General features: G+C 40.5%; 1 protein-coding gene across 1 annotated transcript; it reads left to right on the plus strand.

Moving 5' to 3' along the window:
* The first annotated feature begins 57,458 nt into the window (after window positions 1-57,458).
* hectd2 (HECT domain containing 2) lies at window positions 57,459-197,157 on the plus strand. Its single transcript, XM_060841778.1, has 22 exons — window positions 57,459-57,583; window positions 92,010-92,280; window positions 107,890-108,019; window positions 126,562-126,700; window positions 129,938-130,040; window positions 132,497-132,586; window positions 133,303-133,367; window positions 148,999-149,044; window positions 149,395-149,504; window positions 152,253-152,401; window positions 155,006-155,129; window positions 159,119-159,215; window positions 166,500-166,607; window positions 172,499-172,631; window positions 179,692-179,780; window positions 182,593-182,751; window positions 184,354-184,428; window positions 185,298-185,385; window positions 185,837-185,943; window positions 186,780-186,895; window positions 191,638-191,781; window positions 197,037-197,157. The coding sequence occupies exons 1-22, from the start codon at window positions 57,459-57,461 to the stop codon at window positions 197,155-197,157; spliced, it is 2,589 nt and encodes an 862-aa protein (XP_060697761.1).
* The last annotated feature ends 91,201 nt before the right edge of the window (window positions 197,158-288,358 follow it).

Here is a 288,358-nt window from a genome sequence, read left to right on the forward strand (position 1 = left end):
GCCCAAAATATTGATTTTCCTGCTCCTTAGATGCTGCCTGACTAGCTGTGCTTTTCCAGCACCACTGTAATCAAGACTCTGATTTCCAGCATCTGCAGTCCTCACTTTTGCCTTAGTGCTATAGTCAAAGGCTTTGCATTTGTGAATAAAAGATGACTGGGGGTGGGATGTTGGCCTCTGAAGAGTTATTTCATTCACATGGCTAACTCTCTTGCCTGTTCTTCCCTCACCAATGATGGATCTATCTGCCTTTATTACCTTTTGTACATGTTTGCTCCCAACAGTCACATTCACAAAGAACATGTGCCCAAAGCAGTAATCCTTACACATTTCAAAGGGTTGCAGCCTGGGTTTATCTCCCTGATCTGTCCCTGTAAGAGCTTCAAACCTTATGATTATTCACCCTGATTACTTTTAATTTAATATAGTTATGCAAATGACTTAATTTGACCCCTTCCCCAGTTTTCAGAGGAATTGAGCTTCCATACTTAGCTGTTCATCAGGATTGGTAAAGTATTAATGAGGTGAATTATAGTATTAATAAGGCATTTAAAAAGCAATAATCATCCTTAATTGGCAACTCACCATGCCACTCGGCAAAAGTGTAATAGATGCAGCGAGTGCTCCCAAAATAGAGGTAGGCCTCACTGGTCTTCTTGCCTGATTCTCACCAAAGACCATGTCATTCAGGCCCCTATTGAATTCTGCCCAACATTCTTGGTCTGTTCAAGAAAGGTAGATTTCTCTAATCTCTGTCCACTTCAGAGATGTTACTTCATTTGACTAACATAAAATATACACAATTGGACAGGAAGTCAAAGGTTTCAGGGAGAAAGCAGGAAAATGGGGTTGATAAACCTATCAGCCTTGATTGAATGGCAGAGCAAACTCGATGGACCAAATGGCCTAATTTCTGCTCCTACGTCTTATGGTCTGATGGTCAGTTAAAACAAGAAAAGCTTTTATAAGTCATTTCAAGTTGGCTGCAAACTTATTTTTAACCATAAAATGATAAATGTTTTCTGAGTGAGTCAGAGCCAACCACCATCAGATCATTTACAATTGTACTGTGTTTAGCTTTTTCCTTTTCAAATTCTTTGAAAACAAGGAAAAATGTTATTCCTTGTAACATTGCCAGCAAGGTCCATGACATACAGCAGTAACAGCTGTAAAAATGTAGGTCACAAGTCAATATAAATTCTGCAAAATGCAGAGGGTGAAATGAACAGTTAATGATATTTCTGCAGAGACCCAAGGGATTAAAAAAAAACAAACTTCATGCTTCCCATAATCCTCAAAGTCACCTCACTGTTTAGAACACAATGCAGCCTTGGTACTTGAAAATCCATTTCAAATTAGAAAGAAAAATCTATTTCTATGTTAGTTGCTGATTTTCAAACCCAAAACTACTATTCACAAAGCTTCTTTCTAGAAGTTGCTAATGTTTAGGTAACACACTATCTCATTGCAGAGTTACACTAAAACATATTGCGATTTTTTTAAAGGATTATCTTCTAATATGGATCAACTGAGATGCTACATCCATGGGGTTTCAGCTTTCTTCAGTGTTTTAAGCAAACGTTGAAACACCTTAATGAATATGTTGAAGGGGATAGCAAGTCCACACACAACAACTGATTTTAATATTTGCTACAGGTATTGTCTGTCCTGAAATACATTGGTTTTAACTTTGTGACTGTGAATATCATTAAGATGTGCCAACAATGTACATAATTGAGAAGTGCTAGCACTTTTCCACAGTTGGAACATACAGCATACAGATGAATTAGATGAATTCAGTCCCTCAAGCCTGTCTGCCATTCCACAAGATCATGATTTGGTTGTTGCCACAACTCCACATATCCACCCACCCCCATCAGTCTTTGACTCCTTTGTTAGTTGAGAATATATCTATCTTTGTCTTAAAAACATTCAATGATTCCGCATCCACCAATCTCAATGGAAGAGAGCTCTACAGACTCACAACACGCAGAAAAGAATATTTTAATCAAATCTGTCTTAAATGAAAGACTTCTTATTTTAAATTGTGCTTCTTAATTCTGGTTTCTCATGCATGGAGAAATATCCTTTCCATCACAACCTTGTGAAGTCCTCTCAGGATCTTATTTTTCTCAAGACGGTCACCCCTCTAACCCAATCCTCTGCTGTCAAAAGTGCTCATAGTGACTAGATGTAGAGCAGGATTGGCTGAGTCAATGGACTATTCTATGAACAAGTTTGAGGTTGGTGAATATTAGAATAGTGTTGGAAAAAGGGTAAAATTGGTAATATATGGTAAAAAGGTGATTACTTAATTTTAACAACCAAATCCAATAGGGTGATTTTTCAAAATATTTTAGGTACCATTTAGGCACAGCCTTCAGGATGAGTTGGAATCTTTGAACTGAGCCATCAACTTAACTCAGTGCTATCACAAAGGGTCTTCTTGATGAAGGGTTTAGAACATGCATCAGGAATAGATGCCCAAATGATCATTAAGGCTCCGGATAACAGTTAAGTTGCATATTAACCTTCATTAAGGAGGCTGCTTTGCATTTTTTGTGGATAGCCTTTGAACCATTGCAATATGCTAACACTGACCAGCTGCTTGGGAGCAAACGACTCAATGAACTGGATTCTTAGCCCTGTTTAAATGTATATTATCTTTGATTCATGAAGGTTTAAAGGGTCGTATGAAACACATTGGACAGTTTTCTAAGACACACTGCTAACATGTGCTAAAAATGGGCACACGGCCTAACACCCAGGCAACATTTCTTCCAAATGTTCTCTGAGGACTTCACCTGAAAAGAAATAACCGCTGTCCTAACATTATTGAATACATTTCATGGACAGAGATTCCTTGGAGCAGGTGCATTTTGATAAGTGCCCTCCCTGATTACAGGAGGAATGGGAAGGGGAGAATGGTATGAAGTCAGGTAGTGCAGCATCAGCTGCTGTTGGACTTGGGATAGAAATGTCAGTTGGTTTCCTTCCCTCTCTAGGTGGGCAAATTTCTCACGCTATGGAATTCCTTCACTGTGAACTATTTTTTATTCATTCATAGAATATGGACATCACTGGCTGGGCCAACATTTATTGCCCATCCTTAGTTGCCCTTGAGGAGGTGCTGGTGAGCTGCCGTCTTGACCCAGTGCAGTTCATGTGCTGTAGGTACCTACAATGCTACTGGGGAGGGTATTACAGAATTTTGACCCAGTGACAGTGAAGGAACGGCGATATATTTTCAAGTCAGGATGGTGAGCAGCTTGGAGGGGAACTTGTAGTTGATTATGCCTACATAAAGCTGCTCCCCTTGTCCTTCTAGTTGGAAGTGGTCTTGTGTTTGGAAGGTGCTGTCTAAGAAACGTTAGTGAATTTCTGCAGTGCATCTTGTGAATCTGCTGCTGCTGAACAACAATGGTGGAGTGACTTTGTCGCTGTGGTGCCGATCAAATAGGCTGCTTTATCCTGGATGGTGTCACATTTCTTGAATATTATGGGAGTTGTACTCATCCAGGCAAGTGGGGAGTGTTCCATCACACTCCTGACTCATGCCGTATAGGTATTGGACAAACTTTAAAGAGTCAGCAGATGAATTGCTTGCTGCAGGATTCTAAATTCTGACCTGGTCTTGTATCATGGGTAGTTTTGTACCTGCCAGGGACATCTGAGTTCCAATTTCCAGGTATCATGTTCAAAAAGGCATTCAGACAGCACTTTGATTTCTCCAGCTGGGAATCTACACTCAACCTCAGCTCATCAGCCCACCCATCCGTTGGGATGACAGAGAGCAGATCAAAAGGGGCATCATGATTCAGTGAAGACACCCAAGCTGACCTCATGAACGGTGTTTGGGAGAGAGGGAAAGTTAATTTTCCTTTGAATGCCAACAAGTTTCCATCCTGTCTGATGAAGGAAGCCTGGTCAGAAGTGGCTGTGGAGGTCAGTACCCCTGGGTGGCTCAAGAGAACCTGGCTCCAGTGTCACAAGACGATGAATGATCTGCTGTTCTCTGCCAGGGTGTGAATTACTTTCTACTCAATGCCCCATGCCTCACGGGTGTGAACTGGTATTGTAAGCTTGCTACTACAAGGACTTTTCCACATTAGATTGGGTGACAGGTATCTCTGTCAGATAACTCATGAAATACTTAAAAATCCACAAATCCCAAGGGTCAACATAAGGTAAAACTGCAATCAATTTGTATATTATATATCATAAAATATTGAATAAAACAAATTCACTTACAGGATGCTTTACAGTCAGTTATTCACTTATTGTGTGGTCAGCTATCTAAAATTTAAGGACAAACAGAGCATGTGAGTTTGCACACATCTTTTCTCCCTTGAATAATTCCATTGCTATAGCAGGTCCTTGCAGTCTCTGTCCTTGAACAACACGTGCTGCAACTGAATCCTGCAACACCCTCTGACCTGCTGATATTATGAGGATGCTTTCATGGAACTCCAGCTGTCGTTAACAAACACAAATGATGTCATCGTATAAAGCAAGGTTTTCATGCTGTCAGAACAGCCATTAATCATTTACTTAACATACAGAAAATAAATACTGGAACAGATTTAAGCTCGTTTTGTCAACACACTGCGGCTATATTTCAACTAAGACTAAAATCTAATTCGGGCGCAGAAGTATTATTATTTTACAACATATTGAGTTGCATTAGCAAGAGTTCACAGGTTTCCAACTATTTCCAGCCATGGTGAATTTTTAGGAAGTCTTTTTTGGCCACACAATATGATATACGCTTTTCTGCATCTCCAACTTTTCACTAAATGACGTTCCCCTCCACACTTAAGCTCATTGATTTCTTCATCATAAGGATATAGACCACCTTTCAGTTTTCTTTGATGTTTCTTCCACCTTCTCCTTGCACATCATACTAAACCTACACTTTCAATATGCCTAGATCACTGCCAGGTGGTCCTGAATCAAAAAGTTACTTGGCTTGGTTGTAAGACAGCTTTTCCAATATTGTCACTAGTCCCAGATGTTAGTGAGGAGGACTGTGCAGTGTTGACAGATTGTATTGCTGTTACTGTTTCCAGTGCCTAGGTTGCTGCCAGCTTTCTCCACTTTCTCTCCTATCTCCCCAGATGTCATGTTGTGTTTCCATAACTGTACTCTAACTATACTGCTGACCATAAACTTCCCTTAATGACTTTGATACTAGTCGACATTGTAAATTGTTCCCTGGCCTCAAACATTCTCATTCCTTTCCATAACTCAATTTCATCATCAGTCCCCCCCAAAATGTCCTCCAACCCACTGTTCTTGCAAGCCACTAGGCTATGTTCAACTACTTTATTCTCTCACGTTCTTCAACATTTTGTCACTTCATAAATCTGTTCCCGTAACTTCATGTGTAAGCCCATCTAATCAGGTTTCCCACCTCTGCCATAACACCAAAAAGGCCAGAACCAAAGCTACATCTGACATCTTCTGTGGCTGTAAACATGGTGCATTATCCTCACTTAAAACACTTGCACAATGTTTGAAACAGTTGACCACACGATCTTCCCTATTCATCTCTTCCTCTTTGCCAGACTCGGGGGAAATGCCATCACATGCTTTGCTTTTCAATTGTAGCCAGAACATCTCCTTCAATGGTTTATTTTCCTGCATTTGTAACATTACCTCAGGATTCTCTAAGGTTTTTTATTCCGTGGTCTCTTTCTCCCCTAATCTATAAACGGTCCTGTGATTACAGCATCTGTAGACATGAACATCAATGACACTTGTACTTTCCTTTTCACCAGCCTTTTTTCAAAAAAAGGCACCTTCCTCTGTGGATACAGTTTATTGGTTGCTCACAAGGTCCTTGGATGCTGCCTGACCCACTATGTTTTTCCAGCACCACACTCTTGACTCTAATCTCCAGCATCTGCAGTCCTCAGTTTCACCTTATTGATTGCTCAGTCTTACAGCTCCTTCTACTCACAATATTTTAGGCTCTCTTGATAAATATATGTGCTAATGCAATTAAAACCATCAACTGTTCCTTCCAAATGCATTATCAAACTTAACAATGTGATTAACTAGATATTAACAACTCCATCTCAGTAACAACACTCAACCCTATCCCTATCTTTCTTGATGAAGGGCTTCTGCCCAAAACGTCAACTCTCCTGCTCCTTGGATGCTGCCTGGCCTACTGTGCTTTTCCAGCATCACACTCTCGACCCCGATCCCTCTCTCTGCCTCAACGTAGCTACTGCTGAAATCCTCATTCTATTTTTACTTCCAGGTTTGAATATTCTAGAGATCTCTTGGCCAGCTTTCACTTCTCAACTTCCATGAGCTTTAGTTCATCTAAAACTCTATTACTAATACCCAATCCCTCACAAAACCCCATTCACTCTCCGATAGTCCTATCCTTGCTTATTTACATTCAACCACTTAAAAACTTTCAAGATAAAATTTTCATCCTATGTTTAAAGGTTTTCATGGATTAACTTTTTAAAACTTGTGTTACCATTTCCAACCTCTAACCCTCCACCTCTCTCTGAACTCTCTATTTCTGTCACTCTGATCACTTGGACATTTCCCTCTTTCATTCTGCCAGTGGTAACAATACCATCTTGGGATATTTTGTATATAAAAGGTGCTATGTAAATACAAACCTTGTTGTATTTCTTTTTTTTAAGGTTTAACATTTGTGTTAATTTGCAAGACGTAAATTTGAAATTTGCTGTTGACTGATTTTGTTTGTTTTTTTATAGAAAGGTAATAAAATTATTAGATGCAATAGTAAGGGTGATCCTTAGTTGCAAATGCAAAGCTCCTCTTCCAGCAGTTCTATTTTTGCAGCTTGAGTGACTGACTACTTTGTTATTCCAACAGAATGGTGGAGTGGAGTAATTTTGATGTTTGGAGTGCACTAGCAATGTCCACACTCTGATTCCTGATTAAGGGCTTTTGCCCAAAACATCAATTTTTCTGCTCCTCGGATGCTGCCTGACCTGATGTGCTTTTCCAGCACCACTCTAATCTAGACCCGTGTCCACACTATGGCCAGGGCTTTTGAAGATCTGGTCATGTTGTGCCAATGGTGGATCTATATCCAGCAAGCCAGTATCGAATCATTGAATTCCTACGTATGGAAGTAGGCCATTCAACCCATTGAGTCTACATCAACCGTCTGAAGAGTAGCCCACTCACCCTATCCCTGTAATCTGCATTTTCCTGGACAATATGGACAATTTAAATGGCCAATCCATCTAACCTGCACATCTTTGGACTGTGGAAGGGAACCTGAGCACCTGTAGGAAATGTACGCAGACACGAGAGAATGTGCAAAGTCCACACAGTCACCCGAAGCTGGAATCAAACCTGGGTCCCTGGCACTGTGAGGCAGCAGTGCTAACCACTGAGCCACTGTGCTGCCCCAAGATAGTGGATAGAGAGATTACAATATTAAAGATAGGATGGCTGAGTCTTCATGTTGCGGGATGGAGGAACAGGATCGGGAATGTTTCTGGTTCTCAAATCTGATAGAAAAACACCTACTGACCCAGGATTTTTACGGAGGCACACACTTAATTGGCGTGGAGACAGGCTTCTAGAATAATTAAACGCACTCAAAGCAGGAGAGCACCAGATGTAGTTTTGGTGTTCATCAGACTTATTCCCATGATGGTGGGACGGCCCTATGAAGGGAAATTAGGCAAAGTATGCCCGTTTTCCCTAAGGTTTCAAGAATGAGAGGTCATCTCATTGAAACCTGCAAAATACGTAATGGACAAGACAGGGTAGATGCAGATATGATGTTTCCCCTGGTTGAAGAATCTAGTACCAAAGGTCACAATTTAAAGGGAAAAGGGTGCTACTTGGGGCTGAGACAAGGAGAAATTCTTCTTCTTAAAGAGTTGCAAATATTTTGAATTCTCTACCATAGAGAGCTGCAGAGACTTGGTCTTTGTGAGGATGTTTAAGGTAGACACTGTCAGATTTTTGATTGCTTGCAGTTGTGATTAAAAGGCATTGAGATGTTCAATCACCCACAATCAGATTGAATGGTGGAGCAGGCTTGACAGGGTGAATGGCCTACTCCTGTTCCTATGAACCAATATACCTATGATCCTATGTACCTGTGCTTCTATGTACCTGAGGTGCCTGCTGTGGATCAGTGAGCAAGCTCTCTCCATTGTATTAGAAGGTTGTGGGCTTAAGTCCCATTCTAGAGATATGGGATGGGATTTTAGAGGGCACGAAGGAGTGGAATAGAAGAAGGGGAGCGTGAAAACTCAGGAAAAAGAATGGGAGAGAATAGCACACCCATCATCTTCCCACTACCATGAGGAAAGTACCCCTCTCAGCAGAGGCCAATTGAGCCATTGAAGTGGCCAAAAAAGAGCTCTTGCCAACCTGCAGCTTTTACCTGATAAACCCTCGAGGCCTCCTCACTATATTGAGGAGGCCTTGCTAGTTGCACACTCTGGACCAGCAATGTCTGTCTCCTGCACCAACCATTAGCCAACTTACTGTAGACTACCTGGCTGGTCTGGTTACTCCTGACCCCAGTGATCTTGTTTCAAGAGCAACACCCAATCTACTTCTCCTGCCTGTTACAGTCCCAGCAGGAGCCACTACTTGTCAGAGACAGTGTTGGGACTGAGGAATTGCTGGGCCTCTCATTGCTTGAAATCCAGAGATCCAGGTAATCCAGTGTCCCAGGGATTAAATCTGTTATGGCAGATGGTGGAATTTGAATTCAATTTAATGATGAACATGAAACCATTGTTGATGGTTTGAAAACCCATCTGGTTCACAATGTTGTTTCGGGATGGAAACAGCCACCCTTACTTGATCTGGCCTTACACGTGATTCCAGACCCACAGCAATGTAGCTGACTCTTAACTGTCCTCCAGGCAATTTGGGATACACAATAAATGATGGCCAAGTCATTAACGCCCACATCCACGAATGAATGTTAAAAAAAGCAGATATTTTGGTCCTGTTCATGTTGCTTGTGTTTCCCACATTACAATAGCTATTAAATTGCAAAAGAACTATATTGGATATGTAGTGGTTTGGGAATCCTGAGTTTGCTTTATAAAGGTAAGTATCTCCTTTTTGTGTTTTTAAAATGGTGCTCCAATCTAATAAAGCTGTAGCATGGACCAACCTGCATAAGAAGCCCCAACCTCAGTAGGTAATAGACACAACAAGTAGTTCCAGAACTAAGCAAATTGAGTGAAACAATCATTCCTGCCTTTTCAGGTAGCAACCGAGATGGTAACACGTTTGATGGGAATGCTTCATTTGCAGCCACAGGCATATGATTCAAAGCAAAAAACTAGAGTACAGCCAACAGTGTTGAGTTACAAGCCTCTTCAGCCATTTCATAAGGCCAGGTCTTCACCATCAGAGGATGCCAGTTTCCAGACTGAATGCCCTATGTGGCATGTAGACACAGCAAAGACTATGAGGCTGGCAGCATCTTAATTGTGGTTCTGAAAATCTATGTGCCAGAATTGACCCTCCAATTCTTTCCTGATGCACCCCAAATAACTCTAAAACAAAGACAAAAAATACTGGAGAAACTGAAGAAGGCATAATGGATTCAAAACGTGAGCTTGGTTTCGCTCTCCAAAGATGCTGAGTCTCTCCAGCATTCTCTGTTTGTTTCAGATTTCCAACATCTCCAGTATTTTATTCTTTATCCAAACAGCTGTTTGGTCACTGGAATATTTTCAGGGTAAACATCTTTGACGAGGGAAGAAAAAGGGTGAGGACATTCCAAAGTGATCCAGTTATCTTGCATGAGTAAATATGTATCCCAAATGCCGCAACACCCATTACTTTCTGTAGAAAAGGTGATAGCAGGAAAAATGTATTTGATGTAAGCTCCAGTATTTGTCTAAAGATGCAATCATAGAATGGTGGAATTCCTACAGTGTGGAAGCAGGCCATTCAGCCCATCAAGTCACATTGGCACTCCAAAGAACATCGCAACCAAGCCTACCCTCCCCCTATCCTATCCCTGTATTTCCCAAGGCTAACCCACCTAATCTGCACACACTGGGGCAACATTGCATTGTCAAACCACCTAACTTGCTCATCTGTGGACTATGGGAAGATACTGGAGTACCCAGAGAAAGCTATGCAGACACAGGCAGAATGTGCAAACTGCACACAGACAATCACCTAAGGCTAGAATTGAACCTAGATCCCTGGCACTGTGAGGCAGAGCTGAAAATGTGTTGCTGGAAAAGCGTAGTAGGTCAGGCAGCATCCAAGGAACAGGAGAATCGACGTTTCGGGCATGAGCCCTTCTTCAGGAGAGTGTGCCAAGCAGGCTAAGATGAAAGGTAGGGAGGAGGGACTTGGGGGAGGGGTGTTGGAAATGCGATAGGTGGAAGGAGGTTAAGGTGAGGGTGATAGGCCGGAGTGGGGGTGGGGGCGGAGAGGTCAGGAAGAAGATTGCAGGTTAAGAAGGTGGTGCTGAGTTTGAGGGTTGGGACTGAGACATGGTGGGGGGAGTTGAAATGAGGAAACTGGAGGAATCTGAGTTCATCCCTTGTGGTTAGAGGGTTCCTATGCGGAAGATGAGGCGCTCTTCCTCCAGCCGTCGTGTTGCTATGGTCTGGCGATGGAGGAGTCCAAGGACCTGCATGTCCTTGGTGGAGTGGGAGGGGAAGTTGAAGTGTTGAGCCATGGGATGGTTGGGTTGGTTGGTCCAGGTGTCCCAGAGGTGTTCTCTGAAACATTCCGCAAGTAGGCAGCCTGTCTCCCCAATATAGAGGAGGCCACATCGGGTTCAGTGGATGCAGTAAATGATGGTGTGGAGGTGTAGGTGAATTTGTGGCAGATATGGAAGGATCCCTTGGGGCCTTGGAGGGAAGTAAGGGGGGAGGTGTGGGCGCAAGTTTTGCATTTCTTGCGGTTGCAGGGGAAGGTGCCGGGAGAAGAGGTTGGGTTGGTGGGGGGTGTGGACCTGACAAGTCACGGAGGGAGTGGTCTTTTTGGAACACTGATAGGGGAGGGGAGGGAAATATATCCCTGTTGGTGGTGTCCGTTTGGAGGTGGCGGAAATGACGACGGATGATATGATGTATATGGAGGTTGGTGGGGTGGTAGGTGAGGACCAGTGGGGTTCTGTCCTGGTGGTGATTGGAGGGGCAGGGTTCAAGGGCGGAGGAGCGAGAAGTGGAGGAGATGCGGTGGAGAGCACGTCTGGGGGGATATTGCGGTCTTTGAAGAAGGAGGCCATCTGGGTTGTTCGGTATTGGGAAGCAGATGCGGCAGAGACGAAGGAATTGGGAATATGGGATGGCATTTTTACAGGGGCAGGGTGGGAGGATGTGTAGTCTAGGTAGCTGTGGGAGTCGGTCAGTTTACAGGAAATGTCCGTGTTGATTCGGTCGCCCGAGATGGAAATGGAGAGGTCTAGGAAGGGGACGGAGGAGTCTGAGACGGTCCAGGTAAATTTGAGGTCGGGGTGGAAGATGTTGGTAAAGTGGATGAACTGTTCAACCTCCTTGTGGGAGCACAAGGCAGCGCCGATACAGTCATCGATGTAGTGGAGGAAAAGGTAGGGTGTGGTGCCAGTGTAGCTGCGGAAGATGGACTGTTCCACATATCCGACGAAAAGGCAGGCATAGCTGGGGCCCATGCGGGTGCCCATGGCAACTCCTTTGGTTTGGAGGAAGTGGGAGGATTGGAAACAGAAGTTGTTCAGAGTGAGGACCAGTTCAATCAGTTGGAGGAGGGTGTCAGTGGAAGGGTACTGATTGGTACGACGGGAAAGGAAGAAGCAGAGGGCTTTGAGTCCTTCATGATGGGGGATGGAGGTGTACAGGGATTGGATGTCCATGGTGAAGATAAGGCGTTGGGGACCAGGGAAGTGAAAATCATGGAGGAGGTGGAGGGCGTGGGTGGTGTCCCGAACGTAGGTGGGAAGTTCTTGGACTAAGGGGGACAGGACCGTGTCGAGGTACGCGGAGATGAGTTCAGTGGGGCAGGAGCAGGCTGAGACAATGGGTCGGCCGGGGCAGTCAGGTTTTGGATTTCGGGCAGGAAAGTAGAAACGGGTGGTGCAGGGTTGTGGGACAATGAGGTTGGAGGCGGTGGATGGGAGATCCCATGAGGAGATGAAGTTATGAATGGTCTGGGAGATGATGGTTTGGTGGTGGGAGGCAGGGTCATGGTCAAGGGGGCAGTAGGAGGAGGTGTCCGCAAACTGGCGTTTAACCTTAGCGGTGTAAAGTTCAGTGTGCCAAATTACTACCGTGCCTCCCTTGTCTGCAGGTTTGATAGTGAGGTTGGGGTTGGAACGGAGGGAGTGGAGGGCTGCACGTTCCGAGGGTGAGAGGTTGGAGTGGGTGAGAGGGGTGGAGAGGTTGAGGCAGTTAATGTCGCGGCAGCAGTTGGCTATGAAGAGCTCGAGGATGGGTAAGAGGCCAGCACGGGGTGTCCAGGTAGATGGCGTGTGTTGGAGGCGGGAGAAGGGGTCGTCAGAGGGTGGGCGAGAATCCTGGTTGAAGAAGTAGGCGCGGAGGCAGCAATGCTTACCACTGAGCCAATATTCCACCCTAATGGGACTCGTTGGGACGCTCACAACAAACAGTGTGCCAGCAGGTACCTGTTGATAAAACACAAGCAATACAAACAAAGTAAATACTGAACTAGATTGAGAAAAGTCGACCCAAGTCAGTTCCGGAAAGAGAGAAAATATTGAGTGATTTGTGCAGAAATTATATTGCCACTGTCACAGCAGCAAATACATAGCAAAAGCTCTTGATGATTCTGGAAGCTGATGATATTGTCTAGGTTTTGTGAAATTTAAACAGAAGTGCAGATTAACATCCAGTAGTTTTCAAAAACACTGTAGTGAAGTGGAAATGATCAGCTGCACCCTCTAATGAATAAAAGAAAATGGGTTTTGATCTTTTCAATAGGAGGGAAAGGACTGAGAATATAATAAAATCCAGAGATTTTCTTGAGAAATTCAGTATGTCTCCAGCCAAGATCAAGCCATCAGAGTGATCATTACAAGGTTTGAGCCTCAGCCAAAAACCAGGTGAGCCTGTTGCCAATATCTTAATGAGATAAAGAAATGGAGCCAGCAAATATGAATTCAAGGAAACAGATAAATGGCTGGTAGATCAGTTCTTCCGGGGTCTTGAACATCGTGATGTACAAAGAATTGTGATTGTAAATGGTAAGCTCACAAAATCATAGGCTGTTGACACAGCATGTTGGGAGACGGGCCGCCTACTTGCGGAACGCTTCAGGGAGCACTTCTGGGACGCCTGGACCAATCAACCCAACCACCCCGTGGCTCAACACTTTAACTCTCCCTCCCACTCCACCAAGGACATGCAGGTCCTTGGACTCCTCCATTGCCAGAACATAACAACACGACGGTTGGAGCAAGAGCGCCTCATTTTCCGCCTGGGAACCCTCCAACCACAAGGGATGAAATCAGATTTCTCCAGTTTCCTCATTCCCCCTCTCCTAACCTTGTCTCAGTCGATTCCCTCGAACTCAGCACCGCCCTCCTAACCTGCAATTTTCTTCCTGACCTCTCCGCCCCCACCCCACTCCGGCCTATCACCCTCACCTTGACCTCCTTCCAGCTATCACATCTCCCAAGTCCCTCCTCCCTACCTTTTATCTTAGCCTGCTGGACACACTTTCCTCATTCCTGATGAAGGGCTTTTGCCCAAAACGTCGAATTTCCTGTTCCTTGGATGCTGCCTGACCTGCTGCACTTTAACCAGCAACATATTTTCAGCTCTGATCTCCAGCATCTGCAGACCTCACGTTTTACTGTTGACACAGCCAGAATATATGAAGCAATGAGCTGTTAGAGGAACACACTGACTACACTATCAGCAAGCTTCAGTTCAACTGGGGAAAAAGCAGCAGGTTTGATGCAGTGAAATTGTGACAGTGCTGCAAACCAGAAAGAGAACAAAACATGCAAGAGTTGTGGATGATCACAGTAATTGACAGACTCAAACAAGTTGTGCTGCGTACAGATCAAACGACATTGCCTATGTTAAGTCACTTGGAAAAGATATACAGCACAAAGGAAAAAGATGGCAACAGGCAATGATGGAAAAGCTCAGCAGACCTGGCAGCATCTGTGGAGAGAGCTACAGAGTTAATGTTTCGACACATTGGCTGCTCTCCCATACATTAAAAGCATTTCAGAACTGACAACTAGACTGCTCCAACCATTAGGAATTTTGACAGCACACAACCTAACAACCACACACAGACAACGTCTCACCAGAATAAAGGACCTGACACTCACAATGTGCAGGACGAATGTAATTTACAAAGTCCCATGCAGAGACTGCACGAAGCACTATGTAGAACAAACAGGCAGACAGCTAGTGACCTCGATCCGTGAACACCAACCCGCAACTAAGCAACACAACCAACTCTTCCTGGTATCCATACATTCGGACAACAAGAACATGAGTTTGACTGGGACAACACAATGATTCTAGGACAAGCTAAACAAAGAATAGCAAGGGAACTCCTGGAAGCATGATACTCTTCCTCTGACTCCATTAACAAACACATTGACCCCTGGACTCAATATATAAACTGCTGCAATTGAAAATTGGAACCAAGGCCAACCGGAAATAGCTCAAACAGAACCACATCAATTCATAGTGGAACAATACAGCAATGCTTCACAGGAGGCAACACAGCACTGATGATGTCACCTAGAAAGGGGACAAAATGTCTGCCAACAAACTCATCAGGCTTGGTGAACAGATTAACAATGAATCCAACCAGCTCCCTAACTACAGATCTTCACAAAAACTTTAAACATCAAGGCAATGGCTACAATAGCAGGTCAGAGGCTAGTAATACAGAAGTGGGTAACTCACCTCCTTTCTCCCCAGAGCCTGTCCAGGATTTACAAGGCACATGTCAGGAATGCTCCCCACTTGCCTGGGTGGGGGCAGCTCCAACAACACTCAAGAAGCTTGATATCAGCCAGGATAAAACAGGCCTCTTCATTGGCATCATGTCTGGACAATATCCAGGCCTGGGCTGACAAGTAGCAAGTAACATTCACGCCACACAAATGCCAGGCTATGACCATCACCAATAAGAGACAATCTAACTACTACCCCTTGACATTCAATGTGTTATTATCACTGACTCCCTCACTACCGACATCCTGAAGTAGCCATTGACCAGAAACCCAACTGGTCTTGCCAATATAGAGACATTGGATTCATTGTTGGTCTGTTTACTGCGCTGGTAGATTTTTGGTACTCGGATGAACCCCAGCTTTGCCTGACTCTTTGTTGGCTATGTCAAACTTTCCCCCTTCAGTCCCTACACACCTACTGTGCCACAACTCTTCTGCTGTTACATCAATGACTGCATCAGTGCTGCAACCTGTACCCGAGGTGAATTGGACAGTTCATTGATTTCGCCCACAACTTCCACCATGCCCTTAAATACACTTTGTATATCTCAGACACCTCCCTCTTCTTTTTTGACCTCTTCATTTCCATCTCTGGTGATAGTCTAAAACTGATGTTTACTGTAAAACCACTGACTCCCATAACCAACTGGACTACAACTCCTCCCACCCAGTAAGAACCCCATCCTGTTTTCCCAATTCTTCCACCTCCACTGCATCTACTCGGACAAGGAGACATTCCACTCCCAAGCATCTCAGATATCCACCTATTTTGAACAACATGCTTTCCCCCCTGTCATCCAGACAGTCCTCCACTGCATCTCCTCCATTCCCCACTCCACTGCTCTAAACCCTGCCTCCTCCAAATGCAATAAAGACAGGGTCCATTTTGTCCTTACCTATCACCCCACTGGTCTCAGCATCCAATATATCCTTAAATACTTCCACCAACTTCAACTAGACCCCATCACTAAGAACATCCTACCCTCCCCACCCCTCTCTGCATTCCGCAAGGACCATTCCCTTTGTCACGCCTTGGTTTGTGCCACTCTCTCCCCCCCTCCCCCCCCCCCCCATCATCCCTAACTCCCCCAGATACCTTCTCCTGCAACCAAACAAGATGCAAAACCTGCTGACACATTACCGTCCTCACCTACATCCAGGGCCCCAAACAGTCCTTCCAGGTGAGACAGAGGTTCACCTTTCTGTTCTCCAACCTAGTTTACTGCATCTGATACTTCCGGCATGGTCTTCTCTACATCGGTGAGACCAAACGTAAATTAGGGGAATGTTTCACCGAGCATCTCAACTGGACCCGTTAGGGGCTGACCTGACCTCCCAGTCACCACTCATTTCAATTCCACTTCCCATTCACTTTCTGGAATGGCCATCTGGAGCCCCCACCATTGACATAGCAAATCAGACTGCAAATTGGAGGAACGACACCTCTTCTTCTACCTGGGCAGCCTCCAACCTGGAAATCTCAACATTGCGCTCTCCAATCTCATATAACCTTCCCACCCATCTCCCACCTCCCTTTCCAACCTCTCCTCCTCCCTTCCATTCCTCTGACCGACCCTTCCTTTCAGCTACCAACTGGATTCATTGCTCCCATTGATCAACCAGGCCGTACCCTCTGCCTGTTTTCATCTATCACTACCTCACCACTCCACCCCTCTCCCCACCCAAAACCCTCCCCTACCCCAACCCTTTTATTTGCAGCTCCCTTTACACCTGCTCACCTCCCTATTGGTATTATGGGTCTACTTATAGCACATGGACTGCTGCACCCCTAGAAGGCAGCTCACCAGCACCATCTCAAGGGCAACTAAGGACAGGCAATAAATGCTCGCAAGCTAGCAATGTCCTCAACCCACTGGTTGAATAAAACACTTCAACCAGTACTGGAGGCCTTCACAAAAGTGTTTCAAGCAGCAGACCTGTCAATTTGGAAGAACGATAATTTTTTTCATGATATGTCTGGAAGGCATGGCTCTCATTCATGGCATTTTCTCGTAGTATGGTTGGGCAGTGGAAGAAAGCCATGACCCAGACGTATGAAGCCCTTGTCACCCAGAAGGCAGCCTCCAGTTTTTCATATTAGCCCATTGATGGAGGTTGTGGCTAATTGTCACAGGAGAAAGGTATCATGGCGTCTGATGAGATTTCTGGGTGTGGTCACATAGCAACTGAACATTATTGAAGTGATAGCCCAGGACTTCCCAATCTATGGGTTGTGCCCCCCAGTGACATTGCAAGCTGAAATGTTGGTGTGCCAAATTCCAAAGCAGCAAAGATTGTTGCACAACTCTGATCAAGTGTGAACAGCTGCATGGCTCCTTTAAATTCTTGCAGTCTATTTACCGGGGTGGCCCAACTGGGCAATTTTTGTGACCTGGTTACTGTCCTAAGAAACCCACTGAAAATGTAGGTGAAGAACTCTGTGGATTAAACAGCTCCCTGTACATCCTCCCACAGCTACCTCACCTTCTCTGCCACCCCACTGTCACAGCTCTCTCTCAACCCCTCCCCTACACTTCCCCACCCCACTGTCACAGCTCTCTCTCAACCCCTCCCCTACACTTCCCCACCCCACTGTCACAGCTCTCTCTCAACCCCTCCCTTACACTTCCCCACCCCACTGTCACAGCTCTCTCTCAACCCCTCCCCTACACTTCCCCACACCACTGTCACAGCTCCCTCCACCCTCCTCCACTGCACGCAACAGGTTTCTCAGATCTGAAACGTTTGGGGACCACTGTAGCAGTGCATACAGCTGGGGTACATCTCCTCCATGAGCAATCTGCTGAACTACATGCTACAATCAAATGCATTCAGTGTCATTGGGGATATCGCGCTCTGGTAAAGCCTTGTGCTCTTACTTGCTTTTCCTAGTCAGGGAATAGATGATCTATTTCTCTCTCCTTTCAAAGTCTGTCATCTCTCTGATGTAATGATAATTGGCATATTACGAGACAAAGAAGCCATGACACCTTTCTGCTGAGCCCATTAATGCTGCCTTCACGGAGGATCCACTGATGTATAAATTAATGACCATGGTGATCTTCATGACCTGAGACAGCACTCTCCTCCTGTCTGTTGGGGGTCCAATTGTAGAAAATGGCCCAATTCAGTCACTAGCACCTTGGAGAAATGCAAGCTTCTCAGAAACTGCTCCTGCTGACCTGGAGCTCAAAATGTTCCCAAAAAACTTTTGTTGTGTAGGGTCTTCTGTTGAGAAACCTCTTCCTCTTCCTTCTACACACAGCTTCCCTCTGTATTGCCCCTGCGCTACCTCAATATCATGCTGCAGCCCAAGAGATACAGCCAACATGACTGAAGCAGGATTTCTCCTGGCACGCCTCTCAACTTCCTTCAACTCCAGATTGAGATCCAGTACCATTATTGTCTTGCAAATTCAAGTGACTCAGCTCCTCCACTAATTCTGCACCACCAAAACACCTTACCAGAAGATGACAGGGTGATCTTTCAAATAATGTTCTGAGGATGTGGTGGTAAAGGATATTTACGAATCTGAATGCATGCTGAATTGGGAATGGGTAATAAAGGGCATTAAGAGAGGACTTGCAGAATTGAAAATAGTGGACCATCTGCTAAATCATTGTTCGAGGTTATTTGACACTACAATCCATTCACTCTTTGCTCCCCCAGCCCACATACAGTACACCAGGACTAATACTCTCACAATATGGGCAGACTTTGTCACAGGAGTGGCTGCAAAGTGCACTGACAGAGTTCTTTTGATTTTCTGACTCCAATAGCATTGGTACCATTGGTGTCTCAGAGATGATTTCCACCAGGATTGTCCCTTAGTAAGGCACAGGTAGGAGAATTAATGCCTGGAATGTGGACATGACCTTCTTCTGTGCATCACTTTGTTCATTCTCTCCATGATTCAGTATTTCAAGGAGAATGCCCATTAATGCAGCCATGGACTAAGAACAACTGGTTTATACAGAAATCTTGAAATCAACAACCTTTCCTTCAGAACCTGCGACACCAGTCCCTGTTCATTTCCTCATCCTTAAACAGCTATGAGAATCTCAAATTTGTCGGCTTGGAGAAACAGCCAAAGAAACCATCCAGCAGAAAACTTGTAAGTAGTTGATGATCTCTTTCAATAACAATGTTAGGATTTGGGGGAGTGGGAAGGCATTGTCCTTCTTGGTAGTGGACATATCTTTATCCATATAAAGAGTGAAACAGGATTGTGTTCCACAACAGCAGCACTGGCATCAGTTGCAAATTCTGACTCGTGTTATGATCCACTTGCTATGCATGCTTCCTGCAGACCTTCACTGTCCATGTGCTTATACCTTCATTCTCATCGAAACTGGTGTGATTTGTTCCATACACATACCAAGAGTATTATTACAGAGTTCTCAGAGCACTTTTGACACCTGAAAAGCAGGTACAAATGTTCCCAAGCTCTGAACCGAATGGGACTTAGTGATGCCTGGTCAGCTTCTTCTTAATTCAGAGTGAAGAAATGAAAAAAGTCAGGAAGATTACAGTAACAAAAGGCGTCCACAGATCAATAATTCTCTCACCAGTGATCTGTTCAGCTCCTATCAGTACCAATCTGCTCCAAACCTGGAATCAGCTTTAATTCAGCCACTGCACGAGCTGAATGCCCGTGAGATAAGAGAAGCTGACGTAAGAATTAAAGCAGCATTTCACTGACAATGACAATAAGGTTAATGGGAGTCAGAAATAACTTGCTTCAATCACTGGATACACACCTGACACAAAGGAAGATAGTCATGGCTATCGGAAGCCAATCTTCACAGTGCCAAGATAGCAATACAGGAGTTTCTCAAGTTAACACTTTCAGCTCAATTATCTCCAGCTGCTGCATAAAAGAAAAGACTCACATTTGCGACCTTTTTTAACCACATGGCCTGTGAAGTACTTTTGAAATGCAGCCAGTGCTAAAATGATGGAAACTTGGCAACCTATTGATGTTGCCTTGGACTATGTGCTCAGGTCTCTCGAGTAGGGCTTGAAAGCATGTTTTTAGACTCAGTGATAAGAATGTTGTCACAGATCTAAGACTGGCATTTATTAATGAGAACCATAAGATGAAGAGTGGATTTTCACTGACAATTTAACACTGCTCAGTTGTGTTCACAACTCTCCCAATAATAATGCAGCCCATGCCATGCTGCAGCAGATTTGAACAATCTGGAGAGTTAGGGTAACAAGTGTAACACACACTGGCCAACATAAATGCCAGATAAAGACAATCTCTGACAAGGAAACTCAATCGCTTCCCTTTGACCTTCAACAACGGCACCATGTTGGAGTCATCTCAGGCCAGTAATTTAACTGGATCAGCTGTGTGAATTCCCTGGCTACAGAAGCTGGATGGAATCTCCACTCTATGATGATGTGATCTCCTGAGCTCACAGCTTCTTCACCATCTAAAAGGTAGAGTCAGCAATAAACATCACTTTTTTGGATAAATGCAATAGAAACCACGTTCAAGAAATTCAAACACCCCCCATGATCATCCTCATCAGCACCCTCACAACTCTTATATCCATCATCGCCATAACCCTTATCACCATAATCCTTTCCATCAACCTCACCTTAATTCAAAACACCACCCTCACCATAATCCTCACCATCCTCCCTTGATTATCACAATAATCCTCACCATCAATCATCACTATATTCTTACCAACACCTTCACAATCCTCACAACTATCCTCACCATAATTCTCATCATCCTCTCCCACCATTATCACACAACCCCTACCACTAGCATCACCATAATCCTCACCACCATCATCACCATAATGCTCACCATGCTCCCATTATTGTCAGCAGATCCTAATCATCACCCTCACCATAAAACTCAACATCACATTCAAAATCCTCACCACTACCATTACCATAATCCTCATCATCCATCTTCATCATTATCACCATAATCCTTACCATCACCTTCACAACCTTCACCACCTTTATCAACATAATCCTCCTCATCTTCACCTCACCACCCATGATTACCACAATCCTCAACAGCACCTCACCACCATCTGCACTGCCACCCTCACCAGAATCCTCACAGCTACTTGAGGTCACAAGCCTCAACACCACTCTATCCACCATTACTCTCACTGCTTCCTCCATCATCAACTTCCCTAACTACAATATCACTCTCACCACTACCTCATAATTCTCATCCTCCCCGCAGTCCTTACAACCCCAGCCACCCTTACCATTGCCAACACCTGTCTCGCCGTGAGCTTCATCAGCACAACCTCACCACCATGCTCATAGCCCTTATCATCATCCTTACTTCCACTCTCCCACCACACCTTCACTATCACCTTCAGCACAACCCTCACCATAATCTTTGCCAACTCATACATTACCATTCCACTGTTTGTTATTTAAGCTTTTCATTAAAATTATAGCTTTTCCAAAGATGTGGAATGCTGACTTACTACAATGCTGGTTACAGAATTTCAGAAATAATTGTGAATGTTTGTTTTACTGCATCATCCAGGAGGATTAAACCAGTTTTGTATAATTTGTAAAATACAAACCAGCTGTATAAAGGAGCCTTTTCTGGAGGAGAATTTCCCTAAGCTACTTTCCTTAATTTGGCATCAGCTCTAGCTGCATTATTGCAGTGCCAGAAATAATTTACTCATGTTTGAAAATCAGTATTAAAACAATATGATGTCAACACATTCTCCCAACCCACCCCAGCACCTCTGCCAACCTTAACATGGGTGGTAAAAGTCAAATGTGCTTAAGACTCAAACCAATCTGTATCTGTGGGTTCAGCTTATTGACAAAACTCCCTTATTGTCCTCCTGGGTGATTGCCGTAGATTTGTTTTAGGTTTCACATGTACACTGACTACACACAGTTCTACCTCATATCCCTCTCTTGACTCCTCCACTGTTGATAAATCTAACATTCAGTACTGGATGTGATGACATTTCCTCTAATTAAATATTATAAAGACTGAAGCCATCTTTTTTGATCCTTTTGACAAATTTCAGTCCCCTAAATACTGACTCTATTTGTCTCCCAAGCAAAGCCTGAGATCAGTTCAATCTGTTCAGAATCTGGTGCCATTTGATCTTGAGTAGGGCTTGTTATTTCATTTTATGTGCCATTTCTAAGATGACCATTATCCTCACAGAAAAATTGCTCTACTTCAGCTGATACCTTTATTGCCATTAGATTTGAGTATTCCAATTCACTTCTGGCTGGTCTCCTGCATTCTACCCTCTATACTCTTGAAGCGATTCAAAACTCTTTGCAGCAAGTCACATTCCCCAATCACATACATTTGCTAAACTGTACTGGTTCCTGGTTAAGTAATGTTTTGATTTACAAGTTATCATCCTTGTTTCCAAATCCTTCCACAACCTTGCTATCTCTGTCATTTCTGATGTACAAGGTAATAACTCTTAAATAATTAATGATGGAGACTGCATTAAATTGAATTCAATCTAATCCTTTGTTATACAGTCTGAGGTAGGGAAATGTGGAGTCTAGCTCAACATCCGGATAGAGACAGATGTGCCATCAGTGTCTCCTGATTGTCTTTGTTATCATATCTAACTAGTCAATGTAGTTTGCCTATTGCTATTGAGCAATAAACTACATTGTGTAAAGACAAGTGCCACTTCCCATTAAGACTCAATGATAGTTCATTTTCTACCATTGTTCCAAAAATCCTTGGACCCAGTGATTAAGACTTAAAACTAATAGTGTTTATTCATGTAGGTTTCAACCCCACTCACAACATATTTTATCAGATGTAATTCTTGTAAAGGTCAAATTTATTCCGGTCGACTAGTGAATGTAGAGAGACGATTCTCGCTTTAGGGGCTTCTCATGAATTTATATGTGGGAGGTCCTGGATTCAAAATTGAGATAAACCCTATTATAAAATGTGGTGCCATAGTGATAGTGTCCTTGGTTGATTAAAAATAACTAAAAAGGAGGATTTGTGGCAGTACTCAAGCCGAACCATTATTGGTTAATTAAAAATAGGTTGATTAAAAATAACTAAAACAGGTTGATTAAAAATAACTAAAAAGGAAGATTTGTGTCAGTACCGAAGCCGAACCATTAGCCGGTAGTTATTGGATTCCCAACACATTCACCAATTTCCTTTAAATCAACAGTCTCTGTATAAGTGTTCCTCTAATCTTCTTGTATCTTATGCATTTCCAGTCATCATTACTGAACCATTGATGGCTGTGCCTTCAGTTACCTAGGATTCAAGCTTGGGAATTCCTTCCCTACACCTCTCAGATTCTCCCCCATGCTTTCATCCTTTAAGACAGTTCTTGAAACTTGGGACTTTGATCAAGCCATTGGACATTTAACTTAATGATTCCTAATGGAATTTGTGTTATACTTTGTTTAATAATGGTTCTGTGAAATGCCTTGGGATGTTTCATTACATTAAAGGTACTATGTAAATATAAGTTGTTGTTGCAAGGGGAAAATGGCCATTGGTTGAAGATATTCTGCTGGAAAGATCTATGACATGCATATCTTAAACTACGATGATTCATTCTCATTGGCAATAAAGCTCATCACTTTCAAGGTGAGGGGGTAACTGAAAGGCTTTTTAGCAAACCATATAATCTGAAGGTCTGAGAGCGACATCGAAAGTGCAAATACAAAAGACAAGCTGTCTTCACATCACCTATCAACCAGAAACACAGAAGAATGCTGCAAAGAAGCTTGTTCATTTGCGATCAGAATGCTTCACGATTGTTGCATTTTGGAACTATTCCAATGTTGACTGGAAAGTTTCCAGAGGCACACTTTAAGTATAAACTAGACACAAGTGGTGGGAGCCTGGGGGTGTGGGATCTTTAGGGAGCAGTAGGAGAGTTAATATTAGTGAAAAGAGCATTGGGATGTCTGCTCTAACCCATTGACTCCATCAGGCATATCTTGCAGTCTTCTCATCAAAGATCTGTTGCTCCACAGATGAGCAGTGAGGTATGCATCATAGTGTTATGTGTTTCTCTGCAATATAAATGTGTCAAACCTATGATAAGGATTGTTGAAACAGCAATGTGGATTTTTTTATAATGTGTAGAAACAATGTTAACTGTGAAAATAAGTGTAGTATTTCAGATGTCTTACTGCTGCTGTTTGTGGACCAATTATAAGTGAGGGAACTACTAATTCACATTTTGTATCAGCCAGTGGTGAGTGGCAGCAGTTTAATGCATGCTCCCCTAAGATGATAACACATAGGGGGATGATCTCTGCAACACATGGTCTACAGGCAGTAATCAGCTTCCTGGTATGTCAGAACACTGATGTTACAAGAACATCAGTCTTCTATGTTAATCAGAAGCAGGTATTAGTCTTGCTGAAAGAAGAGCTAGTGCCTATGGTTTACCAGTGACTGTCAAAGTTACTACCTCACTCAACATCTTTGCCTCTGGTTCTTTCTAGTCATCTGCTGGAGACATTTATAGGATCTCACTGTCAGCTAACCACAAAGGTATTGTACAGGTGACAGATGCCAGATTTGCCAAGGTAGAAAATTAAATAAAGCTTACCACAATGATGACAGTCGAAAGGAGTGTGCAGTTTTATTTGTGGTTCTGGCTGACTTCCCCTAGGTATAAGGCATACTGACTGCACACACAGTACTAGGATTGTTCATCAACCACAAGTGCTTTCACTCCATCAATTTATAGTTGAAGGCAAGGGTCTTATGCTGTAGCGGTGTTGTCCATCCTTCTGGAACAAAAGGTCAGGGTTCAAGTCCCATCTGTTCCAGAGGCATGCCATTACAGGTCTGAACAAATTTATCAAAGCTGAAGGCAATCATAAAATAATGTTTATGCAAGTATACTCAAGACTCCCAAGAAGCTGCTGTGAAGCTCTCATCCTTGGAGTCCAACCTCCTGCTTATTTCACACTGTGAAGCAGAATTACAGACTGTCTGCTCAGAAACAAGAAAATCTTGAAAGATAGTTGACAATACCTGTAAGGAACTCATTCAAGAAGATTCAAGGGTATTACAGTGAATTCTATATGAAAGCCAGATGATCCTCTGAGCACGCTATCAGCATGCTGAAGATGCCTGGGTCAGATCTGCAGATGCCCTTCAAAATACACCAGCCATGTGCTAAAATGATTGTGGTTATTCCGCAAAATATTGTATAGCTCTGGAGTTTGGGCATTCAGGACATGCAAGACACTGAGCACATAGCCTAGAGGAGATGGAGGAATCATTCCGTGTGGCCAAAACTGCCCAGGATACCAAGGATGCCCTCATATTAGCAATGTTAGTTAGGTGCTCCTTGCTCATGAATCTGGTAGCCACTGTCTAAAATCCTTCTGTTTTCCTAACATAAAACAGCCCTGAAATCAACTAGCCATTCTCTTCACAGTCACCCATTATTTCGTCTTAAGTCTTGTCTTTTAATTTATCACACACAAAAAGGTTATTTGCAAGAGGCAATGGAAAGCAGGTGTGAGGGGAAACTGGTGGAAGCAAATAAGATTGATCTGGCTTAAAAATTAAACCAAAGCACAACAATGTAACATTGTGTAACATGTCCATGTGACTCATTATGCAAATGGTTACTCTTCCTTATCCTTGTATTTCTAAGTGGTACAACTCATGTGGCTTCCGCTAATGTAGTGACAGGCTGCTCAGAAACTCTTTATTCTGACTAGCTATCCTCTTAGCTGAGATTCTTTGGTTTTAGGGCTAGTCAGGTCCCTGCTGAAAACTGCCCCACCTGTGAGCCATTGTCATCCTGCTGGACCACCCCTGCAAGAGATTTGATGGCCCTGAAGGACATTAAAGATGTGAATTAGAGCAGCATTTTAAACTGCATCTATTTATCTTTAAATGAAAAATGAAGATGGTTATCAGATGGATACAGCCATACAATTCATACTGCATTCAGATTTACATTTCGGCCAGCATGGGGAGAGAACTGCAATTAATTTTGGTCATTGTTGATGCCGGTCTAAACCTCAGCTTTTTAGTTGCTGGACAGATACAAGAGGATTGTAGTGGTCTTAAATATGTATGCTGACATTTCTAAGCAATTTTAATTAGCTAAGGCTCAAAACTACGTGTAGAGATGTAGTTATCTATTTTACTACAAGAGATGTGTGGGCCAGCGAAGCAGTTAATCATTTCCTGGATGTACCGATCCAGATCAGATCATGGAAGATCACAGCTTGCTTATCCCTTAACAGCAAAAAAAATCATTTTTGATAATATCAAGATTCCCATAACTTGAACCCCTGGAAATAGCTGCAATCTGGTGCAATTATCTGTCAAACTTTTTCAGTGGTGTTTTGTTATGTGATTACTGTTATTACTTCTATAAAAATATTTGCAATAGCTCTGACGTTATTCCTTCTATTGCATATATTATGATGCCAGAATGTGAGAGGAAGGATTTGAATTCACAGGAAATGTTATGTACAAGATTGGGTAAAGAGTGATCATTTCTCAGGAACTATTTCTAGCATCTATCTTGCAACACTGAACTAGGTCTTATCCTGACCAGAAAAATGTTGAAGTAATTTTTTGGTTTCATCCTGTTCACTGAACAGGGTTTCTCACCTATCTAGAGTTCTCAAATGAGGTGCAGATTGTTGCTCCTGAAAAACAAGATGACGATTAAGTGGGAACACAAAACAGAGTAAGAAAGGAATCATTTCAGAAGTTTCTCAAGTGTTTTGTCACAAATTAAGTATTGTTGATGTGTAGTGAAGCAAATTCTGCACAGCAGGACCCAAAACAGAAATGAGATACTGGCCAGATAGTCTGTTTCAGTAATGTTGTTTGAGGAATAAATCTCGGGCAGCATACCAGGGAGAACTCCCTGTTCCTAGATGTCATGGGATCTTTGACATCTACCTGAGAGGGCAGATAGGCCTTCAACTCAAAGATGGCAGGTCTGATAATGCCACCACTGGACTGGAGGATAAGGTTTTGTGTTTGTGGTCAAGTGTCAGGTGGTTTCAACTCCCATTCCAGAGTGAGGGACCTAAAATTCACGCCAACTCAGAGCTAGCAGAAGTAGGAGGACCAAGGCACCAGATTATAGAATGGGAAAACAGACTAACTGATGACCGTCTGAACTTCATTTATTTTCCTAATGAAATGTTCTGACTCTCCAATTCAGCTTCAAGAATAAACAGGCTTGACTGACGTCCGTCCTGAAGCAAGAACATTTGGATATGAAAAGCAGGCTGCCCTACAAATTCTCCTACTACAACGCGGACTAATTCAAGAAAATGTCAAGCAATGAAGACTGGAACACCAAAAATGGTTAACAGTGAAGAACCCACGATCTGATTGGTGCCTGCGAGTTGCCCCTGACCAATAACCACTTCACCCGCCCTCATTTCATCATATCATGTCTGCAGATGCTGAAGTGCCGCATTTGATTGAATGGCAGTTCAGGGTGAGCTGACTGCACAGGTGAAGGAAGACTCAGCAATGGGATAATTGGTGCGTGACATAGTGGGTGCCAGAGAGAAGAGACTGGCGTCGGAGGTGCAGAATTACTGAAAATAATCTGCACATTCTAATGGATGAACGTGTAGATCAGAGGCAGATTATTTTCAGAAATGACAAGGGCATACCGTAACTTGGATACATTGCGACATTTTAATCGCTAGCACTGAGAACATTTTATTTTGCAAAAAAGACAGTGAAGAAGGATTCTAGCATGATTCATATCCAATGAGATATCTTATAAAAGCAGTCCGAGTGGCTGTGCGATCGAGCTCCCATTATGGCTTGAGTGCACATTTTTGCCATTCTCATTTCAACCGCAAGATGCTTCAGCAAGTGCCTGTGCAAGTGACAGTCCTGATAAGGTAAACACTGAGTTAGAAATTTGCCAGGTTGGATCCCATCAGTAACAAATCAGCTGTCACCAACCACAGAGTGACATCATATACAAATATAATGTTATGATTCATATTTTTACTGTCTGTACCATTCGCACAGCTGATCGATGGATACATTCAGCACATTCTTGCACAGTCTCGCTTCTTGTATCCGTCTGAGGTAGCAATTCGGCTGCAACAGCTCCGCTGCTCCCTCTTTTGGATACGTTTATTAACGATGCGCCAGATTGCTGTCCCTCTCCTTGCCCTGGTTCATAATAACTTCAACTAAAACTCCTTGCAGACGTAAAAACGTCTAGAAAAATCTCTGGGACAATTATATACCGTGGGTTGGGGATGTGGATGAAATGGTTTGAGGGGACGGAGCGGCTCGAAGCTTCTGGGTTGTTCTTTTGTATTTGATTATTGAAGGAGATTGTCACCGCTTGGAGTCAAACCCACTGCAATCTGGTTGACGGTTCGTCGAAGTCTTCCGCAAAGCGAATGTTGTGAATGGGCTAGAATCGCCGTACTACATGAACAACTACAATTCCCATGTGTGCTTCAATTGGAATTGCTAAACCCAGAAACAAAGTGCTGGAAAACTCATGGGTCTGGCAGCATCTGTGGAGAGAAGATTGATAAACCAGAAAAGTGTTTTGATTTTTATATTTCACTGGACAGGAATAACGAGCAAAGGATTTAGTATTAGACTGGGCTAGTTCTGGAGACATTGGCAATGTGCAGCCTTCAGAATAGTAAATCCTTGATTATCTTGAGACATCTTATGCTAGAAGACATTTTTAAAAACTCGGATTTAGGGACATACAGCTCAAAAACAGACCCTTCAGTCCAACTTGTCTACGCCCCCAGGCATCCCAATCTAATCTACTTTCATTTGCTAGCATTTGACCCATATTCCTCTAAACCCTTTCTATTCATATACCCATCTAGATGCCTTTTAGATGTTGTAATTCTTCTCGCCATTACCAGTTCCTCTGGCAGCGCATTCCATATTGTCCACCTATTTTGGTGTCATCTGCAAACTTACTAACCATACCTCCTATATTCATATCCAAGTCATTTATAGAAATGAAAAAAAGCAGCAGACCCAATACCGATGCCTCTGGCACACCATTGTTCACAGCCTTCCAGTCTGAAAAGTAACCCTCTACCATCATCTTCTGTCTCCTACCTTCAAGCCAATTTTGTTTCCAATTGGCTAACTTCCCCAAATTCCACGTGATCTAACCTTACTAATCTGTGAACCATGCAGAACATTGTTAAACACTTTACTGATGTCCATATGGATGACATCTACCACTCAGCCTTCATCAATCTTCTTTGTCATGTCTTCAAAAAATTCAGTCAAGTTAGTGAGACACAATTCCCCACGCACAGTCAAGTGGACTATCCCTAATCAGTCCTTGCCTTTCCAAATTCATATAAATACTGTCCCTCAGGATTCCATCCAACAAATCACCCACCACTGACATAAGGTTCACTGTTCCATAGTTCCCTGGATTTTCTTTACCACCTTTCTTAAATAATGGCACCATGTTAGCCAACCTTCAGTCTTCCAGCACCTCAGCCAAGGTTTTTGATGATACAAATATCTCAGCAAGGGACCCAGCAATCTGTTCCTTAGCTTCCCGCCAAGTTCTGGGTAACCCCTGATCAGGTTGTAGGGTTTTATCTACTTTTATATGTTTTAAGACCTCCAGCACCTCCTCTTCTATAATATGAACTCTTTTCAAGACATCACTATTTATTTCCCCAAACTTTCATGTCCTTCTTGACAATAAATATTGATGCAAAATATTTGTTTAATATCTGACCCATCTCTAATGGTTCCACACAGACGGCTACAATGATTTTTAAGGAGCCCTATTCTCTCCCTTGTTACTGTTTTTTCCTCAATGTTTTTATAGAATCTTTTTGGGTTCTCTTTAACTCTATTTGCCAAAGCTATTTTATATCCCCTTTTTTGCCTTCCCAATTTCCCTCTTGATTATACTTCGACTGCCCTTATACTCCTCTGGGGATTCACTCAATCCCAGCTGTCTATACCTGATATATGCCTCTTTTTTCTTGACCAGAGCCTTAATTTCTCCAGTAATCCAGCATTCCCTACAGCTATCAACCTTGCCCTTCATACTAACAGGAACATACTGTCTCTGAACCCTTGTCATCTCATTTTTAAAGCCTCTCATTTCCAACTATCCCTCTACCTTTGAATAGCAACCTCCAATCAGCTTTTGAAAGTTCCTGTCAAATACCATCAAAATTGGCCTTACTTAATATAAACCTTTAACTTTTTAATCAGTTTGATCCTTTTCCATGGCTATTTAAAAACTAGTAGAATTATGATCACTTGCCCCAAAGTGCTTCCAAGTGACACCTCAATCACTTGACCTGCGTTGTTCCCCAAATGAAGATCAAATACTGCTCCTTCTGTAGGAGCTACATCCATACATTGAATAAGAGAGTTTTCTTGGACACACTTAACAAATTCCTCCACATCCAAGCCCTTGATACTATGACAATTCCAGTCTAGATTTAGAAAGGTAAAATCTCACATCACTGCAACTTTAAATTTCTTATCGATGTCTGAAATCACCTTGCATATTTGCTTCTCAATTTCCTGCTGACTATTGGGGGTGCCTATAATATAATCCCAACAAAGTGATCACCCCTTTCTTATTTCTCTTTTCAACCCATATAACTTCAATGGACAATCTCCCAGGAATATCCTCCCTAAGTACAGACATAATGTTATCCCTCATCAAATACGCCACTGCTCTCCTCTCTTGCTTCCCTTTCCATTCTTCCTGTAGTATATATATATCCCAGAACATTAAGCTGCCAGTCCTGTCCATCCCTGAGCCACGTTTCTGTAGTAGCTATGATATCCCAATTCTATGTTGCCAACCATGCCCTAAGTTTATCTGCCATAGTTGTCAGGCCTCCTGAAGTAAATACAGTTTAATTTATCATTCTCTGCCAAGTTCTTGTCTGTCTTGACTATTTGACTTGTTCCCATACCCACTGTACCAGCTTTAACCTTTTTTCTTACTATCACTTTGGTTCCCACTCAACTCCACTCACTAGTTTAAAGCCGCATGGGTGGCACCAACAAATCTCCCCACATGGATATTGGTCCCCTTCTAAGTCAGGTGTAACCTATCCATCTTATACAGGCCACTTCTACCCCAGAAGAGATCCCAATGATCCAAAATGCTAATCTTTGCCCCATGCACCAGTTCCTCCACTGTGCATTCACCTGCCCTATCCTCCATTTCTACTCTAACTAGCACATGGCACCAGGAGAAATCCAGGCATTGCTACCCTCGCAGACCTAATTTTTAACCTCCTGCCTAGTTTCCTATATTTTCTCTGCAAAACCTTATCCATTTCCCTACCTATATCATTGATATTGATGTGCAGAACAACCTCCTGCTGGTCACTCTCCCCTTTCAGAATATTCTGCCTCCTCTTTGAAATATTCTTGACCCTGGCCCCAGGGATACACCATCTTGATGTCATGCTGTTGGCTACAGAAACATCTGTTGTGCTCCCGTCTAGAGAGTTCACTATTACAATTGATCACTTGGAAGGAATCCACTAATGCTGCATTTTTGAGCAAAGTGTTTTGTGCATGTTTTTAGGTAATTTCTGGGTAGATTGTTGAAGGGTCAGAAACAACTTTTAGTAGGATGATATGCTCTTCCTGTCAGATGTGGGAGATCAGGGAGGACTTGAATGTTCCTGGAGACTATATCTGCAGGAAATGTGTTTGTTTGTGAGTTCTATCCAAACATATGGATCTGCTGGAGCAGCAGTTACAGGCAATGAGGAGTTTACCAAAAAATGGTGTGATTAATGACAGTTTCAGGAAGGTAGCAAAACTGCAGATACAGTTGGGTAGATGGTTGACCACTAGGAACGGTAGGAGAGGTAGGCAGATAGTGCTGGAGTCTGCTGTGGCTATCCCCATCTCTCAGGGGTATGCTGTTTTCGATACTGTAGGAAGGTTGACCTCTCAGGTGAGTATAGCATTGACAGCCAGCTTTCTGGAACTGTGACTGGCTCTACTGTAATGAAAGGTTTGGCTATTACTTAAACTACATTCTGTTGGTGGAAGTGGACTAACCCAGGAAACCAAAAAAAGTACCAAAAGCAACATGAGGGGAAACACATTTCATCCATTGTGCGCTTGGGGTCTAAAATATTTTCTGAGAATGTTGTGGATGCAAATGCAGTCTTTGAGAAAATTATCTAAGCAAAAACATAAAAGAATGCAGGGCCAGCAGAGAAAAGATGAGAGAGTGGGACTAAGTGAGTTGCTCTTGAGCAGCTCTTACCTGAGCAGAACAAATGGGTGAATGGTCTCTTTCTGTGCTAAAACCATTCTATAATCTATGATATTCCAAAATTTCCTCCTGTGCCTTTAGTTAAATTCTATTATGATGGAAAAGGTAACATTTAAAACACTTACATGTGGTTACCTTTCATGACATATTCTTCTTAGCTGACTAGGTTTTGTGTGAGAAAGAAAGAAAGCTTGCAAAAAACGGACAAAATCGTGGATCCACAGAATGCCAAGCAGTTTTTGATGAACTGAATGCAATCCTAATCTTAATGTTCTAATTGGCTCCTGGCTGGATGACTATGGCTTGTGTGGAATCAGTGCAGCAGAGACCCATCTCCCCTGCATAGAGAAAGCATCAAAAAATCTTTCTTTGTATGTCTCTTTCTTGTGTGAAGATACTAAAAGTCTCCAGTAACAGATCATCCAATCATCTTTCTCTGTAACTACCCTTTTGAAGAGGAATAAAATGCCTTCAAAGACAGTGAAAGGACAGAGTCTCAGCTAGTGATCTACAGAGAATATTGATGCACAAACAACCTCGTGTCAACAACAAAGAACGAAAGGGAATTGAAAGGAAATGAACCTGCACTCCAAGGTCTCTTTGTTCAGCAACACTCCCTAGGACCTTACCATTAAGAGTATAAGTCCTGCTAAGATTTGCTTTCCCAAAATGCAGCACCTCGCAATTATCTGAATTAAACTTCATCTGCCACTTCTCAGCCCATTGGCCCATCTGGTCCCTCCTTCCTATCGGAAAGATGCTGTGAAACTTGAAAGGGTTCAGAAAAGATTTACAAGGATGTTGCCAGGGTTGGAGGATCTGAGCTACAGGAAGAGGCTGAACAGGCTGGGGCTGTTTTCCCTGGAGCGTCGGAGGCTGAGGGGTGACCTTATAGAGGTTTACAAAATTATGAGGGGCATGGATAGGATAAATAGACAAAGTCTTTTCCCTGGGGTCGGGGTGTCCAGAACTAGATGGCATAGGTTTAGGGTGAGAGGGGAAAGACCTAAGGGGCAACGTTTTCACGCAGAGGGTAGTACATGTATGGAATGAGCTGCCAGAGGATGTGGTGGAGGCTGGTATAATTGCAACATTTAAGAGGTATTTGGATGGGTATATGAATAGGAAGGGTTTGGAGGGATATGGGCCAGGTGCTGGAAGGTGGGACTAGATTGGGTTGGGATATCTGGTCGGCATGGATGGATTGGATGAAGAGTCTGTTTCCATGCTGTACATCTCTATGACTCTATGAAAAGCAAAAAAAGCAACTCACCAAATCCTGTGGTCTAGACTGGTGCTAGCAAATTGTGTCTCTGGAATTTCCATCTGTCCCCCACCCAAGTTTTCAACCTTTATATCTGTGCTGTTGACACAAGGCTGTTTGTGCATCTGTCTGTTGGTGAGGATGAATTGAAAAGGGTGGAGTTTAAATTCTAGAGTTAAAAGTTAATAACTCCTATTTCATTTTTGCCAATGTTCAAGGACAACCTGTTCATAATACATATGTTTTGTTTTGTAAAATACAGAAACTTGGTGAACTTTCCCTTTTGACCAAGTTTGGCAGTCTGGTAAAATTGGGATTTTGAATATTTTAACTAATCCTTTCCACATTTGCCATGGTTTTGGGAATAGTGGGGCTTGATTCCCAGCATACCACCTTGTTGAGTCATGACAGTCGAGGATGTGTTTCATTCTGTGGATGAGTCAAAAATGAGGGGGACATAAATATAAAGTAATCACTCAAAGATCCAATAGGGAATTTGGGAGAAATATTTTCTCCCAAGAGTACTAGGTAAATGTGGTAAATGATTGCCCCCTCGTATATCTTAACCTGACTGAATACTTTGATGCAGCTGTCTACACCATTCTCCTCCTGATACCATTCTTCCTTTACCCAGCTGGATGTGGTGGCACAAAAACAGGCCATTCAACCCAACCATATCTTTCTGGTGTTTAGGGTCCAGACAGATCTCCTTCCATCCTCTTCATTTAACTCCACCAACAAATCATTCCATTCCTTAGTCTTTCATGTGCTTATATACTATTCCATGAATCATGTATGTTAATCTATTCCTTGTGGTATTACATTCCATCTTCTAACCAGTCTCAACAGCTTATATTAATGTAACATCATAAGGTGCGTTATTAATAGTGAAGTATCAAAATTAGGAATGTGCAAGAAGCAGGTATACACTCATATTCTAGCAACAGTAACTGATGTTTGTCTCATTCCTTTAATATACTGAAACATTAAAAGATCCTTAAATAAAAGTGAAATGCTGCAGATGCTGGAAATCTGAATCAAACAGAAAATGCTACAGAAACTCAGCAGTTTTGGCAGCATCTGTGGAAAGGCAAAGAATTAACATTTCACATCTGGTATGATTCTTCCTCAGTATTCTGGTTCTAAGTAAGATTCTGCCCTTACTTTTTCCAATTTGTTCACAGCTTACAATGGTCTGACCTTGTAGAGTAAAATTCATTGAAAATTGTTCAGAGTTGGCGCAGGAAATATTTGGTCATAGTTTCTGCTTAGCCTGCTATCATCTGACAAGTGTCATTGATGCACTCAACCATCTTTGCCATGTTTTCATGGTACAGTGCGAAATCCTGGAGCATCTTTGCCTTTGCAGCTTCAGCTTTGGAAACAAGCAAGGGACCAGCGGTCACTCATTGCATTCTTCAAAGTCATTGGCCTTCTTGGTCTTTACATCAGGAGAAGCAGTAATTTTACAGAGTGATCTGTGATGATGCAGACCATCACAGTGAGGCATTCCTTGCCATCATTTTTCACTATTATACATTTCATCTTTAAATATTAAAGAGTGATCTGATCAAAGAGAGTAAAACAGTCTGGCTTAATTGAATTAAAACTGTCTCTTGGTGCAGACTTATTTAGAATGTGAGTGTGAACATTTTGCAGTTATTCATCTATTATTGTAACTTTAATTGCTGTACCCTCACTGCTCACTGATAAGAAGATGATGCTGTGCCTTGTCTTGATTCAGTTCAGCCATTGATGCAAGTGAACTCATTGTGGCTCAGCATTTTTGTCACCACTTCAATTTGTCCTCAATGCTTTCTCACAAGCTTAACCGTACTTGCAGACTTTGAATATTACAGATTCATACAGTCATACAGCACGGAAACAGACGATTCTGTCCAACCAGTCCATGCCGACCATACTCCCAAACTAAACTCATGCCACCTGCCTACATTGGACCATATCCTTCCAAACATTTCTTATTCATGTACTTATCTAAATGTCTTTTAAACATTCTAATTGTACCCACATCCACTACTTCCTCTGGACGTTCATTCCACATATGAATCGCTCCCTGTGTAAAAACATTGCCCCTAATATCTTTTTTAAGTCTTTCTCCTCTCATCTTAAAAATATGCTTCCAGTCTTGAAATCTACCAACCTCAGAGAAAAAACCTTTGCTATCCGCCTTATCTATACCCCTCATTATTTTATAAACCTATATAAGATCACCCCTCAACTTGCTATGCTGCAGTGAAAAAAGTCACAGCTTATCCAGCCTGCTGAAAGAATATTCTTTCACAAAGAGATCTCAACACTGAATTATGTCTTGCTTGGGACTTTACACTCTGGCATACCCTTACTCTACTTCATTTGGTTGGTGCTGTCACATGAAAAGTCTGCGTGAGCTTGGCTTAATCCAAAATTACCAGCTCAGCTTATCTCTCAGGGCCTTCTCCTGTTGGATTTCTGGTTCTAACATGGGACTGACCAAAGTTTCGGGTTGTCTGAATTTGGAATATTCAGATCTAGTAGGGATTTGAACAAAGATTATATCAAATGTTTCTGTAAGGAGAAGAACTCCAGAAATATTTCTCCACTAATGGAGAAATTTTTAATATTGTTTCATATTGTGCACTTAAAAAATCCGCTAAAATTAAATTTGCATCTGAGTGGAGAGTATTTTTAATCTCATGCAGTAGTAACAGTAATATTTTTAGCTTAAAACATTGTACTTTTCCACCAAAACAAAATGCTTTCTGACTTACATTACAAATTTAAAGTGATATAGATATCAAACCTTAGGATTACACTTGGTAACAAATTCCTCTCAAGATGTAGAGCACTAACCTTCAAGAATTTACACTCCTTTCCAGACATCACTGAGCTACTATGAACTCCAGCAAGACAATACACAGTCCATTGATCCTCTCAAGATAATCTGTTCTGATTTGCTTTCAAAGATGTTTAGATTCCTGTCCAAATAAAACAAGACAGAAAATTCACAGCAGATTAATTAAAATTCAGCCCAATTAAATTTAAAGTGAAAATCACAGGTTATATCACAGTTAAAAGAACAACAATTTAGGATTAGGAGTTGGGTAACTGGGGAGGTGGTTAGCTTTACAGCTAATGTGTGCTTCAGAATAATAGTAACAGAATATGGTTCAATCTCCGTTCTATCTGAGGTGGTCTTAAGTCATGCTGCCTAACCCTTTCCTGCAGTGAAAGCATATTATCAGCTGCTGTTCAGTGACCATTAAGGTTATAATATGAAGAAGTATTCTATAACCAAACTTCAACATGGAGTAGAATCAGAAACAATGTTGGAGTGAAATATTAGTATCTACAAATTACATAGAGCATAGAACTGTACAGCACAGAACAGGCCCTTCAGTCCACGATGTTGTGCCGACCATTGATCCTCATGTAAGGTAAACCTAATGCACATACCCTCAAATTTCTATGACCATATGCATGTCCAGCAGTCTCTTAAATATCCCAGTGACCTCGTTTCCACAACTGCTGCTGGCAATGCATCCCATGCTCTCACAACTCTCTGCGTAAAGAACCCACCTCTGACATCCCCTCCACAGTTTCCGCCAAACAGCTTAAAATTATGACCCCTCGTGTTAACAATTTCTGCCCTGGGAAAAATTCTCTGCTATCAACTCTATCTATGCCTCTCACTATCTTGCACATCTCAATTAGATCCCCTCTCTTCCTTCTTTTTTCCAATGAAAAAAGTCCGAGCTCAGTCAACCTCTCTTTGTAAGATAAGCCCTCCATTCCAGGCAGCATCCTGGTAAACCTCCTCTGAACCATCTCCAAAGCATTCACATCTTTCCTACAATAGGGTGACCAGAACTGGACACAGTATTCCAAGTGTGGTCTAACCAAAGTTTTATAGAGCTGCAACAAGATCTCACGGCTCTTAAACTCAATCCCCCTGTTAATGAAAGCCAAAACGCCACATGCTTTCGTAACAACCCTGTACACCCGGGTGGCAATTTTAAGGGATCTATGTACCTGCACACCAAGAACCCGCTGTTCCTCCACACTGCCAAGAATCCTGTCTTTAATCCTGTACTCAACTTTCAAGTTCAACCTTCCAAAATGCATCACTTCATATTTATCCAGGTTGAACTCCATCTGCCACCTCGCTGCCACCTGTCTGCATCCTGTCAATGTCATGCTGCAGCCTACAACAGTCCTCTATACTGTCAATGACACCTCCAACCTGTCTGTCATCTGCAAACTTGCTGACCCATCCTTCAATCTCCTCATCCAAGTCATTAATAAAAATTACAAAGAGTAGATGCCCATCGGAGTGCATCTGGGAAAATTAACAAGCAGTGAAATTCACAACTAATCTTGGAGGAACTGTTGGGCGAAGTTCACAGAACAGATTCAGATAAGTTAATTGTTGTTTTTAAGTCTGTCCAAGAGAGAGGCTGCAGCAGTTAGTATAGTGGATTCTTTCTTGATTATATGTTTTTGGAGATAAGTCTGTTGATTAAACTTAAAATATAAGCCATAGCTATTAATTTAACCTGGGGCAGTGTTTGTGGAGGAGTAAGACGGTGTTATTTTCTGGGTCTGTAGATTGTGAAGGAGCAAAAATGACCTTTGCAGTGATATGTACTTCTTGTCAGATGTGGGAGTTTAAAGAGAGTTTTAGGGTTACTGCGGATTATATCTGACATAAATGGTGTTGGATGCGAATCTTATCAGATCGAGTGGATCAGTTGGAGAGACAGATAGAAACGATGAGGAAGTTGCAACAGCAACAGTATGTTATGGATGGCAGTTATAGGAAGGGGGGCAAGTCTCAGATACAGTCACATAATTGAGTTAACTCCAAGAAAGGTAAGAGAGGTAGACAGCTGGTGCAGAAGTCTTTTGTAGATATACCCATTTCAAACAGGTATGTTGTTTTGGAAAATATAGGGGGTGATGGATTCTCAGGGGAACATAGCATGAACAGCCAAGTTTCTGGTATTGAGACTGGCTCTAATGAAATGAGGGGTACGTCGGCTTCCAAGAGATCAATTGCGTTAGGGGATTCTGTAGTCAGAGGTACAGACAGACGTTTCTGTGGCCAGCAGAGAAAAAGCAGAATGGTGTGTTGTTTCCCTGGTGCCAGGATCAAGGATGTCTCAGAGAGCATTCAGAATGTTTTCATGGGGGAGAGGAGCCAGCAGGAGGTCATTGTCCACAATGGAACCAATGACATTGGAAGGAAAAAGGTTGAGACTCTGAAGGGAGATTACAGAGAGTTAGGCAGAAATTTAAAAAGGAGGTCCTCAAGGGTAGTAATATCTGGATTACTCCCAGTGCTACGAGTTAGTGAGGGCAGGAATAGGAGAATAGAGCAGATGAATGCATGGCTGAGGAGCTGGCGTATGGGAGAAGGATTCACAGTTTTGGATCATTGGAATCTCTTTTGGGGTAGAAGTGACCTGTACAAGAAGGACGGATTGCACCTAAATTGGAAGGGGACTATTTTACTGTCAGGGAGATTTGCTAGAACTGCTTGGGAGGATTTAAACTAGTAAGGTGGCGGGGGGGGGGGGGGGGGGTGCGGGGGGGTGCTGGGACCCAGGGAGATAGTGAGGAAAGAGATTGATCTGGGATGGGTACAGCTGAGAACACAAGTGAGTCAAACAGTCAGGACAGGCAGGGACAAGGTAGGACGAATAAATTAAACTGCATTTATTTCAATGCAAGGCGCCTGACAGGGAAGGCCAATGAACTCAAGGCATGGTTAGGAACATGGGACTGGGATACCATAACAATTATGGAAACCTGGCTCAGGGATGGGCAGGATTGGCAGCTTAATGTTCCAGGATACAAATGCTACAGGAAGGATAGAAAGGGAGGCAAGAGAGGAGGGGGAGTGGCATTACAGCTGTGCTGAGGGAGGATATTCCCGGAAATACATCCAGGAAAGTTATTTGGGTGGAACTGAGAAATAAGAAAGGGATGATCACTTTATTGGGATTGTATTGTAGACCCCCCAATTGTCAGAGGGAAATTGAGAAACAAACTTGTAAGGAGATCTCAGCTATCTGTAAAAATAATAGGGTAGTTACAGTAGGGGTTTTAACTTTCTAAACATAGACTGGTATTGCCATAGTGTTAAAGGTTTAGATGGAGAGGAATTTCTTAAGTGTGTACAAGACAATTTTCTGATTCAGTATGTGGATGTACCTACTAGAGAAGGTGCAAAACTTGACCTACTCTTGGGAAATAAGGCAGTGCAGTGACTGAGGTGTTGGGGGGGAGGAACATTTTGGGGCCAGTGACTATAATTCTATTTGTTTTAAAATCGTGATGGAAAAGGATAGACCAGACCTAAAAGTTGAAGTTCTAAATTGGAGTTAGGCCAATTTTGACGGAATTAGGTAAGAATTTTCAAAAGCTGATTGGAGGCAGATGTTCACAGGTAAAGGGACGGCTGGAAAATGGGAAGCCTTCAGAAATGAGATAACAAGAATCCAGAGAAAGTATATTTCTGTCAGGGTGAAAGGGAAAGCTGGTAGGTATAGGGAATGCTGGATGACTAAAGAAATTGAGTGTTTGGTTCAGAAAAAGAAGGAAGCATATGTCAGGTACAGACAGGATAGATCGAGTGAATCCTTAGAAGAGTATAAAGGAAGTAGGAGTATACTTAAGAGGGAAATCAGAAAGGCAAAATGGGGACATGAGATAGCTCTGGCAAATACAATTAAGGAGAATTCAAAGGGGTTTTACAAATATATTAAGGACAAAAGGGTAACTTTGGAGAGAATAGAGCCTCTCAAAGATCAGCAAGGTGGCCTTTGTGTGGCGCCACAGAAAATAGGGGGGATACTAAATAAATATTTTGCATCAGTATTTACTGTGGAAAAGGATATGGAAGATATAGACTGTAGGGAAATAGATGGTGACATCTTGCAAAATGTCCAGATTACAGAGGAGGAAGTGCTGGATGTCTTGAAATGGTTAAAGGTGGATAAATCACCAGGACCTGATCAGGTGTACCCAAGAACTCTGTGGGAAGCCAGAGAAGTGATTGCTGGGCCTCTTGCTGAGATATTTGTGTCAGCGGTAGTCACAGGTGAGGTGCTGGAAGAGAGGAGGTTGGCAAACGTAGTGCCACTGTTTAAGAAGGGGGGTAAAGACAAACCAGGGAACTACAGACCGGTGAGCCTGACCTCGGTGGTGGACAAGTTGTTGGAGGGAATCAGCTGAAAATGTGTTGCTGGTTAAAGCACAGCAGGTTAGGCAGCATCCAAGGAACAGGAAATTCAACGTTTCGGGCCAGAGCCCTTCATCAGGAACGAAACGTCAAATTTCCTGTTCCTTGGATGCTGCCTAACCTGCTGTGCTTTAACCAGCAATACATTTTCAGCTGTGATCTCCAGCATCTGCAGACCTCACTTTTTACTGTTGGAGGGAATCCTAAGGGATAGGATGTACATGTATTTGGAAAGGCAAGGACTGATTCGGGATAGTCAACATGGCTTTGTGCATGGGAAATCATGTCTCACAAACTTGATTGAGTTTTTTGATGAAGTAACAAAGAAGATTGATGAGGGCAGAGCAGTAGATGTGATCTATATGGACTTCAGTAAGGCCTTTGACAAGGTTCCCCATGGGAGACTGATGAGCAAAGTTAGATCTCATGGAATACAGGGAGAACTAGCCATTTGGATACAGAACTGGTTCAAAGGTAGAAGACAGAGGGTGGTGGTGGAGGGTTGTTTCTCAGACTGGAGGCCTGTGACCAGTGGAGTGCCACAAGGATCGGTGCTGGGCCCTCTACTTTTTGTCATTTACATAAATGATTTGGACGCAAGCATAAGAGATACAGTTAGTAAGTTTGCAGATGACATCAAAATTGGAGGCGTAGTGGACAGCGAAGAGGGGTACCTCAGATTACAACAGGATCTGGACCAGATGGGCCAATGGGCTGAGAAGTGGCAGATGGAGTTTAATTCAGATAAATGCGAGGTGTTGCATTTTGGGAAAACAAATCTTAGCAGGACTTATACACTTAATGGTAAGGTCCTAGGGAGTGTTACTGAACAAAGAGACCTTGGAGTGCAGGTTCATAGCTCCTTGAAAGTGGAGTCATAGGTAGATAGGATAGTGAAGAAGGCGTTTGGTATGCTTTCCTTTATTGGTCAGAGTTTTGAGTACAGGACATTGGTTAGGCCGCTGTTGGAATATTGTGTGCAATTCTGGTCTCCTTCCTATCGGAAAGATGTTGTGAAACTTGAAAGGGTTCAGAAAAGATTTATAAGGATGTTGCCAGGGTTGGAGGATCTGAGCTAAAGGGAGAGGCTGAACAGGCTGGGGCTGTTTTCCCTGGGGCGTCGGAGGCTGAGGGGTGACCTTATCGAAGTTTACAAAATTATGAGGGGCATGGATAGGATAAATAGACAAAGTCTTTTCCCTGGGGTCGGGGAGTTCAGAACTAGAGGGCATAGGTTTAGGGTGAGAGGAGAAAGATATAAAAGAGACCTAAGGGGCAACTTTTTCATGCAGAGGGTGGTACGTGTATGGAATGAGCTGCCAGAGGATATGGTGGAGGCTGGTACAACTGCAACATTTAAGAGACATTTGGATGGGTATATGAATAGGAAGGGTTTGGAGGGATATGGGCCAGGTGCTGGCAGATGGGACTAGATTGGGTTGGGATATCTGGTCAGCATGGACGGGTTGGTCCGATGGATCCGTTTCCATGCTGTACATCTCTATGACTCTATGACTCTATTTATACAAATGATTTGGATGTGAATAAAGGAGGTATAGTTAGTAAGTTTGCAGATGACATTAAAATTGGAGGTGTAGTGGACAGCAAAGAAGGTTACCTCAGAGTACAATTGGATCTTGATCAGATGGGCCAATAGACTGAGGAGTGGCAGGTGGAGTTTAATTTAAATAAATGCGAGGTGCTGCATTTTGGAAAGGCAAATCAGACCAGGACTTATCCACTTAATGGTAAAGTCCTGGGGAACGTTGCTGAACAAAGAGACCTTGGAATGCAAGTTCATAGGATAGTGAAAAAGGCATTTGGTATGCTTTCTTTTATTGGTCAGAGCATTGAGTATAGGAATTGGAAGGTCGTGTTGTGGCTGTACAGGACATTGGTCAGGCCACTTTTTTAGATTAGACTTACAGTGGGGAAACAGGCCCTTCGGCCCAACAAGTCCACACCGACCCGCCGAAGCGAAACCCACCCATACCCCTACATTTACGTCTTACCTAACACTACGGGCAATTTAGCATGGCCAATTCACCTGACCCGCACATCTTTGGACTGTGGGAGGAAACCGGAGCACCCGGAGGAAACCCACGCTGACACGGGGAGAACGTGCAAACTCCACACAGTCAGTCGCCTGAGTCAGGAACTGAACCCGGGTCTCAGGCGCTGTGAGGCAGCAGTGCTAACCACTGTACCACCGTGCCGCCCACTTCTGGAATAATGCATGCAGTTATGATCTCCTTCCTATAGGAAGGATGTTGTGAAACTTGAAAACGTTCAGAAAAGATTTACAAGGACGTTGCCAGGGTTGGAGGATTTGAACTATAGGGAGAGGCTGAATAGATTGGAGCTGTTTTCCCTGGAGCGTCAGATGCTGAGGGGTGGCCTTATAGTGGTTTATAAAATCATGAGGGGCATGGATAGGATAAATATATAAAGTCTTTTTCCTGGTTTGGGGGAGTCCAGAACTAGAGGGCATGGTTTAGGGTGAGAGGGTATAATTACAATATCTAAAAGGCATCTGGATGGGTATATGAATAGGAAGAGTTTAGAGGGATATGGGCCAAGTGCTGGTAAATGGGACTAGAATAAGTTAGGATATCTGGTCAGCATGGACGAGTTGGACTGAAGGGTCCATTTCCATGCTGTATATCTCTATGACTCTATTTTAATACATGCCTCATTTTACCCAATACCACATAAACATTATCTAAGAGGTAGCTGAAAATGTGTTGCTGGAAAAGCACAGGAATCCTGATGAAGGGCTTTTGCCCAAAACGTTGAATTTCCTGTTCCTTGGATGCTGCCTGACCTGCTGTGCTTTTCCAGCAACACATTTTCAGCTCTGATCTCCAGTATCTGCAGACCTCACTTTTTACTCGATTATTTAAGAGGTAAGTTGACAAGAAGATGTGGAGTGAGTTTGTGATATTTGTTACCTATCCGGAGAACTATATGTTGGGCATTTGAAGAATGAAGAGTTAATATTCAAAATTCCTTTTGTTATGGAATAACCGGTTTTCCAATAGATGCAGAATAGCTTTGAACTGCCATGAGAAGAAACTTTGCTTCTCTTTCTTTTTTGTACCACAGTATTGGATTTGAAAAATGTTTGTGTGAGGAAGTAAGTGACTCAGAACACATCAAACTTGACTGATTAAAGTGTAACCCTAATTGCTACTGTAATAAATATAGGTAGAATAATTCATTAACTGTGTGTAGAAAGATAACCATTACTGAAACTATTCTTCAAAGGTTTTGAGAAAAACAAGGTCATGAATTCTTGTTTGAGAAAAGTATCTCTAAACCAAGTAACTACAAATGTTTATATAATTAGGCTGTCTTCAAGGAATTCAGAAACAGATTCTTCTGAGTTTTATCTTTTACAGCTTTATCATGTGGTGGGCTTAATGGCTGCTGTTCAAATTGAAACTAATTACTTCAGAGGTCATGTGACTATGGGAAGTCAGATTTTACAATATATAATTGCATTTCTCCAAATATCCATGTTTACATTGAAAATGTTTGCATTCAGTATAATTTGCAATTGCAAATTATCAACTCTACATGGTAATTAAAAGAAAGTTATTATCCATGATATGTCTAAAACTGTAAATGCCTGTCTGTCCCATTTGCATCAGTGTTTGCACACCCATTTCATATATAATCTTTAAAATATTTTGGTCTTCTACTAGCATATATGCCAGTTGTCATGTCCATTTGTTTGTTATCACTGTGGGTGGCACAGTGGCTCAGTAGTTAGCACTGCAGCCTCACAGCACCAGGGACCTGGGTTTGATTCCTGCCTCGGGCGATTGTGTGGAGTTTGTACATTCTCCCTGTGTCTGCGTGGGTTTCCTCTGGATGCTCTGATTTCCTCCCACAATCCAAAAACCTGTAGGTCAGGTGAATTGTCCATGCTCAATTGCCCATCGTGTTTGGTGCATTAGACAGGGGTAAATAGAGGGTTGGGAAATGGGTTGGTGTGGGCTTGTTGGGCCGAAGGGCCTCTTTCCATACTTTAGGGAGTCTAATCATGGGATGATATTCTTGGCTCCACAGAATGCCATTCTTTTGAATTACTGCCTTGGTTGAGAAACAAATCGTTCTTTTTGCTTCCTGATGGCTATTTCGAGTACTGTCTCATTGCCATCACATTGCAGGGTAACATCATTGTTGCTGTTTTAGTACCTCGGTACTTATATTGTCTTGATCAGTTTTTAATTCTGTTGAAAGCTGCTTTTTCTCTTTGCCCCAATACCATTGCACATCCTCAGCAGTGAGTTTGACAGAGGTTTACAATACGGTAAATGTTTGTTAGGCAGTTTATGTATCCAACAAATTGTTGCAACTATTTCATATCTGTCAGTCATTGCATCTTTGCTACAGCTCTCACTTTGTCAGGACCTGGGTGAAGACTTTTAGTTGTCAGTATATGAACTGTTGAAGAGTGTGGTGCTGGAAAGAGGTGGAGGAATTGGGAATAAAGAATAGCATTTTTACAGGAGGCAGAGTGAGAGGAGGTGCAGTCCAGCTAGGATGCAATGTATCTGGAGTTTGGTGGGGTGGAAGGTAAGAACTAGGGGATTCTGTCCTTGTTCCTCGACCTCTTCATCTCCATTTCCGGTGACCGACTCAACATGGACATTTACCACAAACCTAACTCCCACAGCTACCTGGCCTACACCTCCTTCCACCCTACCTCCAGTAAAAACATGATCCCTATTGCCAATTCCTCTGCATCTGCCACATCTGCTCCCAAGCAGACCAATTCGACCACAGAACATCCCAGAGATCTCAATTTCCCCTTTCATATGGTCAATAATGTCCTCCAGCGCAACTCCTCCACTTCCCGCACCTACGCCCTTGAACCCCACCCCTCCAATTGCAATAATGATTGAACCTCCCCAGTCCTCACCTTCCACCCCACCAACCTCTGGATACATTGCATCGTCCTTCAGTGTTTCCACCACCTAGAAACAGATCTCACCACCAGTTATATATTTCCCTCCACATCCCTATCTGTATTCTGGAGAGATCATTCCCTCTGCAACATCCTTGTTAGGTCCATGCCCCCCATCAATCCACCTTCCACTCCCGGCACCTTCCCCAGTGCAAAATCTGTGCCCACACCTTTCCCCTTACCTCCGTCCAAGACCCCAAAGCAACCTTCCACATCTGATGGAGATTTTACCTGTACTTCCACACACATTATCCACTGTGTCCGTTGCACCCGATGTGGTCTCCTCTACGTTGGGAAGCCTGGACACCAAACTGTGGAACATTTCAGAGAACATTTCTAGAACACATGCACTAAACAACCCCATTGCCTGGTGGCCGAACACTTTAACTCCCCCTCCCAATCAACCAAGAACATGCAAGTCCTGGGCCTCCACCACTGCCAAACCCTAACCAGCAGGTGCCTGGAGGAAGAACGCTTTATGTTCCGCCTTGGAACCCTCCAACCACAGAGAATCAATGTGGATTTCACCAGTTTCCTTATTTCCCCTCTCCCACCTTATCCCAGATCCAACTCAGCACCACCCTTTTGAACTGTCTTCCCTTTCCATCCTCCTTTCCAACTATCCACTCCACCCTCCTCTCCGACCTATCACCTTTACCCCACCTTCATTTACTTATCGCATTTCCAGCAAACATCCCCTACCTCCAGCCCACACCCCTTCCATTTATCTCCCAGTCCCCTTGACCCACAGGCCTCATTCCAACAGGTAAACAGTTATAAACCATTCGCATAAAATACTACTAAATAAAGCTTTAATCTCCCTATAAATTGGCTCTTACAGACAGGGTTACAGGAAGAGGCGAAAGACTGGAATACTCTTTGTTTCCAGGTGCTATTGTTGAAACAATATTTCTGGCTTTTCCACTGGACAGTACTTTGCTTCAGTCGTCTTTCTCTGGATGTTGCCACTGGTTTGTCAGAGAGACAGGTGGCTGACTCCTTTTTAAAGGTTTCCAACTTAACAGAAGTCACATCATTCAACAACTGCTGCAAGAAAGATAAACTATTGTTCTTCCAGTTTACAATAAATTTTGACTGCAAAGAATGCACTGCGCCAAAGTTGGGAAGAAATGAACATTCCTCTCTCTGCACATAACTTATTCCCAAATCCAGCTGTTCAATTATCTGAGAACCAATTACACAGTGGTTGGCAGGCAAAACAGTCTTGATCACTGATAACTGGTCGCTAGTTGATCGAACAGTCGACTTCTGTTGTCAACAACAGCTGCATAATTACATCCTCTTAGCAATAAATGGTCTCCAACTCAAATGGGTGGCACAGTGGTTAGCACTGCTACCTCACAGTGCCAGAGACCTGGGTTCAATTCCCACCTCAGGCAACTGTCTGTGTGGAGTTTGTACATTTTCCCTGTGTCGGTGTGGGTTTCCTCTGGGTTCTTCCCACAGTCCAAAAATATACAGGTTAGGTAAATTGGCCACGCTAATTGCCCGTAGTGTTAGGGGAATGGGTCTGGGTGTGTTGCTCTTCGGAGTGTCGGTGTGGACTTGTTGGGCCAAAGGGCCTGTTTCTACACTGTAAGTAATCTAATCTGCTTGTTCAAACAGTTTTTTTTAAATATGATGCTTGCAATGGATGTCAGCCTACTTCATTTTCAAAACAACCATGTCTTCAAACACAACTTTTTTTAAACAGCTGTTTTTCATTTCAGCCCTTGGCTTCTTAAAAAGAATTCTTTATAAAATTGTATGTCCGTTACATGATAAACCATTTGTGAGGGAAGTAATGAAGTCCCTTACATTTGACCAAAATCTCCCTGATTGCTGCAACAGCTACATGGGTGAGATCAGTCACACTTTGAACCTTTGGAGAACCCAGATATATGATTAAAATAGTAATCTTCTCCTGACTGATTGTAAAGTGGTATCAGACAATCCCGACAAGTTGATGTCCGTGAGATGTTACTAAAGGAACCAAAAGTTGCCAACAATATGAAACCTGAAGAAAACATTGAGGTTAATTGGTACTGGAGAGGTCAAGAAGATGTTGTAGGGTGGCTGGAATTCTACACAGGCTGGCTGTACAAGGCTCACTGCAATTTCTTCTGGAGCAGAGTTCCCACCACCTTGCAAGGTAGCTTTAAGATTGATGGCACAATATCAATATTGTGGGCCACAAAAGATTGGTTACATCTCCCATGGAATCATTATTTAAGCGAGGTGGTAAGGAAGAGCCAAGGAACTATAGATCGGTGAGCCTGACCTCAGTGGTGGGCAATTTGTTGGAAGGGATTCTAAGGGACAGGATATACATGCATGTGGAAAGGAAAGGACTGATTAGGGATAATCAGCATGGCTTTGTGCATGGGAAATTGCGTCTCACAAATTTGAGTTTTTTGAAGAAGTGACGAGGAAGATTGATGAAGAGAGAGTGGTGGACATTGTCCATATGGATTTTTCAACAAGGTTTTGCATGGCAGACGGGTCAACAAGATTATATCACATGGAAAATTGAGAGAACTAGCCATTTGGATATAAAATTAGCTTGAAGGTAAGAGATAGAGAGTGGTAGTGGAGTGTTGTTTTTCAGACTGGAGGCCTGTAAACAGCAGTGTGCCACAAGCATTGGTGCTGGGTCTACTACTTTTTGAAATTTATATAAATGAATTGGATGTGAATATAGGAGGTATGATTAGTAAGTTTGCAGATGGTATCAAAATTGGAGGCGCAGTGGACAGTGAAGAAGGAGTAGCAGATGGAGCTTAATGTGGATAAATGTGAGGTGCTGTATTTTGGAAAGGCAAATCAGACCAGGACTAATGGTAAGATCCTGGAGTTTGTTGACGAACATAGATACCTTGGAATGCAGGTTCTTAGCTCCTTGAAAGTGGAGTTGCAGGTAGACAGGGTAGTGAAGATGGCATTTGGTACACTTGCCTTTATTGGTCAGTACATTCAGTATAGGAGTTGGAAAATCATGTTGCAGCTATACAGGACATTCATGAGGTCACTTTTTTGGAAAGCTGTGTTCAATTCTGGTCTCCCTGCTATTGAGAGAAAGTAGGACCTCAGATGCTGAAGAGTCAGAGTCAAAAAGTGTGGCGCAGGAAAAGCACAACAGGTCACCAGCATTCAAGAAACAGAAGAGTCGACATTTCAGGCATAAGTCCTTCATCAGGCATGTTTGGAAAGTTGTTGTTAAACTGAAAAGGGTTCAGAAAAGGTTTACAAGGGTGTTGCCAGGGTTGGAGGGTTTGAGCTGTAGAAAAAGACTGAATTAGCTGGGATTATTTTCCCTGCAGTGTCTGAGGCTGAGGGGTGACCATATAGAGGTTTACAAAATCATGAAGAGCATGGATAGGGTGAATTGTCAACGTCTTTTCCCCAGCATAGGGGAATCCAAAACTAAAGGCTTAAAGTTGGAGGGGAAAGATTTAAAAGGGACCTAAGGGGAACCTTTTTTACACAGAGGGTGGTGTGTGCATGAAATGAACTGCCAAAGGAAATTGTGGAGGCTGGTACAATTACAACATTTAAAAAGTTAAAAATCACACAACACCAGGTTATAGTCCAACAGGTTTAATTGGAAGCACACTAGCTTTCGGAGCGACGCTCCTTCATCAGGTGATAGTCAGGTCAGGTGAAGGAGCGTCGCTCTTAAAGCTAGTGTGCTTCCAATTAAACCTGTTGGACTATAACCTGGTGTTGTGTGATTTTTAACTTTGTACACCCCAGTCCAACACCGACATTTCCAAATCATAACATTTAAAAAGGCATCTGGATAGGTATATGAATAGGAAGGGTTTAGAGGAATATGGCCCAAATGTTGACAAATGAGACTAGATTAATTTAGGATATCCGGTCAGCATGGACGAGTTGGACCAAGAGTCTGTTTCTATGCTGTACATCTCTATGACTCTACTGCTCTCTCCTTGCTCCAAATTACAGGTGGATCAATGCTCTATTTACATTCAAACAAAAACACAATAATGGAGAAGGCAAAGGAGATATTTAAATATTTTGAGGGATAGCAACAAAAATAAATATTGAGCAAGTGATAGCAAAATCAATGTCTGCTAGATGTTATCTGAAGAAAGCAAATAATCCATCAGCAAAAACCCGTGTACCGAACAATATTACTCAGCCAAGTGAAAATCACTATACTGCCAATTTTTAGTGTGAAAGATTTTTGCACAGATTCTGTGATTCATAAAGCAGCAGGATATCTCATAAAGTTTCTGCATTGGCTATTAACAAGCAATTAATAACCTCAATTAGTTCCACACAAATTACTTTAATTAGTACTGGGCTCGGCAGTTCTTTTTAATGTCTGATTTTTAAAAATCAAATTGACAGCCAAATTGAAGGCTATTAGTGTGACCTTGGGCACACAAACTCCCACTATAGGAATGTAGCTTTTACCCTTTTATCTATCCTACAGGCACAGGAATAGTTTGTGAAATTTCGCCCTATTTCTTAACTGAACATGGCAAGGAAACCATAATATCTGGTGTCCACTATCTGATATGGAATTCAATCCCTGACCAACATTCCACAACAATTTGGATCTCTTGTGATGCTTGTATTGAACATTTATGCCTCTACTTGCCTGTTTAATCTTTATAAATTTCTGTGACAGGCATAATCTTTCTACTTCACTAACTATAGATTGTGTTACAGACCAGACCAAATCTCCTCAAAACATGTCAAAGAGATAGCCTAGAACCTAACCTTTTCTTACTTTAAAGTCAAGTACTAGGTATTGCATTCTAATTTGAGTGATCAAGCTATCAGGCTTGAAGCAAAACATATTTTATCCATATACTATAGTTAAAATACAAACTAAATAAAAAGAATTAGCTTTTTTAACTCTATTGAAATACCTAACAAAATAATAAACTACTCATTAACTGTTCCAATATAGTAAAATCCCATAAGCACACACTAGACAAAGGCAAATTCAGTAAAATAGATAATCTCATAAGCAATTGTAGCAGTAGGAAGCAAACCCCAGGTTTTAGCTGTACCAGAGAGAGGAAAACAAGCTTCCACATCCAACTTCAACTGCTACTGAAAGCTAAACTAAAAATCCTCATTCTGTGGGAATCTGACTCTATCCATTCATGCTTCTTCTACTGTTGTTAAAATTCATTTAAAAAGAAGTTTACTTTTTAGGTTTGAATAGTCAGTTTGGTTCTAATGGCTTAAAACCTCTCTTAAAAAAAATGACAAAATACACTTCTTAAAGCTTAGTATCGACACAACTGTGATCACAAATTATATTAATAAATTGTTTAAGTCTATATTACCTTGGACATTTTAAAGATTAACAGTATTGAGCTTTAATCTTTCTCTATTCACATAGTTCTGGTGATATTTTGGTGTCCATTGTTCAGGAAAATATCAACACAAGTAATTTTTATTATATATTGAAAACACAGTTTATGAAAATTATATATGATCACTTCCATATGCCTTGAGTTATGTTTTGTTGAGAATATAATGATTAAGGTATCCAATTCTTCAGTTTGGGCTGAAAATTTTGTGTTTCTGCAAACCAGATATTTAATGTCCACCTGAGATGTCACGTGGAGTCTTGGTTTAACATGTAAAAGACTGCAACTTTTGACAGTGTAGCAGAGAATCATATACCAAGGAAGAAGTCTTGCTGCCAAAAAATATACTACTACCTACACAAGTTCTAATTTCCAGCACTAGGTCCATAGCCTTGAATGCTGCACTTCAAGTACACATCCAAGTACTTCTTTTTTAATATAGATATTTTTATTGAAGAGAAAGGAAATTTTTAAAACTTTTTTTTTACAAACTTACAAAATAACACAAACAAATATAAACACTAATATACAATTTAATATTAAATAAATAATAACCAAAACACAATAAACAAAAAAACCTCAACTAAGTACTAATCTAACCTACAAATAATCAAAGCATATAATAGAATATCTTACATTACTCAAAAAAAAGTAATTAAATAATGAAGTATATGCTCAGAATGATTAACATCAAGTCATAATAAAACCCATATTCATACAGGATTCCTTTCTCCCTGGGGCCCCGGACCAGCCAGAACCATGACCACAACTAGATAAAAGCCGTTGACAATATGGCCAAAATATTTGTATCTATATAGTTCAGGAAGGGCTGCCATATTTTATAGAATAATTCAGTGTTTTGGTGGACCATATTTGTAAGGAAGTCAAGGGAGTACATTCCATGATTAATCTGTGCCAATTCGAAAGTCCTAAGATATTTTTCCTTGTACAAAAGGGGAGAATGGAAAATAATTTCCTCCCATGCACATCCAGGGAGGGCAAGTTCGAAAAGCCCAGGAGAAGAGATACTGGATCCACTCTAATTTCCACTCCCAAGATTTCTGTCAGCGCATTTGTTACTCTGGTCCAGTATTTGCAGATCTTATGACATGTCCATAAGCAGTGTGTGTGAGTGCCCACTTCTATTTTACATTTAGGACATATTGGAGATGTTCCTGCCCTATGGTGGCACAGTGATTAGCACTGCTGTCTCACAGCGCCTGAGACCCGGGTTCAATTCCCGACTCAGGCGACTGACTGTGGAGTTTGCACGTTCTCCCCATGTCTGCGTGGGTTTCCTCCGGGTGCTCCGGTTTCCTCCCACAGTCCAAAGATATGCGGGTCAGGTGAATTGGCCATGCTAAATTGCCCATAGTGTTAGGTAGGGGGTAAATGTAGGGGTATGGGTGGATTGCGCTTCGGCGGGTCGGTGTGGACTTGTTGGGCCGAAGGGCCTGTTTCCACACTGTAAGTAATCTAATCTAATCTAAACTTTGCCAGTCGTTCCAGTGCTATATGAGTCCTATGGAGCATTTTTAATTGAATAGCTTGGGTTCTATTACAAATGGAGATCTTTCTGGCATTTTCCCAGATGTCGTCCCACATTTCTGAAGGGATTTCCAACCCCAATTCCTGATTCCATGTTTTAAACAATTGTTCCATGTCTTTCGATATTTTGTTTTGTAATGAGTGATAAAGGGTGCTGACTGAGGGTGGACCCATTGGCCATAACACTCTTCTTTCCCATCTGATTTATAAGAGCTATCTAATAATGTGGTCTTCTTCTGTATGTAATCTCGAATTTGGAAATATTGAGAAAGGTCTCCATTAGGCAGTCCAAATATCTGGTGCAGTTGTTCAAAAGACATCATAACCTCCCTATCAAACAGATCACCTAAGCAAGAAATATCCCTGGACCTCCACGTTTTAAATGTAGTGTCAATGTGCCCTAGTTGAAGACCCCATGCTCCCACTCTAGAGTATAAGGAGAGATTTTTTATGAATTACCCTTGTCTTGTCGCATTATCTTCCAGACTTTCATTGTATTTAATACAATAGATTTTCTACAATGGTCCATAATAACATTCATCTTATCTAAAAGTAAGAGATCAATGAGGGGACACTTTGCTTGAGAAGCCTCAATGTCCAACCAGATTGATCGTGGGTCACACACGACATAGTCGGCTATGTAGCTTAATAGAGAACTCAGCTGATACTTCCTAAAGTCTGGAAAATCCAGTCCTCCCCTTACTTGTGGAAGCTGCAGCTTCTTTAATTTAATAAGGGGCCGTCTATGATTCCAAATGAAAGAACCAAGCCAACCGTATAGTTTACACAATGCCGACCTCGGCAACATCACAAGAAGCATTCTCATAGGGGATAAGAGACGAGGCAAAATATTCATTTTAATTAGAGCTATTCTGCCTAACCAAGATATCGGGAGATTTCCCCCACCACCAGCATTGAAGGTCCTGCCTTATCCTTTCTAATAGGTGCACAAAATTGGCTTTGTACAGCTGACCAAATACTGGGGTGATAAAAATACCTAAATATAAAAACCCTCCAGAAAGCAGACCTGTCTGATAAATTGGACATACTAGCGAGACCACCCATCGGCATGGCCTCCGATTTTGTGAAATTGATTTTGTAACCTGAGAACGCACTAAATAAATTGATTACTTGGATCAAGCGAGGCACGGATATCAAAAGATTACTAAGAAAAAGAAGAACATCATTTGCATAAAGGGTAATTTTATGTTTACCTGAATCAACCCTTGGAGCCATTATATTAGAACCAGCTCGTATAGCTTCCGCTCGTGGTTCAATTATTAGCGTGAATAATAACAATGAGAGAGGACATCTCTGAAGTTGGCCCCTACCCACACTGAAGTTATCCGAGCCTAAACCATTAGTAATCATGGCTGCTTTGGGGTCATTGTACAATATTGAGACCCATTTGGCGAACACCTCTCCAACACCGAACTTTTCCAGTGTGTAAACTCGATCGAATGCCTTCTCCGCATCTAAAGAGACTAGTATCCTTGGTATTCTTTCCTGATGACAGACTTAAATCGCATTTAAAACCCTTCTAATATTATTAGATGATCTATGGCCCTTGATAGACCCCGTCTGGTCCTCTTTGATGATGTATGGTAAAACCTTCTCCAGCCTTAATGCTAATGTTTTAGAAAGAATTTTAAAATCTACATTTAGCAAAGATATCGGTCTGTATGATGTGCAATCTTCTGGGGCCTTTCCTTTTCTAAGATTGAGAGAAAAATTTGCTTCTCTCATCGAATGCGGGAGGCAGCCCTGACTACATGTCTAGATTAGAGTGGTGCTGGAAAAGCACAGCAGGTCAGGCAACATCCGAGGAGCAGGGAAATCGACATTGTGGGCAAAAGCCCTTCATCAGGAATAGAGGCAGGGTGCCTGCAGAGTGGAGGGATAAATAAGAGGGCACTATTCCGGATGAAGGGCTTTTGCCCACTATGTCGATTTCCCTGCTCCTCGGATGTTGCCTGACCTGCTGTGCTTTTCCAGCAACACTCTCATCTAGACCCTGGTTTCCAGCAACTGCAGTCCTTGTTTTTACCCAGCCCTGACTATATGAATAATTATACATGTCTATACGTGTACCAGCCAGTACCCCTTTAAACTCTTTGTAGAATTCAGCCTGGTATCCATCTGGGCCAGGTTCTTTACCGCTCTGAAGCACCTGATTGCATCAAGTACTTTCTGGCTTGTCAGGGGAGCATTCAGGATCGACACCTGTTCCGGGGTTAAGTCTGAATAAGCCAGGCTTTTAAAAAAGGACTCCATCTTTTAGCTCTGTCTTCACAATCCTGTGATTTATACAGATCAGAATAAAACTTTCTGAAGGCAGTATTGATCCTTTTGTGGTCATGAGTCAAAGTACCAGCATTTTCCCTAATGGACGTGATAGCTCGAGGGGCCTCTTTTCTCCTCCTTGTGAGATACGCTAAGTATCTACCAGGCTTATCGCTGTATTCATATAGTCTTTGCTTTGCAAATAATATTTCCCTCTTTGCCATTTGGGTAAGTGCGGTATTCAAGGCTGTCCTAAGGGCTGTAATCCTTTGTAATTTAGCAATAGAGAGCCTGTCAATATACGCTATCTCAGCTGCCTTCAAGCGAGCCTCGAGTAGACGCTGTTGTTCTCCCTTTTGGTGTTTCTGTGTCACCAAGTATGAAATAATGAGACCTTGCGCATAAGCCTTAATGGTCTCCCACATCATCGACGGGTTACTGGCCATACCTGAGTTAATTTCCAAAAAGGTTTTGAATTCTTGAGAGAAATATTTTACAAATTTACTATCTTTCATTAAGAAGGAATCCATACACCAATATCAGGAGCTTGTCTCATTACCCCTAGTTTTAACTTCCATATATACTGCAGCATGATCAGAGATTATTATATTACCTATTTTGCAGGATAATATGGAGTTCAAAAATGTCGAGGGAGCAAAAAACATATCAATTCTAGTATGACACTTATGTGGGTTAGAATAAAAAGTAAAGTCTCTGCCCTGCGGATGAAGGCACCTCCACACATCTACTAACCCCAGCTCCTTACTCAAACCCGCCAATTGTCTGGACCTAAGAGATATACCCACAGTATTGTTGGGTATCCTGTCTATCTCTGGGTCGATAGTACAATTAAAATCTCCTCCTATAATTGTGTGATGCGCTCCAAAAGCCATCAGTTTGGAGAACGCTTCCTTTATAAATTTGAAGGGGTGTGCCGGGGAACAATAAAGATTCAAAATTCCATACTCTTCTCCATTTATGAGAGCTTTGATCAGTATATATTGTCCAGATTCATCTTTTATGTGACTTAATATTTTGAAAGGTTCTTCTGAATGAGAATGACTACTCCTCTACTTTTTGAACTAAAAGATGAAAAGAAGGCCTGATCGAATCCTCCTTGTGGTAATTTTAAGTGCTCTTTATCCAGTAGGTTTGTCTCCTGTAAGAGAGCTATATCAACCCTTTCTTTTTTGAGGTTTGATAGTATTTTCTTCCTTTTGATTGGTGAATTACTCCCCTTGACATTTCAGGTGCACCACCTAAACGAATGACTAACCATGATCATCCAGGAAAGTCCAAGACCCCCAGGGAGGAAGAACCCCACCCAAAACTCCCAGAGCACAGACTGTAGAAAATTCACAAAAGTAGAAATTCTTTAATACAATAATGCCAATATAGTTAAAAACTATTTCTAAATAAGAAAAATATAAAACACATTTAAAAGGAGATTTTCACCCTTGTTCACAGGGGCCATCACTACCTGTCAATAAACCCACCGTATCCTCTCCCAACCAGTGCCCCCGCCCTCGACCCAGGCACCACATAACAGAGTGAACAAATTCAAGTGTAGTATAAAACCAAAATTAATAATGAGTGCCCCACCCACACCAACACTTGGATACATTTAGTAAAGAAAATACAAAGTATAAACATATATAACTATAAAGTTACAATCCCAGCAAGTAATAGATAACTAAGTATAACAACAGAAGAAAAACAAAACCCGCTCTAAAAAAAGTGAGGTAGGACAGAGCAAACGCCCCCGCATCCCCCCCACCCCCACCCCCATACGAATCAACTAAGCCGCCTGGTCTGTTAAAAAAAAGAAAATCACATAGTGGATAACAAATAGGCTCCCCTCGCTGCCCCCCCCCCCCCGGCGAAGATATTAAACAATAAAGGGGATGAAAAAAGAAAGAAAAGGTAAACCACGAAGGGGGGGGGGCAAAATTGCATCATTAGCCATACAACTTAATTCTTACAGTCTACTTAAGAGAGTCCAAAAATTCTTTAGCCTTCTCCAGTGATCCAAAGTTATAAACGGATTCTTCATGGCTGAAGTGCAGCGTGCTGGGTAACGCAAGGAATATTGGATGTTTAAGTCTCTCAGACGCTTCCTTGCCTCATCAAATGCCCTTCTCTTGCGGACCACAGCTGGAGAAAAATCCTGGAACAGCATAATCCTAGAGCCCTTGCAGACCATGGCCAGGGGATCCTTCCCCAGGATTTTGAGGCTTCCAGGAGCATCTGTGTCTCACCGTAGCATTGGAGCCAGAACAGAACCAGGCAGGGGCGCTGGTTCGACCCAGGCCTGCGTATAGCAACCCGGTGGGCCCACTCTACCCGCACCTGGTCTGATCCAGACTCCAACTTTAAATTTTCAGGGAGACATTGCTCTAAAAAAACTGCCAGCTGGCCTTCCTCTTCCCATTCAGGAAGGCCCAGCAACCGAATATTTTTTCGACGACCCCGATTGTCGAAGTCATCGATGTGCTCCTCTAAGGTCCGGGCTCACTGTTTGAAAGCCCAGACCCGGCCCATAGCCGATTCAGCGGCAGTCTTCGAGAGCGCGGCCTTTAGCCCCACCCTTCCAACGCGATGTTCAAGTTTATCAATTTCTTGGTCATGCTTTTGCAGCTCCAACCTGCCCCTGGATTCTTCGATAAACATGTTGATCCTCTCCTGCAACTTATTGATCACGGAGATCAGGCTCGTCTAGGCAGGTAAGTCCCCCGAGGCAGCCGCATACGTCTCCGCTGCTGCTGGAAGGGGTGGGGGAGGGGTGCACACCTGTTGCGAGCTGCAGGTATTTTTACTTTTAGTCATTTTAAGCACAGCACCTGAATCTCCCCCCGAGTACTTTTTAAAGGTTGTGAGGTTTACCACCTCAACTATCTTCCTAAGCAAGTGCTTTCCAGATTTCCACCATCCTCTGGGTGGAAAAGGTTTTCCTCAGATCCCCTCTAATCTTGCAGCCTTTCATATTAAAGTTATGCCCCTTGTTGTCGACCCTTCTGAATAATTTCCCTACCACTGATGTTAGACTCACTAGTCTATAACTTCTTGGTCTGTCTCTAACACCCTTCTTATAAAATGGAATTACATTATTGTCCTCCAATTTGGCACCTCCCCAGCTCCAGAGATGATTTAAAATTTTGGTTAGGTCCCCTGCAATTTCCTCCTTTAATTCCCACCACAACCTGGGCTAGAACTCATCCAAACCTGCGAATTTGTCCACTTTTAAATCATGCAAAACCTACAACATCTCATCACTTCTTCTATCAATCAGCTCAAAACATCATACTCCATCTCTTTGAGTTCTGTACTTGAATCTACCTTCTCCTGATTGAATATAGATATGAAGTGCTCATTTAATATTCTACCAATGTCCTCTGGTTTCAAGCATAGATTTCCCCCTTAGTCCTGAATAGGCTCTACTCTTTACCTGGTTATTATCTACCCCTTAGAATCACAGAGATGTACAGCATGGAAACAGACTCTTCGGTCCAACCCGTCCATTTCAACGAGATATCCCAACCCGATCTAGTCCCACCTGCCAACACCCAGCCCATATCTCTCCAAACAATTCCTATTCATATACCCATCCAAATGCCTTTTAAATTTGCAATTGTACCAGCCTCCACCATTTCCTTTGGCAGCTCATTCCATACACGCACCACCCTCTGCGTGGAAAAGCTGCCCCCTAGGTCTCTTTTATATCTTTCCCCTCTCACCCTAAACCTATGCCCTCTAGTTCTGGACTCCCCGACCCCAAGGAAAAGACTTTGTCTATTTATCCTATCCATGCCCCTCATAATGTTGTAAACCTCTATAAGGTCACCCCTCAGCCTCCGACGCTATAGGGCAACCAGCCCCAGCCTGTTCAGCCTCGCCCCATAGCCCAAATCGTCCAACCCTGGCAACATCCTTGTAAATCCTTTCTGAACCCTTTCAAGTTTCACAACATCTTTCCAATAGGAAAGAGACTAGAATTGCACGCAATATTCCAACAGTGGCCTAACCAATGTCCTGTACAACTGCAACATGACCACCCAACTTCTGTACTCAATACTCTGACCAATAAAAGATGGCATACCAAACGCTTTCTTCCCTATCCTACCTACCTGCAACTCCACTTTCAAGGAGCTATGAACTTGCACTCCAAGGTCACTTTGTTCAGCAACACTCTCTAGGACCTTATCATTAAGTGTATAAGTCCTGCTAGGATTTGCTTTCCCAAAATGCAGCACCTCCAATTTATCTCCATCTGCCACTTCTCGGTCCATTGGCACATACGATCAAGATCCCATTGTAATCTGAGGTAACCTTCTTCGCTGTCCACTACACCTCCAACTTTGGTGTCATCTGCAAACTTACTAACTGACGTCTTATGCTCGCATCCAAATCATTTATGTAACTGACAAAAAGTAGAGGACCTAGCACCGATCCTTATGGCACTCCACTGGTCACAGGCCTCCAATCTGAAAAACAACCCTCCACCCCCACCCTCTGTCTTCTTGTTGGAATATCTTGAGCTTTTCCCTAACCTTGTGAGCCCTCTCTTTTCTCTCCTAATTGCTTCAGTTCTTCCCTGCATTTCCTATAGTCCTCTTAGACCTCTATGGTTCTAATCCCTTTGTACCTGCTATACGTCTCTCTCTTCCTTTTTATCCAGTTCCGAATATTCCTACAAATCAGGGTTCTCTTGGGCTTGTTGCTCCTACACTTCACCCTAAAGGGAACATGTCAGGCATGTACTCCTCCCAGTACCTTTCTGTATGCTTCACACTGTTCTGTTGTAGATTTACCCTCTAGTAGCTGTTCCCAATCCATTTAAGCCAGATTCTGCCCTCATATAATAAAATCAACCTTAGCCCAATTCAAAACTGTTTTTTGCAGACCATCTTTATCCAGTTCCATCATAAAGTTAAAATGTACCTTATTGTGGTTACAATCACTAAAATGCTCCCTCACTGTCACCTCAACACCTGTTCAACTTTCTTCTCCAGAATTAGGTCAAAGATGACACTTGTAGGACATCTGTATGTTGATGCTAAAAAGTTCTTCTGTATACATTTCAAGACATTTGCCCCTCTAAACCCTTTACAAATGTAGTAACTATGTACAAACACTCCTTCAATACACTTCTGAAGTGTCAGTTTAGGCAATGTGTACACCCCATGGTCATCCGTCACCAAGTCAAGCATATGTGTTACCTCAGATGAAAACATGGTACTCCATTTTATCTTGTCCAGTACAAATTCTTTTTAAGGTACTAAATAGCGTATTAGTGGACAATTGAGCAGATCAGGTGTTCTTTAGAAGAACCTGGAATTTGACTGTTCCTGCTAGCATTGATGTTTCTGCAGAGATAACTCTTTGGGTGACTCTATTCTGCCCATAGCTGCAAATGAGCTTTCATCTTCATGTCCACCTACTATATGGTTAGGTCTCTGGGTGATAGATGTGTGCAGCATGCAGTGGATATTGATCTTGGAGATGGGGTTTAGTTTCAGCAGATCTGTGGAATCTTCAAAAAGTATTGTGGTGACTAGCCCCATATATCATCACTCAGCTGCTGCTCAAGGCTGAAAAGTGTAGCCTCAATGTCCTAGAAGTCCTCCTTACAGCTGTCTTCTAGAATGGCTCAAAGTCAGGGGACTAACCAGCAATGACAATGTGAACACAAGTAGACATTCACTTAAACAATCTTTTGTTACTTTTGACTGATCAGGAAGGGAATGGAATATGTCATACCATTTATACTGGTCTAAAAGTTGAATTTTTTTAGACGTTTTAGTACAATTAGGTACAATTTATATACCTAATTGTAATAGGGTCGACTATTGCATGGGCACTAGTTTTGAGGGGCTGAAATTCATGCTGCAGATTGAAATACCGTATTATTAGCAGAAGTTGATTTGATCGCTCAACTAATCCTGGGTAAAGAAGAAAAACACAATGAATTATGGTAAAGTTAAATGCCAGTTAAAAGCAAGAGAAACAAGAATGAATTACTGGTAGTAAGTGTTATTTATACATACTGGTATGAAAATTTAACATGTCAAAGATTCAGCGAAATTCTGAAAAATCATACTGTTCAACATCACATGGCCTGGTATAATGGCACACTCAAAATGAAACATTTATTAAATTCTGAATGTATTAGCGTCTTGAATTTTCCTACCAAGTTCTTCAGTTTCCCTCCCATTTACTCTCATATGTTATGATCCTCAGCAACATTAACAAATTTGTTAAAAAATTAAATCTATATGTAGCTAATATATCTCACTTTTATTCAGATACAATGGCACAATTAAAATGATTAATTTTTTAACTTTTGGATGTATAGTGAACAAAGTGTGAAAAGTACCGATATAGTTATTACTGGTCTGAATGAATTAATGAATCAAACATGCTGTAGTATGAATGAATGAATGGAGACGCAATGTAGTAAACAAAGAGCAATGAGTAGAGTTACCGGTATGAATGAATGAATGCGATTTTGTTTAAGTGTATTAATGGGAATATGCAGTTTCTTTTGTAAGAGGTTTATAATGCGATACAGTAGGATCGACTTTTGCGCAAGATACATGGAAAATACAAGATTTTTTGGCCAAAAATAAGGGTTCGACTTTTACAAGAGATTGACTTTTACACAAGTATGTACGGTAGTTCCTAAAGACCATGGAACCTTTCCTGAAGCTAGATCAGTCACATGCGTAGCAATCATAACACCTTAAATTTTAAGGAAGCTTGCATATTAAAAACTGTAAAACTCTCTGAATCTGCCATTGGATTTCCATGAGAAAGTCGGAAAGGTTGTCCTGGGAACAACATATCAGTGAATCTTTTGATGCATTAATGAGATATTAACTAACTAATATTCTGTGCTGTAATGGTACAGGACCTGCAACGATGATCAATCCCAGCCTTGGTGATATCCAATAAATTGGAGTTTTCCAGCAGGATACATTTTAAAATATCATAATTCCATTTGCCATGTTCCTGGAAAAATGAATTGGCAAAAATGGAATAGTTACTCCCATGCAACTATACTCCAATTTGTACACTAGGTCACCTGGGTAGGGATAGTCTGCTGTAGTTGAAGCAACCTGTTTCTTGTCTCTCCACTGATCCCCTTTTACTTAATAAAATTGCAAGAAAATCTTCCAAAGGAATTGCAAGGAACTTGAATGACAATTTTAAGTAAAACAATGAAGAGTCTGCAAACTAAAATCCAGTGGAAAAATCTGCAAAGAATGAAGCAATTCATACTTAAATCCCAAACATTGTTAAACCCTGACATATGCCAAGCAGTATTGCTTTACATGGATGTGCTGAGTACAAAATATATGAAAAAAAAACTGAATTGCACAATCGTTTGCTTTAAGTAGAATTTCCAGGGACTTGCAGAAAATAAAGCTCTTACAGAGAAGGTTGACTGGAAAGTTATGCTTCACTCAGTTGAGGGAAAGATCAGAGATAGGGATCGCTGCCAGGTTTCCCAACCTTACTCATTGCCTGTCAGTGCTAACAATCCAGCTAGCTGGAAAATGCACACCAACGTTAACATTTACTGAGAATAACATCAAAGTGTGTGGCACGTTCTAAGAGTTTGCAATATATTGGATCACCACAAGAGGGTGTGGGCATATGGTTAACATTTTTTTAAGGATATCCCTGCTGATATTGGTGGTGGACATCTTACATGTTTTTTTAGGCAGTATTGTGTGGTCTGTCTGTTTGTTTTTAAAAGTACTGCAAAATATTATAAGCTGTGCAATGTGCTAATTCATTCAGAAGCCAGATGGTAAAGAAATAAAACAGACGTAACTTTAATGAATGCCAGACTTAATTAAACTTGCTATTACTTAATTATTTTACAGATTTTAATATTGCATATGTCTGCCTCATCTATAACCAACAAACAGTGTCCAATAAGTCATTGCCTTTTTGTGTTCCTGGTACTTAATTGATCAAAGCTCTTCACTTATTTATCCTTAATATTAAAATATAGTTAACTTACAATTAACAGATTCACCTCTTCTTTCAATCAAAACTTTATAGTTAACAACTAACATTGTGAGACAAATCAAAGAAAAAGGGAAAAGAAAATGATTTTCTGTACATTGTAGACATCAATAATGCAGTATGCTCCTTTTCCAAGTTTTCCAATAGTCCCCTTGTGCAAGAATTCATTTTAATAAAACAATTGACAACTTGTATCAACCCATTGCAGTTAAAGATTCTTTTCTCTCCAATATATCTTTTACATCAGTAAAGTAAATCCTTCACCATTTTAGGCACACTTTTTGTCAAATAAATGTTATCCCAAAGGGAGCAATTATGTATAAATTATTCAAAGGGCAAACCATTCTCAGAGTACTCCTTGTGCAAATTTTCCCTCAGCTATTTGATAAATTAAAACCTACATCAATGACTTTTATAAAAATTAGTGTTTCTGCAGAAAAAATACTATTAACTATCATTTTTATTAGTCAACTTCAACCAAAAGACAATTTCAATTTTCACCCACCAAGATTTAATTTATTATTATCTACATATATACCATGGTACAGTACAGTACAATGCGTGCTATCCAGGTAAGTCATATCTGACCTGGTACATCAGAATAATAGAACAGAATGCAGAATATAACGAGGCAGCTACAGAAAAGGTGCTGAGAAAGATCAACTCTAATATATGATAGATCCATTTATAACTCTGTTAACAGAGGGGAATAAGCTGTTCTTGAAAACTGTATTCAAGAGTATTGTAAAACCAGCTTACTCAAATACACATCTGGGTGAATGACATGAAAAGTGTCAATAAAGAGTTAATAATTTCATTTCCTTTGGGTTCCTCAAGATTGGAAACTTGAATATGTATTTCTCCACTTTTCATTTTAAAATATTTTATTTGTCTTTTGAAAACCGCAATAATAGCATATTACATCATAGAATTTAGTTTTAATGCATCAAAGCTGACATCTGTTCTTCTCTAGGTATCTAGTTCAACTGTCCAATAAAACATGTTACTTGCTTTGTTACATTAGAATCATAAAATCCCTACAGTTTGGAAACAGGCCCTTTGGCCCAACAAGTTCACACCGACCCTCTGAAGAATAACCCACTCAGATCCATTCCCTACCCTATTATCCTTCATCTATCCCTGACTAATGCACCTAACCTACAAATCCCTGAATACTATGGGCAATTTAGCATGGCCAATTCACCTAACCTGCACATCTTTGGATTGTGGGAGGAAACCGGAGCATCCGGAGGAAACCCACGCAAACAAGGGGAGAATGTGCAAACTCCAGTCGCCCAAGGCTGGAATCAAACCTGGGTCCCTGATGCTGTGAGGCAGCAGTGCTAACCACTGAGCCACCATGCTGCCCCTTTGTTTCAAGACCATTAGTTATGAGATCATTTTTCCGTGACTACCTAGAATATTTTTTGGAGATATGATTGCACTTTCTTGATCAGATTGTTGATTCAAAGGTTACTCTTTACTTACTCTGCTTAATCTCTAAGCCTATAAATTTATAGCAAATACCCTCGCTCTGCTCCAAGGCAGACTTACAATCTTAAATTCCTCTTTAATCTTATCATAACATATTGATCAAATTCCCTTCCCATATAAAATCATGACCAGGCATCAGAGGTTTCTGAGAATTTTCCATTGTAATAGACAAAGATATTGCTGTAAAAGCTCTTAGCTGAGAACAGCCTCTTTTAATTAAGACAGAGTGAACTGAGAAATACCATAAGCTTGATGCACATACAATTCATAAACACATTTGTTTAATTTCCACAGCTTGCCTTCTAAATCACTTTCTTCTTTAGATGCTTTCAAAAACACCTGAATATTTTCTCTCTGTAACAAATATGGTGTTTATCAATCAATGTACACTTCCATAAATATGTAACTAACAGAACAAATACATTTTCAGGATGACTTTTCATAAGATATCCACACTAACATCTTGATATCCAAATCTCTCTTTGAAACTCCAAGTCACTAGTCTCTCTTCAAAGTCTAATATTTGAGAATACTTTTTCTGTACATATCCATCCATGCAATAATATAAAACAAAGAAATGCATTGGAGATCTGAAACAAAGACAGGAATTGCTGAAGATATTCAGCAGTTCTGGCAGCATCTGTTGGAAGAAAGTAGAATTAATGTTTTGAGTCCGGTGACTCTTTATCCATCTATGCAATAAGGCTGGCTGTCCTCTATCTACCACTTTATACATGAAATTCCTTCTAAATATCCAATTATTTTGCATTTTGCTTCACTAATTAATTCATTAACTAAACCTAATTTTGGCAGCCACCAAAATTAGGGCTTCTGCTTCTTGTAGTGTTCAAAGGTTGTTCTGTAGTCCCACTTCTGATGCATAATATAATCAAGCTATGTTCTTTTAGACTACTGTTACAGGATCTCTCTCTCTCTCTCTCTCATGATCAGAGGATCTATCACCAATATATATCATTTCTTACTGCAAGAATCACTCCCAAATCCACTATGAGAACTTGCACTTCATTTCCTATTTTCCACTATTTCGCCCTTTTTTGTCAGTCTATAAGATCTTACCTCATACATCATCTTGAACACTTAGCCAATATTGGCTGGTAACTTTCTTTCCTGTCTCCACAGTAGTCATGTCTCCCTATTCATTGGATTATTCTGACATGCACATCACCTAAGTAATTCCTCTAGACTGTTGTCCTTTGGTTATGATGGCCTTGTTCTTTATTTCTGTATCATTCAGCTTATTGCTATCCAGCACCAATGTTTAATGTAGATTAGAGTGGTGCTGAAAAAGCACTGTAGTTCAGGCAGCATCCGAGGAGCAGGAAAATCGATGTTTCGGGCAAAAGCCCTTCATCAGGCATGTTTTTACCTATGTTTAATGTGCTGTTCTTCATAGCTGGTAAACATGCAATTTTATAAGGCAGAGAGTTCCACATTGCCATGAATTAACTGTTCAAATATTGAAATGTTTTAAGTGAGCCCACGTAATACATGGTGAATAGAACTTAATAGTTTTACCATCATGTTGAAGAAACACTGTTTTCCCATCAACCTTACACATTTCCATTCTTTATGATCCTTTTTCTTACAGTATGCAAAATCCCCAGGATTAGTGTTTATTTCAGATAGTCTTCTGCAATGTTTCTGCATTTTGCTCGAAACTTCTGCCTTAATGAATGATCTTCTGGTTTAAATTACATTGAAGTGTGCAGAAAATATGGAAATAATTGCAGTCCCTCTTTGAGCCAGGAAAAATATTGCACAGCACAGAAAGTATTTTGAGATTTTTCTCATAGACCAACTGATAAAGACTTTAGCCCTCAACCATTTAAAAAAGATTCTTCATACAGATGGGCAATTGTAACTTGCCATGTGGTTGATTAGTCCATTGCCAAAAGAAGCATCAGCTGCACTGTTCATGACCACAATGTTCATATTTTCACAAATGCTCCTAAACTCATCATTAACAAATTCCCCCTCCCCCATTCTCAGTCTGATTTTGATCTATTTTTCCATTACTCTTTCTATTCTCCCTTTTGTCCTTAGTACTGCAGGAATAGGGAATCTGCTTACATTGTCTATAAAATGCAAAACTAAAATGCTACCAGGACATTCGATCTCGGACCTTCGGATGACCATCCTCCAAGGCAGACTTTGGGACAGACAACAACGCAAAGTGGCCGAGCAGAGGCCAATAGCCAATTTCAGTACCCAAGTGGATGGCGTCAACAGAGCCCTTGGGTTCATGTCAAACTGTAGGTGACTGTAATGCACTACACACACACACACACACACACACACACGTTTGTGGATAAATTTGTATTTGCAGAATTACATTTTATTTTGCTCAAAAACTGCATACATCCATGGTAAGATTCTGTAAATCCCTTTTTAATTAAAATCAGCCTCAACACTGGGGCAGAGACAGCCTCACACAGGGCACCTCTCACCTTAATGCATTATCTGGGCCAACAGGGCACCTATTGTTGAAGTTCACTTGAAAATGTAACTTTAAGAAAGTATGGGAATTTACATATGAAAGAAATGAAACCAACATGCCCTTTCTAAAAGATGAGAGATTTAACAAATAATCCAGGTCTTTTTCAAAATACAATTACAGTTACATCACAATGTAAACTTTTGCAGCCTCAGTCCCTCAATTCTGAAAGTTAACCTACCAGCAGCAAGTTTGGAACAGAACCAGCCTGTTTAGAGGGGAGAAGCTCCTCAGAAATTCAATTTACAGTGCTCCCATTATGGAATTTTCCCTCATATTTTTGGGGGTAAATTTACCCTTTGTTCTTTAGTATTTGAGTAGTGCCATGGCCAATAATTCAGGGCCCCTCTAAAACATGGGCCTGGTGGATTACCAGCATATGAAATTGCCCCTTTGCAGCCTTTGTCCCTCTGCTCTGAAAGTTAACCTACCAGCAGCAAGCTTGGAAGAGAATCAGCCTGTGTATAGGGAAGGAGCTCCTCAGGAATTCAATTTACAGTGCTTCCATGATGGAAGTTTCCCTTGTATTTTTGGGGGGTAAATTTGCCCTTTGTTCTGTTGTGTTTGAGTGGTGCCATGGCTAGTAATTCAGAACCTCTCTAGAACACGGACCTGGTGGATTAGCAGCATGTGCATCACCCTAACCCTCACAGCCCCGGGGGGATCCAAGATGGCGGCGACCCAGCAAGACTGAGTCCACAGTGCTCTACCCAAAACTTGGGAAAAGTGGGCTATCCACCCCCACCACACTCACTAAACCATTTATAATAGTTGTTAACCTTAAATAGTTACCTATTAGTACATTTAAATAGTCTAATACTAGCTGGAAAATGAGTAAAGGGAAGGGAACAGGCGGCTCTAAGAAAGCAGGGACCCCTCCCCCACCCTCTCCCTCTTCATCTGCAACAAAGGTGTCTTCAGCTACTTCAGGAGATTTACCAATGAAGATGAGCTTTGAGGAGATGTTTGCCAGGTGGGAGGCGAAGATTGATGCTTTTATTGATGAGTCTCGGCAGAGCAGAGAAGCACTATCAGCCGAGCTGCAGAAGCAGGGCAGAGACATTCAGGAATTGGAGTGCTGAGTCAGAGAGGTGGAGTCGAAGGCCGCAGCCTCAGAGACTGGGATATAATCAACAGCTGACCACATCCGTTTTCTCGAGAATCGAGTCCAGAACCTAGAAAACCACATTGATGACCTCGAAAATCGATGTCGTAGAAAAAATATTCGGTTGTTGGGCCTGCCCGAGCAGGAAGAGGGAGGTCAGCTGACAGCATTCTTAGAGCATTGGCTGCCACAACTTTTAGATCTGCATAATGGATCAGGCCAGGTAAGGGTAGAATGGGCCTACCGGATCACAGTACGTGGGCCCGGCTCAACCCAGCGCCCACGCCCGGTCCTGTTCCAGCTGCAGAGCTATAGGGAGAGGCAGATGCTCCTGGAAGCCTCAAGAAATCTGGGAAAAGATCCCCAAGCTATGACCCACAAAGGATCCAGGATCATGCTGTTCCAGGACTTCTCCCCAGCTTTGGTCCGAAAGAGGAAGGCATTCGATGAGGCGAAGAAGCGTTTAAGGGACTTAAATATCCAGTACTCCTTACGATATCCAGCGACGCTACGCCTTAGCCACGAAGGATCCATATATAACTTCGGATCACCGGAGAAGGCTAAGGAATTCTTGGACTCTCTTAAATAAACTGTAAGAGATTGTGGACGCTGGTCTGCCTTTCCCATTATTTTGGTTTACATCCCTTCATCTTTTCTTATCTTTCCCCCTATGTGTGTATGTATATATATATATATATATGTTGGGGCGTTTGGTTAATGTTGATGGGGAGAGGTGGTTACCTTATTCTATTTTACTTCTGTTTTTAGGAGCGGGGTTGTTTTTCTTTCCCCTGTTATTTTGTGGTATTATATTTAAGTATTACATGTTGAGATTGTAATCTTATAGTTATATATGGTATTAATATTCCCAAATATATTTAGATGTGGGTGTGGGTGGGGGTGAGGTGTTCACTGTTAACTCTAGCTTTATATTATATTTGAATTCTCCTCATTTTATTGAGGAACACCTGGGTCAAGGGTGGGGCACTGGTTGGAAGAGGGTAAGATGGACTGTGGGAGAGGAAGTGACGCTCCCTGGGAACAAGGGAGAAAATCTCCAATTCGGAATGTTTTATATTTTTTATACTTAGAAAGAGTTTTTTGTTATATTGTTTTGAGTGTATCAGAGAATCTTTACTTTTGTAAATCTTGTATGCTCCATGCTCGGGATGTTCTAGATAGGGTTTCCCCTCCCGAGGGGTCTCGGATCTGTCCAGATGATTATGGCTGAACAGTCGGTTAAGTGGTGCACCTGGAATGTCAGGGGGAGTAATTCGCCAGTTAAAAGGAAGAAAATATTATCAAATCTTAAGAAGGAGAGAGTTGATATAGCTCTCCTACAGGAGACACACCTGTCGGATAAAGAACACTTAAAATTATGACAGGGCGGATTTGATCAGGCCTTTTTTTCCTCTTTTAATTCAAAAAGCAGGGGAGTCGTTATCCTTGTCCGGAAGAACTTCCCTTTGAAAATTCTAAATCAGATAAAAGACGAATCTGGACGATATATTTTGATTAAAGCCCTCATAAATGGAGAGGAATATGGGATCTTAAATGTATACTGCCCCCCGGCACACCCCTTTAAATTCATAACGGAAACTTTTTCAAAACTGATGGCCTTTGGTGCCCGTCATACAATTATAGGGGGAGACTTTAATTGTATTATGGATCCGGAAATAGACAGGATTCCCAAGAGTGCCGCTGGAGTATCTCCCAGATCTAGACAACTGGTGGACCTGAATAAAGAATTAGGATTGGTAGATGTATGGAGATGTCTCCATCCACAGGGTAGAGATTTTTCTTTCTACTCTAATCCACATAAATGTCACACAAGAATTGATATGTTTTTTGCCCCATCGATTTTTCTAAACTCTATAGCAACCTGTAAAATAGGTACTATAGCAATCTCTGACCATGCCGCTGTATACATGGAAACTAAGGTAAAGAACAATGGGACATCTGCTCAGCATTGGCGTATGGACCCCTTCCTGATAAAAGATAGCAAATTTTTAAAGTATTTCTCCCAAGAACTTAAAACTTTTTTAGAAATTAATACTGGTATGGCTAGCAATCCGTCAATGATGTGGGAGACCATCAAAGCTTATGCACGAGGTTTGATCATCTCCTATTCAGTGACCCAGAGGAAAATGAAGGGAGAGCAACAGCGTCTGCTCGAAGCTCGCCTAAAAGCAGCCGAAACAGCATACGCTGATAGACCTTCTATCACAAAATTGCAGAGGATTACAGCTCTTAGGTCAGCTTTAAACACCGCGCTTACTCAAACGGCTAAAAGGGAAATATTATTTGCGAAACAAAGATTATATGAATATGGCGACAAACCGGGTAGATACTTAGCATTTCTTGCAAAGAAAAAGAAAGCCCCTCAAACTATTCCGACCATCAAGGAAAGTACAGGTACCCTGACTCATGATCATAAAAAGATCAATGCGACCTTTAAAGAATTTTATTCTGAACTATATAGATCGCAGGATTGTGAAGATAGGATTAGGAGGATGCAGTCATTTTTTAAAAATTTGACCTTCCCGGGCCTGACTCCGGAACAGGTGTCGGCCCTAAATACCCCTTTAACAGTCCAAGAAATACTTGAGGCAATTAGGCAACTTCAGAGCGGAAAAGCACCGGGCCCGGATGGTTTTCAAGCTGAATTCTATAAAGAATTTACAGGAATATTGGTTGACCCACTTATGGATATGTATAATTTTGCACATAGTCAGGTCTGTCTCCCGCCCACGCTGAAAGAAGCAAATATTTCTCTTATCCTCAAAAAAGGAAAAGACCCAGAAGATTGTGCATCTTACAGACCAATATCCTTACTAAATGTAGACTTTAAAATTCTCTCAAAAATGTTAGCACTAAGACTAGAAAGGGTACTGCCATATATTATAAAGGAGGACCAGACGGGATTTATTAAGGGCCGCAGATCATCCAATAATATCAGAAGGGTCTTGAATATGATCCAAGCCTGTCATCAGGGAAAGATACCAGGAGTAGTAATTTCATTGGATGCGGAAAAGGCATTTGATAGGGTTGAATGGTCATATTTATTTTACACATTGGAAAGGTTTGGCGTTGGACAGGTGTTTACCAGGGTTTCAACATTGTATAATGACCCCAAATCGGGTGTTATTACTACTGGGTTAAGATCGGATGGCTTCAGTGTGGGTAGGGGCTGCCGTCAAGGATGTCCTCTCTCACCATTGTTGTTTACGCTGATAATCGAACCATTAGCAGAAGCCATCCGGACTGATCCTAATATAACGGCCCCGGGGATTGGTACAGGTAAACACAAAATTACCCTCTATGCAGATGACGTTCTCTTATTCCTCAGTAATCCTTTAACGTCAGTGCCTCGTCTAATTCAAGTTATTAATACATTTAGTGCATTCTCAGGCTATAAAATTAATTTTTCAAAATCGGAAGCCATGCCAATGGGTGGTCTGGCTATGATACCCCACTTAATGGACGGATCCCCTTTTCCCTTCCGTTGGTCCCTGGAGGGCTTCTTATATTTAGGTATTTTTATCACGCCAGTATTTGATCAGCTGTATAGGGCTAATTTTGTACAATTAATGGAAAGGATAAGGCAGGACCTCCAGCGATGGAGAGACCTTCCGATTTCCTGGCTAGGGAGAATAGCATTAATTAAAATGAATGTTCTGCCCCGTCTCTTATATCCTATGAGAATGCTCCCGCTGATGCTACCAAGGCTAGCTCTACGTAAATTATATGGCTGGTTGGGCTCCTTTATTTGGAACCATAGACGGCCCCTTATTAAGCTGAAGAAGCTACAGCTTCCACAGGCAAGGGGAGGACTGGACTTCCCAGACTTTAGGAAATATCAGTTAAGCTCCCTACTAAGTTACATAGCTGATTGGGTTTCATCTGATCCACAATCAATTTGGCTGGATATCGAAGCCTCCCAAGTAAAATACCCACTTATTAACCTTTTATTTTCAGATAAGAGGAAAATCATTACAGACCACTGTAAAAATCCCATAATATTAAACACAATTAAAGCCTGGAATATAATGCGGCAAAATGAGGGTAACTCACATAAAACATCCCCCCATGCACCAATAGTAGGCGCATGGGGATTCCAACCAGGGATTACAGATGCCACCTTTAAACTCTGGAGATCCAGGGGCATCTCATGCTTAGGGGACCTATTTAAAGATGGGATCCTGATGTCCTTTGAGCAGCTGCGTCTGAAATTCGGAATACCTAATGGGGATCTCTTTCGATACTTCCAAGTTCGAGATTATATACAGAGGAAGACTACATTAATAGATAGTCTTTATAAATCAGACAGAGAACGTAATGTCTTACGACCAGCGGGGGCATCCTCCGTTAGTACTATATACCATTTGCTACATGATGGAGTCTCAGGAGACATGGATGACCTGCTTAAAACATGGGAGCAGGACTTGGGGCTAGAAATCTCTGAGGATATGTGGAATGACATTTGGGAAAATGCTAGAAGAATTGCTATCTGTAACAGAACTCAGGCTATCCAACTAAAGATACTTCATAGGGCCCATATAGCTCCGGCTCGACTGGCAAAATTTAAGGCAGGAGCATCTCCAATGTGTCCTAAATGCAAAATAGAGGTGGGTACTCTTGTACATTGTCTGTGGACTTGTCAGAAAATCCGCAGATACTGGACTAAAGTGGCAAATACCCTGACAGAAATTTTAGGAACGGAAATTAGGGTGGACCCTGTATCTCTCCTTTTGGGCTTTTCGAACCTCTCATCTCTGGATATGCATGGGAAGAGACTATTTTCTATTCTCTCTTTCTGTGCAAGGAAAAATATTTTGGTGAACTGGGTGGCTGAGGGCCCCCCTGGACTTTCAAATTGGCACAGATTAATTATGGAATATATCCCCCTTGACTTCCTCACAAATATGGTGCACCGAAAGACTGAATTATTTTATAAAATATGGCAGCCCTTTTTGAATTATATAAATGCAGATATTTCGGCTATCCTAACAAGGGCTTTTATTTAGTGAAGATTTCAGACCGGGCTGCTCCGGGGCCCCTTGGGAGAGGAATCCTGCGCGAATACGGGTTTTATTATATTTGATGTTTATACATTCCGAGCATGTAAGAGACTTAGGTATACACTCTGGTTAGTTATAGGTTAGATTAGTAGAAAGTTGAGTTTTTTTTTTCTTTCTTTTTTCGTTTCTTTTTCTTTCTTTTTTTGTTTTCTTTCTTTCTCTCTTCTTTGTTAAATTATGACTATTGTATATATGATTTAATTGTACATCAATGTTTGTATTTGAGAGTTTTGTTTATTTTTGTAAATTTGCAAAAATGTTAAATTTCAATAAAAATATCTACAAAAAAAAACCCTCACAGCCCCTTCTCCCCCAACTCCCTGATGCCAAGTTGAGTATCTGATACTATGCTGATGTGATAGGAAAAATAATTCATTCACATTCTTCTAAAGTCATTTTATTTTCATGAGTTTTTGAAGAAATGCCATCTCTATCACAATGGGATTGGAATGTGGTATCTCCAAGATTGGACTTCCATAGCCATTTAAGCTGTGACTTCAAACCAGTTTAGTCTGAGTTTAAATAGTTATTTTTAAAAGTTCATTTCATATTTCTAGTCTGAGGGTCCACCTCCATCTATCTGCACATTTCTTGACCCACCACCCCATCCTCTATCTTCAGTTTAAATACCACCTTCTCTAGCTATTACCAGTTCTGGATTCAAAATGTTAACTCTGCTTTCTCTCTACTGCCACACCTGCTCAGTTTCTCCAGCAATTTCTACTTTTACTTCAAAAATCTCAGTATCTGCAGTTCTTGGTTTTATTTTCTTAGTAGATAGAATGTTACCAATAGGTCAAAGAATTGAATACCTCAGAACAATAATCTATGGTGATTGTCAAAATGAACAACAGAGACATGAGTATTAATTTCTTTGCACAACAAGTGGTTTGAATCTGGGAACCACTGCCTGAAAGCGTATTAGAGACAAATTCAGTTGTGGCTTCCTTTCTGTCATGTGATTTTATGCCCCTGTCCAAAAGTTTGGGTTCCAAACAAACCGGGGAAGGAGAAGACAAGGTCAAGAACTGTCTTCAGGTTTGGAATTCGTTACAACATGGTTTATTACTCATTAAGGTGATATACTATAATACATGGTATTTAGAAATATTCCAAGCTCTAATCTTAATGCTACATTATTGAAACACTATTCCATGAGCTTCACTCTCTAATGTTCATAGATCTACTCCACATGCCTTTTTGCACATCTTCCTAAAACTCACAAGGCTAGACTTCAAGTTTCTATCTAGCTCTCCAAGTGTTTCCCTCTTAGTCATACTGTCATACAGCATGGAAACAGACATTTCAGTCCAACTGGTCCATGCTAAACATTGCTGTGTCGTCATAGTCTTACCAGACCATAGGGGCTGCTCTCTCATTACAGAGAAGCAACTGGTGTTGATTTGACCTAAGGGTCACTAGACCTCAGGCAAGGGAAGAGGTTGAGAAGGAGAATCCTTCATGGTAACCTCAAACTGTTAATGGGAATTGAACCCACACTGTTGGCATCACACTGCTCCACAAACCAACAATCCAGCCAACTAAACTAAGGCTATTCCGCATGCCATATGTAATCCCAAACTAAACTAGTCCCACCTGCCTGCTCCTGGCCCATATCCCTTCAAACCTTTCCTATTCATGTATCTATCCAAATGTCTTCTAAACATTGTAATTGTACCCACATCCACCACTTCCTCAGGAACAAACCACCCCCATGTACAAAAATTTACCCTTTGTGTCTTTTTTAAATCTCTCTCCTCTCATCTTAAAAATGTGCCCTAGTCTTGAAATTCCCCATCCTAGGGAAAAGACATTTACCATTAATTCTATCTATGCCTCTCATTATTTTATAAACTTCTTTCAGGTCACCTCTCAATCTCCAACGCTCCAGTGAAAAAATGTCCCAGCCTAGCCAGCATTTCTTTATAAATCAAACCTTCCAAATCTAGCAACATCCTGGTTAATCTTTTCTGAACCCTCTCAAGCTTAATAATATCCCTCCTATAACTAGGTGACCAGAAGTGGACATAGTCTTCCCAGAAGAGGCCTCACCAATGTCCTGAACAACCTCAACATAATGTCCCAACCTCTGTACTCAAAGGACTGAGCAATGAAGACAAATATGTGAAACACCTTTTTAACCATTCGTCTATATGTGATGTAAACTTCAAAGAATTATATACCTGTACCTCTAGGTCCCTATGTTCTACAACACTACCAAAGGCCCTACTACGAATTGTATAAGTCTTACCCTTGTAGTTGCACTAAAATGCAATACCTTGCATTTATCCAGATTGAATTCCACCTGCCATTTTTCAGCCTATTGACCCATTTGATCAAGATCCCTTTGTAATCTTAGAAAATATTCTTCACTGTCTACTATATCACCAAATTTGGTGTCCCCTTTCCTTAGTTCCGTCCACACTGTGCTACTTATACCCAGTGAGGAACAACACTGTAATGTTATCACAAGCTTGCTCCAGGGCCCTAAACCCCTCACACAACAGCTTATTTAAGGAAGTAAGACAGCCTCTGAAGAGAAAATAAATGTGGGTCTATGAGAAAAAGGCTGGTAGTGGCGCTGACTGAGAAAATCTTGCAGTGCACTGGCAAGGACATGATGGAATGAACAATCTCCTTCTGTTACTCTTTTTGATGATTTAACACAGCTTGCTTTTGTTATTAAATTGTCATAATATTTAACACTTCCCTTGCTATTTTAGAACAAGGCTATAATTAAAGCCATCTTTCCAACTAATCCAATATTTGAGTCTAAGCTTTCAAAACAATCAGTCATTAACTGTTTAACTTATAAAATTAAAAACAGAATATATGTTTTTGGAACCCACTTCTCTGAAATATAAATTCACTTTCCTGTGTACTTAGTCAGTGGACATAAAATTATTCCATTGTTATGACGAACAGGGGAATTCTCCCAGCATCCTGGCTAAGAGTTATCCCTCAAATAAGACCAATGGTAGTTAGTAGTCAGTCTATCATATTACTGCTTGTGCTTATGTATCTGCTGTACACAAACTGGCTGCAAAATCTTTCTACATAACAAATGGATCAAAAATTGGCTGTGAAGTACTCAGAGTAAATCAGAACAAAAACGTGCAGTATAAATGCTTCCTCCCCCTTTCTTTAATTTATCTTTGTAATTTGGTTAATTGTTATAGCAATGGATCTGTTGTGATAGAGAAGAATTGAACTTCTCACCATATAGCCTTGCTGACTGGTCAGATGCCAGTGCTTCTCCAATACTGATGGCAAGAGCAGCAGCTATTGTCATAATTCTACTTGAGGCTTGAGGAGGTGTCCATTTTTGTATTGTGACTTGTAAAGTGTCCTGGGGTTATGCCAGGGTCATACAGTCATCGGATCATAGAGATACACAGCACAGAATTAGACCCTTAACTCAAACTCATTCATGTTGACCAGATATCCTAAATATATCTAGTGCTATTTGCTAGCATTTGGCTCATATCCCTTTATACCCTTCCTGTTCATCTACCCATCCAGATGCATTTTAAATGTTGTAATTGAACCAGCCTCCACCACTTCCTTTGGCAGCTCATTCCATCCATGTACCACCCTTAGGTCCCTTTTAACTCTTTCTCTTCTCACCTTAAATCTATACCCTCTAGTTTTGGACTTCCCACCCCGGGTAAAAGATCTTGTCTGTTAACCATATCTATGCCCTTCAGGATTTTATAAACCTCTAATAGGTCATCCCTCAGCCTCTGACACTCCAGGGGAATGTAGCCACAGGCTATTGAGTCTCTCCCTGTAGCTCAAAACCTTCAACCCTGGAAACATCCTTGTAAATCTTTTCTGAACACTTTCAAGTTTCACAACATCCTTCCTGTATTAGGGAGATCAAAACTGCATGCACTATTTCAACAGTGGCTTAACCAATGGCCTGTACAGCCACCATATGACCTCCCAACTCGAAATATCAATGCACTGACCAAAAAAGGCAAGCATATCCAATATTTTAGAATTCCTACAGTAAATATAGAAGCCATTCAGCCCATCAAGTCTACTCCGACCCTCCAAAGGACATCCCAATCAGCACCCCGCCACCCCCACCCCCACCCCCACCCCCCCATATCCCTGTAACCCTTCATTTCCCATGGCTAATCTACATCCCTGGACATACATGGCAATCCAGCATGGCCAATGCACCTAACTTGCAAATCTTTGACATGGGAGGAAGTTGGAGCACCCAGCAGAAACCCATTCAGATACGGTGAAAATGTGCAAACTCCACACAGTCACCCAAGACTGGAATTGAACCCAAGTCCCTAGCACTGTGTGACAATAGTGTTAACCTGTACGCCACCGTGCTGCCGCTGCCTCTGGTAACATTGCAGTGAGAGCAGTGGAAGGTGGTTAGATAGGGGGCTGACTGCCAGTAGCTTTTACCTGCTTCCCCACCTTCACACCTGCCAGCAGGAGAGTATACATTTCAGTGTGGTAGTCCACCACACTATGCCTCCTCCCCCGGCACAGAGGAATGTAGTCGAAACATAAAATCTTCCCTAAGCTTGGAAAATCTACTGAATTCCCTAGCAAAGTTCTACGCAGGCCTAATCCTAATCTACCAGCTAGTGTAATCTTGAATTTTCTGGGTCAAGTAATTCAAAATCTGCCACAGTAAGCTGCTTCAATCATCAACTAACTCACCTTTAAGCCAATGGGATTAAGACTATCTCCCGTATTGTTGTATCAGATCATCAGGAAACTGGCTCGTGCAGGTTCACCAGGTGGACCGGAAATGCCAAGAAATCTTCAAATGTGACAATCTGAATAGCACAATTCAGATTTAAATGTGACCATCTTCCTATCCACAATATTTGCCACACTACTGAATGACCTGTTCATCAATACAGATATAGCAGCAATTCTTTAAACAGCATGGGGTTTTCATAATCTTCAGTAGCTTTGATAGGATGGTACGAGTTTCAGCAGGCAGTAAATTAAGAGACGATAGACACTGTAAAACATTGATAATTGTGAACTTTACTGTTTAGCTCCCACGGTGGTTACATTAAATTATATAGATTGCAGCAGTCAGAAGTAATTTAACAATTAAACAGAAAGATCTGTAAATCACATAGAATTTTCCACTTAGGTGAACTGATTTATGATCCAATGCTGATTAGTTAATTTCATGTGTAATTACATTGATTATTATCTTCATCACATTAACAAAGCCATATCATTACATCAATAATCTTTTTTTTCCCCAGAGCCATCAACAGCTGAGAAATACTGAGAATAATGATTATGAATTGCTTGCCTTATCCTCTATCACTTCCCTCAGCGACTAAAACCGTCTATCAGTTCAAGGCTAATTTTCCCCACTGCTCTCTTGTGCTTCTCTCTAATTCAAACCTCCATCAAATCTATCCCATCTAGGTTAGATCTATTTTTACCTTCATGCAGACTCAAATCAAAGTCTACTGCATTTCCAAGAAATTATCTTTTTAGAATCTCATTTTTGGTTTCAAATAATTCTGTAACTTTATTTTTTTCTCCTCCAACTGTATGTCACAATTTTCAGCCTCTGATACTGGCCTATATCTCATTCCCCATTCCTTCAACTCTACCATTGGCAGCTAGTTGGTTACTTACTAGTTGGTTTTTATGTTAATTTGTTTTCCTGCCTTCTTTCAGCACTCTTGTTACCTCCCTCCCTGCCTGCATCAGACTTTAAAAGTCTGGTTGCATTGTCAATGTTTGCTGAGAGAAGTGCTCAAAATTCAACCTTCTCACTATTCCTATCTCATGCTTCCTGAGGCAAGTAGCTGAAGCACGAGACAGCTGCTGTGCCACTGCCTGGTGCATTTCCAGTACTAATAACTCAGACTATATTTTCAGCATACTTGATTAAAGAACTCCTATATGAACACAACTTTCCACCTCCAGAATAGACAGACAGCAATGAATCCAAATGCACAAAGTGAAGGAATGGGTCCTGCCAGTACTTTGCCATTGGGCTCATGTAGGAATACATTTGTCACTTGAGCCTGTATCCTGTAGACCTGAAGAAATAAACATCTAAGATAAAATATGAACCTTCATGATGCTACTAACTATATATAAAACCAATGTTACTGTAATAGAGAAAGGAATAAATTACTTCATAAATTTCATAGGCATGGGGTCCTGTGGCATTGATCCTATCTGAGTCCAGTGGCCAAACAGAAGCAATGAGTAAATGCCCAAATAAGGAGAGAAGACAGAAAATTATGTAGTAGAATGAGGTAAGGTGACAGAATATAGATCAAGGGGAGGTAAAATGAAGGGTAAAGCAGGAAATGAGTAAGGAGGAATGAAACTATGAATGGCAGTGGAGGGGGGAAGGATGGGTGAGGACATTTGCAAGAAAGCAGTTTTTATTTCTGATTATTAATATAATGAATTTTTATAATGCAACAACAATTGTAGAGCTCTGCAGATAAAAATGATATAGGTTCATGTCTCAGTCTGGTCTGACCCCCTGCTTGGTGAGTTTTTGGGAAAGGGTTAGGTATGAGGTTGAGGAGTGAAGGGAAATATCAGAAGACATGTTGACACAGGCCATTGTGATACAATTCCTAGCACATGACCAACAATATAATATGGTAAAGAAGCTAAGAGAGCAATATAGGGAAAGTGCGTACCTTTTAATTTAGGGAAATATGCCCTCAAAAATATTCAAGAGGTCAGCATCATTGAGAAAATTTGTATTATGACCAGCCACAATGACAAACAGCGTTGCGCCCATGAAAAGGCGGACGTGGTTGATGTTTAACTGCGTCAAGGGTTTATCCAACCTTTCCCACAATGTGGTGATAATCTTTGTCCTTGTTGGCATTCTGGGCACTGCCCCACCAATGCAATTATGTCTGCATCTAATCCTGGCCATTTGACATAACTTCTTGCCAATATCTTCATTTTGGACACCTCTTGATAACCCTGGTAGAATTCAGCTAGTATCTGGTGGTGACCTTTGGTTGGGACAATCACTCTTGCCCCCCCCCAAAATAAAATGCCATCTTTGATAGTGATCTAGTCTCACCAAGTCCAGAAAGGTTTAAGTATCTGGTGCGTCAGGAAATGTTAGGCTCCTAATAACTGAAAAAGCTACAGGTCCACAAGCTGTCATGAGAATTCTCATTGCTTTTCATCTGCCCCAATGTCAGTTGCCTGGAAAATATAATTCATTCTTTCCACATACTGGACCTAGTCTTCAATGGCAGGATCGAATGAGTCAAGTTTCCCACATAACGGGATAATGTCTGTATTGCTTACCCCAGCTCAAAGATGATTGTAATGAGTGAGTTTCTTCAGGAGTGTATTTTCTTTGGCCTGAAATAACTTTACAGAGTCTGATATCTGGTCACCAAGTTGTCCTTTATTTTAATATGCACAGTACTTGATACTGATCTGGCTTCTGCCAGTGAACAGAACCTCTGACAATCCTCTTTATCTTTTTTTTCTTTTTTTCCAGGTGTGAGAGACAGTGAAAGACACAAGGTATACAAATCTTTATTCAGTTTCCACCACCAGGAAGAAAGGAAACATCCAAGTGGCCAGTGACTAGCAGTGCCCTTCTTAGAGGGCAATGCTGCATGATCAAACAGTGAGGGGGAGACAATCCTGTTTTTTTTTGACATACTTTTTTTTGTGTTTTCTTTTTCCCCACACTACCGCCTAACTGCGGTAGTGCTTATTTTTTCCCCAGCACCTATGCTGTGTGTGTGCAGGTGTGAGACAGAGTGAAAGACACAAGGTGCACGAATCTTTATTCAAATTTCCACCACCAGGAAGAAAGGAAACACCTGAGTGGTCTGTGACAAGCAGTGCCCTTCACATTAAAAGGCAATGCTGTGTGATCAAACAGTGAAGGGGAGGGCAGGGATACAATCCTGTTTATATTTGTCAGCCAGGGCTCCCTGATTGGATCAGACACCTCTTGATAACCCTGGTAGAATTCAGCTAGTATCTGGTGGTGACCTTTGGTTGGGGCAATCACTCTTGCTCCCTAATCAGAGAACTCATATTCTATGCGGTCCAACTGGAGTTACAATCACCAAGGAACCTGAGTGAACATCCAGAGCAGGGATTGGGAGGTAGAAAATTGGTGAGTGACTTTGAACAACGGAAAAAGCAGAGTTTAAAATGTACATAGCACAGGATCCTGGCACAATTAAAGGTATATATGTAAATGCAAGAGGTACAAAAAATAAAGCCAATGAGTTGTTGGCACAAATAGATAAATGGCAGCATAATGTTATTACTATAATGGTAACTTAGCTTCAAGAGAGGCAAGGATGGCAACTCAACACTCTATGAATTGGAATTTTCAAAACTGATAATGAAGCGGATAAAAAGTTAGGGGACACAGCATTATTGGTTAAAGAGTCAATTGCAGCTGTAAGATGGAATATACTTAAAAAAGCAACAAATAAGGTCTCGTGGGTGGAGCTCAGAAATAGGAAAGGAGTAGCCATGTTGCTAGACTTGTATTACAAATCCTCAAATACAGATAGCAAGCTAGAGGAGCCAATTATATGTAATCAATAGGGCAATAATAGTTGGGCACTCCAATTACTCAAATATCAACTGAGATACAAACAATGTAAAAGGCAAAGATGCAACAGGTCATTAGGACAGTATAGCACAGGAAAGGACCCTTCGTCCCAACTTTAGTAGCTAGCATGCAAAAAGCTGAAAAGAGAGCACACGATTCTAGATTTATTCTTTGAAAATGAAGCTACACAGGTGGATGAAGTAGCAGTAGGTGACCATTTTGGAGATAGTCATCATAAACAATTTGATTAGCATCAAATTTACCTAAACGAGAAATGATTTGGAAAAAACGAATTGGTTACAGCTACTTGAAGGAAAATCAGTGGCAAATCAGTGGGAGGCGTTGATTCTATGGGTGCAGACTAAAGGTGTCCCCTACAAAGCAAAAGGGTAGTACTTGTTCGAGGTACAAACTATAAAAGTATAACTATAATTAAATATTTAAATCCAAGAAGAAATTGGCTGATAAAAATGAAAGAAAATCCAAAGATACTTAATCTACATGAAAAGCAAGGGGATGACAAAGGAAACAATTGGTTCTATCAGAGATGCATATAGTAACCTGCATGGATGCAGAAGATATGAATGTGGTTCTTAATGAGTATTTTGTCTCTGTCTTCACAAATGAAAGGGATGATGCATAAATTCTAATTAAAGAGGAGAAGTGTCAGTCGGTCACCATGCCTCAGGAAAAGGGTGAGGTTGTGAAGGTTGAACCTTCATGGTAACTTCAGTTGGTGTGGGAATTAAGCCCATACAGTTAGCATCACTCTGAGAATCATTATTTAATCCTCACTGGATACATGGGAGCTGTCAGAGGTTTACAGGTGACTGCAAGAGATAAAGCCAATAATAATATGCTGGTGAGTCTTACCTCAATGGTGGCCAAATAACTAAAATTAATACTGAGAGGTAGGATTAATTGTCTTTTTAAAAGGCACAGATGAATCAGGGTCAGTCAGCATGGCTTTGCTAACTTAAATGAACTTGATAAGTAAGTAAGAAGAATTGATGATGGATGTCTGCAAGGATTTCATAAGGCATTTAACAAGGCCCTGCATGGGAGGGTGATCAGAAAAATTAAAGACCATGGGCTACAGGGAAGTATAACCAAGTTAGATATAAAGTTGGTTCAGCAACAGTAAAAAGAGGTTAATGGTCAACGGATATTTTTGCAAAAGAAGAGCAGTTTCCAGCTATATTCTACAGGGCTCAGTGTTGCACCCCTTGCTACTTGTGGTACATATTAATGATTTACATTTAAATTCTGGAGATATGATTTGTAGATAACCATGAATTGATTAGGTAGTTCAATGAATGGCTGTTGACTGTCAGATGACATCAGTAGGAGAAAGTGAGGACTGCAGATGCTGGAGATCAGAGCTGAAAATGTGTTGCTGGAAAAGCGCAGCAGGTCAGGCAGCATCCAAGGAGCAGGAGAATTGACTTTTCGGGCATAAGCCCTTCTTCAGGAAGACATGAGTAGTTTGGTTGACTGGCAGAAAAATGGCAAACTGAACTCCAAGTTATGTATGTGGAGATGGCAAATGAAGCAAAGAAATACACAATAAATAGGACAGTACTTAGAAAGATAGAGGCAATAAGAGATCTTTCAACCTGTGTCTATGGGTCCCCAACTCTGGCAGGTAGTACATAAGATGGTAAAGCAGGCAATGAGAATGCTTTACTTCATTGGGCAAGGTATTGAGTACAAGAACAGTGATGTAATGCTGAAAGTACATAAGATTCTGGTTAGGGCACAGCTGGAATTTTATAAAAGTTCGAGTCTCCACTTGACAGGAAGGAGGTAATTGCTCTAGAGAGAGTATAGGAGAGATTTACAAGAATATTGCTAGGACTTGAAAATTGCATGAAGAAATATTGAATGGGTAATACCTGCATTGCTTTTCTTAGAATTGAGTAGACAAAGTGTCTGACTTAAATAAGATGTACAAATTAATGAGCGGAAGGCAAGACCTGTTTCCTTATGGTAGAGAGGTCAATTATGACAAGGCACGCATTTAGGATGATTAGTAGAAGGATTAGAGGGGTTATTAGAAAGAAATTATTTTCACCCAGTAAGTGGTTAAGTCAGGATTTTGTTCCCAGTTTGTGCTTGAGGCAGAAACCCTCAATTCATTTATAAATATTTGCGTAAAGAGCTTATACCCACCATGTGAAAGACAGAGCTAATTTACAAGATTCCACACAAAGACTGCACAAAACACTATATAGGATAAACAGGCAGACAACTAGCCATCCGCATCCATGAACCAACTAGCCACTAAACGCCAAGACCAGCTGTCTCTAGCAGCCACACACAGAGATGACAAGGACCACACATTCGACTGGGACAACACAAAAATCATTGGACAAGCTAAACAGAGGACAGCCAGAGAATTTCTAGAACATTGGCACTCATCCATGCACTCCATCAACAAGCGCATAGACCCAAACCCAACATTCCGGCCTCAACCGGAACAACCAGAACCGACAACCAGAAGCAGCAGGAATGGAACCAAATAAATTCCAGAAGACACTAAAGAGCAATGCTTCATGGAGGCTCCAAAGCACTGAAGATTTCACCTAGATAGGGAACAAAATATCTACAAATCAACTTCCCAGCTTGGCAAACATACCCACAACTATGTCATTTACAAAGAACCTGGATCTGCATCTGGATCACTGTAACGTACAAAGCTATAGACCAGGTACTGAAAAATGAGTTTAGAGTGGAAGCAGACTCAATGAGCTGAATTGCCTCTTTTGTGCCCTAATGCTTCTACAGTTGTTGTCATTAGCTGAGCTGTGAATGAATGTGTAAGCCTGTAGTTTCTTTTTGTGTTTAAGTTTATGATGTACACGTAAACTACAGATAGCAGTAATGAAACAGATGTCTCACATATTGACTCTGGTAGCTCCAGCAAAACAAGATTTGGAACTTCAGCAAAGTGATGATTCACTCTTTTGTATCCATGGAATAAAATTACAGCCAACAATACAGCCTGGGAGAGAATTCCAAAAGCAGCAAATGTGATTTGTGAACTACTGGGATTCTGTACTGACTTCTTGGATTAGCACAGAATATTGAGATGCAGCTGCAACAGTTTGGCTGGTGTAAACATTCAGCTGTAGGTGTATTGCCAGCTACTGCTACCCTTCTGCTCTTGACTGAGAATTGGTACACATCTCTGTGATGTCAAAAACTGGTTTCAAATATCACTAAAAGTACTGGCCTACTTTTGGACTGTGTTTCATTCAGAAACAAGACATTTTTTTCTCTGTATTTCATCAAGCAAGATTATAGGGAAGCTCAGTTTTTAGAAAACTGAAGTTGTCGATGATGAGAGTTGTCATTGTTTTTACCCTTCTTTTGGCTGTCCCAGTCATCGTTGTTATTTCTTTCCTTGGCAGAGTTCAGTTCTACTTCTTATTTTAACATGATAAATATTTGCAACTAAAAGGAGATTCTCATTGTTATAGAATAAGAAAAATTCATTTATATAGTGGCTTTTGCAATATTCCAAAACATTGTTCCAGCGAATGCAATCCTTTTGAAACACCATCACAGTTGGAGGACCTATTACAGCAAATTTGCATATAATAAGTAACGCAAACAGTAAAATGACCAGATAATCTCTTTTGAGATGTTGATCAATATTGTCCAAGTGGAAGCCTTCCATTTTGTATGGCAATAATTTTCACCATGGAACTCAAATCCATTTTAAGCATTACTCGGTGTGGTTGTTTGAGATGCCAATCCACCACATTTGCTGCAGAAATAGGTAGTGGGCTAAGAAGGTGAACAGCTCCGTGTCCATTGTTCTCTTTAGGTCTTCTTCCTAGCCAGGTGAGCTAACCGCTCCTGCATGCCTCTTCCAACACCTTTCCAAACACTTTCCATAGCTCATGGCCATTAGCAACTGTCTTCCAGTTGTCAATGTTAGTATCCACAATCATGAGACAGGAATTATCAAATTGACTAGGACATTGAATTTACATTCCTGCATTTCTTTGAATTGTGTCACATGATCTTTTAAATTTAACTGAGAAAGGAAACTCATCCACTGGTCCCATTTGCAGATTGTAAAATGATTTCCCACTTTTAAAATCAACATTCAGCTATTCTATTTTGGAGTTAAGCACAGTTGATTAATTCTTTCATCCCCCCTCCAAAAAAAAATGAAATAGATGCATAAAATGTCAAAGTTAACTATGCTACAGTTCTGATGTGATGCACACAGCCATTTGTCCTACATCAGATGAGAGCATTTCACCTTTGATATAACACTGGAGAAGTCTTGTGTTACAGTTGGTAGCATTTCTGTCTGAGCCAGAAGGTTTAGGTTCACATCCTACTCCTGGTCTTGATAGCCAAAAAGATATGTTATAACAGAGGCAAAGTATCTAATTGTAAGTCCATCCAATTCCAATGGCAGGTGGTGAGATTGGGTGAGAATCATTGTCAAACATGTGATAGAAAGAAATTGAAGCATTTACCATCATTATCCAGGCTACAATATACATATAAGATTGTATGTTTCCACAGCAACAGGGACTTCTTGGGGAGCTAGTTGGCACAGTTGGTCAAATGGCTGGTATGGAGCAAATTGTTGCCAACAAGACAGGGTTGGATCCTGATCTGGCCCAGGAGGATTTGGTGCCTGCCTTCTTGCCTGACCATGCCGCCAGCCATGGTGCTGAGTCAGACTTGCTTTTGGATATTGAACTGAGGAATAAGTGTGTGGTGGACACTGGAACACTGAATAAATTTAAGGAAGAGTTAGGCAGATTTCTAATTAGTAACAGATTAAAAGATTATGGGAAATGGACAGAGAAATATGTTGAGGCCAAGATGTGAATAGCTGTAACCATATTATACGATGGTGTAGGCTTTACAGGTTGAATTGCTACTCCTGCTCTCAGTTCTTATAACAATGGGCACTACAATGTTAAATTTATCTTCTGTCACTTGATCATCTGTGGCTGAATGAAATTTCTTGTCGGAGAAAGTGCCACTGATGAGGTCAACGAAATGTGTGTCAACTCTTAATTAGCATTTTATCTATTATTTTACACAGAAGATGTACTCCATCCTTCCAAAGTTCTTCTGCTGGAGATGATTGCTCATTCCAGGTCTCCAAGTTTTGATTTGCCAATTAAAGCTGACATTTTTTCATCACTATTTACTTTTTGACTGCAGTATAAACAAACTTGAAACTTATAGTCAGATTTGATAAACAAAAAGCACAGCTCTCAGAAACGCCTAATGGTAATTGAAGTTAATTCTGAACAAAATCCAATGTGTTCAAAATCATCATTGAAAATATCTAATGTAAATAACTGCATTTAATGTATAAAATAGCTGACTTAAAGTTAAAATTGAAGTAGATTTGCATAAAGCAATAACGTGGTGAAGTCTCTTTTTAAAAAATATTTTTGAGTTGTAAGGAATACATCTCAGCTAAAATTGTATTTTTAGTACTGTAGGCAAAGGATTGCTTCTGTTTTTGCATGTGCTCTTAATAAGTATGAAGCGGAATTTCCAATGCCAAAAACTAAAAGCCAAAACATTTTATTATTTGGGAATCACTTCAAAGATTATGAATGGCTTTCTTCCTTCATTAAAGTTTTCCCTGAATATTGAACAATATGGATTGATTTGCAATTCATACGTACATATTTTTTTCTAATGGCATTACAAGGTCTTTACTGTTATTACACCTTTTATAAAAGAGCCATAATTTGCAAGAAATGAGTATTACCCATTGGTGGATCTAGTTCATGATTGCAGCTGGCATTATGCCACAGTATCCTGACTGATCAACTGCTAAATATTGGTGAAAATTGTCTTTCAGTTCATAAACAAATCATAAACAAATACCTGGGTTTCTAAACTATAAACTTCAAATAAAACCTTGCCAATTTTTAATATTTGCTAATCAGAAATGTTCAGAGATGTCATTGCACACTTCAACAGCAGGTGGGACTTGAACCATGGCCTCCTGGCTAAAACATAGGGACACTACCACTGCACCAAAACAGCCCCCTTGTCATTTTAATAGCAATGCTTATTAATTTCAGTCCCATTGAATACAAACCTAGATAAACTCTGATCTTAATTGATGAGTGGGTGTAGGGAGCAGGTGGGAGAGTGTGGATGGAAGTTTGGGGTGTGTGGGGTTTGTCGATGGGGGTCAGTGTATAGGGGTTGGGTGGGTGTTGGGGTGTGTGGGGGGAGGTGAAGGGGGTTGGGGGGGAGGTGTTGGCAGATGTGGGTGGGGGGGTTATTGGGGGTTGTGGTGTTGGAGGTGGGGGGTGGGGGATGGGGTGTTTTGGGGGAAGTTGTGGTGTTGGGGGCACTGGAATCCATGGGGTATTGAGGGCGGAGAGTGTGGGGGGGTGTAGGATAGGGACGGGTCATGGGCGGTTGGGGGTGTGTTGGGGGTAGGGTGGTGGGACCCTGGGGGATGTGGGGGTGTTATTGTTGGGGGTAGGGTGGTGGGACCCTGGGGTGTTTGCAGGAGGGGACGGGGGAGAGAGTGGCGTTTTTGATAAGGGATAGCATTACTCCTGTACTTAGGGAGGATATTCCTGGGAATACATCCACCGAAGTCATTTGGGTGGAATTGAGAAATAAGAAAGGGACAATCATCTTATTGGGATTGTATTATACACCCTCTAATAGGCAGCAGGAAATTGAGAAACAAATTTGAAAGGAGATTTCGATTAACTGTCAGAATAATAGGGTGGTTACAGTAGGCGATTTTAACTTTTCAAACTGGGACTGCCACAGTGTTAAGGGTTTAGATGGAGAGGATTTTGTTAAGTGTGTACAAGAAAATCGTCCGATTCAGTATGTGAAAGTAACTATTAGAGAAGGTGCAAAACTTAACCACTCTTGGGTAATAAGGCAGGACAGGTGTATGAGGTATCAGTGGGGGAGCACTTTGGTGCCAGCCACCATAATTCTACTAGCTTTAAAATAGTAATGGAAAAGGATTGACCGGATCTAAAAGTTGAAGTTCTAAATTGGAGAAAGGCCAATTTTGACGGTATTAAGCAAGAACTTTCGAAAGCTGATTGGGATCAGATGTTCGCAAGTAAAGCAATGGCTAGAAAATGGGAAGCCTTTAAAAATGAGATAACGAGAGTCCAGAGGCAGTATAATCCTGTTAGGGGGAAAGGAAAGGCTAGTAGGTGTAGGGAATGCTGGATTACTAGAGAAATTGAGGATTTGGTTAAGAAAAAGAAGGAAGCATATGTCAGGTATAGACAGTAGAGATCGAGTGAATCCTTAGAAGAGTATAAAAGCAGTACTTAAGAGGGAAATTAGGAGAGCAAAAAGGAGACATGAGATAACTTTGGTAAATAGGGTTAAGGAGAATCCAAAAAGGATTTTATAAATTAAGGACAAAAGGAGAACTGGGAGAGAATAGGGCACTGGAAAGATTAGCAAGGCAACCTATGTACATAGCCACAGGAGATGGGGGAGATACTAAATGTTGCATCAATGTTTACTGTGGAGAAGGATATGGAAGATAGGTGGGGAAATAGATGGTGACATCTTGAAAATGTCCATATTACAGAGGAGGAGCTGCTGGATGTCTTGAAATGCATAAAAGTGGATAAATCCCCAGGACCTGATCAGGTATAAAAACAAGGACTGCAGATGCTGGAACTAGAGTCTAGATTAGAGTGGTGCTGGAAAAGCATAGCAGGTCAGGCAGCATCCGAGGAGCAGGAAAATCTACGTTTTGGGCAAAAGCCCTTCATCAGAATTAGAGGCAGGGTGCCTGCAGTGAAGAGATAAAGGTGATCAGGTGTATCCAAGAATTCTGTGGGATTGCTGGGCCCCTTGCTGAGATATTTGTATCATCGATAGTCACAGGTGAGGTGCCAGAAAACTGGAGCTTGGCTAGTGTGGTGCCACTATTTAAGAAAGGTGGTATGGACAAGCCAGGGAACTATAGACCAGTGAACCTGACATTGGTGGTGGGCAAGTTGTTGGACTAAAGCCTGTCCCTCAGGATTCCCATATATTTGGAAAGGCAAGGACTGATTAGGGATAGTCAGCATGGCTTTGTGCATGGGAAATCATGTCTCATGAACTTGACTGAGTTTTTTGAAGAAGTAACAAAGAGAATTGATGAGGGCAGAGCAGTGGACGTGACTTATATGGCCTTTAGAAAGGCATTCGACAAGGTTCCTTATGGTAGACTGGTTAGCAATGTTAGTTCTCATGGAATACAGGGAGAACTAGCTATTTGGATACAGAACTGGCTCAAAGGTAGAAGACAGAGAGTGGTGGTGGAGGGTGGCCTTTCAGACTGGAGGCCTGTGACCATTGGTGTGCTGAAGGATCGTTGCTGAGTCCACTGCTTTTCATCATTTATATAAATGATTTGGATGTGAATATAGTAGGAATAGTTAGTAAATTTGCAGGTGACACTAAAATTAGAGGTGTTACCTGAGAGTACAATTGGATCTTGATCAGATGGGCCAATGGACTAAGGAGTGACAGATGGAGTTTAATTTTGATAACTATGAGGTACTGCATTTTGGAAAGGCAAATCATAGCAGGACTTATGCACTTAATAGGTAAAACAATGACTGCAGATGCTGGAAACCAGATTCTGGATTAGAGGGGTGCTGGAAAAGCACAGCAGTTCAGGCAGCATCCGAGGAGCAGGAAAATCGATGTTTCGGGCAAAAGCCTTTTATCAGGAATACAACTGTATTCCTGATGAAGTGCTTTTGCCCGAAACATCGATTTTCCTGCTCCTCAGATGCTGCCGGAACTGCTGTGCTTTTCCAGCACCATTCTAATCCTTTTACACTCAGTGGTAAGATCCTGGCAAGTGTTGCTGAACAAAGAGACCTTGGAGTGCAGGTTCATAGTTCCTTGAAAGTGGCGTTACAGATAGATAGGATAGTAAAGAAGGCATTAATATGCCTTCCTTTATTGGTCAAAGTATTGTGTATAGGAGTTGGGAGGTCATGTTGCTGCTGTACAGAACATTAATTAGGCCACTTTTGGAATACTGCGTGCAATTCAGATCTCCTTCCTATTGGAAGGATGTTGTGAAACTTGAAATGGTTCAGAAAAGATTTACAAAGATGTTGCTAGGATTGGAGGTTTTGAGCTACAGGGAGAGGCTGAATAGGCTGGGGCTATTTCCCCTGGAGCATCAGAGGCTAAGGGGTGACCTTATACAGGTTTTTAAAATCACCAGGGGCATGGTTAGGATAAATAAACAAGGTCTTTTTCTGGGTTGGGGGAGTCCAAACTCAAGGGCATAGGTTTAGAGTGAGAAGTGAAAGATTTAAAAGGAACCTAAGGGCAATGTCTTTTCATAGAGGGTGCTGGGCGTATGGAATGAGCTGCCAGAGGAAGTGGTGAAGGCTAGTACAACTACTGCATTTGAAAGGCACCTGGATGGGTTTAGGGTTAGAGCGATATGGGCCAAGTGCTGCCAAATGGGACTAGATTAGGTCAAGCAAATTGATAGGCATGGAGGAGTTGGACTGAAGGATCTGTTTCCACTGTACATCTCGATGACTCTAAAAGAGTATGCCCCATATAATGATTTGAGCATTTTCATCAAAATTATTCTCCACAAAAACTGGATTTGGGTTCCAGACAGTATCCCCAATGTACTAGATTGTAAAGTTCTGAGATAGGGTCACCGGACCTGAAACGTAGGCTCTTGATTGCTCTCTACAAATGATGCCAGACCTGATGAGTTTTTTTTTCCAGCAATTTCTGTCTTTGTTCTTTTGGCTTTTAATTTGTAAAATATTACTGTTCAGAAGTAGATAGACAAATATTATCCAGAAGGAATGTAACTTTGTCATTTCCTTACAGCACAAATTAAATAAATGCTGTTGAACCTCTGACAAACTTGAAAATCATGCGAATTCTTACTTTTCTGACTATAAACCACTGTTTCTCTCACGATTATTGAGCTTGATTCCTGCCCAGCCTGTTTGGCCTGGTCCTCCTCCTGTTGTTTTTGGACGTGCTCGCGTGGAGGCGCGCATTCCCGCAGCGCGAGCGCGGGGCACGTTCCTTGTCCGTTAACTGGATCGCGAGCGCAGTTCAACAGTTAAACAAACATCCCTGAGGGGAGGGGAGGGGAAAGTACATGCAAGCTCGCGCTAATGCCAAGGTGTGAATTCTGTCTGGGAGCGTGATCCTTCTGCAAATTATAAATATATGCACACACATAGACAGAGCTTGTGTACAACTGGTCGGAGAATTAATGTGCAATCCCCTTTTGCAGCTCCTTGCAAATCCCTCAAGTGTTTTGCAGCTTGTTCCTGACACATTGCAGCCGCTCACCTGGGGCTGAGAGGCTGACAGAGGCCATCGCCCCCTCCCTGAGGGGGCGGAGGTTGTGCTGTCGCCTTCAGAGCCAGAGCTGCTATAGTTTTTCCTTTTTCTTCCCTGAAGCCCGCACCTTCGCTCCGTGGCGCTCGGCAAACATGAGTGAAGAGCGGTCGAGTTCCTTGGGTTGTGCCGGGGGCAGAGGGCGAGAGCGGGAGAAACTTCCAATCATCGTGGCAGCATCGCCAAGCTCCGAGGCGCCCGCAGCAGCATTCGCGGTACGTTTTCTGAAAGAGAGCGAGACAGCAGGATTTGTTCTACAATGATATTACATTCACCCAGCCAGTAGTTTGGATCAGAAGTGCAGTGATTTGTCATAAGACTAAAGAGTATCCTCTCGAGAATTTAAAAAAAATGGCTGCTTGAAAACTCAATGCAACCCACCCTAATTAGGAGATTTTTTTCCTGGAATTTACGCTTAAAATTTCTTAATTAAACACGACCAGTTTATTGAATGAAGGCCAGGAAATGCAATGCTGTTGAAATTTGCGGATTGGTACCCAAGTACCCGCCCCCAAACGGCCACTGGCTCCATCAGTAATATCTTGTGCCACTTCCTTGACACTTGAACAGTCTTTCAAGGTGTCACGGTCGAAAAAAAAATGCATAACCGATATAGAGATAGCATGTTAAAAGTCATGGGTTTTCTGGATTTTAATTTCAACCTCTCTTTAGATGGTGTCACTCAAAAGTACCCCAAATGGCTTTCAATTATAGTTTGGCTTTTCGACTGCCTGCAAGTATGCCTGAGAGAGTTTAATTTGCAACTTTTTAACCAGTCTTGCTGGATCTTTTGACATTTACAAAATCGAAGATTTCAACGGGTGATTGGTGCTGTAACATATGGGCATAACATAGTTATGTAATCACACGTGATCTGTAGATGTTTTCATTATAAAGGAATTTAAAATTGGTTACTTGAACAACAGCTTGTGTGTCTGTTTTCTGGAAATGCAGGGAGGTTTTTTTATGAATAACCATATAGAAATATTTGTCTATGTATCAATGGAAAAAGTTATCAATTGTGATCATGTTGGAACAAGTAAAATGCTGCCTTGCGCTAATATCATATATATTCAACTGAAGTTTATGGAGTTATCAATTATTACAATTTTTGGTGATAACTTTAATATTTGCAAATTGCAAGATGAGACACAGGATTCTCTTTTATGTTACAATTTAATAAAACAACTTGTATTTGTGTAATGGCTATGATATAGTAACATGTTAGAAGAAGCTTCATAGGAACAGACAGCATGGTCCATATGCTAGGTTTTAAGTATTGTCTTATAGGGGGGGCTGAGAAGTAGAGAGATACAAATTTACTAAAGGAATTCCAAAGCTTAGGAGCTTAGACAGCTGATGGCACAGCTGCCAATGCTGAACAAAGAAAATGGATAATTAATGCACAAGAACTAGAATTAGAGGAACACTTTTCAGCAAGTGTTGGAGGGCTGAGAAAGTTGCAGAAATAAATAAGGTGAGGTCATGAAGGCTCGGAACAAAAGGATGCAAACTTGAAAATCCATCTGCTCTTGGATCGGGAGTGAGTAAAATTCAACAAATACAAGGTAATGGGTGAGCAGGATTAAGTACATGTGGATACAGACAGTAGAGATTTAGATAATCTTCAGTTGACAAAGGCTGGAAGTCAAGGGGACCAAGCAAGAAATAATTGGAGCAATGGGATTGAGAACTTGTTGTCTTTTTGATCTTTCTGTCTTCATGTTATCCGGCAGTAACAAAAGGTAAAGTCACAATCGTCCCACTCATTCATTAGAGACAGACAATGGATGGTGTTTTAACCTGAGGGTCACCATGGCACTGACAAGGGAAGAGGTTAAGAATGAGAGACCTTCATAGTGACCTCACCAGTGTGGAAGTTGAACCTGTGCTGTTGGTGTCATGTTTCTTTGCATCAGAAACCTGCCATCAGCCAACTGAATTAACATAGACTCAGCAACAATTAGATTGAAACAGGCACAATTCTAATCCAATAGGCGAGAAATTGGAGGAGTGTGATTACCTCCTGAAACATGTTAATTACCTTCTGTGCAGTTCCAACATCAACTTGCATAACAAACAGACAGGGTGTCATAGAAACCTAAATTTTCCTGGTTTCTGTCCCTGACTATGAAAGGATAAATTCATGATAAGTCACATTCTCAATTGACAAGACAACTTGTAACTGACTTTCTCAAAGTCACTTAAGAAAAGTTTATGATAAACAGAGGTTGTGAGCAGACAAAAGCATGGATGTGGTTTGATATATATCAGCCTAGCCACAGGTTATTTTTAACTGAAATGTTCAAGAAATTGTGAACTAAGAGGCTCTGAACAGATTGCCACTAATATTAAAAAGTAATTATCTGAATCTGTGTGGATTTATTCAACTTGATAATGCATAATTATTTTATTTCTGTGGCATATTGCCAGCATTTTCCAGACCAGTATGGTCTTACAAAAAAAATACTAAGGAGAGGAACAGAAAGTATAAAGACTCGTTTAACTTTTCATGTTGGTGTTACTACTGGTTGACAGTTACAGTTTAAAAATCAAATGAATACCCTCCTCAACTGATGTACTAATTGGTAATCATTCCATTGTTCAAAAGAAACACTCCTAGGTTACTGTCAGCACTACACTTGGAAAATCTTTGCTGTGGTGTCCATGCTATGCTTAGAAGTGATATTTCTTCCTATTCAGACTCAATGACTGGAACAAGTAGTCCTAAATCAGTGATGTACTGCACAGAAAAATTTCTAATGCCTAACTTTCTGGCCTCTGATCTTTAGCAAATTAGGAGAAAGCAGTACGTGCTTTAGACTTGTGTTGAGTTTCAATAAATTGCACTCAGTAGATGATTCAAAGCCTATTTTTAAATAATTCGGTACAGCTAGGGCTCACTCGGAAAGAAAATGTAGATGTCCCAGTCAGACATTTAAATAGAAATACTGAATCACAATTGAAACCTTTGGTTTTGATTTTTGATCAACAAATAATTTTAAATGTCTTTTCTGTAATTATTGTGTTCTTGTTCTTACCCGTAATACACCATCTCCCCATCATATATTGTTTATGATGCTAATGACACTGGACTAGTATTCCAGATGCCAAGGCTAATACTGTGATGTTTAAGAGGATAGGCTCAAATCCAACAATAGCAATTGGTGGAATGTACATTTGATTTACGAAAAACTGAAATATAAAGCTTGTCTCAGTAATGGCAACCCTGAAACTCTCATCAATTGTTGTACATGTAACTGCAGATCCACAACAATGTGGTTGACTCTTAACAGCTTTGTGGAATATTTTGATTTAAAGACTCTTAATTTCATTGAATGTTTTAAAATGGAAAAAAGTAAAATCATTTGTGAACACCTGCAGAAATTCACCCAGACACGGGAGAATGTGCACACTCCACACAGACAGTCATGCAAGGCTGGGATTGCATCTGGATCCCTGGCACTGAGGCAGCAGTATTGCTAACCACTGAGCCAGTGTGCTGCCCATCAACACGCCTTATCCTTTAATCAAATAGCCATGCCTGATGTTTAAGGGAGGTTGCCCTTAGTCCAGTCGAGGAAGTCTTTGGACATTCATGCAGTGCCAGCACAATCACGTAAGGGTTGTCAGTGGTAAGTCTGACACTTGGTGTCATCAGGGTCCACAGATCTATGGCCTTCCAGTCTCAGCATGGGCCACAGTCAGTCTTGCAGGTCAAATGCAACCAATCCAGAGATTAACTTTATTGTCAATTTGGGAGCTGCACAAAAATCAGTCATTGGGCTGGGCTTTTGTCAGTTAGGGCTGTCTTCCCAAGGCAGTCTGCGATTCATAGATCAGTAGTGCTGTGTTGGGGAAAGTGGGGAAACTCAAGTGTGGGGATTGGAACCAGTAAGCTAGGATGTAGCAAGGATCATTGTTATGAAGACAGGCTAATTTTAGATATAATGATGGGAGCTTACATAGAATGGGAGGGATCCTGTGGGATGGAGATGTTGGAAGTCCATTTGATCATCTGACTTCACTTAGGGGAGGAGTATGTATGTGGTTCCTTCTCTGTCTGGGTATCCATAGCCACTGCCCTGCCTCCTTGTGAGGAAAGGTCACCCGGAGTGAGGTCAAAGTCTCTCATCCCCCTCTTGCCCTGCTATTGATGGGACACCTGTGGTTAGAATATGGGTCTGAGGGTATTTGCAGCATCCATTGAATGTTTTGCTGAACCTGCCTTCTTTCTGGGAGTGCTAACCTGTCCGTGGAGAAAGTTAGATTATGTACATGCCAGAACAGCATGGCACAAGTGGAATTGTTGGGCTTCTACAACCTTCAATCCAGTTTATCAAGTGCCTCTGACAAATATGCCTGTTGCCACTGTGACCTCTGTCTGTGCATTTGCATGAAGTTATTAATGGCCAACATAATAGGATCACCTCTTGCCTGGGGCTGACCAGATTTCCCAGTCTGCAGCAATCCACTGAATGCCAAGGGCCTGTTGTACTTCTTCTTTGACCAGCTGAAGAGTCATACTACTTATGTGCTCATCAGAATGTGCTCCTGAGTCTAATCTAGATCAAGTGCCACTGGTGTAACATCATTGGAGCAGGTGACGTGCAGGAGAAAGTCTTGTCTGTGCATCCTCTGAGAGATCTGTGGCTTCTTTCCTCAAGGTGGAGGTGAAACTGATGTCTTGAGGGCTGGTCTCTCACATGCAGTGGTTGCCACTGATGCCTGTATAAGACAGAAGAGTGAATGAATTGCACAGTTGGAGTAGAGGCTTGAGCATGTTACAAACTCGTTCATACTAGTGGTAATGGAGCCACAGTACAGCTTGGTTGCTGAGCCTTGCTCATCCCCACGTGAGCAGTCATGGTCCTCTTCAGCAAGCCCAAGGATTTTCTCTTTGCTTGGGATGTGGAGACATGTGTCAGCCACCCTCCACTCATCTTGGTCATTTTGAGCCTTTACTGTATGCTGTGTTTTCTTATAGTGAGACAAAGGGAGGGATTGAGTGAGATTAAAGTAGCTGGTACAGCTTTAATTGTTGATGCAGATGGAGGAAGTTGGTCAGGTGTCCTGAGTGAGGGAGTAGAAAGACCAAAGGACAGGAAGGGCTCGTTGTTTGAGTAATGAGGTGGATGAGAGTGACTGGGTGAAGATGCTGCATGCAATAACAAGCGGTAGACCATTAGCCTTGTGAAAAGTCGGTATACTGGCAGAATCAGAGAAAGTTACTTGGGTTGAACTGAGAAATAAGAAATGGGTGATCACCTTATTGGGATTGTAATATATACTCCCTAATAGTCAGCAGGAAAATGAGAAACAAATTTGTAAGGAAATCTCAGTTATCTGTTAGAATAATAGGGTGGTTATGGTAGGGGATTTTATCTTAGACTGGGACTGCAATAGTGTTAAGGGTTTAGATGTCGAGGAATTTGTTAAGTGGGTACAGATGAGGTGCCGGAGGACTGGAGGTTGGCTAACATGGTGCCATTATTTAGCAAAGGTGGAAAGGACAAGCCAGGGAACTGTAGACCAGTGAGCCTGACATCGGTGGTGGGCAGGTTGTTGGAGGGAATCCTGAGGGATGGCATGTACATGTATTTGGAAAGGCAAGGACTGATTAGGGAGAGTCAGCATGGCTTTGTGTGTGGAAAATCATGTCTCACAAACTTGATTGAGTTTTTAAGGAAGTAACAAAGAGGACTGATGAGGACAGGGCGGTGGACGTGATCTATCTGGACTTCAGTAAGGCGTTCGACAAGGATGCCCATGGGAGACTGGTTAGCAAAGTTAGATCTCATGGAATGCAGGGAGAACTAGCCAGTTGGATACAGAACTGGCTCAAAGATAGAAGATAAAGGGTGGTGGTGGAGGGTCGTTTTTCAGACTGGAGACCTGTGACCAGTGGAGTACCATAAACATCAGTGCTGGGTCCACTACTTAGAGTCATAGATGCACAGCATGGAAACAGACCCATCGGTCCAACCCATCCATGCCAACCAGATATCCCAACCCAATCTAGTCCCACCTGCCAGCACCCGGCCCAGATCCCTCCAAACCCTTCCTATTCATATACCTGTCCAAATGCCTCTTAAATGTTGCAATTGTACCAGCCTCCACCACATCCTCTGGCAGCTCATTTCATACACATACCACCCTCTGCGTGAAAAAGTTGCCCCTTCGATCTCTTTTATATCTTTCCCCTCTCACCCTAAACCTATGCTCTCTAGTTCTGGACTCCTCCACCCCAGAGAAAAGACTTTACCTATTTATCCTATCCATGCCCCTCATAATTTTGTAAACCTCTATAAGGTCACCCCTCAGCCTTCGACGCTACAGGGAAAACAGCCCCAGCCTGTTCAGCCTCTCCCTGTAGCTCAGATCCTCCAATCCTGGCAACATCCTTGTAAATCTTTTCTGAACCCTTTCAAGTTTCACAACATCCTTCCGATAGGAAGGAGACCAGAATTGCACACAATATTCCAACAGTGGCCTAACCAATGTCCTGTACAGCCACAACATGACCTCCCAACTCCTGTACTCAGTACTCTGACCAGTAAAGGAAAGCAGACCAAATGCCGCCTTCACTATCCTATCTACCTGCAACTTCACTTTCAAGGAGCTATGAACCTGCACTCCAAGGTCTCTTTGTTCAGCAACACTCCCTAGAACCTTAACCATTAAGTGTATAAGTCCTGCTAAGATTTGCTTTCCCAAAATGCAGCACCTCGCATTTATCTGAATTAAACTCCATCTGCCACTTCTCAGCCCATTGGCCCATCTGGTCAGATACTTTTCGTCACTTGAGCATAGTTAGTAAGTTTGCAGATGACATCAAAATTGGAGGTGTAGTGGACAGTGAAGAAGGTTACCTCAGATTACAATGGGTCCTTGATCAGATGGGACAATGGGCTGAGAAGTGGCAGATGAAGTGCGAGATGCTGCATTTTGGGAAAGCAAATCTTAGCAGGAGTAATACACTTAATGGTAAGGTCCTGTCTTTGTTGCTGAACAAAGAGATCTTGGAGTGAAGGTTCATACCTCCGTGAAAGTAGAATTGCAGGTAGATAGGATAGTGAAGAAGGCGAGTAAAAAGTGAGGTCTGCAGATGCTGGAGATCAGAGCTGAAAATGTGTTGCTGGTTAAAGCACAGCAGGTTAGTGAAGAAGGCGTTTGGTATGCGTTCCTTTATTCATCAGAGTATTAAGTACAGGAGTTGGGAGGTCATGTTGCATCTGTCCAGGACATTGGTTAGGCCACTTTTGGAATATTATGTGAAATTCTGGTCTCCTTCCTATAGGAAAGATATAAAACTTGAAAGGGTTCAGAAAAGATTTACAAGGATATTGCCAGAGTCGGAGAATTTGAGCTATGGGGCAAGGCTGAACAGGCTGGGACTGTTTTCCCTGGAGCGTTTGAGGCTAAGGGGTGACCTAATAGAGGTTTATAAACTCATGAGAGGCATGGATAGGATACATGGACAAAGTCTTTTCTCTGGGGTGGGGGAGTCCAGAACTAGAGGGCATAGGTTTCGGGTGAGACGGGAAAGATATAAAAGAGACCTAAGGGGCAACTTTTTCATGCAGAGGGTGATGCATATATGGAATGAGCTGCCAGAGGAAGTGGTGGAGGCTGGTGCAATTGCAGCATTTAAAAGGCATCTGGATGGGCATATGAATAGGAAGGGTTTGGAGGAATATGGGCCAGATGCTGGCAGGTGGGACTGGATTGGGTTGGATATCTGGTCAGCATGGATGAGTTGGACGAAAGGGTCTGTTTCTGTGCTCTATATCTCTGAGTCTGAACGTGAGATATATAAAGACTTTATCATTGTACTTCCTGTATTTTTGATTGCAGACTAAAATGGAAAGGAAAAACAGGACTGTGGAAGGAACTGTGCTTGATTTAAAAGGAATAAGTTATTGTCACACATTATGTGTGGTCTTTACGGTGTTGCTTTGTTCGAGCAGCGGGGGAAAGCTGTTTGTAGACAGCTATCATTAAAGGGTTTACACAGAGTTGGATAAAAACAGACATTGCTGGAGAAACTCAGCAGGTCTGGCAGCACCTGTGGAGAGAAAGCACAGTTAACATTTTAAATAGTTGTGAAAAAGTCATTGGATTGAAAAGGTTTTTGTTTGGTTTCAGATCTTCAGCATTCACAGTTCTTTGTTTTCTATAGCATAAGATTTGGCTGGCAACAAGTAGCTGATTGGTTTGTACAATTATAACCTGTTGTGGATGCCACATGCCATCAGCCTGATGACCATGTTATTGGTTGATGAGTAGTTGAACAGCTTTTGTGGGTATAAACCATGCAATGAAAAATCTTCAGACTGTTGGAAGGGTGGGTGGAGTGAAACTTTTTCTCTGCAGTAAAATATCTGAAGCCTGAGGAAAACCAGTTAATTTGTCTCACTGGTTCCTAGATGTTGTCTTTAACTAGTAAATAAGAAACTTTGCAGTGAGTGTACTAATTGCTGCGTGGCCTATGGACAAATTGAGGGACCTGGAGAAAGAGAATTGAAAAACAGAAAGGCCAGGCAAGTCAAAAAGATAATCACAGCAAACCTTGTGGACTGTTGCTATTGAACTATAGTTCCCAGCTTGTTTTCCATCCATCCATAAAACCAAAGTTTTTGTTGTTTGTTTGTGTGTGTGTGTGTGTGTGTATTTTCAAAGAGTATTAGAGCTTTAATCAGTAAAGCTGTGTGTTGATAGTTTGTAATTTGGAATAAACAGCAGTTCTTGTCAAGTACAGGGACTTGGTTAGTGTTTTCTATTAACTTGATTCCAATGGATAGGTAAATTTGTGCGTGCTTCGATTAGTTCATTTAACTCTGAAAATATCAGGAATAATGGAGCTTGAGGATCAATACATTTTCCAAAGTGGGTCATAACAATTAGCCGAGAGAAAATGCTGTCATTAACCTTCTTGTGTCATTACTACGTGTTCTCTGGACCGTGGACCATACACTTTGGATCAGGATGGCATTGTCTAGTACTGTGGTTTCCTTTGGTTTGGGAAAGAGAATAGCTCTCCTCTCCACTACTCCATCAGTTAGGATGTCCAAGTCCCACCTGCAAGGTGTGTCAACATCCCTGTCTCAGCCATGCCTTTTGGGATTGTACAGCAAAACAGTAACCGTGGTTCTTGGCTAGCAGCATTTGAAATGATGTGTGACTGGGGTTTAAATATGGCTCTTACGATGTGAATGTTGGAATCAGCAACCACTTCTGCCTCTGCAGATTTTATGAAGGGGATTTGTATAATTGTATAGATGCTTAATTACTAAGTTGGGCAGCAGAGTATATGAAAAGTCACTGTCCATTAAACTTCTCAAAATTGACACTTAGCCAAAACTTGAAGAGCTTGAGCCCAACGAATTCTGCTCTAGCTTTTGGAGGGAGCAGATGTTTCTGGAGGGAGCTCCCTAAGGTGTTGATAATTACACTTGTTCAAATGTTGTTATATGTATAATATATAAACTTTCTTGTTATCTAAGAACAGTGCCTTTTCTGTAGAGACTCCATAGTGGTTTATCCTCCACCACTAATCACTAGGTAGACCCAAGGTAAAGAAGGATTTGTGGCAGTGAATTACCTCAAACAACCTTTACCCAGTACCATACCCATAGGGGTGGAGAATACTACAAGGATACCAGGAACGGTAATCTGGGAAAAAGCTTCAAGCTGGATGGATCCATGACGTGAATCACCAAGGGTATGAGTCCAGGAATTCTGACAGGAAATAAAGAGTGCCAGTCTCCTCGAGCACAGAATTATATTCCAGCTGTCAGAGATATATTGCCGCATGGAGAATATCCTGTCATCATCTAGGACCCTTTCATTCATATCAGAATGAACTTTGCAAGTAGTTCTACCGAGCATGCCTATGGGGAAGCCTGATCAAATTCTGGAACACTTCTGGAATTACCCCACCCACCCCTTATATCGGATCCTTAGTTGCTCATCATATGCTGAAAACACAGAAATGATGTGATTCAATTGTTAGGCTGTTCTTTTGTTTTCTGTAGTTTAAGATTCATTTGAAAAATAAATACAAGTGTGTCAAAACCTACCGAATAAAAGGTAAGCACCCTTTAAACATCCTATCTCTCAGCATGCACTGACATATGGAACACATATTTTTGTTTGTCTGTCTGAAAGTGAGGTATAGCTTTACTAATAAAATACTTCATCCAGTGTTGTCTTAGGGATATGAGAAGCTGGCAACATGAAGCACTTTAACTTGCGTCATCGTTGCTGTCTCTTTTGTGAACTGTTTGATAAGTATCCTTTGTAGCTGTAGCACAATTAGTTGATTTGGCTTCCAGAATCAGATTTAAAATGGGCTTTCTTGCAAATTTTCTCTCACTTATTTTGACTCTACAAACTGAGGAAATACTCAAATATGGGAATTAAGCCAATTCGAAAATATCAAAATTACTGCTGTCAATGATACATATTTCTTTTTATTTGTGGAATTAAGTTTTTCAGCAATAGCACTGCCAGAGAAATAAAGAAAATCTCTTTGAACTAACTTAACTTTCATTAATGCTCTTATGTAATGACACTGGGGGGAAATTAGCCTCAGGATTCCTGGGGTATTGCTACCACTGTAATCAACATCATCAATGTTATGAAGCCTAATTCAGGATGCAAAAATCATGGGAAATTCTGGCATATATAATTTTAACCCACAATTTATGCTATCTCTTTATTTCTTAAATTTTGTTTTGCCACTCTGCCTCTTCCTTCACTGAAACAATTTAACAGCTAATAACCATAGTCCCATTAAAATAAGTAGTGAATCAGATTCATGAATTAGAATGACTAAGACCACTTGGTGATTGTAGTAAGATGATGCTGGATTAATAGGGATCAAAGCAAGTCCCCATTAAGAGGCTGCATTGCTCCTTAAAACAGGGTCTTTATCAGTGTGATGTAAGCCCATATTTCTGAAAATTTTAATATTTTGCAAATCCTTACACTCATTTGCCTTTGCTGAATACTTTGATTGATAGAAGCTGTTTAATTCTTGAAACAATGTGGAATTGTTAATTTGTGATAAAAGTTGTTGTTTTGCATCATTTCTGGACACATTTTCTAATGTCAGTCAGAAATGAGGTACAGCAAGCTTCTTAAAATCTACAGCTCCCAGCCATAGCCTTGTGATACACTGAACATTCCACAAAAGTTTGTTTTTGTGGCAATATTTATTTGATATTTAATTCTGGGTTTTTTTGTCCTTGAATTTAATGGTAATTAGTGCTGCCAATACAAATTTGACCTTTGAAGATTCAGTCACACAATATAGATAGCAGTCTTCAAAATTTTATCTTGTTTATTTAATACCTTTACAACTGCTGTCTGACATAAAAGTTGCAAGGAGACTGAAATAACTCCACAGAAGCTGGTAACCCATCACCAAGTCACCCTTTATTTACACATGCGTAGTACGTGAAACTGGTCCAGCTTCCTCAGAACCAACTCTCAGAATGAACTGAACCTCTGACACCCTTTTTTTAAAAATATTTTATTAAACAAATCACAGTTTACAAAACAGTTAACATTAACAGCTGTATACAGAGAAACAGCAATTTTACAGTGGAGAATAATGGCAAAGCCAGGCCCCAATCTCTACCATTCAACCGGTTTTCAGGGAGATGAGGGCAAACCTCAAATCCCAGTTTCAATCGCCACAAAACTGTATCACTGACATTTGTGCATACAAGATGGTCCAATTACATAAAAAACAATGGATATAATACAGACCCCCAGCAACCCAGCAAGGACACCCCTGTTTATATCTGTTAGCCAGGGTTCCCTAATTGAATCAGTTTAATAGCCCCAATCAGGGAACTAATATCCTATGAGGTCCACCTGGCTGACCTTGTTACAATCACTACAGAGACTAGGTAGCAGTTGGTGTTTTGGTTGCAAATACACTAATTGGTCAGTGATTAGTCAATCAAGACTAATCACAATATAATAGTGGCATGGTATTGTTAGGTTCTTTTTCTTGAGATTCTTACACACTTGAAGCAACTGCAACACACCAACTTCTGTGAACAAGCAAAATGTATTAAACACAGTATAGTACAAGCTTTCTGGAGAAATCCTTTAACACACCTTGCAGTACTTGCGAAGTCATGTCAAGGGATCTCTCTTCGAACAAAGGAAACAGTTCTTCCTTGATACAAAATTTTTATATCATAGTCAATGATGCCCACAAGGCAACCCATAGTCACATGCCATTCATGACACAATGCAGTGACCACCTCATTTCCAGAAACAATATAATGTAAGCCATCCCTTTAATAGTCAAATTTGGTGTGAATCATGTTTAACTGCAGGGAGTAGTCAAAATTCCAACTGTCGTGTTCTTATAATACCTAGGAAATGGCTCTGAATGACAACGGATGGGAATGTAAATTCCTTACAATCTACCTGTAAGTTAGAGGCACGCCATCCTAGCCTCGGGACATCCAATTTCTTGCAGGTCAGCAGAGCAAATTATGCCTTTAAGTCTCAGTATCAATCCAGCCTGCCACAACATCTTCACAATAAGGATCTACTAGTATCCCTCAGTATTTTAAATGTATTTTCATGGTGATGTGTTTTAAATGTACATAGATGATGTTGTTGCTAGGGCTTTTATTGACCACTCTTAGATAGTGACAGGCACAAATATTAAGGAGGAAAAAGTGTATCTCTTTGGGACTTGTCTAAACAAAATCTGACCGTTTGATAATCCATTTGGTTAATGACTACAGAATGCTAATGTCAGACTTATACAAATCATGGTGAAAGATCAATAAAAGGTAGGCTGATACTTTCCTTCATGTATAAGACCTGTTGTATTTTATTAAGTTGTTGAGTCTAATTTACTTTCTGTAATTCTATCCTTTTTAAAATATAAGAGTAACAACATATTGCCAACATTGAGCTTTTGTTACTGAATTCAAATAAAATTGGAGTGCTTTCTGCAACTTATTGCAATATATTAAGAATGGAAAAGACAATGTGAAGGTGATATATACCATGAGCTGTAATAGTGACATAAGTAGTCACATGCAAGAGAATATGAGAAAAAGGATGGATGGTTCTGTACTAGTAAGAGATGTACTTATTATGAACAGTATTATGTACAGTTTGCTGAAACCTACCACGGTAAGATCATAGTATCGTAGAATCCCTAGAGAGTGGAAGCAGGCCATTCATCCAATTGGGTTCACACTGATCCTCTGAAGAGCATCACGCTCAGACCCAGTCCCCTACCCTATCTCTATAACCCAGCATTTTCCATGGCTAATCCACCTTGCCTGCACATCCCTGGGCACCATGGGCAATTTAGCATGCCAGTTCCCAAACCTGCACATCTTTGGACTGTGGGAGGAAGAGACAGCATCTGGACAAAGCCCACAGACAGTCGCCCAAGTCTGGAATTGCACTCGTGTCCCTGGTGTAAGGTAGCAGTGCTAATCACTGAGCCGCTGTGCCATCCCAAGTGACTCAGATATAAGTCACATGTAAAAGGAAACCAATACAGGCCACAAGCTTCTAAAAGAGACCAAGCCAATATGCAGAATAGAACTGTCTCATGACTATGCAATAGATTTTATAGTCACATTGCTGAAGTTACAAATGGGATATGGGCTAACACGCTTAGGTCACTGATAGCACTGCCAAGGAGGTCAAGAATCTATTCCTATTCCTAATCAGTCCTAGAGAATTGGCAATCGCAATGCAACATCTTTGCACTATTAGATTACTTACAGTGTGGAAACAGGCCCTTCGGCCCAACAAGTCCACACCGACCCACCGAAGCGCAACCCACCCATACTTTACATTTACCCCTTACCTAACACTACGAGCAATTTAGCATGGCCAATTCACCTGACCCTGAATTAGATATTATTTAGCCCATGTATACAGTTGCATTGTTTACTTTCTTTTCAAAATTAATCCTGCTGTAGTTCAAAATTTATAGTTTTATCCTTTTTTGTAGTCAAAAGTAATCAATTGCCTTCAGTGTATTGCCCCCTCCTCCCAGCCTCAGAACAGTTATTTTGGTTACTATCTTAGCTCTACCTACAGAGGGAGATGGAGCAAGGTTTATGAAATGCAAGTCTTAGGAAATTCTATGAATTGTTACTGTGTGATAAGATACCAAGAGCCAATACAGAACCATGGTAACCACACAGAAGAAGACAGTTTGGTCTGCCATTCCTTTATAGCTTTCTGGAAGAGCAACTTAGCTAGTCTTACTTGTTTTTCTCTTTGGTCCTGCACTTCATTTTCTCTTTAGATAGTTATCCAATTCCCTTTGGATATCCATAATTGAATCTGTCGCCATCACATTCAAAGTGATATCTTCTGCCAAGTGCTGGAACCTTTATCAAAGCCACTTTTAGATGTCCATAAATACTATAGCAGCCATATGAACTCATGAACTCTATTACTCTGGGCCATTGTGGGAGTATTAGATGCCCTAGTTGGAACTTAGTGCCACATTTGAAAGTTAATATTGTGCATTATTAAGAATAAAATTCTGCATTTATAATTACAGATTTAGTTTGCTTGTACGAAGACAATGTTTTACTGATTTTATACTTTTCACATATGTGCTTGAAGAAATTCTCATTTTATAACGTGTAAAATGTTTCACATGGCATAATGTTGTGTTCCTGCAAGTTACTAGACGATTTTATACACAATTTTATAAAATCATAATCATCACAAATTATTTACTGGTCATGGAATAATCTTGTGATAGCTATGTGAATGTATAAATTTCTGAAAGTATTTAAACATATTGGGAAATATGAATTTTGCAAAACATTGCAATATAAATTCATGTAAATCTCCATGTCTGTCAGAGTATGTGGATGTATATCAGTGGATACAAATGGAAGCTGATGATTATTTGTGTAATTTCATGAATAGCTCATCCAATTCCCCCCATCCTTCAAAACCTGCTGCTCAAGGTAACTATCTATTGCATGGTAGCACTGGCCCTGCTATCAACTCATTAAAAAAAACCCAAATCATTAGTTGAATACAATTAGTTCTTAACAAATCCACAATGCCTTTCCTAATGCAACCAATTCTTGTCTGAGTGGCTATTAATTTCTCCAGATTATTATCTTAAAAAGTTTTCTCACTGCTGTGTTAAACTGAATGTCTGGCCTAGAATTGGTGAGTTCACAATTCTTTTGATGAAGGACATAATATTTAAAGTTTCCCCAAACCTCTTGGGGCCACTCCTGTATCTCTCAGGAGGATTGGAAGATTACAGACAGTATTTCTGCAATTTTCATCCGTTAATTCCTCAGTACCTGTAAATGCATCCCATAGAATTCTGGTAATTTGTCAGTTTTAAATACAGCTTGACTCCCTTTTTCTAAATCAATTTTTAGCTCAGAGACATTTTCTGAATTTCTGTGAACCCTTAGTTTGGATTTTGGTTGTAATCTCACTTTCTGGCATCCATTATTTCCAATAACAGTTGTTAAAAGAAAGAGACACAGACAGCAGAACAAGTGTGATACAGTATATGGTTGTGATTAGTTTAATATTCTATTGGATTTTGTGCCACATTTCTTCACATTTTATGTATTAAACATTTTTTAGTTGCTTGTGTCTTCAGATGACCACCAGTGTATGTCCATTTATGATTCATATGGGGAGTAGCTTTATTTGTAACTTGGGTTTTAACGATTTGTGAGTGTTATCAATCACTAATGATTCCCTCATTGGTAATAATTATTACAGATTTTTAAAACTATTTTTAATCAGTACATCTTGTCTTATTGCAGGGAAGTGAAAGAGGATCCAAAGTCCAATTTCCAACTTTTAGCACCTTTATCTCTACCATCAACCAGAAGCAAGAAACCATTGCTGGCATCAGTTCTCCCTCAAAACCTGTCTTGCCTAATGCCAAACGTGGTAATTGAATTCATGTTCCAGAGTAATCTTGATTTCTTTTTGTTGTGAGGATGTATTCATATATGTTTTTATCAGTTTGACATCATTTTTGCAACAATGATGGACATGTGTTTATAATTGTTCAGAAACTTGCTGAGTGCAAGAGTCTCGTGGTTCTCAAAAGATTAGCCATAATCTAAGTGAATAGTTGATTAGGCTGACTGAGTTGAATGACCTGCTCCTATCCTTGTGTATGAGAAGTCGTGAAGAATTAGAATGGATATGACTGATTTTATCAGAGTACAGTACATTGATATTCCAGTCTATCTGAACTGCATGTATTTGACTCTATTTGTTAAGTAACGTTCTAATTACTCCAAGAATGAGATCCTAAGAATGCCTGAAAAATAGACTGGGAATTTATAATGAAGAAAGTGAGGAAGTGTTCACAAATGTTAAGATTTTTACAGTACTATTTAATTTCCCATGGTGTCAGACATGCTCAAGTCAGCATCAAAAGCAATGCTTGTGCAAAGTCAGGTTGAAGGCCAAAGGTAGTTGGCCCAAGGAATATAAATAGTAATTCATTTCCAATTTTGATGCACACATAGTGTATATATAGATTTTTATTCAATCTTCTTTATAATTAAGTAGAAAAATCTATCATAATTTATGTACTCGAAGTAAACAACTCAGAAGCATAAAGGTTTCTCTGCAAAACAGGCGAAGATAATATGAAGTATCACATTTGACTGAGAGGAACACAGGTGTGTAACATATTTCTAGTTAAAAATCGCACAATATCAAGTTACAGTCCAACAGGTTTATTTGGAGGCACTAGCTTTTGAAGTGCTGCTTCTTCATCATTCAACCACCTGATGAAGAAGCAGCGCTTTGAAAGCTAGTGCCTCCAAATAAACCTATTGGACTAAAAACTGGTGTTGTGTGATTTTTAGCTTTGCCGACCCCAGCCCAACACCGGCTCCTACAAATCATGACTTATTGCTAGGAAATTCTATATCCTTCAGTGATCTTTGGCAGCACGTCCAGTTCTTTTCCTTGCACTCAGTGAGTGAAGATGGTATTCACCCAAACGCATAGTCTTTTAAGAGGAAGAAGTGGAGAATTAGAATATGGTTAATGTAGCACCCCTGTTTAAGAAGGGAGGGAGGCAGAAGACACAAAACTGGTTAGGCCTGGTTAGCCTGAACTCAATTATTGATAAAATTTTAGAGTCCATTATTTAGGATGAGATTGTGAAGTACGTGGAAGTGCATGGTAAAGTATGGCTGAGTCAGCACTACTTTATCAAGGGGAGGTCATGCCTGACAAATCTATTATAATTCTTTTGAGGAGATGATGAGCACGTTAGACAAAGTGGATATGTTATATTTGGATTTCGAGAAGGCCTATTACCAAAGGAGGCCGCTAAATAAGATAAGAGCCCGTGGTGTTAGGGGCAAGGCATTGGCATAGTTAGAGGAGTGATTGACTGGCAAAAGACAGAGAGTGGGACAAAGGGGTCTTTTTCAGGACAGCAGCCAATGACGTGCAGAATTCTGCAGAGGTCAGTGTTAGGCTCACAACTCTTTGCATTATACATTTATGATCTGGATAAAGGAACTGAGGGCATTGTTGCTAAGATTGCAGATGACACAAAGATAGGTGGAGGGGCAGGCAATGTTGAGGATGTGGGGAGGCTGCAGAAGGACTTGGACAGGATAGGAAAGTGGGCAAAGAAGTGACAGGTGGAATACAGTGTGGGAAAGTATGAGGTTATGCACTTCGGTAGGGTGAACAAAGGCACAGACTATTTTCTAAATGGGTTAAAGGCTTTGGAAATCTGAAGCACAAAGGGATTTAGGAGTCCTAGTTCACGATTCTCTTAATATTAAGAGTTGAGTTGGCAGTCAGGAAGGTAAAATACTATTTTAGAATCATTTCAAGAATACAAGAACAGAAATGCAGTGCTGAGGCTGTATATGGCTTGGTCAGACCATATTTGGAATATTGTGAGCAGTTTTGGGCCCCATAACTAAGGAATGATGTGTTGGCATTGGAAGGGGTGCAGAGGAGATTTACAAGAATCAAGCCACGGACAAACAGCATGTTATATAAGGCGTGGTTTGTACTCAATGTAGTTTACAAGGATGAGGGAGCATCTGATTGCAACTTACAGATTACTAAGAGAACTGGATATGGTGAACATAGGAGAAGATATCTCCACTAGTGGGAGAGACTAGGACTCGTTCGTACAGATTCCAAGGGAAGAGACAATTCTTTAGAAGTGAGATGAGGAGGAACTTCTTCAGCTAGAGGATGGTTATTCTGTGGGACTCATTACTGCAGAAGGCTGTTAAGTGAGTCATTTGAGTGTCTTTAAGCCAGAGAAAGATAAGTTTTTGATTAATAAGTTCAAATATTATGAGGAGAAGGCAAGAGAGTGAGATTGAGAAACATATCGAACTTGATTGAATGAATGGTGGAGCAGACTTGTTGGGCCCAATGATCTTCTAATTCTGTTCTTGTGGCTTTATGGAGAACCTAGAGTTATAGAGATGTACAGCAAGGAAACAGACCCTTCGGTTCAACTCGTCCATGCCGACCAGCTATCCCAACCCAATCTAGTCCCACCTACCAGCACCTGGCCCATATCCCTCCAAACCCTTCGTATTCATATACCCATCCAAATGTCTTTTAAATGTTGTAATTGTACCAGCCTCCACCACTTCCTCTGGTAGCTCATTCCATACACGTACCACTCCGAGTGAAAATGTTGCCTCTTAAGTCTCTTTTATATCTTTCCCCTCTCACCCTAAATCTATGCCTTTTAGTTCTAGACTCCCCCATCCTTTGTGTAAGATTTTTATTAATTTAAAACATATTTTATTCATTGTCTATAAGTAAATAAAAGTACTAAACAGTTCCATAAGGACTTTTTAGAAAATGGTGTGGAATTGTGATGAAGCTTCAATAAGATGTAGAATGATACTACATAGTGAATGGGAAGTGATCAAGTCTATTGAAGGTGTAGATTGGGTGGTGCTGAATGTTTAGTGTAATTGCGGAGTCATGAGATGGAGTGTACTCATGATACAGAGTAATGGAAATGAGCTTAAACCATAGGATGTAGATGAATCAGCAAATGCACTCCTTTTTCCTGATCTCATTAGATCATTAATCTGTCTCTTACACTGCTTCCAAGACCTAGGCACAATGCTCCTGTTGCTTACCTCTTCAGCAGAATTGAAAATTGCTTTCTTGGATGGAGCAGCAGAAATTGTCCTAACTTTAATAAAGAGAAATATATTCTCCTGCTACCAGCAATAAATCCAATAATCCTTCACTGAATCTCGGTGCTACTCTTGCATTATCCTCCTACTCCTCCAATTTCTATTTACAGATTGTCCCATTAGCTAAGATCACATCACCCCTATGCAGCCTCAAGTCGTGAAACCTAATGATCAAAATTTATTATATCAAATCTTTCAAGCAGTAGAAATGACAAGAGAATTGCAGTTGCACTCATTGTTTTCATTATTCAGTATTGCTGCTCATTTTTTGTTAGATCTTCCAATTCCAGTTTGCTCACAAATGTATACAGCAGTGTCCCTCAGAGACTTGCATCGGAGCACAGTAAAACTGTAAAAAGACCAGACACACATCCCTTTTTTTAATGGCATTAGCTATAGTAAATTTAAAGATCCAGTCTTTGAATGTTTGTGAATGGGTAGGGTTAGTGAGGCAGGTCAATTTGGATGGGCTAGATCCTAGTCCGACTGGGTGGAGTATCAAATTGGGGGCGTATTCGGGGGGTTGGGAGAAGTAGTGAGAAATTCTGGTGTGGTGGTTGAAAGTGATTGAGGGATTGGATTATCTAGTTATAATTTTATAACTAACTATCCAGATAAATAATGTGGAACTGTTCTAAGTCTCTGACCTGTAATCAGAGTCAGAGCCTTAAAACAGTGTTGCAGTGCACATTTCAGCCTGGTCTCTGGCGAACCAGAGGGTTTAGTCCATTGTTTCAATTCACTTGCAGTCATAGATTCCATCCGAATGACTATATGTCCAGGTTTAACTTAGGAAATTTGAAATGCCCACATAGAATCTGTTTTCAATTTAATATTAGTGCAATTGCATTCTGAGGCTGCAGAGGATAAATGAGGTTATCATTAAACAATTAGTTTAGTGACAGAAACAAGTAAATTTTAATCTTCAATTTTATTTGTAACTTTTAAAGTTGAGATGGGCCTTAAATTAGGTGAATCTCTGGATACCCTTTAAACTATTCTGTATCAGCTGTGCTTGAAAACTAATTGAAACACAATGCACCTAAGCTTGCTTTCCTCCTTCACATTCTGAAATCTTTCTGAAATTCAGAGTATTTTTTTGTAACACTTTTGTAAGCAAGCTTTTTGAGATGCTGGAGAGGTTGATTCATTTAGCTGTCACAGTTAAGCATACTGTGTAGCTGGTGGATTAGTAAAGGGACCCAAAGTTTATTTATCTTGTATATATTTCATGCATGTGCAAACATTGTATATGTCCTCTCAGCTGTTTGTTGGTTGTTATTAGGAATTTAATGTACTATGACAATTCAGCATTGTTTAAAAAGAAGACCTTTTCTGCTCTTATCTTTGTCACACCTAGCTGGGGTATAGCACAGAAAATCATTTCACATTATTCCTGAAGCTGTTAAAAATGTTATCAAGTATAGCAAGTCACAATTTATCTGTCGGATAGTTCCATGCTAATAGAAACCACAGACAAGGTTTCTTTTCTTACCACTACTGATTATAAATAAATGTTTTTCAACTACAACTGAACAACGATGAACTGTCGGCATATAGCTTTACCAGTTTAAAACTCTAACCTCTATCTAATACCACCCTTTCCCGCATGCACATACACCCGTGTGTACACAAAAACATTGGTATTATAAGTGGAGCATTTAAAAAGAAACTGGGGGAAAAGGTTTAATGGCCCCAGTCCACAAGGTTTACTGAGAGTACCCTTTTCCTTACCGGGATGTTCTCTTCTTCAAATTCTCTTCCCCAGGTTCTTTTCACTTCTTTGTAAGAGACTCAGGCAATTATTACACTAACTGCAAAGTTTCTTAGTTAATGATTTAACTAAGAAGCATACAGCAACTTGTGAGGAAAAATAAACTGGCTTACTTCAGGCTTTACTAAAAGAAAAACATACCATGAGCCCTTTTAGTAGTATGAAAACTTCTGCCAGTATTGTTCACATCCACAAACTGTTCAGCTATACAAGTCAATCAGATAGTTGTTGTCAGGCTGGTGGCCTTTGACATCCACAACTGATCACAATTCTACAAATCAATCAATAATCTTTCTGGCTAAATCTTACTTTATATACACCCTTTGGTACTGCCTGCCTACAAAACGTCACCCCCACTGGTTAAGCAAATTAGCAGTGTAAACACAAATAAGCGTTTCAGTTTCTTTCTAAAAATAAATCGATTTCTTCTTCAAACCTTTGTTGTAAAACATGCCTTTTTCCTAATTCAGTTCACAATTTAAAAATACAGAAAAATTAAAAGAGACATTTTTATAAAGTTGCTAAATTGCTAACCATCCAAACTTCTCTGCCTAAATGTTATCAATAGTTTCAGACTGTCTGCTGAAAAGAATGTTGAAGAATAATTGAAGAGGTAACAATCTCACAACTGTAATTTATTAATTCTGATAATAGATATCTATTCTCACTGCATATTAAATAATGACCAGTAAGAATATATTATAAATTATTTCCAATATTGATTAGTCTGTGCGAATCATGTGATCTTACAGTCCCCATTTCAAAGTCATTCTAACAACTGATTCCACAGAACAAGAAATAGCCTATTTTTATAATTATTATAATTTGTAACTTTTTGTTTTCCTTACATTCTTTGTTTTTGACCTATAGGTTATTAATAGTGGTCTTCACTATTTTGAATTTGTTGAACAGGGCATTCTAAATCCTGCGAGCATGGTCATGCGTCAAGTCCCCAGCCTCTGTACTCTCTCCTCTGGATATGGTTGCATACAAAGTCTAGTATTCTTTCTCTGATCAAACGAAAGTTTTCACCTTGAGCCCATTTTGAGCTTTATGGATCTGGGATTAATTTCTGGTTTACTTTCTAGCTCAGCACAATCTCTGCTCCGCTCAGGTTTTTTTTGTTCCATTGTCTCCTGATATGTCTTTGAAATACAGAAATAGCTTTTTTTTAAAGCATTTTTTAAATTTTGCAGTGTTATTTTTACAACATTTATGTGAACATAAAGATCTTGACTATCATTCTCCCTGAGTCATATACATGATTAGCCCATGTTCAGCTTAGGATACATTAATATCATTCATCTGGTCACTAAGAATTGGTCCCTGTTCTTCAGACCAGAACAATTTGTTTGCATGAAATTGGAAAATTCCACCTCCAAATTCTGTTTTCCCTCAATTTAGTACTATGCGGGCACAATTGATCCTTTAGTTTTCAGAGGAAGATTTCTGGTGTCACAGAAATTGTGAATCTCAAATATTTCTTTAGCTCTTCGTGTGAGAGGGAAAAGAGTAAAGACTGTATTAAAAATTTACATGTTGCATAAATGGACAATAAGTACATAAAACCAAAGGAAAATGCACAACATACAGAAGCAGAAAAGGAAAACTATAGATAAATTTTGGTTGGAATTTTCCCCTCTTATTTAGTGGGAATGGCAAGCGAGATGACTTAACCAATTCAAAACTGATTCTTGCTGTTGAGAAAAGTACCTGACTTAATTCCTTGGATGATAAGTTCAGAAGCTTGCTGTTAGGTAGTGAGAAGTGTATTTCCATGTATTTTCATCTCACTCATGGCCCAATTCATCATATTAACATCACACTTCTAGTTTTCCTCTCTACAACCACGAAATCAACAGTGCAAAAAGAAGCTAGTAAAACTGGTAAAAGCGAGCAGGTACCTGGCACCTTGTCTCATCAGCATCCATTGCAGCTTATGGAATGTTTGTGCTGGCCATCTAATTTCTTCTAGGTACCTTCATGATTAATGGACACACACCATACATCTTAGTATTAGGAAATCACCAGACTCACAACATCGTACTTGGTCTTGTCCCAACTCAGCATCAGTTCAGGCATTTCAGGCATACACTTTGGAGCTAAGCAACAGTTAGGATTTACATGCTTCTAGCAAGTTGTTTAGCACTGAGGGACAGCTAGGCATCAGACGGATCTGCACAGAATTTTTACTGCTGTGTCTTTGCTTACTTTCGAGAACACAAGATCTTTAGTGCAACTTTTGAGGATGGCAGATCCCCCCTCCCCCGATATAACTATTTTAGAGCAGAAGGACCTGTGGCACTGAGGAGCACCAAAGAATAATTGTTTCAGTCAGAGAGGGGATGGACATGGCAAGTTGTGGCAACATAAGAGCTGCAGTATTTGTCAATAGCCAATTCAGCAAACAGAATGGATTGTGTTTGGAGGTAATAGTGATGTGTGAAAGTAAAAAGGGATGAGAGTTTTAGTGGGGTGAAGGTGGATTCCAATCAGTCAAGGGGCAGTGTCACACTCAAAGGGCTGGTCCACTTACAGTTCAGGGCGACAGTCCATGAGGTGCTTGGTATCACATGGTCTAGGAATCTGTACTGTTACAGTCTGTTACTGTTGGTCACAGTGAAGTGTTAGCATTCTGGGGATTAGAAAAGACTGTTCAGGATGGCTGTGAGAGATCAGTCTTGGGGGGTAGGGCCATATACAGGAGTTGGATCGCTAATAATCCAGGGCTTATTGAAGTAGTCTGTTACATCCTGGGGAAAGCAAGCAGGCGACATATGAGATGGGCTTCATTGTATCAGTTTGTGGAAAGAATGGTCACTGTGATGGGGGCAATTGCAGATAGTAAGGTAGGACTTTGTAGTGAATAGAATGGGACTAGAAGCTCTCAAAGGAGGGCTCAAGCAGGTCATTGTTACTTTGGCCTCTCCCCTTGTACTGTTGCAGACTTTGAGATCATGAGCAGGAGGAACTATGGTGGCAGCACATTTGGATTGTCCTGAGAAAAAGCTTCCAGGAGATCTACGTCTTCCTGTTTGGAAGTGGCACCTCAAGTGAGATTGATATTCCTTATCCTCCTTTCATCTCTTCATGGTCCACACCCATGGCTAAATTGATGGCGTGTGTATCTGGTGGCCATTAAATGTTAATGGACCTCTTTTCCAGTATAGTCATCACCATTGTCATGGAGGTAGCCAATCGCATGCTAGAGACAACACTGTAATGAAAATGTTGGTAGACTTGTCCATCTTTCATTCTATCTTACCGAACGCCTTTGGAACACCTGCCTGGTGTTTTTGCGCATGTCGTTGCAGATTGACCAAGCCTTTGATGACAAAGTACATGAACTCATTTTTTGCCTGGGCTAAGCAAATGTGTGGTCCCCATAGCTCCATATACCAGAGACCTCGACATTTCTACCGTGACCACCTGCAGACATATGTCAGTAACATGCAGACCAGATTGGGCATACAAATCTGATACAGTACCCACTGAAGTGGAAAGTGTCTGAGTTGGTAGAGGGTGCAAGTGAAAGCTTTACCACTGCAGCTTCTGAAGGTTGAATGGGCTTCTTCGTTAGAGCTGGATGGTGAAGCTGTGGTCTGGTACTGATCTCTTTAGTGTGAAGGTTTGCTGCGTGCTGCTAATGCCTACGTAAGAGAAGAGAAGTGCAATTATATGAAGAAGATAAATAAAAGGTTGTGCAAGTTATAGATGAGTTGGTTCTGATGGTAATGGGGACAGCAGCACAAGAGTGGAACTTACTGGGTTGATTGGTCGTTGCTGTCTCTATCAGCATAAGTGTTTTATCTTTCCTAGCTTGTATGACTAAGCTCCCAACGCACTGGCTTATCTTGGCCCTGTCAGCCTGGATATGGACCAGTGTTAGCTGCAATGAGACACAGGGAAGGATTGAGTTTGATGGAAGTGATTGTGTGAGCAGTTACTGATCATGCCTGAGCAGGAGAAGAATGAGGTACTCCCAGTGACTGAGCAGGAAAGACAGAGGGCAGGAAGAGTTACTAGTTGTAGAGGCTGTGATGACTGTGAGCCCTTGAGAGGACATGATGCATGCAATGTTGTGGGCTGTAGTCCATCACTCTTAGCGAGATGCAGTGATAGAATTAAGAGAGTGATGGTTCTGTAAGTGTGAGGTAGTGGGGAGAAGACAGTGCTACCAATCCACGTGGAGCGCAGATGTTTGTAGCACTTCTTACTGTCCATTTTGATGGTAAAGGTAGCACTGACCTGTGGAGCTATCTCCCCATCCCAGGCTGGCTAACATGGGTGCAGTGACCTCTTATTGGAGTCAGCTGGGAAAATGGCTAACCCCATCTGCTAATGCCTTTTTGAGAGCATTGTATCGGCAGTGTACAGCTTTGGCTATCATTGGAAAAGTTAATGGGTTTTACTACTGATGGTGCTCCAGTCATGATTGGATTTCAGAAGGGATTAGTTGCTCCTTTCAAGAAAGAGATGTGTCACTTCACTTGATCCAAGCTGATTGAATGCTGTTGCTTCAGTCATCAAGAAAATCATGTAGTGCCTGTAGCTTCATCATTGTGATGTTGAAAGTAGTAACAAGCATTAACTGTTTAAAGAGTTACTGAAAGATCTTGAATCATGATATGACTATTTAGCTTACTCTTGTGTACTGAGATGGCGGAGGCAGGGAGTATGCCGATGTCGTTTTGCGAACTGAAGAAAGGAGTGAACATTTTCATGGAAGAAAGGGAGTGTGGGGGGAAATTGTGGCTGAGCTGAGTGAGCACAAGTGGCTGTGTAACTTGGTATTCATGGTTGACATAGTACCATACCTATTTCAGCTCAATGTCAAGTTGCAAAAGTCTAAGCAACTTTTTGCAATAATTTGAAGTCAAATTAAAGCTGAGGCAAATGCAGCTGAAAAAGTGCATCTTCCTACCTTTTCCAGGATCAACAAACTACAACAACAGAGGAACATGCCACGCATATTTACTTCAGAAACTTTGTGCATAGATTCAAGACCTGAAAATGAAAGAATTGGAAATAAATATTTTTGCCACACAGTTCAATAGTGAAGCTGCCTGAATCTTCAATTTGAAGGCAGAGAACTGAAAAGTAACAGTGAACTAAAGGCTAAATCCAACAACCTGCCTCAGCTGGAATCCTGCAGACTCTGTGTAGCTGCTGCTGACTGTCCCAATTTGAGTGAACATGCACTGAGAGTTGCATCATTGTTTGGTCTAACAGGGAAGGCAGATGAACTCAGGGCATGGTTAGGAACATGGGACTTGGATATCATAGCAATTACAGAAACGTGGCTCAGGATTGACAGAACTGGCAGCTTAATGTTCCAGGATTCAAATGCTACAGGAAGAATAGAAAGGGAGACAAGAGAGGAGAGGGAATGGTGTTTTGATAAGGGATAGCAATACAGCTGCACTGGTGGGGGGAGGTGATATTCCCAGAAATACATCCAGGGGAAGTTATTTAGGTGGAACAGAGAAATAAGAAAGGGATAATCACCTTATTGGGATTGTAATATAGACCCCCTAATAGTCAGAGGGAAATTGAAAAACAAATTTGTAAGGAGATCTCAGCTATCTGTAAGAATAATAGGGTGGTTGTGGTAGGGGATTTTAACTTTCCAAACATAGACTGGGACTGCTATAAAATTAGGGGTTTAGATGCAGAGGAATTTAAGTGTGCACAAGAAAATTTTATGATTCAGTATGTGGATGTACCTACTAGAGAAGATGCAAAACTTGACCTACTGTTGGGAAATAAGGTGGGAGAGGTGACTGAGTTGTCAGTGGAGGAGCACTTTGGGGGCCAGCAACCATAATCCTATTAGATTTAAAACTGTGATGCAAAAGGATAGACCAGATCTAAAAGTTGAAATTCTAAATTGGAGAAAGGCCAATTTTGACGGTATTAGAGCTGATTGGGACCAGCTTTTTGCAGGCAAAAGGACGGCTGGAAAATAGGAAGCCTTCAGAAATGAGATAACGAGAGTCCAGAGACAATATATTCCTGTTAGGGTGAAAGGAAAGGCTGGTAGGTACAGGGAATGCTGCATGACTAAGAAGTTGAGGTTATGGTTAAGAAAAAGAAGGAAGTATTTGTCAGGTATAGACAGGATAGACCGAGTGATTCCTTAGAAAAGGCAGTAGGAGTATACTTAAGAGAGAAATCAGGAGGGCAAAAAGGGGACATGAGATAGTTTTGGCAAATAGAATTAAGGAGAATTCAAAGGGTTTTTACAAATATATTAAGGACAAAAGGGTAACTAGGGAGAGAATAGGGCCCCTCAAAGATCAGCAAGGCGGCCTTTGTGTTGAGCCACAGAAAATGAGGGAAGATGCTAAACGAGTATTTTACATCAGTATTTACTGTGGAAAAGAACATGAAGGTATGGAATATAGGGAAATAGATGGTGACATCCTGAAAAATGCCCATATTACAGAGGAGGAAGTGCTGGATATCTTGAAATACATAGTGATAAATCCCCAGCACCTGATCAGGTGTACTCTAGAACTCTGTGGGAAGCTAGGGAAGTGATTGCTGAGCCTTTTGCTGAGATATTTGTGCCATTGATGGTCACAGGTGAGGTGCTGGAAGACTGGAGGTTGACTAACATGGTGCCACTGTTTAAGAAAGTTGGTAAGGACAAGTCAGGGAACTATAGACCAGTGAGCCTGATTTCAGTGATGGGCAAGTTGTTGGAGGGAATCCTGAGGGACAGGATGTACATGTATTTGGGAAGGCAAGGACTGATTAGGGATAGTCAACATGGCTTTGTGTGTGGGAAATCATGTCGCACAAACTTGATTGAGTTTTTTGAAGAAGTAACAAAGAGGATTTATGAGGGCAGAGCGGTAGATGGTAGACCTATATGGATTTCAGTAAGGTATTCGACAAGGTTCTCCATTGGAGACTGATTAGCAAGGTTAGATCTCGTGGAATACAGGGAGAACTAGCCATTTGGATGTAGAACTGGCTCAAAGATAGAAGATAGAGGGTGGTGGTGGAGGGTTGTTTTTCAGACTGGAGGCCTGTGACCAGTGGAGTGCCAGAAGGATCAGTGCCGGGTCCACTACTTTTCGTCATTTATATCAATGATTTGAATGTGAGCATAAGAGCTATAGTTAGTAAGTTTGCAGATGACCTGAAAATTGGAGGTGGAGTGGACAGTGAAGAAGATTACATCAGATTACAATGGGATCTTGATCAGATGGGACAATGGGCTGAGAAGTCGCAGATGGAGTTTAATTCAGATAAATGTGAGGTGCTGCATTTTGGGAAAGCAAATTTTAGCAGGACTTGTATACTGAATGGTGAGGTATGAGGGAGTGTTGCTGAACAAAGAGACCTTGGAGTGCAGGTTCATAGCTCCTTGAAAGTGGAGTCGCACATAGATAGGATAGTGAAGAAGGTGTTTGGTGTGCTTTCATTTATTGGTCAGAGTATTGAGTACAGGAGTTGGGAGGTCATGTTACGTCTGTATAGGACATTAGTTAGACCACTGTTGGAATATGCGTGCAATTCTGGTCTCTTTCCTATCGGAAAGATGTTGTGAAACTTGAAAGGGTTCAGAAAAGATTTACAAGGATGTTGCCAGAGTTGTAGGAGGGCTATAGAGAGATGCTGAACAGGCTGGGGCTGTTTTCCCTGGAGCGTTGGAGGCTGAGGTGTGACCTTATAGAGGTTTACAAAATTATGAGAAGCATGGTTAGAATAAATATACAAAGTCTTTTCACTGGGGTGGGGTAGTCCGGAACGAGGGGGCATAGGTTGAGGGTGAGTGGGAAAATATATAAAAGAGATTTAAGACACAACATTTTCATGCAGAGGGTGGTGCATGTATGGAATGAGCTGCCAGAGCAAGTGGTGGAGGCTGGTATAATTGTAACATTTAAAAAGGCATTTGGATGAGTATATGAATAGGAAGGGTTTGGAGGGATATGGGCCAGGTGCTGGCAGGTGGGACTAGATTGGGTCCGGATATTTGATCAGCATGGACAGGTTGGACCAAAGGGTCTGTTTCCTTGCTGAACATCTCTATGACAAAGGAAGACTTAGTTGGGCAAAACAACTTCAGCCATCATATTATAACAGCAGGAGATGTTGGATATTTCAGTTTTCTCTCTCAGTAAAATAAAGCCACTCTGTCTTTGTCTTTTTCTTTGTGTGTGATTCTTGATTAATTTCATCCAAGTGTGACTAGTTCCCAGTAGAAGAAGGGGTTCCCAATCCTTGCTTTTTTTTTCATTAAAAAAATGAAAAGGACATACTGCACCCACCTTTCCTCTTTGATTTGCATCAGTCAGTTTTGTGGTCATTCTGTGATAGATCTTTGGTTAAAGACCTTTGCTGGTGGTTCTCCTGTGGTGGCCCCTACACCTTTGGCTGCTGCCCTCTTAAGGCAGCTGCAGCTGCTTCATTGTCATTGGTTCTCAGGAGTACCCACTCCTCTGCTGTGCTGCCATCTCCACTCTGTCATAGCCATTTACTCCAGGACCTTGGCAGAGGGGTTACTGGGCTGGATTTGGTCTGTGGGCTGGAGGTTCCCCTGATATAGAAAATGTAAGATAACCTCAAAAGAAGAGAAAAAGAAACTCTTGAACAAGGATATTAGTGAGATGGACAAATGAAAATAAAGAGAGACCTCCTGAAGGGAAGGTTTGAGATAAAAGGTCAAGCTTTAAGCTGGGCAAGCAGAATGACAGTTCCCAGAAGAGAGTCAGGGTTTTATTTGTGCATTAGCAATGTAATAGCTGATTTAAGAAAATTATTTTTAAAACTGCATAAATTATTTACTTACGAACTGAGAAAAACTACATGTCTTACACACAGACATTCCCTCCCTTCTCCTGTGCTCCCACCCCTCCCCGTAGCCTAAACTGTTTGCAACAAAGGTATTCCCGTCAATCTGGTTGGTTTTAGTTATTTGTAGCATCCTCAGTTATATTTCAAAGATGAATGCAGAGTAAATGCAGATTACTTGCTTTCAGCTCAATGAGGGCTCTTAATAATTCTTCAGATCTTGTATATTCTGTTATTCTGTAACCACCTTAATGCACCATCTTCACTTTTTTATGATTGCAAATGATTGAAGGAAAGTTATTTCATGGTATAGGACAATGTCATTTTTTTTGGTGTAGTGGGGGGGAAGGAATGGGGGAATGCTTGTGTGAAGCACACATTTCTACATTCTATAAACATTCCACATGAGCAGCATCCTCTGTTAGCTCATTTCAGTGTTAGTGCAAGTTCAAAAGTATGATTATGCATAAGATGCTCAGGACCACTCTAACCTAACACTCTGCTACCTTTTGTGGAAACGTAAATGTTAAAGGAGACCTTTGTCATGTTTAGATTGCTAAAACAAGCCTTTCCGTATTTTTAGATGAAGCTGCAGAGACACATTATGCAGATTATTAGAGCCTATAATTGAATTACATTTCAATTTAAATTCATAGAATGTGCAGTGTTGCTTACAAATGGCAGTAAAAAGATTAAATTAAATTAGTGCCTAATTTCATCATTCACAAGCTTGAACTATTTCCTCAACATGTTTTATTTCAAGCAAATATATTTTGAATACATTTGTGTTGGTTGCCAAGTAACATAGGTTTTTCCAAGAGATTAATGCAATTGTTGATTTCATACTACACTTTTATTTTCCATGGACCCCATGTGTCACATTATAAATACATTTAGAAAAGAATTTGGGTTCCAAACCTGTCCTTAGCAACTGAACTACAGACACTCTGTGACTCTGTTACCACAGCAACAAGAATTTCAGAATGTTAAAAGCCAGCTCCAGTGAAAGAACAGGACATATTGATTCTTGTTATAATTACATTTTGCCAAGCAACATATGATTGTAATATTTCAAGAATATGCTGCAAAATTGGGGTGACTGAGTTTATTCGTTTGTAAACCCAAATTGCATTTTTAAATGATAATCAGATTAATTTTCAATTCACGCAAAAATATGTGGACCAAAGATATTTTCCTTGCAAATAGTCACTTAGATATATTTAAAATGTTCCAAATTTCACAGAATCTATCATGTGTGGTTTATTTAAACATTGTTTTTGTATTATCACAATTTTATTGGTTCTCTGACTTAAAAGTTTGGTTCCTTTTTTCCTCAAATGCCTGAGTTTAATTTACTAACAACAAAATAGATACTGTTAGTCATCATCCAGTTTTCCTTTACCAGGTGAATCATTCCCATCCAAGATTTTTGTGCATTACTTAGCATAATATATCTGTTGCAAAATTTAAATTTCTATCCATATCAAATCCTGACATTGCATATTTTTATAGATTCTTAAGTCATTGCTTATTTCTACAATGTTTTTAAACATACTATGAATCTATTTATACCAGTTTCTAAACTGTGTCAAATCAATTTTACATGTGATAATGTGCCACAGTATCAAATATTTCAGACTATTAAGGGCTAAAGCCATATCATATGATGCACTTCCTTCATTGTCATCAAGAATTAAGACATCATGATGCCACAAAGTATAATTATCAACAGGAAAAAGTCCAGAAGGATCAGGTGGCATTGGGAGAGATAATGGTTCCCAACATGCCCATTATAAATATGGTATATTAAGTACAACAAAGGTCCTGTTGCTATTTAATGTACTCTGAGCTACTCCATTTAAGATCGTCTTAGTGTTGATAAAATTCAGTATTTGTTACCGTTTCTTAATTTTTAATGAACACTTCGCTGAAAAAGGTAACAATAGTCCAAGCAATTTAAAAATGTTGAGTATATTATCTAAAGTATTCCAGTTTTTCAGAAGATGGGAGAATGGTCCTCTTATGCATTTATGTGCACCCTTAGCAATTTTTGTGTATTCTTATGCATGAACACCTTCATGGTAATGAAACACAAAGCAATTTGAAAGGATATGTAAACTTCACTATTTGATATTCTCATTGAGTTCATTCCTCCAAAACATAGATGATTTCTGAAAGTGTTTCCTTCCTTCATTGTACTCTGTTACAGGAAATTTACATGTAATAGATTTCACTTTGTGCTGGATTTGATTAAGTATGAGTACACTAGTGGTCAATCTTTAATGCCTGTTCTATTTTGGATCTAATTTCAAGTCATTTCATATCCCGTAGTTTAAATACAGTCCTGTTACATTTTGCATTGACTTCAAATGTTTCTGATTCATTTCTTGTATAATAACAATTTTGGGCGGCACGGTGGCACAGTGGTTAGCACTGCTGCCTCACAGCGCCAGGGACCTGGGTTCAATTCCCGCCTCAGGCGACTGACTGTGTGGAGTTTGCACGTTCTCCCCGTGTCTGCGTGGGTTTCCTCCGGGTGCTCCGGTTTCCTCCCACAGTCCAAAGATGTGCGGGTTAGGTGAATTGGCCATGCTAAATTGCCCATAGTGTTAGGTAAGGGGTATATGTAGGGGTATGTGTGGGTTGCGCTTCGGCGGGTCGGTGTGGACTTGTTGGGCCGAAGGGCCTGTTTCCGCACTGTAAGTAATCTAAGTAATCTAAAAAAAAACAATTTCTAGTAAAAATAAGCTTGTGTTTGAACATTTACCTTACTCTAAGTTTGCTCATTTGGAATTAAAACAGAATATTCTGGAAAAGCTTAAAGTCAGACAGCAATTGTGAAACAAGGAACATTTATGTTTCAGGTTCATGACTTTTCATCACAACAGATTTCATTTTTAAGGTTGACCAATATGTTTTCATATGTGCAACTGCACCATATGTTCTATAATTTTGATCCATATATTATTCTGGCAGTATATAGAACATAGAACAATACAGCGCAGTACAGGCCCTTTGGCCCTCGATGTTGTGCTGATCCAAGCCCACCTAACCTACACTAGCCCACTATCCTCCATATGTCTATCCAATGTCTGTTTAAATGCCCATAAAGAGGGAGAGTCCACCACTGCTACTGGCAGGGCATTCCATGAACTCACGACTCGCTGAGTAAAGAATCTACCCCTAACATCTGTCCTATACCTACCACCCCTTAATTTAAAACTATGCCCCCTCATAATAGCTGACTCCATACGTAGAAAAAGGTTCTCATGGTCAACCCTATCTAAACCCCTAATCATCTTGTACACCTCTATCAAGTCACCCCTAAACCTTTTTTTCTCCAATGAAAACAGCCCCAAGTGCCTCAGCCTTTCCTCATACGATCTTCCTACCATACCAGGCAACATCCTGGTAAACCTCCTCTGCACCCGTTCCAGTGCCTCCACATCCTTCCTATAGTATGGCGACCAAAACTGCACACAATACTCCAGATGCGGCCCCACCAGAGTCTTATACAACTGCAACATGACCTCAGGATTCCAGAACTCAATTCCTCTACCAATAAAAGCTAGTACACTATATGCCTTCTTCACAGCATTAGTTACCTGGGCGGCAACTTTCAGAGATCTGTGTACATGGACACCAAGATCCCTCTGCTCATCCACACTACCAAGTATCCGACCATTAGCCCAGTACCCCATCTTCTTGTTAATACTTTGTTCAATTGCCAGTTAAATTGCAGTGGAGGAATTGTTCTCACAAACTGAAAACATGAGTGCTAAAGTTAATTCTGAGATCATTATTAATGTTACGAATGCCTTAATGTACTTGAAAGTTTTACATATGTAGAATACTGATAATCATGGCTGAGCAATGATTATCCAAACTATTAAGATATAGAGTGAAGAGATGTGGAAGTAACCGAGTGATTTCCACATCAACGTTTAGATTAGATTACTTACAGTGTGGAAACAGGCCATTCGGCCCAACAAGTCCACATCAACCCACCAAAGCGCACCCACCCACATTTACCCCTGCACCTAACACTACGGGCAATTTAGCCAGGCCAATTCACCTAACCTGCACATTTTTGGATTGTGGGGGGAAACCGGAGCACCCGGAGGAAACCCACGCAGACACGGGGAGAATGTGCAAACTCCACACAGACAGATGCCTGAGGCGGGAACTGAACCCAGGTCTCTGGCGCTGTGAGGCAACAGTGCTAACCACTGTGGCACTGTGCCACCCTGTTGTCGTGAAAGGATTCTGAATGGAGTTTGAATGGTTCCATGAAGGAAGAAAAAGCAAACCACTGGTTTCTTTTGTGAAACTTCCAAGTAACCAATGACAGTAATGATGGACAATGACTGGGGTCACATTGCTTGTCAACCCTACAAGCTGGCATAGTACATGACCTGGGAGAAATAACAAAAATAGGAAGGTAATAAAGAAAGGGAAATTAAGAAATGTTGCTTCATTCTGGATTTAAAAGAGGGCAATAAATTGTTTCAAGTAGCAAATTCAGTGAATATTGGTTTATGAGACAAAAAGTTCCTTTAAACTGAAATGATATTATTATTTTCTTGCAGTAAAACATGTAGGAGAATTTAGATACATTATAAAGTTTTTAAGACCAATTATTACATGGTAAATTAGTTGTGACATGACATTCTTTCCTTCTTTTACAGTGCGAGATCTACCACCCATTAATACAGTTGTACGTCAAAAACAACGCATCTCAATCGAGATTTTGCCCCCTGAAATGAAAGCTCCCATCCCTCCTGAACCTGCACTTCCTATTCATACCAAAACGGTGAAGGAATTTCAGTAAGTACTTAGAACTGACAGAGTTAAATGTGACCATTACTGTCAAACTACAATTAAGTTACTTAGTGAGTTCACAATAGTATCAAAAACAGTAAATATGTGTTTAAACTGCATTTTATTCGAAAAGAAATTTGATTACTGAAGTTTGATTGTACACATAAATTTTTTTTCCAGGAAATCTAGGAAAGAATCATTGACCAGGTCACCGCACATTCCCTGCCCTCTAACGTTTGTTGGTGTTGTGCTTGTGAGCCCTTGTAGTCCTGTGTATTTCACCATTTTTTTGAGCAACTGGTATATTCAATTCATGAGAGATCCCAATATGTTCTAAACATTGACATCTAAAATGAGAAATCTTCTGAATATTTTAAAATTACTCTTGGCCTGCTGATTTTGTTGGTAAAAATTGCATTTACTGTCCAACCACAAAGTTGATATTAGGTTAGCTTCTTAAACTACTGCACCTGGTTGTTAGTTGCAAATAAGTGGCCTGCTTACAGCCATAAAGCATGTAAACAGATCCTACGGTCCAGCTTGTCCATGTTCACCAGTTATCCTAAATTGAGGTAGACCCATTTGCCTGCATTTGACCCATATGTCTTTTAAACCCTTCCTATTCATTGCAAGGAGATGCATAGGAGAGCAATTAAGAATCAACGTGTTGGTGTGGAATAGAATCACATATAGAATGAATGGGTAAGGAAGGTAAGTAATTATTGCTAAAGGACAGTGCTGAACTAGTTAGATTTTTATGATAACTTAATGAAAATGATCACTGTCAAGACTTTTAGTTTCATTTGTGACAGTGGCCCTTTAACTCACATTGAGATGTTCAATTTGACTTTAATTTAATTCAAATACTAGCCTAGACTTTAATAATAGTCTAACAACATAACCACTGCACTCTCAGCATCACATAAATTAATGGTCCATATAATACATGTTTTGCCCCCACATTCAGCATCAGGTGAAAGATTTTGCTGTTGTTCAATATGAACAGGAAGAAAATCTTTATCCCATTTTGGATCTCAATATTAAATGCATTCCTGAAGCCAGATAGGTCCAAGTTAGTTATCTCCGACATAGGTAATCAAGTGGTGTTCTGTACCCGCAGCTATAGATTTAAGCAATGCATGTCTTCACATAACAATTCAATGCATATTGAAGACTGGATTTTGCCAGTCCCCTCTCTGGATGAACCTGTAGGTGGAAAGGCTTGTAAAATAGCAAGAGTAATCAGAGGTGGTCAACCTATTTTCCATCTACCATCCAACCATTTCATTAAACTGGAGGGTGGCCCTCCCACCAGAGATTAATTACACGGCTGAAGTAGCCTATTAAGGGCCCCTTCCTATTGATCCTAGCACTTTGCCAGCAGTGCATGGGGCCTTCTTTCATGGAGTGACTGCCTATTGGACTCTGGTCTCCTTGCAGCCTTGGGGGAGCTGCTGGGGAACTTTCTAATTGGGCACTATGTGGTCCATGGAGCCCTTTGCAGCTGTGACATCTTCCCTCACCCCTTCCTATTTGCCAGGGACTTCCTGACTGGCCAGACCCTAGCTGGCAGGTTGAGAAGACCATATCATTCCAGCATTCTCTTTTTACAGTATCCACTGCTCCAAGTGGTGCTGATAAGACTGATAAAGCTGTAATTGGTTGACAGCTTCTGGAACCAGATGGAAGACTTTGAAAGAGGCTGGGAGTCCCAAAAGCTAATCTGTTGCCTGACTGTCGTAAAATCTGGCCACGGGTCTCCCAAAGCAGCTGAAGTGATATCTCTCCTGAATTTCCAGCCCATGATTTGGCCCCTCGTTGCAAGAACAAAATTTAATCTTCAGTATATCCGCTTTAAAGGCTTATAAATCCAGAAACAGAGCTCTGGTACTTTCACTGGGGTAGATATCGTTTTGGGTCCAAAATGCTGCCCATTACATATTGTGCACACCTTTTTGCAGTTTGTGCCTAATGCCATTTTGGTGAAGTTAGCACGTTGGGAGCACTCTGCTTTGAGTTTACAGAATAGGCAGCATTGATGTCAGACAGCATTTAACCTGATTTAATTGCAGTGATTCCATTTACAACTTATATACCCCAGCTAATTTCCTCTGCCAAATCACACAGCTGAATATGTGTTCAACAGAAAGAAGACACGACTGCCGCACAAGAATATGTTTGTCCCTTAACCATTCAGTGCTTGGAATTGTTACACATTGTCTATATCTCCCTCATGCTATAAAGCAAATAATGTCACAGTTATCTGACATTCTATATGTTAGCAATGACCATCCAATGCGCTGAAAGACAAAGCAAACCATAGAGGTTCTCAGCCCCAAACTTAACATTAAGTATTTAAACTAAGAACCATGAGATGCATGTATGACCCTGTGCGTAAAATGATCAAGCAGAAGCACTCTGAGCTCCAAAGTGAAATTCTGTTAGGGCAGATGTGATATGGAGTTAGTTCAAAAGTAGCAATAATAATGTGGAGAGACCTGATGTTTGTTGACGCCAACTAGATGGAGAACAGTGGACATGGAGCATGCAGCTACATTGTTGTGAAGACAGAGTATTTTGAAGGCCCAGAAAAGCAATCAATGAACTGCTGCCACCAGGTAACCATTCTGACTTTCCAGTCGGGAATTTTCACCATTCAGTTTGTCATGTGAGAAGAAGTGAATCTGAACTTCATAGAACTGAGCTGAGTTTAGTTAATAATGAGAAGCAAACATGTGGACATAACATTGTTACTGCTCATTAGTGCGATTCAGAACTCACTGTTTCAATCCTAAGCGGAAAATCAGATGTATTTTTCTTGACATCAAGAATCTGATTTTTACCTTTCTGCTGTACTTTTTCACCAATTCTCACACCACTTAAGGGAATGGAAAGATTCACCAATGTATATTATCAAGACAAAAAAAAGTGAAATTCCTAGAAATCCCTGAATTGAATTATGATAATTAGAAGAGCCTTAAAGACTTTACAAAAGGGGGAAGTTTCTTATTTAGAAGTCATGAACTATGTTAAGTGTTTCTCCTATTCAATCGATCTGTATATAACAAAGTTCATCTGTTCCTGGGAGTGAAAAGAAAACTTTTTATATGATGAAGTTCTGAACCAGGATAGACCACAATTAAGGGACATAGTACCTTTCATCATTCAATAATATGCTTTTTAATTAAACTAAATCTTGTTGGTTTGATTAACAAACATAATGGAGATTTTTTTTAATTTCAGAGAAGATGTAGAAAAAGCCAAGATATCAGGAGACTGGACAATTGTACATGATTTTTATTCAACAACATTTGATTCTTTCCTGGAGATTAATGCAGCTTTCAAGGTAAATAGACAACACATACTGTTGTATTTTGCTCCAGTAATAATTTTAGGCTAGCTGTTATCTATTGATTTGGTTCTAAATGCACAGAAAAGATAACCAACATTTTCAGGTTATATTGAAGTTTTTGGGTATCTGTATTTAATGAGACACATTTCAGAATCGTGCCTATGTTTCATTCCCATAAAGCTCAGTGATCATGGTGGCTCAGTGGTTAGCACTGCTGTCTCACAGTACTAGGACCCGGGTTTGATTCCATCCTTGGGTGACAGTCTGTGTGGAGTTTGCACATTCTACCCGTGTCTGCGTGAGTTTCCTCCCACAATCCAAAGATGTACAGTTTAGGTGAATTGTCCATGCCACAGTGTTCAGGATATGTAGATAGTCAGGGGTTAAATGTAGGGTAATGGACCTGTGTGGATTATTCTTCGGAGGGTTGGTGTGGACTTGTTGGGCTGAAGGGCCTGTTTCCATAATGTAAGGATTCTATGATAATGCTCAATCAAAGAACCCAACAACTGGAAGATCACGCTGTCCTTGTGATCTCTTTGCATTTGTAAAATATCTTTGGGCTTTGCTGAATTTCACTTCCCTACACATTTCCATTCTTGCCTTTGCTTTCCCAATTTACTATTTTAATTTCTTCCTGGATTTCCTATACTCCTCCAGTCTATCTGCTATATTGAATTCCTCCTATTTGACATATGTTTCCCTTTTATTGTCTCATTCTATTTTTGACATCTGGATTTGTGAAGTTCACCTTTTTCCTTGGGGGTACTCCTTTGTTTTGACCACTGACTACCACCTCTTTGAATAACTCACTATAGGATTTAATTTTCACTTCTAATTAATAATCAAATAAGTAATGTATTTAAATTTTTTACTCTTTTGACCATTACTTCTATTATTAACAATTTATACATTTGCCTGTACCTCTTTCTAATATTGAGTTGCTACCCAAACCTCTATATTGTATCAATATTTGTCAATAAGCAGATTTTATTCTGAATCCAATAACATTATCTTATTATGGAATCCCTCAAAGGATCGTTGCGAGGTTGTGTCCGCCTTCTTAGTTGTTAGCTTGAAGTGGGTATGGCACCATCAATGAATCACAATTTTCCTTTTTATTTTTGCTAATCTCTGTGTTGTTTCTTCTTCTGATATCCAGTATGTTAAAACCAAGATTCATTACAAGTCCTACTTATACTTACTTTTTAACTCCTGTTTAAAGAATTTGAACTTCTTACTTCCGGTACTCTACTTTTTCCTGCATTTGTCACAATTTACCATCACACATTCATGTAATTTAATAATAACGTTTAAAATTATTTCATCCATCTTGTTCCCTTTAAACCCAAGGGCTGGATCTTCAGCCTCCATTGAGGCAAGAAACAGAGGCAGCGGGGAAGCCGTCTGCTCTTCCTCCCTCTTGTCAACTTTTACAGAAATGGGGCTTGTAGGGCTACTGCCTTTCAGGTGGCAGGTGACCCTTAATTTTTCAGTCAGCCTCCAGTTATCCGAAGATATTGGGATCACTTTAATGGCCAGGAGGTAGGTCCCAGAGGCAAACTGGGGAAGAGTGCAACACTGCTCGCAGGCTCGAAGATCCCACTTGCCTGCCTAGGTAGCTACTGCATTCAACATCCCCTCATCACCATGATGGTGGCCTAGCTACAAAAGTCATTTTTTATAATTGAGGAGTTAAAGGGGTTTAGGTTGGTGGGTGGGTCTTCATATCTTGACGCATCCTCTCTGTCTCTTAACTTATTTGCTGCCTGCTAATCCATCTCCATTCCTCCCAAGTTGGAAAGCCCCTTTGGTCTTCCAGCTTCAGTGCCTGCCCAACATTTGGAGACCTGCCTCCAGGCCAATTTAGTCAACAGCCCAATGGAAATTGAAATGTGTCTGTTACTCCTTTGCCCTTCTTGGAGGTTGGGAGGTGATGGGTAGGTATGTAGGAAAGGAACATTCAGGATCCTGAAATAAACCTGACCGCTGTTTCCCCTGAAATAAATTCTAGCCCAATGGACCTTATGACTTTTGTTTTTTTTTCTGTAAAGCTTGATGTTCTGTTTTAATAAGATAAATTTGGAGACCTCTCCAAATAGAAATTACTCTTAAGACAAAGACCAGCTTTGATGCAAGTGTGGCTGGTGAAAAGGATTATGCTTATGTATGTTTGACATTGTTTTATTTCTGCATTGAGATAAGTTTATAGCAGTGGCATGGGTATTGCATCTTCTACATTTTTGAAATTCCATTTGAGAGTTTACTTAGTTTGAATTTATTTTGTTAAGATAATAAATGAGAGTTACATTTGCTCTTTTTTCAGGTCTACATTATTTTTGCCATGTAAAGCCAATAAACGTTTACTTAAATGTAGATTTTACTTTACTGTGTTAATTTTTTTGTTTCATTTGAGCTAAGTCACGTTTTTATTTTTTCTTAATTCATAGCGAAGTGCTAATGCACCTTTCAACACATTAGATGATCCAGGCATTAATGTTAATTTAATAAACAGTATCTATGACACCTTACTGAACACAGTGAGTATTTTTAAAATCATTTTTGCGAAATTTGATAGTTAAGTTCACTTTATTACATCAAACCTCTTTCAGGGAAAGGTACTTAAGAAGACTTTTAGAGAATACCATATTTACAATGCCATCACTATTTTTATACTGTAGCATTTATACTGCTGATGTATGCTAAAAGTAATGAGTTACATTGCTGTGTCCACCTCACTCTCTGCGCAGAGAAATAGTTGCAATTTGTATATGTGCTTGCTGTGATACAAATCTGTGAAGTTAAATTGCAAGTTTGAAATAATTCATAGATATTTCTGATGTTGCATTTTTATCTACTTTTTTTTAAAAAAGTTGTAAAACATTTCCAAATATTTAACTGTCAGATTGCAAGTTCTTAAATGATTGAAAAAGAACTCCACTTCGAGTAAGATTTAGTTCAGGTAATGTTCAAAATTGCGCACACACAATTCAGCAGAATAATGATGTGTTTCATAAAATATAGAGCTCCTCTCCTGATGGTATGGTGTACTTTCAACCTATCGTACATCACACCTTGGGAGACCTGTTGTACTTTATAAAGTTTGAGCAATATCTTCATTTGTTAAACATTTGCTTACTGTGAATGCTGGCACAATACATTTTATTTATTAAATTTACAAAGAAAATCATGTGTTCTGTTTACAATTAAAATCATGTGAAGATATGTAACAATCCGGTGCTGTTGTTAATTTTAGCCTCAAGATATTCAAAAAACTGTTCTGAAAGGGATTATTAATAGTCTCCTGAAGAAATGGAAAGGGTAAGACTGAAATATTTTTCTAAATAAAGCTAACAATTGTTCGATATTCAGTCTGCAGATTTATTCAAGAACCTGGGGAATGTTTGCAAAATATATGCATGGATGTTAATTCTGTTCTGATTCTTTATAATTATAATAATAATTATTATTATTGTTGATCACGTTTACGGTGATTTGATGAGAGCAGGCTATGCAAGGGCAGGAAATGTCCATTTTAGATGTTCCATTTTGCTTTCATTATTTTCAGTGAGAGAAGAGAATAAGATGTGAAAATTACAGAGGAGTAGAAATACCAAGCCAAAGGAATAAGAAAAGATAAATCCCTAAATGCCCTTAAAAGATATGAATGTCCACTATTACAACTTGTTAAAATGTTTTCTGAACATGATATTAAGACAGCTATCATCTTTGGTGTTTGGACGTATTACAGAAGAATAGGAAACAGATTATGAGCTACAAAATCCCTGGATCTAAGAGGAGAGCGTTGGGGCAGAACAAGGATAGGGCTATAATTTGATACAGAATCTGGTCGCATAAGGTCATTTGTCCGTTGTGTCAAGTGTTTGCAGATAGTTATTGCACTCTTCCAATCGTTTAAAATGTTGTACGAGGCAGAATTAGCATAATGATTTGTGTAGTTTTAAAGAAGGGTCAATGGGTCTAATATGTTGACTCTGCTTCCTTTCCACAGCCCCTGCTAGATATTCTGAGTTTCTCCAGGAATTTCTATTTTGATTCAGATTTCCAGAATCTGCAGGTTTTGTTTAGCTTAGTGATGTCCCTAGTCAGAAATCTGTCTGTTATAGTTACCTGATGTTATTTATAACTGGACATGGGGAATTTTAGCTTTATTATTGTTCTTAATTAACAGACAATCAGTTCAATTTTTATAAGTGGCTCCCTAAATTAATGTTTTCTGGATGCACAAATGTTAATTCTCAATTGATTATTATGATTTCTCTTGTAATAAGTGTGTGACCTGGTTAATCAATGGTTTCCAATTGCCGTGGAGAACATTAATGGTGTATAGGTGATAAAGTACATTTACACAAGTGTTTATGAATAGTGCATATTAATCATTATATGAATATGGTATTGTTTCCTTTTTTAATTTTCAACAAACAATATTTAAATTATCATTTTACACAATTTAGTAGACTAGAGAAGTTTTTTGATTTTTGAAGATGGTAAAATGGCCAATGATGAGCTAACATTGAGAAAGACACTTGAGAGGAGCCATGCTTTAGAGTCTAGGTGGAGAAGATATTAAGTAAATTTTAAAATCCAGTGATCATTTCTTAAGACATTTTGAGGGTAGTGGATGTCACGAACAGCAGACATTAACTTCCACAGAAGTAGAAAATTGTAATAATTTAGTTTTATGTAGCCCATGCAGCTGTCCAAACCTTGAAGGAAATGTACCAAAATAATTTCAATCATATGGCCAAAACTAATATAAGCACCAGCAGTTCCAACATGGTTCTCTTCATCAATTTATAATTTTAAAATGCTGCATGGACCACATAGGTAGTGGCCACCTCACTGCCTGTTCCAGGAAATGGGGTGAGTCAAAAGAAGCAGCATTTCATGAACACATTTCTTCCCCATGGTTTATTTATCTTTTCTGTGGCAGAAAGCTGAGTAGATGTTTGTTCCTTTACTAACTGAAATCATGTTCCTCATTTGCTTCTCAGCCAGTTTAAAAACTCAATTGGAGAGTTATCAGATGAGGCCTGAAATGGGCCCAGAGATTGTGATATGTGATTATCACGCATCTGTTTACTGTGGAACATGTAGCATGCAGACTTCCTGTAGTCTACTATTTTTAAATGATATTAGTGTGCAGCTTACTGGTAAGCATGTATCATTCGCAAGCTTAAACACATTACTGAACACAGACTGCACTCTCAAAGCCAACCAGCCCATTTCTAGTGCATTCTGGCTGCAGAAGATTCTGGCAGGGTCAGATGCAATACCTAGTGCAGTAAATGGGAGGGAGAAGGGAAGTTCTTCACCTATGGAGGGTAAGGCTGCTCTCCATTTGGGCATTCAGAAGACAGTAGATAGCCACCATTGTCAATATGTCAGCAGTGTATTTCCAAGACACCAGATGTGGTACAGGAAAATTTTTAATGACCTCAAGTGATCATACAGCTGCATTCACTGGCCTCACTTCGCTCGCCTATCAACATTATGAGGACTAACTCTTGCTGAGCATTTTTAGCTTTACCTCACCCTCATACATTTAGTACTGCTGCAAATGCCACATACACATCTGACACCTTACACACACTACCAGCTACTTAAATATAAAGGCACATCACCCAAACACATTGTACCACTTTCACTGGCCCATTTCCCCTTTGCAGTAGATAAGATGGTCCAGAACCAGAGGCTGTAAGAAAATGAGGACTGCAGATGCTGGAGCTCAGAGTCGAGAGTGTAGTGCTGGAAAATAACAGCAGGTTAGACAGCATCCGAGGAGTAGGAAAATTGACATTTTGGGCATAAGCCCTTCATCAGGAATGAGGCTTGTGGGTCAGGCTGAGAGGTAGGTAGCTGGGAAAGAGAGAGGAGGATTACCTTTTAGGGTAGGATGCTGCCTGACCTGCTGTGCTTTTCTAGCACTACACTCTCGACTCTGAGCTCCAGCATCTGTAGTCCTCACTTTCTCCTAGTTGGTTTCAACCTTATTGCAAAGCCCCTTCCAAGGATGCCTACCTTGAAGAAGTTCTCCTCCTCTCTCTTTTCCAGCTATTTACCCCACTCCCATTTATCTTTCAGCCCCAACCCACAGGCCTCATTCCTGATGAAGGACTTATGCCCGAAACTGTTCTCCTGCTGTTCGGATGCTACCTGACTTGCAATACACTCTCAACCCAGAACCAGAGGTTGTCTGACCTAAAAAGATGTAAACCAATGTGGCTGCATGCCCTTGCATCAATGGAGGAAACTGAGACTGTAGCTAGTTGTAAGATGAAAAGCCATGGAAAGTGAGAGCATGTTCTGACCTAATCAATCATTTTACTTTTATTTCTTCCATTTCCTGCAGTATCTTCTGATTTTTTTCAAGTTGCCAATGTTGTAAACAACCTTTTTTTTTTGAACCCCCCCCCCCCCCACCATCACCACCTTCCCTCATTCTAAATGTGCCCTTGTGCCTTTATCATTTTGCTATCAGATTCAGCAGTGATTATCCACAAGGAGTAGGATACTAATGATGAAGAAATATAATCACTTAATTTCACACCATGTCTTCAGATACAAAATACTGTATATACTTTATTAGGTAGCTGAGAGGTATGATTTGAAGGTGTGAATCAACATGCACGAGATGAGGGAAAGGATAGCCAGATTTCAGCCTCCTAGAAGGTGAAGCTGTACTTGAGTTTTGTTAGAGAGAACTCGGATGAGGACTTTGGGGTGGTGTACATGAAAATGCTGTTGGTATTCGTAAATAAATACATTATGCATTGAGAGACTTATTAGAAAGCTACTGTCAAGGAACATGGAGGGATCTAGCATCAAGTTACCATCGGACTTTGTGCAGAATTTAGAGACCATTCTTTCCAGGATGGAAGGGCCAATTCCGGAAGAACATTCATAAATGTTGTGCAGCATCTGATGGAAAGTGTTTCAATTCCATTGCAGCACAACCAAAGGTCACCCAAATGTCGTGATTGTAATGAAGTCAGCCAGGTGGAATTCATAAAATAGGAGTTCCCTAATTGGACTAGTCCAACAACCCCAATCAGGGAACCTTGACTGACAGAAATAAATAGAACTGTAAGATGTCCTGTTCACTGTGATAGCTGGCTCTGAGGGAGCTGGATCAGTGCCAAGGGCTCTCCACATGTAAATAAAAGGTGATTTAGTGCTGGGTTACCAGCCTCTGTGGAGTTATTCCACAACCCAATGTAGAACCTAAGACCAGTATCATGAAATATTTGCTTGCTACCATTTTGGCTGTGGATAGCTATGTTCAAAAGTTATTTAGGGACCTCTCGGCAGTCTTCCAACACATTAGTAGGATTGCCAATGCATCACTCCAGGGTGACCTTATGGAGTACAAACCTACTGACTTCTGATGATAGCATTTGTTATCTTCGACTATTAATCTGTCGGTGTCCTTGTGTTGCCTATCCAAAAGCTAACCCAGACTGTTGCTGTCCATATAGCAGTGACTCAGTTCAAGATCTCAATGGCCCAGAGCTACTCGAGGTGGTCCACAGTGTCCCTACTAAATTCAGCAACATCCAGTCATGCTTTTGCCAGTGGGATGGTATTTGTTACGGATCAGACCAAACCCCCTTTAAAATATTTTAAGATGGTGGCTTAGATCCGAATTTTTTCTTATTTTATATGTAAATATAAGGTACCTGTTCCATATGCAATGTGAATGGTCAAACTACTCAACATTAAGCAAAACACAATTTATTTAAAATACAATCAAAGAAAGACAAAGTTAGAATAAAAACTCTATTGGAAAACTTAACAGAATAATAGATATAATAACTATTATTAAATAATAATTCCAATAAAGTAACATCCTATAAACACATCCCTTGGCAAAAAAGTAAAATGCAAACACAGATTGTCACATGTAGTTCTCCACTTCCAGAGAAAAAGACATCAAGAGAAAATTCAGAGAGAGTAGCTGCCAAGAAACATTCGCTGCAGCTTCCAACTCTGTTGAGACTCTATTAGTTTCTGATGCTACTGAAAAAAAAAACAAAACCCAGAAATCTGTATCTGTGAAAGCTGGCCACACCTATTCATGCTGCATTAGAATAAAACCCAAGACCTCACAAGCTATTTACTCAAGTGGTCTTCAGTAGCCAGCCCAGTGCCTCTGCCTTGCAACCTCTCTTCAAATAAAGGAACAAAATAACCTATTAAAGTGACAGCATCATCATACATTAGATAAGAGCACAAGGACAAACAAAGCCATCTTCATGACCAGTACTAAGGAAATCCATGGGGCCGTTAATTAGCTTTTGTACTGAATTTTGCATAGTTGGTTTGACAAAGTTGGTTGGATTAGCTATTTTGTAATTTTTTTGCATCAGATTTGTGAAGAGGAGGACAGAGGGAAGGTTGTGGAATCTGGATTTGTGGTTGTATTCTGTGAAACCATTGTCGAATAATATGATTGGAGTCAGTCCAACTAGAAGATGTGGTGATTATCTCCTTGCCTTCTCCCTTCTCAGCTTCTTGTCACGTCCCTGGCTGCAAGGGACATGATGAGAGAGCTGTGCAGAATACAGCAGACCATGATGATTTGCTGTAGTGAGTGTTGCAGGCAGAGCAGTCCAGGAAGCAGAAACAATGCTTGAAACCTCCAGTGGTCTCCTCTGAGATTTTATAAAGTGTCATGTTTTTATTCATACATGCTGGCCCCATGTGGCCAGATTGCACACCAAGACATGAGTGAGGTGTTGAGTGGATAGCCCTTGTCAGCTTTTGGTTTGATGTGGCTCAAATACTGAAGGAACAATGCCCAGGTGCAGTGTGGAGGCAATCTACTTGCTGTGTTCACCAGCATGATGTGCTGAGCACAACTACGCAGTCAGGAAATGATACAAGGCGGTAGTGCTACATCCCAGCATATACTCCAGATGCAACAAATGCAAATTCAAGGGTCTGAAATTAATGAGATCCTGAGCCAGAAGAAACCCTACCCTCCTGGAAAACTGTGTGCAAGTTCTGCCTGCTTCTCTCTGAGAAAGCTTGATTTACTCCCCTTTCTTGATGTAGAGTATTATTCATTTCTTTGTAATATTGTATCAGGACTTGGGAGATGTTGCAGATGTCACTTGCTCCAACCTAGAGTGATCCCAACCTGAAGGAAGTCACAGCCACTAGCAGTGCTGTGCAGTACCCTGTATTGAAGCTGGAACTGTCAAATTTCCATGAACACCTCCTTTATAAGTCTGAGATAATGTACACACTGTTCTTGTCATAAGGGGAGGTAAAATTAATGCTTCCAGAAGATTCTTGGTGGATATAGCCTCGTGCTGGGAGTTTATCTCACCTTTCTCCTCTGTCTATCAGCAGCTTGTCCTCCTCCGCTCAGGTCGATGTCTTGCAGCCTTTTGTAAAATGGTACTTATCAGCAACCATCACAGAGAGCAAGTGGTCTCAGCGATCCCTTAAAGTCCAAACCAAGGCCTTTTCAACATGCACCACATTTTGATTAACATTGTCTACTTAAAAAAATCTCTGTAAAGTGCCAAACACTTGAGCAAATTCAGATAGAGACACTGGAGTTTTATCAGCAGCTCACCCTGAGTTGGGGTTTAAGTAGCATTAATGGAAATGTCCTCTTCCAACTGATCAATACGTGTCCAGCTCTGCTTATTTAAGAGGGACCATTAGCTGGAGTGATGAGATGAGAACCATCTACAGTTGTCAAACTGATGTTATATGCTGACTGACTTCATGATCTGCACATATTGGGTAACTACAACACACCCTCCCAACACTACTGACTTGTCTAAAATGGTGGAGAAAGTGAGGACTGCAGATGCTGGAGATGAGAACTTAAACAAAACAGGAGAATCGATGTTTTGGGCATAAGCCCTTCTTCAGGAATCCTGAAAAAGGGCTTATGCCCAAAACATCGATTCTCCTGTTCCTTTGATGCTGCCTGACCTGCTGCGCTTTTCTAGCAACACATTTTTAAGCTATTGTCTAAAATGGTGTCCAGTGAATGTAATACATATGTGCAGCATAGAAGCCTTTAAGAATGAATCAATACTCATGCCACCAAACGATAAATGCTACAGAGTCCAACATTGCAGCCAATTGTATCTGACCCCACAAGTGCATGGGCAAAGAGCTATGTATTAATTCCAAAAGAGCCTGATGGTTCACAAGATGGTCGCTGCTGCTTTAAAGGATTGCACAAGGAAATAAAAATATCAGCAGAGCTGTTTATGAGGCCATCTCATTGAAGTATCTTTGAGCAATGACTTTCTACTGCTGCCAATGTCCAACCTCGTTTGCAATCTTGAATCCTGCTCCCAGGCCTACATTTAAAGTAATTGTGTAATTCAGTCACAGTGGAACTCCTCATCCTAATAAGGTCAGAAGTGTAGAATTTGGCAGCTGTTTAAAATGACATTTACAGGGTGGAATTTAGTTAGTGATAAATCTTGAGGATTAACTGAGTTGGATTTACAGACTGCCCAACGTAGTGCAGTTACATTTACAGAACACATTCCAGTGACTCTGCTCAGCAGCTGGACTCCTTTCTGTGTTTGCCACACACAATTTTATACAGTATGATGGCTGTACTTTTGTGTTAAACTGTATCTTAAAAGGCACCCAGGGGTTTGACTGTGGAGGTTTGGTTTAAAGATTTATTTTCATTCCAAATGTGCTTAAACTTATCTGATATTTTGCATCTTCTGCAGTGAGCATTACCTGGCAAAAGTGAAAGATACTCCATTATCTCAAATTGTAAAGGGTAAACGTTGCTGTGAAAGGTGATTTTTGGCGAGTTTTACTAACCTCATCCATTAAAAAGCATCATTGTCTCTGGAAGCTATGTGCATATTTGTTAGCAGGGCTCCTCGCGTGTTCAGGCTGCCTTAAAGTGCTGTCACAAGCACTGTCAGAGAGGGAGAATCTGCTGGGGAGAAATGCTTTGTCCCTCCATATTTTATATTTGCATTGATGTTGTTTAAAACTATTAATTTGTGTTGTTCCTACAACCAAAATTAATCTGTGAATGAAGTACAATTAATGTCATTACTGCGTAGTCCATTGAATGATATGAAAGGGATCTGTGTCCATTATCAGAGCCTAAGGAGGTTGGTTAGCTCAGTTGGCTGGATAGCTGGTTTTCAATGCAGAGCGATGCCAACTGCATGGGTTCATTCTTGCACCAGTTGATATTGTCATGAATGATTCTCCTTCTCAACCTCTCCCCTCATCAGAGGTATGATGATCTTCAGATTAAGCCAGCCCTAGTCCTCTCTCTTTAATGAGACAGCAGCCATAATTGTGACTTTTTGTCTACCTTTTAAAACCTAGGATTTCCTTTTCACACAATAGAAGTCTCAATTTCATGGACATCTATTTCAAACCCACTGACTCACACAACTATCTTGACTATACCTCCTCCCAATACTCATCCCCCAGTAAAAACATGATCCCTTTCTCCCAATTGCTCCAGCTCCGACCTCAGGCTCATCCAAGAGAACGAGGTCTTTCTGGACAGGACCTTCAGCGGGGTTATTACACCAAGCATACCAGACCCCTGGGGAAGTACCTGTCAGGAACAAGTTGAATCCTTTGGAAACCGTAGAGACAGACGTCACTGCCTGTCCGAGGGGCGGTCAGGTCTGCCAATCAGAAATTGGCGTGGAGGCAGAGCCGAGGAGTCAGACATCACACAGAGCCGTGGTAATAGGGGACTCCATAGTGAGAGGGACTGAAAGGGGTTTCTTCGGCAACAGATGGGATTTGAGGATGGTGTGTTGCATTCCTGGTGCCAGAATTAAGGACATCGCAGACAGTGCAGAAAATCCTCAAGGGCGAAGGTGAAGAGCCAGACGTGGTGGTCCATGTCGGCACAAATGACGTCGGGAAAAAGAGGAGGGACATTAAGATGAAAAGCAGGACATCCAGGGTGGTTATCTCCGGTTTGCTTCCAGTTCCTCCGGCTGGAGAGGACAGGAACAGGGAGATAATGGACTTGAATGTGTGGCTGGGGAACTGGTACAGGAAGCAAGGATTTAAATTCTTGGATCACTGGAGTATGTTTAGCGGTAAGGATAAATTATACAAGAGGGATGGGTTGAACCTTAATAGATGGGGGACCAGCATTCTGGCAGGTAGGTTTGCCACTGCGACACAGCTGCATTGAAACTAAATAGGGGAGGGGGAGGGGAACAAACTGGAAGTTTAAGAAGGAGGTTAAAGGGAAAGTTAGAACAAGAGAAGTCAAGAAAGACAACGGAATCAATGAAACAGAAAACTCAAAAAAGGATCATGCCGTAAGGTCAAGTGAAATAGGGATTTATAAGAAGGGTGAGGGGAGTAACAAATTAAAAATGTTATATACGAATGCACGAAGCATTAGAAATAAGGTGGATGAGCTTGAGGCTCATTTGGAAATTGGCAGTTACGACGTTGTGAGGATAACTGATTCGTGGCTTCAAGTGGTAAGGGCCTGGGAAATGAATATTTAAGGCTATACGTGCTATCATAAGGATAGACGCACTGGCAGAGGGGGTGGGATGGCCCTGTTGGTAAGGAATGATATTCAGTCCCTTGCGCGGGGGACTTAGAATCGGAGAATGTAGAGTCAGTATGGATAGAGCTGAGAAATTCTAAGGGTAGAAAGACTCTAATAGGAGTTATCTACAGGCCCCCAAACGGTAGCCTGGATGTAGTGTTTAAGTTGAATAAGGAGTTGAAATTGGTCTGTCCCAAAGATATTACTACAGTTGTTATGGGGGATTTCAACATGCAGGTAGACTGGGAGAATCAGGATGGTACTGGACCCCAAGAAAGGGAGTTTGTGGAGTGCCTCCAAGATGGATTCTTAGAAAAGCTTGTGCTGGAGCCTACCAGGGAGAAAGTAATTCTGGATCTGGTGTTATGCAACAAACCGGATTTGATCAGGGACCTCGAAGTAAAGGAACCATTCGGAGGTAGTGACCACAATACAATAAGCTTTAATCTGCAGTTTGAAAGGGAGAGGATAGAATTGGAAGCGACAATATTTTAGTTGAATAAAGGGAACTATGAAACTCTGAGGGAGGAGCTGGCCAAAGTTCAATGGTGCAATACCCTAGCAGGGATGGCAGTGGAACAACAATGGCGAGTACTTCTGGGTATAATGCAGAAGGTGCAGGATCAGTTCATTCCAAAATGAAAGAAAGATCCTAAGGGGAGGCTGGGGTGGCCGAGGCTGACGAGGGATGTTAAGGACCATATACAGACAAAAGGGAAAAAGTATAACATAGCAAAGATGAGTGGGAAATCGGAAGACTGGAAAGCTTCTAAAGAACAATAGAGGATAACTAAAAAGGTAATACGCAAAATAAAAATAAGGTACGAAGGTAAACTGGTCAAAAATATAAAGGAGGATAGTAAAGGCTTTTTTAAGTATGTGAAAAGAAGAAAATGGTTAAGACTAAAATTGGGCCCTTGAAGACAGAAACGGGTGAATTTATTACGGGGAACGAAGAAATGGTAGAAGAGTTGAATTGGTACTTTAGTTCTGTCTTCACTGGGGAAGACACAAGCAATCTCCCAGATGTAATAGTGGCTGAAGGACCTGAACTGAAGGCAATTTATATTAAGCAGGACATGGTGTTGGAGAGACTGTTAGGTCTGAAGGCTGTTAAGTTCCTGGGACCTGATGGCCTACATCCTAGGATACTGAAGGAGGTGGCTCTAGAAATCGTGGATGCATTGGTGATCATTTTCCAATGTTCTGTAGATTCAGGATCAGTTCCTGCGGATTGGTGGGTGGCTAATGTTGTCCACTTTTTAAGAAAGGAGGGAGAGAGAAAACAGAACATTACAGACCAGTTAGTCTGACCTCAGTGGTGGGCAAAATCCTGGAGTCAATTATAAAAGGATGAAATTACAACACATCTGGATAGCAGTAAAAGGATAGGTCAGAGTCAGCATGGACTTATGAAGGGGAAATCATGTTTGACTAATCTTCTGGAATTTTTTGAGGATGTAACTCTGAAGCTGGACGAGGGAGATCCAGTAAATGTAGTATACCTGGACTTTCAGAAAGCCTTTAATAAAGTCCCACATAGGAGGTTAGTGAGCAAAATTAAGGCACATGGTATTAGGGGCAAAATACTGACATGGATTGAAAATTGGTTGGCTGACAGGAAACAAAGAGTAGTGTTAAACAGCTCCCTTTTGGAATGGCAGGCGGTGGCCAGTGGTGTGCCGCAGGGATTGGTGCTGGACCTGCAGCTTTTTACAATGTACATTAATGATATAGATGAAGGTATTAAAAGTAATATTAGCAAATTTGCCGATGACACAAAGCTGGGTGGCAGTGTGAAATGTGAGGAGGATGTTAGGAGAATACAGGAAGACCTGGACAGGTGAGTGGATGGATGCATGGCAGATGCAGTTTAATGTGGACAAATGTGTGGTTATCTACTTTGGTGGCAAGAGCAGGAAGGCTGATTACTACCTAAATGCAGTCAAGTTAGGTAAAGGGGAAGTACAACGAGACCTAGGTGTTCTTGTACATCAGTCAATGAAAGCAAGCATGCAGGTACAGCAGGCAGTGAAGAAAGCTAATAGCATGCTGGGCTTCATAACAAGAGGAATTGAATATAGAAACAAAGAGATCCTTCTGCAGCTGTACAGGGCCCTGGTGAGACCGCACCTGGAATATTGTGCGCAGTTTTAGTCTCCAAATTTGAGGAAAGACATTCTGGCTATTGAGGAAGTGAAGCGTAGGTTCACAAGGTCGATTCCCAGAATGTCAGGACTATCTTACGCTGAAAGATTGGAGTGACTGGGCTTGTATACACTTGAGTTTAGAAGGCTGAGAGGGGATCTGATTGAGACGTATAAGATTATTAAAGGATTGGACACTCTGGAGGCAGGAACCATGTTTCCGCTGATGGGTGAGTCCCGAACCAGTGGACACAGTTTAAAAATAAGGAGCAGACCATTTAGAATAGAGTTGAGGAGAAACTTCTTTACCCAGAGAGTGGTGGGTGTATGGAATGCTCTGCCCCAGAAGGCAGTGGAGGCCAAGTCTCTGGATACTTTCAAGAAAGAGTTGGATAGAGGTCTTAAGGATAGTGGAATTAAGGGTTATGGGGATAAGGCAGGAACAGAATACTGATAGAGGATGATCAGCCATGACCATAATGAATGGTGGTGCTGGCTTAAAGGGCAGAAGAAGGGCTCATGCCCGAAACGTCGATTCTCCTGCCCCTTGGATGCTGCCTGACCTGTGCTTTTCCAGCAACACATTTTCAGCTCAAAGGGCAGAATGGCCTACTCTTCCACCTATTGTCTATTGTATCTGCTGCCAGGAGGTGCAATTTCATTCCAGGACATCCAGATGGCCTTCTATTTCAAAGACCGCAATTTCCCTTCCCACACGATCAACAATGCCCTCCAGTGCATCACCTTCACTTCCCTCACATGTGCCCTTGAACCCCACCCCTTCAAACGCAACAAGGATAGAACCCCTCTTGTCCTCATCTTCCACCCCATTAACCTGTGGATACATTGCAGTATTCTCCGTCATTTCTGCCACCCATAGTCAGACCCCACCACCAAAGATATATTTCCCTCCCCACCCCATCTGCATTCCGCTGCAACCTTTACCTGTGTGACTCCTTCATTAAGTCCGCGCTCCCCCCACCAACCCACCCTCCACACCCAGCACCTTACCTTGCCACCACACGAGGTGTAAAACCTGTACCTACACCTCCCCCATCGTCTCTGTCCAAGGCCCCAAAGGATTTTTTCACATTTGGCAAAGATTTTCTTGCACATTCACCCACCTACTGGTGTCTGTTGCTGATGTGGTCTTCTGTACATCAGGGAGACAGAACACCAACTCAAGGAACATCTCTGGGACACGTGCACCAAACAACCCCATTGCCCTGTGGTCAAACATTTCAACTTCCCCTCCCATTCACCCAAGGACATGCAAGTCCTAGGTCAGCCTCCACTGTCAAATCAAAACCACTCACCAACTGGAAGAAGAACATCTCACCTCCTGCCTTGGGACCCTTTCACCATACAGTATCAACATCAACTTCACTAGTTTCCAAATCTACCTATTCCCACCTCATCCCAGATCCAACCCTCCAACTCGGCACTGTCCTCCTGTCCCACCTATCCATCTTACTTCCCACCTATTTGCTCCACTCTCCCCAGTGACCTATCACAATTACCTCACCTGCATCCACTTATTGCCTTCCCAGCTACCTTGCCCCTCCACATTCTTGATGAAGGGCTAATGCCCAATATGATGACTCTTCTTCTGAGAGGTAAAAAAAAATGCAGGCCAGCCAGTAACACTCACATGCAGTCTGACTTAATGTGCTTTTCCAGCGCCACATTTTTTGACTCTGAGTCTCCAGTATCTGTAGTCCTCACTTTCTTTTGATTCAACCGTACCCTAACATAGAAGAGCAAATGTTGAAGATCACACTTCATCATTTCATATCTGACTACTAGAGTGATTGAGGTAGAGGTAGCTGCAAATATCACTGGCTCACCCTTGCTTATAGACAATTGAATTCTATAATCCACATTCTCAATGACAGTTTGCACGTTTATTTTATTGCTGGTGGTGCCATTACTGCCTCTAGAAGAATTTCTTATTTCTTGAGAAACCTGAAATCCAATGTTCAATTGATAATCTATGTTCAATGAACTGATTCAGTTGGAGTTGTAGTGGAATTGCAATGGTGGTCTTAGAGTTCTTGCTGTAGGGAGATGCAGATTAACTGGGCTTCTTGCTTCCATTTATTATCTGCAAACAATGGCTTAGACGTTTGTTTTTTTTTTCATTTGTGGGATGTGAGTGTTACTGTCTGGCCAGCATTTTATACCTCTGAGAAGGTGGTAGCGAGCTGCCGCCTTGAACCACTACAGTCCACCTATTGTGGGTTGACCCACAATACTGTTAGGGAGGGACTTCCAGGATTTGACACGGCAACACTGAAGGAACAGTGATATATTTACAAGTCAGGATGGTGAGTGGCTTGGAGGGGAACTTGAAGATGGTGGTGTTCCCATGTATCTGCTGCCCTTTTCCTTCTGGATGGAAATGCTTGTGGCTTTGGAAGGTATCGTCTGAGGATCTTTCGTGAATTTCTGCAGCGCATCTAGTAGATAATATACACTGCTATTACTGAGAGTCAGCAGTGGAGGAAGTGGATGCTTGTGAATGTAATACCAATCAAGCAAGCTGCTTTGTTCTGGATGGTGTCAAACTTTTTGAGTGTTGTTGAAGCTCCACTCATCCAGGTAAGTAGGGAGTATTCCATCACATTCTTGTCTTATGTCTTGCAGATGATGGATAGACTTTGCTTCAGGAGGTGAGTTACTTGCTGCAGTATTCCTAGCCTTTAACCTGCTGTCTTATAGTACCATGTTTATGTGGTGAGGCCAGTTGAGTTTCTGGTTATGAGTGAATGTCCAGGTGTGGTGGTTACATTGTCTCTTATTGGTAATGGTCATAGCCTGGCATTTATATGGCCACTTGTCAGCCCAAGCCTGTATGTTGTCCAGATCTTGTTGCATTTGAACATGGACTGCTTCAGAGTCTGAAGGTCATGAATGGTGCTGAACATTGTGCAATCATCGGTGAACATCTCCACTTCTGATCTTGTGCTGGAAGGCAGGTCATTGATGAAGCAGCTGCAGATAATTGGGCCTAGAATACAACCCTGAGGAACTTCTGCAGAGATGTCCCAGAACTGAGATGACTGACCACCAACAACCATGACCATCTTCCTATGTGCCAAGTATGACTCTAACCAGTGGAGAGTTTGCCCCACACCCATTGATTCAAGTTTTGCTAGGGTTCCTTGTTGCCCCACTCAGTTGATGTCAAGGACTGTCACTCTCCCCTCACCTCAGGAATTCAGCTCTGTTATCCATGTTTGAACCAAGGCTGCATCGAGGTCAGGAGCTGAGTGGCCCTGGTAGAAGACAAACTGGGTGTCATTGAGCAGATTACTGCTGAACTGGTGCTGCTTGATAGCAATATTAGTGACACCTTCCATTACTTCACGGCTGATCGAGAGTTGACTGATGGGGTGGTAATTGGTCAGGCAGGATTTCTTCTGCTTTTTATGTACAGGACATAGCTGGGCATTTTTCCAAATTATCAGGTAGCTGCCAGTATTTTCATTGTACTGGAACAGTCAAGGAGCAGGAGAATTGATGTTTCGGGCAAAAGCCATTCATTAGGAAGGGTTGTTCAGATTTCTGATGAAGGGCTTTTGCCTGAAATGTCAATTCTCCTGCCCCTCGGATGCTCCCTGACCTGCTGTGCTTTTCCAACACCACGCTCCAGCATCTCTAGAATCTGCAGTCCTCACTCTCTCCACTGTACTGGAACAGTTTGGCTAGGGGAGTGGCAAGTTCTGAAGCACTAGCCTTCAGTACTTTTGCAGAATGTTGTCAGAGCCCTTAGCCCTTATCCAGTGTTTCCAATGGTTTCTTGACATCACATGGAATGAATCAAATTGGCTGAAGGCTGATCTCTATAATGCTGGAGACGACTGGAGGAGGCCAAGATGGATCATCCACTTGGCATTCTGTGCATAAAAATGTTTGTGTTGGTTTCTATTTCCCCAAGGGCATTCAGTCTGCCAATACTTGGTGTCTAGCCTCTCACAGGAAAAGGAAAGGTTGACTGATATTCAAAAGATGAAAACTGCCATGGAACCGCAACAAAATCAATGCCTTTAGGAGAGAAAGTGAGCAACAAATGTGGTTTGTCTCTATGGGCTAATATGGATTCCTTTTATTATCTATAAAATTGCTGCAGTTATGTTGTGCTATTATGGCCATTGGTGAAGAATGTGCATACAATTGCAATGGTGTACCAATCATCCTCTGTTTTGATCAGAGTTGAATTTTTGTTATTTTCCAGACCACAGACAAAAGATGATCTGCGAGCTTATTTTTTACTTGTGCAGGTATGAAACTGTTTGCTGTGATAATGATTATTTTCTGATGTTATTATCACTAATATCATGGGACATAGTTGACAGTGAGCTAATGACCACTAGATCCTCTAGACTGTTCCCTCTGCAACTAATATTGAGTCTTTTGAAGAAAAATGATTGTGTAGCATATAACTACCCCATAGATCAGTTGGGCTGAATGGCCTATTCCTACACTGTAACTTCTATGTAAAATGTTTATAATGCAATGTCATTCTACATTCTGCACACTAAAACTTTTAAGTATGATCATTGTCATTTGTTTAAAATCTTAGGTTGCTAATTGGAGAATACATACTAAGTACTGTTTGTTCCTTCTGCAGAACCCTCAGTTTACAAGCACATCAACATATGTCATCTACGCCCATCTATTACGACAGATCGCCACTTTGTCTGAAGCAGACCATCATTTTCTAGTCCACTGGTTTCAAACGTAAAAGATTTTCTTTCTTTAGAGCTCAAAATATTTTGAGCAGAATGGGTTGATAATTAGCTCACTACTTATGTTTCAATGGGAAAATTTAATTAGACTGTAAACCAAGAAGTATAGATAATAATTCTGATTTGCTTTGAAATTCCACTCAGTTTCCTCAGCATTAGTGTTTTGCAACTATAAATATTTTTGGCTCTAATCCAGTCAACATCAAATTGTTGCCAAATCAACTGGGATATAATGTAACGCACAAGAAATGATTGCCAATTTTATATTGATGGAATCCACTCATGCAAATGTCTGCTATCAGAACCAACTTTAGAACAAATCCACCATGTAGAAATATAGGAACAAGACTAGGACATTTGACCTTTCAAGCCTGTTCCATTATCTAATAAGATTGTGGTTGATCCAGTTGTGGTCTCAGCTCCATTTTTCCGTCTACCCCACTCAACTCCCTTGCCTATCAAAAATCTGTCGAACTCAGCCTTCCTCACTCCATTCTCAGGAGAAGAATTCCACATACTGAAGATGCTAAGAGAGGAAAAAACATCTCTGCATCTCTGCTTTAAAAGGAGACCTCTCATTCTTAATCTATGTCCCCTAGTTTTTGTCTCTCCCCTCATGAAACATCTTTCTGGTATCTAGACCACTCATGATCTTTTATTTTTCAATATACTCATATCTAACCCTTCTAAAGTCCAATAGATAAAGGCCAAACTGTTGAACCTTTTTTCATAACCTATATCTCTGGAATGATTTGTGTACCTTCTCTGAACTGTGTCTGATATATTAATTATAGTACTTTAAAAGTTAGTTTTTTTTCAAATAAAAAGAGAAACTGTACAGAGTACTCCAGATGTGGTCTCACCAACACCATACAGTTTTCATGTTCCATTCCCTTACAATAAGCAAATACTATTTTATTCACCTTCCTGATACACTTGCTGTGTATAACCAGCCTTGCCATTCTGATTCTCCAAATTTACATGTGATTTAAAGTTAAACATAATTATTCCAGTGCATTCTTGCAAGCCTTATTTATTACTTCCTGTATGCTCTATCTTACGATGTAACCGCTGTTAGGGAGCTTATAAGCTACTCTCTCAAAATGTTCGTTATCATTACTATTTTTTATCTCTACCCAAAGGTATTCTACATCTTCACTTTCAATGTAAAACCATCTCTGTGAATTAATGCCTTCTTTAATAAACAAAATAGCATGTCACCTTTTCCTAGCTTTGTATCATTCTGATATGTCAAAGAATCTTCCACATTTAGGTCTCAGCCTCAGTCAACTTTCAACCATGTAGATACGTTGGTATATAGAAGTAGGCCATTCAGCCCACAAAGCCTGCTCTGCCATTCAATTAGACAGCTGATCATCAACCTAAATATCTCTTCTCTGCACTATTTCCATATCTATCCATTGATGTCATTACTCTTCAGAAACCTATTAATTTCTGCCTTTAACATGGTGAATGATAGAGCTTCTGCGGCCTGCTGGGGTAGAGTATTCCAAAGATTCACCACACTGGGTGAAGAAGCTCCTCCTTATCACAGTCTTAAATGACCTACCTTTATTGTGAGATTATGTCCTGTGGTTCTAGATTCTTGGGGCAACATCTACATCAACCCTGAAGTAACTTTATGTTTCAACTAGGTCATTCCTCATTCTTCAAAACTCCAGGGAAAATAAATCTGTCTCCTCAATCTCTCCTGTTAACAAAATCCTGTCATCCCTTATTGATTTGATGAACCTCCATTGCACTCCCTCAATAGCTGGTATATCCTTGTTAATCCACATTATATGCATCTCTAATTTCCTGATTTACACAATGCCAAACATATGATTTGGTGATCTATAAACAATTCCCAAACTTTTCTAGCCGTTGCTGTTTTTTTTAGTTCCACCCAAACTGATTCCACATTTTAATCCTTTGATCTAAACTTCTCTTACTGAATAATTGATCTCATTCCTTATTAAGAATGCTACACCTCCCTGCCCCCTCCTTTTTCATTTATGCCTATCCCTCCTAAGTACCTAATACCTTTGAATATTCAGTTTCCAATCTTTAACTTAGCTCATAGCTGGTGGTACTCACTCAGCAGAAACTCTTTCCTAGTTCTAAGTATGTTATTGGTATCTACATGGACCATGACTGTTGGAAGATCCCCTACCGACCAGAGCAGATGTCTTGAAGCCTAACATTGGACATACAACACTGTAAATCTTATCTGAAAATATGAGACATTTCATCTTTGAGAGAGAATATTATCTTGGAATTTTCTATCTGAATGGTGAGGTTTCAGAACCTGCTTCATTTCCATGGTGAGGGTCATGATGTTGGTCAGACCTGTCTTTGGGAAAATAACTTCTATCAATCACTTTTTCTTGTCTGTGGTCCTTTACACCTGTTTACATAGGTCCAGTCTTATCCACCGAAGCATTAGTAAATGCAACTTTCAAGCAAAACCTGCTGCTTAGTGAGCAGAGAAAAGAAATTTCAGTAACTATCCTCACATTGGACCAGGCTTGCAAGGGAAATTACAACACCCAATTTTGCTGCTCTGTTTGAAATGAGCACAGACCAGAAATCAAATCTGGGTCATTTGTTGCCTGGATGACTTAATTATTCACTAGATGGCCTTTCTGAATCATTGGTGAAAATATTTCATTAATCAGCTGAACATCATGACCTCAATGGGATAACGACTAACTGCAAGATTGACTTGTGTTTTCCTCAGATTGCCCTTAAGGAGATTTAAGCAATTGGTAGAGAGATTACTGCAGTTCATATCTTTACGTCTGTTTCCGGCAAAACCAGATGACCTACCACCTATGGCAAAGTGTACTTGGTGGATTCCTTCAGCAACAAGAGTCTTGGCTTTGCTCAGTGAGTATCTGTGGGAGGTTGTTACATTGTGCATTTCAAATATAGATAATGTCTCCAATCTAGAGAATGATTTGCTTGTGTAACAATATAAGCAATTTGAATAAGATAATTGTAGTCTCTGCATTTAAAACACACTGGGCAAAATTAGGTTCCATAATGTGCATTTTTTTGGGCAGTATGAAACCTTTCAAACAATTGAAATGGGATCCAACGGGAAATGTGGCAGATATTTAGTTGTAAAAGAGTTTACGCTATCTCACCATGTGCAGATCATACATCCACACTATTCTCTAAATTATGTGCAGCATCAGTATCTGAGCTGATAGCTGTGACTATAATGAAGTGGTTGTGTCACTTTATCTTCACTGTCCCCTTGGCCATCCTCTACTGCAGAGGTATGTTCCAGTTTTTGAATATCCAAAAAGAAGAAAGGACAAAGGTTGGTTTATGGTAAAGACGGAGAAGGAAGTGCGAAGTAAAGATCTGCAACATCAGGCTGTAGGACAGGATAGATTGAGGGAGGAGGGTGAAGCGGGATGGCAGGATTAGTTATGCATCTATCTATCTATTTATCTGTTGCCACTACCACAGAAATGGTCCTTCTATTATATTCAATATTATCTCCAAGGGGGATAAAAGATGCAGGCCAAACACTACCACCTTCCCCCAACCCCACTCCCATTATTTATTCCAGCAAATTCAAAACTTTCAACAGGTCCACTGCTTCCCAAAACCTAGTCCCTCACTCAGGCATGAAATTTTGTGATCATGACCAGCTCTTCATGAGGTTACCGGCAAACGTTTCAGGGTATGTTGGATAGCCGGTGGGAGATCTGTGCAAGTCCTGTTAAATCCTTGAAACACCATTCAATTCTGAGAAGGCTCCGGGATAATTGGTCTCAGGTAACTTGTTAGAGAGACAATAGCCAACCTCCTGGACAAACAGAACAGATGACATGACGGGGAACCTACCAACGAGGACTGCATACTCAAACTATGACTGCTAGATGACACACTTCACATTCAACAACCAAATATATGAACAGATCAGTGGAACACCAATGGGCTCACCCATCTTTGGGCTCATAGGAGAAGCAGTGATGCAAAGACTGGAACAAACAGCCCTCCCACAAATCTAGCCCAAACTCTGGATCAGGTAGGTGGACAACACTTTTGTTATTGTTAAGAGAACAGAAATTGAGAACTCACACCGAATTATCAACACCCTGCTCACAGGGATCGGATTTATGAGAGGAGGAAACCAACAATCAACTCCCATTCCTGGATGTATGGTGGAAAGAACACAGAATGGTAAATGCACTACAAAAGCATACAAAAAGCCACACACAGACCAGATCGTGAACTACAACACCAACTACCCGAAAACATACAAGAGAAGCTACATGAGGACCCTGTTCAAAATAGCGACAACATACTGCAGCACTCCTGGCCTACAAAGAGAAGAAGGAAAACACCTCTCCAGAGTATTCGCTAGGAATTGACATCCCCACAACTTCATCCACAGATGCCCAACAGATAAACAATGTGATGAAGACATGCCATGACCTAACTCACTAACCACTCTACCTTATATAAAAAACATCTCGGAACTGACAGCCAGACTTCTCCGACTATACAGATTCTGACAGCCCATAAACTGACAACTGCACTCAAGACAACAACTCGCCAGAACAAAAGACCCTATACTCATCATGCGTAAGACTAACGTAATTTACAAGATTCCATGCAGACTGCATGAAACACCATATCGGACAGACAAGCAGACAACTAGCAATCTGCATCCATAAACACCAACTAGCTACTAAACAACATGACCAACTGTCCCTAGTAGCCATACACACAGATGACAAGGACCACAAATTCAACTGGGGCAACACAACGATCATAGACAAGCCAAAAAGAGGACAGCCAGAGAATTTTTAGAAGTGTGGCACTCATCCACACACTCCCAACAAACACATAGACCTAGATCCAATATACCCGCCACTACAACAAAGAACTGGAACAGGCAACCGGAAGTAGCAGGAAGGGAACCAAATAAATTCCAGTAGACAAAGTGCAGCGACTCTTCACAGGAGGCTCCAAAGCGCTGAAGATGTCACCTAGACAGGGGACGAAACATCTGCAAATCAACTTCCCAGCTTGGCAAAGATACCCACAACTATGATAATTTATTTATTGCTGGGGTTCAGTATGAAAGAGTCACCGCGTTAAAAGTTTTCTCAGAGTGAGAAGAAACATTAAGAGAAATTGCAGCAAATTTTTGCAGAATTGACACTAGGCAAGGCTGAAGCAGATGCCAATGTATGGTTCAAAAAAGATATATATTTGCAACATTGGCGGAAACCATGCTGATTGCTGAGATTAAACAAGGGGATAAGTTTTGGATTGATGCAGCAAAATCCACATCACTGGCACACTGGTCTAAATTACTGCCTTTTTTCTTTGAACTGAGTTTGCTACATATTAAGTATTTTTTGAAAATTTAATTGCTAGCTCTTAATTTGTTAGATTTAAATTATTCTATGAATAGTTACTGTTGCTATAAATGTTAGGTTTTTGTGTGTCTTACTGTTACCACAGATGCAGCTAACAGTCTGGCAAATCCACCAATTATTCATTTCATGGATTTCTACAACTCTACCTTGGATCATATTGACCTCATGGAGGAGTATCATATCTGGCAGTGTTATGGAAATTCTCACAGGTGAGAAAATCTAATTGTTCAAACTAGATTAAAGTAGATTTTTCCCAACACTTTTTTTTTCAAAACTAGACTATAATATACTTAATGTCAAAATTTTGTGTGTTTTTATGTTTGATCCTCACCACTTTTTTTGGTTGAAAATTCCTTCTATAAAAGAATCAGTATTAATGAATGCCAATCTGGTGTACAATAATACTCATAATACAAAAGTGCTGCAGGTAAATGTTAAGGAAATAGATTTTCAATTAGAGTGGCAATTTCAGGTGAACTTCACTGATGTAGGAAATGGTGAAATAGACTAACGATAAACACCAAGTGTGTTTCCACCAGCACTATCATACCTGTCAACTGAATTGTTTTTACTGTAGTTAAATATTGCCTATCAATGGCATACATAGCCAATCAGTTCATAAAATAGATGCAATACAAACAGCTGCTATATATAGTTAAATGTTTAATAAGTTCAAAACAGTTGACTACTAATTTTTTGAAAAAAATAGTTTGCAGAGAATATGAATTTGAATTTCAATGGTGTTTGGAAACAAATGTTTAAGAATGACATCACAGGAAAGTTGTGAGTTAACTGGTTGTTTAGCAACTATCTTTCAGGATTGTGTTTCAACTGCAGTAAGTTTGAAAAATGTAAACCTCTAAACTAGCACAAGGAAAGTAAGATTTTATCGATACAGGAGGGTAAGCCGATTTATAATTGAGGGCAAAGAACTACTGATTTCCACTTTATGACTAATAGAACACGAGTTAGGTAAAACCAAGTAAAAGTAACTTAAAGGTATTGTGGGTAAATCACCACAAGCTGCCTTTAATTTTGTTATTCATTAAGAAATCACACTATCAAGTACTGGATCAATTATATAAATTTGATTGGCAACCAAAATAAGATTCAAGTAAGCAAGTTAAGTCTCACAACCCAACTTTGTTATTACACAATTAATTGGGGAATTTAGCCACAATTCCAACAAACAGTGTATGTCTCTGGATGGGCCCAGGGTTCGATCCCTATGCAGTTTTATTCTCTGGAGTTCTCCTACTAATTAATTCTGGAGTTGAATTCTTATGGTATTTGCTGTTCTTCAGGTTTATGGTGTGATATTATTGTTGATCCTTTAGAATCTTACATCCACAATATTGCAAGTCTGCAGTTTGCCATATTAACATGAGTAGCTTCCCTGTTCCTTGTCACATTTGGCATTGATTATCTATTTGAATATACAGTTTCCTTGCAACAGATGCCTTAAACATCCTTGTGGCATAAGTTATAACACCTGATAAAATAGTTTTGTTTATGTAGCTTCAACTCCTCCTTTTCCCAGGCATAGCTAATTGCTTTCAATTCCTGAATAACAATTTATCTTTATCCCTCAGCAGTTTATTCCAGACACAGCTATTGCTGATTCTTTCGATCCAGGACTTTAATGACTCACAAAAGTTTAAGATTAAGGTAAAGCAGGACAGCTTGGCCAAGTGGAATTCCTGCCCTCTGGCATGTGGAGAAACAACTTTCAATGAATTTGAATTACCTGAACCCCTGGGGGTCTCTGTTCGACAACACTTCCCAGGGCCCTACTATAACAAGTCGTGCCCTTGTTCGTCTTAACAAAATGCTACATTTCACATTTATCTAACTTAAATTGATCAAGTTCCCTTCATAATCTTAAATAACCTTCTTCACTGTCTACTATATAACCAATTTTGGTGTTATCCACAACACAGAAAATAACTGCTCATTTGGCAAAATATGACTTAATATATAAACTGTTTAGATACAAGTCAGCAAACAATTCAAGTATGAACAATCTAGAATGAAAATTTTATTTACAGCGAAGTCCCAATCAAGTTCCTCAAACAGAAATTTACAATTTTATTATCAAAGCAATAGATTGCATTTTCTGGTTTCACAACCTTAAAAATGCCCTTTTTCTTATTTATCTATTTTCGTTTATACTTTAGTTTTTTTATAAGTACTGCTGAATAGATCATTAAAACAATGCAGATATTTTACAGGATAATGGGGTTGGAGAAGGTTACAGAGAAAGGGAGGAACAAAGACCAAAAAGCATATGCAAACAAAAATAATAATTTTTAAAATGAAACATTGTCCCACCTTGAGCCAATGGAAGTAGTGACCACGGGGTATGGGGCAACAGAACTTAGTGTGAGTTGCGAAAATGGTAACAGAGTATTGGGTGGCCTCAGGTTTTATGAAGGATAATATTTTGTGGAGACGGGCCAGAATGTAGTGGAATAATCAGACCTAGGGCAGTATTCCAAAGGTAGAAATAGATGGTGTATTAAATATTTGGTCGGAAGCTCATCTTGTGGTCAGAGGTACCAAGATTTGGTAAACAAAGAAATTGAGTATTTATTATTTTGAAAGCACATTTTTGGTTTATTTATTGCATACATTTTAAGATCAATATACCCTTTTTAGTATCAAAACATGCTATTCAAAGTTGTAACATATGGCACAAGGGTGCCCCCTTGAGGATATTTGACCCATTACAGGGCATTTGCGATTTTGGTCATCAGATTTAATTACAAATGTGTAATAATCAGTCTCACAATCATATTAGCGATATTTGTATTTAAACAAAACATTTTGAGGTTTACAACTGAAGAGATTTTGAATAGAGCCTATTCTTTGTGACGCAAGTATTAGAAATATAAGACTTAATGCAGTTTAGCATACATCTAAAATAAATATGTTTAATTGTTATTCAATATGATTTACTGGAATTAAAAGTAATCTATAACTGAAGGAGTGTCTTGCCCCTGTTCTGCATTTTCCTTTAACACCTTGCACCATTCTGTATTGTGTACCACCAATTAATTCTTCACCCATGGTCCCTTCATTAGCTGCGTTCATAAATGTTTTTTAGAGAAGGAACTAAACTTCTCAAAAACTGATTAAAATTTATGGATGAAGAAAGTTTTGCATGGGAATGACTTGTGAACTGGTAAGTGGAGTCTGTTGCTACGTAATTGAATGGATTGCCTGAAAATCTCTGACCCTCCGATTCAGTGTACCACTTTACCTTTTAATCAGCCCAGGTATGCTGCTGCCCACCCACCTACCTGTCCTATCTATATCTTTGCACAATTACTGGTTTATTTGGCCGGAATACTGCATGCCAACTACTTCGCCATCAGTAGACATTTGTTAGGGATCACGAATCATGATAATCTCCACTTTGTCTCAACACACCTGCTTGAATGGTTTGCTTTTCCCTTGCTTATTTGGTACTGCTGCACGTACCTTGATGTGAATAGTTAAAGTGTTTGTCTGTGTCTGAAGCCATAGCTCACTTGATAATATTCGTACCTCTAAGTAAATAGTAAATTGGGTTCAAATCATACTATAGTGGTTTGAGTGCAAATGTCTAGGCTGACGCAGTGGAGTACTGAAGGAGTGCTGCATTGCTGAAGGCACACAGTCTTTTAGTTGAAGCATTAAACTGGTGCCTGGTCTGTTTTCTCTGGTGGACAGTAATGATCCAACATGTTAATTGAAGGAGAGCAGAATTGTTGTCCGTGGTGGCCTGGCCAATATCTATCCCTAAACCAGCACAGAAAAATATAATTATCTGGGCAGTATCAAATTGCTGATGGGAAGAGCTTGCTGTGCACAATTGATTGCTGCATTTTCTACATTACCAAAGTGACTTCATTTCACTTCAAAAGTAATTAATTGATTGTAAAATATTTAGGGAGATTCTGAGATCACAAAAAGTTTTCATTTTCTTTCACTTTGTGCTCTCTGGGTCGTCTTTGCTTACACCTGCATGTTAAACTGCTTCACAAGGACATATTTTGTGCTATGCCATAAAATATTTAGTGGTGATGTTTTGGAAAGGTCTGATACAATATGTACCAGATGCAGGAAATGTAATTGCGTAGCTAGGTTGCAACAGCATTGTATTACTAATTCAGATGCCCATAATCCTTTTTGAAGACTTTTTTTTAAATTGCAGGTTTTCCTTCTGCCAGTTTCCTTTCATTCTCTCCTTAGCAGCAAAGAAAATTATTATCCAGAGGGACTCTGAACGTCAGATGATCACAGTAGCTAGGGTAAGTAAACATTAGGCAACTTTTCTGGAAATAAACTTTGGTGAGTGCTTGGCATTGGATCATTTATATAAGAAGGTAGAATATTTTGTTTTTAGCACTCTGACCTGGTTTATCTTTTTAAAATCTTATTCACACAGAACACCCCTAGTTTCTCACGTTCCAGCTAATGTTCAGATTTTAGTCTCAGCCACTGTTTGAGCTTGTCATTCTTGCTCTTGTGAGAAACTAAGCTCACACATTTCAATAATTTCAGTCTGAGACAAGATCTGAATCAGTAGTGTCATTTATTTTACTCTTGCAAGAGGGTGTGAGGTCCACCGTCTGTCTACAAGGCAAGGCAAGGGACTCACACACCGAATTCAACAAATACTCGATATTTATATAATTTGATTTCTATATATATTTTTTTTATTTCATTGCTCCTCCCCTGTTTACATCCTCCACTTCCCTAAGACTGGTACCCATTACTCCTGTTTATATCTTGCCTTATCCGGCCTTGTCTGTGACAAAATGCTTATTTCTGGCCTCACAAGGCCGTTTGACCTCATCCTGCTGTGGGTCATGGTTAGGCATATCCTTACCATTATCTACTCCCTCCATCTGTGCCTCCCCTCTCAACACCTTATCTAATCGCCTGAGTTTCTGTAAAAGTGGGAAACAGATGTTTATACCTATTGTTTGTACAGGCGTATCTAGCTTAATTGCCTCCCCTCACAGCACTTATCTAGTCGCCTGTAATATCTACCATTGTTTTGCAGTCCCGTTTCTTTCTTGCATACACGTTTAGCTAATACAAAAAAACAATTATGCATTTCCTCCACACAGTTTCCATTCTTGTTGACTCAGCTCTTGGCTGAAACAATTACACACTGGTGTGAGTTCATTTACTTTGTATAAGTAATTATAATTGCAGAAGTAACACTACTTTACCTATATCCCACAATTTCCCCGTTTTCTTTAATTACCATTTGTTATCTTCTGCATTTTTCTTTTAAGCATCGTATTGGAGATTTCATCCATCTTGGTCCCACTCATCCCTTCATTATTTAGTCGATGAAGTTCCTCTGCCTGATTCCCTTTTAGGGGCATCTGTTTCATCAAGGTTGTCTCAATCAGTCTTTGGGCGAGCCCTCGTATACAGGTTATGATACAACAGCCAATGGCCACCAATACCCAGACTACTACTATCAGGGAAGTAAGGATGGAACCACCACCCCCTTCCTTCTGTTAAAATCATATCAAGGGCCATTCTGTTCTCCCATGCCATCCTACTTGTCGCATCAAGCTGTTCTGATATTCCTTTAACCGCATCTCTTGTATAATTTTATAAATCGCTGTTGATTATGGAAAATGTAATTTATCCAATCTACATTTTTATTAATTGTTACCCACCAAAAGAGAACTGACTCAAAGCCTGCTGCAATCTAGTTACAAACCTTGAACTCATCAGGTACTCCCCTAGGGACTCCTATAGAATCGAGATAAATCCTGTCATCGAAAGAAGTGTCTAACAGTGATCTCTTACCCCTTCCCTTTTTCCCTACTATCTTTTCCTTCTCAAGTGCCAGGGTAAATGGAATTGCCAATTGTACAATTGCACATATCCCTCTCTAATCCAGAGGTAGGGTGGGTCTCAATATTTTGCCTCCACAGTACCACCACAGATCCGCTCGGGGAACCTTTAGTGCTGAGTAGTTCCCTCCCTTCTCTGTTTCAGTAACATTTTTAATCTCTGTACATAATTTCAGCTCCCCCAAATCTCTTGACCAACTTGTACCTCGTCTACGCACACGACGTGTGATTTCCAACTGCGGCGGAAAATGTGGGGGTGACTTTTGTATCTTTCTTCTCCAAGGGAGGGAACATCAGAGGTAGGGAGGTACAATTCCTATCATTCCATGCAGTCTCATCCTGATACAGGGCTATCATACATTTCATGCCCTTCCTGTCTTGCTTCCACCCGAGTGGAAAGGGAACCACCTGGGCCACTGGCCTACCGGAGGCACGTGCATAGCAATTGCTTTTGTTCAGATTTTTTACAGTATACTTTACGCATTCAACTGCAAATGTGTTGCTGGTCAAAGCACAGCAGGTTAGGCAGCATCTCAGGAATAGACTTTTTTACTTTACGCATTCAACCCAGGCATCTGCATCCCCGTACCCAGTTTCTATTTCGATAGTCTATTTCAAGTCCTTTACCTCTATAATTTTTACTACTGTAGGATCAGTGGGAGGGGTGAAAGGTTGTATCTCATAATCCAGTAGTTCCGCCCGTTTTCCCTGTCCTATGCTAATTCGAAAACAACAGCCTGAGAAATCCTTCCAGTTTGCTTTCATTTCTATCCAAATGTTTCATTTAATGGTATCTCATAGGTGACCCCCCCCCCCCCCAGAATTATTTCGTGCCATGTGGTTTTCTTTATTATCAGGTATATTGGGTACATTTTTTTATCGGGACAATCGCGAGCTGGTCGGAATGGGGTCTGGTGTACTGTGACGAGACCATTATACCAAGTAACATCCCCATAGGACTTAAGATGTATCTCAGAGCTGCAGTACTGTCTCTGATTATCTACATCCCCACAATTTACTAAGCTGCATACATATGAAAGTGATATTTGACAAAATCCCAAAACTAAGAGGGCTAGCATCATAACTCTAAGCATTCCCAGTACTCTAAAGATTATGCTGAAGCATGAAAAAAAACTTAATATACAATTCTACAGAAAATCTCCCGCGTTCGCATCGCCACTGTATAATCAGTTACTCAAAGTCTCTTTAGTCTGAGTTTCAGCGGGTCTTGCGTTGATTCGGCTGTCCACTCGTCTTCCTCAACTGGAGAGTCCACTTGCCCTTTTGATCCGAGTGTAGTGAGTCCAGCCTTTCTCCGCTGTCCTTATTGCCGTTTCGGTAATCAAAAGAGCCTGGTACGGCACTTCCCAGTCCGGCTGCAATTTAGTCTCTGTCCATGATTTTACTGAGACCCAATCTCCCGACTGGATGGGATGAACGGTGAATTCTAGGGGTGGAGTCTGTGCCAATAAACCCTGTTTCCTGAGGAAAGACAAAGAGGAGGACAAGCCCAGTATATACTACTTTAAGAACAAATCTTTAGTTTCGGGAATTGGCAATTCTCCATTCGTTCCCAGATAAGGTAATCCAAATAAGATTTCATAGGGGGATAGTCCCAAATCTTTCCTTGGGGCTGTTCGTACTCGCAAGAGAGCTATAGGTAAACATTTGGTCCAGGGGAGTCTGGTTTCTATTATCAATTTAGAGAGCAGTCATTTGAGTGTTTGGTTCATTCTCTCAACCCTTCCAGATGATGGCGGGTGCCATGGAGTATGGAACTCCCAGGAAATTCCCAACCCTTTCATTACCCCCTGTAACACTTTGAGGTAAAATGTGTTCCTTACTAGCCCATAGCGGGGAATTCTGTGCTCCAATATTGTTTTAGACACCCCACTCGCAGTGGCAGTCACAGCCTGCACACATTCAGGCCATCCCCAGGATACTGGATCCAATAGCTTCAAAAGATATGCTACTAGCTGTTTCATTCCTCCCCACCTCTGGGTTAATATTCCCCAAGCCGCTCCCTGATCTACAGTAGCACAGAGGTGGAAAGGTTTGTCTAGCGAAGGTAAGGCTAACATGGATCAGATCTCTTTTGAGGTCCTCAACTAATTCTTTTTCCTCATCATCCCAACTTAGACATTTTGGTTCCTCCTCTAATCGTTTGAGATATAATTTCTTAGTCTTTTGAGCATAGGAATCAATCCACAATCTGCAATATCCCGTTAGACCCAAAAATTTACGTAACTCCCGTTTAGTCCTGGGCAGCGGCATCCCCACTATTCCCTCTATCCATTCCGGGCTTATCTTTCACTTTCCCTCACTAACTAAATGTCCCAAGTATTTCACTTCTCGCTCCACATATTGTAATTTGTTTTTAGATACCTGCTGGCCCGGGAAATTCAATAATTGGTTAGTGGCTTCTACTACTCTTTCTCTTCTTTTTCCTGTTACTAAGAGGTCGTCTACATACTGCAACAGAGTAGTCCCCTTGGGGCTGCTAAATTTCTCCAATATTTGTTCTAACATCTGTCCAAATAAATTCGGGGATTCCATAAATCCCTGGGGAAGCACAGTCCACCGGTATTGCTGTTTCTGTCCTATCCTGGGGTCTTCCCATTCAAAGGTGAACAAATTCCTACTTTCCTCCGCCAAGGGACAAGCCCAAAAGGCATCCTTTAAATCTATCACACTAAACCATTTGTGGTCATGAGGGACCTTACTTAATATCATACAGGGGTTTGGCACCACTGGGTATCTGATCTGTACTATTCGATTTAATGTTCTCAAATCCTGCACCAATCGATAAGTTCCATCGGATTTCCGCACAGGTAGAATTGGGGTATTATAAGGAGACATACATGGCTCCGACAATCCATCTCTAATCAGTCCCTCAATTACTGGCTGCAGTCCTTGTTTACCTTCTATGGAAATGGGATATTGTCGTTCACAGACAACGTCCCCGTCCCTTTATAAATTTATTTCAAGGGGAGAGATCTGTAGTCCTCCACGATTCCCTTCTCTAGCCCATACAATAGGGTCTATCTCTCTCCCACATTCTCTCTGTCGTACATGCTGCCACCCACTGCTCTGTTGCTCAATATTGGTTCCATTCTTTTCTTAACTACCTCATTAACCGTAGCTACCATCATTTTCACCTTTTGTTTTTGTCTCTCATCCTCTCTCTTTACAAACACTTTATGTGCCTCTCTTAACAATTCATCTAATGGTTTTTCACTCCACCCTTCTATCTTCTGTATCTTTCTCTGTATGTCTGGCTATGCCTTTGTCACAAAATGTACTTTCAAAAGACCCTGTGCCACTGGGTCCTCAGGGTTCATTCCAGAATATTTCCGCATTGTGTCTCTTAATCTTTGCAAGAAAGCTGATGGAGTCTCATCTTTCTCCTATCTAACTTCAAAGGCTTTAATCAAATTCTGCGACTTCGGAACTGCCTCTCTTATTCCTTTTAGAATCAGGTCTTTCAATTCCCTCATTTCTTCTCTATGCTCCGGGTTTTGATTTTCCCACTGGGGGTCTCTGAGGGGAAACTTCATCTCACCCTGTCCAGCATCCCCATCTCCAATCGGGTGTTCCCTGTCCCATATTTTAATGGCTGCTCCTTGTATAAGTCCCCTTTCTTCCCCAGTTAATAGTATATTCAAAATAGACATTGACTCAGCCCACATATACAGACTGGGCCCCAAAAATTGATCAATTTGTTCAGACAACCCTACCGGTTCCTCAACCAGGACCTTCATTTCCTTTTTAAATGTTCTGACCTCCCCACTGGTGAGGGGGGCACTCACAAACCCAATCTCTTTGTCCCCTATTGGTACCTCCTGAAGGGGATAAGTCGTTATGTTCTTCCCTTTTTCTTGAAGAAATATTGCAATATTTCTAGCTCTCCATAACTTCAAATACCAATTCATGGTTGCCTAACTTTAAAGCCTGTTCCTAACTTGTAAATATATTTATACATTGACATTCATTTATTCAGTATTTAATATTTAAAATGTAAAATGCATAGTTTCCAACTTTGAAATCCACTATAATTACCCAGTTTTAGTCCCTTAATTTAAATCCAAAATTAATTTTCTTAAATAGTCCTGACCAATCATTGAGGAGAAAGTGAGGTCTGCAGATGCTGGAGATCAGAGCTGAAAATTCCTGATGAAGGGCTTATGCCTGAAACGTCGAATTTCCTGTTCCTTGGATGCTGCCTGACCTGACCAATCATTGCTCAATTACAATGCTATAGGTTGTGAAATAATCAGAGCTGCCTTAAAAGAATTTGTCTATTCAAGTTAAAAAAATAAACTTCTAACGCATGAACAATGGCCGAATCCAAGGTCACAGATATTAACCATAGAATTTTGTTTTTACTACAATCGAATGTTGAACTGAAACTTCAACTGTCCTCCATAAATCGCTTTTATGTAAGGATGAAAGAGATTAGTTAGAAACTGATAGTAAGGCAGTCATGACCTGTAAAAAGAACAGGAGTTATCATTTTTTTTCATAATCTCTATAGAATCCTTAACCTTAAAAGACATCATGTTAAGTTTCCATAATAAAAATCAGATTCAAAACAGTCCTGGAACTCAAGCTCCAGGGAATAAAGCGTAAACATTCAATCACCAACAAACAAATGTGCATTCAAACCAAATCACAAAGGGTTAAACTTTCTACCAGCTGCACAGCTCTTTTCATTCTCTCTCTCTCACACATTGACTTATAAATTCAGATATTTACAAACCCAGTCTTCGTCCGACCTGTACTTTGGCCAGAAGACGGTGGGCCGAAGAAAGGATTTCTTAATCCATACAAAGCAACAATATTTAATCATCTTTTTCCCTGGTACAAGTGTTATTTTGCCAATTCCACAACGTCCTGCCCAACGGACTTTCTGGAGGTATGTTGTAAGGGACCTCGCCTCCATTTCCATTGCCTTTTTCTTCTTTTGTTTTCCCGAAGGCTTTTTTCCTTACCCACGGCACAACCCATATTGAGTTCCTTCGTTAGTCCCTTATAAACTACTAAACCTCAATCCCGGCCACCAAGGCAGTACTTAAAAGTCAATTTTCTTACCCTGGTCTGTGCACAGAGTTGCCTGGCCCCTTGTCGCCGTATTTTCTATCGACCTCCTTTCACTGTCTGATTCAGATGTCTCTCTTGTGGGATTTGTACCAGTCGCCCAAGGGAGCGGACCAAACCGGGACACAAGACCACTCATTTACTTTGTATAAGTAATTACAATTGCAGAAGTAACACTACTTTACCTATATCCCACAATTTTTAGTCACCCTATCAAGATTTGCAAGGTGGAGCATGTTGTTATTATAGCTCTTGTACAATGAAGAGGGACTTGGGGATTCTCAGGCTTCTTTTTATTGGACATGAGTTCTAAGGGTAGCAATGCTATGATACAGACTAACATGCAGCCTCAAACAATTTTGGCAAAAATGAAACCATGTGTTCTTCAGGTGGTTTGTAGCAATGCAAAAAAAAGAGCTTAACATATTGGAATACTTGAGGCTAATACTAAATGAAAAATGGATAAAGGCCCCATTTCCTAGCACTATTCTACTTTATCATTTTATGTAAAAATAAGAAATAATCAAAATTGTGTTCTATTGCATTGATTGTGCCCTTGCAAACGTTTAAAACATGCCACGCTAGCTTCAGACTACTCGTCTTCTTCCTATACAGCAAAGTTTGGTTGATAAAGTGTCTCGTAGACAGAAGCCAGACATCAACATGCTCTTCCTAAATGTTAAAGTGAGACGCTCGCATTTGGTTAACGATTCACTGGATGAGGTAATGTCAGCTCCTGAATCTGTTTTTGTAATTAAATTGACTATAATTAATCAAATAAATGTAAAATTTCCTCTTTGTTCGGATTATAATAAACCAATTATGAGTAGTTAAGTATTGCTGTTCAGTTTTTGTGCAAGTATCTTATGAACTATCAGATAATAACATCTGCATTGAAATGAAGTGCTACCCATGGTGAATTATTTCTGCTGAGCTGTGCCAGCAGTTATATACATAGTTTCAACATCAGTGTTTTGTGTCCTCCAAAAAAACAATAATGATCAGTAACCCAGAAGAACTCAATAACCTGCTTCAAGTAGGATCATGGATCCTATGCAATCACCTGAGCTGCTAGAACAGCACCCTTAGTTTATTCTTAAAAATGGGATACCAAAGTATCAGCAGAGGTCCGCGTACATCCAAATGTTATGATCCCAGCTTGTGTTACTACTAGACAGGTGAAATTCCAGACAGAAATGTAGCTTGATAGATTTTTTTTATCTAACGACGTGGTGTTTCATTGAAATATAACCACACAAAGCTGCAAATTTGCTTTTAACAATACAGGTAATGTTGCCATAATCTTACCAGATAATAGGGCTACACTTTCATTTACAGGGAGATGACTGGTGGTGGCCTAACATGAGGGTCACCATGCCTCAGGCGAATGAAGAGATTGAGGATGGTCCTTCATAGTGACCTTAGCCAGTGTGGGATTTGAACCCATGCTGTTGGCATCACTCTGCATCGCACACCAGTCACCCAACCATCAAAGCTAAAACTAAAACCATTTATTTCAGTAAAGAAATGTAGGTAAAGTAGAATAAACCAAACTATTTCTGCAGATGATGGTGACCTGTCTCCTTGGGTTTTGGTAATACCACAGTACTGCTTGGAAGAGAATTTCAGGAATTTTATCCAGGGACACAGAAAGAACAGTAATACATTTCCAAGTCTGGATGGTGTGTGACTTGAATAGGAACTTCTGGGTGCTGGTGTTCCCTTGTATCGGCTGCCCTTGTCTTTCCAGGTGGTATAGATCATGGGTTTGAGACATGCTGTGAAAGGAGGCTTGGTGAGTTACTCCAGTCAAGTTGGCTTTACCCTGGTGCTGTTGAGTTTCTTGTGTTTTTGGAGCTGTACCCATCCAGACAAATGATGAGTATTCCCTCACACTCCTGATTTCTGACCGGTAGATCGTGGTCAGGCTTTGGAGAGACATGAAGTGAGTTACTGCAAAATTCCCAAAATATAACCTGCTCTCATAGCCACATATTCATACAGCTGGCCGAGTGCAGTTTCTAATCAATGGTAACTCCTAGACTTTTGTTAATGGGGAATTCACTAATGAAAAGACCATTGAACATCAAGGGGTGAGTGTTAGGTTTTCTCCTGTTGGAGGTGCCCCTTGTCTGACATTTGTCTGGTGTGATTGTTAATTTCCACTCTTCAACCCATACCTGAATATTGTTCAGTTCTTCATGAATAAGGACATGGGTTGCTTCAATATCTGTGGAGTCATGAATGGTGCTGAATATTATGCAGTCATTAGCATAAGTCCCCACTTCTAATCTTATGATGGGTGAAGCAACCAAAGATGATTGAGCCTAGGACACTACTTTGAAGAACTCCTGCAGAGATATCCTGGAGGTGAGATATACAAACATATGAAATAGGAGCAGTAGATCATTTGGCCCCTTGATACCACCCCACAGTAAGATTATAGCTGATTTATTGCATTTCAAATTCCATATCTGTCTGTCCCTGATGACCTTCAATATCTTTGCCTAAAAAGAACCTATCACCATTTTAAAAATATTAAATGACCCTGTCTCTACCTCCTCCGTGATTGACCTCCCACAGCCACAGTCATCTTCCTTTGTACAATGCTGTGATGGTGTTACGAGATAGCAGCATTAGCGATGTCTTCAATCACTTGGATTGAGTATAGTCTGATCAGAAAGTGATTGGTTTGGCTTCACATTGTTTGCTTGATGCCAGGATTGTAACTGGCCAGGGTCTTGGGTAACTTGCAGTTTGTGGTGTTCCGGTGTGTCTGCTGAGCTTGTCCTTTAATGTGGTATAGTTTGTGACTTTGGATAGTGTTGTCTAAGGAGCATGACTGTGTTTGTGCTGCCCATTTTTTTACTATGTTCATCTGTGCACATTTTTAAGGTATGGTATATAAAGCTTTTGCTGATGATTTAACTTCAAACTTCTTTTTTCCTCAGTTAATCAACCTTAGCATTAGGCTAATGCTTCAGTCGTAACGTGATCTACATTAAGGCTAAAACTTGAGAATATTTCAGAAAGCATAACATATTTGTTAGAAGAGTTGCCTTGGGTTGAGGTCATTATTAATTGGTGCCTGAGAAACTGATGTTGAACTCCCTAAGATTTTCAGATTTACACCAGTGACACCTGGCAAAGAACCCAAAGGGATAATATGGGCACATTTATTTCAGTGAAGCAACTTGATATGAATTGCGCTGCTCAAAAGGGAATGAAGTAGAAACAGATTTTAAAAAGAAAAATTGCAGAGCAATTGGAAAAGAATGAAACTCATTGAAAGCTCTTTCAAGCAGCCACATTAGGCCAAATGGTCTCTTTCTATACAGTAAGATTTTGTTATAACCCACATTCAGAAGTGCATGTTTGTTAAATTTGCAGTTAGTATTAAATTAAGAAAGCCTAAGTAGGCACTTAAAGGATTTAAAAGTGAGTTAGATAACATATTTTAGCTTCCATTTGTATGCTTTTTTGTGTTTAATATGGATAAATAAAAGTTATAGGGAAAGAAAAAAATGGGATGAGACATTTACATTATGGATAATTGTTGAAATATTGGAGTTGAAGTTGCAAGACCTGTGTGTTGTAAAGTTCAACGTTCCTGACCACAGTGAAACAACAGTAAACTAATAACAATAAACAAAACAAAAAAAATGCTGAACTATATACATTGGAGAGTATTATGCAGAAACTGCAAGTCATTTACTTCGAACATCTCGAATTCCAGGTTCAGATCTGGTTACCAAATTCAAAGAGACTTGGGGGTTTTCATGGTTTGAAAGACTCTTGACTGATTCTGGAAACTGCATGAAAAAGAAAGTGGTCAAGGAGATACTGTTCCAAAAATATTCAAAGGAAATTTTGAATAAACACCAAAATATTTCCATAAGTGAGTGGTTCAATCATATATAAGCAATTGCTGAAATTGTTTAGGGAAAAATGGATGCTGAGATTTGAGGGCAAGGTATCTATGGGATTGTTCTCGAAAAATAAGCTAATATAAATTAAGTAAACTGCAATTTTGCATGTATCTTGCTTTTATAGCATGTCACCTTGTAATGAATGACATCGATTGCATCAATAATTAAATAGCTAGTTTGACCAAAGAAAAAACTGCAATTTTAAAACTTATTTGTGAAATAAATATACAATATTACATGTATTCCAATTGGGTTCAATATCATTCCTCTGATATAAAAAGATCTAGTTAAAAATCTGCAATGGCTATGTGTGAGAACACTGGCACATACCACAATCATAGGAAGATAACATACATTTTATACTAAAATAGGCAAGAATGAAGTGTGGATGATGACACAAAGTCTGCAGAGGGATATAGGTTAAGCGAGTGGACAAGTATAAATGGAATATAATGTGGGGAAATGTTTGGTTCTATTAGAGAAGATGACTATTATTAAATTACAAAAATGTAGAAAGCTATGAACAGAGGGACATGGAAGTCCTCATCCATGAATTACAAAAAGCTAGCATCCAAATTCAGCAGGCTATAGGGAAGGCAAATAGAGTAAAGGCCTTTTTCAAAGGTATGGGGTAAACAAGTATGAAGGTTTTGCTAAAACTACACAAGGCATTTGTCAGCAACAGCCAGAATATTGCAAGTAGTTCTGGATACCCTATTTAAGGAAAGATATAAGAGCCATGAGGTTTTGCTGTAGCTCTATAAAACACTGGTTCTCAGATCTATAAGAGATAAAAAAATCAACATTCCTGATCACAGTGAAGCAACAGTGAACTAACAACCGTGAACACTTGGAATATTGTATCTGCATTTGGTCACCTCATTATTAGGAAAGATGTGGAAGCTTTAGAGAGGAAATTTATCAGGATGCTTCCGAGACTGGAGGGCTTGTCTTATGAAGAGAGGTTGAGTGAGCTAGGGCTTTTCAGACTGGAGAGAAGAAGGAAAACAGGTGATTTGGTGGAAATGTACAAGGTAGTGAGAAGCATAGATAGAGTAGATAGCCAGAGACTTTTCCCCAGGGCAAAAATAGCTGTCACAAAGGGTTATAATTTAAAAGTGACTGGAGGAAGTTATAGGGAGATGTCAAAGGTAGGTTCTTTACTCTGAAAATGGTGGGTGCATGGAATCCACTGCCAACGGTGGTAGTAGAATCAGAAACATTAGGGGCATTTAAATGACTGTTGGTCATGCACATGGACAGCAGTAATTTGAGGGGTGTGTAGGTTAGATTGATCTTAGATTAACATAAATGCTCAGAACAGCATCGTGGGCCAAAGGGCCTGTACTGTGCTATGTTCTATAGATCCTGGCATTGGAGTCAGCCAACAGAAAGTTCATAGACTAATGCCAAGTATGGAGGGTCTGTCTTATGAGGAGAAATGGAGTAGGTTGGGTCTGTACTCAATGCAATATAGAAGAATGCGAGGTGATCTTTTTGAAATATTGAGGATTCTTAGGGGATTTGATATAGTAGATACAAAAAGGTTGTTTTTACATGTGATATGGTATGACCAGAGGGCATTATCTCAGAATAAGATGTTGCATAGAGATGACGAGGAATTTTGTCACTGAGAATAAATCCTTTATTGGAGAGGGCTGTTGAGGCTGTGGTGTTGAATGTACTTAATGAGATAGACAAATTTTTAATCAGTAAGGAAATCAAGGACTATTGAGAAAAGACAGGAAAGTGGAGTTGAGCATTGTCAGTTCAGCTGTCATCTTATTGAATGACAGAGCAGACTTGATGGGCTGAATGGTCTACTTCTGCCTCCTACATCTTAGTCTTATCTCTCTACAAGGACTCAATTACTGTGCACTATATGATCATCCATTGCATTGCACATATGTGTTAAGAACAAGTATATGGTAATAAAGTTAAGATACATGATGTATGGCATGAGGGGAGCACAAGTGATTGGGGGAGAGGTTAGGAAGGAAGTTGTTGAATGTGCTACTTTTCTTGCAAGCCCCATTGCAAGTGCAGCCTACCGCACCTGGTGGATTATATTCCTGACATACCAGCCACAGTTTCAAACAACTGAGGAAAAATAAAGATATGATTGTTGATGATAAGTGAGATGTATAATTGAAATATAAATAATGTTCTTCACAACTGCTCTGATTGAATGGACTGTAAAAAATGCCACTTTGGCAGTTATCTTGTAACTACACCAAATTACTTAACTGACAAAACAGCAAACGTTGGCATGATTTAATGTAGAAACTAAAGTACAAAGTTAAGCACATTATTTGTTATGATATAGGGCGACATGGTACAGTGATTAGCACTACTGCCTGTCAGTGCCAGGGAACCGGGTTTGCCTTGGGTGACTGTTTGGATGTTCTCAGTGTCTGCATTGTGCTCCTATTTCCTCCCACAGCACAAAGATGTGCAGGTTAGGTGGATTGGCTATGCTAAACACCGTGGGCTTCGGTCAGGGCTGGGTCCAATTGGAATGCTCTTTGGAGGGTCAATGCAGAACCAGTGGGCCAAATGCACTACAGAAATTCTATGTTGGAAATATATTTTCTCTTATCCACAATTCATTTTTAAAATTTCATGTGTCATTTATTTTTAAAGTTCTGTTCCTCATCTTCCCTCTGGACATCTTTTATGTTACAGTTAACAAGAAAAAGGGCAGATTTAAAAAAGAAGTTGAAAATCACCTTTGTTGGTGAAGCTGGATTGGATATGGGCGGTCTCACCAAAGAGTGGTTTCTTCTGCTCATTCGTCAGATTTTCCAACCTGATTATGGTATGATTTAAAAATAGTAAAATTAATAAATCAGTTTTCTGAAAACACTTCTGATTGGGAACAGGTGAATCTGTTGAAGTAATTTGTTCCTCCAATTCTCTGTTGTATGTCACCTAAAATTAAAGGTTGTTGCAAAACCCGTTGCCCAAGATTTAGATTTGTAGCCCATCATATTTTGATGGACCACTATTTGAAGAAGGTCCTGTGGTTCCGCTTCAGTCCCATATTCATGGAGTTTTGGTCACCTAGAGGTAGTGGGAAGGATTCTGGTGGAGGTGGGGTGCAGGAACATCGGTGGCATGGGGGAGTAAGGTTAACACTGTTGCCTCACAGCACCAGGGACCCATGTTTGAGTCCAGCCTTGGGTGACTGGTCTGTCTGTGTGGAATTTGCAAGTTTTCCCAATGTCTACGTGGGTTTCCTCCAGATTCCTCCCACAGTGCAAAGATGTGCAGGTTAAGTGGATTGGCCATGCTAAATTTAGTGTCCAGGGGCGTGCAGGCTAGGTGGATTAGCCACGATAAACATGGGGTTACGGGTGTAGGCAGACATTTTGGTCTGGGTGGGATCTTCTTTGGTGGGTCAGTGCAGACTTGATGGGCCAAATGGTCTCTCACTGCACTGCAGCGATTCAATGATTCTATGACATGGAGTAGCAGGCCAGACTGATAACATCCTTGTGAATCTGTTCCTAGACCTAGTCGGGATGGCCAATGCAGCCTGTGCTGGTGACTGTTTGCCTCTCCTCCATGGCTTTTCCATGCCCAATTAGACCTGAAGATTCCCAGAGATATGCTCGAGTCTTTCTGCAACTGGTGGCATCACAAACACTGGATCCCACCAAGGACTCTGATCATTTAAATTATCCTTGCAGGCTTCTTTTTTTTGTTTTTTTTCTTGTTCTTCATTAGTTGTGCCCTTTCACAAAGGTCACTTTAGTTTGCTCTTTGTTTTGTGACCTAGTGTCTCCTTACTGGATTATTTTAAAATGTTATAGTTATTTGAAACTTCCTTTTGATATGTGAAAAGCTATCCATCAAATGTCAGTGAATTCTGTATTATTGCAGTAGATGGCAGTATATTCCATGTGTCCGATGATAACATTGTAAGATAAATTTTATAAATTAATCAAGAGACTTCTTAAATGTCCAAAAAAATTGTATCTTTTAATGTAAATAAATCATTTGTGTTTAGATTCCAGAATACTGAGGGAGGGGAAGGAACAAAATTGCTAGGACCTTGTATGAAAACTTTGTATCCTCTTCAGTCACAGGAGAGGTCCCAGAGGTTTGGAGAGTAGCCAATATTGCTCCTTTGTTTAAGAAGGGCAACTGGGAAATTATAGGCCAGTGAGCCTTACATCAGTAGTAGAGAAATAATACAGAATTTGGTAGAGATAGGATTTATTCACATTTGAAAAATATGGACTTATTAGCAATAGGCACTGAGGCTTTGTAATTAAGTTTTTTTTTCTGAGGAAGTGACAGACAATTGAGGGCAGAGTAGTGGATATTTTCGACATAAACTCTAACAAGGCCTTTTAACAAGTTCCCTCCTGGCAGGCTATTACAGAAAGTGAAGTCATATGGAATCCATGGTGAGCTATAAGATGGAATCAGAACAGACTTGGTGATTGAAAACAGAGTAGCGGTGGAAGGGTGCTTTTCTGACTGGAGATCTATGACCAGTGATGTGCCGCAGGGATCAATGCTGGGATTCTTCTTGTTTGTAATATGTATCTAAGTGATTTGGAGGAGAATGTAGGTAACTGGATTAGTAAGTTTGAGGATGGTACAAAGATTGGGGGAGCTGTGGATGGTGAGGAGTATTGCTAGAGAATACAGCAGGATATAGATAGGTTGGAAAATTGGTAGAGAAATGGCTGATGAAACTTAATCTGGATATGTGAAGTGATGCATTTTGGAAGGTCTAATGCAGGAGGTAAGTATACAGTAAATGGCAGAACCCTCATAAACATCTATCCCGGCATAGAGGTCAATAATTCCCTGAAAGTGGCAAAGCAAGTGCACAAGATGGTCAAGAAGGCATATAGCATGCTTGCTTTCATCAGTCAGGGCACAGTGAATAAAAAAATGGCAAGTCATGTTGAATGTATAGAAATTTAGTTAGCTCATATTTGGAATATTGCATATAGTTCTGGTAGCAATGATAACAGAAGAATGATAACAGAAGCTTTGGAGCAGGTACAGAAAAGGTTTCCCAGCACGTTGCCTGGTTTGGTGGGTGTTAGCTATAAAAGGAGATTGGACACTTGAACATCCAAGGCTAAGGGTCAACCTGATGGAAATTTACAAAATTGAGAGGTATGGATATAATGGGATTTTAGAGTCTTTTTCCCAGAGTAGAAATGCCAATTGCTAGGTTTAAGGTAAAAGGGGGAAAGTTTAAAGTAAATGGGAAAGGCAAGTGTTTTTTACAGAGGTTGATAATGTTTGAAATGCTCTGTCAGAGGAGGTGTAGAAACAGATACAGTAGCAATGTTTAAGAAGCATCTTGACTAATAGACAAATAGGTAGGGGACAGAGAGGTACAGACCTCACAGTGGCAAAAGAATTTTAGTTTAGAAAGGTGTCATGTGTTGGCTCAGGTTTGGTAGGCTGAAGAGCCTGTTTTTGTGCTCTTCCTTGTTCTTTAGAAAACTTGAGGTTAAGGAACCTTAGTAGACTGCAGTGCTATAGTTTTAAAATATACGGTCAGGTTTTCAAGTAGGAGATCAAGTAAAGAAAGCTCTTAACTCTGCAAACCCATCTACATTGCAAGTTTCCAAGAAGCAAGCCCATGGTGGCAAAGGAAACAGGTGGATGGTGAAGCTGGCAGACTAAAAGAACTATTTCATTTTACTGGGATATTGGCATAGTTGTAAGAGTGATTGTTAAACTCATAAACCCTCATCCCTTTCCCCCGCATGAATACCCCTGCCTCCACGACTTGGCTACCCTGAGTATCCACTATGTATCTTGGTAAATATGATAATAAAAAATTCAATAATCAACATTACCCTATCCTACAAGTTGTCATCCAAGCCACACAACATTTTGATTGGGAAATATTTTGCTATTTCTTCGTGGTCACTGGGTCAATATCTGACAGTAGGATAACTATAACCAAATGCAATGGGCTGAAGTGACTTGTGAAAGTGGCTCGCTACCATCTTCTTAAGGGCAGTGCGACCCACATGTCATTAAAGAGTAAAAGAAATGTGTAGATCAAAGATTAACTGACAATTTAATTTTCAAAATCAGTTGTAGTAGTGGTTTTTCTCTTGTGTAAATGTTTGAGCAGATGAATGAGTACATTAATAAGTTTACCATATGGTTTCAATATTTATATATTTTAATACATAATTTAATATTTTAGAGCATATAAGACAGACCTCTATAGGAACAACCATTGATCTATTGCCAACCAAAATATCTAGGGGAATTAAAGAGCAACACAATATTAGAAAATTAACGATAGCAATCTACAAAAAGTTCTCCTTATCTATTAACAAATAAGGAAAACTGTGAGGTGAAGTTCAGTGGGAAGAGAATTAATACTGAATTAATTTCTGCATTTTCATATTAATTTAAATTCTTTAACTATTGCATTTTGTAGAATTATTTAAATATTAAAAAATTTTATACACACTACCAAAATTAAGGTTTGCAAGTTAAAGCAATTTGTTATGCTGTAAAATGATTCTTCTTAACTGAAGTTTAACAATAAACATAGTTTTAATCAATCATGATTAAAGCTCACTTAATTATTTTTAAACACAAATTTTACATTTTTTAAGACCCAATTCTGATGCATTGGTTTTAGAGCTGAAAAACAATTATGTAAACATCAAAAGTTCTGAAGGACTTACATCACTGGCACAAACTTCTGATGAGTGTAAATCACAGAGTTACAGGAGACTGTTTTTGAGTTTTAAGAAGATTTGTAACTCAGGTTGAGGTTCTGGATGTATCTTTGCTTACTGAGCTGGAAGATTTGTTTTCAGATGTTTCGTCACCATACTAGGTAACCTCATCAGTGAGCTTCCGGTGAAGCACTGGTGTTATGACTTGCTCTCTGTTTGTGTTTAGGTTTCCTTGGGTTGGTGATGTCATTTCCTGCTCTTTTTCTCATAGGGTGGTAAATGGGGTCCAAGTCAATGTAATTTTTGATTGAGTTCTGGTTAGAATGCCATGCTTCTAGGAGTTCTCGTGTGTGTCGCGGTTTTGACTGTGCCAACACATCCATCCTAAGACAAGCCAAACAGAGCTATGCATGAGAATTCCTAGAAACATGGCATTCCAACTGGAACTCTATCAATAAACACTTCGACTTGGATCCCGTTCACCACCCTTTGAGAAAAAGAACAGGAAATGACATCACCAACCCAAGGAAACCTAAACACACAAATAGAAAGCGGGTCATAGCACTAGTGCTTCACGGAGGCTCACAGATGATGTTACCTAGTATGGTGATGAAATGTCTGAAAACAAACCTTCCAGCTCAGCAAGCAAACTTACACCCAGTATACTGTTTATTAATAATTTTAAGATAGCCACTGTGATCCTTTATACTTAGCTTGCCCCATAGCTTTACATTTCTGGCCTGAATGTCAAATTTGGACCACTTCTTCAGAAATGTAGAAAGTATCTGATCAGGAAGCCTTTCTGTGCAGCACTGATGACACCCCCTTTTTACAGTAGTAACTGCTGTATCCCAGGGTAGGAAGTTTCATGGCACTTTGACAAGCTATGAAGAGAAGGTAAATGGGTGAAGACATAGGATGACATGGGTAGGTGAGGGGATAGTGTGTTAGGTGAAAAGGTGAATGGGTCGTGACAGATGAGGGTGTATGGTTGCAGTGAGTGAATAAGGGGTTAAGAAGAATAGGTGTGATCTTCGGGGCAAATGGGTTGGATGGATTAGTCACGCAGAGGCTGGGTTGATCTAGAACATAGAACATAGAAGGATACAGCGCAGTACAGGCCCTTCGGCCCTCGATGTTGCGCCGACCGAATCCTACCTAACCTATACTAGCCCAATAACTTCCAAATGCCTATCCAATGCCCGCTTAAATGACCATAAAGAAGGAGAGTTCACCACTGATACGGGCAGGGCATTCCATGAACTCACAACCCGCTGTGTGAAGAATCTACCCCTAACATCGGTCCTATACCTACCACCCCTTAATTTAAAGCTATGTCCCCTAGTAACACCTGACTCCATTAGCGGTAAAAGGTTCTTAGTATCTACCCTATCTAAACCCCTAATCATCTTATACACTTCTATCAGATCTCCCCTAAACCTTCTCTTCTCCAATGAGAACAGCCCCAAGTGCCTCAGCCTTTCCTCATAAGATTTTCCTACCATTCCAGGCAACATCCTGGTAAACCTCCTCTGCACTCGTTCTAAAGCTTCCACATCCTTCCTATCTATACATCTGCGGCTTGGGAAATCAAGCTGGCTGTCAGATCGAGGAATATCATTGGTGTAAGGGTTGGGTATTGGGAGACTATCAAGCAGCAGCATCAGTTTTATAGTTATCCAGAGGTTAGAACATCTTTGTTTTTTTTCTAGATAACTATTCAGGTAAGTTGGAACTCCGAAGTCTGCAACCCCAGCTCAGTATTGGGGTTCTTCTAGGGGTTCAAGATGCTAGTAAGTGGTAGTTGGAAGTTTAAACTCCCTCAGCAATTACCTTGTAATCAGGGGCTCCAAGGGATCCTGATACATATCAGGATATGTCTGACCACTGACTATTTAGTGATCAGAAGTTTTGGTTTATTGTTCAAATTATCAATGCATTTCCAAAATAAACCCCGATGTTAATTTAATTTAATGACCATTTCAATCAAGAATATTGGGGAATCAATGGCCTAGGGGTATTATCGTGAGATCAGTAATCTGAAGATGCAGGTACTTTTCTGGCAACCTGAGTTAGAATCCCACCACAGCAGATGGTAGAATTTGAATTCAATTTTTTAAAAATCTGAAATTAAAAGCCTAATGATGACTGCGAAATCATTGTCGATTGTTGGAAAAATCCATCCAGTTCACTACTGTCCTTTAGAAAACAAAAATGCCATCTTTTCCTGGTCTGGCCTCCATGTAACTTGAGACCCACAGCAATGTGGTTACCTCTGAACTGCCCTGTGGGTAATAAGGATGGGAAATGAATGCTGGCCTGAATAAAAATTTATTTTAGTAGCACTAGATTATCTTGTACTTGGTAAAGAAGAAGAGGTGTAAATTAGATGAAGATTTTATGATTCTTGGCCTTTGTCATAGAAATCCATATTCTAAGCAGAGATAAATATGAGCCAAAACTGCTATGTGTAACTTTACAAATATGTTATGTGAAGGTACTTTTTTTAAAAAAAACTCTAGTGATTGCAAGTAAAATAAGTAGTATGGGATTAAATTTCAGATCACGAGGGTGAGAAGGGTGAAAGAGACAGTCAGATATATTGGCTGATGGGCCAGTTTCCCACTGCCATTCACATACTGACCATTGTGAGCAGAGGAATTGAAAGCTTGCCTCACAGCTTCACCCACTCAATGATCAAGGGGTGATTTCCTTGAGCTTACCAAGTTATTCTGGATGTGATCCAGACCAACATGGACTGCCCCCACTGCCAACTGGAATTCCTAGCTGTTGCAGGAACAGGGCATTATTAGACTCAACTAAATGGAGTTAACCCAAATGGCTCTTGATGCCTACTAGCAGGCAGTGTATCTGACCCTGAGCTACCCTCTTTCACAATGGCTGAAGGCCCAAGGTTTGGTGGAGACCAACATGAAAGTCAACAATCTAAATTATATTCCCACCTCGCCTGTCTCTAAATTGGGCTCTCAAATTCAACCGATCTTTTCCATATATCAAGCAAAATGTCATTGCAAATTAATAACATGCCATAGGTGTTACACATATTTTGAGACATCCCTTTTCTTATTCACCTACTAAAATTTAATTCCCAACCAGGTGTACTTGCAATGCAAGAATCATTTATATGTGCGCTTTTTAAAAAACGTGTCACAAATTTCAGTTTTTGTTGAACAGGAATGTTTACATATCAATGGGATTCACGGTTTTATTGGTTCAGTAGCTTTAAATGTGAAAGCTACTCTGAATTTCAATTAGTTGGAACTGTATCCTTTGCCTAATGCATTGATATAAAATTGCCATCAGTAGTAACTGCTTCAAGAGAGGTATATTGAACAGAGTACTTTAAAAGCAAATTGCTATTTTTCAAGGTTTGTCAGGATCAGAATATGAGAGAAATCTCTTAGGAACAATTAATTCCAAGCAAACAAAGTGAAATATTTTAAGTCATTTAAATTCATTCCCCAGTGCACATTACAAAACCAGACAATGTTTAAACACAAAGCTGCACAGGTTTTCTGAAATTGCTCGAGAATTGACCAGAGTAGAATGAGAAAAATGTCCTGTCATGTCAGAATGTAGTCTTTATAGATCTCTACAGGTCAGAAACTGATTCTAAGCAATGCTCTTACTGACTTTAGTTACTAGCTACATGTCCTAATAGGACACCACCCACGCCCTCCACCTCCTCCATGATTTTCGCTTCCCCGGTACCCAACGCCTTATCTTTACCATGGACATCCAGTCCCTGTACACCTCCATCCCCCATCACGAAGGACTCAAAGCCCTCCGCTTCTTCCTTTCCCGCCGTACCAACCAGTACCCTTCCACTGACACCCTCCTTCGACTGACTGAACTGGTCCTCACCCCGAACAACTTCTCTTTCCAATCCTTCCACTTCCTCCAAACCAAAGGATTTGCCATGGGCACCCGCATGGGCCCCAGCTATGCCTGCCTCTTCGTAGGATATGTGGAACAGTCCATCTTCCGCAATTACACTGGCACCACCCCCCACCTTTTCCTCCGCTGCATCGATGACTGTATCGGTGCTGCCTCGTGCTCCCACGAGGAGGTTGAACAGTTCATCCACTTTACCAACACCTTCCACCTCGACCTCAAATTCACGTGGACCGTCTCAGACTCCTCCCTCCCCTTCCTAGACCTTTCCATTTCTATCTCGGGTGACCGAATCAACACGGACATCTACTATAAACCGACTGACTCCCACAGCTACCTAGACTACACCTCCTCCCACCCTGCCCCCTGTAAAGACACCATCCCCTATTCCCAATTCCTTCGTCTCCGCCGCATCTGCTCCCAGGAGGACCAGTTCCAATACTGTACAGCCCAGATGGCTGCCTTCTTCAAGGACCGCAGATTCCCCCCAGACGTGATCGACAATGCCCTCCACCGCATCTCCTCCACTTCCCGCTCCTCCGCCCTTGAGCCCCGCCCCTCCAACTGCCACCAGGACAGAACCCCACTGGTTCTCACCTACCACCCCACCAACCTCCAAATACAGCGAATCATCCGCCGTCATTTCCGCCACCTCCAAACGGACCCCACCACCAGGGATATATTTCCCTCCCCTCCCCTCTCAGCGTTCCGAAAAGACAAATCCCTCCGTGACTCCCTCCACACCCCTACCAACCCAACCTCCACTCCCGGCACCTTCCCCTGCAACCACAAGAAATGCAAAACTTGCGCCCACACCTCCTCCCTTACTTCTCTCCGAGGCCCCAAGGGATCCTTCCATATCCGCCACAAATTCACCTGCACCTCCACATACATCATCTATTGCATCCGCTGCACCCGATGTGGCCTCCTCTATATTGGGGAGACAGGCCGCCTACTTGCGGAACGTTTCAGAGAACACCTCTGGGACACCTGGACCAACCAACCCAACCACCCCGTGGCTCAACACTTCAACTCCCCCTCCCACTCCACCAAGGACATGCAGGTCCTTGGACTCCTCCATCGCCAGACCATAACAACACGACGGTTGGAGGAAGAGCGCCTCATCTTCCGCCTGGGAACCCTCCAAACACAAGGGATGAACTCAGATTTCTCCAGTTTCCTCATTTCCCCTCCCCCCACCTTGTCTCAGTCGAATCCCTCGAACTCAGCACCGCCTTCCTAACCTGCAATCTTCTTCCTGACCTCTCCGCCCCCATCCCACTCTGGCCTATCACCCTCACCTTGACCTCCTTCCACCTATCACATCTCCATCGCCCCTGTCCAAGTCCCTCATCCCTACCTTTCATCTTAGCCTGCCTGGCACACTCTCCTCATTCCTGAAGAAGGGCTTATGCCCGAAACGTCGAATTTCCTGTTCCTTGGATGCTGCCTGACCTGCTGCGCTTTTCCAGCAACACATTTTCAGCTACATGTCCTAATAGCCCAAAACTGAACTGGTGAGATCTGAAGAAAGAGCAAATATCTTTCCAGGGCCAACTTGCCCAATTATTTTCTCCTCTTGCCACCACCTAGTAAGGGGGAAATTCTGCACTTTGAACTGAAGAGTGCAAGAATAAGTCTAATTGGCATGCCACAAGATATTTTTTTCCAGCCAGCTGTGGACCAACAACAAAATATAACTTCTAGTTCTTCAACGTAGTGGCCTAGAGTTAGCTAGGAAAATTATGGTTATGAATGTGTATATTTTAAAGAAGTTATCTGTGTAGAGAAAGTGGCATAATGAAATTATTTATGATTAAAAGTTACTAGATGATTTGCACCCTTTCATCATTAGCTGACCAAAAATAGGAATTTGCCACAAACCTCCCTGTGAATTTCAAGAAGTATGGCATTTGCTATATCTTGTTAAAATCACTTACAACAGTGAGGACTAATAATTAGTGTGTTTTTTAGTGATGAAGCTTTTGCTTCTGACAAGAACACCTAACATCAGAGGGACAAAAGGGAACAATTACACCATGAAGTTTCACTCCTGTAGGTAGAGGGTTATCCTTTGAGAATTTCAAATTTGTTTTTTTTTTAGGTAAAACCTGTCATTGTTTTTTGTTAGTTGCACTGACTTGCATGTTGTACTTTTACCTTAACATTTCTATTGTATAGTTGATGGGTCTGGCTGTGTATAATAGTATCACCCTGAATGTTCGGTTTCCACCCTTCTGTTACAAGAAGCTCCTGAGTCCTCCTGTTGTTCCAACCCATCAGAATGCTACTGTTGGAGTAGCATTGCTTACACTTGGTGATCTGCGCCAACTTATGCCGGTAAGTGTCTTAATAAGATGTAGAGTTTAAGAGCTTTTATTGGACCTAAGATTTTAGAGGTTATTTCTGTTGCTTCTGTACAGTTACACACTTTTTTTTCCTATCAAAGAACACACAGATTTTAATACTTTGTTAATTAATTCCATCACTTAGTACAAAGAGTTGCTTAGGATCATGAGAGACCTCAGGAAATTTACAGAAGAAATATAGCCAAAGTAAGAAAGGATTTTTTTCCCCAAAAATCTGTCTATGTCAAAGTCAAATAGTTTAGAAGTAGTGAAGGCAGCAGTTACGGTGATCACTTACACAATTGAAAGATGATGTGGTTTCTACTGTTGCAGAATTAATAAATTCTGTTGGTAATCTTGAAGCACAATTGAAAAGAGACATTGTAAGCTGTAACTGGTTACAGATAAAATAACATACGAAATAAAAGTTCTCCTTTTTACAGAGATTTTGTAACACAGACATTTTCTTTAGATTAGATTAGATTAGATTCCATACAGTATGGAAACAGGCCTTCGACCCAACAAGTCCACACTGACCCTCCGAAGAGTAACCCACCCAGACCCCTACCCTATATTTACCCCTGACTAACGGAACTAACACTCTGGGCAATTTAGCATGGCCAATTGACCTGACCTGCACGTCTTTGGATTGTGGGAGGAAACCGGAGCACCCGGAGAAAAACCATACAGACACAGTCGCTTGAGGCGGGAGTTGAATCCGGGTCCCTGGTGCTGTGAGGCAGCAGTGCTAACCACTGAGCCACTGTGCTGCCCTAAAAAAGCAGCAGCAAAGCCAAATATTCTATACTTTACAAGCTACTTTGTACTTACGACATATAATTTTGACATGATAATTTTGCCATAATTGTTGAAAAATATTTTCCTATTCACCCAATCGAGCAGTCATCCTTTCTCTCCATTTTTGAAGTTGTTGACTCCTTTCCTTAGGTGCCACCTTGTAGGGTCTAGCACTTCTTCTATGTCTGAGCATAAGCAGCTAGTATTGGCTGGCTGTTCACAGCTGTGTGTGACCTTCTTCTCATCTAGTGTTCACAAAATCACTGTACATCAATCAGTAATGGAAATACTGACTTTCTCCCCCTTTCATTGGCATGACTTCTCAATTCTAAATGACCTAGCAAAACCTGGATTCAAAGCTAGAATTTCTCCAGTCTGTTTTTTTTAAGTTTAGTATTAAAGTTTTAATTGCAAACTAGATAGCAACCTGGTGGATGGATTCAACATAAAAATAAGCGTGCGCTCAAGTAGCTATAGAAATGGAGCATTACATGGAGTTTCATGTTCAACAGCCAGTTTAAAAATGACGTTTGAATTCCCACAATGAATGAGGTTAGTTCATTTATTGTTAGAAGATGGAAGTTTAGATGATGCTCACCTGGGCAAGGGAACAGACTACATTTTTACCTGCAAAGTGTCCCTGCTATTGCTGATTAGGAAACAGATCTAGAGACAGCATAAGCCACTGTACTCTTGGCTAAAGGACAATGTGACCTAATGTTATTCTAGAATTGTAGACCATATAATGAGTGAGCTTTACGAATGAATTATTAACAATTAAGTCTGTCATTTGAAGGACTTAGCTCATGGACTTACGGCACTTATAAATTATGAAGGCAATATTGAAGAAGACTTTTGTTCCACATTTCAAGTAAGTTCTTAACTTGAATCTGATTTGAAATGTCTTTTTTGTTCTGAGAAAAAGAATTAAGCTAATTATTGAACTCCAAATGGTGAAATAAAAATCTTCTAAACATCATACTTATCAAAATTCTCAGCCTATTAAAATTTTATTTATTTGTACTGAGTTTGCTCATATATGTACTTCAAAATGTGCAAGTTGTGGGATTGGGGAGAATAATGACAGTTTAATTGGAATTCTTTTCAATAGAAAGAAATAATTTGAAAGATTTATTGATGTTCAAAACTAAATGTTTTCAAAGTAATGAGGTTACATAAATCTAGGAAAAAACTGAGATCTTTAAAAACAAAATTTTGTTAGCATATAGTCTATTCAACCAAAGAGAGTGATAGGTGCAGAATCACCACTAGATTTAAAAGGGAAATTAATAGAAGTACTTGTTTAAACTTAAAGGGGTACGAGTAAAGGGCAGAGAAACATCCACAGGCATCAACCTCTTTCACAACTCCTGCCCACTATGCTCTCAAATTCAAATTAAAGATTTGAAGGTAGCTGTTTGTTAAAATATTATTTTGTTATCCTGTTGTATGATTGTCTTGTTACAGAACAGTGTTGATATTTTTCATAACAGCTGTAGAGGTATATACCATGAAATTCTGCCGTTATACACAAACATTTCATTGTATCAAATGTTTTTTTCTATTGTAATGTGGGAATTCCAATATTTAAAACCAGTTAGTTATTGCTTTATTAAAACAAATCATTCCATTTGCACATGTTCAACACTGATATCACCTTTCAGTCCTATTTTTTAATGGAAACTGATCGGTTATTCATGGTTCTGTCAGTTTATGTTATCAACCTTTTATTTATTTCAGATATTTCAGGAAGAATTTGGAATTCTAAAATCATATAACCTCAAACCAGGGGGTAACAAAATCCCAGTAACCAATCAGAACAGACAAGGCAAGCAAGTGACTGATACTGTTAAACAGTTGCACTGTATATTGCTAATTTGTAGGAAGATGCACTGAATAGATTAAAACAATGACAAACATTCACAAAGCTTTGTTCAAACATTTCTTTATTGTTCATTTTGCTTTCAGCAATCTTTATAGGAATCTATTGTGTCAATATGCCCTTTAGTCTATTTCTGTCAGCAAAAAGTCTTGTCAGTGGTATTTGATGAAGCAGATAACATGTTTGAGTCATTAAGTTTGACTTATAGTTAAATTGCAAAATAATTTAATGTTAAAGAAAGGTTACAAGTTTACAAAAAAAAAATTGTAAGTTAAAAGACTAAATTCTTGAATGTCATGCAATTTGAAAAACTCAGCTGGATGTAAGTTTATTAAAAGCTAAGGGAATAATATATGCAATGCTATTTGTACAATGATATTTAACTTTTTTTTTCCAGAGTATGTGCAGCTCTATATTGATTTTCTTCTCAACAAATCCATATATAAACAGTTTGCAGCATTTTATTATGGATTTCATAGTGTTTGTGCCTCCAATGCTTTAATGGTAAGCATCTTCCAAATAGTCAGTTGTTAAAGGTACAAAGCTATTTGCTATTCAGCTTCTGGTTTGATTAACTCAGTTATAATGTAGTATTTGTGACAGTTTGGCTGTCTTCTCACTGCTAAGCTCTAACAGCAACCAGATCATATTCATCCCTGTCGTACTGACCTCCATCTCAATCAACTGAGGGCCAAAATGCAAGGCAACAACTATGTCTGTAATAAATGTACACAAGTTAATGCTTTCTCTAAAGGAGAACTACTATGCAACAGATTATTGATGTATTCACTGAACTCTGAGTCAACGTGGAACTTACTCCGAACAAACTGAAGTCCTTTACAAACCTTCACCAAATGTATCAAATTCACTACACTTAATTGAGACTCATGATGAAGTATTGGATAATATGTCCTGCCTCCCATATGTGGTAGTAGCATTAGAACACTGAAGAGGAGTCTTATTAATTTCTTGCTCAGTAAATGGTACTCTATGCTGAGGGAAATAATCACTTAGTAATTTTCTTGGACTATTGTTTGGTAAAATAATGTTTTTAGAATATAAAAATGCCTGTAATTTCCACATTCCTATTTAATATGATAATGTAATAATATCAAATAATGTCTGTAATGAATGCCTTGCTTAACTAGGTTAAACTAGTTAGTTAGATTATTAACTTGTTTAACCAGGACAAAGTTTCTTTTGAAGCAGTCCGAATACACAGGGAAAATCTTTCACCTCAACATTCAATAAGTACATTTGATTTCTTTGACAAACAAAATTTCAATTTTAGTTCCCAAATGTGCAGAACAAGTGAATGTAAGAGACTAATTCTTCCACAGCTGCTGCTCCCAGAGGAAGTGGAAATTCTTGTGTGTGGGAGCCCTGAGCTGGACATCTATGCACTGCAGAAGATCACACAGTATGAGGGTTATTCCAAGATGGACCCCACAATCCGGTAAGCAATTCAATTATTCTCATATGAACTCTGTTTTTATAATAGTGTCAGTTTTAAAAAGATTAGGTTTGGTTTTAGAGTCACAGAGATGTACAGCATGGATACAGACCCTTTGGTCCAACTCATCTACGCCAAGCAGATATCCCAAAGTCACGTAGTCCAATTTGCCAGCTTTCGGCTCATATTCCTCTAAATCCTTACTATTCTTATCCCCACCCAGATGCCCTTCAAATGTTGTAATTGTACCAGCCTCCGCCATTTCCTCTGGCAGCTCATTCCATATACGCACTACCCTCTTTGTGAAATATTGCCCCTTAGATGCCTTTGAAATTCTTCTCCCCTCACCTTAAACCTATTTCCTCTACCCTGGCAAAAAGACTTTTGCTGTTTATCCTATTCATGCCCCTCATGATTTTATAAATTTCTATAAGGTCACCCCCTCAGCCTCTGCTCCAGGGAAGGTAGCCCAACCCTAGTCAGTTTTTCCCGGTGGCTCAAACCCTCCAACCCTGGCAATATCCTTGCAAATCTTTTGTACACCCTCTCAAGTTTCACAACATCTCTCTTATTGCAGGGAGACCAGAATTGAATGCAATATTCCAAACATGGAGTAATCAATATCTTGTACAGCCGCTACATGACTTCCCAACTCCTATACTCAATCCACTAACCAATAAAATTAAGAGTTGCTGGAAAAGTACAGCAGTTCAAGCAGCATCTGAGGAGCAGGGAAATCGACATTTCAGGCTGAAGCCCTTCATCAGGTGCTGCTGGATTCACTATCACTGACGTGATATCTACCTTGAATGTCACTTCTACCCCCGTAGTTGCCGCAACGGCAGTCACTTCCACCCCACTGGTAGTTCCCGTTGGTGACGTCACTTCTGCTGCCACTGATGTCAGCAGCCAAGGACCCAACTGTAATGTTGCCCTCCCCGCCTGTGACGTCACTTCTGCCCCCATTAACTTAGCCATAAGCACCACCTGTGGCCTCTTCGTAAGCATCACCTCCTTTGGTGATGTCCCTACTAACCCCGTAACCACACCCACTCAAGCCACTGTCTCTGCCCCCACCTCGAACTCCAGCCCCACTCCAGGTCCTAGCTCCCATCCCACCTCTAACTCCAGCCCAATCCAGGTCCTAGCTCCCATCCCTGCCGTGTCTTCACCATTCCTCCAGACCTCCCCCTCACTGAGGACGAATGTTTAGTCCTCAGTCAAGGCCTCACATTTATCCCTCTATGGCCCCAGATTAATGAGTTTGACATACACTGTGACCTTGAATATTTCTTCTGTCACCTCCACCTCCTGCCTTTGACCACTTCATTTCAAACTGCCGCCATGACATCAACTGCCTCAAACTGTCCAACCGATTGCTCTCACAATGTGCAGCCCTCCACCGTCAGCCAGACATGGATATTGTACAGGTACACTTGGATGTGGACAGCTTCAGTACCTGAGAAGTTGAGAATGTGCAATGTTCAGCACCAAACATAAGCAAACATCCCCACCTCTGACCTTATGACAGAAGGAAGGTCATTCATGAAGTAGCTGAAGATGGTTGAGCCTAGGACGTAGTAATTGTTTTTGAAAAGCTCATATATCCTTCTATAAGGAATGATATGTAAACACACAATCCACAGCTTTCTGAAATTAAGTTTTCTGGATTGTTGGTTACGATAATTATGTGGATTTATTTTGCAGCCAAAAGCCTTGCTATAATCAGTGTCAATGTGCTTATTATAGAGTGGTATGATTCCTTTTGTTTCTTCAGTTTAGAGGAATTTAAATAACATAGTTGAGGATTTACTGACTGGCTTTGCGGAGCCACTAAATTAGTTGGTTGTGCTTTGACTAATTTTTTAGCCAGAAAAGGTTACATGGGTAATTAGACACAACAGGAGGGGGCCCTCCACGGAGATGATAGTGTTTTGTGCTGTAGGGCAGCAGCTTAAATTTTCATAGTAATTTAATGTAGATATCATAAGATATTTTACATGGGAGAAAACAGATGGTGTACCGCACTGGAAGATTTAGGGGAGAATGCATCAAATGGAAGGAAGAGCTTCCTAAAGTGGAGAGGCAGAAGTGCATGAATAGTAAGTTCTAACATTTAAGACCAGAATGATTAGCACGCAATGATTTTTGTTTACAGTTTCTGTCAAAAATAAATCTGGAATTTTCAGCGCCATAGTTTTTTTTCCACCTCTGGGAACGTGGTTCCAATCCAGTTCAGGCAGGTGGGATGAAAATCTCCTTTATATAGTTGTAAGATCCTATAGTCAAATATTTTGTGTCTGAACCAAGTTATCAAAGATACACATCACAAAACCGGTCCTCTCAGATACTTGTTGTGCTAATGGAAAATATGATGAAGGACTGGAAGCACTTCTGCAGTAAAGTTACATCTTTTCACATTTCAGAGGGAAACAAAAGGTAGATGCTAAGTAAGTTGGCTCGCATCAATGGGAGATTGCTCTTACCTATGTAACATTGATATGAAATTAAACACATTGACAGTGGGAATTTTCAAGGAGAATTACATTTAATGGATTAAAATCAATCAGGTATGAGGAACAGATAACATATTTGCTGGAACCTGACCCGCAGACAACAAGAACAGCATTGCCTGGGGCTTTCAAAGGCACAGCAGTCTGAAACATTTTGACGTCTTGAGCTCATGCTAAATCGACCCTGATCCATATTTCAGAATAACTACTTTTTCTACAAGGTAATCTCCATCCCAGCTCCATTTTCAGCTCTCTGAAAATAATGTAGCATATCAGTATTCAGTACACAGGTCAGCAACTGCAAAAAGGAAAGCTACCTAAAATCCAACATTGTTATTCAGTTGAAGTTATTGGTCATGTAAACATAATCTTATCACTTCAGTATTTCATAGTCCTCAATCAAATCATCCCTAAGTTTTCACTTCTCTGGAGATACACTTATCCGGAGATACACTTATCCAGCTCTGAGCCTATCTGGTGTTTTAAACTGGCAGTCAAATCTTGTGGCCTTTCTCTAAACTGTTTCAAAATCCATATGTACCTTTTTATTATGTGAAGGTTTCAAAGCTGGGCACAGTATTTTAACTAAAGCTTAACATATGCAAAGACAAAAAGTTATGCTTTGTTATCTCCACTATTAGAAGTAGGTAGAGGTAATTTTATTTTGCCGTTTGTTTCTGTGCGTGATATATTTCCAAAAGTTAATAGTTGGGTTTCAACAAGATTTGCTACAAAGAATGCACAGTGAATAACTAATAGTTTTTAGCAAAGATACATATATAAATTCTAGAATTTTTGCAACTTAGGAAATAGAATAAACAGACATTGTTTTAGAACATTGTGAATTATGTCTGATACTGTTGTAAAAATAAGAGCAGTATTTTTGTGCAGGCTGTTAGATATGGATTGGCTTTGAGCCATTTCGAGATGGAAGCTCCTAATAATTATTTTTTTCAGTTTTGTAGTTATAGAGCATCAACTATGCAGCCCTAAATCTTCAAGAGGAGCTAGGTAACTGTAAGAATGTTAAGTGTTGTTGAGAAATGTGCTATACTGAAGGCCCTCTTAAGAGCCAGTTGGCATTGAAAACACAACCTAGAAACTGATTTATTGATGGGACTACAAGCTGTGTACCTACACATAATCTAATAACTTCCACAAACTGCATTGGTGGTCAATTTGTCATTGTTTATGTTACAAAGAACACAGATCCATGCTCGTTTGAACAGCAAATTTAAATAACTTAGCTTTGACACTGCATTTAGTGGTACCAGTTCATCCATGTCCTTGCTGTGTCATGGCCTATTTCATATACTTACCAAGCTGAACAGGAGTTTACTGTATTTTGAGGCTCTAAGCCCCCATATTAAAGATGTGAACATTTAACAGAGGCTGCCAAGCAAATCTCTATTACAGTGTCTTCCACAATATATATCCTGTAACAGTCTGCAGCTTCGGTGAACTGCAAATTCAAAGTCTATCATACATGACTATGCAGATGTGGGTAGTGGACTCGTCCATTGCTGTACTAACTTGCAAAATTTGGGCAGGCACATATAACTGGCAATAACACTTGTGCTCAGACAAGCAGCCTTTTATATTGGAGGCTTTCTATATACCATCATGTTACCCCTAGCTCCATATTCAGGATGCACTTACATAACTGATAGTGTCAATGCAAGGTAAAACCACTTCACACCCAAACTGCAATTGTAGTGCAAATGTACCCTTAGCTTATTAGAATTTCTTTTATTCGTTCATGTGATAAGATTGCTATTTGCTAGTTTAACACTTAATCTACTTCTCTAATCTCCTCGAGGTGGTGAACTGTTTCTTGAACTGCTGCAGTAAGGATGCTGATATACTACCATGCAGTTCGGAAAAGAGTTCCAGGATTGTGACTAAATGAAGGAACAGCAATATGATTTGGGACACTTGCACATGATAGTGTTCCCATGTGTCTGCTGTCCTTGTCCTTCTAGGCAGTAGAAGTCATATGTATGGGTAGTGCTGTAGAAAGAGCCTTGACCAATTGCTACTGTGTTTCTTAGATATGGTACACAGTGCTGCCGCTGTGTTGGTGGTTGAAAGATTGAATATTTAAGGTGGTGCCACATTCTAGGCAAGTGGAGAGTACTCCAATACACTGTTGGCTTGAATGATCAAATGAATAAACACTTCTATTTACACCAGATAGTGATATTTATTATTTTCATTTTTTTTCTCTGTTAGGTACTTCTGGGATGTGGTTTTAGGATTCAGTCTTGAGCTCCAAAAACAACTTCTACATTTTACTACAGGGAGTGATAGAGTTCCAGTAGGTGGACTTGCTGAACTTAGTTTTAAAATTACAAAGAGTGATGTGCCTACTGATTGGTAAGATGTTTTCATTAATGTAATTTCCATTTGTTATAAAAATATTGTAAAGGATGTATCTCAGAAAATAACACAATTACTTATGACATATGGCTCCAGGTAGACAAGAAAATAATGACTGAATAAAATCAGATTGGTCAAATGATATGAATAAATATACTGCAGTTCTCTCTGCTCTCTCTTTAAAGTAATCACTCATGTTACAATTATAATGGAAATCATGTCCTGTTAAAATCACTAGCATTCTGAAGCAACTGTTGAATACAAAAACACAAAAGATATATTGCAATTCATCCTACTTCAGTCTTCACATTCAATTTGAGAATTGTTTCTCATTTGCTTTTGCATCTTTTACTTTCAATTTGTGCCCTCTCTTTCACCATCCTTTCCTGAATGTTAATAGTTTCTTCCTACTTCCTCTGTCTAGACTCCTCAAAATTTTGAATACTCCAACAAATCTCCTCTCAGCTGTCTTTTCTTCAAACTCTCTTTGTAACTGAATGTCCTCAGAGGCATACAGCATGGAAACAGATCCTTCAATCCAACCAGTCCACACTGACCATAATCACAAACTGAATTAGTCCTACCTGCCTGCTCCAGGTCCATACCTTTTCTACTCATGTACCTACCTAAGTGTCTTTTAAATGTTGTAACTGTGCCCCATCCACCACTTCAGCAAGTTCATTCCACATGCAAATCACTCTCTGTGTAAAACAATTACCCTTCGTAATTTTTCAAATCTCCCTCCTCTCACCTTAAAAATATGTCCTCTAGTCTTGAAATCCCCCATCCTAAGGAAAAGGCACTTACCATTAACCCTATCTATACCCCTCATGATTTTATAAATCTCTATAAGGTCGTCTGTCAACTTCCTGCACTCCAGTGAAAAAAGTCCCAGCCTATCCAGCCTTTCTTCACAACTCAAACCTTTCATACCTGGCAACATCCTGGTAAATGGATATAGGTTTGCTCGCTAAGCTGGAAGGTTCATTTTCAGATGTTTTATTACCAGACTAAGTAACATCTTCAGTGAACCCCCAGACAAAGCAATGCTGGTGTTTCCTGCTTTCTATTGAGTTGGTGATGTAATTTCCTGCAGTCATTTCCTGTTCTTTTTCTCAGGACGTGGTAAATGGGATCCAAGTCAATGTGCTTGTTGATACAATTCTGGTTGGAATGCCATGCTTCTAGGAATTCTCATGGCTTGTCCTAGGATGGATGTGTTGTCCCAGTTGAAGTGGTGTCCTTTCTTATCTGTATGAAAGGACTCTAGTGAGAGAGGGTCATGTCATTTTGTGGCTAGTTGATGTTCATGTATCCTGGTGACTAGTTTTCTGCCTGTTTGTCCAATGTAGTGTTTGTTACAGTTCTTGCTCAATATTTTGTAAATGACATTAGCTTTGCTTGTCTGTATAGGGTCTTTCAAGTTCATTACCTGCTATTTTAGTGTGTTGATGGGTTTGTGGGCTACCATTACACCAAGGGGTCTGAGTAGTCTGGCAGTCATTTCCAAGATGTCTTTGATGTAGGGGAGAGTGGCTAGGGTTTCTGGACATGTTTTGTCTGCTTGTTTGTCTATTTTTTTCATTTGTCGCTGTCTAATATCTGTGGCTTGTTATACTATGTCTGTCCATTCATGGTCTGTTGCATGAGTAAGTAAAGATTTTTGGTGCAAAATTTCCCGGTTGTATTAACATTGTATTCAACAAGTATTGGTACCCAATGCACACAGTCTGCCAATTTCACAGTAACAAACCTAAACAAGTAGACAAAACGTGTCCAGAAACCCGAGCAACTCCCCCCTACATCAAAGACACCTCTGAAATGACTGCCAAACCCTCAGACCCCTTGGCTTCATGGTAGCCCACAAACCCATCCAACCTAGCACAAGCCAAACAGAGACACGCACGAGAATTCCAAGCATGGCATTCCAACCGAAACTCTATCAACAAACACATTGACTTGGATCCCATTTACCACCCCCTGAGAAAAAGAACAGGAAATGGTGTCACCATAGGAAATGACATCACCAACCAAGGAAACCCAAACATATAAATGGAAAGCAGGAAACACCAACATTGCTTTATCTGAAGATGTTACCTTGTATGGTGACGAAATGTCTAAAAGTGAACCTTCCAGTTCAGCGAGCAAACCTACATCTTGAACCTCAACCTGAGCTACAAATCTTCTCAAAACTCACTAATCCTGGTAAATCTCTTCTGAACCCTCCCCAGCATAATAGTGTTAAAAATCACACAACACCAGGTAGTAGTCCAACAGGCTTATTTGGAGGCACTAGTTTTCGGTGCGCTGCTCCTTCATCACGTGGTTGTCCACCTGAAAAATGAGCAGAGCTCATAAAGCTAGTGCTTCCAAATAAACCTGTTGGACTATAACCTGGTGTTGTGATTTTTAACTTTGCACACCCGAGACCAACACTGGCATCTCCAAATCAGCTTAATATTCTTTATATAACAGGGCAACCAGAAGTGGGCATAGAACTCCAGAAGAGGCCCTCTCAATGTCGTGTGCAACCTTAACATGACTTCCCAACTCCTATAATCAAAGGGTTAAGCACTGAAGGCAAGCACATGCTACATGCTTTCTTAACCAACCAGTCTATATATGATGCAAACTTAAAAAAGAATTATGTACCTGAACCGTCTTCAGGTCCCTCTTCTACAAAACTACCCAAGGCACTACCATTAATTGTGTAAGTTCTGCTCCTGTTCAATATACCAAAATGTAAAATCTCACATTTATCCAAATCGAACTGCATTTTCCAGCCCATTGGCCCATTTGATCAAGATCCCTTTGTAATCTTAGAAAAACTTCTTCTCTGTCTACTATGCCACAAATTGTGTTGTTGTCTTCAAATTTACTAACTATGCCTTCTATATTCTCATTGAAATAATTTATATAAATGACAAAGAAAAGAGGACTCAGAACCAATTCCTGTGGAACACCGCTGGTCACAGACATCCAGTCCAAAAAGCAACCTTTTACCACCACTCTGTCTCCTGCCACTAAATCAATTATGAATTCAATTGGCAAGCTCACCATGAATCCTTAGAACCATGCTTGTGAATCTTTACTACATTCTGTCTAATGCCTTCATGTATTTCCTAAATTACAGCATCCGGAACTGGATGCAAACTGTAATCAAGACTGACCAATGTCATTAAGAAGTTCAACATAACCTTCCTGCTCTTGCACTTTAATCACTTTTTAATAAAGTTTATGATACATTCCTGCCACCTTCAATGACTTTTGTGCAATGTTCCCTTCAGTTGCCCAGCGGATGCATTGATTTCCAGTTTTATTGATTCAGAGGATACAGGCATCACCAGCCAGGCCAGTATTTATTGCCCATCCCTAATATTTCAGAAGACAATTAAAAATCAACAAAATTGCCGCGGGTCTAAACTCAATCGTACACCACACCCGGCAAGGACGATAGTTTCCCTCCCTAAAGGACATTAATGAATCAGACAGTTTGTTTTCAACAATTGAGACTCGTTTCATGGTCACCATTAGACTCTTAATTCCAGAATTGAATTCAAATTTGACCATCTGCCAGAATGGGATTCAAACCTGGGTCCACACACCTGGGACTCTGGATTAATTTCGCTAGGCCATCTGGTTCCTTAAGTTTCTGCTGTGCACAAACATTGGGAGGGCTATGTAGTAGCAAAAAAAAACTAAAAGGGAATGTGGCTTATGTGCATTTACACCCATGTTCCTCTGCTCCTGCACCCACACAGAATTGTATCCTTTATATGCTCTCTCTCCTATTCTTTCCTATTATAATGAATCACCGCATATTTCTTTAATTTGAACTTCATCTGCTACCTGTCCACTCATTCTACCAATTCTCCAATGTCCTTTTGAAATTCAACACTATGCTTCCTAAAGTTCACTCTGCTTTCAAGTTTTGTAACATGTGTAAACTTTGAAATTATACTCTGTATATCATGTTATAGGTCATTACTATACATCAAGAAAAGCAAGAGTTCCAACATTAGCCCCTGAGAAACTTTGCTACACACCTTCCTCCTGCCTGAAAAACATCCAACATTACTAATTGTTTCCTGTAGTTTAGTCAATTCCATATCCAAGTTGCTACTGTTTGTTTTATTCTATAACCAGTAACTTTGCCCACAAATTTGTTATATGTCACTATAATGAGGTAAAAGTTACCATAATCCCAGAAGACCGTATTGTTAGAAAACTTGGAGTCAGTTTAACTTGAGGCTCACTATACGTCAAGCAAAGGGCAAGGCTGAAGTAGAGGCTTCACTGTGACCTCATCTGGTAAGGCAATTGAACCTGCTGTTAGAATCAGTCTGCATCACAAACCAGACAACTGAGTGCTCTGGTTCTTTGGAACTCACCAGACTCAAAACATTAACTCTGATTCCTTCCCACAAATGTTGTCAGATTTCTTGAGTTTCTTCAGCAATTTTTGATTCAGATCTCCAGCATCTGTGAAGATCTTGACCCATGAGAGGGGTGTCTCGGTTCTGCGATCGGTCAAAAGAACACTAGTAATTCGGTCTGATTCTGCAAGATTTGACACTTTAATCATTATCGGCCGGCACAGGTTGTCCAGCAGCACAGTGGTTAAAAACTTCTGTGTTCCTTGGAGACACTGCACAAATAGCTTAAAACAAACACAATTTTATACTGTTTTTGCAAAATAGTGCAGCCTTAATTACAGAGCAAATCCAATAAAATTTAATAAACTGACACTATAGACATAAGGTTAAGCCAACGATATTTCCTGGGAACTAACTTTGTTTTGCACATTTTATCTCTTGGCACTGCGTCTCTAGTTAGCTAGGATGGTTAGTAATGTCCTATCTAGCTTAGTTAATTCTATACTGTGTAGGAAGCATTGTCTGCTAATCTTTGGTTCAGTTAGTTCAGGAATGCAGCTTTTAGCAGGGTAAAAAGCCATTTTAAAACAGAGTTGTCAATTTGCAGCCTAGAAGCCATTCCGTTATGTTACTCGTATTAAGAAGCCATTTTGTTGTTAGTAAGGGCATGTATTAAATGGTTGCTCCTGACAACAGCCTAAATCCAGATTTTTAGATCCTCATCTGCAGTTCTTATGTTATATGACAGTTAGATTTTTAAAATCTTATTGTTATAAACAGAAATAGAATTAGCACAAAATAGCATTGCAAGAAAAGGTCCATTTTCAAATAGTTTATGAACTAGCCTTTCTAAACTTCATCTTTCTGGATCCACAGGTTACCAGTCGCCCACACCTGTTTCAATCAACTCTGCCTGCCTCCATACAAGAATAAGAAAGAACTTAAGCAGAAGTTAACAATTGCTATTTCAAATACAGAGGGGTTTGGTCTGGAATAATAAGAAAACAACTGTACCACAACATCTATGTAGAGCTTTCAATGTAGAAAAGTAACAAAATCAGTGCAATATATTTTCAGGAAATGGTATTTCACTTAATGCACCTGAATTTTAGGGTTAGTAGATCTCAAGTTTTGTTCTGTTTAGTTTAGTTTTTCTAAGCAAACCTACCTTTTATAGTGAGCTGTAGAGATCAAAACAAAAAGTCATCTGCTATGTACTGTAGGATATTATAATGTTTTGCAATGTATTTTACTCGAGTTTTACCAAAGTAATAGCAATTAATGTTCACTAGAAATCATGATAGAGTCCAGTTTTAATGTTGTATTAGAATGGATTTTGAATGTGTTGAAATCTCACCTTTGTGTTTTATAGCTCCAGATTTGTTACAAGTCATCTCTCTCAGTTCTAAGGGTTGTTTTTGAGAACATTCTGAATAGGAATTATTTTGAAGTATTGACCATAGCAGCTAAACCATTAGATAAACAAGATGCTGGTCCTGAACTCCAGGTGAGTTATGAGACAAAGCGATCAGCTTCTGAATCTGGACAGCAATGCTGTGGATTCAAACCTTATTGAGATTTATAGCCTTTAAAATGTGGAAGAGTTTCAATTAAACAATGTAAGTCAGTATAAGAATCCTGGGACTGAATTTTCCCAGTTTTGTGGACATAGGTTTGGAAGTTGCTGGAAAGTACTGGGGCACCCTGTGGAACTGAAACTGTTTACTTTCAGACAAATTTTCAGAGGTGCACTGCCGGGGGTGTCGTGGAGCTGGACAGGCAATGAAGCTAATTAAAGCCCCATTCAAGGGCCCTTTTGTGTTAGGATTACAACTTTCCTGGTATTTCACCAGCACCTTGTTTGTGTTAGAATGCTTGCATTGCTACAGAGGTGACCTCCCATTGAGAAGTCATGCTGATTGAAGTAATTGGTATCAGAAGCTCAAGAGTGACCACAAACCTTGGAGAGATTAACCCTGCGTGCTGAGATCTTTCAGATAACAGTACTCCATCATCTTACTCACCACTGAAGTACAATCCCTCAGTCTCCCTCTTCACCAACAATGCTCATCTGTCAGGATGGGGCTGCCATCTGGACATAGTTGTGGACTGTCCTTTCGGGTCACCCACTTCTCTAATGTATCAGGCAACCTTGAATGGGTGGTGAATATAGAGATGCTCTAATAGGAGCTGGCTAATGTAAAGTTACTCTGGTGAGCATGCTGAAGATACATGTAGATTTGGGATCCACGTATAGTTCTGACACTCTGGGGAGTTTTAAGCCACTGATGTCTGAAGACCAATTTTACAGCACCCTAATAGATTTCTGAATTTCATTATAGTTGACATTTGTTACAAAGGGAAAAAAATCAAGACCTTTGAAAATAATCAGGTTAATCTATGTCATAAAGTAATGAGAACATTAGGCAAAAACGTGATTACTCATATTCCAGCAAAAAGGTAATCATTTTGTTACAATCTGGGATTTGAATATTTCCTGTCAAAAAATAGATGCATCCAAGTGCTCCAGGCTTGCAATATTGAGATAAAATGCACAACAGCCTGAGGGTGCATTCATGATTAAGCCCTATTGGCACTATGCTGCACACACACAATCTCTCCATGACCACCCAATGAATAATATCCCCTCCCACTCACAATGCAAAGCAAAATGTAGATTAGATTAGACTACTTACAATGTGGAAACAGGCCCTTCGGCCCAACAAGTCCACACTGACCTGCTGAAGTGCACCCCACCCATTCCCCTACATTTACCCCTTCACCTAACACTACGGGAAATTTAGAATGGCCAATTCACTAGACCTGCACATCTTTGGACTGTGGGAGGAAACCAGAGCACCCGGAGGAAACCCACACAGACACAGGGAGAATGTACAACCTCCAAACAGCCAGTCACCTGAGGCAGGAATTGAACCTGGGTCTCTGGCACTGTGAGGCAGCAATGCTCACCACTGTGCCACCATGCCGCCCACATAAACTTACCAGACCATCGGGACTGCTCTCTCAGTAGAGAGAAGCATGACTGGTTGTGATTTAACTTGAGCGCCACCAGAACCCAGGTAAGGGAAAACGTTGAGGAGAGTCCTTCATGGTAACCTCAAACCAGTGATGGGAATTGAACCCGTGCTTTCATATCACACTGTTCTGTAAACCAATGACTCAGCCAACTGAGCTAATCCACTAGTCTTAAATGTACACAAGGCAGCATTCATTCTGTGAAGTCAAAGCAGCTAAGCTAAAATGCGCAGCAAGTCTATTGACTGGTAAAGAGGCAGTTGTCAAGTAAACCAGAGCAGCACGTGTTTATCCTTTTTGAGATTCTAAGTGCTGAATGTTCTATGACATAATCTGCCCCATGAACCTATTATGCTTCCACTTTGCAGGAATGATTTGAGATACAAATAAAACTGATCTTGGTCTCAGTAGCAACGTAAACCCCACAAAGCAAGCCCATAAGGAGGTAACAAAAAGCCAGAGTACTTATAGATCAGGCAGCACTTTGGAGAAATAAATGGTTAGTGGGCTGTAATTATCAGGATCCCAAAGTCAAGCTCAATTTGAGGACAAGTAACCAGAAGTGGCGGTGGCAGCACTTTGTTTGCCATCTTACTAGGTAAAAGCAGCCAGTTAAGAAGCAGCCTCTTGATTAAGGATGGAGGGTGAACCAGGGAATTTTTAAGTCTAGTAGGAAGGCCTGCAGCAATCTCTGGCCAAAGTTGGGTGCGTTTAGCACACTTGCCTTCATTGAAAAGTGGGTCAGAAGTCACATGACACCAGGTTATAGTCCAACAGGTTTATTTGAAATCACAAGCTTTCTGAGCAAAGCCCCTTCTTCACCTGACAAAGTAGCTATGCTGCAAAAGCTTGTGATTTCAAATAAACCTATTGGTTATAACTGGTGTTGTGTGATGTCTGATTGCATCCACTCCAGTCAACATCAGCACCACCATACCATGGCATTGAGTATAGGAGATTGACTTGCTGTCATTTTGAGGTTATACAGGACATTGGTGAGATCTATGTTGGAGTACTGTGTCCACTTCTGGCCATCCTGTTTTGGGAAGGATATTAAGCTAGAGAAGGTTCAGAAGAGATTTACCAGGATGTTGCCAGGAATGGAAGGTGTGAGTTATAAAAGGCTGGATAGGCTGGGACTCTTCACTAGTGCATAGGAGTTAATTGTGACCTTATAGAGGTTTATAAAATCATGAGGGATATAAATAAGGTGAATGTCGTTTCCCTAGATTGGCGGAATTTTATGATTATGGGGCATATATTTAAGGTGAAAGGAGAGCGATTTGAAAAAGATGTGAGGGGCACTTTTTCTTTACACTGAGGGTAGGTTGCATGTGAATGAACTTTGAGGAAGTGGTGGATGCAGGTACAGTTATGTTTAAAAGACACTTACATAAGTACCTGAATAGGAAAGATTTGGAAGGAGATGGACCAAGGGCAGACAAGTGGGAATAGTTTAGGTTGGGATTATGTTCGGCATATACTCGTTGGATTGAAGGATCTGTGTCTGTGCTGTATGACACTATGTAACTGTAAATAGATGAATGTGAGGGCATGTCTAAGATATGGGCGGTACGGTGGCACAGTGGTTAGCACTGCTGCCTCACAGTGCAAGAGACTTAGGTTCAATTCCCGCCTCAGGCGACTCTCTGTGTGGAGTTTGCGAATTCTCCCCGTGTCTGCATGGGTTTCCTCTGCGTGCTCCGGTTTCCTCCCACAATCCAAAAATATGCAGGTTAGTTGAATTGGCCATGCTAAATTGCCCGTAGTGTCAGGTGAAGGGGTGAATGTAGGGGAATGGGTCTGGGTGGGTTGCACTCCAGCGAGTCGGTGTGGACTTGTTGGCCCGAAGGGCCTGTTTCCACACTGTAAGTCATCTAATCTAATCTAAAAGTGCCAAAATATAGTATTACCGCAACTGTCAGACCATCAATATAGATGGGTAATGTAAAGGAGGATTCCAGCAGTGACACCATGTAGGGAATTAATTGAACTTAACTAGTTATCAGTTGCTGCCAGTAAGGAAGCTGGTGCCAATTAGACCCACTTCTTGTAAGATCACTTGAAGGTGTTTTGACATTCAGAATAGCCTTTAAAAGGGACGGAATATTGTTGGCACGTAATTGGTGTTTCATTCATGTGAAAAAAAACAGTCATAATATATCACTGGTGGCCCATTCTGACATATCCAAGTCTGTGACTGCTGTAATGTGTTGCAAAATTCGTTAAGTCATTAATGAGATGATATTGATTGATTACGTATTGCTATGATTTTGGATTCAATAAGACTGTGATGGAAACAGCTAATTCAGAATTTTTCATTACTAAATGTTAAAATTGAAATTGATAAGTTTGATAACAATGGGTTTTGGGTCAAATGACCAAAGTGGCCAGATGGAGTGATTTAAACCACGGTTGTTTTGTAGTTTAAATGGTAACCCCCAAGGGGATTTAAATGGACTATTTTTTGTTATTGTTATTTCTGGAATTGTGATAACTCCTTCTGAAAGAGAAGGTATTTTTCATCAAAAAGGGGCAGCTAACTGTAGGTAATGACTATATCTAGATTTGAGTCCTACTGTAGAGTACAGAGCAAAGCTTTACAACAAAAAGGTTTATTCTCATGGTTTTTTACTTCCACTGCATAAAATTTTTAAGAACTGAAAAATTTTATAAAATTTTATTAATGGAAATTTATATTAAGAATCTAATGAAATTGAATGTTTTTGCTTTATAAAATTAACAAACATTTTATTTCAAACTCATGGTTGACCAATTAACCATGAAAGTTGGCATATCTGGAAATTTGTGAACTATTTGTTGTTGCTGAAGGCATTTATTATTTCATTTTCAATTAGATGTATAGTATATATAAATGCAGTCAAGATGAAAATGTTTTAAGAGAGTAATATATATAATATTGCTTTATATTATTGCTTCTTGGACTTTAAATGGTTATGTTTTTTATTTCATAACATTTTCATAGAGGAAACCCATTTCGACCCATTGTGCTTCATGCCATTTCTAGCTCTATGATTTGATTTTGTTTTCTTGCTTTCTTCCTGTATTCATTATTTTTCCACTTGTGTCACTTAAATGTGACTGGCTTAGCTTCAATGACATTTAGCTGATACATTCCACATTCTAACAATTGTATATTTAAAGAAATGCTAACCTTTCTCTTTTTGCTTTTCTTGTTGGGTTTTATGCCTTCAAATTCACAAACCAATGGAAATGTTCCTTCTTTGGCTATGATCTCAAATGCTTCCAAAATTTTAAACACTTCTGTGGGATCCCCTTTTCCTCAACCTTGCGTGTTCCTGTGGTGTTGTGCTAGTTTTTCAAAAGCCCCACTACAGCTATACATTCATAATATTATTTTAGTGTATTTTGCCCTATTTTTCATGGTTCCAAAAACATTTCCAGATCACACAATACAAACTCTACATGAGAACCCAACTACAAGCTAATCAGTACCTTAATTACCAGCTCCATGTCCAGTACTTCAAGGTATGAAGTTTGAGGTCTAGATTTTTTTTTAAACAGCAATGTAAAGCACAATCTCCATTGTGATGAAAATGCTGCATGAGATCAAGAATCTCAAATACTGCCCCAGATCCCAATATTACTCTATGTAATAAGTGCACATGGCGACAGCCTGTAAATTGCACATGTGGAGTTCCGTATTCAGGTGCCTATTTTAAATAATCAGCTAGTTCAAGGAAGTCAAATAGGACTTTAATCCCTAGAACATGGAACTTCGAGTGTGGCGTTTACACCAGATAAGGACAGGTCTGTTCTCAGCACATTTATTCGGGGTAGCCAGGATATTCTGTCAAAAAGGTGACATGCACTTTTGGATCTGGACCTGGGACACCTTTGGCAAGGTAAATTACCCTAGGAGGAAAGGCAGCCTTTGGGAGCAGTAAAGCACATTTTCAGAGAGATGAGGCATCACTGGCAATCATTTGTTGCCCTTGAGAAAGCATTTGTGATCTCCTTTCCTGAATCTTAATGCTGCTAGGAGGGATGTTTCGGGATTTTGACCGAACAACGTTGAAGGAACAGCAAAATAGTTCCAGGTTGGGATGGTGTGTGACCTTGAGGAGAAGTTGTAGATGGCAGTGTTCGCATGTATGTGCCCCATATCCTTCTAGGTGGTAGAGGTTGCAGGTTCAGAGAGTGCAGACATGGGAGCTTTAGTGAGTTACTGCAGTGCTTCTAGTAGATAGTACACATGCATCCATAAAGGCAAGTGGAAAGTATACCATCAAACTCCTGACTTATAGACAATGGATATGCACTGGGAGCCAAGAGATTAGTTATGCATCACAGAATTTCTAATCTCTGATTTATTCTTGTAGCCACAATATTTATATGGTCCCAGTTCAGTTTCTGGCAATGGTGACCAACAGACCATTGATACTGGGGCTTCAGCAATGGTAATGCCCTTGAACATCATGGGGAGATAGTTGGATTCTCTCATTGAAGATGGTCATTTTCTGGCACTTGAGGTACAAAAGCTAAGCCTGATGTCCAGGTTATACTATATACGGAGACAAATGGCATCGGCATCTGGTTCACTAATATCCTTACCTAGTCTGACCTATACGTGACTCAGACCCAAAGCAATGTGGTTGAGTCTCAAATTCTTTCTGGGCAATTAGGGATGTGCAATAAATGCTGGCCTAACCTGCAATGCCCTCATCCCAGGAATACATTTTTTAAAAAGTAACTGAGGAGTCATAAACTACGCTGAATTGTGTGCACATATCATTCCACATCTGACCTTAAGATGGAAAGAAGATCAATGTTGAAGCACCAGAAATGATTGCATTTAGAACATTACCTAGGGAATTCCTGCAGTGATGAGCCAGAACTATGATTTCAACTGCCAAAGCTGTCAACGAACAACAACCACAACCATCTTCAAACATGCTTGGTGTGACCCAATCAAGTGGAGAGTTTTTCTCCTGAGACCTATTGACTCCAATTTTGATAGGCTCCTTGACACCATACTCGGTCAAATGCTGTCTTGATGTCAAAGGCTCTCACTTCATCTCTAGAGTTTAGCTCTTTTGCCCATATTTCGGCCAATCCTGTAATTAGGACATGAGCTGAGTGGTTCTGATGAAACCAAACTGAGCATCATTGAGCCTGTTATTACTGGACAGGTGCACCTAACAGCACTTTTGACAGTACCTTCCCTGGTAACTGGAATGGTGATTTGAACTGCCAAAGCCTTCAACGAATGGTTCACAAAAATGGGTTGTGTTTTAAGAAAGTGCATTTCAGCATTCCTTTTGACATAAGCTATCATGAGATTCATGCTGCATGACTGATTTCCCAGACTATCATTTTCACAATGGAGTACCTATCAAGGGAGTATCTTGATAGACAGTTCCAAGTATTTATATGATAAATAATGTTTCATGAGAGAATCTTAATGCATTGAACATTTTTGTATCACAAAGAGCATTGGGTAGAGGGGAGGGGGGTGGAGTGTAGTGGAAGGGTGGTATGAATTGGCATGGGGCTATTAAAGGGTGTAGGGATTATTGGGGGCATAGGGTGTCTGTTGAACCTTGGGAGATGGGTTCTTGGGCATTGAGTGTCATGAGGTATCAGAGGCCATGGAGGGAGGGGATGGGTAGGTGGGCAATGGTTGACATAGGAGTTTAGAGGAACAATAGGTTTAGGTACAGGGTCATAAGTTGGCAGAGGTCATAAGGGTGCGTGGAGATGAATACGGGGTATGGAGAGTGAAGAGATAAGAGCAGGATGGATGTTATATGTTTAAAGTTTTATTTTTAAACTTTGAACACAGTGCTAGGACCCCAGTGTAGGCTCCTATTTAGCCTGCCTCAAACTGGTAGCTTTTTCCCCTTTAGTTTAGTCACCCAACCCGACTCCCAATCTAGCCCACCCTGAAATGAAAAATGAGAATTGACTATAGCTATTTTACAGGTCAGGTTTGTGGAGCAGGAATATCTCCTGCTCTGTATGCCTGAGCCAGTAACTAAAGTCAGGGCCTGACTGTAGGAATGTAAAGTCAGAACAAATTTTGCTATTAAAGGGCTTAGATTAAAGACACAATGATAAATTAGTAGAAGACAATAGTTAACGCACTGTTTTTTGGTGCCTCATTATATAAAAGCCGTTAACATAATCTCCCATCTAGCTTCGTCGGGGTTGAGGAACTATAGTTAAGTGAAGAAACTTGAGATACGAGGAGTATTTTCACTGTAGCCGAGAAAGTTAACAGAGGGCATTTTGTCAAATAGTATTGAGATTTTGTTTTAATTATATGGTAGCTCTGAAGGCTTCTTACTTTCACAAAAAGCACTATGAATAATTTTTTATTCCTTTTTTTAAACAAACATATTTGCTGAACCCAAACTTTCACAGCACTGTTGATTTTTTTTGCCATACTCAGATGGTGATCACTGTTGCTTACTTTCTATTATTTTACTAACTGCTTTCTGATGTGGCAAAAATATTCAAAATGCGTGTTCCGTTTGAGCACTGTTTTGCACCCATCCTTCCTTTATATCTTTAATATGGGCTCAACACTACACCCAGAACAGAAATTAACAACAAGAAAAAACAGTTTATTTTCACTTGCCCTCAGAATAGTTTGTTTGAGTGTGTACATTAACCATTTTACTGAAGATTTATAGCAGATTTATGAAGAATCTTGTTATTCACGTTCATATTTAAAAATTATGATACAGTCTGGAAACCACCAGGTATGTAAGTCTAAGAAATACAGGCCACATATCTCATGCTGCACTCATTGAAAACAATCTTTCTGCAGTTGTCTTAGTCTGGATTTCAATCTGTTTTTACATAACTTTGGCACTTTGTTACCAGAAAGAAATCAGTTCATTGAGAAATGGTAACCATTGAATATTGCACTATGTATAATAATGGAATTACTGTTCATAATGTATAGAATTTACTGATGTGCTGTTTACTTTGTCACTATAGATTTTGCTTAAACAGAGATTAGTTATATTTCTTCCTATACTTGAATGCTGATTTTGTAGTGGATTTTAATAAATTGGTTTAGAAAATTGATCTTTGTTCCATGAGGTTATTTGCATTAAATCATTATTTATGTCAGTTTCATTTATTTTAAAAATGTTCTTAATAATGGCACTTCATTAGTTCAGTTAGGTTTTACATGTCAAAACTTGGCCACAAACAATGGAACAATGGATTTCGTGGCACAGGTTTGAGAAAATGAAAAAAACCGACATCTGGCTCGTAACCTGTCATCTTTCTGTCTGTTTGGATTTCCTGGGATGGATGCCAATGAGGTCAGCAATATCTATGGGTAAAATGTGCAGCCAATTAGGAAGCCACTAAGAGCCATTTGACCAGTGCAATGGCTCTTTTTCCAATGGCACATACGTTTCTCAATGTCTCAGAAATTCAATAAGAAAAAGCAGTATGCACAGCAGGCAGTCACTGAGGGCTCAATCTGGCATTATTACAGCACTATAAAGCAGGAAACCAGCATTCAATGAGCCAACCATAGCATAAGGATACTGTTGATGTGGTCAATTATTGATGCAGGAACTCCGAATAGTTTGCAGGATGATTAAACTTGGTGCCATCCCATAGAGGCCAGCCTTCTCCCCTCTTCCTTGGTCACCCAGTCCGACTTCCAATCCAGTTCACTCCTCACATTGGTTCCAACGATCTGAGAAGAGCACCTCCCTCTATATCCTCACAGCTTTCATCTGATCTCTAGTGACAGGTCTGTGAACCATGGGGCTGCCCTTCCCCTTTGCTGTACATCTTCCTTCATCTGTTGCTTCAGTGACATTGCTGTCCGCAACACAGTTCTGCACTGTACGTGCTCCAAGTATTTATTGAAGCAGTCTTTCTGATTTGGGCTCTGACCGCTCTTCCCATCCACTGCACCCCAATTGCATGCCAATACTGAATGTGCTCTTTTAATTAGCTAGAATTCTGCAGAAATGGTCCAAGATTATCAGGATTGGGTTGCTGAACCAGACTTTAACCCAAATCTTTGGGAGTAATTCCTATTGACTGAATTTGTAGCAATGTCTGTTTAAACATCCATTTGATGATAGAGATATTGGAAAATGTAAGGTTAAAACAATTGCTGTTACTGTTCAATAAATAAAGAATTCTGATGATATATCATGTCAAACTGTCTTAGCAATAGTTTACATTATTTGAGAGTTAGAAAATGGTTTTTTGGAACTCATGGGACATGGAGCACCACTGGCTGGTCTATCCCTAGTTGCCCTTGAGAAGGTAGAGGTGAGCTGCCTACTTGAGCCACTAGAGTCCATGTAGTATAGGTAGAACCACAATGCCATTAGGGATGGAATTCTACGATTTTGACCAAGTGACAGTGAAAAAAAATCGCAATATACTTTCAAGACAGATTGGTGTGTGGCTTGAAGGGGGAACTTACAGGTCATGGTATTCCCATGTATCTGCTATCCTGTCCCCCTTGATGGAAGTGGTCATGGATTTGGAAAGTGCTGTCCAAAGAGCATTGGTAAATTTCTGGTATCTTATAGTGCACACTACTGCTACTGAGTGTGGATGTAGTGCCAATAAAGATGGCGTTAAGCTTCTTGAATGTTTTTGGAGTTACTATCATCCAGGCAAGTGGGGGGTATTCCCTCACGTTCCTGACTTCTGCCTTGGAGATGATGGACAGACTTTGTGGAGTCAGGAGATGAGTTACATACCTCAGTATTCCTAGTCTGTGACCTGCTCTTATAGCCACCATATTTAGTGAGTCCAGTCACGTTTCTAGTCAATGGTAAGTCCAGAATGTTGATAGTTGGGGGTGCAGTGATAGTAACGTCAAGGGGTAGTGGTTGACATTTGTTTGGCAGAAATATCACCTGCCAGTTGTCAGATTAAGCCTGGATATTGTCCAGATCCTGTTGCATTTGAACATGGACTGATTCAGTATCTGAAGAGTCACAAATGGTGCTGAACATTGTGGAATCATTGACAAATGTTCTCACTTCTGACATGGAGGGATGGTCATTGAGGAAGCAGCTAAAGATGGTTAGGCCACTACCCGAGGAACTCCTACAGAGATGTCTTGGAACTGAGGTAAGAGATCTCGAATAATCACAACCATTTTCCTATGTGCCAGGTACGACTGTCAGTAGAGAGTTTACCCCTAACTCCCATTGACTCTAATTTTACTAGGGCTTCTTTGATACGTGGTCAAATACAGCCTTGATATCAAGGACTGTCACTCTCCCATCACCTCAGGAATTTAACTCTTTTGTCCATGTTTTAACTAAAGTTGTAATGAAATCAGGAACTGAGTGGTTCTGGTAAAACCCAAACTGGGCATCACTGAGCAGGTTACTGCTGTGCAAGTGCTGCTTGATAGCACTCATGATGACACCTCCATCACTTTACTGATCATTGAGAGTAGACTGGGTGGTAATTGGCCAGGTTGCACTACTCCTACCTTTTTATATACAGGACATACCTTGTAAATGTTTCATGTTGGGTAGATGCCAGTGTTTTATTTATGTATCTACAGTCTATTTGTCCATTGCACACCTCGGACCATATTTTACTAGACCAAAATTGGTAATTAAAATGTTCCATGTTTTATTCTGAGAATTCATTGTTGACTCATGTTCAGTTGTGCTACCCAGACAAAGATGCTAGAGGATTTCCAAGATTGTACCAAGATCACCAATTTAAAGATGTGCCAAGAACAGAATATTGTTAAGAACTTTTGCCAATGAGACTGCTATATTTGAGAGGAAGGTGGTGGAAAAATAGTTAAAGATTGATATGTTGATGATGGATACAGCAATATATTGAACAATGAATAGCTAGTGTTATAAAGGTGTAATAATTGATTGTTTATGTACCCTCTGTTCATTATTGAAATTGATGCAGTATTGGATATTTTCTCTGGAATACAGCATTATATTTGAGAATATTCACTGTGTATGGAATCTTTGAAGTTAGCAAAAACCCTTTGATCCCCTGTGACACTAACACCTAAAGACCTCTGCCACATGAAAAATCATAGCAACAACCAGAAGAGATCAACTCAATTTTGTTTTCAGGACATGATACCCTCAATTACTACAGAGTCTCTGAACCATTGCTTCTTTAGTAATCTGGAGCAGGGCAAGACGACACGCCTCAAGTCTATCTCAGCCAGAACAGAGATCGAACTCTATGCTGTTTGTTTTATACTAAACCATATGCTAGCCATCAAGTCGATGGAGTTAACTGGCATCCCCAACTAGTAACTAATACCTAAGTAACTAATTAACTATTTAAATTGTACTGGTGGAAGTCTTTTCATTTGAACATACTTGTTCATTTGAGGTATTGATTGTTACAAATTAGCAACAAATCATAATTGTTAATTATTTGTACAATGTTTGGCCCACTCTATGTATTTCTGAGCAACATACGTGCTATGGCCTGCAGGAGAATGGCATTAAGCTCATCTCACCTGACAAGTGTGTATGTGTGCTTGCATGCAAACCTACAGTCCTTTTCTTACCTGCCTGGCTGTAGGTAGAGCCAAATGTTATCCTGTAAAGGTATTCCACAAGCTCCATTTTTGCAATCTTTTCACCCATCCGTACCCCCCTCCAAAAACACACACACACACACACACACAGCGGTGGCCTGACTATTTTTTATTTGAATGTTTAAAGTTAGCAAACAAGAGCCTATGCTTGTAAGCACCTTCTGTTATTTAACTTTCATTGCTGTGCCTCTGAAGCTGGAAAACTTCAGACTTTTGAGACCCAGTCTGCTAGCCTTAATTGGACAAAGGATTTGACTCCATGTCAATTGTGTAATTATGGGAATGTCCAGTTAAAATATCAATGTGTGACTGTTTCGCTCTGTGAGAAGTTTCAAGACCTGACTCCTATATTCCCAACATTGAAGTGAAAATTCATTCCAATGTCTTTGTTCCTGCTTTGATGAAAAATGATACAAATGTCACTTTTTCTTTAAAAAAATGATTTGGATATAAAGCCAGTGGCAGATATTTGTTGTTTTATGTTTTTACAAGATTTTAAATTACCTAGGTGGCACAATGGCTCAGTGGTTAGCACTGCTGCCTCACAGCACCAGGTCCCAGGTTCAATTCCAGCCTCAGGTGACTGTCTGTGTGGAGTTTGCACATTCTCCCTGTGTCTGCATGGGATTCCTCCAGCTGCTCCGGTTTCCTCGGACAGTCCAAAGATGTGCAGGTTAGGTGAATTGGCCATTCTAAATTGCCATAGTGTTAGGTGCATTAGTCAGAGGGAAATGGGTCTGGGTGGGTTACTCTTCTGAGGGTCAGTGTGGACTGGTTGAGCCGAAGGGCCTGTTTCCATACTGTAGGGAATCTAATCTAATCTAGATCAGTCTTTTCATGATGATGATTTAAAAGCAGTTTGTTTCAAAGAGCAGATGACTGCAAGCCTCTGGATTCTTAATGGAAATTTGTTAAAATATGAGAGGTAATGACTGGAGATAGAAACATTAAGCTATTTGCTTCAGCAGAGTCAAGAACGAAATATTTATTTTTAACTTTGTTCAAAAGCCTTTGGGTTCAGTTTGAAGGAGACCTCACTGGGATTAGAAGCCAGTATATAGTATCTCTTAGACAAGGAGATTGTTCAGAGCAGGTAAGGGAATAAATTTCTTCAGTGAAAGAAAATAGTTTATGAAACTTCCAGGCCAGTGTTGTTTGGTGGAAGTCTGCAAATTATAAAAAAATCAGAAAGCCCAAGCTCTCAGTTGAGTATTCCAGGAAAAAGGCTTTACAATTGAAAAAGCAAAAACTAAGAAGCAGTTAAATATAATCTACAGTCTACTGGAAAGGAAAATTTCTCTGGATTTTGCTCAACAGTTAAGTGATGGTGTTGGCACATCGACTATTGCTTTCAAATTCCATTACATTTAGATTGCCTGGTTTGTTTTGTTTTGATTTCTTCTTTGTAATAAACTTCTGTTTCATGGTTAAAATCAGTGAAAGACTACCATATTAAATTAGAAAAAATGAAATTTGATCTGTCAAGCCAGAGTTTAGACTGGGATGTGACTGGTTTGTCAGCTCTACTCACTGCCAAATAGCACCTATTCCTCCATCTTTCTCTTGAGCACTGGTCTCAGAGTAAATCAGAAAATTTGCAAACTCTGTGTCCCATTTGACCCAGAACTTCCAATCACAAATTTACACCATCGAGAAAACTGCTGCTATCCACCTCCTGAATATCACTTGTCTTTGACTTTTCCTGAGCCCATCTGCGTCTGGAAATCTTACTCATTCTTTCATCATCACTTGCCCTCACCCCTCCCTATCCCTAATCTCCAGCCTCATAATCCTCCATTTAATTCCAGACAGACTATTTGCACTTCCTTCATTGTATTTGCCGACCTACTGGTGGCTATGTCTTCAGTTCACACGGTCCTAAATGCTGGAATTCCTTGCCTGAACATTTTGTCTTTAAAACTCTCATTAAAACGTACACTTTTGACCAACCATTTAGTCATCTTCCTTTATTTTTCTTAATATTGCTATGTATAATATTGTTTGATAACACTCCTGTGGAATAACCTTAGAATATTTGCTACTTTAGAACCTCTGTGTGAATGCAAACTGCTATTGGTCAAAAATTCAGTATTAAAAAGATTAAAGCAATATTTTTGGTAGCTGGGTTTAACTATGAGAACAATTTATTTCATATAAACACATTAAATTATTAATCAGTAATTTTAGTAGTTGTACGAGACAGAAGTAATTGGTATAAATTAGTACAGCGCCACGTCTAGAGTTAAAACTATAAGAAAGTAAATGGTTGGGACTAAGAAAACAATAGAGTGACTCTGTTAATCTTGTTAAAGTTAAAAATCACACAACACCATATCGTAGTCCAATAGGTTTATTTGGAAGCACTAGCTCTCATAGCATTGCTCCTTCATCAGCTAGCTACTTGATGAAGGAGCAGTGCTCTGAGAGCTAGTGCTTCCAAATAAACCTGTTGGACTATAACATGGTGTTGTGTGATTTTTAACTTTGTCCACTCTAGTTCAACACCAGCTCCTCCACAATCTTTTTAAAGGTCTTAGGTAAAAGGAAAATATTATATCTCCCAATGTTCTTATTTAAACTTTAACTCTACTAGGAAAATCAGATTTCTTGGCATAAAAATATGTTAATGTTTAGAATGCAATAAAAATTAAAAGTTAGTTGACAAAGCCAGTAGCAGATAAGAAATAATATCAGGAAGCAGAAACTGATTCTCTGAGATATGCATTTAGAAAATACTAAATGTCTATTTGAATTAGTTTGATTTCCATTAGGTACAGGCTTTTAACTGTGAAAATTTGTCTTACAAGTATTACCAGTCAAAACCAGATTAATTTAGCAATAGACAATACATGATCTGTTACCATAATTCTACATACAGTACAATGACATATGACTGACAGAAGCAATGTGTGGAATTTTTACAGCACTTGAGTAGTGTATGAGAAATGTGGGAAAATCTGGTAAGATTGAAAAATCTGAATTTCAATGTCAAGGAAAGAAAGTTCCAATTTTCCCCTTAAGGTTTTAATGGCATGTTCAGAATCTCGCTAATCAGTTAATAAACAATCTTATTTCCATGTATTTGTGTTGCGTTATTAGCCAACTTTGCCTCATTTCTATGTAGCTGACAATTCTCCCATCCACTGCTCAAAAACATGATAGTATCAATTACCAACTGAATGTCAGAATGATAACTTGGCAGATGCAGCCTGCCATTTGCTTCTCCACGTAGACATTCTAAGATCCATTCATCAAAATGATATCTCCTCCTTTCCTCAACAGCCTGGGATATGCCTCATTCTGACCTATGGATTTACCAACATTTAAATCTGCTAAACCTACCAGTACCTATTTGCTCTCCCCATGTTAATTTCTTCAAATATTTCACAGTCCTCCATTTAATGTCTATACTTGTGGCGCTCTTTTCTGTTGTGAAGACTGACCCTTTATATTAATTGAAGACTGTGCCCACGCTTTCAAGTCCAGACACACATTATTTCAGTGGTTCCCAATCAGCTGTAAGCTTTTCCTAGCTATTCACTTGCTTCATTTTTTTTTAAAAAACAACCCTTTTGGGTTTTCCTTTATTTCTTTATGCTCATGTACTCTGTTTACTTGCCTAATTACTTTTTTAAGCTTCCCACCCTCATGCACTCTTTATACCCCCAGAGGGACTCTGCTGTATTAAGCCCTTAGTATCTGCCATAAATTTCCCTTATTTTCTTGATCATAATCTTTATGTCCATTGACATCCAGGGTTCTCTGGTCTTGGCCCCATCCTTTGTCTTTATGCAATCATGCTTGTCCTTATATCTTTGCTGTTTCCACCTTGAATGCCACCCACTGCTCTGACACACTTTTAATTGCAATAGCTGCTCTAAGTCCATTGGTCCAATTGTATAAAAAACAAAGAACAAACAAAATTACAGCACGGGAATAGGCCTTTCAGCCTTCCAAGCCTGTACCGATCCAGATCTTCTATCTAAATCTGCCACCTATTTTCTAAGGATCTGTATCCCTCTGCTCCCTGCCCATTCATGTATTTGTCTACATACACCTTAAATGACCCTATCGTGCCTGCCTCTACTTCTTCTGCTGGCAATGCGTTCCAGGTACCCACCACCCTCTGCTTAAAGAACTTTCCACACATATCTCCAAGAAACTTTTCCTCTCTCACCTTGAACTCGTAACCCCTAATAATTGAGTCTCCCACTCTGGGAAAAAGCTTCTTGCTATCCACCCAGTCTATACCTCTCATGATATACCTAGTCTATACCGCTCAACCTCCATCTTTCTAATGAAAATAATGGTATTCTACTCGACCTCTCTTCATAGCTAGTGCCCTCCGTATCAGGCAACATCCTGGTGAATCACCTCTGTACCTTCTCCAAAGCATCTACATCCTTTTGGTTATGCGGCAACCAGAACTGTATGCTGTCTTCCTAATGTGGCCAAATCAAAGTGCTATACAACTGTAACATGACCGGCCAACTCTTGTACTCAATACCCTGTCCAATGAAGGAAAGCATGCCATATGCCGCCTTGACCACTCTATCAACCTGTGATGCCACCTTCAGGGTACAATGGACCTGAACACCCAGATCTCTCTGTATACCAATTTTCCCCACAGCTTTTCAATTTACTATATAGTTTGCTCAAGAATTGGATCATCCAAAATGCATCACCTTTGCCCAGATTGAACCCCATCTGTCATTTCAATCTGTATGCTATTCCAATCTTTGTGTCATCTGCAAACTTGTTAATCAGACTACCTATACCTTCCTTCAGATAATTTATGTACAAACAACAGTGGTTCCAACATGGATCCTTGTGGAATACCACTGGTCACAGTTCTCCGTTTTGAGAAACTCCCTTCCACGACTAATTTCTATCTCTTACTGCCCAGCCAGTACTCTATCCATCTAGCTAGTACACCCTGGACTCCATACAACTTCACTTTCTCCAACAGCCAACCATGGGGAAACTTATCAAATGCCTTATTGAAGTCCATGTATATGACATCTACACCCTGTCCTCATCAATCAACTTTGTCACTTCCTCAAAGAATTCTATTAAGTTGGTAACACATTACCTTCCCTGCACAAAATTATGCTGCCTATCATTGATAAGCCTATTTTCTTCCTAATGTATATAGATCCTATCCTTCAGTATCTTCTCTAGCAACTTCCCGACCACTGACCTCAGGCTCACTAGTCGATAATTACATGGATTATCCCTGCTATCCTTTTTAAACAAGGGGTCAACATTAGCAATTCTCCAGTCCTTGGGACCTCACCCGTGTTCAAGGATGCTGCAAAGATATCTGTTAAGCTCCCACCTATTTTCTCTCTTATTTCCCTCAGTAACCTTGAATATATCCCATCTAGGCCTGGAGACTAGACCACCTTAATGCCTTTTAGAATACCCAACACTTCCTCCCTCCTCATGTCAACTAGACCTAGAATAATCAAACATCTATCCCTAACCTCAACATCCGTCATGTCCCTCTCCTTGGTGAATACCAATGCAAAGTACTCATTAAAAATCTCACCCGGGGATCCAAGATGGCAGTGACTCAGCAAGTCTGAGTCTATAGTGCTCCTCCCAAGACTTGGGCAAAGTGGGCCTCCCACCTCTACCACACTCACCAAATAATTTAAAATAGTCTTTACTTAATGTAATTAGTTGCTCAGTACTAAATTTAAACAGTCTAGTCTTCTGTAAAAATGACTAGGGGGAAAGGAGTCTGCAGTTCTTAGCAGGCAGGAGTCCCTCCCCAGTTCAGCAGAGGCGTCCACAGCCGCCCCGGGGGACTTACCTATGGAGGTGAGCCTTGCAGAAATAATCTCCAAACTTGATGCAAAGATCGACGTCTTCATTGATGAGTCCCGAAGCCGATGGAATTCACTCTCAGCCGCACTACGAAAGCACGGCCAATACATCGAGGAAATTGAGTGCCGAGTCAGAGGGGTGAAACTAAAGGTCGCGACCTCAGAGACCATAGCAGAATCAGCCGTGGATCTGGTCCAGACACTCAAACAGCAAGTCCAAACCTTAGAGAATCACCCTGACAACCTCGAGAATCGAGGTCGTTGAAAATGTATTCGCTTGCAGTGTTCCTCGAGTAGTGGCTTATACAGCTGTTAAATCTGGAGGCTGGATCAGGCCAGGTAATGGTGAAATGGGTCTACCAGGTTGCAGTGCATGGGCCCGATTGAACTAGCGCCCCCACCCAGTCCTGTTCCAGCTGCAAAGCTACAAGGAGAGGCAGATGCTCTTGGAAGCTTCCAGAAGTCTTGGGAAAGATCCCCAAGCCATGATTTATAAAGGATCCAAGATTGTTATTTCAGAACTTTTCCCCAGCTTTGGTCTGAAAGAGGAAGGCGTTTGACGAAACGAAGAAGCATTTAAGGGACTTTAACATTCAGCACTCCTTGCGCTACCCAGCTACACTACGCTTCAGCCATGAAGGGTCCGTGTATAATTTTGGATCACCGGAGAAGGCCAAGGAACTTTTGGACTCTCTTAGATAAATTGCAAGAGTTAATTGATGTTGTTTTTCCCTCCCTCCCCACCCCGGTTTACCCCCTTTTTTTCCTTTCATTACCTTAATGTTTAATATTATCTCCGGGGGGGGGTGGGCAGAGGGGTTTATTTATATATTCTTCACTTATCAATTTTCTCCCCCTTCTTTCTAATAAATAGGCCAGGGGGTCTACTTAATGTAGGTGGCGGGGAAGTGGTTACCTTATCCTATTTTATCTCTGTCCTGAGGAGCGGGGTTGTTTTTCCCTGTTATTTTGTATTACTATATTTAATTATTATTTGCTGAGACTGTAATTTTATAGTCATATATGTTCATACATGGTATTAACATTACCAAATATATCCAGGTGTTGGTGTGGGTGAGGGGGATACTCATTGTTAATTCTAGCTCAGTAGTATATTTGAATTTTCTTTATCCTATCGTGGGGTGCCTGGGTCAAGGGTGGGGCACTGGTTGGGAGAGGTCATGATGGACTTTTGGAAAGGAAGTGATGCCCCCTGGGAACAAGCGGGAAGATCTCCGTTTAAATACATTTTATATTTTTTTATTTAGAAATAGTTTTTTATTATATTGATCTGAGTGTATTAAAGAGCCTTTATTTTTGTGAATTTTATATGCTCTGTGCTCGGGATGTTTTGGATAGGGTTTCTTCTCCCGGGGGGCCTCGGACTTGCCCGGTGATTATGGGAATCGGTCAATTAAATGGTGCACCTGGAATGTCAAGGGGAGTAATTCACCAATCAAAAGGAAGAAAATATTATCAAACCTCAAGAAAGAAAGGATTGATATAGCTCTTCTATTGGAGACACATTTATTGGATAAAGAACACCTGAAATTACAACAGGGAAGGGATTATTTTCCATTCTCTCTTTCTGTGCAAGGAAAAACATTTTGGTAAACTGGGTGGCTGAGGGCCTGCATGGACTTTCGAATTGGCACAGAATAATTATGGAATATACTCCCCCTAACTTCCTTACAAATATTGTACTAGAAAAAAACCGAATTACTCCATAAAATATGGCAGCCTTTCTTGAATTACACAAATACAGATATCTCAGTCATCCTAACAAGGGCCTTTATTTAAATGAGAGGGTGAACCTGGCTGGTCCCGGGGCCCCTTAGGAGAGGAATCCCACACGAATACGGGTTTTGTTATGATCTGATGTTAACACATTCTAAGCATGAATATCACTATTCAATTTCTGTGTTATCCATCGTTGTTTTTCTTGAATAATGTAAGAGAGTTAATCATACACTCTGGTTAGCTGTGGGTTAGATGAGAAGTTAATTCAGTTCTGTTTTTTTTCTCGGTATTTCTTTTTTTCTGTTTGATAGATTTTGGTTGTTATTTATTTAAGATTTAATTGTATATCAATGTTTATACTTGGGGTTTTTTAAATTTTCTTTTGTAAATGTGTAAAAACATGTTAAATTTTCAATAAAAATATCTGTTAAACAAAACTCACCATTTTCTCAGACTCCATGCACAAATTTCTTCCTTTATCCTTTCTCGAGCAACCCTCTTGCTCCTTATATATGAATAAAAGGCTTCGGGATTTTCCTTAACCCAGTTTAGTAAAGATATTTCATGACCCCTTTTAGCCTTCTGAATTCCTCATTTCAGATTGGTCCTACTTTCCCAATATACTTCCAAAGCTTTGTCTATTTTCAGACACCTAGAACTTGTGTATGCTTCCTGTTTCCTCTTAGCTAGTCTCACAATTTCACCTGTGATCCATGATTCCCTAATCTTGCCATTTCGAGCCCTCATTTTCACAGGGACATATCTCTCCTACACTCTAATCAATCTCTCTTTAAAAGCCTCCCCCATATCAAATGTAGATTTACCTTCAAACAGCTGGTCCCAAATCACATTTTCCAGCTCCTGCTAAATTTTGCTATAGTCAGCCTTCCCCCAATTTAGCACTCTTCCTTTCGGATGACTCTCGTCTTTGTCCATGAGTATTCTAAAACATACAGAATTGTGATCAGTATTCACAAAATAATCTCCTACTAAAACTTCAACCACACTGGCTGGGCTCATTCCCCAACACTAGATCCAGTATGGCCCCTTCCTGAGTTGGACCATTTAGATACTGCTGTATGAAACCCTCTTGGATGCTCCTTACAAATTCTGCTCCATCTGGACCTCTAATACTAAGTGAATTTCTGTCGATGTCGGGAAAATTAAAATCTCCTATCACCACACCCTATATCCCTGCTCCTATACCTTTCCATCATCTGTTTACATATTTGTACTTCTATCTCACGCTCATTGTTGGGAGGTCTGCAGTACAGCCCCAAAAGTGTTAGCACACCCTTCCTATTTCTGCGGTCTGTCCATATTGCCTCACTGCTGCCGTCCTCCATAGTGCCCTCCTTCAGCACAGCTGTGATATCATCTCTACCAATAATGCAACTCCTCTACCCCTTTTACCTCCCTCTCTATCCCACCTGAAGCATCTACATCCAGGGCAATTTAGTTGCTAATCATGCCCTTCCCTCAACCAAATCTCAGTAATAGCAATAACATCATGCTCCCAGATACTAATCCAAGCCCTAAGTTCATCTGCCTTACCTACTACACTTCTCACATTAAAATAAATGCACCTCAGACAATCTGTCCCTTTGCGTTCATCATCTGCTCCCTGGCTACTCTTCCTGTTAGTCACGCTGACCTCATTATCTAGTTCCCTACAGGTTTTAGTTCTACCTTCTTACTGTTCATTGATGTCATTTGGTTCCCATACCATACCACATTAGTTTAAACCTCCCCAACAGCATTAGCAAAAGCACCCCCTAGGACATTGATCCCAGTCTGGCCCAGGTGTAGACATCCAGTTTGGAATAGTCCCACCTTGCCCAGAACTGGCCCCAATGTCCCAAAAATCTGAATCCAGCCATCTCTCGAGCCATCCTGCCTTTTTTTTTATTTTACTCTTGACTAGCACGTGGCGCTGGCAGCAATCCTGAGATTACTACCTCTGAGGTTCTACTTTTTAACTTGGCTCCTAACTCCCTAAATTCTGCTTGCAGGACCTAATCCCATTTTTTACCTATATCATTGGTGCCTCTATGGACCATGACAGCTGGCTGCTCACCCTCCCCCTTCAGAATGTTCTGCAGTCGACCTGAGATATCCCTGACCCGTGCACATGGGAGACAACATGCCATTCGGGAGTCTCATTTTCGACCACAGAATCGCTTATCTACTCCCCTTACAAATGAATCCCCAGTGACTATAGCTCTTCCACTCTTTTTTTTTCCCGCCTTTCTGTACAGCAAAGCCAGCCACAGTGCCATGAACCTGACTACTGCTGCCTCTCCCGATGAGCTATCTTCCCCCATTAGTATGCAAAACAATACACCTGTTTTGGAGGGAGATGACTGCAGGGGACGCCTGCACTGCCTTCCTGCTCTTTCTCTGCCTGTTGGTCACCCTTTTCCTTTCTCCCTTAGCAATCCTCATCTGCAGTGTGAACAATTCGTTAAACATGCTCCGCGACCTCCTCAGCATCGCGGATGCTCCAAAGTGAGTCCATCCACAGCTCCAGAGCTGTCATGCAGTCTAACAAGTGCTGCAGTGGACACACTTTACTGCACGTGAAAGAATCAGGGACATCAGCCGCACCCCTGAGCTTCCAAATTGAGCAAGCGGAATGTAACACGGATCTTGAGATTTCCTGCTATTTTTAATCTTGAGCTTAACTTAGTCAAACCATGATGTCAAATAATAGATGAATGAAAAAGAAAAAAAATATTTTTTTTACCAATCACACAATTAAAAAAAAAGAAAAACATTACCTTATCAAGACACTGCCGTCTTTTGTTTTAGTTAGAGGAGGGGCAGGTAGGACACAATACACCTGTAGTGTCTTGGGTTTAGCCACTGCCCAAATAAATCCGTTCACTCACCTTCCCAGAGCGCAATTCGACCACTCCCACTCAGCTCCTCACTCTCACCGCTCCTGCTGCTGCCTCTCGAGGTAAGTCCTTATAGAGGGAAATGTATCTTCCTGGCAACCCCTTGTCCTCACTCTCACCACTCTCACTGCTGCTGAAAATGGAGGCCACTGACTCTCGCAACAATCACTTTTTCCCATTTAAGAACTTTATTCTTGGCTCATCCTTTTTCATAACTACCCGAATTCTGAGTTATTCTCCCTCTCCCAAATGTTCCCCTACTGATAGCCCTTCCACATGCCCAGGCTCAATTTCAAATATTAGATCTATAATTGCTCTGACTTTTACACTTTTGCTAAACAAGCTTTCCTGGATGAAATTTTAAGAATTTTCTTCCCTATCTACCTTACACCCTAAAACTATCCCAGTTAATATTTGGGGAATTAAAATCCCCTATTACTGCCTCAATAATTGCTTGACTGCCTTATTCTTCACCTTCCTTGTATTAAAATATATTCCATTCAGTCTTACAATACTCAATTCTTTTATATCTTGCTAGTTTCCTCTGCCTTCTATACTCATGCACTAACATGTCAACTTCTCATTCCACCTCAGCTTTATTCCCATCTGATCTACTTATCAGGATCCCATTCTCCTATCCATGTAGTTTAAAATCCACCCCAATTGCATTAGCAAACCTTCCTTCATGGATACTAATCCTGTTCCTGTTAAGCCATAATCTGTCCAATTTGTCCAGGTCCCATCTACCCCTGAAATGGTCCCAATGTCTCAGAAATCTACAGGCTTTCTTCTTACACCATCTATCCATCCATGCATTCATTTACTTTACTAATCTAGTCTTATGTTCACTATTAAGTGGCACTAGAAGTAATCTGGAGATACTACCTTTGAAATCATGCTTTTCAATTTCCTGCCTAAATCCCTAAAGTCTGTCTAGATATCTGCTGGAGACCACTTAGGATATGCATTCAAACAGAAACAATATGCAAGGTTATGGAGAAAAGGCAGGTTTTTCACTAAATCAAAATACTCTGACAGCTGATACATATATGATGGGCCAAATGGCCTCCTTCTGCACTGTAACAAGTCAGCGATTCTGAAGGTTAAAATTGTGAATAATTGTGTTTTTTCTTACCTGATATGAAATTTGCTTTATACAGTGGTCATTGTGATACTACAGGCCAATTTATAAAGAATGTATTCAAAATTTTTGTTATATTTAGTGCAGAGAGGAAATCTTGCCCTTCCCTTCCCTTTTCAACCCCCCCCCTCCACCCCCAATTATTACTATGATACAGAGCTGGGGTTAACTGGATAAAGCTTAAATTTGTAGCTATGTCTTTTGAAAAATATTTTCAGTGAATTAGTAGGTAAAATATATGTAGAAAAGTATTCAACTACATTCCAAATAATATCGGAAAGTACTTTTCAAATACAACTTGATAATTAAATTATTTTAAGGGTGCAGCAAAGCGTGTCAGCAATGGCAAGTTTGCGACAAGGTTTTAATGTGATGCTGTAACTTCACTCTGCTCAAACTTAGATTTATATAAAGGCCATTTAGATTTTACTAGTGAAGAAAGTTACTTCAGCAGCTTCATAAAATGTTTACAGTAATTTAGGTCAATATTTGGGGGAAATTGCTTTAAAATGTTTTATTAGGCAATCTGCAGACTAGATGGGAGGATTGTATATATTACATAGAAGTAGCTGGTCAAATGAGAAAAATGGCTTTTTTATTTGGAGCACAAGCTTTCCATTAGCACAATGGAACCTATCACGATTGCACATCTGCTCACCAGTGTCTCCACTGCTTTTCCAGCACAAATATGAGCTATATGACCTCAGATTGCTGCAGGAGAAATTCAGACTAGATTAGATTACTTACAGTGTGGAAACAGGCCCTTCGGCCCAACAAGTCCACACCGACCCGCCGAAGCGAAACCCACCCATACCCCATCCCCTATATTTGCCCCTTACCTAACACTACGGGCAATTTAGCATGGCCAATTCACCTGACCTGCACATCTTTGGACTGTGGGAGGAAACCGGAGCACCCGGAGGAAACCCACGCAGACACGGGGAGAACGTGCAAACTCCACACAGTTGTAACTAGTGTTACATTATCTCAGTTTGCTGTGAATCAAGTTCATTTTGCTGATGTCATGGTTCTGGTTCAAAGGGGTTTTGGGGAATTTTGCCTCTTAGGGAGTAGTAGTGGCTGCATATGCATTATGAACCTGCTGTCCTCTCAGATGACAGGCAGGAGGCTGGAAGAACACAGCAAGCCAGGCAGGATCAGGAGGTAGAGAAGTTATGTCGACTTTTCTACCTCCTGATGCTGCATGGTTTGCTGTGTTCTTCCAGCCTTCTGCCTGTCTACTATGGATTCCAGCATATGCTGCTCATACCCCTGCAACTCCGCTAGCGTCCTTGTTGGTGTCTGTTAGCAAAACAGCTCACACAGCACAGACTGCAGGCTGAGCCAGACCCACAAAACTAAGAACTGCTCAAGGTTGTCCTCCAAGGTCAGCTGCATTCTCCTCCACTTTTAACGTCCTACTGTTAAAAAAATCTTTACAAATGGCATTGCTATTTTCACCATGTAATAAAACAGATTAAAATTGATATGCTCAGTAGCCAAAATGCAGTGTTTTCATTTCTGTTGTGATTGTAAGTGTCAATTGAAAGCATTTTTGAAATTAGGTTTTTTTTTGTGTAGTTTTTCCTATTTAACATGGAATATCTGTTCATTCTTTATTTTTATCAATCATAATATACTTGTCATTTTATAAGTTTGTTCATTTTAACTTAAGAATATTTTTTCTAGGTAAAATAACTGTACAAACCAGAGTACACTGTAGCATTCTTTATGGTCATTGAGCATTGCAGTATTATTTATACAATTCTTGAGAACCAGCACTAAAATCAACTGTCGAGCATATTAAAACAATGCACACTGTTTTGGAAACAGACCAATATGACCTTGGAGTGTTCGATTCACTCAGTTAATTATGTTGTTTATTGAGTGATGGAACATGGACCATTTGGTGTTGACTAGGCCCATGTGTATGTCATCAGTAGCCAATGTTATTATAATTGGCAAAGGACAGAAATGTCACAAACTATTATCTCTGGCCTTTTACGTTAACCAGTTTTCAATCATCACATCAATAATCAAAAGAACCACCCAAGCTATCAATTAAATTTGAAACCTATCGAAACTGAGAAGTTTATTCTGCAGTAGCTGTTGCACAATACTTTAGTGGAATATTCAAATGCCATTCAAATCTAACATTTAAAGCTCATAAGGAAGTTAAATGGAAACTTCAATTATTCCACATTCATTAAAATACTTAGGAGATAATCAGTGTAAATAAGTTATGTTTATAATTAAAATGTTCATTGATATTCAGCAAACTAGTTATCATGCATTAATATTTCAAGAAGGATTTTTATCTGGTTGTTTTACTGAAGGCAGTAACATAGGCTCGAAAGGTCATTGGGTTCTCCTTTGCACATACCTTAACCTGTTGTGACATGTAACTTTAACTAGGCCATTTATGAAAGAATATGAATAATGCTTTGTTTCAAAACGTGATGTGTTTGGGATAGTGAAAGGATATATTAAATCATTTTTGAAACAATTGGGATTGTAATCACCTGAACTGCGGAAGGAAGGTCTTTTTTGCTGATGCCATCATTTTAATTTTGGAAAGAAAAGCAGCTTGTAAAACTCTAAACTTCCAGACCTATTCAAAATTAATTTTATCCATTTTTAAAGCTAAAAATGAAAAGGGATACAATGTAAAAGTCATCCTCATTGTAAGAGAGGCAAGCATCTCAGTTTAGAATCAGGTTGTTTAGTAATAAACTTTGTCTGCATGTGCAGTACAGACTACAAAGACCTATGAAACCAGTCTGCTTCAATGTAGTCAGTACTGTAAAAGTCTATTCAAAACACAAGATCACAGATTCTCTACAGCATGGAAGCAGGTCACTTAGCCTATCAAGTCCACATTGACCTTCTGAAGAGCATTCCACCCAGTCCTGTATCCCCATAAACCGACATTTCCCACGGCTAATCCACTGAACCTGCACACCTTTAAACTGTGAGAGGAAACCGGACCACCTTGAAGGAAACCCACACAGACATGGCGAGAATGTGCAAACTCCACAGTCACCCAAAGCTAGAATCAAACCCGGGTCCCTGGGACTAAGAGGCAGAAATGCTAACCACTGAACCAGCATGCCATTGAATAAAGTACTCTCTTTACAGAGCCACAGAAATGTACCATGCAGAAGGAGGCCCTGCAGCCCATCTTGTCCACAGTGGCTTTCTAAACACTTTTTAAAGCAAACAACATGACTGAACTATCACAAGAAATATTGGCAGTAGTGGGATTCAAACCCTTGCCTTTATGGCAGCTAAAGCCTAAATCCTACACCTTGGTGTGTTTGGCCATGCTACCATGCTAAAGCTTGTTGTTAGATTTCAGAGTTGAAAAATTAACTAGAGAATAACAGCAAGATTAGTTATCTCTGCCTGAAGGCCTTTGTGTACCAGAAGAGAAAAGGTGTAATAATTGATTTGAATATGGTCATCACATCCCTATATATTTCCTGTATATCAGAAGGTAACATAGCACAGATATTGGCTATTTGGTCTATCCTTAATGTGACCTCAAGTATGAAATATTTCAGTTTCACCAGGAATGGAAATAACAACATGGTGATATTATTGAAGAAACACAGCTGTTCTCCTGCTATTATAAGTTGACCAGACAAGAACAACCTCACTGGTCTCTTTATAGAGATACAGCCATCTTAGCTCCTCAAAGGAAGGACTTAAAATACTTTAACTTTCAACACATTCATATATCAACAGTTGTTTGGTTGTAAGGAACTTAAATATTGCTGAAAAAGAACATTTTATCAAAGCTTTTCATCTTTTACTCATCAGGACCATATAGAAGAGTGTGAGTTTGAGGGAAAACTAATATTTAGTATGAGAAGAGAATATCGATTTGTTGGCAAGTGGGCTCTGTATAGTGGACAAAGTTGAAAGTCACACAACATCAGGTTATAGTCCAACAAGCTTATTTGGAGCAGTAGCTTTCGAGGTATTGCCTCTTCATCAGGTGGTTGTGGAACATGACCATACGACACAGAATTTATAGAAAAAGGGTTACAGTGTCATGGAGTTGTAATTTGGTCATGTTCCACAACCACCTGATGGAAAGGCAGCGCCTCAAAAGCCAGTGCTTCCAATTAAACCTGTTGGACTATAACTTGGTGTTGTGTGATTTTTAACTTTGTCCACCCCAGTCCAACACCGGCTCTTCCACATCCTAAATAGTGGAGGCATTGCTATGAAGAATGTACTAGTCAATGATTATTGATATGTAACTGCTAGGTTTTATTCAAATCTTAGGCACAGCAATTTGACCCTGATTGTTCAAGACACTTCTGTGAGAAAAGAACCAGCATTCACTGCTGTGTGACCTCGAGCATGAATGACTTTCTTTTCTGCAGTAATGGAGATATCACCGTCATGACAGTACTGTGAAAACACAGCTACCAAATTTTGACCTATCAATATTTATATGAGAACTTCAGGTACTATTTGAGTTATTGCCCAAGATGTCAGTTGGGTTAGCAGCTTAGTAGCAGACATTGATGAGAATGTGATCCTACCTTAAAGAAAATGAGAATGTAGCAAAGATTTATTCGATGGGCATAAGCAAACAAGACAGGTGCTGTGATAATCAGAAAGGGAAAGTGCCCTGACAGATGAGTCGTCAAAATAAATGTGAAAGATTCTCAGTTATCAGTCCTTTTGAGCCTGATCTGGTGAGGGCAGGGACATAGAGGAAATTGTGTAGGGCGATGACCAGTTTGGGAACTACCATCTAATCATGGATGATGGCCTGCCTCTCTAAGCTCCTGACCCAATCAGAGCCAATGACCATGCTGCCCCAGCAACAACACTGATGGAGGTGGCCAATGTTGAGGCTATAAGGGGAGAAAGAGGAAGCCCCTATGCTGAAGCACACTCAAACAGCTAACAAGTGAAACATGATGTGCTGGGTCTATAGCAGGCAGGCTGGCAGGCCCTTGGCTATTGAAGAAGTGAACCGTTTCAACAATGGCATCAGAGCCACAGAAGTAGTCCATTCTGCTGAGGAATTAGAGGGAAATGTGGGAGTAGGGGCACTATGCCTTGGGTCATTAAGCCTCCAGAGATGAAAACCCCCAGAGATGGTATTTCAGTGGAGCTGGTGGATTATAAGTGATGGAGACAGTTTTGAAATTCAAACACCCAGTGGCCTATTAAATCAACAGATTAATAATTGATTAATAACATTGAGTGGCTGTTCACTTACTCCAGCCAGCTTCCATTCATGTCTCAGGTCATATCACCAGGCAGCAAGAGCATGTTAACATCTTACTGACAAATACCATCATCATTTTACCAGCCTCTCCAACTTACCTTCAAAAAGGCTAAGAAAATTTCAGCCATGAACTCAGTTTCCTCCTTTAAGGTGCTGTCAGATCTGCTCAGTATTTTCTTGCAGGTAAAGCTTGTTCAATTGTGGTACAACAATGTGTCTTACCTTCTACACTGAAATAACACTGCTACGCCAGGTGGAATTTTCTATGTTTCATTCCATTGAACTATATACTTCTTTTGGGAATAATTCTGTATTAATAAGTAACTATGTTAAATTTTGTCATATTCTGCTGTATTTAGATTCTGGGTTGAGATTATTTGAATTAATTAGAGCTCAGGTCTCAGTAGGTAATTTGATAACATTCTATCCCATCAGACTAAGACCCCCTCATTATTTAGTTAATTAATACCTGCAGTAGTCAATTGTAATTCTTAATTATGTCAGACCAAAGGTTTAGTTAGTGTAATTATTTGTCTCGCACCTAAATATTGCAAAACCTTAACTCCAGTTTGACTGTTCTGCAAAGTGATTAGTTTCAGTCTAACATACCTTATAAAGTTTCAGGCTTGAAAAGCTACAATTAACTGCAGACATAAATCACTATTGGCTATACTGGGTTATTAAACAAGGAAGCTTTTCATTCTCAAAGCCTTCACAGTCAAATAGCTTCTTGGGTCTCCAGTAAATTCATTCTATTTGTATAGGAATATGCAAAACTGGAGAAGAGGCTGCCAAACAAGCTAGTTCTTGTCTGTCAATCTATCTATATATCCTCTCTCACTCTTACAGCAAACTTTGAGGTTGGTTAGCCTTCTGACATATTTATGGTTTGGCAGGTTAATGTGTGATTTAGGAGTCAAAATGGTAACACAGCAGAATAAAGTGAGTATTTTAAAATCAGCTTTAGAAAAAGTTTAGTGGTTTGAAATAATTAAGCACCATGTTCAACAACATGGGTGGAAGGTTGCTATGTTATTAACCAAATAAGGAGACTAAAACATGTTCAAAATTCAACTACAAACAATCGGCATTCCAATGACTGGCTGCGGCATTACTTAAGAGTTATTTTCTAACCTTTACTTCCTCACATCTGTAGCATATAATCCTACAGCTTTGCAAAGATAAATACTTACCAAATAATTTGCAGTGTGCAAGCATCGTTTTTATTTGTATTTAACATACTTATTTTAAATTTGTAAGGTTGTAAATTGGGTCATTTCTAACAAATTTTACTGCAAAAAAAGGGGAGACAAGCTCAATATCAGGTTTCAGCTAAAAGTTCAGTAGATGATTAACTTCAGTTTCTGGCTGTAAGCTGGAGCCTCTATCTGTACTGGAGTCTTTCCCTTCGAATTGAATCATGCTTTTTCATCTTTACCTGAACTATTGGGCTGAATTTTCTAGTAGACATTCCAGATGTTGATGTCAGGTCCCGACCCAACTGGTGTCCTTGCCAATCAAGATGTGCAGTCTTTCCAGTGACAGCCAGTAAATAATCATGGATGGTAGGTGGGCACTACAGGCACGAGAGCAAATGGGAATACTTGAGGTAGGCAGCTGGCAGGCCAATAGGAGAGGTGAGTACTGCCAAAGCAGAAGGGCGACATTGAGGTTACCTTGAGATGGCAGTGCAATCTGAAGATCTCTAATATTGTTAAAAATCACACATTGCTGACATGGCCACAGGTGCCAGTCCCCATTATGAAAGGAGATCTCTTCCACGCAATGGCCTGTGATCATGGATGTGGTCCTTTGATCCCAATGGCTTCTACAGGAAGATTTTTAAAGATGGTGTTGATGGCTCACATACACTGACTGCAACCAAGAAGCTACTTCTAGAGAGCTGCTGGCTATGCATACACACAGCAGTGTTTGGATGAATCCAACACAACACATCCTACCTCCATTTGAAAATGACTCTTTATTAAGCCCTCAAGTAATTTGCAGCAGGCTGCCAAAGTTCCTATCTACACGCCACTGAGGAGGTGTGCCAGAGGCACTAATGTGTCAGGCAGCCAGCCTAAGCTGCTCCCTACTGCTTTCATGCTACTTATCCCCATCCACACTTTCATAGGGCAAACAAAAAGGTCGATCCAATTGGTGGATCATCCAAACTTTTAGAGCTAAATCATACAGTCATGTATTAATTATGTCTATTATTGCTGCAAGAATTTGAATATTGCTGAGAAAAGAACACATACTGATGTTTTCATCTGTAATTTAGTTATTATTATTCATTTATACTGCATGGGAGTATAAATTGTTGTCTCCTTTGAGACTTGGTATTCTTGTGATTCTGTCCTGATGTGTGCAAGATGAAAAACTTTGACACATATCTCCTTTTTTATTAATATGTCTGTTGTGTGTCGTAAGATAGTCTAAAGACTATCTTATTCTCATCTTTGTTGTGTTCAGCAATGCTAAATAGTTTTTTTTGCTTTAAATTCTTAAATACATATAGTCCAAGACACTAAAAAATGCATCAGAAAATACCATTCTGACATTACCCAAGTCCCTCCCTGGAAAGAAATGTCATTTTCTTGTAAAAGTTACAGATGTTGCACCTGTAAAACAACTAATGGGTAATGGGTGGGGCTAAAGTCATGACAAGTTCATAACCCACTGTTAGTCATTGTAACTACTTTTTCACATCCATAAATGAAGGCATAAAGTTTCAGTATATGCCAGAAAGAAACTGAATTGGGTATCATAACATAATACAAATCTTGTACTAAAAAAAATTTAATCCAATTTTTTGAAACAATAACCTTATTCAGGTCTTGAGCCCATTTTATAGTTACATGTTCTTCTTCAATCAACAGCTGTTTTAAACAGCTATTTCAGCTTTTGAGTTTTTGTAGGGTTGCATCCATACAAGGAATGTGAAAAGTTATTTATCATCATTTTATTGCAATAAGAATATAGCCTCATAACAAGCTCTTTTTAATTCCTGACTACTAACGTAGGTTGTTCAGACTTTGAAAATCCTAGCTTCATTCAGTCATCGTCACACACCCCCTTGATAAGCAAACCACTTGAGCCTGAAATATCACATGGTTTACAGGATCATTAATCATCCAAGTGTTATTGGGTGTACTTTAATTAATAAACAGTCACTAGGTTAGATCTAATTGAATTTGACATAGTTCCTTTCATGTCAAACTTCTGATGTGAATCCCAGCTGATAGTAATAAAGAAAAGTGATTAAATTATGCCTGCCTCATTCACCCACAAATAATCTGCTCTGCCTGCAGTCAATCCTGAGCAGCTGAAAAAGTGAGCATATTTCCCCCTACTGATTTCTATGTTGGTAAAACCTAGTTCAGCATTGTTTAAATTATAAAACAAACATTCCAGAATCAGTATTTCAAGAGTGACCTGAGACAGAATTTGCTAATCTTATTTGGTTTCACTGACTCATGCAATTGGAAACTGATCTTCCAGAGCTCAATCTGAAGTGCTCACATTCATTAGACGTACAGCTGACAGGATTACTAGGTTCTAAAAAAAGGCTTTAGGCAATGGTGGAAATGGACTCACAGAGTTCAGTATCACGGCAACTTGTTTAAGTAAATCAGGAATTCAATGTGGATAAGATTGTTGTTCCTTTTTCTCTTGGAACAAAAATTTGAAATATTTATTAAACTATATTATTGTATTATATAATTTAATGCTATCAATTGGATTTATTTTTGGTGGAGTCCAAGTACTGGCTCCTTGGTTCATTTCTGAGAAACCTAGCAAGACATAATACAGGTACGCAATCCTTCATCCAAACTCCTTAGGGCTAGTTGTTTATTAGATTTCAGAATTTTTTGGATTTCAGAATAAATGATATTTTCACAGTGAAATAAGAAAATTACCGAACAGCAGATCCATGTGTGACTAGTACAACCACTGAGACATTATTGACACCTGCCAGGGCTGGGCTATGCCGCCACGTCACATCTCAGTGATGTGGTTCGAGGGGTGTGGGGTTGGGTCACCTATTCGCATGCCAAACAATCTTTTTATACAGAAAAAAACCATCATGATAGAAGCTTCGGATTTCGGTAAAGGATTGTGTACCTGTACTGTCATTTATGTCTACAGAGCAAAATAAAGTAGGGATGGAAGCTTATCAATGGCTGAGTGATATGAGTGAATTTATGGCAGAACCAGATGAGATTCAGTTAGATTCAGCTTGACATCAGCAGTTTTTCATTCCATCTTTTGGATACAGGTCGTTATGCTTTAACACGCATTTTGTTAACATGAATTTGCTACAACACAATTGACAAATTTGGGACCCTGTTTCTAAAGCGTTAAATTTTAAAGTTATAACACAATTCCAGTCCCATTAGTTTAAATTATGCTGCTCTTACATGATTTTCTTATAACACAGGATTGCACGAAAATGGAACTGCTGCTTTAGAGCGGAACTGACTGTATTTTAATTAACTTGTTGAGATATGTTAATACACCTCTGGTGCAGTTGGGACTGAATCCAGGCTTCCTGACTCAAAGGTAAGGGCACTACCATTGCACCACAAGACCCATCACTCCTCCTTTTATGTTTTTCACTATTGGCGAGGGGAGAAACCAGCTGCTGTTAATTAGTTAAGCGTTTTGTTGACAGCCCAACTTGCCAACTTAATATTCAGCTTTTTTTTAATCTTACCATATTCACCCAACAAGCTAGATATTGGAGAAAACTCAACATGGAGACTAGAAGATGGCTGTAGAAAATTCAGCTCTCTGCTTGTTCTGAACATGTTGGGTGGTATGGTGGCTCAGTGGTTAGTACTGCTGCCTCACAGTTCCAGAGACCTAGGTTCAATTCTAGCCTCAGGTGACCATCTGCACATTCTCCCTCCATCCTATCTGTGTACGTTTCTGCCAGGTACTCCAGTTTTGTCCCATACAGGTAGCTCTGGGATAACATTGGTTTCGGCAGCATGATTTGTCTATAATTTCATTGAAGAATTAGGGAACAGTATTTTAGAGAATGCTTACCTCCATTGGCAATAGCACAATTCGAATGGGAATCCATTCATGCATCTTGTTCTCATGCATGCTGCCGGTACCATTTTGCGCACACGCCAATGCGACCTTCCAACAGAGCAGCTTTCTGTGAGAGGTACCATATAGTGAGCAGCTTTCTTATGTTTTTTAAAATGTACTGTTAAATATACTTTTGTTAATAAATATGATTTGAACCTACATTCAGGTTGCGCTATATTTTTGAGTGATCAGGAGTGTTTTCCAGAGACACCATTATTTCTATTAAGCAAGGTTTCACTGGAACGCATCTACTGTGTTATAGGAGAACTATCTGTAGTCCAAAGATGTGCAGATTAGGTAGATTGGCCATGCTAGATTGCCCCATAATGTCTAGGGGTATGCAAGCTAGGTGGACTAGCCATGGGAAATGAAAGGTTACAGGGAGAGGGGTAGGTGGATTGGTCTGGGCGCGATGCTCTTTGGAGGGTCGGTGTGGGCCCGATGGGCTGAATGGCACTTTACACACTAAAGATTCCATTATCAATGCAATACCTCAGGCTGCACCAGCAACTATCATTGTAACGCTACAGTGAAGACTCAGAGACATGCATTCTACTCATGGACTGGACCAGGTTGCACCTCCAGGTTCTTCACTCACTCTGACCCTACCTGCATGCTCAGAGCATCTCTGTGTGAACATGAACTGTACATGTTCAATATTAGGGCAAAAATAAAAATAGTTCTATTGATCAAAATGTGACTTTGTTATCTCTGCTAACAGAATCCTGTGAATCTGCATAACCAAAGAGTGATCTAATTAAATATAGAATTGTATTAAGCACAAGCAATCTCTGCAGTGCAAGGCTATGAGAGTGACTTCCCAAGAAAGCAATTAACTTATGCAGAAGTACTGAATTTGTAAATTAAGAGCTGGACCATATTCATGGCATAACAGACCAGGCCTTGCATTAGGCTGACAGATAATCCAGGGCTAAAGTGCAGAACAATCATAGACAAAAGGCAAAATGCAAATACTGTGGAGGATATCATCCAAATGATAAAGCATATCTAGCATTGAGAAAAACAATATACTGATTATAATAATCTGAATAATTTTACACACACGTGTATGGTTAGAAGGAAGCACAACAAGAATGTACAGATAGCTACTGGAGAGATATTGACCAAAAAGGTCTGACTAGAGGGAAGTGAACTTGCTGATTTTAAAGACTGCCAGTGAGATTATCCCATACCTGAAGTACTCTTCAGTCCTTATGGCATTCCCAACATTGAGCGACAATGACCCTCAGTTCATGAGTGAAAAGTTCAGCCACTTGGTAAAGTATTGGGAAATTCAACAATGCACATCAACTCCATGTTATCCCCAGTCGAATGAAGAGGCTGAAGTAGCAGTGAAAATCACCAAAAGAATTATAAAAATAGTCAAGCAAGTCCAGTACAGATGTATACAAAGCATGCTTCAAGTAGAAAAATGTACATGCTGAAGAAAAGAAGTGGAATCCAGTGTAAAGACTAATGGCACATTGGAAGAGTAGTTTGGAACAACTCCAAAAAAAACTGAAGTCCAACATAGCAAGACATGAGTGATGCAGTCAAGGTGAAATGACTGAAAGGCCAAAGTTCATTTAATCAAGACTACCAAACCATAGCCAGAACTGAGAATTGGAGAATCAATCTGTGTTCAATTCAATGCCCTCATTAAGAGTCAGCCCAAATAGCAATTTGGATTCTGTGCAACTTAGTTGTCACCTGAATTATACATACTGGAATGATCAGGCCATTGTAACCAGAGATATACATGTACAACTGAAGGATCTGTTCCTTAATAAAAACAGAAATTGCTGGAAAAACTCAGCAGGTCTGGCAGCATCTGTAAAGAGAAATGTTTGTTTCAGGTCCAGTGACCTGAAATCAGAAGTGGGAACAGAGCTTTTCCTCAACTGCCAGTGAGTGATCAGGAAAATGTGAAGTCTTCACCTGCACAAATCAATCATCAGATCCAGAGGTTTGCAGCACCCTAATAGCAGAAACAGTAATAACAAACGATCAGGAAATGACACTCCCTCGGGAAGGAACACGATCCAGATGAACAACCAAATGAAAACACACATGCACGACATTATGGGAAAAACATGATTTAAAGGCAGTGTGTGCAATGCCTATGCAGAGACTAATGAGAATAATGAACTGCTCATGTATAAGAAAGTGATCTGTATGTTGGGAAACTGGTAATTCAAAATATTCGTGATTTTTTTTTCAATAGGGAACGTTTAGGATAATGTGCCAGCTGGTCTGCTGCAATTATGCGATGTCTGCCATGAAGGAGTAACTAGGGGCTGCCAACCTGCAGCCAGTTTCAGTAAACTCACCCAACAGGCCAGACAGTTATCTTGGGAGCCTGAAAGAATTCCCCTTCCTAACAGATATCTGCAGAGCAGTATAGAAGTACAAGGGCAGTAAAAGATGCTTCATTACACATTACATGGAAGAACCAAAACTTTCCTTATATAATAAAATAATTACAGAACTTCAAACTGTACATGTTGACAAATGTTAGAAGCCATTTGACATGCAGGATATTTGTACTGGTAAAACAGACCCAAAAACTTTCCTACAGCCACATAAGTGAGTTAGTTTCAAATCAGTCAGATTTTCCACACGTTCAGCAAAGCTACAGTGACTGCACTATTTTGCAAAACATACAAACAGCAGCATCAGCTCATTGTTCAAGTAATCAGTTTGTATGTGTTCAGTGCCAATTTCAGTTGGCGTTGTTCTGACCATGCTCACAGAAGCATTACAAACCAATCAATCTAGAAATTGTTTCTGGAATCACAGCCCAATTGTGGATGTGAGCAAGACACCAATGTTCCCCATTGTAAGGGTGATCAGCAGTCTTCAGAGTGCAACTGACGGAAATGGAACTGGGACAGGATGGATGCATTGGAGACCTGTTCAGTCAGTTCGGAGGAGGTGTCACTGCATCAACCCCAGTATTATCAGAGACCTAACACTCCAGGTGTTATTCATGTCTTCAGAAGGCATTAACATTGCCCTTTTTATTATTTACAAACAGTTAAAAGGGTTAGAAAGCCAAGTATTTTCATGCCATTCTGACCACACAACTTCTGAGTTGCCAAAGTAATGATACAGCTTGGGACCCTGATGCAGCCAGGAAAGTTACAAAGTTGGTAAAAGATTACAGATAATTGCTTGGTTTGACATGGAAATTGATTTCCCATCACTATGGAGTGGGTCACTGACATTGGCCTCAGCTCAGCTCTGTAGAGGAGCAGTTGGAGGTAGCAGCATGTTGGCAAAGCAGCAATTCTACCGACTATATTGACTAATATACATTTTAATATACTTTCTATTAACCACAATCTGGCACTTTGCAAAGTAAAATGTCTTATTTTATTGGCGGGGAAGTTGGAAGAATAGAACCAGGAAAGGGAGTAGGGGGTATAGACAGACCAGAGCTGGAAGCAAATAAGATACAAGCTGGAATGTAGTGTTGGATGATTGCAGGGCTGGCTAAAGTGAGATCATGGAGTTATTTTAAAATAGAAAACAAGCCTAAATGCCAACCTAATGAAGGATTTGTAACCAGTCAACACTAGGCAGAATAGAACTGATAATCGAGAGACAGTTATAGTTGAATGAAATGTGGGTCCTATGGAAAAAGAACGTTACAGCACTGAAGTAAACTGTTCAGCCCATTGAGAATCTCCATCGATTCCGATCTCTGCATGAGCCACCTGGTTTGAATCACGCTATTTTGTTATCTTCTGAATTCTCCAGGATTCCTTCAGCAATAAAGTGACCTTGTTAATATTTATTAACAATGCTACCAATTTCAACTTAATTCTCAAGTGTTGGAAGTGGGGTGCTGGAAAAACGCAGCAGGTCAGGCATCATCCGAGGAGCAGAAGAATCAATGTTTTGGGCATAAGCCCTTCATCAGGAATACACACTGATGAATTCCTGATGAAGGGCTTATGCCCAAAACGTCAATTCTCCTGCTCCTCAGATGCTGCCTGACCTGCTGTGCTTTTTCAGCACCACAGTTTTGACTCTAATCTGCAGCATCTGCAATGCTCACTTTCTCTTAATTCTTAAGTGGTCAAGTTCAAGGACCACAAAACTAAGAAATAGGTGTACACAAATGAGGGATTTGACAGAGCAAGTTATTTTGAACATTTCAGTTTTCAAACCTATTCCTATTATAATGCCTTACATTATTTGAAATCAGTGAGAATAATTGCCGGAAAATCAAGTCAGATTCCAGGGCCGGATTTTCATGGTAAGGGCGAGAATAGCTATGGGTAAGAGGACTGGATGAGGAGGGTGATGATATGGAGGGGTGTCATATATGGGTCTGGAGGCATTAATACTGAGGAGTGGAGGAGTTTTTATATTGGAATTGCCGAGAGTTGGATATTTGGACCATTACTCTATATAATATATTAATGGCCTAGACTTGAGTATTCATGGCACAATTTCAAAATTTGTTGATGACACAAAACATGAAAGTATTGTGAGTTGTCAGAAGATAATATTACATTTTGAAGGGACAGCAGTTGGTTTAATAGGTGGACAAATAGCAGATTAAATTTAACACAGAAGGCTGAAATGATTCATATTGACAGGAAATCTGTGGTGAAAGAATGTAATCAAAGGATATAATTTGCAAAGGGAGTGGAGGAACTGGGTGTGTGAGAGCATAAAGCATTGAAGGTAGCAGGATAAGTTGAATACACAGCTTACAAACAATATGGAATGAATCCTGGGCTTTACCAATAGATGCAGAGAGTACAAAAGTTATGACTAAGTTATACATAAAACATTAGTTAAGCCTCAACTGGAGTATAGTATCCAGTTCTGGCCACCATGTTTTAGGGAGGATGTGAAAGTATTTGGAGTGGCACAGAAAAAGATTCACAAGAACTTGATGCCTCATGGATAGACTGCAGAAGAGAATTCAGAGCTGTTTAAAATGATGAAGGGTCTGGACAGAGCTGATAGAGAGTAACTGGACAGAGTTTTCCAGCCCTAGAACAATGTGAGCAAAGACAAATCAGTTCAGAAAATATGGTGAAATGAGGTAAATGTGTTTCTTGATATTCAGGAGTAAAAGTCCAATTTTCACCCAAGATTTTAATATCAAAACGAGAATGTCCCGTATCTCAATATTATTCAATCTTGCCTCATTTGCATATAGTTTGTTATATTCTGAGGCAGTGGAGAGAAACTAAAAGGTGCCAATTCCTGACATGAAAGTTGGCACAGGTACCTGGCAGCTGTAGATCACCAGCATCTTCTTCAGCTCTTGGTTAGCATTCCCCAACACCCTAGGCCTACATGCTCTGCCAACAGAGGTTGACATCAGCAAAGCATCAGCCTCATCACATCAGGACACATTCTAATACAGTTCAGAACTTCAGTATGTACTTTGGATCTCATCAATAGCTAATGTTGCGATGCTGCTGTTAAGCTATGCAGAGAACAAAATGTATCTCCAGACTCTTAGATTACTTTCTTAGCTATCCCTCAGTTTGCCTACTTGGATGCTGACAGCACCTCTGCTTTAGTACAGACAGATAGCCATGCAGCTTGTCATGTTTGGCAGCTATGAACAGACAAATGGACCAATGATAAGTCATGGAGCTGGTTTGTTGTCATTCAAGAAAGATGGATGAGTGAGTAGGAAGGGCAGTGGACAGCAAATGTTAGTAGTTTTGGCAAATGGAGCAGGTAAGAGCCATTGAAGGAAAACACTGCAAGCAATATTGAGAGCGGTAGACGATGACACTTGATAAGAGGTAGGTGCAATGGCAGAGTTAGAGTAAGTGTGAGGTACTATCATTGTGGCACTTATCCTTGCAAAGCTGAGAAAGTGATTAATCATCTTGCAGCATTGCTGCGTGTTTGTCCAGACTACAGACCATCCTGACCCAAGTGGCTACTTCTGATCAGGCTGGCAACATTTGTCATATTTTTCGTTATTCACTTGTGGGATATGGGCATCGCTGGCTGGGCCAGCATTAATTGCCTGTCCCTACTTGCCTTTGAAAAGTTGGGGGCAAGCTGCCTAATTGAGCTGCAGTCCACATGCTGTGGTAGACACCCAATGTCATTAGGGAGAGAATACCAGGAGTTTTATGCAGTGTCAGAGAAAGAACAGCAATACATTTCCAAGCCAAGATGATGAGGCGCTTGGAGGGGAACTTGCAGGTGGTGGTGTTCTCATATATGTGCCTCCCTTGTCCTCTAGATACAGTGGCTCTGGGTTTGGAAAGTGCTGTCTAAGGATCTTTGGTGAATTTCTGCAGTGCATTTTATACATAGAACACACCGCTACTACTGAGTGTCACTGGTGAAGGGAGTGGATGCTGGTGAATGTGATGCCAGTCAAGCGGGCTGCTTTGTCCTGAATGAGGCAGAGCTTCTTGAGTATTGTTGGGGTTGCACTCATCCAAGCAAGTGGGGAGTATTCCATCACACTCCTGATTTGTGCCTTGTTGATGATGGATAGGCTTTGGGAATCAGGAGGTGAGCTAATCACTGCAGTATTCCTAGTCTCTGACCTGCTCTTGTAGACATTTTATCTGACAAGTCCAGTTGAGTTTCAAGTCAATAATAACCCTAAGGATATTGATAGTTGGGGATTCAGTGATAGTAACACCATTGAATATTAAAGCCTGGATATTGTCCAGATCCTGTTACATTTGAACATGGTTTGCTTCAATGTCTGAGGAGTCACAAATGGTGCTGAACATTGTTCACTGATGAGTACTCGTCCCCACTTCTTACATTATGATGGAAGGCAGGTCATTGATGAAGCAGCTGGTGATGGTTGGGCCTAGAACACTATCCAGAGGAACTCCTGCAGAGATGCCCTGGAGCTGCGATGACTGACTTCCAACAGCCATTTTCCTATGATTCCAGCCAGTGGAGTTTGTCTCCTGATAGCCATCAATCCCAGTTTTAACTAGAGCTCCTTGATGCTACACTCAGTCTAATGCAGCCTTGATGTCAATCCACCTCACCTCTGTAATTCCCCCTTCTATGTTTGAATTAAGGTGTAATGCCATCTGGAGCTAAATGGCCCTGGTGGAATGCAAACAGATGAGTAAGAGTACATTGATAGGGCAGTAATTGGCAGGTTGAATTTGTCTTGGATTTATACAACAAATAAATATATGGTTAAAACCTGGTGCCTGCAACATGAACACCATAACACGATCACTGGCGAGCATTTTGCTGATGAGCACATGGCATGAGAGTACCATCAGGGAGAATGGTGCATACTTCATGAGTTGGGCAGTGGAAAGTTGCATGAGAATAGCCTCTGGACATCACGAAGAGAAACCCCCCATGACACTCCTGGGATTGATACTTAGCTGACTTTTATTAACATTTAGCCCACTGTTCCCATCCATGGAAGGATCAAGAACCAGAGTGCATGGATTTAAAATATGTAGCGAACGAAGCAATGGTAATACATGGAAACACACGTATACACAGCATGCCTGAGAGCATACCATTTAATCATTGGCATTCAACGGGTAGTGTGATCATTATCTGAAAATGAAACATTTCAGGGTGACAGGAGAATGATGGGAAATAGCAATTGCTCTGGTAGAAAGCATACATAGAAATGACGGATTGAATGACCACTTTCTACGTTGTAACCATTCTATGAAGAATTAGTAACTGGAAGTTATTTTAAAAATTGCAATATTTTTATTAGGCAGAGGGGTGGAAGAAAATTTTTTTCTATAATATTTTATCAAAGGAGGTGGTAAAATAGTTGGAGGTTTAATGGGAAGAAGGCCGGCAATTGGACAAAAAGAATCTCACTTTAAGAAGGCCAGCATGACAGCTCAATGGGACATTCTGTACCACAGAATTCTGTGATTCTAGAGCTCAGCCAGGTTCCACAGTTGGATATTTAATATTGCAGTACCACTAATGCATAATGCAGTTTGAATTTGCTTATTAAATTTTCAAGTCTATTAGTGTCTTGGACAATGATTGAATGTTATTTAATGGCAGAACAAACAAGAGTATCTGGCTGTATTTGCTTATGACCAGGCATTAGTCATGTATAAATAGTTTGTTTTGGAGTTATTCTATACATTCAGCACTGCTCCAGGTCTTTCAGGTTAACCTCAAAGTAACTTGTTGAATGTAGTTGACTTACTGAAGGTACTGCAGTACCTTCCATCCATGCCACATTTGCACCAATACTAAATTAATTTACTGATGTCACTTACAGTGCACTGATTCAATATTTTCAATAAAGATTAAATTTGGTTAAAAAAACATACTGTTAATGAATCAGACCTGACATTTAGTGAAAGAAATGCTATTGTTTATGAAAGCTGCTTCTGGAATAATGACATTTCATGCTCATGAGTGTTATGCTCCAGTTATAGAGTTGCTTTAAGTGAAAGGTGTAATTATTTGTTCTAAAAACAAAAAAAGGAGGCTTAGTGGTAGAGAACTACCTCAAACAACCCTTTCTGAGCAACACAGATTTGTTAAATACCACAAGGTCATAAGATCATCTGCAAAAATACCGCACAGCAATGATAGTCAATAAGTATCCTAACCCAAAGTGCAATCTTTTCCACAGCTTTCTATTTATTTCAAATATATACTTTATTCATAAAAATCATCTATAAGTACATGCAAAAGTTCTAAATCATAGCTGTACAGTCTTTGAAGAGAAATAAAACAAACAAAATGATGGAATTTTGACATTTCTCAGAGCTTCTCAGCAGTTGCAAAAATCAAAGGCATTTCCTACTTATGCAAGTAACTACTAATGTTCACTTTGAGGCACTTAGAAGGGTCTGACAATGTAACAGACCCTCGTTATAGTTTGAATGAAAGACCCTACACACAGTCTTACCCCAACCCCTGCACTTAATAGTGAAAGATACTTTCAAACACAATCTATTATCCCTAATGTCTACTTTACCTTTTAAAGAATATATTTACTGTGAAATCTGTTGTACTTATAGCTGTTGGATTTGACTGCTGAATTTTGTCATTTAAAATGCTCCTTGATCTTGTACATTCAAACCTCTTTTTACAAGATTTCATTAAGTGAAAACTAGTGGCTCTTACATTGGATTAATGTATTAGCAGCTGTGATTCTCAAGTCACTTGCTGTTGAAAAGAACTGAGATACTAGATTGGTAATGTTATACTGACCCGAAATAAGTCACTCATAAACACTGTCAGTTGCCCAACTTCTGATCAAAGAGCATCCATAATGCTCTGCTTACAATAAATATTCCTTTAATTAATCAGCAGTCCACAGACAGTTTCATGCAAATATCTTTCCCTCAAAGACACCTACAATTTGGTCACATACATAATCTCCATTTTAGCTACATTGTTATTGCATTGATTAGAGTAGATTCCCTACAGTGTGGAAACAGGCCCTCAGCCCAACAAGTCCACACCGACCCTCCTAAGAGCAATCCACCCAGACCCATTCCCCTACATTTACCCCTGACTAATCCACCTAACACTACGGGCAATGTACCATGGCCAATTCACCTAACCTGCACATTTTAGGACTGTGGAGGAAACCAGAGCACCCGGAGGAAACCCACGCAGACAAGGGGAGAATGTGCAAACTCCACACAGACAGTTGCCCAAGACAGGAATTGAACCCGGATCCCTGGCGCTGTGAGGCAGCAGTGCGAAACACTGAGCCACCGTGCCGCCCCTTATCTTATTGTTAAATATATTTGCAGATAATACAAATATCCAGATCAAAAAACATCTTCAGAAAATGCATTGATTTCACTTCAGGTAATATTTTTCACATCCACCATTTCTTTTGCACAGTTTGCATACAAGAACTTTTTTAAAAAAAATCAAACCTTAATGTGGTTTTATCTCCTTGATTTATTGAAGAAGCTAATGAAAATGTAACTGTTTTAATCTATGGAGACAAAGCAGTTTTATATAATTCTTAAACTATAGTATTCTATTATGAAGTGAAGGAGCAAGACTCTGCTCCTCTCATTTTGCACACACATTTCTTGCTTTCAATCTCTTCATCTCAGGAAGTTCAGGCATTATCTCATTTGGAAAATGGAGAAGGAAGTCGAAAGAGAATTGCACCAGGCTACTTTCACAGTTTGTAGCAGCTGTCATCATTCACACAGCACTACAAAAAAAGTACTGAGCTGGAGACACAGTCTAACTCAAACCCCACAAATATGGAATAAACATTTCAATGTTAGAAAAGGGCAGTCATACAGGGACACACGTACTCCTAAAAAAAACAGCGGAATGAGGGGGAAGTATTTCTCAACTGATGTTTCATCGGGTAAGAAAAATATTCCTTAGTAAAGAACTATTGCTGAAAGCATTGATTTTTTTTGTTTTAAAAATGTTTATTGCAAACTTAAATAGGTTAAAATGTCGCCATTGTTATTTGAGGATCACGGAAATATTTGAGTTATAGAGTCATAGAGGTGTACAGATGGAAACAGACCCTTCAGTCCAACCTATCCATGCTGACCAGATATCCCAACCCAATTTAGTCCCACCTGCCAGCATCCAACCCATATCCCTCCAAACCCTTCCTATTCATATACCCATCCAAATGCCTCTTAAATGTTACAATTGTACCAGTCTCCACCACATCCTCTGGCAGCTCATTCCATACATGCACCACCCTGAGTGAATAAGTTGCCCCTTAGGTCCCTTTTATATTTTTCCCTAAACCTATGCCCTCAAGTTCTGGACTCCCCGACCCCAGGGAAAAGACTTTGTCTATTTATCCTATCCATGCCCCTCATAATTTTGTAAATCTCTCTAAGGTCACCCCTCAGCCTCCAACACTCCAGGGATAACAGCCCCAGCCTGTTCAGCCTCTCCCTATAGCTCAAATCCTCGAACCCTGGCAACATCTTTGTAAATCTTTTTTGAACCCTTTCAAGTTTCACAACATCTTTCCGATAGGAAGGAGACCAGAATTGCACACAACATTCCAACAGTGGCCTCCAAACTCCTGTACTCAATACTCTGACTAATAAAGAAAAGCATACCAAATGCCTTCTTCACTATCCTTGAGTCGAATAATTTATTTTTGTATAGTTCTGATTTTAACTTGGTATGGGGATGGGCAGTTGTGGGGACCAAAGAATGCTGGGAAGCAACCACCTGATCTGCCCCCAACCCCCACTACAATTCTGAGGACAAAAAGCAAGATATTTTAAATCCTCTGGTTGATTAGCTTTTCCCAATACTAGCTCCGCCCTGAAGTTGATGAAAAGAACATCAATAAGGAATTGCAATTCATGATGGAAATTTCATGGATAAAAATTGATTTAGAGATGAAAAAGTGTGTGCATGAGTATTAGTAACCAAGCTGCATACAGAAAGTTTTGAAGGGAGCTAAATCTGCAAACACAAGAAGTAAAGAAGGCTTATGAAAAAAGACTGGCGGCTAACATTAAGAAAAAATGTCAAAATCAACTATAAGTACAGCAATTGTAAAAGGTGGTTAAAAAGGAGGAATAGGGCCATTTAGGGATCAAAAGGAAAAGTCAAGAGGCATGACTGAGCAGTTGAACAAATATTTTTTATCTGTCTTTACAAATGAGACAGTTGCTGTCCAGGCCACGCTGGCAAATAAGGAAACTCAATCACTAGAAAGGTTTAAAATTGACACGGAGGTTGTACTGGAAACATTGTCATTACTTAAAGGTACCAGGACAGAATGAGATACATCAAAGGATACTGAAGGGAGTGAGAATGGAAATTACAGAGGTACTGGCAAATGTCTTTTAACCTTCCCTAGATACATGGGTGGTGACAGAGAACTCCAAGTATTATGGTCTTGTTCAAAAAATGTTTGTAAAGAGCTGCCCAGCATATTACAAGGCAGTCAGTCAGTTTAATTTTGTTGGTGCACGATCTGTTTAAAACAATTATTCAGGCGAGAATTAATAGTTACAGGGAAAATGTAGATTAATTTGAAAGAGTCAACATGGATTGGACAAAGGATTATCATTATAAGAAGGATGTGAATACACTGGAAAGATTGCGGAAGAGGATGATTCCAGAAATTAGACATTTCAGTTCTGAGGAAAGGTTGCTTATTTCTTCAGAGACAGAAGGCTAAGAGAAAATTTGATAGAAGTTCTCAAAAATCATAAAGGGGTCTGTATGGAGTGAAGAGAGAGAAGTTGTTCCCACTCAAACAGATTGAGAACCAAAGGGCACAGTTTTAAAGTGCTCTGCTAAAGAAGCAAATGTGAGGTTAGAAAGAAATGAGTAGTCAGAGTTTGGAATGCACTGACTGGAGGTGTGGTGGAGTCAGGTTCAATCAAGACTTTCAAGAGAGCATTGGATGATTTTAATAATATGCAGGGTTATGTACAAAAGGCAGAAAATGGCATTAAGTAAAAATGCTCAAAGAGCCAGTGCAAATAAAATGGACTGAGTGCCTCATTCTGCACCATAACAAAGTGATTCAATGATCTAGATGCTGCCCCTTAGCAAATCCATCTGAAGGTATCGCAGTAGTTTTCGCATGTTTACTGACAACACCCAACTCTACTTCTTTGCCACCTCGACTTGTTCCTTCAGTGTTGCTAAATTATCAAACTGCTTATCCAATATCCAGTATAGAAAAAGTAGGAATTTCATCCACTTAAATATTGGGACTGATTACCACTCCAAATTCTGTACCCTCATTACTGATTCTCTCACTCTCTCTGACATCCAAGATAAGCTTCCAACCACAGCTCTGTGCTAGCTTCCATCTCCACATCAGTCATTTCCATTGTTCCTTGCTCTGCTTGGACAAAAGCATTATTCATGTACTTGTTACCTGAAGACTAGCAAGTCTCCCACATTCTGCCTGAGGCTTTCCAAGACTCTTATCTGCATCTTAACTGATACAGAGTTCCTTTCACTTACAACCTTACTGACTTACGCTGGCTCTCAGCCAAGAACAGTCCTGATTTTAAAATTCTCATTTTTTTTAATTTTCAGATTTGTCTATGATGTTGGTCCTCATCAGCTCTAATCCCCATAAATTCTCAAAAAAGCCCTTTGCATACATCTCATCCTCTCTATCACCTTTACACATTAAAACCAACAAGGCTTTTGGTCATCTGAATGAATATCTCTTATGTAGCACATTCTGTGTTAAAATGCTCCTGCAACATTTTTCTCGTGTTAAATGTGCTAATTAAATAAAACTTGTTCTAATTTGCACAGGTTTTTTTGACTACCTGTTTCCACTCTTAAGTCAATGTGCGCAAAATTCTTAACAATTCATTGTTAAGAAAATTTTCTCAATGGATTTATTCCATTTTAAGGATTTATTTTTATAATGTAAGTTTTAACAAGCAACTTGCAGAATTTGGCTATTATCATAAGGTGTTAGAGTTCATTCTAGAAGATCTGTTCTTACAGAATTAGTCAGTACCAAGTGGTAAAATCTTAGCAATGAAGTGGATCATGTAATGTGAGGACAGCTTGAAATATTGACATAATGTCTGTCTGTCACATGCTGTTTGGGTGCAGCAGTGTGTAAGATGATGCTGTTAAAGATTATGTCTTTAGTACTACTGTGGTTATTTACTGATCTAAATAAGATATATCATTACAAACCACTCTGTCCAATTCCCAAATGATTGATTAGGTATATCTCTGCTAATGAGACGAAAAGATGCCAAGAATTTGCTCTTTTCTGATTTGTTCCAAATGTGGTTAAACTGGACGGAGTACAGTTTTCCCATAGTTCTGACCATTATTCTTTCAGGGGATATGGGCTTCACTGGCTGGGTTAGCATTTATTGACTATCCCAAGCTGTCCTTGAGAAATTAATTAACAATGCTCAATGATGCTCAGTTTGGGATCTGCCAGGGCCACTCAGCTCCTGACCTGATTATAGCCTTCATTCAAACATCAACAAAAGAGCTGAATTTTAGAGGGGGTGAACAGAGACTAACTGTTCTTGATATCAAGACTGCACCTGATCAAGTGTGGCTTCAAGGAGCCCTGAGCAAAAGTAGAGTCAATGAGAATCAGATGGAAAACTCTCTGGTGGTTGGAAATATATCTAGTTTGAAAGAAGGTGTATGTGGCTGTTGAAGGTCAGTCACTTCAGCTCCAGGACATCTCGGCAGGAGTTCCTGAGGATAAGGTTCTAGGCCCAAAGACCTTCAGCTGCTTCATCAATAACCTTCCTTCCATCATAAGGTCAGAGATTGAGATGTTCTTTGATGACGGCACAATATTCAGCACCATTTTTGACTTGTCAGATAATGAAGCATGTCCACGACCAAATTCAGCAAGACTTAGACAATATCCAGGCTTGGGCTGACAAAACCTTCCGCCTAGGAACCCTTCAACCATAAGGGATGAACTCAGATTTCTCCAGTTTCCTCATTTCCCCTCCCCTCACCTTGTCTCAGTCAAATCCCTCAAAGTCAGCACCGCCTTCCCAACCTGCAACTTCTTCCTGACCTCTCCGCCCCCACCCCCACTCCGGCCTATCACCCTCATCTTGACCTCCTTTCACCTATCGCATTTCCAATGCTCCTCCCCCAAGTCCCTCCTCCCTACCTTTTATCTTAGCCTGTTTGGAACACTCTCCTCACTCCTGAAGAAGGGCTCATGCCCGAAACATCAACTCTCCTGCTCCTTGGATGCTGCCAGACCTGCTGCGCTTTTCCAGCAACACATTTTCAGTTCTGATCTCCAGCATCTGCAGTCCTCACTTTCTCCTTGGGCTGACAAGTGACAAGTAACACTCTCATCACATAAGTGTTGGGCAGTGACTGTCTCACCATTGCCCCAAGACATTCAATGGTGTTTCCATCACTGAATCCCCCACTATAAACATTTTTTTAGGTTATCACTGACTAGGAGCTCAGCTGTATAAATACTGTGGCTACAAGAGCAGGACGGAGGCTAGGAACATTGCAGCATGTTACTTTCATCTTTTGACTCCCAAAGCTTGTCCACTGCCTACAAGGCACAAGTCAGACTGTGATGGAATACTCCCCACTTGCCTGGATGGTTGCAGCTCCAACAACACTCAAGAAGGTAAACATTATGCAGGAGAAAGCAGCCCACTTGATTGACATCACATTAACAAACATTCACTCAATTCACCACTAACAATCAGCAGTGTGGACTGAGATAATGAGCATTTTGGCAGCACGATTTGGCTATAATGTCGCTGAAGAATTAGGGAACAGTATTTTGGAGAACGCTTACCTCGGTTGGCAATAGTGTGATTCCAGGGGGGATTGGTTTGCGCGCCTCATTCTGTGCATGCACCAATGTGCATGCCAAAATCTCCATGCCATTCTGCACATGTGCTGGTTCTTACCATTCTGCACACGCACTGGTGTCCACACATACGTGATGTCGGTGCCAGACTTCATGCCATTCTGCACATGCACTTGATGTCAGCTGCTGACAAAATGGCTTTCTGTGAGAGGAACTGTACAGAAAGTAGCTTTCTTACGTTTTTTAAAATGTACTATGTTAAATTTACTTCTGTTTTGTTAATAACTATGATTTCATCTTTCATTCAGGCTGTTAGATTTTTGGGTGATTTTTGAGTGATTGAGAGTGTTTGTTTTTACTGGTCTGCCCCTAACCCCACTTTTCCCTTAAGCCCCTCTATTTCTATTGAGCAATTTTCTATTAAGCGAAGTTTTACTGGAACACAACTATGGCATTTTAGGAAAACTACCTATATCTCAAAAATGCATTGCAGAAATTCACCAAGGTCCTTAGACAGCACCTTCCAAATCCACAACCACTACCACCTAGAAGGGGAAGGACAGCAGATATATAGGATCACCACTTTCTACAAGTTCCCCTGCAAATCACTCACCATCCTGACCTGGAAAAACATCATCCTTATATCACAGTCACTGGGTCAAAATTCTAGAATTCCCTCATATGGGTATGCATGCACCAAATAGACTGCAATAGTTCAAGAAGGCAGCTCACCACCATCTTTTCAAAGACAGCTAGGGATGGGCAATAAATGCTGACCGAACCAACAACATCTACATCCCATGAATGAATGAATAAAAAAGCTGCTACTCTCAGATTCCAATCTTTGGACACTGAGCACCTCAATGTTACCACTTGAAAATAGCTTTCATCAGTTGTACTTTTCACAGCAAAACACTTTTTCCAAAGCACCCTCTGGAAAAGCACAACTTTAGTATCAAAAACAAAAATTGCTAGAAAAGCTCAGCAGGTCTGGCAGCATCTCTGTAGAGAAATCAGAGTTAACATTTGAGTTCCAGTGTAGATAGTCTGGTCTCTTTCCTCAGTTAGTTGGGCTGGAAGAAAGACAACCACAGCAAGCAAGAAAATCCTGTCTGAGCGGTCTTTCTGATCTGGCAGAAAGCTGCTGTTCCTTTGCCAAAGAAAACATGTGTTTCTTCCTTGCTGCCTTGTTTTTCCCAGAAGCAAGTGCCTTGGTATGAGGGCATTTCAACTATTGTCCCTGCTAATGATCTACTGGTGGACTCATATTTGAAACACAAAACCAAAGACTGATTTTCCTTCATTCTCCTTTATATTTACACAATGTAACTTTGTACAACAAAGTAGACTTATAAATTACAAACCTTAAAGCCTGACCTTGAAACATCACCCCAGAAAAGAGGAGATATATATGGTGTTATGACATATCATTGCTTTAGACATTAAACAAAAAGATTCAAAAAACTGCAGATGTTGGAAATCAGAAACAGTTCTGAATGAGGGTCACTGGACCTGAAATGTTAATTCTGCTTTCTCTCCACAGATGCTGTCAAACCTGCTGAGATTTTCCAGCAAGATCTGATTTTGGTAGTGTTTTAGAAACGTTCCTTTTAAAGTAGTAAATCCTAAAAATCAGTGTTGAAAGAATGGAAGCCGAGGTGATCCATTCTCCTTTATAGCATAGAAATTAGAAGGAAACAGTATCTGAAAGACATCCCTTGACAAATGGACTTTTTACAGAAATACTGAAGTTGATTAAGAGAATGGGAGAGAATTGCTTAGCAGGATCCTCAACAGATTATCTACAAACTACAAATGCTGGCTCATGTAAAGCCTGCTACTTTGGCAGATTAACCTTCGAACTATAGCAGGTGTTAACAGAATTACACAAGGCACAGTGCACTTGATATTTGAATATGAGTATGTTTTAATTAATTGGATGCACTCTCTGACAGAAGGTGTTGCACAACATTTGGACTGTATTTTAGTACTTACCCAGCCTCGTACTCGGACAAAAATTTCCTTACGGTGCCAATGAGCTAAAGCTGGAAAAATCTCAGTTTTGTTAATCTATTCATAGCGTTAAACTGCTCTGTCTTAGATTGTCTGGTAAGTTGTGTAACTTGGTAAGAGTCCATTGTAAGCCATCCTGTCCAATCAGATGAATATCTAGTAAGAAGATCAGCAATAGGCCAAAGGGCTATTTCACAATCTTTGCTGTTCCACATTTCTGCTAAAAGTCAATGTAGCTATATCTGCTGGAACAGGTATTAGACGATATGGTACAGGAAGAATTAAGCTATTTAGTCCATTGAGTCTACTCCACCAATTTAGTTATTTAGAACCAGTTGTATGTGAAAGCTCCATCCTGCTCAAATAATGGTATTCTGCATGATAGTCTAATTATCATTAGACCCACAATTCACTAGATCTTTATTGTAACTAAACTGTTCATCCTGAAATGTAAATGTCATTGTCAAGATTTTGAAATGTGTAACTTGGGGGAAATCTACCTGAAACTAACTTTTATGAAAGGACTGTCTTGGGGAAAAGACTTTCATTGTCATATTGCCTTTCCTAACCTCAGACTTTTCCAAAATACTTTACAGCCAAAGAGATACTGTCACTGTTGTGATGTAGAAAACACTGGAGGAAATCTCTACACAGTAATCTCCCACAAATAACAGTGTGATATGAATAGATAAGCTGTTTTAGTGATATCGAAGGATACGTATCAGAAGCAAAATAGCTCCATGGGATCTTTCATATCTACACGCATTGGAGTGTCTGCCAAAGTTCGTATTCTCAAGTTTTTTAATGGATCTCAAATCCACAACTTGTTGAGTCAGGTTAAGAATGTTACTGACTGAGCCACAAGGGTGAATGAGTTCAACTATGTTCTGTAATGGAAGGAAGATTATGCATGTGTGCACAGTTTCAAATGACTAGGGTGTGGTTATCACTGGTATGCACTTTATGAAGGTCTTCAACACAGAGATAACATCTAATACTAGGAGCTGCCCTACATTATTATGTGCAAGTAAATTCTTTCCTGTCACTTGAGATCAGGGAAAGCTACTGAAAGTCAGTATAATGGAGAGTGTTGACTTTAAACTAGACCTTAAATGTATGACATTGCACATTGCTGCACTAATTTAATCAAGTTGTTAAAATTAAGAACGCAACAAAATCTTGTGTTGTTTTAAAGACTACAAAGTTTTTTTTCTTTATTTATTCATGGGAAGAGGCATTACTGGCCATGCAGCATTTATTACCCATCCCTAATTGCCCAGAGGGCAGTTAAAAGTCAATCACATTGCTTTAGGTCTGGAGTCACATGTAGGCCAGACCAGGCAAGGATGGCAGTTTTCTTCCTTGACGGACATTAGTGAACCAAAGTGAAGTATCGCATATCACTGTTAATCTTTACACTTTCTGTATGGGCCAGCATCATAAAACCTCTTTCTTTCTAAAAATTCAATGCCTCTCGTGATTTTTGAAATTCCATTTGGTTTATTCTCATCTGAAAGTTTATGTGTAGATGGTGTGATCAAGGAATAAAGTTAAAAATCACACAACACCAGGTTATAGTCCAACAGATTTATTTGGGTGTACAAGTTTTCGAAGGGCTGCTCCTTCGTCAGGTAGCTATTGGGGCAGAATCGTAGCACACAAAATTTATACTAAAAGATCAAAGTGCCATACAATTGATGTGATGTATTGAACAAACATAGATTGTTGTTAAGTCTTAATAGCAAAAGCAATCTAAGTTTGCTCAATACATCGCATTGTCTGTATAACACTTTGATCTTTCACTATAAATTCTGTATCCCATGATCCTGCTCCACTAGGTACCTGGTAAAGGAGTGGTGTTCCAAAAACTTCCAGATAAACCTGTTGGACTATAACCTGGTGTTGTGTAATTTTTAACTTTGTCCACCCCAGTCCAACACCGGCATCTCCACATCATCAAAAAATAAGGCATTGGAAGATCTGAAGCCTAACATACTATGGTCAAATGTGTGGCAAATCTCAAATTGTGTTGAAAGTGCAATACTTATACCAGCCTGCCAATATTAACATGTTGAGGCTTACACACAAATATAACCAACTAGAAGGAAAAGGAAGACACATTACATCAACAAGGAATGATTGAGTGGCAAAAAGAGAAATGGAGGGTTTAACCTGATGAGAATCCAAGAATTAAATTGGTTCCCTTTCAGTAGTGAGATGGATAAACAAGGTTATTAGATTAGATTACTTACAGTGTGGAAACAGGCCCTTCGGCCCAACAAGTCCACACCGACCCGCAACCCACCCATACCCCTTACCTAACACTATGGGCAATTTAGCATAGCCAATTCACCTGACCTGCACAACTTTGGACTGTGGGAGGAAATCGGAGTACCCGGAGAAAACCCACGCAGACACGGGGAGATTGTGCAAACTCCACACAGTCGCCTGAGGCGGGAATTGAACCCGGGTCTCTGGCGCTGTGAGGCAGCAGTGCTAACCACTGTGCCACCGTGCTGCCCATCAACCTAATAATTTCCTGTTGCAAAAATAACCAAATTTTTGTATTTGCTACTAAGATTAATGAAGCAAAGCAGAAAATTTTATTTTCTAACCACTAGCTTGGGAAACAAATCTGGAGTTAAAGTTTATCAATATCGTTCATACTAAATTATCAGAAGAAATGTCTGATAGCACTTCACGCAATGAACTACTTAATTAATAGTCCAACAGCTTATGTTTAGAACTTATTATCTTGCTGTGTTTGCCCATTAATTGTGTTTTTAACTATCATACCTAATCCTCCATTACCCTAGATCAAAAGTCAGGCCTTATTTTCAGAAGTCTCACAAAATATTTATAGGTTTAATATCTGTTTTGTTGTTAGGCAATAGATAGTGAGCAAAATGTACGTATTTCACCAATTTGGTATTAACCAGAAGGCAATCACAGAACATGGAGTGAAATGTGCAATGTGATAGATATTGTTCGCCAACAATCAGAAAATTTTGTGTTTAGCTACATTAGTATTTATTAACTGGTAACATTTCTAAACTTGCAATGAGTTTTTGGCTGTTCCAAGTACTGCTTTCTGAGATCAGCATCTCTTTTTGAACTGTACTAGGTACAGAAATCCTTTCCTTTCATTCTCTCTCCAAAGGGTGTTGATGACAGTGAATTGTAGTTCCACAGTCCTGGAGTGAAGTTACAAAATGAAAATGTTTGAGGGTGTTTTAATCACCACAAATCATTACAGTCATGCAGGGTTTGCCATTTAGGACTCGATCAATAAAACATTACTATTAACAAACTGGGATTTTAGCACAGTTTAAAATAACTTATTGAAGGAATAAGAGAACTGCAAATCTGAAGTATGCTGAGATTTCTCGAATGCTATGGGTTTTTATTAGAATTGATAGTCAGTGCTAAGTTTTCAATTGTGGAATTTGAATATTATCCTTTAAAAGAGCAAATATAAACTGGCTGAACTCCAATTAAGGTTCTGGGGGTAACTACTCAGTCATTACCACTCTGACCTTTGAGTACAATTTCTTGGCTCAGGTACTATGATTGGGCTTGAATACAAGCATTAAGCTGATACTCATCACTGTACCATGTGTCCCATTTATGTGGATGGAAAAGAATCCCATCCCACTATTTCAATAAAGGAACAAGGAGTTATCTCTGATGTGCTGAGCAATACCGATCAGAAAACAGGTTTAGCCATTTGTGAGAATTTGTTGAATTAAATTTAGCTGCTGCATTTCCTACATTACAACAGTAACTACACATCACAAGCACTTCCTTGGTGGTAAAGCACTTTCATATCTTATGATAACCCATGAAAAGTGAATATAAATACAAGTCCTTTGCTACTTCCGTTCACTGCATCCCATGCTTTCCACAAAAGAAAGCTAGAAATGCCATGTACTCCCTTTAGCATTGAAGCCATTCTAAACCAGTGAATCAGAGACTTAAGTCACTGTCCCAGGCATATTGATCCCCTGCTGGACTATCCATCTGTCTTTACATGCCTTTTAAGTCACTTGGCATACCTGTGCCTCGTTCCTGATGAAGGGCTTATGCCCGAAACATCAATTCTCCTGTTCCTCGGATGCTGCCTGACTGGCTGTGCTTTTCCAGCATCATGCTCTTCGCGTCTGATCTCCAGCATCTGCAGTCCTCACTTTCTTCCTCTACCAGTAATGTGACAGATCCAGAAAAATGCATACCCATGACGATGGACATATCTCTTATGTCAATCGTTCTGTAAATGAGCTGATGAATATTCTGCAATCCCAACCTTACCCACATTTCTACCCTTTCAAAATTGATCATGGAAACCTGGAGGTTTCAGCCATTCCAACACATCTTCTCAAGTCAACACAGAAGCCTGTCAGAACAGATGTACAGTTTTATCATCCCAATACCTGGTGATGGAGCAAGCCAAGTATTCAAACAGAAACTCTAAGGCCAAGTTGTTAAGTCAGAAGACTAGCTGTCAGACTGGTGCATGCTTAAACATTGAAATTAACAAGCAATGGCAAAGACATCATTGATGTAGGCATCATGATGGGGTAACTTATAGAGTCATAGAGATGTACAGCATAGAAACAGACCCTTCGGTCCAACCCGTGCACACCAACCAAATATCCCAACCCAATCTAGTCCCACCTGCCAGCACCTGGCCCATATCCCTCCAAACCCTTTCTATTCATATACCCATCCAAATGCCTCTTAAGTGTTGCAATTTTACCAGCCTCCACCACTTCCCGGCAGCTCATTCCATACACGTACCACCCTCACTGTACTTTTCTTGAAAGAATATACATAACAATAAGTTTCTATTCTATTCTAAATAATAACATATTTTACAGAACACATCTACTCCTCTTAGGCAGAACATAATAAACTGACTTGACAGTTGATTATACTGTGCCCTTGTAGATACCAGATCTGGAATAATACCTTTTAACACTAATTTTGCTTCCTCCCTATGCCCCACCTGTAAATTTCCGCCTATCACTTATCACCCCAAGACAAACTCACCACATTTTGATGGATATCCCATTATTCTGTGAACTTTGATCATGGTTGAAAGGAAATGAAATGAAAACAATTTTTTTTGAGAAAACAAATCAGTGCATATTAGTTTGAGACTCAGTTAGCTCAGTTGGCTTGATGGCTGCTTTGCAATGCAGAGTGATACCATCGGGGATTCAATTCCTATATGTGGTGAGCTTCAGGTTAAACCATCACCAGTCATTTCTCTCTGATGAAACAGCAGCACTACGATTCGGTAGACCTATCCATACTTTACCTTTAGTTGACAAAATATTAAATACACAGATAAGGCCAATCCTTGAAGTGTCATGAGAAATTACCTCAATTATAATGGTCAGGCCCAAATACTACCTGACTGCAGTTGTTTTGACAATGGAACCTACACAAAGCAAATCATTACGTCAACTAACTCAACTGAAAGTACGCCTACACCTCTCTTTACAAAGAACAAACAATTTCAGGGAAAGAGTGTTGATTGAATATGAAAGTCTTGGATCTAATGAATGCTATGGATCTTCCCCAAACTACTTATGAATTTCAGATTGACTAACAATCATGGTAATTAGCAAAATTATAGCTGGTTACATCACAGATACTGATTAAAATAACACAATTAGAATTGATCAAAATTTCACATTTATTGCAGGGTGATTTTCTTTTCAAACACAATATATTAACATATACAAATGAACGTGCATTTAGGATAGTTGGAACACTATTAGCAAAGGTTATGGAGGCACTCAATCATTGAGCATCTGTCAAATGTATTTTAAATAGAGATGCCCTTTGCCCATTGGCAAGCAATGTCTGTTACCGTGTACTCATCAGCAAGCTCAAGGTCACCTCATTCCTAACCAACTGCACAACTCAAGTCATTCTCAATGAATCTCTATTGCTTATTGAAGCAGCAATTTGTTAACATTCAATGGTGTTTGCACAATCTTTGTGACAAATTCAAATCGAGATAGAATATGCACGTCCTCCAGTTGCACTAATTGTACGGCATCATCAAATTGTTATTGCGTTAGTCTAAGTTTCTAACTTCAAGTAATTAGCCATCGTAATTGTTCCAACTTCCTTCTAAATACAGCAATTTTGATGTAAAAACATTTTAGGATGGGTGACCCTTGAGGAGGATGTATGAATAGGATGCTCTTATAGTTTAATCTGGGTGGATTTACAACTTATTCATAAGTTACTCTGTGTCCTCAAGCAAGTATAATGTCAAGAAAGGAAGAAAGAAAGCAGGAAACCGTAGTCTAACATCTGAAACTGGAAAAATGCTAGACTCCATTATTTTAAAAAATCATAAGGCAATTATCAATGTTTTGTGAAAGCAAAATTTGACATATTTATTACAGTTCTTTGACAATGGTAGATTAGAGGGTATACCCCTGCACCACTGATCCCGCAGATAATTTTGGCAAGAGCACTGCGTACTTAAAGTAACCAAGCAAAGCCCTGTGAACATTCTACATCTTTGTTTCCAATCAGAAGTTTCTTAAATTGAGTTGGCCTTACTTACTTTAATCTAAGCCAACATTTGTTAAACACTGCCCATAATCAATTATAGATCTAATTGTTCTCAGTCAACATTGCATTGAATCACAAGAAGGTAATTATTAATCAGGAGACTGTCAAGAAAATAGAAACGCTCAAATAGGTTTTTGTACAACTTTAAATTCAGGTTCACTGTCACAAGTTGTGGTCTTGAAAAATAAATTACACTATATGTACCAGGAAGTAAAAAGGTTAATGGGGGGACATGGCGCAGGCAGGAAAGTGGTACCGAGTCCATCATTAGATCAATCCTTATCTTATTGACTGACCCAACAGGGTCAAGAGGTTAAATGGCATACTCCTACTAGTGGAATGTTGCCAGCAAACCAACACATGACTGACTGCATTAAATTTCATGACTGACTGCCTTTGCACTTGGCCCCCATTCAGGCCAAAAATCATCTTCAGCATTTACTTTGTTTCCTCTTTGCAGTTTGATATTTTTAGGTTGAATTTTGAAAGCACACAGATGCTCTTTGAAGGAAATGTAGGTACAATAGAAAGGGCAAAAAGGAGAGAAACTAGTTGAGGATGAGGTGTTACATGGTCTCTTGGCATCTTTCTTGAGATCCATAGAGATGAACAGCATGGAAACAGACCCTTCAGTCCAACTCGTCCATGCCAATCAAATATCCTAACCCAATCTAGTCCCATTTGCCAGCTTGGCCCATATCCCTCTAAACCCTTCCTATTCATATACCCATCCAGATGCCTTTTAAATGTTGTAATTGTACCAGCCTCCACCACTTCCTCTGGCAGCTCATTCCATACACGCACCACCCTCTGCGTGAAAAAGTTGTCCCTTAAGTCCCTTTTATATTTTTCCCCTCTCACCCTAAACCTATGCCCTCTAGTTCTGGACTCCCCCACTGCAGGGAAAAGACCTTGTCTATTTATCCTATCCTTGTCACATTAACTGGGAGTGAGGGAAATTACAGGAGAGTTGGGGGAAAAAGTTGAATGACAGCAAGAGGGCAAGGGAAGAGGGAATGTTGAATAATTAGAGTCATAGAGATGGACAGCATGGAAACAGACCCTTCAGTCCAACCCGTCCATGCTGACCAGATATTCCAACTCAATCTAGTCCCACCTGCCCATATCCCTCCAAACCCTTCCTATTCATATACCTATCCAAATGCCTCTTAAATGTTACAATTGTACCAGCCTCCACCACATCTTCTGGCAGCTCATTCCATACACGTACCACCCTCTGCATGAAAAAGTTGCCCCTTAGGTCTCTTTTATATTTTTCCCCTCTCACCCTAAACCTATGCCCTCTAGTTCTGGACTCCCCGAACCCAGGGAAAAAACTTTGCCTATTTATCCTATCAATGCCCCTCATAATTTTGTAAACCTCGATAAGGTCACCCCTCAGCTTTCGACGCTCCAAGGAAAACAGCCCCAGCCTGTTCAGTCTCTCCCTGTAGCTCAGATCCTCCAACCCTGGCAACATCCTTGTAAATCTTTTCTGAACCCTTTCAAGTTTCACAACATCTTTCTGATAGGAAGGAGACCAGAATTGCATGCAATATTCCAACAATGGCCTAACCAATGTCCTGTACAGCCACAACATGACCTCCCAACTCCAGTACTCAATACTCTGACCAATAAAAGAAAGCATCTTCTTCACTATCCTATCTACCTGCGACTCCACTTTCAAGGAGCTATGCACCTGCACTCCAAGGTCTCTTTGTTCAGCAACACTTCCTAAGAATTTACCATTAAGTGTACAAGTCCTGCTAAGATTTGCTTTCCCAAAATGCAGCACCTCGCATTTATCTAAATTAAACTCAATCTGCCACATCTCAGCCCATTGGCCCATCTGGTCCAAGATCCTGTTGTAATCTGAGGTAACCCTCTTCGCTGTCCACTGCACCTCCAATTTTGGTGTCATCTGCAAACTTACTAACTGTACCTCTTATGCTCGCATCCAAATCATTTATGTAAATGACAAAAAGTAGAGGGCCCAGCACCGATCCTTGTGGCACTCCACTGATCACAGGCCTCCAGTCTGAAAAACAACCCTTCACCACCACCCTCTGTCTTCTACCTTTAAGCCAGTTCTGTATCCAAATGACTAGTTCTCCCTGTATTCCATGAGATTTAACCTTGCTAATCAGTCTCCCATGGGGAACCTTGGCGAAAGCTTTACTGAAGTCCATATAGATCACATGTACTGCTCTGCCCTCATCGATCTTCTTTGTTACTTCATCAAAAAACTCAATCAAGTTTGTGAGACATGATTTCCCACGCACAAAGCCATGTTGACTATCCCGAATCAGTCCTTGCCTTTCCAAATACATGTACAACCTGTCTCTCAGGATTCCCTCCAATAACTTGCCCACCACCGAGGTCAGGTTCGCTGGTCTATAGTTCCCTGGCTTGTCTTTACCACCCTTCTTAAACAGTGGCACCACATTTGCCAACCTCCAATCTTCCGGCACCTCACCTGTGACTATCGATGATACAAATATCTCAGGAAGAGGCCCAGCAATCACTTCTCTAGCTTCCCACAGAGTTCTCCGTTACACCTAATCAGTTCCCGGGGATTTATCCACCTTTAACCATTTCAAGACATCTAGCACTTCCTCCTCTGTAATATGGACATTTTGCAAGATGTCACCATCTATTTCCTACAGTCTATATCTTCCATAACCTTTTCCACAGTAAATACTGATGCAAAATATTCATTTAGTATCTCCACCATTTTCTGTGGCTCCACACAAAGGCCGCCTTGCTGATCTTTGAGGGGCCCTATTCCCTCCCGAGTTACCCTTTTGTCCTTAATATATTTGTAAAACCCCTTTGGATTCTCCTTAATTCTATTTGCCAAAGCTATCTCATGTTCCCATTTTGCCCTCCTGATTTCCCTCTTAAGTATACTCCTACTTCCTTTATACTCTTCTAAGTATTCATTCGATCTATCCTGTCTGTACCTGACATATGCTTCCTTCTTTTTCTTAACCAAACCCTCAATTTCTTTAGTCATCCAGCATTCCCTATACCTAGCAGCCTTCCCTTTCACCCTGACAGGAATATACTTTCTCTGGATTCTTGTTATCTCATTTCTGAAGGCTTCCCATTTTCCAGCCTCCCTTTACCTGCGAACATCTGCCCCCATTCAGCTTTTGAAAGTTCTTGCCTAATACTGTCAAAATTGGCCTTTCTCCAAATTAGAACTTCAACTTTTAGATCTGGTCTATCCTTTTCCCTCACTATTTTAAAAAGAATAGAATTATGGTCACTGGCCCCGAAGTGCTCCCCCACTGACAACTCAGTCACCTGCCCTGCCTTATTTCCCAAGAGTAGGTCAAGTTTTGCACCTTCTCTAATAGGTACATCCACATACTGAATCAGAAAATTGTCTCATATAGACTTAAGAAATTCCTCTCCATCTAAACCTTTAACACTATGGCAATCCCAGTTGATGTTTGGAAAGTTAAAATCCCCTACCATAACCACCTTATTATTCTTACAGATAGCTGAGATCTCCTTACAAGTTTGTTTCTCAATTTCCCCCTGACTATTGGGAGGTCTATAATACAATCCCAATAAGGTGATCATCCCTTTCTTATTTCTCAGTTCCACCCAAATAACTTCCCTGGATGTAGTTCCGGGAATATCCTCCCTGAGCACAGCCGTAATGCTATCCCTTATCAAAAATGCCACTCCCCATCCTCTTTTGCCTCCCTTTCTATCCTTCCTGTAGCATTTGTATCCTGGAACATTCAGCTGCCAGTGCAGCCCATCCCTGAGCCATATTTCCATAATTGCTATGATATCCCAGTCCCATGTTTCTAACCATGCCCTGAGTTCATCTGCCTTCCCTATTAGGTCCCTTGCATTGAAATAAATGCAGTTTAATTTATTAGTCCTACCTTCTCCCTGCCTGCCCTGACTGTTTGACTCACTTCTTTTCTCAGCTGTACCCGTCTCAGATCGATCTCTTTCCTCACTATCTCCCTGGGTCCGCCCCCCCCGCCCCTCACCTTACTAGTTTAAATCCTCCCAAGCAGTTCTAGCAAATTTCCCTGGCAGTATATTAGTTCCCTTCCAATTTAGGTGCAATCCATCCTTCTTGTACAGGTCACTTCTACCCCAAAAGAGATTCCAATGATCCAAAAATGTGAATCCTTCTCCCATACACCAGCTCCTCAGCCATGCATTCATCTGCTCTATCCTCCTATCTCTGCCCTCACTAGCTCGTAGCACTGGGAGTAATCCAGATATTACTATCCTTGAGGACCTCCTTTTTAAATTTCTGCCTAACTCTCTGTAATCTCTCTTCAGAGACTCAACCTTTTCCCTTCCAATGTCGTTGGTTCCAATGTGGGCAATGACTTCCTGCTGGCCCCTCTCCCCCGTGAGAACATTCTGCACCCTCTCTGAGACATCCTTGATCCTGGCACCAGGGAAACACACCATTCTGCTTTTTCTCTGCTGGCCACAGAAACGTCTGTCTGTACCTCGGATCAGAGAGTCCCCTAACACAATTGATCTCTTGGAAGCCGACGTACCCCTCGTTGCATTAGAGCCAGTCTCACCACCAGAAACTTGGCTGTTTGTGCTACGTTCCCCTGAGAATCCATCACCCCCTACACTTTCCAAAACAGCATACCTGTTTGAGATGGGTATATCCACAAAAGACTCCTGTTCTAGCTGCCTACCTCTCTTACCCTTCCTGGAGTTAACCCATCTATGTGAGTGTATCTGAGACTTCCCCCCTTCCTATAACTGCCATCCATCACATACTGTTGCTGTTGTAAATTCCTTATCACTTCTATTTGTCTCTCTAACCGATCCACTTGATCTGATAAGATTTGTATCCAACAGCATTTATGGCAGATATAATCCGCAGCAACCCTTAAACTCTCTTTAAACTCCCACATCTGACAAGAAGTACATACGGATTGTGTGAGCCTCAGACATTCTAGCTAATGAACTAATTAAATTTTGATGTTTAAATGCTGAAGCTTCGTCAAATCAATTTGCAACAATCCAGATGGCTAATGAACAGATACACTGTGGTTCAGCACTGTGACTTTAACGTAATCATTAATAATGTGACATGTTTGCTCAATATATATATAACTTAATATTATATCTCCTAAGTGTTTTCAACTAATGTAAAAATGTAAAATCCCATTTTCATTAAATAAAAATGCTGTACTTTTTCTTTATTCATGGAATGTTGGCATCACTAGCTGACTAGCATTTATTGCCCTTTCCAGATGCCCTGCAGATAGTACTGGTGAGCTGTCTTCTTGAACCATTGCAGTCCACCTGCTGTGGGTCAACCCCTAATGCTGTTAAGGAGAGAATGGTCAGATTTTCACCCAATGACAATGAAGGAACAGCAATATATGTCCAAGTCAGGATGGTGAATGGCTTGGAGGGGAACTTTCAGGTGATGGTGTTCCCATGTATCTTCTACCCATGTTCTTCTAGATGAAAGTGGCTGTGGGTTTGGAAGGAGCAGCCTGAGGATCATTGGTAAATTTCTGCAATGCATCTTGTAGATAATACATACTGCTGCTACTGAGCATTGGTGATGGAGGAAGTGAATGCTTGTGGATGTAATGCCAATTAAGTGAATTGCTACGTCCTGGGTGGTGTCAAGCCTCTGTACTGTTGTTGGAGCTGCACTCATCCAGAGAAATGGGGAGTATTCCATCACACTCCTGACTTGTGCCTTGTGGTCAGGCTTTGGGGAGTTACTCGCTGTAGTATTCTAATCCTCTGAACTGCTCTTGATAGCCTGTGGTGAGTCCAGTTGAGTTTCTGGTCAATGCCAACATCCCAGGATGTTGATAGTGGGGCATTCAGTGATGGTAGCTCCTTTGACTGCCAAGGGGTGGTGGTTGGATTTTCTCTTATTGGTGATAGCCATAGCCTGGCAGATGTGTGGTGCAAATGTTGCTTGCCACATGTCAGTCCATATTTGGATATTGTCCAGATCTTGTTGCATTAGAACATGGACTGCTTCAGTATCTGAAGAGTCATGAATGGTGCTTAACATTGTTCACCAGTGATTGCACTTCCCCACTTCTCACCTTATGATGGAGGGATAGTTGGGTCTGGGACACTACCCTGAGGAACTCTTGCAGAGATGTCATGTAACTGAGATGACAGACCTCCAACAACTATGACCATCTTTCTATGTGCTAAGTTGCCCTGACACTCATGGATTCCAGTTTTGCCAGGGCTCCTTGACGCCACACTCAGTCGAATACAGCCTTGATGTCAAGGGCTATCACTCTCACCTCACCTCTAGAATTCAGCTCTTTTAGAATATAGGACATGGAACAGTTCAGCACAGTACAGACCCTTCCATGTGCCTATCCAAGAGTCACTTAAATGTCCCTAATGTACTTGACTCTACTACAACTGCTGCTGGCAGTGCATTCCATGCACCCACCCCTCTCTGAGTAAAGAACCAAACTCTGACAACTCCCCTATACCTTCTTCCAATCACCTTAAAATTATACCCCCTTGGGATAGCCACTTCTGCCCCGGGAAAATGTCACTGGCTATCCACTCTATCTATGCCTCATCATCTTGTTCACCTCTACCTAGTTACCTCTCGTTCTTCTTCACCCTAATGACAAAAGCCCCAGCTCCCTCAACTTTTGTTCATAAGATATGCCCTCCAGTCCAGGCAGCATCCTGGTAAATCTCCTCTGCACCCTCTCTAAAGTTTCCACATCCGTCCTATAATGAGGCAACCAGAACTGAACACAATATTTCAAGTGTGGTCTAACCAGGACTCTGAAGAGCTGCAGTATAACCTCACAATTCTTAAGCTCAATACCCTTGCTAATGAAAGCCAACATATCATACAACTTCATAGCAACCATTTCAAATTGGCTGACAACTTTAAGGGACCTATGGATGTGGACCCCAAGATCTCCCTGTCCTTCACACTGCCAAGAATCCTACCTTTAACCCTGTATTCTGCATTCAAATTTGATCTTCCAAAGTTAATGACTTCACACTTTTCCGGATTGAACTCTATCTGCCACTTATCAGCCCAATTCTGCATCTTGTCAATGTCCCGTTGCACCCTTCAACAGCCCTCCACACTATCCACAACTCCACCAACCTTCATGTCATTGACAAACTTACTAACCCACCCTTCCACTTCCTCATCTAAGTCATTTATAAAAATTACAAAGAGCAACGGTCCCAGAACAGATCCCCGTGGAACACTGTTGGTCACCGAGCTCCAGGCTGGATACTTTCCATCTACCACCACCCTCTGTCTTCTATGGGCCAGCCAATACAGTATCCAGACAGCCAAATTTCCCTGTATCCCAAGTCTCCTTGCTTTCTGAATGAGCCTACCATAGGGAACCCTATCAAACACATTGCTGAAATCCACGTACATCACAACTACTATCTTCCTTCGAATGTGTTTTGTCATATCCTCAAACAATTGAATAAGGCTCTTGAGGCATGATCTACCCTTTACAACGCTATGCTGACTATCTCTGCTCAAACTATGATTTATCAAGTAATAATAAATCCTGTCTGTCAGATTCCTCTCCAATAATTTGCCTACCACAGATGTAAGACTGACTGATGTGTACTTCCCAGGATTATCCCTATTCCCTTTCTTGTACAAGGGTGTACATTTGCCAACCTCCAATCATCTGGCACTACTCCAGTGGACTGAAGATGAAAGTTCATCACCGAAGGAGCAGTAATCTCTTCCCTCGTTTCCTGTAGTAACCTTGGATATATCCTATCTGGCCTAGGGGACTTACCTATCTTTACATTTTTGAAACTTTTCAGCATATCCTCCTTCTGAACATCAACTTGTTTGAGCATATCAGCCTGTTTCAAACAGTCCTCACAAATGACAAGGTCCCTCTTAGTAGTGAATAGTGAATACATTAAGGACTTCTCCTATCTCCTCCCACTCCAGGCACAAGTTCTTGCCACTATCCCTGATTGGCTCTATCCCTGTGTTCCTCGCGTAAGTGTGGAACGCCTTAGGGTTTTCTTCTGTTGTCCATGTTTGAACCAAGGTTGTAATGAGGTCAGGAGCTGAGCAGGTTATTGCTGAGCGGGTGCTGCTTGATAGCACTGTTGATGATACCTTCCATTTGATGATCGAGATTAGACTGATGGGGTGGAAATTGGCTAGGTTGGATTTATTCTTCTTTTTACGTACAGGACATACCTGGGCAATTTTCCACATATTATTGTTAACCTTGGTGTCTAAATTCAAGATTAACAGTTGACTCTTATAATTATCACAATTGCCTTTCCTACTGAAAGGAACTCAAAATAAGAACATAATGCATGTGGTAAAACATGAATTGAACACACATCACATCAAAATAACTGACTCCTCAATGACATATGTTGAAAAATGTGATGCTGGAAGAACACAGCAGGCCAGGCAGCATCCGAGGAGCAGGAGAATCGACGTTTTGGGCATAAGCCTTCCTTATGCCCGAAACGTCGATTCTGCTGCTCCTCAGATGCTGCCTGGCCTGCTGTGTTCTTCCAGCATCACATTTTTCAACTCTGGTCTCCAGCATCTGCAGTCCTCATTTTCACCTCAGTGACATATCTCAGGAGTTCAAGTATTGTATCAAGAGCATTAAAAGAAGCTGCAAAAAAACTTCAACCCAGTGCTGATATAGTGCAAGAATTATGAAACTTGACTGCCTGAGCAATCGTTTGTTGCATATCTTTAGGCATGTTTATTTTCAGTTCTAAAAATATCGGGTGAGACCAGCTTTGAATTCCACAGAGATACTTCTCCAGGAAAATACACAGTAACTGGTGTGGGAATGCACAGTGGCAAAAGAAAGGAGTTAGTCAGCCAAACAGCACAACTTTTATTCTGTGCAATTAAGAAGTCACATGTTAACCTTTGCTACATCCTACCTATAATGCATGGACAGAGCACCACATTATGTGGCACACACTGGAAAGCTGCAGTGACAGACCGGGGCCTGGGATTAGGAGGAGAGCAAGGAAGGCAGAATGATAAAGAAAAAGTCATTGACCCTGAGTCATTTATTTTTAAATGAAAAATTAAGAGCCCCCTGAATTGGGAATGCTCACCCTAATGTTCTCTGATTCATGTTCTCTGTAAAGCAACATTCTGCATTGTAGAGTCTTTAAAAATTACCTCAGAATTTGATCATAGTTGTGGGTGGTCAGTTGGAGCTGGAAGTGTATGGGACAGGGAGGAGAAAAGGTAAGAGCAGATATTCAGGAAATTATATTTTACATCTCACTTTCACTCAACAGATGCGGAACCTACACCACCCAGAGTATATAATTGAGCTTTGTCACCTGCAAACTCACCATGCCCCTTGATCTTTATGCTACATAGCAACAATAGGTGATAATGACTTTTTTAGTTTGCTCTGCACATCGGGCTGTGACCTATAATTCACCGAGTGTTGCAGACCTGTTAATTTGTTCTTCAGAATATTTATTTTAGGAGCTTAATATCCTTAAAGAGTATATTCTTGGCATTTAGTCAGTTTCATTAGTGAAATATTAATACGGGTATTATTTTCAGCATTACAATGCATCAATTGAAAATTGCATAAGATTGCCTCAAGCTTAAAGTTCAAGATCATGTTTCTGCATACTGGGCATCCAATGTATGCTTTGTACCTTGATGTAGGCATTAAAACCTGAAGACTATGGATTGTTAACTATTGTTTCGGGACAAGAAGTTGCAACAATAATTTAATAGATTAAATATTTTTAAAAATATATATTTGGTGTACTGAGATATAAAAATTCAAATAACTATTTTGTCTTACTACAGTTTATGCTACACGGGGTCCTGAGCTTTGTACTAGTCCATGGAAAGGTGATGGCAAATGGCTGTGTATCTTCAGGAGGATTAACTCCTTCAGTCAATGCTCCAATGATCAAGGTATCTGATGAACCTTCAAAAGGGGACAGGAACAGGAATAAGTGTGTCCTTGCAAAGAAAAATGGTCCACAGGCTAGTGGCAGTGGATACACAATTAGGCTGTCATGTAAAACATGCAAACAAGACATTTAAACAGATAAACAAGAGGAAAGATCAATGCCCAAACATCAAGTTATGACTAGTCATCTTTAATGCTGCATGTCTCACCTGAACCAGCCACCACTTTAACCGGAGTCAAAGTCTGTGAAAGCAGAATGTCTTCTTGTGCTCAGAGCATCCCTCTGTGTGCAAGTTTCTTCTACAAGAGTAAAAGTGAGTTGGTGTGAGGCCTGTTGAAGGGTTTTAGTAATGCCAAAGGAAACAGGCACAGGTACAATTAAATGAGGGAAGTGGTTGGCTCTTTGGTTTAAGAAGAAAGGCACAGACAGAGGGGTCAGTCATAAAAACAAAGGGTGCACCAACATACATGGAAAGAGGAAAGCGAAAAATTGGTCATGCTGGAGCTAAAGTAGAATGACATCAAGAATAAGAGAGTTTATACAAAAAAGCATTATCTTGGCAGTACTAACAGTATATTTCTTTTTAATTCAAACAGGCCTTGGAAACAATGTTAGCATCAATTATTTGCTGTGCTAACTCACTATATTGTTGCTGATGAATGAGCTAAGCACCTGTTCTCCCAATGGAAGAGAAAGGGACCTCCTTCAGATGTTCAGCTGATCGCGTTCTGAAGGCACCTTCACAGCTCCTTCAGATAGACCCCTGGATGTAATATTCCACCCACTGATTACATGTGGTCAGAAGAAGTCTAGTTCCCCTTTAAAAAGGTGCATTAGGCTGCCTTTAAATAGCATCTATTCCACAAGATTGCTAAATACGTGGGCAGAAAATCTTGTGGATCTTGGGTATCGCAAATAGCCCATGCTATACTGCCTGTACTTTTTCTTTCTCAATGAGGCCATTTTTACACTGTCGCTCGAACACTCTGATGGAATCATGGGTATTACCTTATCACAAACTGCCTGAGCGAACTGTAACACACTCCTTCATAGTGATTCCATACACACATGGATACAAACTGTGTATCTGATTAGCATTTTCTCTTTGGGTTTCTGAGTGGGATTCTGACTCATTAGGTAACCACTTAATAACTTCATACACCTACCCATTCAGTAGCCCATTCACTAACTGACATTCAAAAACCAGGACCTTCAAACATATCAGAAGTTTATGACAGTATTGTCAGAAAAAGGGCATATCCTGTCTTCCCCTGTTCCCCCAAGTTCCCTGGAATGATGCACCAAGCATTTCTTTGACAGTCAGATTGGAAAATCCCAGAGGAGGTGAACTGCAGTATCATATTCAGAAAACCTTCATCGTTGCTACTTCTCAGAAGATTTCAGCCATTATTTACTAGCATGGCTCGGTTTGGTAACACTTCTCTGAAGTACCTTGGGACATATTATTGCATTATAAAAGTACTCATAAATATATGTTATTGTTGCTGTACACTAACAGTATCAATCATCACTTGCTTTGTCTGGCATTATGGCAGCAGTAATAGCTCAAACTAATCTGAAATAAAGTTAAAAATCACACAACACCAAGTTATAGTCCAACAGGTTTATTCAGAGGTACTAGCTTTCATAGCGCTGCTCCTTCATCAGGTAATTAGTAGAGCAGGATCATAAGACACAGAATTGAGAGCAAAGGATCACAGTGTCATGCAATTAAAACAATATTTTTAACAAATCTAGATTTCTGTAAAGTCTTTCATGTTTTAGACAGGGTTATAGGTTTTGGTTCATTAATATGTAAATCTCAGAACTTTTAAGTCACATTCTCAAGATAGCTTCAGGTTTTATAAAAAAAGGTGACATCTCAGCTCAGACAATGTATTAAAGGTGTGAGGTTAGAGTCTGCCTGTATCCCAATCCTGAGTCAGACTGGTTCTATTTCCAAAGTAGAAATTTATAAAATGTGATATGGATTGACTGCCTGCAGGTTGTGTGCTTTTTGAACAAAAATAAAATGTATCTGAAAATACAATTCTGCAAATGCAAATTCACACCACCTCCAGATCATAGTCTGAAATATAAAAAGGTACATTTTTGGATTTTAGGACAGTCAAGGAATATTCCACAAGGTAAGTGAAATTGAAGTCAAAGATAACCCTTTGTCTTATTTGAAGAAGAATCAATCAATTCAAATCCTTAGCTGTTTCACTCCCCATAGTTACAATCAGATATCCCTGAGCTTTTTCAACACTTCCTGTTATTGTTTCCTGCTATCAGAGCTTACCCTGGCTCCGATCTCTAATGTTCTAATGAAATGTCCGGTTACTGCCTCAATGCTCCCAATACCCACTGCTGATCAGCATCTTATTGTTGTCTAGTGGGGGACCATCACAGACAGGCAGCATTTGGACATTTCCAAAGATTTGCACACATTAAGATGGAACAAATTCAAACTAGAAGATTTGGCAACATCTGTGAAGAAAAATCAGAGTTAACGTTTTGGGTGCAGCGAAACGCAGGAGGGAGGAAAACATACCGGGTCAACAGTGTTGAGAAGCCATTGAACTATGTGCGACAACTGGTAAGAACGAGCTAATTTTCAAAAATAAACTAGAGGGTCTGGCAACATCTGTGAAGAAAAATCAGAGTTAATGTTTCGGGTGCGACGAACCTTCCTTAGAAGTGAGGATTGGTCACCAGACCTGAAACGTTAACTCTGATTTCTCTGCACAGGTGATGCCAGACCTACCCAGTTTTTCCAGTAACTTCTGTTTCTGTTCCTGATTTACAGCATCTACAGTTTGTTTCATTTTTAAACTAATAGAGAGTGCAGTTGAATTGATTGAATTGAATTTATTGTCTCGTGTACCAAGGCACAGTGAAAAGCTTTGTCTTGCAAGCAGTACAGGCAGATCACATAGTTAAGTAGCATAGATAGTAAATAATAGGTAAACAGCAGCAAAAACAAAAACACAGGTACGGCGAATGTTAAGAGTTTGAGAGTCCATTCAGTATTCTAACAACAGTGGGGTAGAAACGGTTTCAAAACCTGGTAATGCGTCAGGCTTCTGTACCTTCTCCCCGATGGTAGAGGTTGTAGATAACAATTACCGGGGTGGGATGGATCTTTGAGAATGCTGGCGGCCTTTCCTTGACAGCGGGCCTGGTAGTTGGAACCTATAGATGAGAGGTTAGCCTTTGTGATTGTCCAGGCTGAGTTCCCCACTCTCTGTAACCGTGCGATCTTGAATCAGTTGCCATACCAGGTAGTGATACATCCAGACAGAATGCTCTCGATGGCACACCTATAAAAGTTGGCAAGGATATTCGCCATCATGCCAAATTTTCTCAGCTGCATGAGGAAGAAAAGATGTTGTTGGGCCTTTGTAACCACTGTGTCCGTAAGAAGAGTCCAAGAAAGTTTGTTATGGATAACTGCTCCCAGGAGCTTGATGCTCTCCACTCTCCTCTGTGCTGTTAATGTGTAAAGGGGACATGAGTAACATCCTGCTGAAAGTCAATAATTAGTTCTTTGGTTTTGCCGGCATTGAGAGCTAGGTTGTTCTGAGAGCACCATTTTTCTAGGTCTTCCACCTCCCGTCTGTAGTCTGTTTTGTTGCCATCTGAGAATCGACAGACTATGGTGGTGTTATCTGCAAACTTGTAAATGGTATTAGTCTGGTATTTGGTGACGCAGTCATGGGTATACAGTGAGTAAAGTAGGGGGGTGAGTATGCACTCCTGTGGGGCTCCAGTAACAAGTGTTAGTGAAGATGAAATATTGTCCCTAATCTTCACTGATTGTGGTCCAAGGTTCAGGAAACTGAGGATCCAGTTGCAGATAGCAGGGCTTAGCCTGAGATCACGAAGTTTAGTAATCAGTCTCAATAGTGTTGAAGGCTGAACTATAGTCAACGAGTAGAATTCTTATGCAGCTGTTCTTGGTGCCAAGAGGTTCTAGGGAGGAGTGAAGGGCAAGTGATATGGCATCTGACACAGATCTGTTAGTCCGGTAGGCAAATTGGATTGTGTCAAGACTGGTGGAGAAGCTGGAGTTGATTAATGCCATGACCAGCCTTTCAAAGCACTTCATGGCCACTGAGATTAGGGCCACTGGGCGGTAGTCATTGAGACATGCTGCATGAGCCCTTCTTCAGCACAGGGATGATGTTGGCCCTCTTGAAACAGGCAGGGACAGTGGCCTGCTGCAGGGAGAGGTTGAAGATGTCTGAGAATTACTCTGCCAGTTGATCTGCACATGCTCTGAGTGCACGGTCTGGTACGTCATCTGCTCCCATCATTTTCCTTGGATTCACACGAAGGAAAACTGATCTGACCTCTGACGCAGTGACTGTTGGGATAGGTTCATCAGGACTTGTCGGAATAGGTGTTACCTCTCCGAACTCCTGCTCAAAGTGAGCATAGAAGGCATTGAGATAATCTGGAAGGGATGTGTCATTGTCGGCTATCTTCCACTGTCTCTTTTTAGAAACTGTGATGTCATTCAGTCCTTGCCGTAGTCGCTGGGTGTCTGTCTGGGTCTCTAGTTTGGAGCGGTATTGGTCCTTGGCTGTCTCAATGGCTCTGCGAAGGTCATACTTGGACTCCTTATAGTTGAGTGGGTCTCCTGATCTGGAGGCCTCATGCCTGGTTTTTAGCACAGTCTGTATATCCAGATTCATCCAGGATTTCCTGTTGGGGAACACCTGGGTTAACTTCTTCAGTATGCAGTCCTCCACACACTTGCTGATAAAGTCTGTGACGGTGGTGGCATACTCATCCAAGGTACCTGTAGACTGTTTGAACATGGTTTTCCCTCACAATGCAAGTAAAATTGGCCTGGTGCCAATGACTATTTTACATTATGCATTGGTCTGCTGCATGTGGCTCTCACGAAATGGGTGTCATGACTGGTTTGTGGTGCCTTATACAATTCAGTTCTGCCATGCACAATGACAGCTTCATCCTCCTCAATGCTCTCATTCTCTGACTCTGAAACTGTTCCTACTCATCTTCTTCCTTAGCATCCAACACATCAGCTCATTGCCTGCTCCAATTGTACAGATCAGCAGTGTGCCAGGATGATGCAGCGTACCCTGTGTACTTCATGGCCTTCCACACAGTTCAAAGCAGCAGAACTACATCTTCAACTGCCCTATATTCTACAACCCTGGTTGAAGCAAGGGTAGCATTGTATCTGCACTCCCCCCACCCCACTTCCTCAGTCAAGGGACTGCATAATGGTCATGTTGGGAAGCTCTTGCCTCCCCAGTAGGCAACCTCATAAGGACTCATACTAAACATTGCCACTGAATGAATAGTCTTTAATCAAAAGCAACTTAGCTTCACAACCAAATATGTTATTAGTTTCATAAAAAAAATGGTTATTTTCCAATTCTCTGTAATTGTTTGACAATATAAGACCGAAGGGCTTATTTCACATTAATATTACTGACATGCATTTCAATGCTTGTTCCAAAAAGGGCATGTCCCACAGTTCCTCAAGTACTAAGGGATATGCTCTGGCCATCAACTCCCCTGCAATAAATCTACATCTAGGCACACAGCCAAGCTGGGTTCACAGAATAACAAGGAATGATTGTGAGTAAAGAGGCAAATGCATCAAAAGCAACCTCCAGCTGTAATAAAGATTCAAAACAATTTCCTTAGCCATCTCGGTTTGATGTACAGTCACTGTCATTCCAAAACATTCCACTTCCTTCCTGCCGCTTCTCTCAACTGCATATATTCCTTTCCCATTCTAATTTGATCTCATGAAAGTAGAATAAGTTTACTATAAACTCATAGCCATTAACTTTGCATTTTTCTGCTAACATAGCACACTGCATGAAACAACTACAGAGCAAATCCGTACTTAAATTACTCTTCATAAGTCTGTCCCCTCAAATGAGAGTTACTGAACAAGGAGTCATGCACATTTTTGATCATACATGGTGAGAAGTACTTTCACTTGCAGGGTCAGGAAAAACCAACAGGAAATTGTGACTTTTTTTGGCAGTAGAAAGAAAACCCAAAACACACGGAGGCAATCACTTTATCATTTCCTTTGCAAGAGCTGCAGAGTTAGTTGACTGAATTTGTGTATACTTTTACACCAACATTAAATAGCTACAGTCCTTAAAGGTTAAGAATTTTTTTTAAAAACTCCGAATAATGTTATTTTAGTTTATTGGAAGCATCTGCATAGTTGTTTATCTATCTTTAAACTACTTTTACTGGTTATGATGTAAAGGGTTGGGCTCCGTCTTTGATCCAGTTCCCTGTCATTCCTTTTTCTTTACATCAGAATTGATTGCAGGCAATTGTATGAAGACAATTTATGACCAAATTGCTCCTGCCCACATTTGGCTATGTCACTGTGACTTTTTAAAATGTTTTGTTCTAAATACACTAGTAATATGCCTCAGTGTAAACAAAGTTAAATGGGAATTGGAGATGTATTTGGCTATTCTTATTTCACGTACAATATGTTGCTGCTGGTATCAACAGTGGCAATTTATGTGATGTCAAAAGTGTGGCTGTTATCAACTTAACTTGTAAAATTGTCTGTTTCCTTTCTTTGTCCCATTATGAGTGAAAGTGACTTCAGTGTGCTTCACCTTTCCTTTGGAGTACATGATTCCCCTGAGTATTGGTGCTGGTCCTACAGGACTGAGCACTGCCACTGCCAGGCTGTAGTTAGACCCAGTCAGAGAGACCCAGACCGTGAACATCCCAAGCCAATGACGGATTGTAGCCAGGTCCTTACATGGTGTCCCTAGGCCCTGAGATGTAACTTGCTCCAATCCGTGAGCTGGGTACCTGCCCACGTGCACAAAGTATCCCGTCAGTGTCCTTTCAATGCTCGTTGCTGGTGCCTCTGAGATGCAGGTCTGTCCTTCCTGATTTTCTGCAAGTGTATTAGAGACGTGTTTTAATGAACAGGAGACATTGACAAATGCTACTGCCTTTGTCCGTGGACGAGAATGTGCTCCCCGTGGCTCATGCTCTGAGATGTTGTCTTGTACTGAACAATATGGAAGCTGGTTACAGCCAACAGTGAGCTGAAATCACCAAGTACCTGTTAGAACTTCCTTGTCAAAAGTTCTTGACGTCTAGCTTGTTTGGTGCATTTGGTAATATATAAAAAGGTATTAAAAGGTGTTTAACAAGCTACAATTCTCATGATTGGCAACTTGCTTTTGCCTGGAGAGAAATTCATCTTGCTACTCAGCAAAGCCAGAAGAGATGCAGTGAGACCCTCCTGGTATTCAGGCAGGTCTTACCACATTTCTCGTCCAATTCTGCCACAAATCTTGCCATAGCCCATGTCAGTTACTGCCCAACAAGATTACGCTCATTGTTTTCTGTTCCACACTCCAAATTTTATTCTCTAGTTACTGAATCTATCCCTTCCCCGGCAACAGTTTGGAATTAAGCCTGTACACACATTGATATGATATTTGATCCCAAAATGAGCTTATGACATCATACTGGTGCTATCTCAAAGAATGTTTATTCCATTTCTCATTCCTTATTCTGCAACCTCATTCCACTTCTCCATTCCATCCTCGTGGGTTCCTGAAACTCAGATTCATGCCTTTGTTAACTCTGGACAAAACCATTCAAATATGGTCCTGACTGGTCCCCTGAATTTACCCCATGTAAACTCTGTCATCCATGTATTAATTTACAGTAAGTTCCTCTATGATCCCATGTCTGCTGGCCTACATTAAGTCATGGTCAGCCAGCATTTCTATTTAAAATTCTTATCCTTCCTTTCAAACTCTTTGATGGCCTCCCCTTTCCCTATATCTCTAATCCTCTGCAGTCACATAACTCTCCAAGATACATGTACTTCTCTACTTCTGGCACCTTGGACATCTTCAATTTTAATTGCTCCAACATCAGTGGTCGTGTTGCAAACTCCTTTGTACCCAAGCTCTGCAATTCCCTGCTAACACCATCCAGCCATGACAACATGTGCACCTCCTCCCCCTACAAGTCCTCAAGCTCAGTTTCCCCCCTTAATGAGACTTTGTGAAATTTGCCTCCTTGTCCAAGTATTTGGTGATCTAATCTCATATAATACGTTGTCTATATTTATTTTATTATTCTGTTGTGAAGTGCCTTGGAACAGTCCAGTACATTAAAAGGGCACTTTGAAAATATAATTGGTTGTTGTTGCTGTTATAAAACCAACTGACAAAATCCCTTGGACGACATTTCCTATTTAGCACACATAATTATGAAAAGCATGTATAAAGTTGAGTTCTTGTAAATTTTGAAACTTTATTCATCACTTGCATGCTAATAGATATATTTTCACACTGATACACTACTAGCATTGAGAATTCAATACAAGAAAGGTAGGGTGTAAGTTTGCTCTCTGAGCTGTAGATTTGATATCCAGACGTTTCATACCTGGCTAGGTAACATCATCAGTGGCAACCCCCAAGTGAAGCAAAGCTGTTGTCTCCTGCTTCCTATTTATATCTTTCTCCTGGATGGGATTCCTGGGATTTGTGGTGATGTCATTTCCCATTCGCTTTCTGAGGGATTGATAGATGGCGTCTAGATCTATGTGTTTGTTTATGGCGTTGAGGTTGGAGTGCCAAGCTCTAGGAATTCTCTGGCATGTCTTTGCTTAGCCTGTCCCAGGATAGATGTGTTGTCCCAGTCAAAATGGTGGTTTTTTTCATCTGTGTGTAGGGCTATGAGGGAGAGGGGTCGTGTCTTTTTGTGGCTAGCTGGTGTTCGTGTATCCTGGTGGCTAACTTTCTTCCTGTTTGTCCTACGTAGTGTTTGTGGCAGTCCTTGCATGGAATTTTATAGATGACGTTGGTTTTGTCCATGGGTTGTACTGGGTCTTTTAAGTTTGTTAGTTTTTGGTTGGGAGTGTTGGTAGGTTTGTATGCTACTAGGATTCTGAGGGATCTCAGTAGTCTGGCTGTCATTTCTGAAGCTTCTTTGATATATGGTAAGGTGGTTAGGGTTTCTGGCTGTGTTTCATCTACTTGTCGTGGTTTGTTCTCGAGGAATCTGTGCACTGTGTTTTTTGAGTATCCATTCTTCCGGAGTACATCATATAGGTGGTTCTTCTCTGTTTTTCGAAGTTCGTCTGTGCTGCAGTGTGTGGTGGCTCGTTGGAATAGTGTTCTGATACAGTATCGTTTGTGTGTGTTGGGGTGGTTGCTGGTGTAGTTGAGTATTTGGTCAATGTTTGTCGGTTTTCTGTATACTCAGGTTTGTAACTCTCCCTTGTCCTTTCTTTCTACTGTGACGTCCAGAAATGCGAGAGTGTTGTCAGTTTCTTCCTCCTTGGTGAACTTTATGCCTGTGAGAGTGTTGTTGATGATGTTAAATGTCTCTTCTGTCTTGTTTCGTTTTGTGATAACAAAAGGTGTCATCTACGTAGCGGACCCAGATTTTTGGTTGATGATTGGTAGGGCAGTTTGTTCTAGTCTTTGCATTACCGCTTCTGCTATGAATCCTGATAGCGGAATCCCATGTGTGTGCCATTGGTTTGTTTGTAGACTATGTTGTTGAAAGTGAAGTGGGTGGTGAGGCACAGTTTCACTAGCTTCATGATGTTTTCATTGGTAATGTGATTGATGGTGGTTGGGGTGTGTGTGATGGTCTGTTCTAAAAGTGTGGCGAGTGTTTCCTTTGCCAGGTCGATGTTGATGGAGGTGAACAGTGCTGTTACATCGAATGAGATCATTGCTTCGTCTTCCTCTATTTTGGTGTTTTTGATGATTTTTAGGAATTCCTGGGTGGAGTGGATGGAGTGCTGTGACTCTTCTACTAGGTACTTCAGTCTTGCGTGTAGTTCTTTGGCCAGTCTGTAAGTTGGTGTTCCGGGTAGTGAGACTATAGGTCCGAGGGGGGCTCCTGCTTTATGGATTTTTGGTAGTCCGTAGAATTGTGGGGTGTTGGTCCCGTCGGGTTTCATTTTCTGGAATTCCGTCTTGTTTAATTGTCCGGAACTGTGTAATTTTCTTAGGAGATATGTAATTTTGTTTCCTAATTGTGGTGACCAATACAAGAGCCTTGCATTTCTGACACAAAACAAGAAAAGTGCAATTCAGACAAAATACTCATTGCACAGGACCGGGTCCCCATGTTTATTTTGTTTTAACTGACTTTAACCTAACAATAGGTTCATACACCCTCATTTTCATGGTTGCACAATGTCAGTTTCCTGCAGGGTTTGCATGTAGGATTGAAATTGACAGATCATTTACCCAGGAAAACACACTTCTGCAGACAGTACAATTGAGTAATTCACCCAATGTCCTCAACATAAGGTTAAAGCCTCATTAACATATGACTGATGAGCAATGAATAAGTGCTCAGAAGCAGAGTGCTAGACAGAGTGGACACAATGAGGCCTGGGTGCCTGGGCCTTCTGAACTATATTTATCAAGGTGCAAATGAAAGTGGTAGTGGCCATCAAGAGAGAAGAATCAAGGCGATAATTGTCGTGCAACCATTTCTTGGCTGATACCGCATCATTCCTCTTGGGTGTAGGCTGTGAAATTGACACCAGTTCTGTTGGCTATAACAGAAACACCCTGCAGGTATTTGCTTTAGTAAGCTGAGCTTGCTTCAAGTGGATGGATTGGTGTCATCACTTTACATGTGATGTCAAAATCATCTGAACTTACATGAATCTAATTATTATAAATAGCCTTGATACAATAGAGTGATTTCGGGGCAAAAATACCTTGGACTACCAATGCCTTGGTACGTATTCCATTTATATTGCAGGACACATTATGCATTAACAGCAACAGAAAACATAACCAAATATGGACAAGATTCTACCTGCAGAGTTATGTGAACATTAAAATTTTTAACATTCCTTTATGCCTGTCAAACCTTTCCCAATTGCTCAAAGTGCTTTAAACAGGCATCAACAAGAGAAATCATAAATTAACTATTGCTGACTCCTCCTCAAATGTGTTTCTTTTTCGCTAAATATCACATACTGTAACAGGGGTGTACCTTTATCGGAGACTTGGCATTAACCACCTGTGATTAGTTCAGCCCGAACTCAAATAAAATTAATCAATTCTGAGCCTTAATTGTGTGAAACTGTCTCAAATCAAGCTGATTCTTGCAAAGCAAGGGGTAAAGAAATGTAGGGTGTAGAAATAAGAATACATAGTTGAATAAATGAAAAAGACACTGCCCCATTTGTGAAGAAAGCTAATCTATCATTTTTTTTCTAGATATGCACTTTCGCAGCCTGGAGGCAGTGGAAAAGATATTTATTCTGGCTGCAGAACAGGTGACTTCACTCCCATATCCTCACGACTCTTCTATTTATGGGACTGTAGTTACACTTCTGTTTTGAAGGCAATACAACATTTGGCAACATGTACTCTGTTTTCAGACAGCTGCTATTTTAATGTTAAAGGGGCCATAACTTTTGATATTATTGTGGATCTCAGTGTGGGATAACATTTGAAACTTCAATGTTTTTGCAAAAATGGGGATTGATTTATACATCAAAATATAAAATTATCAAATGGTAATTGTTCTGAAATGTGAAAACAACAGGGTATTCAAATTAAAACAATGTCATGTTTTAGTTAATGTACATTATTCTACAAGAGACAGATTGAAACACAGTAGTTTAAAAACCATCAATTTTTAGATTCAACACAGAGTTAGGTGAATATATTCCAAGTTATTTTAGCCATGAGGTTATCCTAAGAAGAAAAAGTGAGGAGATCAGATGCTGGAGATCAGGTCAAGAGTATGGTGCTGAAAAAGCACAGCAGGCCAAGCAGCATCTGAGAAGCAGGAGAATCAACGTTTTGAGCATAAGCTCTTCATAAGAAATGAGTCTCGAAGGATGATGTTATCCTAAAGATCCCATTCTGGATGAGAAATGGTGCTTTTGATTTCATCACCATCAAATAGGATATTGCACACCTTTTAATGATGGTTTCTGCATTAATAACATTCTATAATCTGATGATGAAGCCACATAACACTTGAAATGATTGTGTACATAAATTTTCGTTTTTTATGGAGGTCTTGCCTCTATCAACCATACACCAATTCTATTCAGTGTGATTAAGATCCTTGAGTAGTTAAAAGGCTAAACTATACATGCTGGATCCTAGATTTAGCTGCAATTTTGATGTTATTTCTTCTCAGGTTCTTGATCATACAAGAAATGAGATCTGAACCTGTTCCATATTAAGATGGAGCAATTTGTGTATAGTTCCACATTTTATAAATTCACAGCTTCTCTGCATCCTTGTCCATTCAATTGGTATCATGGATATGCACAAAATCTCCTACTGGGAACTTGATTTTCAGCATAGTTTTGCTTTTGAAACTTACCATAATTATTCATTTTGTTCTGTCAGCCATGCAGATAGATACCAGCGTAAATCTTACATTTTTATGTCCTGTGATTATCACTAAAACAAACTGCACTTGAACCTTTTTTCTTCACAGATGAGTTGCTGGACGCATCAAAATTCATTCAAACTGCTGCTGTGACATAAGGGGTGCCTGTGTTTTAGTTACTGTTGGATAATGGATGTTTATAAACCAGTAATTTTGAAACAATTCTTTTGGCAGTCTCTGAGTAATAATAATCTTCTCCACAATATTCAGACATTTTCTGTTCCATAAACCAACTAAACCCATTAGCTGTAACTCTGAAATCTTTGCTGGACTCAGAGTTGGATGTGACCCATTTTCTTCTGTATATTAGTATTGCATGTCTGGTAACAATGTAACCTTTCTGATAATTTTCAAGGACCCATTCTGACAAATGCTTCTCAAGATCAAACTGGTCATTCTGAAGGCAGATTTAGTTTTGGACACCTTCTTTTCAATGGATTCCTTCTTCTTCCATTCCCACACCAGCTTTTCATGAGGTGCAGGCTAGTATTTGATGAGTTAGTAAATGGTATGATTTTTAACTTGAAACTAGGTTCTGACCTTTTGTGTTTGCAAGAGGGCCATTTCTGTTTATTGATCGGCCTGTGTGATCTGCTCTGAGTGGGCATGTTTTAAGTTTTTGCATCATGGTGACAAGATGGATCATACTGCTTGCTTGATGCCAAGGACTGATTTATGAGTATTCTGAAGCATGTACTTGAGAGCTAGAAAACTGAGGCCACCTCCTATTCTATTACAACCCTGGGCATGTATTCGTTACCTCCAAGTGGCGGTTCTAGATGTGGACTTGTATGCTAATTACAGTTCTCAGCATGCAGTTTGGCATGAGAAAAAGTCATGTAATATACCAGGTCATAATCTACAAATGTTTTGATGGAATGATCTAACATCACTGGTTAAAGCAAAGCATGATCTCCATTAACTGCTGGCTTTTATTTTAAAACAGCTCATGTCAATGATTTCTTATTTTACTTGAGAGCTGTCTGTAACAAATACTAGAAGCAAAGAAATTGTAAATTTAAAACAATATAACTCTCTTTTTCCATTATAAATCCACCAAATGCTGAGATTATTGCTAAACTAATGTTTGGGTCAATGCCAAGTGGTCCAACTAGTTTCATTCCTTTGAGATAATGGAATGGCTAGTCAGGCCATTTCAGAGGACATTTAAAGTTTCTATGTCCCTCAGTCAGACCAGGATGCCAGATTTCCTTTTCTAAAGGGCATTACTGAAGGAAGTGGGTTTTTTTAACAATCAATAATTGTTCAGTTTCATGGTCACCATTAGACAAACATTTAATTCCAGATCTATTAATTGAATTTAAATTCCACCAGCTGCTATAGTGGTATTTGAACCATTAAGGATTCGCCTAGTCCCTGAATTATTATCCCAATGACATGGCTACTATGCCACTGTCTCCCACAGAAGATATAAGGGATACATATTCCCATGATTGCATATTGACCCACTACATGGACTATATTAAAACACTTTGGCCCTAAATTTCCAATTGTGACTAAAGCAGAACTCTACATCCTGCATATTCAATGTCACATCTGGCAGGAGATTCTGGCACTATGGTAGTAAATGGGAAACCATACAAATATCTGACAGATAACCTTTTTCTTCAGTTGAATAAAAATGGAGAGTTGCTTCAAGTTCAGGTTAAGCTCTAAACTACAAAGTAAGGAAATAATTAGGTGAGACTGGCATAAAAAAATGCTGCCAGGAGTTGCCCTTAAAGAAACCATTAACAACAAAATACAATCCTAGCAAAGCTCACATCACAGATAGCTGGAAAGGTTACCAGCTGGTTCAGAAGGGGTTATTTCTAAAAGCAGGCCATGGTTTGAATTTGACATTTTCATTACTCACAACAATGGCAATCTGTTTACCCGGAGACAGTAAAAAGGTGCTGCATTCTCTGTGGTGTCACATGACTGGCAAATTTCTCTATTAATGTACTAATAAAATATGCTCATGTGATGAGTCAAAAAACAAATGCTGTCACATCAATTATGGCTGCATGTTCACTACTTGTCTCCATGGTATTCAACAACATGTGCTCCTGCAATCCTCATCACAGGCATATCATGCAACGGAGAATAATTTATAACAAAACAGGAACAGACATTCAAAATATGAAACAAAAGCAATTAAATGAATTAAAATAAAAGCCATTGAAATATAGCGATTACTAAATTTTGATTACAAGTTAAAATATAGCAGGAAGAGTATTATGTTTCATACTTCACCTCTGGGAATCTTATTCACTGGCCAGGACAATTTTAATCCAGTGCTCATATTCACAACAGAGAACCTATTCCATCTAACTGCCAATGCAAAGAAATTTTAGTTTGAGTCCAGTGTGCATATGCAAGGAAACCACAACCCTCTTCCTAACGGTCAACCTAGCATTTGCTAAAATAAATGGATACAAAATCACAGGCCAAGTACATATTTTCCAAGACCACGCTTGGAATTCATCAGAAATTTCAAAGTAGAGAATTTCCTTTAGTCTATTTTTGATCAGGATGATTGATTATATCCCACCTGTCCTGTGAACACAATGCAATCACAAAGTTAAGATAACAGGAAGATGTGAAGCCATGTTCCTGAGCCTACTATCTTAACTCAAGAATAGGTATTGGTAGGTTGCGAACCCTGGAGTGATAAGGGCTGAATTTAGATTTTAAATTGCTGCTTAAGATCTGTGGTGCAAATCATGGGAGCAAAAATGCTCAAACTTCGGACCTCCAAGCTCCGGTCTGAGAACCCAAACAATTTCTGTGCCTACTTAACAGCTTTAATATCACTCACAAAATGTAGTCAGGAAACAGTTCAAGTGGAGTCCAGAAGTTTGAATTGGCTAGGCTTCATATTGAGCTCTTCACAGGGATAAACCCTGAACTCCAACTAAATACTGATCCATCCTTAGGTGTGAGAGATGGGCGCTAAAATAATCTTTTCCTGATAATGGGTATAATGGATGATGTAGAGATGGGAGATGATTGCAATGAGAAGGCCAATTAAAATAAGCAAGTCCCATTCTGTCGCAACAACAGCCAGGTTTGGAGGAGTACAAAACTGACACAAAAATACTTTTTCTTTTGCTATAGGATCTTCCAAAGTAGCCCCTTATTAAAATTGTACAATTTCTAAAAAATGAACAGGTCAATAGCAGCTAGGAGAACTTTGAACCATAACAATATCAGAGGGAGTTAACTCTACTTCTCAGCAAATATCTACAACAAAGAAATAAGACAGCCCAAGACCCAAATATATGAGAGCCCTAAATTATTTTCAAGAAGAGATCAATAGTTTAGCTCATCAAAATTATTCAAGCAAAGAGTAAGAATTTGCAACATTGCAATCTACATTGTTATGAAAGACCTATTGTATAGAATATAATTGGAGTTAACTAATGCTTCAGCAATAATACAAAAGAGTAGCACATGTAAATATGCAAACAATGTGTGGTACATTCATCAATTCCAAAAGACTGGTACAACAATACTTGAACCTCACCTTGGAATTATGGTGCGACAGAAGCAATAGAATTTACCTATGTATGAAAGTAGGCTTCTTTCTAAACTCAGTCCACAAATCTTAAGGTTATTTGATGTAATTTTAATATGAGATCAGTATCCAGGTGGCCACAATTTATCAATGAATTGGTAACTAAAGCAATGCTAATGGGTGGTTCTCTTCGAGTCACCTGGCCTCAAATTCCTTCAGGTCAACTAACTTCTTAGCTCCATATTTACAGCCAAGATCTAAAGAGTCAATGAACATGTGCTGGGTCACTTGGTGCAACACACAGTCCAATATGGAGGTGTGATGCTTCACTTTGTCAGTCAATGTCTACATACCCCAAATAGGACCAGAGCAAAATGTGCTTCTTTGCAGAAATGCCTACTCTTCTTGACTCCTTGATGAGGGCAATGACATTTTTCTCAGTGAGATTTTAATTGTACCCTAGAGGAGATGGACTACTAAAACGTCCCGATATTAGTTCAACAATCAAAGGGAAATTTGAGGGACTTGAGTAGGTCCTTTGATTGGTAGGCATCTGGCAGAATCTCCATCCTGATCCCATTGTATTCAGCTTTGAAGGACCTGGAGTCAGTGTCCAGGATTATCTGCCTGTACATTTCAAATGCATATATTTCTTGTGTGGCAATTGCCTCCATGCAGCAGGTACAATTCACTGATCACAGAATGATGTGGCAGAACTTTTCCCACTCCTGGCGCTTTAACAAACTTATGGAGGATGAGCAGTTTTGGGATTCATTCTATCAGTTCTGGGGTGGCTGGAAAAGAAGGAGGCATCTACCGCTTTGTGGGATGTAGATGAGACTCACATCTTGGTCATCAGTCAGCATACACAATGAGGTTGACAATGAAACAGAAATCCAAGATCAAGAAGTTGGAGCAGGAGATGGTCTATCTGGGGTCACAGCTCAGTCAGTTGGATGAGGACCGGCTCTGCGGAAGGTGTACAAAAAGAGGAGAGAGGATCTTTGAGACCTGTAATCTTGGATCTCAGGGTGCAGGTTCCTCAATGGACTAGATTGCAGCTGCGCTTCTACTTACTGGAGAGGAGCCACTGGATCCATCAGCCATCTCTTGTGCTGCTTGCCATCAGTGGATCTCTGGTCTTGGATCTGGAATTCATTAGATGCCAAGTAAAGGTGTTTTATTCTCTCTTTTTCCCTCTGAATCTATCAAGTGAGGATACTCACAAAGTTCTATGGGAGGATCTGCTACAGGGCAGCCCAGAGGATATCAAAAGGCTCGATGCTCCACAGAGCTTCAAGAAACAGAATGGCACCCCCCTCAACTAGCTCTTGAGGGTCAAAACCTCATAGTTAGACAAGCTGAACATTGAATTCCTCAGTGTTCTGGCACACCCTGGGGAATGACTGCGTAGGCCAGGATGAATGTATGTATCATGACTGGGAGATACCCTGTCTTGGCGTAAAGTTATAATTGCTCTGCTTTTGGGGATTGAGTGATTGTCATTTGTTAAAAAGACTGGATCTTCCTCTCCTTCCTCAGTGTGGATTATAAAATCTTTGCTAGGGCTGTTGTCACACCTGACATTGAGCTGGATCACATGGCTCTCCTAGACTAGTCCTTAACATTCACCTGGTCCAGGAATTAATCCATCTTTTCCAGAGGTCTGCAATGCTGAGCCTCTTTCTCTCCTGTTCATCAAGAGAAGGCATTTGACAGAGTGAATCTTGAGTGAGCGTTTACTCAGGGCAAGTTAGGTGCTTCGTTTTGACTGGTATAGACTCTTTGGGCCAAATAGCCTTTATCTGTGCTGTAGACCTCTATGATTTTCTGAGAATTCAGGTTTGGCATACATTGTCACCTAGATCCAACTTCTGTACACTGCTGTAGTATCCAGCAATGGCTTTCATTTTGGGAGAGGATTGTGTCAGGCTATCGAAAGTGGCCTGTTATATTCAATTTGCATGGAACCATTCCCGTGCTTTCTGCAGGAATGATGGTCAGGTTTGACTCTCTGTGGGCCAGGTGTGGGATTAGTCCTTTCAGCTTTTGCTAATGACATGGTCACAGTCATAGACCAGGCTGAGCTGCTGAGGATACATGAGTACCAAGAGGTCTAACTCAGCAGCTTCCTATGCAAGGAGCAACTGGAGCAAATGCTCAGGACTTGTCATTGGCCCATGGCAGATAAGCTCCTCCAGCAGGTGTCTCGGTGCTTGTGTAGAGTGTCGTTCAATTCCTCTATCTGGGAGTCCATTGTTGCTGCTGAAAAACCTGGTGAATTGGCAAAAGCTGGATACTAAGATACCATTCACTTAGGGCACTGGGCAGTCCTGCACTGAATGCTCTCATACAGAGGTTGAGTCTTGGTCATTAACCAGCAGATTGCTGCCATGTTGTGGTACTGGCCAGTTACCCGAGTCCTTCCCCCTGGAGTCTGTCACAAATGTACAAAGAAAACTCATTTTTTCTGGGATAGAAAGCAATGCTGAGTTGCTGGTACAAGAGGGCAGTCAGCTGATATGGCTCCATACTCTGCACCTTTCCACTTTCAGAGCCTGTAGTGATACCTTTACACTGAACCTCCTCCAGGATGGTGCACCCTGCTGGCTGGTGTTTTCCTTCAGTTGTGCAGCCTCAATTTATGACGTGTGGTTCCCGCTTACGGAATGGACAAACCTTTAGATTTTCTTCCAGGAATTGTCTGTCTTATATCTGGACCCAACCAAGATTTAGGACATGGTCTACTCTCACTGGAACTCTTCATCATTTGGGGTGTGATGGTTGTTGTAATAGAACTGCTGCTCAGGAAGTGGCTCCTCCAAAAATGACTAGTGGTGAAGAGGGCTCAAGCACTGGGGTGACCAGACTTTGGATGTGTTAGATGGTGGAGCAGCAGGCTGGGTGGCACTACGGCAATTAGCTACTAAGACATTAGTGGCCAATTTCCAGTACCCAGTCAAAATCATTCAGAGCCTCATTACTGGATACTCCGACCTGAAAATGCACAGGGGATCAAGCCATCTCAGGCACACGAGTTTCTGATGAATTGTCCCCTCAACATCTACAATTTAGCTCTGGTGCTAGAGACCAACATCTTCCTTAACATTATTTAGGGATACGTTTAAATGAGCTATATTCCGCTTGGGAACTCAACAGCCTTCTGGACTCATTATCAAGTTCAACAACTTTAGGAGTTGAGCTTCTCCAATGTCCTTACCCCCACCCCACACTCCAGGCCTGGTTATTACAGAGTCTGCTATTACACACAACCCATTGTTAGCCACTAACAGACCCCATTTATAGCTATTCACCCTCTGAGCCTCACCGTTACACACACCTTTGTCAGTTCAACTGTTCTTCTCTCTCTTTGGGCTCTATATCTACCCATTATTTACTCCTTAGCCCCTCCCCCCCACCCCACCCTATCTTTTGCATAAAAGCAAATACTTTCCTAGCTACCATCAGTTCTGAGGAAGGGTCACCGGACCAGAAATGTTAACTCTCATTTCTCAGCACAGATGCTGCCAGACCTGCTGAGCTTTTCTAGTACTTTTTTCTTTGTTTCACAATTAGTATAATTTGCCGACCCGGTAAATCAGCACACCAACTAGCATGGGAAACTGTAGACTGGTCTGTCTCCTTGGTCATTTGAAAATTCAGCTCCCAGTATTTGACAAAAGCATTGAACGTGTGCCCATTGGTTCCACTCTTGCACATATAATCACAGATAGTGATATAATTGTTCTGCCCTTGGTTCAATGATAAAGAATAATTGTTATTGTAAGATTTACAGCCTTGAAATTGCAATGTGGCATGGTAGCGTACAGTTGCTAAAACAATTGACAAAATTTCTCAACTACTCTTAATTTAAAAATAAAAATGTTTATATATTATTTTGCCACAATGTATTGTCAAATGTGTGTATATCAAATAAGGACTGAATTATTTATGTTTAACTTCGTACTGACATCAGAAACAATAAAACAGTAATTCCACTCTTAAACACAGGGCCTCAGCAAACAGGGTGATTAGAGTGTAACATATTTGGCTCCAACTGACTAGATTTGCTTTCCCATAAAATTATTTTTAAAAGCATAGAATAGATCAACTTTATATTGTAAGTATTTGTTGCTAGAACATATTACCCTTTAATAAATTTTAAAGAGGTATGATAAGCAGTTTATACATATATATATATACATATATATATATATATATATATATATATATATATATATATATATATATATATATATATATATATATATATATATATATATATATTATATATATCTCACCACTAATTTTTATCTGTGTTTAGTTAGACCATTATGTTACCAATATAATTGAACATTTAAGATCAGGAGTTTAAAGCTCAGTTGGCTGGACAGTTGGTTTGCGATGCAAAGTAATGCCAACAGTGTGGATTAAATTCTCACACTGACTGAGGTTACATGAATGCCCTGCCTTCTTAACCTAACCCCTCACCGGAGGTGTGGTGACTCATTGATTAAAATCTCCACCAATCGCTCCTCTTCTAAGGAGAGAGCAGCCCTATGGTCTTCCACAACTTTACCTTTATGTAGGAGATGATCAGCTATACTCAAGGTATTATATCTAAGCTACCAGCAAATTATTGGCAAATAATTAGTTGCCATCCCCAATACCAACTGTTACAGTGATTTATCTTTATGTTCTTCCTCTCCTTCCGTTACAAATAGAGCTTTATTAATAGAGCTTGTGCACCAATTATTGAGAATTCTGTGAAAATAAAGGACAAACTGAAATAATTAGCTGTTATTATTGCATTCTAAAGACTGTTTTTCAATAATGGATCCCAATCCTGCCAGTATTAGGTCAGGAACACACATACGCCAGTCTTAAGATGTAGAGGATAATATTTTAGAAGGTGGTTAAATAAATGACCACTCCCATTCAACTAAGGGTAGAGGGCAGACATCCAAGGAAGGAGAAACAATAGGAGGCCATTCAGCACTGATATTGCAGCCTTAAAGGTTGACGTAGGTAAATGAAACAGATATGACGTAGGTAAGTGAAACAGATGGTGCCTCATCTAAATTAAAAACTTAGTAAATAAAAATGGTGGGCTGTTGTGGCGAGTGGTAGTGTCCCTACCCCTAGACAGGGAGACCTGGTTTAAGTCACACCAGCATCCAGAGGTGTCCAATAACATCTCTGAACTTGTTGATTAGAAAATAACTGCAAATAAGAGCAGCCACAGCTACTGGACTGCCAAACTGGAGGGAAGAAACCTGCAAAAGTCAATTGTGTGTGGCAGATGTGGTCACTTTGCAATTATAGCTACACAGTGTGGTTTAAGAGTAGGTGGAAAGCTGTGTCCCCCTTCCATCACCTCACACTTACTGCTTTGGACAAAAAGCTCAACATCACCAGTGGTCAAATTCCTTACCTTTCTGCATTTTGCACCTGCCTTATAACATGTTAGCAAAAAGAATTCAGCTGCTGTTTCCTCCCAATGTATCCACTATATGTATAGATATCCAAGTAGTAACTAATGGGCGTAAGCTAATTTTATTGGCCTGCCTCACTCTCTTGTACCACTTCCACTAAGCAATTTATTTGTGACATTTCAAAACCAATCCTCATCCTGCATTTTAATGCATTAACTTCCTCCCTTATTCCATCAAGAGACCTACTTCATTCATCAGCTGGGATTCATCCTTTTGTGGGGTATGGAGGCAGGTGTATAGAATTTTAAAAATTAGCAAGTCCATTATGAGGCGTAATCAGTTATCTACCAGCTGCAGGTATAGTTATCAATTTCCCTTGCTTCCACAGCCCAAAACAGAGTCTGCAACAATAACTCTAATGCTAGACCATGCTGGTAAAATTGACACACAGCTAGCGGTGAGAACTACAGACCAGTCAGTCTGTTTGACAAGACATGGAGTATGTGCACAATCATTTGATAAATTGGTTCTGCATTTCTAACAGTCCTTACAGTACAATTTATTGCCAAGGCACTGAAATGACCTTACAACTATTTTGTTTCTTAATCATCATACTGATAGAGCAATTGAATATACCTTTAAGCTGTAACATACAACTGACATCCTTGAGGTATGTCTTAAAAAAGAATTCATGGGCTAACATCATTGTAACATAACTCCCTGATATGATGCATGATTACATAATGCTTCCAATTTGGGAAATGCAACAGTACATTGGACAGTTATTTTAAGATGCTGTTGCTACTCTCCAAAGAGGTTAAAGTGAATAGCGATCGGTGTATTAGCTTTCTTTGATAGATGCCCATAAAGCATTCAATAAGGCTGGTCAAAATTTGGAGAAGGGTGAGGAATTTGACCATTACCAGCAATGCCAAGCTTATGATGCAAGTTGGCAGCAGATGGCACAGATCTACAACTATAACATTAATGTGGATAATCGCGAGGTAGTACATTTTGTAAATCAAACAAGGGCGGGTCTTATACAATCAAAAGTAGAGCCTTGGATAGTGTTCTGAAACAGAAAAACATAGGAGATCAGGTACATAATTTTTTGATGTTTGCGTCACATGTAAACAGGGTGGTTAAGAAGGCATGTCTTGTCTTCATTGCTCGGTTCTTTGAGTATACAAGTTGGGATGTTATGTTGAGGTTGTACTGGATGATGGTGAGGCCTCTTCTGGAGTACTGTATCCAGTTCTGGTCCTCCTGTTACAGGAAGGATATTAATAAGCTGGAGAGTGCTCAGAAAAGAGTTATCAAGATGTTGCCAGGAATGAAGGGTTTGAGTTATAAGGAAAGGCTAGATAGGCGGGACTTTTTCACTGGAGCATAGGAGTCTGAGTGGTGACC

This window comes from Hemiscyllium ocellatum, chromosome 22 (genome assembly GCF_020745735.1).
Source record: "Hemiscyllium ocellatum isolate sHemOce1 chromosome 22, sHemOce1.pat.X.cur, whole genome shotgun sequence".
Lineage (NCBI taxonomy): Eukaryota > Metazoa > Chordata > Chondrichthyes > Orectolobiformes > Hemiscylliidae > Hemiscyllium > Hemiscyllium ocellatum.

Excerpts from the sequence above, each read along its gene's own strand:
- hectd2 (XM_060841778.1), top strand. The coding sequence starts at position 57,459 with ATGTTCAAGTTTATCAATTTCTTGGTCATGCTTTTGCAGCTCCAACCT. Across the intron at positions 92,281-107,889 it reads CGCCCGCAGCAGCATTCGCG|GGAAGTGAAAGAGGATCCAA; the intron begins GTACGTTTTCTG and ends GTCTTATTGCAG. Across the intron at positions 133,368-148,998 it reads CTCCTGAAGAAATGGAAAGG|ACCACAGACAAAAGATGATC; the intron begins GTAAGACTGAAA and ends GTTATTTTCCAG.